Below are 254,904 nucleotides of genomic sequence, written 5' to 3' on the forward strand. Positions count from 1 at the left end.
GCCTACTACGTGCGGGGTGTGTGCGATACACCCGGAGCGTCCTTGTCGTTGGTTTCCCAACCACCAGGACAGGAGGGAGAAAAGGGGTCGAGCTGCGAGCGCGCTTTCCTCGCCCCCTCTACGGCCTGTGGGGCCCTTGGGGAGCGCGCCGGTCCTTCCCTCTGCTTTGTGCCCTTGCGGCCCCGAAGGCTGTCTGTCCTGCAAACGCAGGCGCCCCGCTCACACCTGCTGCCCGCACACAACCGAGCTGAGCGAAGGCAGGCGCGCGAGGAGGAGCCAGAGGCCCGCGGCGCCCGGGCTGACCAGGTTCCCCGCTCTGACCCCTCCTGCCGGACCTCGCTCCCTGCGTCCAGGCGCCCACGGGGGTGGAACCCGCGAGGCCACCAGGCGGCGGGGCCCAGGCCTCCCGCGTGCCCCGGCGCCCCCTCCTGGGAGGCGGGTCCTGGGGGAGGACGCGGCCCCGGCCCGGCCCGGCGCCGCAGCGCCGGCGCCCCCGAGCCCTGCGCCCGCCGGGCCGCCCCGCAGCAGGCTCGGGGCCGGCCGGGAGGGGGTGCTCGCCTCCCCGCGCCCGGGCGCGCGCGTTGCCGGGCAGCGGCTCGGAGGCTCCGAAGGGGGCGGAGCGGCGAGGCCGGCGTGCGGCTGGCGGCCCCTGTCCGCGGTTCCGGCCCCCGGCCCGCCCCCGCCTCGCCGGCCTCGCTCCGCCAGGGTGCGCGGCGCCCCGTCCCAGCCGCCGCCGCCGCCGCCGCCGCGGCCACCTCTCCCGGGCCCGAGAGCGCCGAGCCGCGAGGCCGGGCCGGGCGCCGCCGGGACTGCCGGGGGCGCGGCGCCGACGCGAGGCGCGGCCATGGACGGGAGGACCCGCGCCGGGGTCGCGCTGGTCCCGGGGCCGAGCCGCCGCGGGCCTGGCGCCCGCCGCGCCTGCCGCCGCCGCCCGGGGCTGCTGCTCGCCGGCCTCTGGCTGCTGCTGCTGGCCCGGCCGGCCTCGTGCGCCCCAGGTAAGCACCGCGGAGACCCTCGGGCCGCCGCCGTGACCCTTTATTGCTGTTATTTTCAAGATCCTGCTCTCCCCGCCCATCCTCTTTTATTCTCCACCGCTCCCTCGCCCTCCGTTTTGGAGATGCTTTTCCATTCTTCTTGGGGCCCAGCAAATAAAGGCACGGAGCATATGAAACGAGCAAGCTAGCGGTTTGTGGCCAGTCTTGCTGAAGGTCTGTCTGCAAGGCTATCCTGTTCTCCACGGATCCTGAGGCGGGTCTGGTGGCTTCGTGTCCGAATGTGCCTTTATTTCCCCTGCAAAATTCAAGCCCTGGAATTGTTCCTTGCATGGCTCTATCAGTGTGGTGTATCAGATGTTTGGGAATACTTTATTGTCGGGGCGAAAGGGGTACATTCGGTGTGGGTATGTGCATTACTCTGAGTAGCTCTGTGTCCCCCAGATGCAGGCAGGCTGACGGGTGTCCCCCAGTGCACTAGGACACAAAGAACATTCAAAGACTATCTCTTGGAAAGCGGCCTGGCTGTGGATCTTTCCAGGGAACTAGCTATTGCTATTACTTCTGCAAAGGCATTAGTACAATAGAGTGTGAAAATATTGTGATTCTTAAGTGTCAGGGCATGAAAGGACTCAGGGTTGTTTTTGTAATAGATGCAGTTTCCTGACGGTTCGTCAGCATGGAATTAAGAGGCATGATTTATGAAGGAGCCTGTGGGCGGGTTTTGTTGTTGAGGAAATGATTTAATTCATATTGCTTCCCCGAAATGTTTATTTGTCCACCCCGAGCTTACACATGGGATGGTCTGGAAACCATCTCCGAGCTGACACGCTCGCTGTAAGCCAGTGGTTGTGCTTCTGCACACACACACACACACACTTGACCACTTTTGGGGGCAGAAAAGGAAAGGTAGAATAAGCGGCTCCAGGTGGGGAGCCGCTGCACAAACAGAGAGCCGTGGAAGCCACTCCAGATCCTCCCTTCTCTTGGGAGCAGGGCCAAAGGACTGCCAAGTGGCTTTGGAAGGAAATGGAACACAACCGAAGGTGTTTCTTGGATCTCGCTGTCAGAATTATAACCAGTGACATGTAGGGGATGGTAGGTACCGCAGAAGCCCAGGAAGAGACTTCAGGGATCACAGAATGGGACTGCTCCTTTTGCTGAAGAGGAAACTGACAGAGAGAAGTGACTTGCTCAAGGTCACAGGCTAGTTGGTGCAGTCATCACTTTTCCGTTCTCCCTGCTGCCCGAACCCCGCAGACTTATACACACCTGAGGCCTCTACACGGATTTCCTGTAGCTGGGTGGAACCCTGTCTCAGAAAGCCATCAGAGCTGAGGGGCGACAGAATGGGTTTCTTTCAGGCAGTATACAGTAAGTGCAGACGATTTTGCCTGACCTAGCACCTCGGGTCGCAAATCCTGCTCTCTGCGCATTCCAGCCCTGTGAGTCCAGAGAGGAGATGAGACCCTGGGCTTCCTGTAGGACGAGGTAATCACGAAGTGTGCTCTTGGCTTTAGTCAACAAAGAGAACCCACCTGATACTAATGATTCATCAGCTGCGGGACAGAGAAAAGTAATCATTTACTGAGTGCTGCCTGTGTACCAGGTGCTGCATTTAAACACGTGATCCAATCACGTCGTGAGTTAGGCATCATGGTTCCCATTTTACAGATAAGGAAACTAAGGCTGTAGGAGTACAGGTTAGTTTGCTTCCAAACTTCGGTGCGCCTAACCGCTGTACAGCTTCCCCCTGCGAATGTGGCCATTCGGATATACTGCAGATGTGGAGAATGTAAGTAAATTTTTTTTTTTTTGATAAATCTAAAATCAACAGCGAAGCTGTTTGTTCTGCTTCTGTTCTTGTTTCCCTGCAATCCTCAGATACAGGCAAACCCCTATTTTATTGCGCCTCACTTTATTGCACTCCACAGGTGTTGGCGTTTGTAAAAATTACAGGCAAGACCCTCCACCAGCAAAAAGGTCATGGCTCTTTATCATGACACTCGCTTGATGAAGGTGGCCTGGGACAGAACCTGCAGTGTCTCTGAGGTCTGCCTGTAATTGCCAAGAGAGGAAATTAATTATATTTCCACTCTAGAGCTGACATCACGCAAGCAGAGACTTCATCCTTTCACTAATTTGTCTATTGGGCTCCTCTGGGTTGTGCAGCTGCTTCTGGGCTGGGCTGGGGGAAGTGGTGGACATGCACACACCTGTCCTCAAGGATCCAATTAGGAACGCAGAGCAGTATTTAAGCTCAGAGCCCCGCACGGACCGGCCACGGGCAGGAAAGGCAGTGAGTGGAAGCGGTCCAGGGAAGACCTCTCTCATTGATGCCCCCAACCGACTTCTTGGAGGCCGTGAGCAGTGATATTGGTGGAGGGTGGCCTCCTAATGCATGGTGAGTGGTGGTCGATCCTGGGACGTGGTTTCCTCTCTGGGCCACTGGGACCCTCTGGCTCCTCATCCTGAGCGTTGTGTTTTCGCCGTCAGAGTGGGGCTGGGGGAGGCTTTGGTTCCATTTCTGGAGAGGAAGTGGCGTTAGTCTAAAGAGTAACTGGTGCGTCTTAATCACGTTTTGGATGTCCTCGGTCAGGTACCAGTCCCTCTGTGGCTGTCCGAAAAACATCTCCTTCTGGAGGTCCCTTCTCCCTTGCCAACTTTCATTAAACGGAGTCCACCTCCTGGTTGCAGCCCCTCATTAAGGTCTTGATTTAAATTTCTATGTTTTACTGATTTCTTGTCCATTTCATTCAGCATTTCGAACGTGCCCCTTTTTGTTTAAACATAAGTTTGGTATTGTCTGTTCACTCTTGTAGAAAACAATCTGTGATACTTTGGACTTGCTTTCGAAATTGTGCTTTTAGGAGATCCTACATCTACAAGATAAAGGAAGAATCGCGCCTATTCATCTCATTGAGGGATAAGTCTTTCTCAAAATAATAGTTATTATGAAGTTGATAACTTTTCAGAGAATTTGGAAATTTCTGGAAGGTATAGAAAACAGGTACTCATGATCCCACAACCCACAGATAATGCCATAAAGTTTTCTTTATTAACTAACATTAAAGAAATGGAAATTATATGCATAATTGTATTTACTACTTTTTTCATTCAATATTTAAGCATTTCACTGTTTATTAAGTATTGTTCGAAAACACAATTTCCATCCTAATAATTATTTCCAGCTTTTTTGGGCTTTTATAAATAATGCTGTGATGAATAGCTATGTAGGTAAGGCGTTGTCTATTTTTCTGTTTTTTTTTTTTTTTTTTTTTTTTTTTTTTTAACATATACATTTCCAGAAGGGAAATTAGAATGTAATCACAGTCTAAGGCCCATGAGGCTGGATCTTTGCAAGTTTTCTTCCATGTACTGGGTGCCTACTAGGTTTTCAGTAAATGGATGTAGAATGAATTGACATTTTCTATAAAGCCGTCATGCTGAAATAAACCCTAGCAGTTTATTCATTTGCCCGATTTACTTCATAACTAGCATTGTGTATTTTTAAAACCCTTGTTAAATAAATTCGTAATACATTGCTGTAGATTTTCTTTTGAGTTGGATATTTTTTGTTTTGTCTTTGTATTCCATGAATTTTCTGTTTGGTCTGTGGTATGCATAGTTAAGTCTTTATGTATTATGGATAGCAACCATTTTTTTTCTCCTATGTGTTACATTTTCTTCTTCCAATGGATTTCCTTTTAAATTTTATATATTTTTGAAATTCAGAAGTTTTTTGATTATCTCGATTAGCAAAATCTGCCAGTTTTTTCCTCTTTGTAATTTTTTTCATTGCATTTATACTAATGGCGGGTTAAATTTTTATCTTGTTAGTAGCCATTTCGAGGTGAACATTTGTTATACTTTTTGAGTGGTTTAGTATCCTATAAACAAGGACTGAGATAAATGTTTCGAAAGTGTGATCCCTCGACTTCCTGCGTCAACAGTTTGGGGGTGTGGACGTCCTTGTTAACAATTAGGATTTCTGGAGCTCGTCCTTGACCCACGTTCGAATTTTTTGGTGGGGGTGCCTGGAAGTGTTCAGTTTTAACAAGTTCAGAGTTTTCGTCACTTTAAAGTCTGGAACCACCGATCCAGATACTGTAAATCCAAGTACTGAAAATTTAGTAGCATTTCAGAGGTAACCTCTTAATATCTTGCAATTGTCTTTCCACTGTTAGAACAGTTGGTTTAAAATTGTAACACTGAAAAACAGTTTTCTTTTTTTTGTTGTTGTTGTCGTTGCTGTTATATCTTGTTTGCTTGGTTTTCTTTGGGTCGGGAGTCAAAGGACATAGAGAACTTCGTTTTAAATTCTTACTCCTGGCCCCATGGGAACAGCCGCTACAGCCTTTGTCAGGAAATGCTTCACTTAATCCTGAAAACAGCCAAGTCAGGGTGTTGGTAAACGTCACCAGGGACCTGGGAGCCACAGGTTTTCTATCAGTGCCCTGGGTGCCAGAGGCAGCTAATTACTGTAATTGTAATCACACCAGGTTGATTTTCCCAGATAGGAGATGCCGTTCTAAATTGATCTAATTTGTTGCCGAGTTGTGACCACCCACCTTTCATCTGCAGCTCCCAGCCACATGATTTCTCTCTCCCATGCCTCGGCTGCATGATGTGTTGGAAAGCACATGGAACTGTGAGCTAGCAAACCCAGGGGAGCTCTCGGCAGCTGCTGACTGGCTTTGTGACTGTGGACGAGTTACTTCGTCCTGAGTTTCTTCGTCAGTATGAGACGGGGCATCACTGAGGTTTCTTCCTTTCACTCTTACGTTTCGAGTCCACGCGTTGGCTGCCTTGGAATGCACTTGTTGTAGACAGTGACTGTCCTCTCTGTTGAATGTTGAGTGTCGCCATCTCACTGGCCTGTAGATGGTCCATCTAGCCCAGTGACCTGCTGAAGGCAGTTCACTCTTCCCATTGCATTCAGTTATTCTTTTTAATAAACTACATTTCCCCCCATGCATCCCCACCTCCAAAATACCTACTTTGCTCTCTTATTCTCTTTGTCTCTTCCTTTTATTTCCATCTTCCTTGGTAATGCTTTAGGTGTGCTTGTGCTATGGCTCATAGATACAGACATTGCTTCTCTTCATTGGTGAGCATCTAACCTTGCTACTGAAAGTGTGGTCCACACACACACCTGCAGCAGCATCACCATCTGGGAGCTTGTTAGAAACGCAGTCTGAGGCCCCGACCCTGACCTTCTTTCTGAATCAGAATCGGCATTTTCACAGGGTCCTCAGCTGATTTCGCGCGCACACTCGAAGTTTCAGGAGCATTGGGCTAGGAGGTAATACCTCCATTCCAACCAGTGGTGTTGGATTGCTGGGGCCAAGTCAGCCCAGAAGACTGTGGAACAGACCAACGTGGGGCGGGGTTGGCAGGGACACAGTGCCGGAGGGGAGGCAGTGGGGGTAAAGCCTCTCAGGTGTTTGGAGGGGGGCGGGATCCAGGCACGAGTGGAGGGATTCACTTCCAGACGGAGGGAGAACTGGGAGGCTTGCCCTGGAGACAGGCGCATCAAGGGGCAGGTGACTATTCATGGGGAGGAGTACACGGACCATCTTTTGAGGGGAGGTGGGGCTGGGAGCTTGAGAAAATACATCTGGTTTCCAGAGGAAACTGAGAAGAGGCGAGTGAACGCATCACCCGGCAGCGGCAAGGCCCCGCTGGAATTGGAAGGCAGGTGGTCTTTCTTGTCTTGCCCCTCTGGCAGCCCGGGTGACTTAGAGCCTTAGTGAAAACGAGCAGGTGACATCGGTGCTGCTTGTCAATGGGCATGTCTTGGCAGGAGGTCAGGGGCTTTGCAGGCTCGTGGCTCCTGGTGTTGGGCAGGTAGTTCACAGTCCCCGTGGAGTCGTGTGGAAACTCTGCTTCTCTTTGTTCCCTTGTCTCCCATTTGGGCCTGTGGGAGGAACCGTCCATCACCAGTGTTTTGGGTGCAGGGATTAACTGTGGAGCCAGACAGCCTGCAGGGCCGCTTTAAAACACTGGGTAAATACCGCTGGGGAACTTTCAAAGGGGGAAGCCTCAAACATCCCAAACAAACTGTCCTCTGAAGCCAGCTTCTAGGGGAACTTGGTCAAAGCCCAGGAGACAGGTGTGAACTGGGGGAAGTCGCTAGGCCTTTGCTGCTGCAGGTGTGGTCCGTGGACCAGCAGCCTCAGCGTCTCCTGGCAGCTGGTTAGGCCCGCTCTTGGTCCCACCCCAGATGTACTGAACCTTCCTTTTAAGAGCATCTCCCGGAGATTTGTAGGCACACTAGTGTTTGAGAGGCTCTGGCCTGAGGCGGTGTCTCACTGAGGTTGGATGCATTTCAGAGATTTTCGGTTGTTATCTAGTCAGCAGGGAGAAGAATCCAGCCCAGATTTCGAGTTGACGGGGAGAGCTGAGGGGAGGAGCAGCAGTGGCTTCAGAGCCGAGCTGGCGTCTGGCCGGACATGCAGCTCAGGTAACCGCTCCTGCTGTGTGTTCCCTCTCCGGGCTCGAGCGTGTCTGGAGACCTTTCTCCGGTCCTTGGTTACCCCACACTGGTCTCAGCAGGCGTTAGGGCCGGCGACTGCCAGGGATTACAGAAGCGCCTGGAGACGGTTGAAGCAAACAGGTGTCAAAACTAAGGTGGAGGTGGAAGCAACCCAAGTGTCCGGCAACAAGTGCCTGGATGAACAAAGTGTGGTCTGTACCTTCAATGAAATTATTATCCCTTCTCAGAAAAGAGGGAAATTCCGACACAGGCTACAACATGGACGAACCTTGGCATTATGCTAAGTGAAATAAGCCAGACACAAAAGACACACATTGTGTGATCCCACTTGGATGAGGTACCTGGAGTCGTCAGAATCATGCAGACAGAAAGTAGAATGACAGTTGCCCAACACCGAGGGGAGGAGAGAATGGGGTGTTTGTGTGTGTGATGGATAAAGAGTTTCAGTTTTGCAAGATGAGAAGAGTTGGTTGCACAACAATGTGAATAAATTTAACACTCCTTAGCTGTAACCTTAGAAATGGTCAACATGGTAAATTTTGTGTTATTCTTTACTATAGTTAAAAAACCAAAGCGAGGCTGGATGGGAACTAGCTGGCCGGGTAGCAGGAGTGAACCTTCGTCAGATCTGGGAGTCACAGGGGTCTGGGGGCAGGGCGGGAACAGGCGGGCTGAGGCAGGTGACAGGCTGGGGTGAAAGGGTGGGGGGCACAAGCCAGATCTGGGTGGTGGCAGCGGTGGGTTGCGGGTAGCCAGTCAGTGGCTGGTGGCTAGGACACAGTCACTCCGCACCAGGAAGGATTTCTAGGCCTCTGCCTCAGGACTGCTTCACCTCTCCAGGCTCACCTCTCCCCATCCTTGCGTTGTGGAGTGTTTGCCTCCTGGGCAGCCGTTTGATGGGGAAGGGGGCTCTAGGAAGGAGCTGGAATTTTCAACCTGGGCCTGACTAGAGGCTGAGTAGAGCCTCAGGAATTTTTTAAAAAATCAGATTCTTCTTCCTAGCCCTTGCAATTGGGCTTTTAAATATCTTTATGCATTTTCAGGATTATAATAGCTTTATTAGTTTTTTTTCTGATTATAAAAATGATATGTGTTCACTGCAGTAATTTGTACTTACTGTTCCCTTCGCTTAGAACATTCTTATCTCAGATACGATCTACACGATTTACTACTCCTCTTCAGGTCTCTGCTCAAATCTCTCATGCTCAGGGAGGCCTTTTAAAAAACAACCACCTCCTCCGTAATCCCTCGCTCCCGACCCCGTTTTATTTTCCTGCGTGACTCCCATCACCATCTTACATGTGTCTGTCTGTTCTCTGTCTTTCTCTACTAGACAGGAAACTCCACCAGGGCGGAATTGATCTGTTTTGTTCCGTGTTGTTTGTTCATTCGTTCAGCCACTCTTCCGTGAATGCCCGTTCTTCGCAGGCACTGCGCGGGGCCCTCGGTACAGGTCGGCGAGGGACGTTCATGACGCGGCGTGTCTCTAGCTGATAAGTGCCACGAAGAAACAGAACAAAGGGCCGGGAGTAAGAAGGAGAAGTTTTCACTTGGGACAGTTAGGGAGGCCTCATTGACAAGGTGGCTTCATCAGTTTGCTGGGGCCGCCATAACTACGTTCCGCAAACTGAATGGCTTAAGTAACGGAAGTTTATTGTCACATAGTTCTGGAGGCTAGAAGTCCCTGATCGAGGTTGGGGGGCCGTGCCCCCTCTGAAGGATCTATTCCAGACCCTCTCCTAGCTGCTGGCATTCCTTGGCTTGTGGCAACAGAGTAGCAGTCTTCATGTGTGCATATCTGTGTTCAAATTGACCCTTTTTATAAGGAGAGTCAGCAGCAGGGATCCACCCCACGCCAGTGTGACCTCATCTTAACTAATGACATCTGTAGTGACCCTGTTGACAAAGAAGGTCACATCCTGAGGTCTTGGGAGCTAGGATTTCAACTTAGGAGTCTTGGGGAGATACGGTTCAACCCATAACAATGACATTTGGTCTAAGCCTGGATGGTATTTGGGGCGGGGGACACAGTGTTCCCAGCAGAGGAAGTCACCAGCCACCAGCGTAAAGGCGGGAGTCTGCTTGGTGTTGGGGGTTGGGAAGGAGGCCAGTGCACTGAAAGCAGAGAGGGGATGGGGGGTGGGGGGACAGCAGGACCCCGGGTGTGAGAAGTGGGTGCTGGCGGGGGAGCATGTAGGCCAGCAGAGGATTTTGGTATTGCTTCACGCAGGGTGGGAAGCAGTTGGAGGGTTTAGAGCAGATGTGACACGGCTTAAAATGTAACAGTAAATGAATTCAGATGGTACAGGAGATATGTTAGAAAGTGAAAATCACCCCAAGTCCCACCAGTCACATTTTGGCCTCCCTCCTTTCAGACCTTCCCCACACATACAAGCACGCACGTGCACACACAAAGTAATGGTATCTTACTCTACCCATTTGCAGACTCGCTTTTTTCCCCGTCTACACTTTGTCGTAGAGTCTTTACGTTGCCAGGAGACGCAGGTCTACGTCACAGTTTCACTGGATGCCACGGCTTTTCTATACTTTACCACTTCCCTGTGGATAGATCACAATGTTGCTTTCAACTATTGCAACAAAAAAATACAAAAAAAAAAAAAAAAAAAAAGCCAACCAACCAAACAAAAAAAATGCTGCTGTGAGCATCTCTGTACATCTTTACACACTTTTCTAATTATTTCCGTAGGATAAATGCCCAGAAATAGAATCTCTGGACTAGGCAGGATTTATATTCCGTTGTGATCTATATTGCCAAATTGCTCCCTAGAAAGTTTGAAGCGATCGACATTCTCTCTAGCAATGAATCAGAGTGCCAGTTTTGCTTCCACCCTCCCTAATACGGGCTGTTACCAGTCTTTTATCTTTGCCAAACTCATAGGTAAAAAAAAAATACCTCCTTTCAAGTCGCATTTCCTTGATCGTTAATTGGCACGGAGGCTCCCTTTGCATTGCTTTCTCTGGTTCTCTCCAGAACTCTCAGCCTGACCGGGGAATAATTATCCAACAGCTACAGAGTGCTCGCCATGTGCCAACGAGCTGGTACAGTGTGTCTTGTTGAACCCGTACAACCTCTACCAGGTGGGCACTGTTGTTAGCCCCACTTTACAGACGAGGAAAATAAAGATCAGAGAGGTTCACTAACTCGCTTAAGGTCATACAACTGGTAGGCGTCCTTGTAATCCTGGGAGGTGGGGGTTTTCCGTGCTCTGGGTTAGAGAATGATTCTCTGGTCTCTGTCGTTGAAATGCCCACCCACAGGCTTTGCTTGTTTGCTAGAGGGAGCTCTGTGGATAGAGCGGCCCCCACCAGCCCCCTCTGCCTATGTCAAAAGCCCTGGCTGTGAAAGTACGCCCAGGGCCGGGCACGTAGAAGGTGCTCACCAAATATTGGTCAAGATGTGAAGAAATTAGACTTTTGAAAACTAAAGTATTGTGTGGAGGTGCTATTTTGTTTCAACTGAGTAAAAATTAAAAATTTGACAAAGAATTTTAGAAAGTTAAAATTAATACGATTGTATTAACCAATGTTACCCTAATAAACTAAAACAATTTCATATGAACCTATATTCCATATTCTCTAGCACAGAAGATAATATATATATTAAGATAACATTGAGTAAAACTTAGTATTAAGAAAAATGTTATCTCTTATCAAGGCCTGGGTCATATCCTTGTGGTTTTGATAATGTTTTGACGACATTATTTTCGCGTGTTTGTTTTTTTTTCTTCCTGACAGTAAAGTGTGTGTTTGTAATACATCCTCATTGGTCTATACCGTTAGTTTAAAATGAATTTCATTTTTTTTTTTTTTTGCTTGAATGACACATTTCTTTTCTTGAAGTCCCGGAGGCTGGAAGTCTGGGGTAAGGTGTGGGCAGGGTTGGTTCCTCCCGAGGTCTCTTCGTTTATGGATGGCCGTCCTCTCCCTGTGTCTTCCCACGGTGTTCCCTGTGTGCCCAGATTTCCCCTCCGTGTCAGGGCACCAGTCATGTTGATAAAATCAGTTTCTTATTAACTTTGAAATTTCGATGGGCGTTGATGCCTTAAGACACCCGACCAGTGCACCACACTGTCCTACGTCCATCGTTTTAGATTCACCCTCGAGCGATTTTCGCTCTTCAGGAAACACAGTATTAATGGCTTGAGTACTTGCCTGGATCTGGTGTTAAAGTTTAACCTTATAATTTCTGGAATCTTAGGCCTGATACTGGTTGTTTTTTTTTTTTTTTTTTTAAAGTCACAATTTATATCGACTTTATTCACGCATAACCTTGAAGTTTTTCTCCCTCTTCCGATTCAGGGTTCAGCTCCCCATGAGAGGAAAACAATGTGTACTGCAGAGTATGTATTTTATCAGTCACAATAGAGTAGCCGTGCTGCAGAAACAGCCCCCAAATCTCCGTGGATTTCAACTTGTGGCTTCTGACTCCACCATGCTGATCTTTCCCTTTATCTCTTAACCGTGCCTTCTGAATTCTGTCTGGAACTTTCTCCTCTTACATCTTTGTTTTGGGTTTCCCAGTGCCAGAATACATTTGTGCAGGTAGACCAGTTGTATGGTGGTCTCATTCATTCATTCATTCATGCATTCATGCATGGCTCAGTTAACATTTTGTGAGTACTCCACTGCCATGTGTTGAGCACCATGCTAAATTTTGGCATCCCGAGATAAATACAGCCGTCAGTTGCAGCCCTCAAGGACCTAAGAGAGAGTCTTATGCACAAGTCACTGTCCAACGGTGTGCTAAGTGTCATAATAGAGGACTGCACTGGTGATACAAAGAAGGCAGGAACTGGTGGTAGCTACAGGATCAGAGAACTGTGTGGGAGACTTTGTTATAAGAAGGGATGTAAGATAGAGCATTCGCTTCGTGCCGAAGGGGAGCTTTGTTTCAGCTATCTACTGCAGTATAACAAATCAGCCCCGAACTGAACAGCTTAAAACAATGATGGTATTTTTTCATGATGCTGGGAGTTGGGAATTCGGACAGGGCTCAGATGGGGAGATTCTTATGCTCAATGTGGCCTTGACTGGGGTCACTCACGAGGCTGCACGTGGTTGGCGCCGGGACTGGGCTGGAAGGTCCAGGAGGGTTTCACTCCTGTGTCCGGCACCCTGGGTATCGTTTCCACTCATCTACCCTCTCTCCTCCCCTGTGGCTGTCTTGAGCTTCCTCAGAACGGAGTGGTCTTGGCGTAGGAGGCCTTCTCAGGCTCCCTAGAGGTTTGAAGCAGAGCTGCAGTTCTCTTAAGGTCCTAGGCCTGGAAGTCCCCGAAAAGAAGCACCCAGAGTGTTGGCTTTGCTGCATTCTGCTGGTCAGAGCCGCTCACAAGTCCAGCCCAGATTCAAGGAGTAGGAGGGAATAGGAGCCACCCACTGATGGAACAGCATGTGCTTATGAATCGATGGTGGTCACCTTTGGAGAGTGTCTACCACAGCCACACAGCGATCGAAGATAATAAGAGAAAGGTCACCATTCCTGGAGCAAGTCCTCAGAGGAGTCAGGAATAAATAACAGTAGGTGTTGTAATAGCTAAGCGACATTGAGTGCGCCAGGCATTCTTCTAGGCCAGGGGTCTGCAACCTTTGTGGCACCAGGGACCGATGTTCCTATGAGAACCTAATGCCTGCTGATCTGAGGTGGAGCCGAGGTGGTGATGCTAGTGCTGGGGAGCGGCCGCAGACCCAGATGAAACTTTGCTCACTTGCCCCCCACCTCCTGTGCGGCTGGCTTCCTAACAGGCCATGGACCCTGGTCCAGGGGTTTGGGACCCCTGTTTTAGGCACTCAGCATATATTATATCAATTTATTTAACCTGACAACAACTGTATCAGATACAGTTATTAACTCCACGTCACAGACGAGAAAACTGATACACAAGGAGATGAAGTAACTCACGTTAGGTCACACAGCTAGTAACTGGGAGAGGGGGCACTCAAACTCCAGGACATTCTTGGACAGGAAGAATGGTGCCTCTTCCACTGGGACACTGGGCAGGAGGGAGTGGTGGGTGTGGGTGGGTACGGATGAGGGGTGAGAGGATGACTATGTTGAGGAAGTTAATGTCGATCACCTCTTTTTAGAGGTCGTGTGGTCATCACTTAAATGCAATGGGCAGGATAGGTTGGGCTCCATGGAAAACGTGGTTTATCATCATAGTGTCTGGATTGGAGCAGTAGAGTGCAAAGCTGTAAAGGGGTTGCCGAGCGGCCGAGGACCCGTGCTGGCGAGGACTGCTTGTGTTCGGCACCTCCCTCCCTCGGTCCTGTGGGTTTTCTGCAGCAGGGCCTGTTGGGTAGTGAAGGCCTCTCACAGGACTGACCCCAGAGCAGCAAGTCCAGCACATAATCCAAGCCTAGTCTATTTCCTGTCCAGCTTCTGTGATTACTTCAGTCTTAAGAGATTTTGCCAGTAGCTTCCCCAAAACAGCATTACCATCATAGATTTGAAAAAGAAGACACCAAACCCTCCCCACATGTGTTTTGACCTTTAATTGGGAGCCTATTCAAGGGACCCTTCATGTACCAAACGTCAAGTCTTGACACTGCCTCTAGGACCACTGAGTATGGGATTCTATCCACACCGTGTCCCCAGAGGCGACTCCGCTCTTTTTGGTGAGATAAAGGATGTGGGCATTGACTGTCGCCCAGCTCAAAGTGAAGCGCGGATGGCTTCTGCTCTTCAGGCCATGACGATGGCCTTCAAGGGGCCCGTCCGTCCATAGAACCTCACAGGGAGAGGCGGTGAGGGTGTGGAGGCAAACACTGCGCTTTGTGTCTCATGCATCTCTTAATCACCCCGTCGCGTGGGGTCCCCAGTGATCCTGGAGTTTCCTAGCATGCTTATCAGTTACGTTCTTGGAGACTGTGAGTCATAGGAGCGTATCTTCATAGTAGTTGATCTCTGGAAAATCCAAGGCACTGCTGCGTGGCTTTCTAGTCCTACACAGAGTGCGTTAGAAAGCATTTCTTGAGAAAAGCACATTCAATATAGATGACTCCAGACACATTCCCAGAGGTGCCTGCCACTGCTCCTTGGGCTCCAGTCTGGGGTGTCTGGAAGGTTCAGCCCTTCGTTGCTTTTGGAAACATTTTAGTGTGTATTTTTGACATACCATTTGCACTATTTCCTAAGCTACAGAGCTCCAGGGGCTGCATACTGTTTGTCCTGGACCCCAGTGGTCCAAACAGCCTTCGACCGATTGAAGTCGGGACACCACTCTAATTCCTGCTTTGATTCCCCTATCTCGGATTAACGTTTGCGGTGTCAGCTAAAGCCTCTACCAGACCGGATCTTATCCATGTCAAGGGACCAGCCGTCTTCGCCCTGTTGTTCTGAGATCTGACTTGATGCAACATGGCCATGACATTCAGGGTTGAAAGCTGTTAGTCCTGGAAGCTAGTGTTTAAAGGAGGGTCATATCCGATTTAGAGGTACAGTTCTCTAAACGTTTCTTCTGTGATCATCACAAGTGAGGTTGGCCTCGTACCATTTGACCCATTAGTTCAGCTCTTAAGAATTTACCAAGTTACAACTTTTTGACAGCAAAACTGTATAAGGAGATTGGTCAATGGATCCTCAAATAAAGAAAAAAAGATCTAATTTAACTTCAAATCTTATTTTGCAAGCAAACTTTCAAGATGTGTATTTCATGATAAAGTAATTGATAACCAACCTGAGGGTTAAAAAATGATCTAACGGTGATGACACTTTCTCCATTTATAAAATCTGGGTTCTAAATGAAGGCTTCTTCATGAGAAATGAAGACCCTTTGCCCTGTGTAGTTGGGCTCCTGCATTGTAACCCCCTCTTCCCCTTTTCCCACAGTGGGGACCCTGTTAGAGTCATCCTTTTATTCCACAGTCCCCCAACACAGTGTCTTGTGCTAGTAGACGAATGAGTGAATGAGTAAATGCTAGTAGATGAATGAGTTGTTTCTGGTTATAATTGTGGTAGTCTTTTAGTTTTGATGGTACGTTAATTGCCAAGAGGGAAAGAATTAATATGCACCAGGTTTTCATAATACTATTCAGATAGTTTAAAAAATTGTGCACGAGCACTTTTGGGCATCGTGCAAAAACGAATCTGCATTTCTCTGATAGCATATAGAACTTGAGTGCCACCTGGGTATGAGCAGTTTCTGAGCCATGCGGCATCGTGTGGACGTAACGGATTATTGCTGAGCGATCCAGAAGCGTCTGCTGTCCACGGTAGTTGGGGGTTGCTCGGCAGGAGCCAGTCCTCTCTGGACCCGGGAGAAGAAGAGGAGCTGATGCGGAACAGTGGAGTAGCAATAAACTGAACCGGGGAGAGAGAGATACAGTTTTAAAGACAATTGCAGGCAAAGCCGTCATCGCGGGAGGTATATGACAGGTGGTAAAATAGTTCCCGACTCATAACTTTACAGCTGGGAAGTTACATAAATATTCATACGTGTGTCAGTTTCTCCTTCCGTGTCCCTGCCAAGGTCCTCCGGGGCCAGCACCTTCAGGGCCCAGGCTGTAGGAGCTGCAGAGTGTTCCTTCAGGGCATAGACAGAAGGTGAATTTCAGCCTTTTTTTTTTTTTTTTTCCTCCATTCTGTCAAGATTCAAATTCTGGAGACAGCCTGGGACTTGGGATAGGTGCCCACTCCATGGCCAGGAGAGTGGGTATCTCAGGTGACAGATATGCCTAGGTCATGCACCATGGTGGGGGGTGTGTTCTCCAAAGCAAGACTAGGGGAGTGGGCATCGGAGGCCGAAACCTCCGATGCCCACTCCCCCGGCCTGCGTGCATGAGTCACACGCCCACTTAGGCACAGCACACTTTTTTGCCTGTATACGCACAAGCGCATATAACCATAGATAAGCAGACACATATCTAGAGGATATGCTCATGCAAACGAAGATAGGGAAAGACAGAAATGTATATTAGTAGACATTTTCACAGACACGTACAAAAGTACATCAAGAAGCATTGTGTGTACAAGTATTCAGGTAATAGCACACACACAGGTGCACATATAGATATATACATGGAAGCACATGCAAAAAATACAGACAAGCTCGTGAGTACCTGCTCATGGGAAAGTGCCTGGGTGCTTGGAGAGAAAATGAGCGAGGAAAGGAAGGCCGCATGGTAGAGGGTGAATTAAGGAGAGAAAATAGAGGGGCGATAGAAATAGGGAGGGACAGTAGCGCTGTGGGGCGGGGACTGGGTCCGGAGTTGCATGCCTCGACAAAGTAGCTGCCTGAGGTTTATAATTCGACCCCGGGTGTCTGTCTGCCCGTGTTCTTTGTCCGGGTTCACTTGGCACTGTTCCTTGTCCGGGTTCACTGGGTTCATTTGATCAGGAGGGCACTGTGATGCCACAGACGGCGGTGTCCCTGGTTCAGTCTTCATTTTCCTTGATCTGCCTGTATTAGTTAGTGGAACAGCTCCCGCTTCCCCTCCCCCGCTTTCTGCCTCGTTTCCTGCCTCTCTCCCACCACATGGCCCTGGCCACATAGTCGTTCCCCCTGAGGGCAACCGCGTTGAGTTCTTTTGTGCCGCTGTGCCTTTGCATGTGCTGCTCCTGTGCTACTCTTCCTGCTCGGAATGCTCTTTCTCATTCATTTGCTTCCATTCCTCTCTCAAAAATTTCAGCCTAGGCATCATCTCCTCCAGGAAGCCTTCCAGAAATCTCGGTATGGTTTAGGTGCCATTTGTCTACATGCATGCCTATTATAGCACTGACCCCTCTGTGCCGTAATTGTTTCTAACTAGGTTGGAAGCTTCTCCAGGGTAGGGATGGTGGATATTTCACTTGTATCCTCAGCACCTAGCACCGTGCCTGGCCCTCAGGGAACATTCGGGTCCTTAAGGGGATCATTGAAGGAAGGAATGATTCTATGGATGAATGAATGAACCAGCGTAAATAATGACTCCATGAGTACCCTGGACTCGTAAGCCACTACATGAAGCTGGGCTCCCTTTTCTCTTTCACTGCCCCTTACCTGAATCGTAACTCGGAACTCCTTTTCACACCCTCTTCTTTTTTGAATATCTTAATCAGTCGCCTCCATATGGTCGAACCTCAAAACAGCATTTTTTTAACTTAAACCCCTGCAGATGATTAGCTGCCATTTAAAACTCAATACTATCCGTGTGAGTCCCCTGCATGATCACGCTTCTCTGTTGGAGTAAGAAAGGTTTATTTGTCTCCTATGATAAACAGTACTCATTTATAGATACTTTAGAAAACACGGAAATATATTTAGAAGAAAATAAACATCTTTATTTCTGTCTAACACTATTTTTGTTAACAGTTCGATGTGTATCTTTCTAGACTTTAAAAAATACACACATGTATATATAACAGACTTGACTCTTTCATAAAATGGGGTCATACTGCCTATATAATTTTGCATTTTGGAATTTTCAGTTTCTTGCAAACATTTTCTGTGCTATAATATTCTTTAACATATTTTTTTGATGGACGCATGGTATTCCTTTGCAGATTGTAGAGAAGAATTTTTCATGCCATTTAATTGTTTGGCATCTCTCTTGGTAATCATTCTTGCTGTATACAGTGTTATGATGAATCTCTTTGTGTGTCGTATGCAGATCTTTGAGCTTCTGGTTATTTCCTTTGGAATGGGTTTATAGAAGGAGAACAGCTGGGTCAAAAAGACTTTAAAAGAAAAAAAAAAAAACCCGTGTGTATAAACCAGAATGTGTTCCAGAATAACTATTCCAAAATATGCCTTCCATGGAAGGCTTTTGGAAATATATTGGTAGTTTGTATAGTTCAGCAGTTTTCCAGAAAGACAGTGCCTGGCTGGGCCTGTCATTTTGCCAGCCGGCTGTCTGCTTATGAGCTGTTGCATCTCATTGTGAACAGGTGTTTAGCCACTACTCAGGGGTCAGTCACTACTCAGCACCTTCGAGGATCCAGAGGTCTGGAGTCGGGGCTTGGGGCCTTGGGAATCTTGGCCACACTGAGGATGTGAACAGACCAGCACATATCTCCTGGGGGAACTGATGATATGATCTGGGGGTGCAAAGACGAGAGCTGGAGAACACGGGGCTCGTCCGGGGCCTCCCCTCTGCTGTCTGTCATCCAGCCCAAGCTGCCTTCCCTTGACGCGCCTCTTCCTTGACCCTCCTTTGTGCCACAAATGTATCTGACTGTCCCCAGTGTGTTCATGATTGGTCGATTGGTTATGTGGTTAATATACATAACACAGGATTTGCCCTTTAACCATTTCAGGCGCACAGTTCAGTGGCATTAAGTATATTCACGTAGTCGTGCAGCCATCACCACCACCTCATCGTCTCATCGCCTCACACTGAAACTCTCACGGCGACTTATTTTTAATTGTGTTTTTACTACCGACCGTGAGTACATTGGGGTCAGAGACGGTGTTTCGAGATCCCAGAAGCCCAGTGCTGTCTCTGGCACATAGTAGGAGCGCGTCAGTGTTTGAATGACGAGATGGCAGAGCCTCCTGAGGGCGCTTCAGGGGAGGGCCACTTGCGGAGACAATCTGAGTCCTGGCTGTACTGTTCGGGGTTCTCTCTGTCAGCATCAGCTTCTCAGCGTGGCGTGAACGCTCCATGACTCGGCCGTGATTGAATTAAATTGCATGAGTGCTCTTTACATAGTGTCTGCTCCATTCATTGGCTCTTATTAGGAGCTGATTTTCATTGTTGCTAATCTAAGTTTTTATGCCCATATCCTGTCTCCCTATTTAGATTATTAGCACCTTGCCAGAGTACAGCCTTGCAATAGAAATACTACTGCTGATTACTAACATAATATTTTTCACTGGAGCTAAGATGCCATCGACAGTGAGATGGACAACTTAATTTCTGAGCCTCTGAAGAAAATCGTAAAGAACACAACAACGTCACTTAAACCGCGATGGACCATTGGTTGTAAATACATCCTGATTTCAGATACAGTAGAATGTGAAAGTCTTTAAATGGATGAATCACGATAGTTGTCAAATAAGCGCTTGTTTAGTGAATTTTGTTTCATCGTTTGTGTCTTCATGTTATGTGGAAAGTAGACGAGAAAGTTTATAAACATTACAGGAAATGACCTTAAAATTTCATGTCATGGAAATTCTCAATTCTGCTGATTCTCTTCCTGGGACTGTGAATCACATAACTTTTCTCTTTGAATTTAGCACTTTTTTTTCTAAGGCAGCTTTCCTCATTTTATTTCACTCATGTTTCTTTCATAGTTTTGTTATTCACTACAGATTTTTCAGCTTTTTTTTTTTTTTTTGACGGGCTTGCGTTTCATGTAGGAAGATGACCCTGTTTTAAAGGCCTGACATCATAGAACCTTCTAGTATCCTTCCTTAGGATCCAGACATCCCAAGGTTATCACAAACAGCAGTGAAAAAAAGCAAGAGTTAGTGTCTCTAATGCCAAGTGCAAATTTCAATGGGTGAAAAATACATTTTTACACTAGGGTAAATATTTTGCAAAAGTGGCCCGATAGGTGATTATTATAGCAGCTGGTTAGAGTTTCAGGCCCTAGGAATTCACATCAACAATTGGGAGTTCCTCCTGCTTAACTGCAAGTGACCTTCGTGAATATCACTTGATATGTAGAGCCTTAATTTACATGTAGGAACTGCATTTTTCTGATTTAACTAGCTGAGAAGAGTGGGAACGAGAAAGCATGTTTGTTTTTATTTGCCCTCAAACCTATTTCTACTTTAGCTTCCTGGTTATTAAAATTCTCACTTGCCTTAGCCTGATTTCTTTTATGTGCCTAATCTCGTTTAGACCCCAAACCCTGAACTGTTACCTTTCTAGGCCATGTTATTAATAATTATGCTAATAATTGGCATTTTTTGAAAGCTCGCCATGGTAGTTCAGTGGCTCTTGACCTTGTGGGCATTAGAATCACCTGGGAAGTTTTGCAGTTCCGGCCCATGCCCAGATGGATGAAGCTAAAGTCTCTGGGAGCAGACTCCAGGCGCCAGTAGTCTGTACAACGCTCGAGGTTATGCAGCCGAGGTTAGCCCTTCTCACGCATTATCTCATTTAATGAGCCTGTGAGGCACCGTTTCTTTCCTTGGCTTTACAGTCGGAAACACCGACCGAGGACAGGATTGATGAACCCAGCATAACAGAGACTCCAACGCCATTTGATCCCAGACAGTGTTCTTTCAATATATGTTACATACGCCTTGGAGCCAGACGCTGTGATTAGAACGCAGCAAGCAGTTGCATTCTGCAGTGTTTGTATAGGTAATGCTTTCACATCGACTCAGGAAGCCCTTTCTAAGCCCCGGCCATTGTGCAGAAGTTCGTATTGTGTTTTCTCCTCCTGTCTTTTGCTCATCCTGATGTATAGACTTTCCACTGGTGCAGAAGTATTTGCCGAATCAGCATTTCATTAACTCGGACTGTCCCCGAATGATCCTAGTAGAATGACTTGTTAAGTTTTGGGTGCTTTATTAGAATTTGTAGTTATTTTAAGCCAGTCGTTCTGTGGAGAAAGCAGGCATTATCATCTAACAAGTGGGTTTATAGCATAAGCCAGTGCCGTTGTCGATGTGGGAGCAGTTTGCAGAACTGCAGAGATGGCCATAAACAGTCCCCAGGGCCAGCCTTGTGAGCGCAGACCTATCAGAGAGAAATCACAGACAAGGGAGGCCAGCTCTGCTTCCAGGAAAGGCCCCGGGAAGGAAAGGGGCAAGGGGCAGCCACAGGTGAAGGAGACAACGTCCTGGGGAGAGAAGGCCTGTGTCTGAAGGGGAGAGACAGAGATGCGGGAGGAGGGGGCGTGTTCTGCGGAGCCTGCATTCCGTCATGGCGCATTTGGGATTCAGGTTACACGGAGAGGAAGATGTGCAGGTGGGGGAGGGGAGAGGCGCACCTGACAATGGGGATGAAGGGATAATAGGGAGAGAGCTGTGGTGACAGAGATGGGCTGAGGGCGAAGGTGATGAGGGACCTCACGTGAGATGGTGCCAATCTCCGCGGAGTGGGAGAGGTGGTCTGATGTGAGGGTGAGGTTTCGGCCCCAGGGGAGAGCAGGAGGCCAGCGGCCGCAGTGAGGAAGGCCGTCACCGAGCCGGCGGGCTGGGTCCCCTCTGCCTTTGGTGCAGTAGGGGGGCGATGGGGGTAGCACTGCTAGATAAATTGGAAGAGATTATTCTTGTGCTACATCGTCTTCCAAATGTTGCGGCCCCTTTAAAAAGTATCTACATATAATTCAGATTCCAGAGGTGGTTTCCATTCAGCTTTTCAAGAATTCATCCCATCACACAAATTAAAGCTCACAAGACATATTCTCTTTTCTTGAAGACCGGTAAGGCTGGAAGGAAGATCACAGGCAACCTTTCCCTCTCTTGAACAGCATGGTCAAGTGGCTCGACTGAGTGACCAGCTTAGTTTGAGTGTATCTGTTAGTGTTTTGCAAGTTTGATAGCAGTTTGGTTTTTGAAGTTTTATGTATATCTTGCTATACCTTTTCTTTGTAATTTATTATATATATAATAAATTTATTATATATATACTAAATTTATTACACACACACACACACACACACACACACACAAAGAGTACTCTTTAAGTACATAACTGGATGAATTTGCACAATGCAGCTGATTTCAGGCACCACTGAGATCAAGAAACAGGACATTCCTGTCCTTCAGAAGCCCCCTTGTGTCCCCTTCCCGTCTCAAGCCCCTCTCCCAAGGTGATCATCCTGATTTCAAGCTGAGATATTACATTAGCGTGTGTAAGCATGTCACACACAAATTTGAACCCAGTGTAATCCACCGCAGTGTTAGCTTAAGTTGCCAGGTAACTTGCTTATGTGTGGATCTTGAAATAAGATGGGTTCAGCCATCTTGAAAATGTGGCATTAATTAGGACTGTGGCTTGGCACAGTCTTTTGACTTCAGATCTGTTCATTGCGCCTGTGAACTTGCACACCCTGCCCCCATTCCTGCTGGGGACTGGCTCAGATGCGTTTGCTCGCTGGATGTGACACCCCCCATAGGTCTCTAGGAGCCTGGTGTGTTAGAGGCAGTTCTGGGATCTGTCCCAGGTCCTTGGGGCCCCTGGGCCTCTGCATTCATCCCAGGGAACACACGAGATGGTTAGGTAACTTGAGGAACTCTTGAGGCAAACACTTCCTGGTGCTCAGCTTTCAAGCTTGAGCCTAAAGAAGTGGTTTCATCGGCCTGCAGATTTATTTATTTATTTTTAAACAATGAAAGAGTCACCAGCGTTAAAAAACCGGGAGATGTCACATCAAAATGCGGATTTCGGCCTTCTCTTGAAGTGACTGAATACCTACTCTTCCGCACTGGGGGGATTAATCTCTGCAGACCCCTTTTCTTGATCACGTGCCTTTTATTTCACGAAGTTCACTTCTGGGCCTCTTCTCTCTCTGGCTTCTGTAGGCATTTGTGTTTAAGAGCATCCTGAGGTTGCTAAAGTGAGGGTTTCAAGAAGCATTGCAACTTTTTGTGAGTTTGAATCAGTACCAAACAGCTTAATTATTTTCCAGCAAAAATATCGTCTGAATCATGGCTCACAAGCTTCCAGCCAGAATCAACAGGCATGGTGCTATATTTTGTTTTTTAAAAAATGTTTATTACTCTGACTTTTATTGGATAGGTCATACTTTCACCTGGTTCAAAACTTATTAATGGAGTATGTGACCCAGTCAGTCTGGAGACCCCTACCTGGGCTGTCTGCCCGGTGGGCTCAGGCGCATAGGGCTGGAGGCCGGCAAACTCGTGTGCAAATCCCAGTTCCACATCTTACCAGCAAATGGCCTTTGCAGGTTTCATAACCTTCCTGGCCTCAGTTTCCTCATTTGAAAAATGGGTGGTTGGGGAAGTTAAGTGACATAATGCATGGATGGTGTTTAGGATGGACCTTAGCTTATAGTAGGCCGTCAATAAATATTAATCATCATTGATGATACTAAATTGGCTTTTGTTATTTTCCACAGTAGCTTATTTTCTGTTTCTTAGGGAAGTTGGTCAACACAGGGGCCATAAATTACACAAGAAATTCAACTAGACAAACAGTGATTCTATACGGATGGACTCAGAGATGGACGTGGAAAGGAGGATGTTTACTTTTATTCCCTCCCACTTAGTGCGAACATGTCGATAAATATCAAGTGTTTTTTCTGTAGCAGCTGGCAGTGGGGCTGCCAGGCATGACTGGGGCTTGTTACCTGTCCTCAGGAACTGCCCATCCCTAAAGACGCAGTACATATCAGTGGTTCTCAGGTGGGCAGTACCACTTGCAGGAGGGTTTGATGTTGTCATTGTCAGAACAAGGGACATTACAGGCTGTGGGTGGGGTCATGGATTCCAGAGAACAGGGGACCTTTAGAGGCCTTCCTATAAGACTATTGTAAGGCCATGATTTTTTTATTTTTAAGTTCAAGTTCTGTTTTAGAATATCTTTGGTCTGTGAGAGACTCTTCTTCCTGTCCCTATCGCCAAGTGAAAGAAGGAGTAATTGTATTATGACAGTAGAGTGGTTTAAAATTCTCACTGAGGATGCCCTGTGTTCCTTATTTAAATAGTGTCAGTAATCAAGAGTCTTCTTCTCTTAGAGGCTATTGATTCCTCTAGAGAAATCAACGAAGGCTTACATACAAGCAGAAAAAAAAAAAAAATTTAAGAACAAATTATAACCAGTGTCTGAAAGCAGAGAATAAAAATCCTCACTCAGTAGATGTAGCAATGAATGTTATATATTATTTGGTTTCATATTACTTGAAACTGGCTGAGGAAAGGGAGATGATGACAGGCAGATAAGAACACAGGGATGGGGGAGGGGCTGGGAAAGGCTGGAGAGCGATGGGAAAGGGATGTGGGGGGAGGGGGAGAGGGTTCGTGAGCTCAGAGATGACGGATCCAGCTTAAACATGTTCTTTGTCAAGCTTGCTGTTGACCTAGAGTGTGGATATATTTTTAAATCGCCACTCATATTAAACCCTTTATAATCTTATTTAAAAATTGGTCTGTCTTCAAGGATGATTTTAATATTTGTAGACGAAAACATGTTAGCAATCTAGCAATTCGAAGTGGGGATGGTTAGAAATCACAACCTTTGGGCAACATGGCACGTGCGACTTCATGCTTTAAATATGAACTGTGCTTTACATGCATAAAGCTGATAGATGAAATACGAATGTAGAAAGCCAAAAAGTCTCATCAGTCTCGAGAGCAGGATAGCCACCTCCGAGGACCAGAAGTGGCACAGAACTGTAAATAGTTAGCAGCTTGGCTTGGAAAACGCAACTGAGAGCTAAACACAGCAGATGCTAACAGCTCAGAGGTGGTACCCAGACAGCAGCTGTCAGCCTGTAGTAAGGAGGTGATTAACACCTTCCTTTTGAGAAGCTCAAGGAACTGGCTGGAAGGGCTGGGCTGGGAGTCTTAGTGCTGAGGCTCTGGGGCTGAGTCGGTGTGCGGCATACCTGGGTCCCATCCCCTTGGTGAGTCTGGGGAGAGGCCGAGAGATATATATTTTTTGAAGATCCTCAGGCGATTCTCAGAGCGGGACCACTCTTGAGAAACACCATACTGGTAGAAAGGAAAGACAGCTTCAGAATAATAAGAGCTTACCACAGTTAAATTGGGAGAAGGGCGTTTAATTTGTACCTAGGAGCTTTTTGTATTTGAGCCCTCAAATTGATTATCTTTTAAAAAAATTGTAGTTAAATACACGTAACTATCAGTTACTGTTTGAACGATTTTAGAGTGTGCAGTTCAGTGGTCTTGAGTGCGCCGACGATGTGGTGTGACCATCTCGCTGCCTGGCTCCATCGTCCCCTCCCCCGCCCCGGCAGCCATGACTCTGCTGTCCGTCTCTAAGGGTGTGCTGGTTCTGGCTATTTCAGATAAGTGGAATCATACAGTACGTGCTTTTGTGTGCGCGCCCGGCCGCCTTCACTTAGCGTTATGTTTTCAGGGTTCATCTGTGTCGAAGCATGCATCAGCACCTCGTTTTTTTTTTTTTGTGGCTGAGTAGCATCGCATCGCGTGGATGTGTACCGCGTTTTGCTTACGCGGTCATCACTCGGTGGACATTTGCGCTGTTTCCACCTGTTGACTGTTGTCGCAAGTGCTGCTATGAACATTCTTGCACAAGCTTTTGTTTGAACACCTGTTTTCAGTTCTTTCGGGCATATATACCTAGGTGTCGAATTACCGGCTCATCCGATAATTCTATGTTTAACTTACTGAGGAGCCACAGAACTTTTCCCCAGCAGCGTGTGTGGGTTCTAGGTACTCCGTGTCCTCCCCAACACTTGCTTTTTTTCAATTTTTTTTCAATTTTTTTTTTATTTTTTATCACAGTCATTCTAGTGGGTATGAATTGGTATCTCATCATGGGTTTGATTTGCATTTCCGTAATGATTGATGACACTGAGCATCTTTTCACGTGGTGCTTGGCAATTATATTGTTTTAAGTTAAAATGTATTCAGATGGGTGTTGTTTGCCTAGTTCCAGGTGGCGGTTTTGTACGTTGTGACCGAGACTGCAGGTGCTGGAGGCAGACAGACCAGGGTCCTAGTCCTGACTCTTGCCAGGCCCTGGGCACTGCAGTTCTGGTGCCTGCCTTTCCGGTGGGTGCAGAGAACCAGCACCTTCCCTGTAGGGCTTTGTGATAACAGCGATGACCATGCCTTCCCCATAGGGCTTAGTGAGCACTGAGTGAGACATGTACAGCATCCAGAGCAAGCACTTTGGTGCCATTGTCGCCGTCATTGTCACCAAGGAGGAGATCTGTCTTCATATCCCTGCTGCTTTCCTGTGGGTCTGGCAAGCTAAGCTGCCTTAGCTTCCTAAGTGATTGAGGACAGAGAGCAACTTGTTGCCCATCTGGTCTGCAAGGCCCCAGGGAGCCCTTGCTAGGTTGTTGTGGGTAGCAGGTCCTTTGTATTCCTTGCTTGAGTTTTCCTGTTTCAGGTCCAACCTTCAACTTACCTTTGCAGGTAAGGGAGTGAATGAGTTAGCAGCTCAGTGCCTAGGAAAGGCCATCATTGAAAAAGTTCCCAACCCTCCCACGGATCCCCTCTTTAGGCCTCAGCATCCTTAACCAGGTCCAGGGTCCTCTCAAGGCAGCACCTATGTGTGGTCCTGAGGCAGAGCTGACCTCAGGAGCCAGCCTCGTGCCCCTATGGATTTAGTGTCCAAGATGTTATTTGTACTGTATCATTTTTTAAAATAATGTTTAACATACCCCAAGTTGATAGGTCTGAGTTGAGATGCAATGAGCAAAGATTTCAAATTGGAAAGCTGTTTTTAATATGTAGAATTCTCAACTTGCTGTCTAATTATGAAGATTTTTATACATAGCTGTTTAAGAATGATAATCTAGAAAGGTCCCTTGAAAACTTGTGGGTGCACTTCCAGGTCCGCCTCCCCCGAGAGGCAGTGCAGTGGTGTGGAGAGCAAGGGGTTTTGGCGGTGGACAGACCGGGGTTCAAATCCTGACCTCACCACTGACTGTGGGCCTTGAGCAAGTTTTGTACCTTGTCTTTCGGAGCCTCAGTTTCTTCATCGGTCAGGTGAGGAGGTTAATCAGGTGTCTGGCACACGGGCCATAAGCCTCTCAGTTGACCATTGCATCGTTTTTTGTTGTGCTTTTTCACTGCGGTAATACTATGCATAACAAAATTTATCATTTTAATAATTTTTAAGTGTACAGCTCAGTGGCATTCATTGTAACCTGTTTAACCTTTCCTGATTTCCTTGGGGAACTCAGGCTCCCTCAACATCATCCCTGGAGGTCAGACCCTAGGGTGGGGCCCCCATCTTTCCCCACCACCTGTTCCAGGCTGGTGTTGAGTGAGCTGTAGGTTCCCTAACCCGGGGAGAAACGAGGGGCCCTGGGAGGCCTGGCTGTTAACAGAGGCTTTTTCAGGGTCACTAAAGAACTCTGCAAAGAGTAATAACTAGTCTTTATTTTTGGAGGTGGGGAGGATTCTTGCTTCTTTCCACACGAGGATTATAGTGTTTACTAACTTCTCTGAGTGTAGAACAGGGAACGAAAAGATTCTGTTTTGCCATTTTCTAGAAAGTGTCATTAAGGGGTTTGGGAAGAAGTGGAAATTGAAATTGTTTAATCATCACATTTTAAGGTTATTTTAGTACTTCATTAATCTCTCCTTTGGAAGGGGGCTAAAATAAATGTACTGCTTTGGAAATATTCTGACACTTCTATTTCCTCCCTTCCTTCATAAGTTCCAAGATTTTCCTCTTGTTGGAACTTTGAACATCAGGGAGAAAAAGAGAGTGAGAGACAGAAGTAGATACAGGGCTTTGCTCCAGTCGATAGAGTCAGTAATTTATCTGTAATCTTTCTAAAGAACAGTGCAGAAGACAGCATCTTCGTATCGAATTCTTTATCAGGTGACTTAAGAAATGTTCTCACACACACATATGTTATTGTTTCTGATACCAAATAATTATTATTCTTTCTATAATTACATCTCTGAGTGTTAGGAATATCTTTAACACAGGCTTAAAAAACCCGACCTCCCTAATGAAGTAATGGATGTAAGCAAGGATCATCTCGACTGCTTTAATCATTAGGTGAGGAGTTGATGAGGCGTAGAATGGATAGGGCAGGCTGTCACCACCTAAAGCCCCTGTTAAATTTTCGTGTCACTCAAGTGGGACAGCCAGGGATTAGGCATCTCACGATGCGATGCAACAGGAAGTACCGAGGACCACCGAGAGAGTATTCTTGCCCAAAATGTCGACCCTGAAGTTAATGAAGCCTCTCGATCTAGTGACCAGTTTATAGAAGATTTGGGTGTTAGAAGAACCGGTAACATGACATGACAGTATAGTCAACCAAATAAAGACTATGGTCCGTCTGTGGGGACAGGTGGCCTTTAACAAATAAATCGAGCTTAAAAAAGAGAGAAAAAAGTGAGTGGGGGAAACAGAGTAAAAGAGACGTAGGAGATACATCAACCAACAATGTGTGCTCCCGATTTAAAAGCGGCAGTTGTACAAAAATATTTTGAAGCCATCAGGGAAAACTAAATATGGAGTGAATAATTAGATGATAGTAGGAGTTTTTAATTTCGTTGGCTGTGTTAATGATCGCAGTTATGATTTTTAAAAGTCCTTATCAGAGGTACTGAAATACTTATTAGTGAAAAGAATGGTGTCTGGGATTTGCTTTGCTTTAAGAAAAAAAATTTTGGAGGATTGGAGTGAGCATGGCAGAACGTTGGTGTCGAAGCTAGATAACGGGTTCTAATCATTTGGCTTTTGTGTATGTTTGAAAATATAGTAGAAGGTTGAAAATGCCAAGATTGGTTTATGGGTGTCATTTAACCACTTTAAATAGCGAAAACAAACATAACTCTTCATACTGTTAGAACCTCAGTTTTGGAAATTTGCCTTTTGGTTATTGATACATTTGGTCTGGTGAGTTTCTTGGCAAATTAGTGTTTACATTAACTTCATGTTACTTCTCTCGGAGTTCCAAGGAGGCCTCAAATAAACCAAGAGAAGTCATAATTATAGATACTTAGAGAGTTAACGCTGTGGGTAATTGCTAATCAGTAAGCTTTTCATACCAATAAGCAGGCAGAAGAGGGGGTTTGGGAAGGATTGTCAGTGAATGGAAATAAATTAAGTAAAGATGAGAATAATTTGTGTGCTTGACTGAATTGAGTTATCGAAGAAGAATATGTAAACAGCACCTTATTTGGTGCGATTGCTACGGGGGGCCCCCTCCGACTGCTGCAGGATGCTGGGTTCTCCTGCGACCCCTTAAATGAAGGCAGCTCTCCAGGGTATGGAAGTCGAACTTTTTCCTCTCTCTCTTCCTTGATGGGCTCATCTGACTTCAATTATCATTTTTTTTGTTTTCCTGCAGATAATCACCAAATCTGTATCCGCGGCCCAAATTGCTCTCCTGAGCACTAGAATCACATTTCCACCACCTGGAGTTGGCCCCCTGCCTTCCACGCCAGCCTTCCTGAGGCAGGCTCCCCTCTCTGGCTCCGCACCACGCACACCAGCTAATTTCACATCTGCCAAACTCTTTGCCGCGGCAGGCGTCTTCCAGTAAATACTCCGCACCGTGCTTTGCACATGCGATCCCTTCCGCCTGGACCGGTGTCCCAAGCCTTTTCTCCTGGCTCCTCATCCTTCAGCTCTCAGCTCAGGTTGTTACCATCTCAGAGTCACCTTTCCTGACCGTCTCTGTCCATCGTTCTCGGTGGCGGCACCTTGCTCATTTTCTTAACGATCTCCTCAGTTTGTAATTATTGTCTGTCTCCTCCACTGTAAGGTCTATGAGCAGGGGACCTTTCCGTCTTGATGGGCACCTCATACCCTGCACTTGGCTTACATGATGAGTAGATATTTGTTGGATTTATGAACGAACGATTGAATGAATGAACTTTGAGCTTGAGACAGGCTGATGATGAAAGATAGTCTTTTCCTTCAAGCAGCACATACATAGGCTACTAGGGAGGCACACGAGCCAAGCCAGGAATTACAATTTAGGTTTTATGAGAAAAACACACACAGGGTTTTTGGGAGGATGGAAAAGGGGAGCCCAAGGGTGAGAAAGAAGGAAGGTATTCCCAGAAGAGGAAATAGCCTTCTCAAAAGCAAGCGAACACGGAATGGCTGGAGCACAGGCGGGTTTGGGGGTGGGGGTTTGGGAGTCGGGGGGGGGGGGGTGAGTAACACCAGACGGACAGGCAGTGACCGTGAAGTGAGGGCTCTTGTGTCGCAGCTGAGGACGCTGGATTTCTGAAGGCTGTTCCGAACCATTGGAGGATCTTAAGACTGGAGTGATAAACCTCTTCTTTTTGCTAACTTTGAGATGGGCATAAATGGATCGATCAGATCTGCAGGTTAGGAAACTCCAGATGGGTCGGCGGGGCTAGCGGCAGCTGCAGGGTCCAGGGTGGGTCACGGCCTGCACTGATTTTTGTGACTCGGGGGCACCCTTGTGATCAGCGCAGGACATTTGGGCAGGGATGGTTGCAGCATTTCCCTACAGCCCCAGGGGTCGGGGTGCGTGGGAAGTGGGGTCACGCAGCTCTAGTGACAGCTGCGCACAAGTGGAGAGTTGTCGTGTCGGAGGCACGCGGCCCCGGCTGGGCCATCACTCTTTGTATTCGGGGTGTAGGACAACCGCTCGGGAGTCACTTACTGAAGCGATCTCTTCTTTGTCATTTGAAGGCATGTGGATGGATGCTCTGGGTTCTCTTGGTTCCTGAATGAAACTCAGAGCGAGCAAGGAAGCAGGGGTGGTGTCCAGGGGCTCAGAGAATCTCTGCCTCCTGTGAACCAGCGCCCTGCAAAGCCCATCTCCCCAAGGAGGCCATGCCAGGCGGAGTTCTGAGCGAGCAGAGAGAAGGGCCCACCCTTCAGTGGTGATGGGGATGAGGGGGTTTGAGAGTTAACTGAAAGAACCTGTCTGAGCATGAGTCATTATCTGGCATACGGGGAGCCTCAGGGTTTTTTTTTTTTTTTATAAGGGCCAGTCAGGTATTTAAGTGGGGTTGTCCAGGGCGGGCCGTTGAATCTGGACTTCTGCTCTCCTGCCCCACCCATCCCCTCGGCTGCTAAGTTTTTCCGTTTCCCCTTTGAGCGATCTCCCTTGTAACTACATTTCCATTCCTGCCTGATCATTCTCTCCTAACTCCTTGCCCCGTCCACTGCGTCCCTAGGAGTAAGGTAGGTCACCGTTTTGTGATTCTCTCCGCTCTGCCAGGTTGACTCCTCTGCAGCGTAACTGATAAAAAACAAAACAAAACAAAAAACCACTTGCTCAAAATATCCAATGGCTCCCCGTCCATTGTCTACCAGCATCCTCACACTCCTCAGCCTACTTTTCTAGTGTTCTCTCTCGAATCAATTGGAGCCACTACCGTTTTTCTGCACAAACACATCCCACGTGGTCCAGACTTGGAGCCTTTGTCCATGCTGCTCCTGCAGCTTGAATGTCACCCCCCCAACCCCCCCCCCCCACCTTTTAAACCCTGTGCTCCCTTGATTTAAAGGAAAAGCTTACGTTAGAACTGAAGTAAGGATCTAAGCTCTTGATGTTGTTGGAGTTAGATCTGCCCGGCGAGGCAGTGATGGCTCCTGGTCGCTTTGCTCTGGGCTTTTGTGTAGAAACCGCTGGCTTCTGGGTTTCAGAGGGAAAGTGCCACCTCATGCTTAGTCACGGGATGTCATGTGCCCTTCCAACTCTGAGAGTAATCGGAGACGGGAGATTATCTCGAAGCCGATGGTGTCCTTTCCCTTGTTTCGAATTAAATTATTTTAGAAACAGATGGCTGACTGAGAATTTTTCCTCCTTTGTTCTTAGTGAATTGAGTATTTAGTGTGTTTTGGTTAAAGTGCTGACAGGCTTGCTTTCCAGGTTGGTACAAGAGGATTGCATTTGGTTTAGGAAAGAATAAAACAAAGTGAAATAGAACGTCTTCCGATAAATACTGTGTACCACGTCTTGAATTAAACTGACATTTTAATGTCCTTATCTCCTCAAATGAGAAAATCATTTAAAGAAACAGGGAGCCCCTCGATTCCCATATGAGGCCTATACTGATGTTCTAACTATAATGTGCGAATTTTTAGAAAGTTTCATGGTACCATTATTTCAGCATTGTTTGATTGCAAGTTGTTTTCCGGAATTACTTATTAGTTCTCTTCATGTTTCAGTGAAGTTGCTAATTGTTATCTGTGTCCCCTTCTCTAGAGGAGGAAATGGAAGGTGTGACTAATTATAAGGGATTTCTCCAGGGGAACTGAGCAGGTTTGAGATAGAATAGGACCCAATCCGTTCTTGGTGGAATGTTCTGGAGCTTTTGGCCCTGTTGTTGCTCCCTCTCTGGGATTTATTCTACCAGTGCTGAGGAGCTGTGCTTTTTTATTAGCTAAAACTGCCCCCCCCTTCCGATGTAGCAGCCATTCGTAATTAGGGGTATGGCCCTTTCCTTTTTGGGGAATCTTTCCTTGTATGCAGATCAGAGGGCTGCAGAGCTGACCAGCCAATGTGACATGTGACCTAGGCGTGGCCAGGGGGACACACGCCCAGTTGAACTTTGAATTTTGAGGGAGTGCCGTCTTGAGGTGGAGGGTCCATTGGCAGCTGTGCCGTTGGCAGGTCCAGCTCCCAGCGGTGACACCCCAGAGGGCTTCTCCGCTGCCCAGTCTCACTCGGCTCTTGCCCGTGTTGGAACCTGAGCTGCCCTGTCCGGTCTGTGGACCCTCTGGTGTGCTTCCCCCGAATCCCCCCCATGCCGATGTGGCCGGAGTTCCCATCGCTAGCAGCAGAGCACCCTGACTAAGAACCTCACAGCACAAGCGTAGGGCCGTGTTCCATGCCCGTATGTAGAAAGTCAGCACTTGAACACCGTTTTTGTGATAGTGATTTTCAGGGACCCTGTATCCGATTAGCAGAAGGGGGAACTGAACGGCGACCTAGGAATGTGAAGTGAGTTACTCAAGGCTGGCAGTGAGTTAATTGTGGCAGACCGACCAGGTGAGAGGCCTGCAGGCTCTCGTTGCTGCTGATCTCTCCTCTGTCACAGTGCCTCCTGTCTGAGTCAGGAATGAAAGCTGTGGTCTTAGTCACGCGGCCTGCTGTGACAAAGCACCCCAACAGCGTGGCTCAAACGACGGAAATCTGTCTCACAGCTCTGGAGGCTGGAAGGCCAGGATCAAGGTGGCGGCAGGGCCGGTTGGTGGCGGGGCCGCTGTCCTCTGCTTCCGGACGACGCCTTCTCGCTGCGTCCTCCCCTGGCCCCTCCGCGTGTGAGCGCATGGTGGCCGAGCAAGCTCAGGTGTCTGTCTCTTCTCATAAGGGTTCCGGTTCTGTTGGATCAGGGCTTACTCTCATGACCTCTGACCTTAACACCTTCTGTAAAGACCCTGTCCCCAGATCCAGTGACGCTGGGGCAGGGGTGAGACCTTCAGCATATGAAGTTGGGATGGGGGGCGGGGGACGACGGGCTCCCGGGGGAGAGCCTGGCCGTCTGGTTTCAGGTCGTTGGCAGCCTCCTTCCCCCGTCTCTTCTGGTGTATGTCACCCACCCCCCGCTGCCCCGGGACACTGCGTCCCATCCCCACGCGACCAGAATTCCCTTCCCACCAGCAGATCTGTACCGCCGACCAGTCCGCCCTCACCCTGTCAGTCTCTCCTTCCCGCCGAAGATCACAGGCCAGTTGCCCTCTGGATTTCATTCCCTTTTCCCCCTCAGCCACCTGGGCTCGTCGCTTGTCCCTGGCCTCTTCCACTCTTCCCGTCTGGATTGTTCCGTCGGCGTCGCCGTCATCCAGCACTTTTCAAAGAAAGGTCCTTGGACTGGCATTAGGATTATCCGTGGTATTGGTTCAAAACCTAGATTCCCAGGCGAGAAGAGGAGCAGCCAACGCAAACACGCCGATTCCTGAGCTGCATGCCCAGCTGACTGGATGAGAGCCTGGGCTATTTTAGTTTTTATTTTGAAAGAATTTTAGACATATAGCAAAGTGGCAAAATTAATCGTCTCCATATACCCTTTGCTCAGCTGCTTCTAATATTAACATCTTATATAATCAGAGTAGAGTCGTTAAAACTCAGAAATAACGTTAGTACACTTCTGTTAACTAGACTATAGACTACAGGATTTCGTCAATTTTCCCACTTTTTTCTCTTCCGGGGTCCACATCGAATCCCACATGGCATTCGATTGCCATGTCTCCTTCGTCTTCCCAGTCTGCGGCAGTTTCTCAGTCTTTTCTTGACTTTGATGACCTTGAGATCTTTAAAGATGAGGGTTTTTAGAGAGTGTTTCAAGGTTTGTCTGATGCTTTCTCTTGATTAGATTGACATTTTGCGTTTTTAGAAGCCTGCGTCTTTAACAAGCTCCTCAGCGATTCTTATCTGTTGTCTGAGGACCAAACAACCTTCCCTGGACTCCTCCGGGTGCCCTCCGATCCCTCCCTGCCTTAAACAGCTAAACTTCTCAAAAAAGTTGTCTGCACATAATTCCCATTTTTTCACCTGTCATCCACTTTTCGACTCATGGCAACCTGGCTTTTGCCACCACAAGGCCAAAGAGACCTGCCGTCACATCTAGGAGATACTTCTCAGTCTTCCTTTCCTTGACCTCTCAGGGTCACTCCACACAGGTGACCCCTCCCTGAGTCCTAAACACCTTTCCTGTTTTCTTGTCTTCTCACATCCCTGGTTTTCCCCTGCTTCTCAGACCTCCTCCTCTTACTTTCGCAGGTTTTTCTCCAGGCTCAGATATCGGCTTGCAAACTTGATAGCTCCATGTGGATTTGTCTTAAAAAAAAAAAAAAAAAGAAAGAAAAAAAAATCTCAGGCTAGTGCTTCTCGAACTTTAACAGACACACGAATTTCCTGGAGATCTTGATAAAAGCGGTTTCTGACACAGTAGAGTCTTGATGGGCCCAAGACGCTGTGTTCTGAAAACTCCAAGGTGATACTAATGGTCTACAGGCAGCATAAAACAAAACAAAACAAAACAAAAAAACACTTTAAGCCACTGTCACCTCGAGCCTCGACCTGTGACCACATACCGATCTCTCCGCATGTCCACTTGCCCACGTTTCAGCTGCAGCAGGGGGATTTTTAGAGCCGTCATTCTGATCATGTCGTGCTCAGGCGTCTCGGGGTCCTTGATGGCTTGCCACTGCGTTTACGATTTTGTTCCTTATGCTCAGCCTCGTGGCCTCCAAGCCGTGCGTGTTCTGATCGCCTCCCTCCATCTCCATCTCGTAGCCCTCTGTATCTTTCCTTCCCAGACGTGCGGGTCTTCTCTGTGTTTTTCAGTGGGCTGCATTTCCAGTGTGGCTCCCAGCAAAGCCACCCCACTGGGGCCTCCCACAGATCCCACACCTTCTCCCCAGACAGTCCTGCACAGGGAGCTGCAGACTCGTTTTTCACCCTAGACAAGATAAGGAACCGAGACCAGAGCGTGAACCAGCCCCTCGTGGAGCTGCCGCCTGGTTTGGCTGGTGCATTTTTTTAGCGCAATGTTCTTTGAAGGAGCAGGGCATTGAGTTACATGCTGGCTCAAGCACCTCGTCTCATTGCACACCAGTGATGAGAAGTGCATTTTGAGTGACATTGGTCTAGGACACGCTTGTCCACATCCACACCTTGTGCACGTGTGTGCACACATGCACTCACCACATCTGCACATACGTACGTGCACACAGGTTATTTTCCTCCAGGCACATCTGCCTTTAAATGAGAACAGCAAAACCTTAAAAATTTTTAGAAGACAAAAGGCAAAATATCATTATGCCTTTTAGTGCAGGGTTTCTTAAACCTTCCATCTTAAGACACACATGAATCTCAAACAGTAACAGAAAGATTGACAAATCTGACCCTATTAAAATTGAAAACTTCTGTTCATCAAAAGACCACATAAGGAGAACCAAACAGTAAGCCACAAACTGAGAGAAGTTATAACTGACATAGGATTAGTACCCAAAAGATACCAGGAATGCCTTTTTTTTGGGGGGGGGGGCTATCTTAGGTATTTGTTACTCTTAGAAAATCTCATTTTTGACCGGATTCAGAGGTCGAAGCTCCCAGGACGGCCTTCATCTCTTGGCGATCTGCTTCTGGTGTTTTTCTTTGGCCTCCTTCTTTCTCTTGGCCAAAAGTTTGGCATCTGCTGTGGCTTCTTCTTTCTCGGCGCCCCGTGTCTGCAGAGCGACACGCCGATGCCCGTTTTGCTGGACACATGGGATAACAAGCCACCGAACCTCGGGGGCTATGGTCGTGGGGTTTCTTTGTTTCTTCGTTTAGGAGCTTTCTTGCAACAGGTTCACGGGCTTCATCTTCTTTCGAGAGACTGAAAAGTGTGCAGGTTCTGCTAGCCCTTTTGGGCCAGTGAGACTGGGATTCTCTCCCCCACCTTTTTTTTTTTTTTTTTTTTAAAAAAACAATGACCAAGTTGAAAACACTCAGATCAGCACCCACAATGCAACCCTGAACAGATCTGTGCTTTCTTTGCCTATGACGAATCCTCCTTGGTCGCTCGTGAGAATGCCCCTTCCTCAGTAGCAGGCAGACACGGCCATGGGTCAGGACACCCTGCGTCATGGGGAGACCTTGTTTGTCACTTCCACCCCCAATTTGAACCACACGGCCCTTCCATTCTTCACCGAGCACGTCGGCAGCAACTTCTGTGGCCGTACGTGTCTCATAAAAGGTACGACGTTCACCTTCATCACCCACGTCGACGAGCTCTGGCAGCCAGTGGCTGGGAGCGGGGTGAGGTGTGGGGCTGCATCCTGAGGCAGCCGACCACCTCCGAGGTGCCGTGGGGAAGAGACGAAGAATGCTTTTAAATCAGAAAGTGACAGACAATCCAGTAGCAGAAACCGTTAGTAGAACTGAAAAGACACTAAAGAGGAAACGTGAGTGGCCAGCAGACAGGAAAAGGGGCTCAGTCGTTATCAGCAGGGGCATTCAAATGAAAGCCACAGGGTTTCATACCAGGCAGCTTAGTAAAAATGTGAAAGTTCTAGAGTATTAAGTCCTGGTGAGGATTTACAGCAGTCAAGAGTGGGAGTGTAGATGGGTTCGTCTGCTTTGAAAAGTTATTTGGTATTATTTAGTCAAGTTGCAGGCAAACATGTCCTCTGACTTGGCAGTTCTAGTCTCATGCATATGTGCATATATTAACACACTCACATGCACATATGCACACACATACACACATATACTCAACAAACACAAACACGTACATAAACACACACATGCCTCTGGGATGCCAGAGATAAGGGTAACAGTCTTTTTCCTTAAACTGCATAATGGGAACTCAGGTGTTCTTTTATTATTATCTTTATACCTGATAACTATAGTTTTATGAATAGTACCTCTTATCTACTTGGTGTTTGGTAATAAAACCAGCACCAGTTGGAAGGAAGAGTAACCTGGTAGAAGGTATTAGTATACAGTTGGGGTTGGAGACAGAAAGGGAAAACACAGAGTTTTAAAGCAGGGAGAAAAATGAAACGGGGAAGGATGGTTTTAATAACGGCACTAAAACCCTCTCGTAGGACAACTTCAGAACCAGAAGAATAAAAGTTGCTTAAAGATCTGTCACGTTGGGCAGTGGTTTAATTATCTGACCACTGTCCTTTTGCTTTTTAACTCTGAGAAATTCTAAGGGCTCTTGTTTTGGAGTAGACTCACTATCCACAGAGAGTTGAGGTGACTCGTCACATTTCGAAAACTCCACCATTTAGCAAAGAAGCAAAAATAATGGTTCCGTTTGGATTAAAGCTCTTCAGAGATTTTTGATTCTGCCGTCCCTTGGGGTTCCCAGGCCAGCCCTCAGAGGATCCCCCCACCCCCAGTGTCCAGGCCTGCAGCTGTGAGCTGTCCCCAGGAGGACGGTGGGGCCTCGCCGCTCAAAATGCACGCCTCTCTGTCGGCTTCAGCATGGAAGTCAGCACATGCTTTCAGCTCCAGTGTAATGTGTTTCTCAATGTAATCCCTTCACTTAGCCATTTTAATGAAAAGGCCTGATTTGACTACACGTGGTGTGGCGTGAAGAGCGTCCAACCCCGGAGAACTTGTGAACCTGCCTCTCTAGGCCAGCTTTGCCCCAGGTGCTATTTTAAGCAAGTCAGCTTAAGCTCTTAGGGCCTCATTGGCAATGCGGGGGGATTGGCCACAGTTTTAAAGGATCCATTCAGCCTGAGAAGTCTGATTCCTTGATTGGCTATTATATTTATATAATATACTTATATTTATATCAAATACATTTATATTTAAAGTCAGATTTTCCAAATAGAAAAATATGACTTAAAAAAACAAAGTTAAATAAAACACCACATTATCTTGCATGTGTTAGACCAACAAGTTCTAAGAGGCAGTTAGGCATCTATCTCCCTTTTGAATTTTTAAAAACATTCCTTAAAAGCTTTTTAATATGCTTTTTAAAGACTGTTTTTTTAAGAGCAGTTTTAGGTTCACAGCAAAATCGAGGGGGAGGCACAGAGACTTCCTGTGTGCCCCCTGCCCCCACACAGCCTTTGCCTCCTTCCTTGTCAACATCTGTTACAATCCATGAACCTGCACTGACCCAGCATTGTCACCCAAAGTCTGCAGTTCTCGTTAGGGTTCTCCGTGTAGTGCGTTCTCTGGATCCGCCTTGTGAATTTTTAATCCCCGTGAGTCAGCACGGCTCGAGGGTACTTCCAGCTGTCACTCACAGCATGGCAAGGACCTAGCCGAGGACGGGTTCGAGGTGGGCGCCCAACAAGCATGTGTCTTGTGGTCTACCTGGGGGGAAGTGCCTCAACACTTGCCATGCGGGCCTGGCCCCACCTGGGAGCGAGGGAGCAGGCCTGCTGGACAGCGCCCGCGTCCGAACGGGGTTCCCCGCGTCGTCCCTGTGCCACTAAAGTCTGGGGAGCCCTGGTCTCGTCCCTTTCACTGTGTCCTCACAGAGAGAACCTTTGATGAACCGACGCTTTAGAGCTTGGAAATTGATCTCCAGGGCTTGAAATTAAGCGTCCCCGAAGCCTTTTCTGCTGAGAGGAACTCACCTGGGTTTTCTAACCTCTTCCTGAATTAACTCCAGAAGTAATTCCCCAGAGCATTTCAGCACCTGTCTCTTGAGAGCTGGTTTCTCTCTCCCTGGGCTTGGCCAAAAGAAAGGAAAAAGGGCATCACAGCTTGACACCTCTCACATTTCTTAACAGGAAGTTTTTCACTCCTCTGTTTACTAATCAGGAGAATTTTTCATCCTTTTGACCAGTTTGACTTCCCTGTTCCCAGTTCTTTGAAGGCAGAGTTCGTTGACTTCTAATTTGCATCAGATTCTCAGATTCATAAATTAGCCACAAAATGTCGCTTTTCCTTGTTATTTTATCTCTTGCAGCCTTTCTGTGCACTCACAAATATGTTTCTGATTCATTTTAAAGGGGATCTTGCTCCCTGTTCAGAGCTCATATTTCAAAATAAATTAAATCATAGCCGAGTTTTAAAACAGCCACATAAAATGATTTATTGTTAGGAAAACTTTCAAATCTATCTGCTACATAATCTGGACAGAATGTTGATTTCATTACTTCTTAAATGTCTAAGTTTTTAACCTTTACTGTAGAAAAGAACAGCTGTTACTTTACCTTGGTCGTGATGAGTTCCGGGTTTTGTCCATGCCTGGAATGTGGCAGGTAAATACCTGGAATGTGACAGGTATATAGAAAGCACAAAGACAGATCCTAGAGCCAGGTTGTATAGAAGACAGACAACAAACGCTGAATAATGTGGCTGCGAAACAGCTTGCAGTCTCTAAGCAATGGTTTTGTTTTATTGTTCGTTCGTTTTTAAAAGTCATATTATATCACAAGGAATATGATTCTTTAAGCAGCTCTTATCCGATGTAAGTTTGTGACTTTCAGATGTTAATGGAACCAGCTAGAACTATTTTTATCTATGGAAATACGTGACCAAAAATCATTACAAATTTTAAAATCTATTCACAGAATTTTGTCTTAAGTCTTGACTTTTCATGTCTGCTAGTGAGTTGCAAATACCTCTGGATGGCCTCTGTGATTGTACTAAGCTATTTTAATTCTACATCGTTTCTTTTGTAACCTCACAAGTTGCATAGTATTGTTGTAGCTCATTTTATACCATCAGAACTTGTTTGGATTTAGCCGTACCTTTATCATTTATTTATTCTCTGTTCCTTCTTCTCAGCTCTTCCTTCTGGGATAATTACCTTTCCTCTTAAAGTATGCAACAGGTCCTCAGATAACATCGTTTCGTTCAATGTCATTTCATTATAACACTGATAAGATGCCGTGGGAACTTAACTCTTGCTTATATCAATTAGCCTACAGTAAAATTGGTTTCATTATACATCACTTCGCTTAAAGTCACAGAACCTGCTGATGGTGTTGAGAATTATTGTATATTCCTGTTTAAAGAGCCTTCTCTACAGAGAGTCTTCTGTTGGTATAACTACGTTTCGCTTATCAGAAAATATTTTTAGATTGCTGGTCATTCAAATCTAAGATGTCAGGTATTTTCTCTCAGCACTGCGAAGATTTTATTTCATTGTCACTTGGCTCCTAGTTCTGTGAAGTAGTTACCTGAGGGTGTAATTGCTATTCTTATTCTCCGGCCACATTGATAATTTCTCTTGGTCTTTGGTGTTCTGTGGTATGTAAGTAGGTGTGTAGGTTCGGGTTTTTAAAATGTTCAACCTGCTTGGGATTTTTTGGTCTTCCTGAATGGAAGGATTCGTATCTCTCATTAATTCTGGGCAGTCCTTGGTGCTCTTTGCATGTTGTCTCTACCCAGTTCCCTCTATCACTTTGCTCGAATGTCTGTTGGGCTGTCTTATTCTGTCTTCCATATCTCTTAACGTCTCTTATTTGTATTTCTCATTCTTTTATTTCTCTGTGCTCCATTCTTGGTAATGTTCAGTTTTATCCTCCAGTTTACTAAATCTCTGTTTAGTGTTTATTGTATATTGTATATTGAGTTTCGAAATGTTAAATGTTATGTTTTTCATTCCTAGATGTTCTTTTCATTCTCTTTCAAATCTTCCTGGTACTTTCACAGTCTCTTGCTCCTTACTTATGTTTTCAGTCTCCTCTTTCTTCTTTTAAATGAAGTAAATGTCCCTTTAAAGCGTATCCCATAATTCTAATTTCTGAAGTCTTTACAGAGCTGATACTATATACATAGGTTGTTATTAATATTTTTTTTGGCGGGGGTGGTTCTCTTGACTTTTTTTTCACCGTACCTTACTTCCTTATATGTTTTGTAATTTTTAATTTTGCACTCATCTTTGTTGGAACTCTAGCTGTAGGGATACGTTGATGCCTGGTTTGAGAGCATGTGCATCTGGCGATTTGTGTTAGCCTCCACCAGGCATTGGAGATTTGGTCTCCTTTACATTACAATGCTAGTTCACAGCACCATACAAGTAGCATAGATTCCAGTCTTGGGGAAATTTTTTGTAAAATATATGAGCAAAATCAAAATTGAGACAGACACTTTTTCTTGCCATTTTCTGAGGGGTAGATGTTTTTCTTTCTAATTCAGTCCTTCCCTGAGATGTGATACTTCTTGGGTCTCCACTTTTTGCAGATGGTCTTCAGTTGAGTTCTTTACCTGTCAAGACCCAACACTTGTTCCTCACTCCCCAGTGGTCTAAGCATTAGACTACCTGGTCCAGTGTCCCTCTAGGTTATCCGGTGACTTCAGTACTCGATGACCTCCCTAGTCCTGCTTTGCTCCTGTACTTAGCACAAGTACCCTGTTGTCTTGTAGGCTCATCCAATTCCGTAAAAGGATGTTTTTGAACATTTATTAAGCATGATTAAGTTGGAAGGCTTTGAGATCTCTAGTTTGCCATGTTGCCAGGAATGGAATAGAAATAATTTACTTATTAAAAATAGAGTGAATTCAAGATTATCCCTATATATTTTCACACACTCGTGTTCCGATAGCTTGGACAAGAAGCTGAGGGTGTTGCTACGAGTTATGATAGTTGCTCCATCCCCAGCCTGTACTGTAGTGGATGGTACCCTGTTCCCCGGACCTTCATGAGGGGCCTGGTTCATCGCACGTTCTGCCGCTACGCAGTGTATCTGAATTACAGGTGGAGACATCTAAACTACTTAAACGATAATGACCACTGTCAAAAGGATAAGGAATACGAACGTTTGAGAGGTCGATAGGATGCTTTTGGCACATATCAGAACTTGGTCCTCAGACACCACTCATTCTTTGACTTAACATATGTTTATTGAGCTCATTATGTAAGGGAAACAGATCATTAGTCCCTGTCCTCGTGCAGCTCTCAGTGTAATGAGCAGACGGTTGATTCCAGTGGAGCACAATAAGGAATGTGATGGTAGAGACTGGGGGAGATGCACTAACCCAACTTCAGAGTCTGAGCTGCACCTGCAGGACCAGTGGATGTCCTCCAGGTGGAGAGCCGGGGAAGGGCATTGCAGGCCGAGGGACAAGAATGTGCAGTCATTGAGCCAGAGTTCGGAGAACTGCAGGTAGCTCATCTGGCCAGAGCGTAGTCGGGAAGGCGTGAGGTGGAGCAGGGAATGATGAGAGCTGAGCCCGGAGGCAGCCTGAAGCCTCCATGTGGAAGGTCCCATGACTAGGGAACTATTGAACTCTCTTACCTGGGGAGCGAGGGATGCAGTCGGAGTTGTTGTGTTCATTTCTCTCGAAAGCCGGCTCTTATGGAAGAGGAAGAACATGGGCTTGGGAGTCAAGGCGGGTTTATATTCAGATTCCAGCCGCTTCTCTGTCCAGGTGCTTATATAATTGATGTAGTTACCTTCCCTGAATGTCTCTTTCTCATGCGATGAGAGAGAACAGGTCGGACAACCTCCTAAGCCCTTCTCCATTTCCAGTATTCTGTGGTGTCGTTAGAAAGTCGGGGGGGGGGGGGAGGAGGGGAGGAGCACAAGCTAAAGTAAAGGTGTATGAATAGTTGCAGATATTACCTTGACAGGGATTCTGGCAATTTCTGGCTTCCAGCTACCTGTTTGGCTTCTAACTATGAATTGTGGGTATTCACTGAAAGCAGATGTTTGTTGGAAGAGCCAGTTTTATGTCTGAAACAAGATGCGAGGGACGTGGTTTTCATTGCCTTGCCGCTAACCCAGCTCTGATTTTGCTTTGTAGACGAGCACAGCCTCCCCTCATCCTCCGTGGAGCTCGTGCCGAGGGCGAGCACGGGACACGGCACTGCACACGTGGCCTTAACAGGAACCGCTCCAGGGTCCCCGCAAAGCGGTCCGCCCCATGTCACGTCACCTCCACCCGCCACGACTTTTGATACAGCCTTTTTTAGCCTAGGAAAACTGACCCAAAGCGAAGCGGATCACAGCATCTTTGTGGCGAATTACGTGTCCGTGACAAGCAACGAGGTGGTCCTAGATGACGACGAAATGGATAACTTTTTGCCGGAAACTCAGTGGGCCGCCTCCTGTGTGGTTTCTCCAGTACAGTGTATCACAGCCAGCCCACTAGGGCTGCCCAAAGAAACATTAGACTCTGTGCTGACCCCACCATTACCCAGTGTTTCTGCACAAGGCGAGGAGGTGACGTCGGCCTGGCAAGGCACAGTGCAACAAGCAGCACCGTGCACCAAGGCCCCCGGTCATTTCAGTGCTTTCCGGTCAGCGCTTCTCACCTCCGAAGGCATAATTCCAACTCCCAGTGGGACTTTGGTGCTTTATCCCACGGACCCTCACGGGCACTCATCGAGCGGGACTTTGCTGGAGATCGCGGCTTCAGGAACGGAAGGCGTAGAAACCCTCCTCCTCGGCTCAGCGTCTTCAGTGCCTCAGCCCCTCCCCCTGTCGGGGGAGGTCCCAGCGCCTCCGGAGGGTGTTCTGGCCTCAGGTGCAGACGGGTACCCTGATGTGACCACCGCGTTGAGTCAGAGCCCGAAAGAAACCTTCTCTCCAGGAACAGCCCCTGCGGCAACCGCATCACAGACGGCCCTTGTCTTTAGAAGCAGCAGCAGCACAAATTCCGTTTTGTTTCCAACTTCTCTTGCCTTCGTGTCCTTTTCTGCTCCGTCGGCTGGTGTTTCATACGACCCCTTCCTTCCCGGCAGCTCCTCCGAAGCGTCAGGACCGCCTGGCAGTTCAGTGGTCCCAAGTCACGTGGCCGACCCTCGGGTCGGGAGCCCAGCGCCCGCCTTCCGGCCCCACCTGTGGTGCGCGTCCTGCGCCGTGGCCTCTCCTCGGCACGAACCCTCGGCGAGCCTCACGGAGAAGGACGTGGGGTCCGGGGAGGGCGCCGAGGCCCTGTCCATGACCGTCATGGAAGCGAGCAGCGTCTCCCCACCGAGCAGCGCGGGAGCGGACTTCTCAGACCTGGAGGAGGAGCTTCAAGAATTCAATACGCTCTTCCCCGCCAGACCGATCGTCCCGCTTTCTTCTCGGCCGGTGGAAGCCTCGTCAGCGAGCAGTGGCATTTCAGCGGAGGCGGACATGGCCACACAGGTGCATCCTTCCCACGGCCGCAGCTCCCTACCAGTGGCTCTCGATACGGCTCCTTTCGGCTCCTCTGTCGTCGAGACTCGAGTAACACCATCCCGGGTGACAGCTATGTTTCCCTCAGTCATCGCCGGTGTTCTCCCGGACTCGTCCTTCCCTGTCACAGCAGAGGGACAGACACCATCGTTTGCTCGCGGAGACCCGGCTCTTTTTACGTCAGCTAAATCTAGTTTGCATCCCTCACGAGAGTCTTCACCGTTCCCTGACCGAGAACCTGCCGGTTTTTCCCGACATGAAACCGAAAGCGTTTTGGACTTTGCATCTGGCTTTTTCTCAACTCCACCGCTGGAATTCAGCAGCTGGGCGCCTTCATCTTCAGAAGTCCTCATGTCTCCGTCTCCAGGGTCCAGGGACCTGTCAGCCGTCATTTCTCAGGCTTTTTCTACCTTGGCTGAGACACTTACATTGTCCGAGTCCTTTACTTTGCAGTCACCTCAGCTTTCTGTTCCTAATTCCACAGACCTCGAATTTTCTCAGCTCTGGCCAAGTTCAGACCTTCTTTTAAGTACATTCACTTTCCTGCCTAGTTACTCCGAAATGCCACTCCTTTCCAGCATCCCCTCCGATTCTCTCAAGTTTCCCGAAGCGTCCACAGTTTCACCAACGGGTGATTCCGAAGCTCGTTTTACCTCAGCTGTCACTGAAGCTACCTCCCGTTCTGGGTTTTCACTCACGTCCCACGAATCTGCAGTCACCACCCTGATGCCCTCCCGTTCTGAGCCCCCCCTGGACATTTCGACTGCCGGGACTCCCGTGACGTCACCTTCGGCTGCTTTTCGCGCAACCCCCGCTCTAACGGGGCCGCCTCTCTTTTCGGCTCCGGCGCCTTCCGACGACGACGTCAGCGGTGTGGACGGTCACACGTCTGTCGTAGCCCCTTTCTCCAGAGTCACTCCCACCGCCACAGTGCCGGTCACCACCGCGTCCCCGTCGTCAGCTGCCTCATTTGTCCCCGAAGCGGGCCCCTCGCCCGTAGCCACAGAGCCGATGTTTCTGGGCCCATCTTTCACGCTCACGGACTCACCCTTGAACACCCCCCCTGCGCCGAGCCCACCTGTGACCGCCGCCGCCCCCGACGGAACCGCGGACGCCACCCCGAATGGCAGACCTTCGAGTCAGAAGCCCCATGAGAGCAGCACGGTTCTCCTCCCACCTTCCCTTCCTCCCGCGGCCACCTTCACGCCTGAAGCGATGGTCGATACGCCCGCGCCAGACACCACCACGCTGCCGTACATCTGTGATATCACAGTTCCTGATGCCTATTTGATCACGACCGGTAAGGCCCTGCTTCAGGTCCCCTCTGCTGCTTGGGGTGGTCTTTTTTTTTTTTAATCGGAGTAACATTGGTTAATATAATTACATAATTTTCAGGTGTACATTATAATTTGGCATCCGTATAGTCTATTGTGTGTTTACTACCCAAAGTCCTGGGGCGATCTTTCTCAGCTGCATTACAAAATATGTGATGGATAGCATCGTGGGCAAAGGATGTGGGCTTTGGACTCAGAGATGTCCTGGGTTGGTAATCCTCTCTCCGTTGGCCATCGACTGTTAGTTCGCCAGACAGTCATTCAGCCTCTCGAAGACTTTGTCTCCTCTACTATGGAACGAGGGTGGAAGTGGGACCTACTTCATTGGATTATCATAAAGATCTAAGCGCATGAATGCATGTAAAATACTGAACCCAGTGCTTGGCACATAGGGAACACCCACAGAATGGCACGTAGTAGTTAGTCCAGAGCGATAAGAATAAAGGAAAAATTCTTTTAAAAATAGAAGCTTTCGCTAGGATATTGGAACGCATAATCCAGTGGATGCTTGGAAGACGTGGTCACAGTAAACACCTTCATGTTTCGTTCACGCAGTTACCTGGGAAAAAGTGTAAGAGCAAACATTGCAAGTTTTTCACTAATTTACTATTCATATCCTTGAAAGCCTGGGGCACTTTGCTCTTCTGTACTCCCACAAATGTCACTCGGATCCTGAGCAAAGAAGCACAGAGTGACTACGTGTCCTCTGAGTTCGGTCATGACCTTAGACCTTTGCCCTGGCCTGCAGCCTGAGTTACTGGCCAACAAGCAGCAGCTTCTCTGGGCGCTGCCTGGCTGCTTTCCTCACTTGGAACTGGAGTACATTTGCCGTCATGTCTGTACAAGTCCGGAGACTGTGGCCCACTGGACCAGGCTCTCCGACTTGTTCTTCGTGAGAAATGACAGGGTGCGCGTGAAGTCTCGTGACCTGTCCATACGTACCGCATACGATGGATGAGCAGCCTGGCTCCGTGTGTTGGATTTGATGGGGATGGAGGATGGAAATGGAGAAAGGGTAGGAAGATGGCAGGCGAGGGGGAGAAGGAGTGGAATGGCGTGGACAAGGGAGGAGAGGACAGAGGAAGGGGAAGGAGAACGTACTTAATCTTTGCCCTCTGTGCCGAGTGACGTGGCCCTCACTGTGCAGCTGAATGAAGCCTTTGCTCTCCTAACTCCCCCCTCCCTCAAAGGACACACCGTTCGTTAATTCATGTGACAAGTAATTATTGAGCACCTCGTGTGTGTGAGGTGCTTTTAGAAGCTCTAAGGAATGTAGAGATGAACGACATGGTTCCGCCTCTCAAGCTTAGGGTCTAGTGGGGCGGATGCTGAGCCCTGTTTTCTTGGTAGCCGTGATGAGAATGGTTGAAGCAGAGTTCCTTGAGAGTGCCAGTGTGGGGTGATAAGGGATGGGTTTGGAAGGATATGATTTGGAGGTCACGTTAAAGGATGAGTGAAAGGCTGTCAACTGAAGGTGGAGGAAAGTGTCCTCCGGGTGGAGGGTGCTATCAGGTGGGGAGGTTTGGCAGCCTCAGGACATTCAGCTTGACTGGCAATTAGACCAGGTAATGGGAGGAGGAAATGAGGTTGGGACAAAGTGGTGAAACTTCATCTGCATGATTACAGTAGTCCAGAGGGGAGAGAGAAGAGTTCTCATAGGGGTGATACTTACTTTTTGCAAAATAGTTACACACTAGCTACAAAGTGGTGAGTTACAAGAAGCTTATCAGGAGAACTATTGAAAACGTCTTTATCTCTGGGATCCGATAACATTTATGATACTTTATAGTTACAGTGTGCCTTCTAGAATTTTTCTAGAGATTAGAAACTATTTTAGAAGTGTCTCTAAGAATATCAGATATTTGTAGCATGGATTAACTTTCATATATGACATACATTTAATGAATTTGGTGTCCTTTGTTAGGAATCCATGTATTTTTCATAGCGTTCCGGGGTAGAATTCACCCATTATAAATGTGTGTACACGTCAGTGGTTTTTGTAGATGTGCAGAATTGTGCCTAAATATGCATACTGTTAATCAGTATTTTTAAGGGGAGATGAGTACCATCTTTGCTCTCAGGGATAATTTTGACCCAGAGGAAGCATCACCTCATTTAGAATCTTCATTGAGACTTGACCTTGGGTATCGTTTTTGTTTTTAATAATTCTGTATCAGAGAGAGAGGATTTGGGTGATTCTTTGTCCTCTGAAAGAATTCTTTTTATGGCTTTTTACACTAAAAGTAAGAGCACTCTCTGGTCACCCATGGCTGGCCCTTGGGAAGGCACCAACCACACGTAGTCAGTACAGGGTGAGGCCACAGTCCCTGATTCTTGGTCCTACCTGCCGGGGCACAGAGTCAAGGGTTTTAGCACATTGAGCTGATGCTGAGCATGGTGATTTGGTAGTTCAAGATCCACTGCTGTTGCTCTGTGCTTTCCCATTTTGGAAAATGGTTTTTGTAGCTGCTAAGTCACTTTGGCACAGCACAGGCTCTGCCGAGGGGTCCGGAAGTGTGATGACCGTGTTATTCACGATGCCGCTAACTGCATTTGGTGCTGGCTTTCGTTTGCAGTGCTGGCCAGAAGAGCCGTACAGGAGTACATCATCACGTCCATCAAGGAGGTGCTGAGGATGCATTTCAATCGGGCAGTGGAGCTCAGGGTAGGTCCCTGCGGCAGGCAGTGTGACACAGGTGCCCGGGGGGAAGGCACAAGATGATAGTTGTGGAACCGTCACTTGCCCTTTTCCCCTCCCTTCCCCTGGTGATCACCTCCTCATCCTCTGAGTCTCCACGCAGATGTCACATCATCGGGGAAGCCCTTCCTGACCCGAGACAAGGCCAGGTTTTTGTTGGCAGAGTTGGAACAAAGCGGGCTCTAAGGCCAGAGTTTGGGTGAACACCCTAACAGTTTTGCTTCTCCTAATTTACATGAAAAGACTTGCGGCAGAGTTTCAATTAGATTTCAGAGTGAGAGCGTATGCATGTTTCTGTACATTCAGGGAGATCAAGATTTTCAAATGCTTTATGGCGGACGCTATGCCGGTGCCTTCCCTACCCCCCACCCACCCCTACGAACTCAGAAGCCACACTGTAACCCACACCATCCTGGCCAGAGCCATAGGCCACATGTGCGCTAGGCTCTGAATTGAGATGGGCTGTCAAGCACAAAATACATACTGAATTTTAGAGACTTAGTGAAAAAAAGGAATGTAAAATATCTCACTGATAATTTTTTGTATTGAATACTTATTGAAATGATGTGTTGGATATTTTGGATTAAGTAAAATATCTTTAAAATTAATTTCACCTGTTTCTTTTTAGGCTTTGTAATGTGGCTACTAGAAATTTTATAATTGCATATGTGGCTCACACATTTCTTTTGGACAGCATTACTCAATAGAATAATTGTTTGTTTATACGCAGGTGAAAACAAGCAAACACTTTGAATTTCCATAACTCCTTATTCAGTTTGTATTGTTGGCTGTTTTTTCTCACTGTCCTTGCTCTTACAATTTTGTGCAGATATGTATAAAAGTAATTGCTAAAATAAAATTTGAGTATCTGTGAAGCCCTACTCCTTCATTTAAAATTAGCTGTTCTTTACCTTATTTATTATGTATCTCAATACAGCTTCTTCTACATTTGAATTATAGTTTTCTGATGTGATGATTTGATAATTATTGTCTTATGTTTTTTTATTTCCATAGGTTTATGAATTATTCGCTGACTTCACTTTTCTGGTAACATCTGGTCCTTTTGTTTACACGGCAATATCAGTCATAAATGTACTTATAAACAGTAAACTTGTTCGTGACCAGACTCCTTTAATCTTGGCCGTGAAACCTTCCTTCCTTGTGCCAGAGTCCAGGTTCCAAGTTCAAACAGGTGAGAAAACCTAGCGTAGCTGTATTGCCTTGTAAATAGAATTTCACTTTTTTTGTTTTTAAAAACTTTGGGGAGGATTCTTTTTAAAATTTATTATTTAAATCTTCAAAAAAAACTTTATGGACAATTTCCAACATATACAGAAGTACACAGAATAGTTTAATGAACCCCCATGTACCCATGATACGGTTTCAACAGTGTTTAACTTCTAGCCAGCCTTGTTATAAACGCCACACCCCAGCTATATCATTCCTTTAATGTTATTTTGATATGGCATCTTATCATGTCATTCAAAAATATTTTAGCCTGTGTCTCTAAGAGATTATTAAACATACATATACACATATACATGTATGCATATACACATGCATATACACATATATATCTATCAATAATATCACATTCCCTAGAAGTCACAGTAATACCTTAATATTATACGTAACTTTTTCATTATGGATACCTTCAAACATTTACAAAGTAGAGAGAATAACATATTAAGCTAATGTATGCCCATCACTAAGGCTAAAAAATTATCAACATTTTCCCAACTTTGTTCTATCTACCCCTTGCACATTTTTTTGAGGAAGCTAGAGTGCTTCAAAGTAATGCCAGATATCATGTGTTTTCACCCATAAATACTTACTAATTCATCTCTAATGAATTCATATATATTTGAAATAGTCAGTTGCAGCTTCTTGCGCTCAAATTGTTATCTTAGATATTTTTCCCATTTACAAATGACGACATCACCTCCCCATTGCATATTTTCACTGGGTTCGGAGGTGGTTTTCTACATTTCCGCGATATATGCATATATATGATACACCATAGAACTTAATCCTGGGCTGTGGATGAGTTAGTTGATTTAGGTCCCCTTTTTCCCTTTCTTCCTTCCTTGATACTAAAGAAACACCCAATTCATGGGACTGACTGTTGTCTTTCAGTCCTTCAGTTTGTGCCTCAGAGCGTGGATACTGGCTTCTGCAACTTCACCCAGCGCATCGAGAAAGGCCTGATGACAGCTCTCTCTGAAGTGAGGAAGCACCACCAGGGCACGTATAACCTCACAGTGCAGGTGAGAAGCGCCCTGTGCAGAACGAGAGGCTTTAGCCTTCCGAGGGACCCAGTTTTGTCATGTTCCGCTGAAGATGCACTTGACTCTTCCTAATTCCTTCCAGTGGAGGAGAGTCAGTTCACGTGGGTTGGGGCGGACCTCTTTTCGTGGTATTGTTGCGTAGCTCAGATGTGGTGAGCAGAAGAGAGGTGAGCATATGCAGAAAATTCCTTCTATTTTATTTATTTGTTTGTTTGTTTTTAAAGCCTATAGCACCTGTTATTCCTAAGTGGTCTCCCATCCAAGAACTAACCAGGCCGGACCCTGCTTAACTTCCGAGATCAGACGAGATCAGGCGTGTTCAGGGTGGCATGGCCATAGACCAGAAAATTCCTTCTAAAAAGGAACGTTATCGACTTATAGTTTATCCAATGGGGACAATGCCAAAATATACTATCACTCATATTATGGAATACCAGTGCTTAACTCAAAAAAAACGGAATGTAGCTACTAATTAGAGAACTTGCTTTGTGTGCATCGTATGGGCATTGCTGCTGATTTTTTTTTTTCTTTCCTTTGGTATTTTTTTTCCCCTCCATATTCTTTGTCATCTCTTTCTGGAATTCATGTGAAATAGATTTTGGTGCTCCTGGATTCATCTTTCATATTTCTGTTGTTTTCTTATATTTTTCATCTCCTTTTAATTTCCCGTTTTTTTTTTTTTTTCGGATTTTCTAACCTTTGCCCTCCAAGTCATTCATTTAGTCTTCAGCCGTGTTTATTACATTATTCGATCCCTCTGTTGAATTTTTGCGACGCCGTCGTTTTCGTCATTGCCCTTCGCTCCTTTTTGTATCGCAGCCTTTCCCGCAACGATGCGAGATTGTCTCGTGGGAGGGCGTACGATCACCTCGAAAGTCTTTGAGGACAGCAGCAGAGTTTTTTTTTAAAAGTCGCCTTCGGTTTCCTCAGTCATCTCCCTTTTCCCTGCAGCCCTTTTTCTCTGTCGCTCTTGGTTCTTTGCTTTTGCGCTGTGGCTTTTCTGTAAATGTTTGGAAACCGGTGCCTGGCTGGAGTGGAGAAGCAGGCGGTCACCCCCGGCGGCTCGTTCAGCTTTCCCCTTCAGCTGTCCAGTCTGTGTCTGTGTCAACTCCGTGTCCTAAAGGGAGATTCAGCGGAGCACTGGGCGCCGGGCAGAACATCTCTCTGTGGTGGGTTTCTCTCCTGGGGCAATGTGTGGTTGAGACAGGCAGGATGAGGAGGTTATGTACCCTGGGATGGAGCACATCAGTGCAGTTTCTTCTTGGCAGAGCGACCTTTTCTTTCGTTTCCTTCCTTGTCTCTGTGTGCAGTCTCCACCCACGTCCAAACCTGCGGTGGGTCTCTCAGGTAGGGAGCTGTTTTCCTTCGGGGGGCAGCACTTCGGGCTGTTCTGGGTGGAGACGTGACTGCTGCAAGCACCTCTGTGTCGGCCTGGGTGTGGCAGACACAAAGGGAAAAAGAGGGAGGCAGTTGACTCAGCTCTTTGGCACATAGGCTTAATTAATTGCAGCCGCCTACTTTTGGTCTTATTTCCTGTGGGTCTCTGTGTTGGAGCCTCCCAGGCTGCTTGGGAGAAGCTTCTTGGCTCCCCTAGAGTCTGCACCACTGGGTCTTGGTTCCCTCCATTCTGCTTTGTACCAATACGGTTCTGTTCGTTCTCCATTTTCCAGAAATTTGACAGAATCTCTCTCTCTCTCTCTCTCTCTTTTTTTTTTTTTTCATTCTCAGTACTGTCATGGATTGATTCCTCCTCTTTTTTCAGCTCCTTGTTATTTCACTTGGATTTGAGGTGGGAGGGACGGAGGCGGTTCATGTAGACACATGCACTCAGTTCATCACTTAACGTGAAAAAAACATTTTCAGTCACCTGAGAATTTAAAGTATCGCAACAGGGAACCAGGTCGTGACACCAGTTACTCTTCCTTTAAACACGTTACTTGCTTTAAAAACAACACAAAACTGAGGAGAGAAATCGTGAGAGAGAAATCGGTCAGGTTTTCGTTGGAATGTTTTCGGTTTTAGAAGCCGATGCCGACCCCTTCTTTTCAGATCCTGAACGTCACGGTGGGTCCTTCGAGGACCGCCCCCCGGCGGGGCCCCGTGAACATCGTCTTCGCCGTGAAAGGCGCCCAGGGCTTCTGGAACGGAACGCAAGTGAGCGAGCTGCTCAGGAACTTGAGCGTGGTGGAGTTCAGCTTCTTCCTGGGGTACCCGGTGCTCCAGATGGCCGAACGTGAGTCCTGTTCCCCCCGCAAAGTGCTGGGGACGGACGTGGCCGCGGGCCTTTCCGTGGGAGGGGACCTCTCTTCCTCAAGTGAAATATTGGGCTGAAATCCAGAATGCAAATCCGATAAAATGAGAACTTTTCGGATTCAAGCCAGGGTGGGTCTCCAGCCCTGCCGCAGCCTCACCCACTGGACCTCAATTTAATCTTTTTTCTGAGGAAGAGGGTGCTGCGGAAGATTTTACCAGTTCTGGAAAAGGTAAAAGTTGAACCCCCGATTGGGGAGGGGAGGAGGCCATGAGATTGTTCTAGATCTTTGTGGTGGTGGTAGTTACACAACTCTATGCAGTCATCAAAACTCATAGACCTGTCCACCAGAAAGAGTGACTTTGACATGCGCACTTAAAAAAGAATAATAAATGGAAACAAAACCTTTCTTTCTGGCTGACGCAAGTAGATTCACAGTGCAAATGGAGTAGGATTGGGTGTGGCAGAAACATTTACTTAAAAAAAAAAAAAAAAGTAGATTCCAGAGTTGAAGTCAGGCAAAAAAACAAACAAACAAAAAAAACAAAAAAATCTTTTCCCCAAGGTGGAACAGCCAAATGGTCTGACGATGCTTAATATATTTTAGTGTGTTGTTGATGAAATGAAAAAGTGTACCTTATAAAATGCAGCAGTAGGCAGGGGTAAAATTGCTCTTTACATCTAGCAACTTGCAGTCACGGACAGTGCAGGTGTGGATAAAATAAGCGCGCTGTACAACAGGTGTGCACTGGGACTGTCTGTCCCAGGTGAGCCAGGACGTAGGGGCAGCGACCCTGAGTCACTGCCGGTGAATCCTAGGGCTCCGAAGTGCACGATGTGAAAGCTTATTGCTCTGGGCACAAAGACATTTCACGGGGAGTGTGTGGGCGACCTCTCTCCGAAGCGGTGTCCCACAGCGTCACGTGAGCAAGCCCTGTATTACTTTTTTTGTCCTCTTTCCCCTTGAGACGGACGTGCGCAGAGACCGCGTCCTGTCTGGGCCCTCATACCGCGCTGGCGATTGCGTCTTCCGTATGTAGTGCTGCTACCTAGTACGGAAAAGGCAGTGCGTTGTGACTCACCTTTCTGACCGACCGTTGCAAACGTGTTTCTCACAGCTTTGTCTCCTCCCCTCACCCTTTCCTTCGTAGCCTTCCAGTACCCACAGCTCAACTTGTCTCAGTTGTTGAAATCGTCTTGGGTAAGAACAGGTATGTTTAACTTTGGTCGGATTTTGTACCCTGTAAGATTAAGAAGTCTGTGCGGGTGTTATGAATAATGATATACCACCTTTTCCGTCTCCAAGTCCTAAATTCAGGGCGAAATGTACCTTGACTTCTTGGCAAAGAATGAATGAGAAAGGGATTCAAATTTAGCTCTGGGAATGCGTCCCACTGAGTTATGACACACAAAGGTTTGGTTGGCTTTTTCTAAAATTCATGCATCCAGTGCAGAGCAGCCTAACGGGGCTGACAGTCTTCCGACCCACAACCGGACGGGGTTGCGAAGCACGGATCTTTCGTTTTTTCTCTAAAAGTCTTATGTGTTTGGTTTTATAAAGATAAATAAGGTCTCGCTGGCCTGGGTCAGATATTTACAGCTATGGCATTGCGGAATAAGACCTTCTAACCCGGTGGCACACCATCGTGTAGGCGGTAGTAGCATGCCCACCGGGTAAGTGGTCGGGGTAGGGAGCGTGTAAGGTGGCGACAGTCGCCATTTATGGGTTCTCATTCCCTGCCGGTCCTCTTTGCCTCGCACACAACATCCCATGAAAAGCCCCCACAGTGGCCTCATTTCTCACATAAGTTTCATGGCCGTTAAGTGACTTGCCCGTGGTCCTACCTCAAAGGAGATTTGAACCCATTCCGGCTGACATGCCAGTCGTCTGTTTAGATAACCTTATTTACAGCAGGTGTCTGAAGAGGGGCACCTTATCTCGAGTCAGTTTCTGAGTCAAGATAAGATAGGAACTTAAACCATTCCCAGAAGTTTTGAAGTAAGTGCAGACAGACGGTCCAGGCGTGTGCAGGCCTCCCTAGCTCCAGAGCTCCTACTATACCGCGTTTGTGGGGTCCCCCTCCCCCCACCCGTCCTTGAGACACGTGGAGCTCGGAACTGTGGATAAGATGAGCAGCACTTCCTGTATCTTCCCTCACTTTTCCAAACCCGTTTAATGTCTCCTCTCTAGGGATCCGTGTTTGATAGTAACCCTGTGTTAATTTCTCTCATGCACGCAGCCCTTTTCCCCTCCTTCCCCTGCTAACTCGTTTGGGGGCCTGTGCTTCGTTTTAAATGCAGTCCTCCTGGGAGTCGTCGAGAAGCAGCTGCAGAATGAAGTGTTTCAGGCGGAGATGGAGCGCAAACTGGCCCAGCTGCTCGGCGAGGTCTCCGCCAGGAGGCGGGTGTGGAGAAGGGCCACTGTGGCCGCCGGCGGCCACAGCGTCGTGCAGGTAGGCTGAGAGAGGAGCCCGAGCCGCCGTGAGAAAGCCCTGAGTTAGACTGATGGCCGCATAAGGTTGCAACGGAAAGTGGCAGCATTTTAGTCAAGCTGCGTCTAGACAGACATTCACTGAGTCCTCCGTACGTGGCCAGGTGGCACAGCAAGACCTTGTGAGGAGCACGGTGGAGGAATCGTGTCACTGGCTCGCCATACCATTGGATGGCCTCGTTTTCCCCAAAGTAGTTTTTTAATACTGCAAATGTAGTCAACGATGGAACGGTAAGTACACTGATAACATCCTAGAGATAAATCACCCATGGAAGAGACTTAAGGAAATCAGGGAGAGGAGAATTTTCTGCCCTCTCTTCCAGCACTTCATCCTCGCCACCTGCCGCCACCCCAGATCTTCACCTTGTCACCTGGCAGAACCGTTACACAAATGACAGATTCCTTCGAATTAAAAAGGGGCCCATTTTAAAATGCACACGCTCCCAGAGAGTTGGAGTCGGGCCTGCGACGTATTCCCATATTCCCACCTCAGTGTGCATGATGTCATTGTGGATTTTTTTTTTTTTTTTTTTTTTTGCCTTGACCAACTGCTGACTCGTCGAGCTAGGAAAATGGGATATTTAGAACTCTGGCATTTCAGAGACCAGAAGCCAGGGTGGAACCAGGAAGAGCAGGGGCAGGGAGGTTGGTGATTTAGGGGCGTTAGAGAGAAAGATGCAAAACTGACATTGGGGCGGGGAAACGAGGCCGTCTGCCCAGAGCTGGCCTCACCGACCCGTATCCCTTTCACCAGCTCTCCCCCTGCAAGCATCCCTCTGTTTGCCTTCCCGGGAAGGCGGTCATTAGGTCCCTAAAGCAGTTCCTTTGCCGAATGCAATAGAATACAAAGAAGCTTTTACAACTATTAAAAAAAAATTGAGGCTAATGTTAATTAATACAAATATAAAATAAGTGTATGTTTACAGTTATGTAAACATAAAGAATACAAACGAAAATGAATTATGAAAAGGTTCGCCTCAGTAACCCTGGCTTCCAAGAGCTCAGGGTCTAGGAGGCGGTTAATCGATGCACCGAAAACAGTTGTAAAGCACCATAAAATGACATAGCGAGGTGCCGGATCAGGAAGGCTCCATGAAGTGGGAGTAGTGGATTCACGGACGTTAACCAGGCCACCCCAGGCCAGTGGGCGCCCTCCGACGGGTCACCTGGGAGCTGTGGCTTGCATTCGCTCCCCTTTCTGAGAGAAGGTGGAAACAGGGATTGGTGCACACGATACTGGGCTCCTCAGCAAACATAACTCGTAAAAGTATTGAAACGACCTAAATGTTCAGCAGTTGGGGAATGGGGAATTTTCATGATTCTTTATATGTTGGAATATTATACAGCTATTTTTTTTTTGAATTAGCGATGTACAAGGGTGTTCAAGAGAAGAAGGCTACAAAAGAACGTGTATAGCATTGTCCAAATATTCACATAAAACTCATGAAAATAATTAATAGATGGAAGTCTGCCACATTTACAATGATTTTCTTTGGTCGAATTCAAGGTGGTTTTCATTTTATTCTTGATATGCTTTTCTCCCCATGCTTTTCATTGATCGTGTAATTTCTATAGTGAACACATGATTTTAATCAGAAAACAATTTATAAAATGAAATTGAGAACATTGCCCCAAATGACTCCATCATACCATGATCGTGTGGGTTCCGGCTACGAATCTGATAAGTCATTTAGAAAGGATGCTGGAGTTAGATTTTATGACTCTCCTTTTCAGTTTGGATAAGCTGGTAGCATCTTTCACGAAGGCTATCACTGGATATTTGAGTATATGGTTTCTGCAAGAAGAAACCATCTCTAAAATGTATCGGAACTTTTCAGTGGAGTAAACAGGCACATAGTTAGAGGGACCAGTAGATATAATCTCCTTGCTTTCCAGTAGCCCTTTGATATTATTCATCCTAGAGACTCATAAAAAATTAGTACAGCATTGTTTGGGGGTAGGAGTGAGTGGTTAGGGAGCAGAAGTGGTCAGGGAGCTGGTCTAGAAACAGTAGACAAAGCCAGGATGGGCGAACCCTTCTTAGTGGGTGGATGTCTTAAGGAACAGACCCTCCAGGGATGAGGGTTTGGATCTGTGTTGTTAAGGATCCGGAAGAAGGCGTTCACAGTGAAACCATGACATCGTCGGCTTGCCAGAAATTCCCAGTGGTGAGGCAGTGAGCACCTGAGTGTGGGGTGCACAGCCATTAGTGTTACGGTTCCCTAGACGTGGCTATCAAAGTGGCAGCTGTTTTATCAACGGCAAATGTCGAGACCAAACGTCAAATCGCATGTATGAAATAGAGGAAAATTCAGAGTCACTCTTGGTCATTTTCTCAGAGCATAAATCCAGCATTTTACCAGAGTCCAAAGGGGCAGTGACATTGTTGCCTATTAAGAGAAATGGCAACAAAATACAAAGCTCTATTTGTGCAAAACTGTGCTCAGGGTGGTCCCCAACATCCAAGAATTATCTGGATCAAAATGGCAACAGTGCTAAGGTTGAGAAGCCCTAGCCTAGACAAACAGGGAGAAAATGCAAATGGATTCAAGGAGGGATTGGATAGAACAGTTAAGAGTTTCAGAGAACCAGGGCTGTACCTAATCCTTGGGGCTGATGTTATAAGGATGGCAGCTCCCTCTCGTAACATGTCGGAGCTTCTCAGTAGCAGTTCTAGCTTCCTAGACTTGGCAACCCAATGGTCTGTGGATCCTACCTGGGCCTTTGTCTCAGGAGACTTCGAGCAAGATGAAACTCATTTGCTATTTCACACAGAGGAACTTTTGTTTTAACTGTCCTTCTTCCCACCAAGAGAGTGTCATGGGGATTCTGGAACTGGGAAGAGTGTAAGGAGCTTATTATGAGGATTGAAATGAATCCCGAGCAACACAGTCAGGATCGAGTGCCCCGAGAAGGGGCATCTGGACACACGAGCTTCTAAAACGCTAACGGCTCCTGTTCTCTTGCAGGTGGTGAATGTGTCGAGGCTGGAGGGGGAGGACGATCCCGTGCAGCTCATCTACTTCGTGGAGAATCAAGATGGAGACAGACTCAGCGCCGTCGAGTCGTCCGATCTGATCAACAAGATAGATATCCAGCGAGCAGCCATCATCCTGGGTTACCGAATTCGAGGTGCCGTCGCCCAGCGTAAGTGCGTGAGGCCGGGCCCCTCAGTGCTGGTCCGTGCTGGGCTGGGGTCAGGAGCCAGTCTTTTTCTGACAATGAACTCCGAATTTAAGGCATTCTTATGTGTGCTTAGTAGATTTATGTCTTAAATCCTTACCTTTTTTTTTTTTTCTAGAGTGCTTATTTATTTTTATTGATTGATATTCTTTGATTGAATTCTTTAATGTCACCACATATTTGATCCCTTTTGCCCCAACTACCTCCCCCTCGCCCATAAATCCTTATTATTAAGTGGCACTTACATAAGATGTCAGTTGCTGAAATTCATTTGCTAAGACCGTCTTCATTTTAATGACTGGAGCCGTATCCCTCGCTACCTTTTCTCCTTCCTACCCTTTTGTCTTCACAGTGTCATAATGAGTTATAGTAGCTTACGTTAACTTCAATATTTTTTTTCCCCTACTCCTGGACTGTGTCTCTTTTTTAAAAAAGTTTTAGGTAAAATAACATGTTCTCTCTGTATTTATTCCAAAACCGTGTATGTCGTATTTTGAACGTTGGTAGGGACAGTGAGTCACTCAGGAAGCTGGGAGGTGCCCTCTGCATTTATTGGCTTCCTTCTGGGTCTTTTAACACAAAGAAGTCCTTGATCCTTACCCTTTTTCAATCGGTGTTTCTCCCCCACCCTGTCCTCACACCACTCCACAATTTAGAAAGAAGTATTTTGATGTTTCTTTATTATTTTTGGACGATACTACGCTCCTGCCCCTGGCAGTGGCTGCTCTCAGAGCCTTTTTTTTTTTTCCCCCAACTCAAATTTTGGGGATTTAAAATTAAGAAACGTAGAGGCATGGAAGAGTGTCCTTCTGTAAAGACACCTTTCTGAATCAGACTGCTGTTGTAATGAGGATATTTTCCTTTTATGATCCCGAGAGCGATCTTCGTCAGAGCTCAGCGATACATGCTTCCAACAGGAAAGGGATACGTGTTTAGAAGGAGTTCAGCATCAGAGGATATTGGAAAAGCTCTGTGGGGGGAGTACGTAGGAGATAACGGCCGTTTTTTTTTTTTTAAAAAGTGACTGCTTCGAAATTATCTTTGGTAGTAGGTGATATTTTATGAAATCTCTACTCGTCCCTGGAAACCAACCAGGATGAGGGCTAATGGGCACCCTTTCTCCATTTCGTAGGGGACGAGCGGGTTTAAGCAAATAATCATTGCTGGTTTGTGCTTGTGGCCTGAGCCTGAGATATGATTGCATATTAGTGTGTTCTCTTTCAACGCAGCGAGGGAAAAATAACAAAGCGCTTACTTTTTTTTAAATGCATGATGTTGCTGATTGTAGAGAGGTTCCCCACCTCAGCTACGCAGTTCACCTTTTAAAAAAGATTAGTTGCAGTAAGGTACGGGGCACCTTTCAAGCCTCCTTCCCTCTTCCCTCTGCTCTTTGCTGCCCTTTTGTCAGTTTTGTGCTAAAAAACCACACGGACAACGGTCCTGGGGCTGGAAGCCGCAGCCAGCACTGAGGCCGCCAGCGCGCTCAGCCGCGGGCCCCTGAGTCAGGGCCCCGTGCTCGGCAGTCTGTGCTTCTCACAGGATTTTGCTGGGCTGGGATCGGGGGACCCTGTCATCCCGGCCTCGCCGTTTGCTTTGGTCACTCCCGCTGTGTGCAGCATCTTCAGCTGTGCTCACACAGCGTCTAGGAACTGTTCTCACGAGCCGCGAACATAAACTGTATTCAGGCCAAAGCAAAAAACATGTCAGTGCTCAATGAACGCTGGCGCCTTTTTCGTGTCCCGCACACTCTCTGCTTCGTGATTCATGCCGTGAGCTTCAGAGGGCCTGCTCCCCTCCCACGTCCCCGTCTCCGGGGCCTCAGCCCAAACTTAAAGCAGCACCAAGAATCTTCTCCTCTCATTTCCTCTCTGAGCAGAAACATTTTGATCTCGGAGCATGTGTTAACCATTACTGGGTATGAAAACGGCGGAAAGCTTCGTCTCGGCCCATGAAAATTCAGATGTATTTGAAAAGACAAGACTTAGAGCCGCGATTAACGTCACCGAGCAAAGTAGTATTATCAACTCGGTACATCTATGCAATAAAATGCGTTTTACAAGAATAGTTAGGTATCTCTGTCTGCAGGACAGAGAGAGCCAGACAAAAGAACCGAGAGAAGGCGGGAAGTCGTGCTGTCCCAGAGAGGTGGTCAGGACGCGGCCCCGACGGATCAGGAGGGTGGGCAGAGAGGGGGGGCATTTTGGTTTTCGCAGCCTCTGGCCTGGAACCTGAGCTTTAGAGGAGCTAAGTCCTCCGGGAGGACGAGGGCCCAGTCCTGGGAGGGAGGGTTAGGGACAGGAGCTGGGGAAGGAAATCAAGGACAGAGTGATCGAAATACAACTGTCCAAGGCTGTGGGACTGCAGTAGGGGTGGAGGGGGGGGGGGGCGGGAGGGTAGGGAGTGGCAGGTTCAAAAAAGAGTCCGTACAATTTAATATGATTTTGAAATTGACAACTGGTACCTGAAGTGCAGCACTTTAGATTAAAAGCCATATTTCAAGAGTTGAGGGAGAGATGCAGGTAAGGATATTAAGGCAGTGCTCGTGGAGTCTGTTAGGACTTCTTCTTTCTGGTGTGGAAGCATTCCCGCGGTGAGAGCGTAAGGAGCTAGTAGTCACACGCTGGCAGTCGGGAGGCCCGACGCGAACTAGCTTTGCCGTCGAATTAGACGCGTTCCTTGAGGCACGTCATATTTGCCACCGTGATCCCTGATGCGCCCTAGCTGAGTCACGCTTCCCGTCCTCAGGAGATCGTAGCCTCTGACCAGTTGTCTAGAGCAGAACGGACAGGGACAGCCCCGGTTTCTCCGAGCACAAGGCACGTGCACTGCCCAGGACGGCGGCCCAGTAACGGGGTGCGGGGGCATGATTCCGAGGCCCTCCTTCCTTGTCCGCAGCGGTGGACAGGGTGAAGAGGCCGTCGCCGGAGTCGCAGAGCAGCAACCTCTGGGTCGTCGTCGGCGTGGTCATCCCCGTGCTGGTGGTGACGGTGATCGTCGTCATCCTGTACTGGAAACTCTGCCGCACGGACAAGCTGGACTTTCAGCCCGACACAGTGGCCAACATTCAGCAGCGTCAGAAGGTAAGGGGCACCCCCGACCCCCAGCGTTCACGGAGGCATCTTGCGGGCAGGGGTGGGGGGCGCTCAGCCTCTTGATACAGAAAGCTGGGGAAGGGAGCTGTCCAGGGCGTCTGCTCTGGCTCTCACGGCGGCGTCCCTGTGCCTGTCCGCTTGCTGAAAGCCCAGTTCTCCTGTTGTCCTAACGGTGCCGGGAGGATGAGGCTGTGGAAAGGCTCAGCTGAGTTCCTCTGCCGTTTCGTTTTGGAGATGATCCGTTGGAAGAGCACATCTATTCTGGGTGTGGATTCTGATCTATTTTAACCCTGGACGTCTTCAGAGAACGGGAGCCAAGGGAGGTTTTCTCAGATCTGTATGCCTTTTTCTTTCATGCAAAACTTCCCTGGACAGCTCCTAAGTTTTCACCCCCCATGTCACAAGCCCACTTACCTACTTTTTCATTAAAAATAGTAATACGTGCCGTAAGCATTTTAACTTTTATGACTAGGTATTTAGTTGTCATTCTCTCAACATGCCTCAAGTCTTTGTTTTTTGGATTGTTGGTTTCCAGAGAGGAATTCTCCGTGGGCTTTCTTATAATAAACAGTACCCAGAACACATCAGCCGCAGTTTCCAGGTCGCAATTCTCTAAAGAAACCCAAAGTTCTCTAGATTTTAATACCCTCCACCCCACCTTACTCTTCAGTCTTTTAGAGTTGACCCCACCCACACCTAATTTGATGCCAGTTTATTTTTTAGCATCTCCTTTTCCAGGTCTTTCTAAAGCATTCATTTTCGTTTTTACCATAATAGCAATTCTCACACGTTTCAACGGTTTCTGCAGTATTTAATTGTCATATGTTTTTGGAGCAAGGACGTTGACTGTTGGTCCAGATCTAGTTCTGGTTCATCTGCTAGAGGCGAACTCAGTGGCTGCTGGCATTTAACAGAGCCATTAGCGGCGGTGGGGGGTGGGGGTGGGGGGTGGTGGGCAGCGGGCAGCTCTACTGTCAGTCCAGTGTTTATAACGGGCACCCTCTATGGGTGTCTCAAATTTAGAGAGCTCACTCAACTCTAAAAGTGGGCTTAGAAAAAGTAAGCAAGAGGCAAAAGAACAAGAGATCAAGAATTGCCCGATTTACCCTCGAATTTTATTCTGATTGGGTATAAAAATGTTACAAACTTAGTCCTGATGAAGATAAAAAATAAGTGTTATTTTTAAAATTTATCTTTTGTAAGAGTAAATGAAGAATTATTTTTTTTCTTGTGAGTTAACTAAGAAACGCAAAATTGATTAAACTGCAAGCTTATGGTTTTGAAGTCTATTGCGGAGTCTTTTAGACATTAAGTTCATATTTATTACCTATCTTCATTTATTATTTATGCAGTCTGCCAGGGTTGTTTTGTTAGACTAATGGATGGCATGGAGAAAACCTGGGAAAACGTACTTGATATACTAAAGGATTCATAGGATGAGTTTATTGTAATGAGCTCAATAATATATTTGGACATGTTTTTGTTCTGATTCAACAGTATAATTTCAGAGAGATTTAACCAGTATAGATGTATTTAGGTCTTTTATATTCCCTAGCTCCTAATATAAGCACTCCTTGTGGAAGTCCATTTATTGTCTGTTACTTCAAGAAGCTGTTAGATCTTACGTTTAAGTCTTTAACCATTTTGAGTTTATTCTTACAGATGGCGAAAGAGGGGACAGGATTAAGAAGTACAAATTGGCAGTTACAAAACAGTCACGGGGATGTGAAGTACGGCACAGGGAATATAGTCAATAATATTGCAATAATGGCGTATAGTGCCAGGTGGGGGCGAGACTAATCGAGGGGATAGAAATGTCCAGCCATCGCGCTGCGCACCTGAAACTAACATAAAATAATATTGAACGTCAACTCTAATTGAAAACTAAAATCAAACAAAAAAAGCTATCAGAGGTCAGCATCTCTTGAATTCAGGGTAGGGTATTCTCCACATTTTCTCCTTCTCCCACTTCCGAAATATTTCCCCGACCCAGGTGTGGCCGTACATCCCATGGACCGAGTGTCAAATGGCACTTCTGGCCTTCGGTGCCGCTCATGCGTTTTTTTACAGCATGTCGACCGGAAGGGTCTTCTGCACGAAGCTTTCCTGAGAGACCAGTGGCTTCTGTTGAGGAGGGTAAAGCCCGTCCCATTTCAGAAGCACAGATTTATTTTGCTGGCACAGGAACCCACGGGGTCAATCTCGTCGTGGGTTTATAATAGGAAAACGCTGATTACCACTTAGTCGAGAAACGAGCCTCCCTACGGCATGAGCGCTCCTTCTGAGATGCTCCTGCAGCAGCGAAGGGCCTCGGGCCTGTTCCCTGGGGGCAGCTGGAAAAGGCAGCTTCTTCCTGGGGGCGCGGGGAGGGGGGGCCAGTGTTCTTTTTCCTCTTGGTGTGTCTTTCTGTTTTTTCTCTCTCTCCATTCTGCTCACCCCGCCCCCCCCCCCAACACTGCCTTGCTGCTGCTACTCTGAAATCTCGTAGCAAATCCCGGAGCTACAAACATCTGGAAACCATAAATCCTCTGACCAAAAAAATCCACACCCCCTTCCCATTGTAAGGAGAAGGAAACTTCTTCAGATTGTCTGGGAGTAGATTAGTTTTGAAATATGATAGAGGGAGAGGCTATTCTGTCATTTTGAGGCAGAGTCCTTTTTTTTTTTTTTCCCCTAATAATGAAGAAAAAAAATCCTAACCCGTGTTTTTCTTTTATCTATATTCTCTTTAATCTGTAGCCCAAAGTCATCACTTGTCACTACTCAAAAAAATAAAAGCAAAAACAGAAAACTCAGCTCGGATCTGCCTCGCCCTGTCGAGGTTCTATTTAAAGATATGGATGGCACTGGCCAGGCCCACGGAAACTTGTTCCTCTGTCGGGGACAAGTCCACACCCCGCCGTTGGCACAGGACTGTGCACAGTCCCTAGCCAGCTGGCGCTGCCCCAGACACTGTCCGTTCATTCAGTGAGTGCTGAGCCAGGCAGGACCAGGCCGGGTGACAGGCACAGATCACAGGCAGTCCAGCCTTCAAAGGCCTTAGTATGGGAGAAGGACAGGCCGTTTCAAGGGTAAGACTGTCGAGGGTGTCGCGAGAGCACGGGCCGAGAGCGGCCACCCCGCGGTGGTGCGTGGCAGGCTGCCTCTGCCTTCCGTGAGGAGGCGATGTGGGGCCGAAGCGCAGAGGTCGCGGAGATGAAGCCAGATGAAACGGGTGCTGGCAGAGGGGACAGAGTGTAGCTCAGGAAGGACGGAGCAGAGGTGGTGCGGAAGGGCACGGCCACGGCCCGGGAGACAGGAGGGCGAGAGCCAGGCCGGGCGGAGTTTGCAGGATGGGGACGTGTTCCTGTGATGCCGCAGGTGGTGGGGAGCATCGAAGGCGTCTCAGCGGCGAGAGCACCTGGAACCCATTTGGAACGGTCACGGGGAGGGACAGTGTGGACAGCGGATTAAGAGAAGCTTCGCGGGTGTTTCCTTCACCCCAGCCAGGCTTTCTTAGCTCGTCCCCTGCAGCTGCTCTCTGATATTCCACAGCAATCCCTCAGGAGCTCCGTGTGGGTGCTTGGAGCTCCCGCGCTGTTGGCGGGCTGCGACTCGCTGTGGCCTGGGGCGGGGCAGGAGGGTCTTGGAGGACCGCTCTCCCGAACTCGGGACCCCAGGGTGGCCCCGTGCTGGGCTGCAGCAGAGACAGATGGCAATCACGTCTTCGCCTTGTCTTCACCTTCTAAATGGAAACGTGATGGTTGTGAGTTTCCCAGATCACATCCATCAAATAGTAAATGCTTAAACAATGGAATTCTCTTCGAGATTGCAAATTTTCGTCCAGAAACTTGGGGTTTGCTCTGCGTTTTCTTTTGTCATCGGTACTCCTTCCCAGGGGTTCAGGCTCACCGAGTGCTGGGGACTTCGGTCTGTCTTGTTCCATTCGGGTCATATTATATTTATGGCTCACGCATTTTACAGTTCATCAGGTATCTCTCCTGTTACTTGGATGACCTGCCCCACCAGGCCTCCCTGCCTTGTCCCCGACGTATTCTGGTAGGGCATGGACACTGGGGTCTGTCCTCTTTGTGATAAAGAAGGAACAAAAGAGCCTGCCTTCCTCAGAAATAACGGGGTCCTAATAGAAATATCGACGGCACTAATGAATCGCTGCTCTTTTATAAAATACTGATTGAGCGTTTTCACGTGGGAGCTTAAGACAACACGGCCAGATGTAACTCTAGATTTTTTTTAAGAAATGGAAAAACTAGAAAAAGTGTACCAGAAAGTAGGGATGAAATGAAGGAAGTCAATTCCCTCTAACTTTTTTCTTTCTGTGTGTAGATGGCTTATGTTTTATATATAAGCACGGACTAGTTACCAAATTTTGGTTGTCGTAGAAGGCGACTCACCCAGCCGTTGAGAAGTGCAAGGATCTAATGGATAGATTTACAGATGGTGGTGGGGATCAGTATCAAGCCAATGGACTGCAATGCTACAATGGACATAGAGTTCATTGATGACATATTCCCTTTTTCTTGGTTCCCCACTGCTCCCCCAAATCTAGTAGGTTTGTTGCTTCCAACTGACCTTTTTGAAATTCATTTCGTCATCAACTCTTAATCTTGGTGTCACATCCTGTTGCGGAATTAGAGAATTTTGTGTCTGAATTTATATCTACGGCTTTATCTGATGCCTGAGAACTCATGGCTGACTGTTTCTCTTAACTGCTTGTTGTTTATCAGCTAAGAGCAATAACGATCCTGTCGCCCTTCCTCGTGGGGTGCTTTGTCACTCGTGAAGCATTTTAGCATGCACGCGTCGGTACTGAGAGTTTCTCAGGGAAGGCGTTTGGTTCCTAGATTTGGGGCTGTTACACAGACACACCAAAGAAGCAGTGCGGGGTGTATTGTCGCCTTATTCATGTCGGGGACGTCTGCTTAGAGGAAGTCTCCAATCTGTGGCTCCCCTTTCAGTTTCGATAAAGCAAACCATTTACCTTGCAAAAAGAGATCAGTTGCCAGTCACGAGAGGCATTTGCTTCCTTACTGGGAAATCAAAAACGATTTTACCAAGACTGATAAAATGATCTTGATGGTGGAGATGAAGTGAATGTCGATTGAATCTGTTCTTTCATTTAGAGGCACCTGGTTTATGGAGCTAAAATGGGGTGCAGCTGGAGTAAAAGCCACGTGGGTGAGAGGTGCCCCACCTCCTGTAAAGCAGGAGAACTCTCATGGCAGGAGGTGAGGAAGGGGTCCCAGCGGGCTGCCCAGATCACTGGCACAGTCTCAGGAAAGTCCCTTGTAGGTGAGAGCAGTTACAGAGGTTTGTCTCTCAAGAATTTGATTTCCTTAAAAGGGCTGCATGCCCTGAGGAAAGCATGTACCCCCCAGGAATTGGGGGAGCCCAGTCGAAGGTCACACTGTGCTAATCCGGTCCCATGGATGAAGAAATCCTCAGGTTTGGGTTCATTGTTTTTGAACCGAGGGGTGCGTGCCACTCGCAGACTGCCCGTGTGGTGGATATATCGCATTAATTTAGAAACTATAGGCACGCCAGTCTTTGCCTTTTGTTTCCAAGCAACATCTTTGTAAACTGTGCTCACGGTAAGTTCTGTCTCCCTCTGCTGGCGGAAGCCGTTATTGCAGACCACCTTCCTACCCATTGATCCTAGATTTTTAGCAGTAAAAAGACGTTAGTGATCTCAAATCTAAGCCATTGGTGTTGACACTCATCTGCGCATAAAGTTAGCACCAATATGACAAAACCTTTTGCTTCTAGACATAGTCTGTTATCTAAAGTAACTCCTTAGGTGGGTTTGCCCTGTGGTCTTTTGACTGATAGGACTATAGGCGTGGCTAGGCAGGTTTGACTTAGCACATGGTCTTCTGCGAAGGAGGCCATCGACACAACTACTTTCATGTAGTTTATTTTCCCATCCTGCAAGCTCAAATTAAGGAAGCCGATAATATCCACTCCCGGCGCTGCCGATGTCATCACAAGTGACTTCCCTCCCTTTATTGCCCACATTTCCACATTCTTCGAGCACCTCTCCCGTCTGGGCACGGGCCTGGCAGCCGAGGCCTGGACGCCGTGGCCGCAGCCTCCCCGGGCCTTGTTTGTGGGTCGACTGTTGGTGCCGTGTGTCCTCACGTAGGCCTGCTGGATCCGTGAGAGGGGGGCGTTTTCAAAGGCCCCTCCTCCTTCCTCTTTGCGCCCCCATTGCTTCTGTCGGCCACTCCTTTCTAGAAATCCTTTATTTCCTTGGCTTCTATTACACTGAACTTTCCAAATTCTCTTTTGAAGTCGCCTTCTATTTTTTTTCTCCCTGGCTTCCTTTTTATCCTCCGAGCCCCGAACTATGAGATGTCCTCCAACGTGTTATTCATAGACCGTTTTCATCTTTAAAAAATCTCAGCTCCCCGACATGTCGCCTGCTAGACAGGTGCTCTCAAAGTCACATCTTCAGCCCCAAGCTGTTGTCCTCTGACTACACGGAGCAGCTTTCCTTTGGAGCCTTTTTTTTTTTTTTTTTTTTTTTGGTCATCTCTGCCTAAGCATGTTTAAAGCAAAACCTGCCTTTTAATCTCCTCAAGTCCCTCACGACTCATCTCTTTTCTTCAATGTCACTTCCACTGTTCAGTTTAACTAGACTGTAACTTCCAGTCATCCCCAGCTTCTTTCTCTCCAGCTTCTTTCTCTCCTTTTTCTCGGTTCGCCTCCCAGCCCCTCCTGCCCGGTCTCTACAGCTGTTCATTCCTTCCCATTTTCATTGCTAAGATCTTGGGCTCAGGCTTTCATTTCACACGTGTGCTATTGTTGGGCCCTCTTACCAGTCCTTTTGTGACTTGTCTACTTGGATTTTAGAAATCTGCCTCTTTGGAAGTATTCAGTGGTTTTCTGCTCTAGAATGTCTTTTGACTTTTGTACTGCGGTCTAGCTATTTATTCCTCATACTCCGTTTTACTCTTTCCCAGGTATCTGTCTTTTCTGCCACCTCTAGGTATAAATGGCACCTTGCACACAGTTGACATTTTAGAGATGCTTGTTGAATTAGATTGGTAGAACCGCAGGCACAGTCTTGAGTCGTAAGTTGTCTCTCACAAGTTGCCACTCCTCACAATCTCTTTTACAGTCCTCAGATTTCAGATTGATGGTGTTGTCTGTGTGTGTGTGTGTGTGTGTGTTTAGTTGCAGATCCCCAGTGTGAAGGGCTTCGATTTTGCCAAGCAGCATCTGGGTCAGCACAATAAAGACGATGTATTGATTATTCATGAGCCAGCACCACTGCCGGGACCTGTGAAGGACCACACCACACCCTCTGAAAATGGAGACGTGCCGAGCCCTAAGGCCAAGGTCCCCTCCAAGAACGTCCGTCACAGAGGAAGGTTCGTATTGGGCTTCCTGTATTGTACTGTGTCACAGAGCAGGTTTTTGTTTTCAGTTTGTCAATTGCCAGTATCAGGAGGGTTGATGGTGATTATCTCCTGAGTCTGTGGCCTGGGGGACTGGCCACGGCTTGCCCAAAGTCAGCGAACCTGAGGGCTCATGATCCACGATAACGGACCACATAAGGAGGCTGTCTGCCTTCTCCCCCAGAAGCATTTAAGATTATGAATCACTGTCCATCATGGGTCGGTGGTCCCCTGTGACTTGATTAGAGGTTGACCAATTTGAATGTATATGTTCTGGGGTGAGCCTGCTCCTCCCTGTGGCAATGACATCAGAAATAACGTGTCCACAAAGTGCATGGTACACGATACACAGCCATTGTCACTGGCTTTGTCCTGGCCCCTTATGCTAAGCTCTGACTTCATTGCTCTGTCCGGAGGTGACCTTCATCACACCCTTCTTTCTTGGCTTGATTTTTCTCTGGCTGCCTGCATTGTCACCCTTGTTAGCATGTTTGCAAGGACTCTCACTGCCTCTTTCCTGCCCAGCTCCCCATTCCCGATTTGTTTCCATCCCTTCTGTCCAATCATCCCTCCTGCCTCCTAAAGCACGTGGAGAATGGCTTGTTAACACATTAGCCGGAGGTTCCCCCAACACCTTCTGACCCTGCGAGAAGGGCCACAGCTCTGAGAGAGAAGACCAAGTTTAAACCAGGCTTTATTAAGTCGGCTTTAGATCATGGCACAGTCAGACTTTGGCTATTCGAAGCCTAAAATTTAACAGCCTTCCTTTGAGGTTTGAAACACCAAATCCTGATTTTCTGCTAAAAGGGAAGAGGTGTGTGATCATGCCAGTATTCGAAAATGGTGTTATAATTTCTGACTTCTCAGGAAACCTACCCTGGGGGTTCTGACCTACTTTTAAGAATTTAATGGATCTTGGAACATGATTTTCACAAAAGAAACTGAATTATGTAGAGAGATGTTATTTGCTTAATTATCTTGCAGGCCAAGGGTAAGATAAATCTTGAAAGATTATTTTATATGCTAGTACAATTTTGCAAAGTCTTTTTTTTTTTTTTTCCCCTCACCTTGTAGTCTCATCCTAAACATGTTGTCACAGCTTCTCCGTGGCCTGCACGGTTAACGTGAGATTTTAGCATCCCTCATGGGCACCAGAATCGTGTCGGCATTTCACATCGCCGGGGAGCATGAAGAGAATGGGGTGCTGACCGCTGACGGGTTGTTACTAGCTCGGTGCTGCCCGGCTTCCATGATACCCTTGCTTTTCACGCAGAGAATCAACTCTCAGTGGTGATCATGGTGTTTGCATCATAAGTGTAGGCTTCTTCCAGAGGTCTGGAGTTCTCTGGGGTGACCACAGGACGCCCTTGGTTCCCTAGGGATTCTGCAGACCCAGGCGACCCGGAACCAGGCCCGAACTCTAGATCCTCTGAGCCCATCCATGCCAAACCCGGACTGTCAGTCCAGGGCCCTGAGAGATTGTCCTCCAACCTGACACCTTGTTTCCTGGCATTTGTTGACGTGGAGCCTGCCGAGGCGTTTCGTACCCCACGTCCCACCGTCTCGGAGAGGCAGCCCTGTGCCCGTGTGCCAGGCTGCGAAATAATGTGTCGGACCCTTCCACCGCCAGTCCTGCCTGGAGGCCCGACGTCCCCGTCCAGGTTAATGTGACCTTTCCTCCTCTTTCTCCTCGTGTTTACATTTGTTTCGTGTCTGCAGAGTTTCACCCTCCGATGCCGACTCCACAGTCAGCGAAGAGTCCAGTGAGAGGGAAGCAGGAGACAAGACGCCGGGGACCGTGAACGAGGACAAGTCCCACAGAGCGCCACACAGCGGTGTGTGACTCTTCTCGCTCTCCCCGTGAAAGGCAGTGGCTGCGAGGTTCCAGCCGGCTAGGCTTTTATGTGCTTCAGATGCTGAACGTAAAAAAAAAAAAAAAAAAAAAAAAAAAAAATCCATGCCGTGGAGTCGTCACCGCCTGACATGGTACTGGTGTCCTCCTGGAGGCGGGGGCCGTGCTAGAGGTTGGGGATTCATGGAGGTCAAATGGCCACGTTCCATTCTAGGTTAGAGACCTGACGATTTTCCTCCAGGATTCAGTGACTGTCATAGCCTCCAATTCAAGTATTTCACAGCCGTCACTGTCAGGAAGTTGTGTATTTATCACAGGTCCAAGTGCATTCTGATTGGTCCTAGATCTTTTCTTGCAGCTGATAGTTCAGTATGATCAGGTGGTTTAGCACTTTTTTTTTTTTTTTGTAGCCAGATGCTTCTTAGGCCAGGTCTGGATGGGTCTTTCCTATTCTAAAGGCTATTAGTGTGAGACTCATGCCCTGTAATAAAACGAAGCCTACAGCTCTTGCTAGACTTAGGAGTATTTTTTTTTTTTTTTTTTTGGCATGGTAATAAGGTAGCTTGATTTTAGTTTAACAGAATCTTCTGTTAACTAAATGTGTCAGTGTATTTACTGGAGCTTTATGTTTCACGATCCTGTTTCAGTAATGCAAAAAAAAAAAAAAAAAAAATGAGGATGCCTCAGGATATTTTTAAAAGTAATGCTCATGCTTAAATTTTTCATCACAAGTTTCTCTGTATGAAAGTGCAGTACAGAGCGAATGGTATTCTGTAAATGAACAGATTCTAGGCAAGAGCCAGGGGGCCTGTTCTATCACTGTCATGCTTGTGACCTTGCAAGTAACTCTGTTGGCCTTTGGGACTCCTATGGGACTCAGCTAGCTGAGTTCTGAAATTCCTTCCAGCTCCTTCCAATTGCATTATTTTTGATCTTAAAGAAATAACACCTTAGAATAAGGGAAGAGTTTTTTGCTTTGGATCCAATTTCACAGAATCTTAAGAATTACTTAGTACTGTGGCAACAGGTGCACTGTTTCGATTGAAATCTAATTTTGATCCCGGGAAGGTAATATTTGGGGAAGGGGGGGGGGAGCAGGGAAGAATCAGCTCTGGCGTTTCTTGATTTCTGTTTATTGCTTGTCTGAGAAAAGTCTTGCTTTTCTCTCCTCCACTTAACCCCTTACTCAAAGGATTATAACCAGCATATTGTACATGGCTAACAAAAAAATCAAATATCACTCTCAGCCTATATTCGAAATTCCAGCAGCAAGCATGTTGACTTTAGGACTGATGGGGGAAGGAGAAAAGTGGGCTAGGTTTCTTGTGAGCCTCAGAAGCTCAGATGTCGCTGTGATGATTCTAGGAGACACCGGAATCTATACATTATTGTCATGTTTTAGAAGGGTGGTTTCCTCACTACAAATATCAATTCACTTTGAAAACCTTTGTTTACTTCTTTCAGGCTGTAATGCTGCCATACAGGCACTTAATTGCTTGCATAGAACTTAGTCAAATACCCTGTAAGAAGAAAAGGTCTGAGCTTATAATCATATTTTTAAAAGTATTTTGTAATTCACAGAAAAATCTTTTTGGTACAAGAAGTGAATGGAGGCAGGAGCTCGCGTGAACCCCCCTCCTTGCTACCCCGGGACCGGTGCTCCCCTCACCGTAGCTGACGGCATGGCTGCCGCATCTTTTTAGACTCTTGGCAAAGCTCTCCATGGCTCTCACAAGGCATCTGGCATTTTCAGGGCCCATCTCGCAATGGAAGCAGAGAAAGAACCATAATCTTGGTTTTGATCACCTTGAGGTTGAGCTTCATTCCCTTCGAGCCCTTTTGGAAGGTGCCTAGACCATGATGCATTCCCTTTCGGTCACCCACAATCCTTTACAGGATGATTTACTCAAATGCCACAGTGTTCCCAGTCACCGCAGGTTTAGAATAAGTTACATCGTTACCACTAGTTCCTCTCAGCAAAGTAACAAAGAGCGAGGTGAGGTAGGGAGTAACGCACCTTCCCTGAGTAAAGGCTCTTACCTGGCTGCCACGGTCACATCCAGGCATAATGTCTCCTCTCTCATCTTTATCAGAAATATACCAATTAGGTAAAGACTGAAATACCGAGTGTCTCCTTTATGTTCTCCGCAGCTTGCGTGTGCACCAAGGGTATAATTTTTAAGTAGCTCATTAATCTGAATTCTACAGATTCCAAATTCTAGAATGTCACGGAGGAACTAAGGTGACATCTCTTACGCGTGCTAACCATTTTGCAAAGCGAATTAAATTTTTAATGCGATTACGGGGCCATTCTTTTGACCACATATAACAGGAACATTTCACAAATAATTGTGGAACATCCATTTATGAAATGATTGAGATCGTAAGTTATAGTTCTTTCCACAAAGGCAGGTTCCCAGAGGCCTCTTCGAGGTAAAATTTTATAAAATTAGTTGAAATGACGAGTCATTCAGTCATCTGTTCAGCATGTCTGCTAAGTGCCTGCGATGGGTTAGGTGTGGGAATGGGATAAAGAAGAGACACACGTGACTCTTGCCTCACTAGGTATTAATGCGGGTCACAGGCATTAATAATAATGCAGTTTGACTGTATTTACTTATAGACGATGCACTATTTCTTTAAAAATTTTCTATTGCTCGGGCACTTCAGTAATTCAGATTGCGTTTTTCTTTGTCATTTTCCTTTGTTGACATTATCCTATACTGTAATTTCTGTTATCACATTTTTTTGTTTTGTTTGAGGAGAAAGGGGTTTTAATCCAAAATCCTTCCTTTCCTTAAGGCAGGATTCACAAGATGTTAATCTCTGTGTATCTGTCGTACTTTCCACTGGCCATTATTATAAAGGTAGTTTTTTTAAAAAAATGTGCGATGCATAGCAAACAAATACATAAATGTATATTATATATAGATAAGCTGGGATGTGCTTATATAGACATATATGTCAAATATATTTATGATGTATGTGTGAGAAATAACACACCTGTGTTTTCCGTCTTTGAGACGGCTGGGTTCTGGGCATTATATCAGTTCGAGGGTTTTCTGTGTCTCCCTGTCTTCTCCGGCTGCAGTTGGATTATAAAGCAAGGCTCCATGTCCACAGTCGGCGGGTGGGATGGGCTGTGGACAGGAGCCAATCACAGGCCTGCATTTCCGTGGTACCCAGGCAGGCAGACAGCGTGGGGTGGGACGGGGTTGGGGAGGTGGCTTTCTTCCTTTGCCTCCTTTGCATTCCAGCCACTTGGAGCTCTCTGACACGCTGGTCTTTTTACCATCCTGGAGGAAAGTGATCTCACCTTAAGGTATCAGTAGCTTAATGGGCTATCGTTTGTGACATTTGCTGTCACTTTTTAAGTTCAGGTTAGCAGGACTGGCCTATCTCGTGAAGCTAATGATCTCCTTTTGGGCCTTGTGCCTGCAATTCGAGTAGCTGCCTTCGGATGAACGGTGGTGCTTGGCTGTGTTTGCATTGCACAAACAGTCTCCCTCGTCTTCCTCCAGGCCCAGGGCAGGGGAGAAAGCCTGAGAGGAGCCAGAATTCATGAAACTGTGCCTCCTTGCTAAGAAAGGCCATGTTCATTCCGAGTTATAGCTTTCCTAATCTCTTGGGACAACGAATGATTATAATTCGAATGGAGGGAAGTAGAAGGACTCACACAATGCAGTGTGTGTGTCTTACTTCAAAGGTCGTCTACTTCTTACTGCTTTGCTCAGTTCTATCTTTTTTTACACTGGGGAGATACCTCCATGTTCGTCAGTCATGCTCGAGGTTGCAAACCTCAGGCTTCTGTTGGAAATCAGCTTCTGCATGCTCTCGCTCCTTCTCTTGGCCCAGAGGTGCCTGTGGCCAATCCGAGGGAGGGCGTCAGTGATCTCAGTGCGTCTAACGAGCTCCGTAGAGAGCTGTTCCATCTATTTAGCCCGTCTTCATCTTGCCGTCTCTGTTTCTGCCTTTTTAAAATTAAAATTCATTAAGCTTATTTCTGCTATAAAAGTAATACTCATTAGAGAAAATCCTCATTACAGAAAATATGAGAAATCGGAAAAAATCACCTTTATACCAAGATGTAGTTAGTCTATGAACATTTTGAAGTTTCTTTCCTATCTTTTTTCTTATTAAATTTTTTTTTGTCTTTCTTGCGGTTCTGATGACTTAAAAAAAAAAAAAGCCATCGTGGTAAAATATGCATGGCATAAATTTACCCTTTTCAAAACACTTTTAAGTGTACTCTCCATCTTTTGTTAAAGCGGGAATGCATTCCCTCCAGGTGGCAGCATTTTCTTCATGCGCCTCTACAGCGTAATCTTTCGGTGGTGGGGACGGAAGGCTGGAGTTGGCCCGCACGTGCCTGCATGCCTGCAGTCCCCGTCTTTACACCTGCCCTGGCAGCTAAATGACCTCTCCAAGATGAGAGTGGATGTTCAAAGCCGCTGTGATCATTTTCCTAAAAGTTCAGTGAATTGCTATGGACGGAGCAATTCCGGCTTCCTCCTTCCCTTGACCTTTTCTTACTGAAGACCTGGAAACCCCTTTAGACAAAATGGCGATTTGGGGCACAAAGTGTCAGAGCAATTGTCGTATCTTTTCTAACAATATTGGTAATCTTTAATAAGGCCGAAGGAGATGATGTTGAACCCAGACATTTAAGCTCAAACAGTGACATTTCAAGTCCTCTACCACAGAGTGGGGATGTGTTTTTTTGGTCAGGGGCCCATCTGAGGGTTTTTGAAGGATTAATCTGTAATCATGATTCTTTGCTGTTTCTTTAGGATGACTTTATACATATTTAGGGTTATTTTATATATACGTGTGTGTGTGTGTGTGTGTGTGTGTGTGTGTGTACGTACGTATGTACGTACATACACATTTACTTTCCCTTCTGTTGCAGGGCCACCAGCACCCAGTTCAGGGAATGAGCAGCACTCGTCAGCCTCCATCTTTGAGCATGTGGACAGGATCTCCCGTTCCTCGGAGGCCAGCCGGCGGGTCCCCAGTAAGATCCAGTTGATCGCCATGCAGCCGATCCCGGCACCTCCAGTTCACCACCCCGTACTGGCTGACCGAGTGGCAGAAACCAACAAAATTAACAAAGAGGTATTCGTTTTTATTAAGAAGTACATCAGTGAAAAGACATCAGATGCTGATTTGGTCCACGCTTAAAAATGAGTGGAAGTTAGTGTGAAAAGGTTGCTAGAGGTACGAGCTGCTGACAGGCATTCTTCATTTTAAATGTTGTACTCAGGTGTATTTTAGATCACGTACTGTTCAGAGACACTATGAGATATATTGGCAGATATGCAAATGAGACCTGAGACGGCTGTCTTTGAAAGTCCTCCTGTGGCCCATGGCGGGTGTTTAGGAACTTGAATTTCAGTCTCCAAGAGTACGTGGCTTTCAGTCCCCTGTGGCATAGCCTGAGTGGCCGTGTTACCCAGGCCTGCGGTCCTGCTCTTTCCTCACAAGCAGATTCCCAGCCTGGTTTCCCTTCATCCTCTCTGTCTCCGTTTGGCTAAGTACTTAGGGAACAGTGGGCTGCACCTCGATGAAAGTGAGCTCTCCCCAGTCTGCACTGCCCAGTGCAGCCGACCTGCCACCCCATGACCCGGTTGCCTCGTTGCCTGGCGAACAGCCGTCAGCGACCCTGTTTCTGGCCCCTGCGTGCTGGTGGTGGGGCCTGCACCTCACGCCCTCTCCCCACCCCTTCTCCCCACCCCTTCCTCTCTTCAGCTGCTCCTGGCTCTTTAAGCTCTAGCTCGGGCCCCAAGGAGCCGGTGATGACATGCTTCCATCCCTGTGGGTTCCGTCTTTGCGGGGGAGGGGATGGCGTCATGTCAGGGACCATGGTGAGCCTCAGCCCGCTCACCCCCAAAATACCCACTTACAGTTAATTGCTGATAACTGTAATTACTGATAATTACAGTTATCAGTAATTATCAGTAGGTAGGTATTCTGCTGGACGGTGCAGGCATCATCTTTGAATCTGTCTTAAAGTCTCTTAAGTAGTGATTATTGGGTATGGAAAACATTCACGCTCTCAGGGCGTATTCCGTTTAGTCGTCGGTGTCCCTAAGTGTCTTCAGAGTTGCCACCCATCACCCAGGTTTTAGTTATCCCCGCCTGACTTGGGGAGGCGATACCACAGCCTCGCGCTCACACTCGCGGGGCGAGTGCGGGGTTACAGCCGGTGGGTGGCGGTGCCTCCTCTGCGCCCCGTGTGGCTGTGCCTGTCTGTGCCACAGCCTTTGGGGCCTCCTGGGAGAGGACAGCCGTCCAGGGGGCAAGGCGCGTCGCCGGAAGCCCTTCCCCAAATGCAGGCGGCGCCTGCTGGGGTCGCGGAGCCCCGGGGGCCCATCCCTTCGCGCGTCCCCCTGCCGCCCGCAGATCCAGACAGCGCTGCGCCACAAGTCGGAGATCGAGCACCACCGCAACAAGATCCGACTGCGCGCCAAGCGCCGCGGCCACTACGACTTCCCGGTGCTGGACGAGCTGTCGTCGGGCGACACGCGCGAGCGCCACCGCGTGTACCGCCGCGCGCAGATGCAGATCGACAAGATCCTGGACCCCACGGCCAGCGTGCCCTCCGTGTTCATAGAGCCCCGGAAGAGGTGGGGGCCCCAGGGCAGAGGCCGGGTGGCCCTGCCGTCACAGCTGGGGGTGGGGGGGTGCAGGGTGGGGGCGGGGCCTCTGAAAACGAGCCAAAGAGGTTTCTACACAGACAGGCGGTGTGGATGTGGACTGCCCGGGCGGCCTGAACCTTGTCGAGTGATCCCCGTGTGTGGACGCGCCGCCCTCACCCTCCGGCCTTCACCTCTGTCCCCTCCGAACGTTTCCCTGCATTTAATGTCCCCGCAACGTCCGCACTCAGAAATGCTGGGCACCCTTTCCTTCTCAGGCCCTGCTCCCTGGCTTCCCGGGCCCTCCACCACCTCAGCCCGCTCACCCCCAGGGTCGTCACCTCCTGTGCTTGGTCACCAGGTGGCTCTCTCCTGGTGTCCCAGACCCCTTGTCCCCAAACGCAGAGGCATTTTCTTCAACACTGCTCTGATTCGTATCTTTCTCCACTCAAAACCTGCGATGGTTCCACGAGGGACGCGGGCTCCCGTGACAGGTGGGGCCTGTCTCTCCAGTCCCACCGCTCCCCACCACACAGCATCACGAGGGACCTGCCGCTCCCGTAGCCGGTGGCCTCGTGCCCCCGAGCCTTCATCCGTCCTTCCGTTTCTGTCCTTGCTTGTGGGGCCGCCTCACACCCTCCCCCCACATCCCTCCCCACCTGCAGCTCCTACTTGCTCTTCAGGACCCAAGCTCAGGCCGCAGGGAGCCGGCTGTGACTCAGTCGCTCACATCGACCTCGCCCTTTTCCGAATGTCCGCTTGAGTCAATCACATCATCAGTGCATGTCGCCTCGCATTCCCCATTGTGCCTCGTGTGTTCCTGTTAGCCCACCCAGGGGGGCAGCTTCCTTGGAGCAGAGACTGTGGCCTCCACGTTGTTTTTATTCTGCGGGGTGTTTGCTGCAGCGGCCTCAGAAAATCCTTAGTGTTTAGTGGACAAGCCGGTGGAAGGAAGGTTTTTTTTCCTACAGCGATGACCCGTTTGTCCCTGGCAGCTCGCGGATAAAACGTTCTCCAAAGCCACGCCGGAAACACCAGGTCAACGGCTGCCCCGGGGATGCGGAGAAGGACAGACTCATCACCACCGACAGCGACGGCACCTACAGAAGGCCCCCGGGTGTCCACAACTCTGCCTATATTGGCTGTCCGGTGCGTGGGGCTGACCCCTCCCCTCTGGAAGCAGGCTGGGGTGGCTCTCAGGGGAAGGAGAATGAACAGCGGTGGCTGGTACTCCAAGGCTAGTGGGGTTGTGAGGTGGGGGGAGGTGGGGTGGACAAGGGAGCCGGCCTCTCCTTCGAGGGGATGCGTAAGCCATATAAACCAGGGGGCTGCGGGTGGGCGCTCTGGAGACAAACTCTGTGTCTTCCCTTTCTACATGCACGCTCTGTCCTCTCAGCCTTCAAAATGGGCACTTCTCGAGGTTAAATGGAACACAGAAACATCCAGAAGTCCCCCTCCCCACCACCCTGCATTCAGCCAGCCAGACAGTTGTTTGGATGTCTTGGTAATAGGAGGGATATTTAGGGTTTTGTCCCTCCCTTCTGTTTCCAGAGTGCTAAGCAGATACTGTATTCGCTAATAACATGTTGTACTTTAATGGGAGAAAGAGCTTACTGGAAGTTAAATACGGAATGAAACACTTCTTTCAGAGTTGCTTGAAGTGTAAGAGGCAGACACTGATTGATAGCATTAAGACACACACGCAGATCTCATTGAGTAGAGAAGAAAGAGCCAGCACCAGACACACCGACTCCAGCAGCCCGAGGGGGACACACGGTGGATGCCTACGGCCTTAAACTGGGGTGCAGCCCCGCCTTGCTGCCTAGCACCCCCTCCTCCTGGAGGCAAACGTACACAGCCATCCATGTCCAGAGAGAAATCAGCAAAAAGCACGTCCTTGGAGAAGGGGTTTGGGAAGCACACGGTCGCTTTAGATGGAGCTTACGCAACCATCCATTTCTTATTAAAGTTTTCTGTTTTGTCTCCTAAATCACACTAATGACTGATAGATACGAAAATGTGCCAAACACTTTACTGACATTGGGGCTAAATATGACTGAATCCTGATCCCCTGAAAGAACCAGGCTTTTTCCCTGGGAACACACAGTATTTCCAGTGTCCTCAAGACTGACCGCACCCCTCAAAGCTGCTCGTGAGGACCCAGGGACCCCAGAGAGCTGGCAGGTCAACAGCTTAGATCGCTTCACTTGTCTGTACCTGGAGTCCAGTGGTTTCTGATTGCTGTGAATGAATCCCCCAGGGGAGGGGAGCTGTCGCCGGCAGTTCATACAGTAGGTGGCGCTCTTGTGCTGCTCTGGTGTTTTTGGACAGGCCCCTTGTCTGGGTGTCTGTGGTGTTTGCTTGGACCTTGGGAGGGCCGTTCCCTTGACTCCCCAGGAGAGTCACACGGAGACTTCCAGACCCTGTTGTGTGACACTAACGAATAGTTGGGCTCCACTTCCTTAACCAGCAGGGCTAGTCCCGCACAGGAGTCTTCAGGGGAGCCTTTTCCATCCCTGTCCCTCGTTTTTTTTTTTTTCTTTAGTAGCCCCAGAGCGTTATCCAGTGCCATTGAGTTTCGTGTAGGGAATGACCTGTCTTCCATCTCGCCTCCATCCGTGACCCTAAGTCAGGCCTCCCTCCTGGTGGCCCGGAGCATTCTTTTTCTTCTTGCTTGTTTCCCCCTTAGCATAAAGCTCAGAGGTTCCTCCCTCCGCGTGTGGAAAGAAACACACCTCAGGCAGCTGCCACTTCTCCAATCACTCTATTTTTCAAATATTCTCAAAAGTAAAAATCATTCTCAGATGGACTTTTTGTTTTCCCTAAAAATTCTGAAGCACATACTCTCAAAGATAATGCCTTTCTTGGAACTCACCTTTTCTGAGGTAGTATTTCATCTTCAAGATTATTATACTAGACATAACATGTTTTTGAATGATCTCGATTTTTACATTTTTCCGCTCAAAGTATCTCCTTGAGAGCTCTTTTCTCCCATTATAATGGTAACCCCCATTGTGGCCTGAGCAAACTGAGGTCCTCAGGCCAATTCCAGCCAGCTGCTTGTTTTTGTAAAGTTTAACTGGATCATGGCCATGCCCGTTTGTTTGTATGTTATCAGTGGCCGATCTTGCTGCAGTGGGCAGAGTTGAGTAGTTGCAGCAAAGACAATATGACTCACAAAGCCTAAAGTATTTACTGTCTGACCCTTTACAGAAGAAGTTTGTCAACCCCTGATATAATTTATCATCCAAACCAGACACTTGTGAGAGTGAAAGGAAACCCTGTTTATTATCCTGGGACAATGGGCATCAACCGACATTGTCCTGGGCCAGCCAGGGTGTGTGATCACTCTCTTAAACACCCATAAAGGACTGCAAAACAGGCACCAGAATACATCATCTCTGCTGACTAAAAGCAGAAAGGTTTATATGTATTTCCGAAGAATGATGGATGAGCGTGCATCTGCAAAGGAAGTAAACAATATAACAGAATTGTCAGACTGTGATTCAGGAGAATGCAATTCAACTTTCAACTCAGAGATTCTGGGTAAACATTCACTTTCATAGATGGCAGGCAAGTTTTTATTTTATTTTTTTTTAAGTACCACCTGTATGTGAAACAGTGTGCTAGATGTTGGCATATAGCAACATGAAGACGACCTTGGCCTGTAAGTACTGATGGTCTAACTTGTGAAACAGGGTGACAAGAGAGAACAGGAGGCTCTAACGTCTTGGCTTTGTAGTTCTTTGCCTTCTCGTCAGGACTCATGGGGACAGTGGGAATCCAAGGGAACCTTCCTTTGCTCCTTTGTAACATCTCTCTCTTGCTATGAAAGTTAAAGCTTCGCTAGAATCATGACCACAAAGGGTGAGTTGGCAATGGCTGCGGCTCTGGACTCTGCTCACATGCATTTACCTCCCCCTTCCCCACCACCCCGCAGAACCTTGCTCAGGCTGTGGCTTTGTATGTGGCCACATCACTCGCTTCCTTGCAATACAGCTGTCTGGTCAGCTCCTGGAACCACCACCAGAAAGGTCTCGTCTGTGCTTGGAGAGACCCTTTGCCCAGTAGGATGTATTTCCGGACAAGCTTTTCCATTTCTCTACCATGAACTGTTGGGTTGGTGGAATGCGACTGTCCAGCAGCTTCCTTATCAGAGCTCCTCAGGACAACCAGGAATGGGGGAAGGGCACGCACGTGGACCTTTTATCCACCCCATAGAAAAGGAACAGAATCTTTCCAGTGCTCTGTCATAAACCAGAGACCCCCTTTAGGGCCCAGAAGTCTGAGAATTCACAGATGACAGTTGTCACTCAGTAGAGCCTTCATCGATATGGTGGAATTGGAGAAACGTGTAAGGACCAGGGTTTGGTGTACACGGAGGTGAGACCACCCACTCCCTGGGGGGGAGGGGAGCACCTGCCCCACCTCAGGCAGGCAGTCGCAGCTCAGTGGCAGTTTCTGTGGAGGAGTAAGGGCTGGTGACGCCAAGAGGATCCAGAACTCGGAGTATTAATGTGAAATCTTCAGGTTTTTAAAAAATAGTGGCTAAGTACTTAAATACCATGTGAGGCAGGCAAAACAGGTCTGCGGGCTTTTTTGTGGGTTTCCTAGTTTGTAAAATGGTTTTCTCTTTGTTCGAAGTGAAGCAGCAGACACCTGACCATCCACTAGACTATGATCTTTTGGAAGCGTTTTCCAAACAGTTGGCTGAGAATAAGGATGTATCTTGAATAGGTTTTCTTTGTACGAGACTCATTGACCCAGACAGATGTGCGACTGTCTTCCTTGGCCCCTTCAGTAGGGCAATCCAGCTGGCTGAGCTAAACCATGGACCAGCAGGGTGAGCAAAGCATTCTAGATAAAAGGCATCTGGCCTTCTTTGTGGAGGGAATGGGGTCACTGGATGCTGGTGCAGGACCTCTTCGGGCATCTGGAGCCACTGAGACTCGGAAGGGCTCTTCTTCCGTGGGTCCCTCACTTTGTCTCTTGCAGTGTATATGATGACCATGTTTTGCTCATAAGGCAGTATCAGGAAATAAGATTATTTTTTAAATCTTGGTTGTTACATATACTCTGCCTCTTAGTGGGTTCAGAATACAATTTAACCCTTCCTTGATGACCTGTGTTATCCAGCGATATGTCCATTTTAAGGACAAATAGTTTCTGAATAAATAATTACTATTTACTGTTGTAAACAGTAGTCATAAATTTTAAAATTATTTACACACACAGTTGTAATGTGGTAGTGACTTTGAACTCTTGAGGTGTATATAGGGCTATTTTTCCTATTGTTAATAGTCAGAAGAATGCTTTAGTTTTTGGTTTCTGTATCTATGGAGAGTCGACTAGGTATTTTAATATATAGGCTCTGGGATATCATTTATGGTTGCTTAGGGGCTTTCAATAAAAAAAAGTATACTTCCAGGTTTGGAAATGCATTTCAGATAGTTGATTGTTGGGTTTTGCCAGCTCGATGATTGTTGAATGTTTACATTTTTTTCCTGGTTCAAAATTTTTGCCCCCATGAGATGTCACACACATCCCTCAGTCATTACTTTAGAAATTTTAGAAATTCTCATGGTAGGCCTTTTTCTTAATGCCAGTGAAAATTGTTAACGTTCCAGTCTGGCCCCAGAGAGAGTTCCGTTTTCGATTGCCACCGATACTCGCATCTGATTCTTCCTTGCTCTGCTCTTTCCCTGACTGTAGTCCGACCCTGACCTGCCGGCAGATGTGCAGACTCCGTCTTCCGCTGAGCTGGGGCGGTACCCAGGCCTGCCCTTCCCGGCCCCCCAGTACGTCCCGCCCCAGCCGTCCATTGAGGAAGCACGCCAGACCATGCACTCCCTCCTGGACGACGCTTTTGCCCTCGTGGCCCCCAGCAGCCAGCCTGTCAGCGCTGCAGGCCCCGGGGTCCCAGCTGGCCTGCCTGTGACCAGCACCCCCTCCCGAGATGAGAAACGAGCCACCCAGTGGGGGTCCTTCTACAGCCCAGCTCAGACTGCGAGCAGCCCATGCAACGTAAGTACGGGCCGCCCGGTCTTCTCTGGTCTGGAGCTTCGTAGATTCTGCATCTCGAATCCTCTCACTGCACCGTGCTAGTTGGAGCCGCCGTTGTCTCTCACCAAGGTTGTTGCAAGGACTTCCTAACTGTCCCCCTGCCTCTGGTCCTGAGGGTGGTGGCTGACAAGTAAAACGCTGTTGGTTGGTGTTGCGCAGGCCGAGTTGCTGAGAGGCCTACAGAGGATGGATCCCGTGGGTGGCAGGGGAACTGGGAATGAAGACGAAGGCCAGCCAGTGCTCATTTTCTGACCGGAACTTGTTCCCTGTTGGCCTGTACATGGTTCCTCTCTCTGCCCCCAATGCTCCTGCAATTGTTCTGTGAAAAAAAATCTGTGGCCTTCTTATTAATAGCCCCGCTTCTTTGGCGGGGATGTACGTGCTGGATCTGCGAGGAAGCCTTAATAGTTCTTGAGACTATTTTCCCCTCTGATTAACCAGTGTTCGTTTTATCTTCACATTTAGCTCTTTTATCCACTTCAGGAAACTTTATTTTATTTTGAAATAATTTTCTTATTCTAACCTATTTATCGGAGTCCCAGATAGCAATTATCTCTATGTCGGCTCATCTTTGGTTTCTGGGTCTACCACTTTAATTGCTTTAGCTACTTTGTCTTTTTTTTCCCCTCGGTCTCTGCCTTCATTATGATTATTATGGGCCTTTTCTCTGTGACATTCATTTGATTTTAAGCCATATCTTGTTTTCCTTCTGCTGGTTGATTTCTTAGTCATGATGGCATTGTTTCGGCCCTCAAATTATTTTCACAGTCCGTAGTCTCCCATTTCAGTTCATTCTCTTGTTTTATCATCTCATCGTTGGACTTAAGATTGCCATTTTTTTTAAGTTCTTTTATAGTTCCAAATCTTTGTTACTTGTATTTTCTTCCAGACAGAGTTCTCGGTCTTTTACGTATGTTCATGTGTGAAACTTGTTTTTGTCTGCTTGCTGGCTTGCTGCTGGCTGTGCCATGTTTGTAGAGTCGTTGTGCGACTTTCTTTTTGTCTTGTTTGTGGTTAATACAAGCAGGTCTTTCCTGCCTTCACTTCGATTTGCCAGAATGTGGGTGAATTCACCTTTGCATGCTCCTTACCTTATTTGGGACGTGTTTCGCTCTTGAAAATGGCTTTCAGTCCATGTTTCTATAGCCTGAGCTCATGGAAGAAGGGGAAAGAAGGGCCCGATGAGACCAGGTCTAGTCCTTCTCGGTGCTTGTGCTCTGCTATCTCTTCAGCGGTCTTGTTGCATCTTTCCTGCTCCTACCCAGCACCCACCCACCCAGGAGTATGTGCACTCCCATGAGCCTCTGCTCCTCCATACTCAGACTCCTGGCTGGAAAGATGGGGCAGGCCTTCCTGGGGTGGCGCATCCTGCTTCTCCTGACGTCCTATTATACTGCGCAGGGGCTGGCTCCTACTCTGCGGGCTTTTCCTTACTTCCTCCCCTCCTTCCCTTTCCGGTACTACCTGTCAGTCCATTAGACAACCTGCCTCTAAGTGGGAGGTCACTCTGCATGTTCTGGGGACAGGGTTAGGAGCCATATCCTGCTGCCGGAATCTTTTGTTTTCTCCCCGCTTGGTCACCACTTTTCTCTGTTTATGGCATGATTCTGCTCCTTTCTTTACTTGTGTGGTTTTTTGCTGATGAGTTTTGGCAGTGATTTTTGACAGATTTGTGTTATGATTTGCTCATTGTTCATAGGGGTTGGAGAGGAATGATTCTGTGGTAATGCTTTAATCTACCATCTCAACTGTAGCAAGATTTTTGTAAGTGCTGTTATTGAGTAGTTTTCTCATCATGGACTTTCGATGTTACCTTTGTGAATTTTGATGAGAATGATAGCAGTTTAATCTGTGACTATCTAGTATCGTTTTAGCATGCTTATAAACTGGTCATAAAGATACTGTTTGTTGCCAGGAGGAACCTGATCACCCTTTATTTGCTGCTTTTGACTTCACTAAAAACCACAGGAATGTGGATTTCAAGGTGCTTTCAGTTACCCCGTGGACCTTTATTAACCGTCTGATGACATTCTTGCTCCCTTTTGCCAGCACGAGGGTGTTAGTTATGCATTGGTGAGTCAGACCACTTGATAGGTGGCATTTCTGCTTTCCTGAGTAAAGTTAACCAGCCTGGACTAGTCCTCTCAGCAGCGGGTACGAATACCTGAGCTATACTTTTACAAGCAGGCCCATCCCAGACGCCACCAACCGACTACCCTGCTCGAGCTATTTACCTATTTTTTTTATACTGAAGAGAGGGAAGGGATGCATTAAAATGAGACTTTTGTTGACATAGCTGATCAAGACGCTAAAATTTGACTTCGTCCCCCAAACTTTTATACAGATGTGGTCGATTTAGAGTAAATAAATACCTACTATTCTGTCTGTGACTTTAAAAAAAAAAAAACCAAAAAACAAAAAAACAACCTTTTCTTTGGGGCCTGCTTAGCCCTATGACAATAAAACAGGTGAAGAGGGGCAGATGTTTTTCAGTTTTTCTTTTAGTTCATCTCTTTTTGGATCTCCTGAAATCCTGATAGGTAAACCGCTAAGCTTTGATCTTTTTTGCTTTATTTTACACGTGAATATGTTTTAAAATTTAAAGTGTGCTGAAAGCACAGGGCTGCGTGAATAATCTTTCCTGAGTCTCAGATTTCCCTTTAATTATTTGGAAAAAGAATCGAAGCTCTTCTTCCTTGTATTCATCCTTTCTTCTGTACCCCACTTTGGCATCTTTTACCTGAGTTGGGGAGCTCAGCTCTGATTTCTCTTCCTCTGCCAAGGGTATGGAAACAGATCTGGTCAGAAGGTTAAGTAATTTGAGCACCGTTTCATATCTAATAACCCCTTCAGAACTCAATGAGGCGTAGAGATCATTCTGACCTTGACATTCTGTTCTTCTGGGTATTAGGAAATAGACCTGAGGAAGTGGAGTAGCTTGGCCAGTCTGACTCCAGAGCATCTACATTTTCAAGACAATAGAAATGGAATTACAGGGGCATAGCCTGGGTTTGAAAACCATGGGCAAGGCAGTAGGAGTGGCGAAAAGCATCATCTTTGGAATCAGACAAATTAGGAAGAAATTACCGAACTTCTTTGCCAGTTGGTTTCGTCTACAAAACAGAGATTGTGAGCACTTTATTTTAGTGTTACTACAGGCCTGAGTTAGTGCTCATACAGTGCTTACCAAAAATAGTAATTCCACAAAGGCAGATTAAAAAAAAAAAAAAAGATCTAATATTAGAGCAAATCTGGAAGCAAGGCTGACTTGATACCTTGACTCGGGGCTTCTGATTCTGCCTGTGAACAGCTAGTTGGTTCAAACTGGAGTTGGATAGACTCTCTCCGGAGTTAGTGTTCTGCCGAAATATCTGATTCCAAAATAGTGATTCACAGTTGTTGAAAAGAAATGTGGAAATAGGAGTCACGTGTTAGTTAAGGTTGGGTACGTCAGTGTCATGAAAAATGCAATGCAAATACACATTTCTTTAAGTCTGAGGCCACGTGGTTTTAGTCAGAGAGGACTTGGTTAGCTCAGATTAGCTCAGGTAAGAAGAGCTGATGGATGGATATGGGGGCACCTATGGAACGATACGGTGGGGCCTCCTGGGAACTGGAAATCTTCCGGAAGCTGAAGGTGCTCCCTTTATCTTTGTCTCTCTCATTTCTGGTCCTTTATATCTTTATCCTTTTTATAACGTGGGACAACATTTGCATCATTTCATATCTTGAGGGAATCCAAATTGCTGCTGGGCATCCATTAGACCTGGTGACTCTGGTGGCCGATGTTGGTAGAGTCCCTTGGCCTGCCTTTTTAGCAGAAGATATAAGTTTATAGCGAAGGCCCCGGTAGGGAAGAGAAATCCTATTATTCACGTTTTTACAAAAGAAATAAATATCTTTAAATTAGCTGTGTTTAAAGTCTGGTAGCCTTGTTCTCTGAACTGAAGCTTCTGGCATTACTTGATGGCAGAATGCCCCAGTAGCATGCCGACTTTTTATGAGAAAATAATTCTCTTGAAAGTTGATCCCATAAACCTAAATTTATAAGTTTGCTGTTGTCACTTTCTCATAAGTATCAAATATTAATCTATCTTCTTTTGAATTTCTTCCAGAGATATGACGACTATGGAATGACTCCCCCATCAGGCGCATTGCCAAGGTAAAGTTTGCAGGAGAAAATGTATTAGGACTTCCTCATATAGGCTGTTTTTTTTTTTTTTTCCCCCAATTTTGTGAACTCATTTCTGTTAGCTGGTATGAGCAGATGCAAAACTCTGAATTGTGTGTTCTCTTGATTTAACCAGAAAAAGAGGAAAAAAGTTGGAATTTAAGTTCTGCTTCCAGTACTGACAGACTAGATAATTTCCTGAGGACAACTGGAAAAGTGAGATAAGATTTTGAAATACAAATATAAAACTCAGTGCTAACAGGGCAATGAAGAAGTATGGTGCCTAGATCTAGGAGGTCCAGAGAGGTGAGCCCTGCCCTTTGGACCCCTCTCTCCCAGAGGCACCTGCTCTTTCCAGAAGAGGTGGCTGGGAAGCTGAGCAAAACTTTTGATAGACTCGTGGGGCTGGGAGGACAAGGATAGGAGGTTTTGGGTTCAGACCCTTAGGGGTTACACCCCTAGGAGTAAGGGTGAATGGTAAGTAGATGGGTTCCTACAGGAACTACAACTCAGCTTTGAATTCTTTCAACCCCTGATGCCATTGAGGTGATCAGACACTGTTAGTCCCTCCAGCTGCCTGGCAGAAGCAAATGTAATTCTCCTTTAGAGGAAAATCATATCATACTAGGTCCCATTATCATTATAGGTTTTCAGGTACATGCCAAACACACTACCAGTTATATGAGAGGAAAAGAAAATATGATTTAAAAGATAAAGAGAAACACAATAGGAATGGAATTGGAGGGGTTTCAGAGAATAGAGTTATTGAACACAGGTTCTGAAATAATTATGCTTAATACAGAGTTAAGCTCCAGTGTCTGGGGAGATGTAAAAGTCCGAATTTGTGTTAGACTGTAATAAGTCAAAAAGTCTGGTGTAAATTTTAGGACGACGACTTAAAGAATGCTAAAAATTAAATGTCAAGGTAATAGGGAGAAATAAAATAATTTAAAAATAATCCAGAAGAAGGCAAGAAATATGGGAGAGAAAGGAACATAAAATTTGCAGTGCATATAGAAAGCAAATATAAGTGGTAGAATACTAAATTAGATATATAAATAATTACATTAAGTATAAATGGCTAAATATTCTAATTAAAAGACCAAAGGGTTGTCAAATTGGATATAAAAAACTACTTTAGCTTACAAGAGACAAAAAAAGTGTGTAGATATGAAAAGGATGTAGAAAATTTGAACATTATTCATCAGCTTGACCTACTTGAAATATATATATAGAACAGTGGACTCAATAACTGCAGAATACACATACTTCAAAAATACACACAAGATTTAAGAAATTTTACCATATACTCAGTCATAACAAATCTTAACAAATTTCAGAGACGAAATCACTCAGGGTATGTTTGCTAATCATAGTGAAATTAAGTTAGAAATCAACAACTCAAAAATCCACATATGTTTGCATGTTAATCAATACCCTTCCTAGTAACTGTGGTACACTGAAGAAATCATAGCGGAAATCAAAACATTCTGAAATGAATAATCATTGAAAACGCAGCTTAGCAAAAGTTGCGGGGTACATCTAAAGTCATATTAGGAGGACTTTGGTCCCCTAAATTAGTGATCTAAGCATCCATCTCGAGATGTTAAAATCCAATTAATCTTAAAGGAAGTAGAAGGAAGGAAATAATAAAAATAAGGATAGAAATTAATGAAAGAAAATCAAAACCATAACAGGGAGGGACAACAAAGCTCGGAGTTCTTTGAAAAAGCTGATGAAATTGATTGACCCCTGGAGAACCTGATCAGATAATCTGTAACATTATCTATATAAGGACAAATTAATCTAGATCTTACAGAAGTTAAAAAGATTTTTAAAAGAAAGATGTAAAAAAAACATTCGGACATTAAAAAGATTTTTTGAACAAATTTTTTGTTAATTTGAAACGGAAAAATTCCTAGAAAGAGAAATCCCAAACGATCATAGAACTCTTAAAGAAACTGAAATCGTAGTTAAAATTTTTCCCACAAAGAAAATTCTAGGCCCAGGTGGCTTCAACAGGGAACACTACCGAACACCGAAGGAAGAAAAGGAGCTGATGTAACACAAACTCTTCTAAAGAAGAGAAAAAGAGAGAACGCTCCCAACTCATGTTATGAAACCAGCATGACTTTGACACCAAGGACAAGGCAAGAAGGGCAAGGACATTGCAAGAAAGGGAGCATTAAGGGCCAGTTTCACTCATAAACATAGATGCAAAAAATATATATATATTAAGTATATCCAGCAAGATATACAAAAGGAAGCCACGTCACACCAAAGTGGATTTATTCCAGGAATGCAAGGGTGATATAATATTAAGATCAATCGATGTAATTTACTACTTCGAGAATAAAGGAGGAAAACCTTCGTTTAAATAGATGCAGCCTTTGATAAAATCAACATCCATTCATGGTAAAAACCTTGGCAGAGAATAGGCGCACACTTTTCTAATTCGATAAAAGTTATCTCGGCAAGCGTTACCGAAAGGTGAAATGGTAGAAGTTTCCCCGCCTCCTGCTTCCGATCACAGGAGCAAGACAAAAATGCCTGCTTGTTTTCCATTAACGGCGCTTGGGCATCCTAGTCAGTGCCATAAGGCACGAAAAGGAAAGCTTAAGGAATTCAAAGAAAGAAAGAATACTGTTGTTATGCGCAGATGATATAATTTTGTAGTAAAAAATCCTAAAATGTCAACATGTACATTGTTAGAATTAAGGGAATTTAGCAAGATGGCAAAATAGCAAAGATAGCTAAGTTACCAGGTAGGGGGATACAAGATCAGTTTACAAAAACCTGTTTTATTTAAACCTTCCAAAGAAAGATGTTCATGATTTGGACAGCTCAACATTTTAAAAATGTCAGTTCTCCCCAAGTGATCAACAGAGTCGTTGTAATCCCTTTAAAAATCCCAGTAATTTGTTGGATTTTCTTAATATGTGGAAATGGACAAGCTGATTTAAAAACATATGTGGAAATGCAAAGGACCAAGAATAGCCAAGATATGCTAAGAAAGAAGAATAAGGTATTAGGACTATTCTAGTTGTTATAAATTACTGTCAAATAATTAAGACAGTGTGGTATTGCTGTAAAATTGGACAACTAGACCAATCAGACAGAACAGAGTCATAAACAGACCCTCACATGAATGGACGATCGATTTATTACAAAGAAGGAATTGTAGAAAAGCAGAATTAATCTCAGAAGTTACACTAAACTATCCTTCAGTGACCAGGAGTCACACAGAACTAGGAATGTTAATCTGTTTTGTCATAATTTCTGTTACTTTTCTTTATTCTCCCTCATTTTCAGAGGGGTTTGTTCTGTTCCCAGCCCTACTCCCCTACTCAGGCACTGCTTCATGACCCCAGAGCAGTGAAGCAAAGCCAGCAAGTGGAGCTCAGGTGATCCAGGGAAGAAACTGACAGGAGGGCCGTATGATCCGGTTAGCCCAGTCCAGTTCCAGTTTACACCTGTTGTCCAGCATAACTATTAATAACTTTCACTCTCAGAAGTGCCCTGGTTTGGAGGATACATTTTATGGTCACCCAAGTGAAAGGATTCGAGAGTATTTGGATCACACTCAACTACTTGAGCACACAATGTAGAATAATAATAATAAAAAAAAAGCTGTAAATGTAGGTGGGAGGGGGCTCCCTGACGCGATGAAGTAGAAAGAATTAAGTGAAGGGCCAGAGCTGGTTCGTGGGTGGATGACTCAGACATTGGGGTGCAGTTAGGTGAGCGCTGGTACGTGGATTTGCCTTACTTTAAGCTCTTAGATCCGAAGGTCAGAGACGTCAGACTCCCCTTCCTGAGGTCAGTCTAAAACAGCAGCATTATTGAAAGAGAATAATATAGATAGCGTGGGTTTCGATTTCTGAGATGCACTTCAGAAAGAACACTGTAGAATAAGGGCCAGTGAGTCTATACTGTCATCAAACTGGTTTGATCTGTTAATTACTGGTAGACTGTCATTTGCGAAGAATCGTAATTAGACTGTCGTCTTTTTTTTAACTCAAATTTCTTTAGAAGAGTGGGTCTCAAGTGGTATTCTGAGATTTTTTGTGATGTCGACATTTGCACTGAGGTGCAAAAGTAATGAAGGTTGGAAGGCAGTGGCAGCAAATCGTTCGAGTAGTCACGTTCTTCACCTCTGAGCACCGAATTTGTTTTAAAAATGCTAGTTTTATGTTAGTGTGTCTTCGATGACATCACAACTATTAATTTCATTAAAACCTAAACTCTTGAGTCTTTAATAGTCGGTGTGACAAAAGAAGAAATACATGTAAAGCACTTTGTCGAGTACAGGTTAAGAACTGAACTAACTGCTCCCATGTTTTTGACTTGAATGAATACCTGGCAGACATCATTATTGAGCCTTGGGAGATCGGCAGACGCGGTCTTGAAAATGAATGAAGAGGGCCTGTCACTTCAAGAAACACAACTGACAGTATCTGTCGCCAGTGATAAAATCAACCTTTCAAGTGAATTTAGGATTTTAGAAACTTGTCTGCCACCATGAACTTGACAGCTTAAGGATGTTTCTGCTGAACTTGATGGTGATAATAATGAATGTCATTTTTATTTAATCCTGTAAAATGAAATGTGTTAATGTCTATAAAGTCTATAAAGTACAGTGAACTAATATTTTCCAAATGACCAGTGTCATAAAATCACAGTGAGTCCATTCAAAGTATAAGATGTGCCAGTGAGTCTTAATGTAGCAGAGTATGAAAAATTCATCGGTATCGTTCCAGATTCCATGTTACCACTAGCACGTAAGGAAACTGCATTGAGTTTTGGTGTGGTATGGAAGAATATCTGAAATATTTTAATATTATCTGAAAAGGCTATTAAAATCTTCCTCCCTTTTCCAACTACCCATTTATGGCAACTGATTGAATACAGAATAGATGAGAATTCAGATGTCTTCTACTGAGGGAATTTGAAAAAGATATAAAACTTTTCCTTAATGTTTTTTGACAATATAGTTAATTTAATGAAAAATATTGACACGTGATACATTTAATGTTATTTTAAATGAATGGTAAAAATAAGTAATTTAAAAATTTCTGGTTTAATTTTAAATGCGATACGTATCTACAGGTAGCATACACATAAAATAAAAGCTATTGGGAATTTGCAACAATTTTTGAGTATAAAGGGATCCTGAGACCAAAGGTTAGAGAACTGCCACTTTAGAGCATTTCAGCCTTAATGGACCTGGGGATTGTCACTGGATCCTTAAAAACTGCTAATGTCTGGGTTCCACCTCCAGAGGGTCTGTTTTAATTGGTCCGGGGTGTAGCGTGGATACTGGGGCTTTCGAAAGCCCTGGTGCTGCTAATGTGTAGCCACCGCTGAGAACCACCACTTTAGTCAGATGCTGGTAATGAAAAGGCCCTCGGACTTGACCATGCCTTCTGCTGATGTGCACACTGAAGAATTTCTTCTTCTATTATCTGACAGATTTGTCAGGCATCAGCTATCTTCCAGGAGAGATGGATACTAAGCCAGTAGACCTATAGGTCTTATTTTTCCGTGGGGCTGAGGGTGCCCCTAGTCAGAAAGCAGAGCCAGAGTACGGTCCTGACAGTCGGTGTGCTTTGCCTTCAGACCCAGTTTTGGCCCTGGTTTGCTGCCGTCTTCAGAGCTGGTCCCTTCTGAGTCCCAGCAGCCACAGACATCGGCCGAAGCCCCGTTTGCTGCCCGAGGGATCTACTCTGAGGACATGCCATCGGTGGCCCGGCCTCGGCCCGTCGGGGGTACCACAGGTACATGTGGCTATTTAGCTTGCATTTCGGAACTAGAGGACGCTTGCATTTTGGCTGAATTCTGGCAGAGTGCATTCTAGACTTCCCAGCGTATCAGCATCCCAGCGTTCAGCAGCCTCTTCCACCGATGGGAGCTGCTGCCCTTTGCTCCAGGCGAGATGCAGGGCAGGGAGGTGGGACAGGAGGGTCCACTGAGTCCTGAATCAGCATCTCAGAAGCAGGCCCTTCACATGGAACTCACAGCACATCTCTTCCAGGGAAAATGGTTCTAAATTCTTGGAATTCAGTTAAACAAATATTTTTTTTCTCTAAGTACTTGTTATGGCATTCAAACGGGTATTTGTTTTAAAGTGAGCACTTTCCCTGCTTTTAAGAAGCGACCCTAAAAGTTGCTGGACAGTTACTCGGAGGAGATTTTTTTTTTATTTATTTGGTCTCTTCTGGGAGGGTACAACCACTCATTTCTCCTCAAACCTCACCTCCCTCAATGTTTTCCCTTCTACCTTTGTTAATATCATCTTCTTTTTAAATTTTCGTTTCATTTTTTTTTTCATTCTGTGCCTAAGCCCTGCCATCCCCTCCCTGCTGTCACCCACCGGGGCGGTCGGCAGTGGAGGGCCTGGGGAAGCTGGTGGCCACGTGGAACTGTTCTAGCTCCTTTCAGCCTCTCTTTCCAGCCCTCATTAAAAGAATCATCTTAGTGTTATTTCCGAGTAACCAGTGCAGATCTTGATAATTCAACAGTGAAAGGTCACTTCTTCTAAACTGGTCTTCTAATTCAGTGTCAGACTTTTAAGTATTGGTATATGGCTTCTCTTTACTTTTAGCATTTAGGTTTCCTTTAATTACCTGTTGGAATTCAACTACAAATTCTACGCAGAATATCTCCACATAGGAAATAAGAGTTCTTGTTTTATGTTTTTAAAAGAACATAATTCTTCATATAATACTGTGTCAGCTGCAATTGAAAAATAAAAAATTATTTAAAAAAAAAAGTTTAAAAAAACATAGTTTAAAGTGTCCAATTTCTGGGAAATTTGAAGCCAGAAGGAAAATAAATTTTGTTAAGTGTTTTTCTTAAAAAAAAAATTCAAAAAATTATAATTAGTTGATTTAAAAAACATTGAGCATAATTTGGTTTACTTATAAAAGTATAATATTTAGTATATTTAATATAAAGATACAGGGTGTTTTTGTCAGACCACAATTAAAATTTAGAGATTCAGTCTTTCTACATTCACTTTTTTAAGAAAAGGAGCTAGCTTTAAACACCTATATTTTGACAATCTAACACACTTAGTTTTTGTCAGTTTTTGAGATGCACGTTAAAGAATCAAGAGAATGAGGAGCCCTCAGAATTTTGATAAGGAAAAAAATAATGTTTTCTGAACTGAGTGTCCTCAATAATTACATCTAGATTACGAATAAATTTATTTTCAAAAAATAAGGTAGGAAAAAAAATACATTTAAATCTCCTGGGAGTTTTGTGTTAATCATTGGATCCAGAACAAATCCTCATCAAGTTCAATAGATGCTTGACATTTTTGAGGGATTCATCCTGAAATCTGTGTAAATGCTCAAATTTTCAAATGCTATATTTTACACTTGATTTCCCTAATTAGTCTAACAGATGTGTAAGTTGACTAGGTAAGAGACCCCTTGCAGACCCACCTGAGAGAGACTGCTGGTAATTGACGAGCGATGCCCAACATGGCTGAGCTGATTCTTACAAGGCTACCTCTCTGGCTTACCCGGGATCCAATTTTGTATCCCTAAATTACAACTGACCATTTTGTGCCGTAAAATGACCTCTCACGAATAGTTGATACTATGAATACTATATCTGTGAATGGCATTCAGAGTTTTTAAAGCATCTATGTTGTTTAAACTCCGAAGTTCTTTCTGTTTCTAGTACAGCTCTCCACTCTGAAGGATCCTCAGAGTTCATTATCACTCCATCTTGCTTCATTTTATTACAGGGGCTCAAAGTTGCTCTTTAGTTTTCCCCATTCATTTCTTCACCCTCCTTTTGAAGACGGAAGCTCTAATAAGAGGAGCCATTACATGTTAAATAATGTGTTTTGCTATGTCTAACTTTCTGGAGAGTATACACATTCATAGTGTCATCAAGAAACTTAGACCAATTCCAATTTTTTAAGAATTGGTGGATCATTATCCACTGTGGTCTCCAAGGCAGTTCTTGCATTTTGCATCATCTGTCAGTCAACAAAAATAATACAGCCTTAACATCCTACAGGATCCCCATACTTTACAGGTGCTAGCTTTGTAGTGAGTCTTGTTTCTCCTATTAACTGTCACATCACAGATATAAAATGAAATTCGGAAATATTTATTTTTAATCTAGAAGAATAGAGAATTTATATGTATGAGAAACGTTTGAAGAGGAAGTTATTTTCTAAGAATTTCTAATAGATTAAATTGTGTGAAAATTTGTAATGGGAAAAATGTTAAGATACACTAGAAGAGTTCCCTTTCTGACTTTATAAAATTATCAAATATGCATATGTCTAAAAATTCGCAAAAACAAAAGGAAAATAGTATCTAGGGAAGATTTTATAGCAGATATGACCAAGAGATATTTTTATTATAGAGGATGGCTCACGTAAATTGATGAATGGGCAAGCCTCAAAAGATTAATGAGCAAAAGATAGGAAGAAAGAATTCACAAAAGAAATGTGTGTATACCAAGTGAAAGTAAACAAACAAAATGCCTGGTTTTGCAAATGATTGAAGGTGTGCAAATTAAAACCATGATGGGGCACAATATCAGTCATGAAGCTAATTTCATCATAATGTGGTATGAAATTAGCATCCCGTTTCTTTATCTGTACAGAGGGGATAATATCCATATTTACTTCCTATGGTTATTTTGATCATTAAAGAAGATAATAGGTGTAATGTGCTTAAAATAGTGCCTGGCATGTCATAAACTATTAAATATTAGTCGCCTTATTATTACCACTGTTATTTTCGGTGTTGGTGTAAGTCAGTGAACTTAGTTAGGGAAAGCAGCTTGGCAGTAACTTAATGAGCTTTTGATTTGGTAATTCCGTTTTTGGGAATCTAGGCTCCTCTTCTCCAAAGAAGTCCAAAATATTGGGAGAAAAACTACATGGAAAAGATATTTATCAGAGCATTATTCGTGATGGCAAACAATTGTAAGCTCCCTCAATACCCAGTAACAAGGGCACCAGTGAGTAAATCGTGGGGCTGTTCAAAACGAAGAGCTCAGAAAGAGTCAGAAAAAGGGAAATGAAGATCGCCTCCTGTGCGTTCAGTACTTGGCCTATTTAATCTTTTTTAATCTTTGAAATAACACCATAAGGTTTATTTATTTATTTATTTATCCCATTTGAGAAGTGAGGCATCGAGGCTCAGTGGGAGTGGTCACTGGATGCTCAAGTGGCCGGACTTGTCAGAGGCTGGGGTGGAATGCAAAGCCACGCTTCATGGGTGTGATGCCCCACATTGAATCATGGGGAAAGCTCTGGTATCGTTAAGTGAACTCCACGAGATACAGAATAGTGTCTGCATTATGATTTCAACTACCATTGGGGTTTTAACACAAAGCTGTTCTTTTCGCCCCGTGCAGTTGTCTGAATTTTTATAAATGGTGGAGAACCCTATGCGGCATTTATGTCCTTTGCAAGATTTGCTCACACAGTGGGGCATACGGAACTGATCGTCCTCATAATTTGAATACTGTTAGGAGTCTTTGGTAACTGACAAATGTGCCTGCAGAGTCTGTTACTCTAACAGGACCCCGTTTTTTCTGAACTTTAGCTTTTAGTGATCATTATGTATCCACATAAAACCGTAGAGGAGGTTCCCTCCCCTGCCCTCAATGTATTTGCTTAAGGGAGGCTGTTAATTAGACAGCTAGATGAGATGATGATGAAGGGGTCGCCCCCCCTTACCTTGGAGATCTCTGAACCTTTGTAGGACAGATGAATTTGCTAGGAGCACTTGGAAATAAGTACTTTTATTCTGCAGTGCTTAAAGATCATTTTTTTCTCCCTGAATTTGCAGAATAGGGATATTTCCTATTGCCAAAAGTTGACAAGGGAGAAACATATGTTGTTTACGTTCCCAGTTACCCGAGGCTAGAGCATGTGTATGTGTGGGAGAGCGAATGAGCTCCAGGAAGATTCTGGCTTTGCCATCGGTACACCTTGCTGCTGGGGTTCGGTGGGTGGCTTTAACTGTGACGTGGCTAAGTTACGGAAACAATGAGTATAATGACATTATACTTTAACATTTTGAATTCAAATAAATATGCTCTGCCTTTTAAGTGAAAAAGCATATTGTTTTCAGCTCCTCGTGAGTCTGGAAGCCTCGAGCAAGAAGGAGCTAGGTTTGGGCTCCTTTATGGCTCTGAAACCTTTCACTCCTTTCAACTGAATAAGTAAGATGGTTCTTATTTGTAGCCTCTACAGAAATGAATGGAAGGGCCCTCTGTTAAACCCTTTATTCCGTCCTTTGATGTCTAGCCAGGAAAATAAGGACATTGGTAGCAGCCACTGTATTGAAAGGAAGTAAAACCCGTGAACTAAGACACTCGAGGTCTGTTTTTCTTAGGAAGTGGGAGGTAGAATTGGTGCCGTGTTTGAACAATGCTGATGTCCCTGTCTCTAAGGGAGTGTGGGGGTCAGAGCCAAACAGCCTTAATGAGCAGCCTCGCTCACCTACCAATGTTGACCAGGCCTCTCCATTGCGTTCCTTCAGGCTCCCAGATCCAGCACCTGACTCAGGTGGGAATTACGAGCAGAATCGGAGCTCAGCCAGTGGAAATTGCACCAAGCAGAAGCGGCCAGTATGGGGGACCAGGCTGGCCTTCATATGGGGAGGACGAGGCAGGCCGAAGAGAGGCCGTGAGTATTTTGCGTTTGGGTCTCCACTGAGAGTTTATGCATAATCACTTAATTCAGCTACTTCTGCTTTGGGAATTCCTTGTAAAAAAACCTACATAAATGAAAGTTTTAACCTTCCTCACTTTTCTCCCCTTGAGTGTATTTGTGTTTGTATGTTTTTTTGTTTGTTTGTTTATGTTTTTATGGTGACATTGGTTAACAAAATCCAGTAAGTTTAAGCTGTACACTTTAATAGTAAGGCCTATATGTGTTTACACTGTGTGTTTACCTCCCATAGTTAGGTTTCTTTCTATCACCACGTATTTGACCTCCTTTACCCCATATACCTCTCCCCTGCCCCCCTACCCTCTGGTAACCACTAGTCTATTGTCCATGTCCATGAGTCTCTGTCTGTTTGTCCTGTTCATTTGTTGCTTTTAGGTTAATATCCCACATATAAGTGATATCATGTGATTTTCAACTTTTTCTGTCTGGGTTATTTCACTTAGCCTTCCAACCCAGAGTGGGGGAGTATTGGCATTGAACTTTTGGAAAGTATGTACTCGTTCTCAAGGCAGATTTCCAGGCTAGAAGTCATGATTTTTTTAAAATAACCTTTTAAAAAATAATAAAAGCAATATTTATTACAGAAAATCTGGGCAGAGACCTAAGTAACAGTTATGTTTTGTTCTTCCAGTTATTTTTCTTATAAAATGCATGGAACATAAAATTTACCATCCTAACCATTTTTAAGTATACAGTTCAGTGGTTTTACATACATTCACGCTAGTATGCAACCATGACCACCACCTATGACCATAGCTTCTTTCCATCTTGTGAAACGGAAACTCTGCACTCATTAAACACTAACTCCCCATTCGTTCACCTCTCCAGCTCAGGGAAACCACCACTCTGCTTTCTGCCTCTCCGATTTTGACTTTTAAGCAGTGAATTTGAACCTGTCGGTGACTAAACTCTGGCCTTGATCTTGAGCGTGATCGCTGTATAAATACTCATGACCATGCAGACCTACCAACTCACCCTGTGTGCTTTGTGGTGGGTTTATCAGCATCATTGCTGTCTTGACCACCACGGGTAGACGCTCTTGCCATACGGATGCAATTTGGGGTTTTTCAAGGCATAGGGTTTGTTTCGGAGGTTTCTGTTTTATAAAAGCAGAATATGAGCACAGGTAATTTCTACAATTGCTCTCCTTTGTTTTCCTCAAGTATTTTATATTCATGGCAATAAATATATGAATTTGAAAATACGAACCAAAATGATACTTTTTTGTTTTATCCTCGTCACTATGCCACCACTTTCATTGCATTTACGTGTCTTTCCAGCAGACACGCTACATTCCTTTAATGGCCGGATGCGTTTACTCAGTGAAAGGAACTTAACTGTAGGATATAATTTTTCCTCTAAAGGATATGGTTGTACTCTCAGGTGTCTGCTCTATGTTCGCTGACGTTTTTCTTTTTTCTACTTCATCGTGCCCAGCTTAGTTCCACGTCAAATCCAATGTTCACCTGAGAGTGCCTCTCCATCACTATTTGGAAAAGTGAAGTGTGGAAATATTCCAGGGCTTGCATGCAGGCTAATAGCTTACTCTTAATGTAAGCGAAACCAGAAATTTTGTGTGTATGTGCAAAGGAAGATTTTTTTCACTGAAAAAATATTTTTAAAATCACCAAAATCTATAACTCTTGTCAAACAAATGCCCAATTTATGTTTTGCAAATATAAGCAAAACTTGTATGTCTTAGTAGTGATACCTTTTTAAAGAAAAGTCTCTACAGAGCACTCTATAGACAGACTCACAGACGGATAGATGAAATGAAAGATGAGTTTGTGATCTCGTTCTTGTTCCATGGTCCCAGGACGTGAACCCATGCACACCCTCCCTGGGCCCCAGCACCAGGCGAAGTCCGTCATTCCCCTTGTCAGTGCCTCTGCTGGTACCTGCTTATCTCTCCCAACTGTCAGATATCCTCATCCGACCTTTCACCTCCATGGGGTCCTCCAGACCCCCCTCCCTCTCCAGCTCTCCTGGTCCCTTCCTGTTCTCCCAGCAGGACACTCCCTTCCAGACACACAGGTGCAGACCAGTGAGATTAAGCAAGTATTTATTAGGTACCTCCTAAGTTCAAGGGTTTCTTCATTGGACAGCTCTCCCTTGAACAATTTTGCCACAGCTACCACCCTCCAGTCCAGTCCCAGGGGACCCTAACGGAGGGCTGAGTTGTCGGGTGGGAGATGGGCAGACGAAGTCTTGGGAGCATGCCCGCTGCCAGTTCAAGTTTGATTTTCCGTCCTGTTCTTGCGTGGGAAGTACAGCAACCTCTGCCATGTTTTTCAGCCACACGTGCTCGGACATCAAGAGTATTCTTCTTCACCGCTGTTCCAGGTGCCAAGGACTTCAGGCAGGGAGCCCTCAGCTCCCCCCGGGAACCTCCCACACAGGGGGCTGCAGGGCGCCAGCCTGGCTTACGCCACCAGCTCCACAGAAGACCTCCAGCCCGGCCACTCCTCGGCCTCGCTCATCAAAGCCATCCGCGAGGAGCTCCTGCGGCTGTCCCAGAAACAGACCACCATGCAGAACTTCCACAGCTGATCGGCCTCGCCTTGCAGATTTGCCAAGTATCCGCTTCCCGTGGAAGCAAGACCAAGAGGAAACCAACAGAGTGGGTGTCCGTCAGAGGACAAGCGTCTCCTGGGCTCGGCGCCTGCTGAAGGGAGCAAGTTGCAACTTTAGAAGATGCCACAAGTCACGTGACAGCTCACGATGCTTTCAATAAGTTGGCAATTTTGTGACCACGTGGGTCCAGTCGAAATGTATGTACTTTTGGCTAAAAGCCAGCAGCACCTCACGAAAGACAAACCACAAACCTAAGCTCACAAAATTCTTAAGTCTCCTTTTTCAAGGTGAAAGCCGAAAATGTCTAGACGGGGTAGGGATGAAGGGAATCCTGCATCTCCGCGGGAAGTTCTGATTCAGGCTGGTTTGTATGGTGGACCCGCTGCTTTGTTTTCTGAGAAGAGAGATTCGAAGACATTTTATTAACAGCATATTTCCCTCTTTTTCTCCATAGGAACTTATTTTGATAGTCATGTTAACACCCAGGATGCTAAGACTGTTCGGGAATTTAAAAAGCTACTAGTGGGAAACCAAACCGATAGGTTGTAGAGCCCGATGATTCCAAACGAAGCCATCGCCTGCACTGTTCCTTCGACTTCTGGTGCTACAGCTCCAACGGCCCTTCACCTTTTTGTCTGTGAAATGCAACTTTGGCTTTTTCAGTGGAAGAATATGTTGAAGGTTTCGTTTTGTTCTAGAAAGAAAGAAAGAGAGAAAGAAAAAATCCCTCCCAAATGGCGGAGGGAGAAGCGTAATGTTTATGGGGTTTTTCAAAATACATATCAAAGCTTAGATTTACATTCTCGATTGTATTCGCTGTTCATTAGTGGGGTGCCCCTCTCAACACGTGTCATCATTAAGGCCAGTCCCACAGAATGAGGCTTTCAGGAGGTCCCCACCCATCCTTGTCCTTTGCCGATGAATTTCTCACGAATTGTGTTTGAATGACAGATCTTACTTAAGTAAAACTTACATTGCATCATTCCTGGGGACCCCCAGATTGTGATTCATGACTGCGTCCCCGGTAATCGTGCTCTCTGTGTGTTCCCAAGACCTGCAGATGGAAGCGAGTTCTTGTCAGCCTGTCTGTGCACGAGACAGAAGTGTGAAGATGACCTTTGAGGACATGGGAGAGGAGACAGTTTTCCCTGACTTCCGATTTCAGTGTGCTCAGCCCTGCCGAGTGACTGTTAAAACCATCTGTGTGCTTCGGGCCTGACTGAGGTATCACCTCCCTTGAGGTTTGATCCCAACGACAGCATCTCCCCTCTTCCCCAATTAGCGTGAGGAATACAACAACAAGGGCCATTCCGCTTTCTAGTACCTTAGTGACACTCAGAAAGCAGAGATAGATAACATTTCTGCTCCGAGTCTTTTATTATTAGATCAATTAATACTTTAAACAGGAGATAAACAGAATTTGGGGCTCTGACTAATCAAAATTGGTGTCACGTATGAAGAATCCTGAAGCAACTAAGATAGGTTTCCGCATGGAATCATTGTCCCAGAATCACATTTTAGCAAGCTCTTCTTTCATTAAGCCTCTGGACAGCCCTAGAGTTCAGGGAAAGTTGGTTCTGAGACGTTCAAGTGCAGCCATCTTTCGTCCGGACATCTCTGAGGGAGGAGGCTTGTGAGAGGCTCCATCTCTCGAGGATGTTAAGTTAAGGAAAGAGTGCTATTCAGGCTGTCATCACAGGGTCCAAAGAGCATGGGAGAGAAGACCCCTTTGGGGCTTGATTTCTTACCTCTTGGTCTTGGTTAAATACCCAGAGTGGAAGACTCTCTTTGTACGTCACTCAAAAATACCAGGTTTCCTGAATAATCTTATTAAGAATTTCAGATATCCAAGCAGAATTGTATTACGGACACCTTACAGTGACTTCAAGTCGTGGACTTGACAGCAAGTGGACTAACTGCCAGCCCTCCCTTCTCCCATTCTGCTCCGTGTGGTGAGTGTGTGCACAAAGAGTGTGCAAACACAGGCATCTCCTTTGTACAGGACAGACACGGGCCTCTCTTTTAAAGGAACTGCAATTGTGATCTGGATGCCTTTCAAATTAGCATAGAAGGATTCCACCTGTATTGTCCTTGGAGTTGATACACTTTTAAACCAGTGTCAAGGCCAAAGAGAACATATACGTGGGGGTGAGCAGGCCTGAGGGATCCCAAGCACTCTCGTCTGTCGAAAAGCACACTCAGTTTGCCCTTGTTTTCTCTAAACACCTGCCTCTTCTATGAATCACTGAGCTCAGAAGAGACTAGCTGTCATGAGGAGCTTCACACCCAGGGTGGTCTTCACACACTCAGCTGATGGGATCTGCTGTAAAGGAAGGTCTTCATGTCCGTCATCTGTGCCGCGGAGTTGCTTTTATCTGCAATACTCTAAAACGAAGTCACATTTTATGTCTTGTCTTTTCCCTTTATTTTCAAAATTCTAGTAACAGTAACACGAGCTGTACATTTGAGTCAGACTTTTAGAGAAGATTGTTTGGATGAACTCACTGCGTCAGGTGCCTTCTCTGAGCCTCATTCTCCCCATCAGCCAAACGAGGACAGATCACCCCCTCCGCCCCCGGATTTCTCATCGCGAGAATCACGCGTGAGCGTGGGTGCAAACATCCCTTGAGGAGGGAGCATATAGCACTGTGAAACCGTTAAGCATGATCCGTATGACTATACTGGGTGGACGTTCTGATACACCGCGATCCGCGGGTGAATGAGTTCGTGTGGCGGTAACCGGAGCACAACTAAAGGCTCCGGGTGACTCTTCTTCCTCTCTCCTGTTTTGCTTTAAATCCATTTCCTTCTCCGTTAACTTCCAAACAGCATTTACTAAAAATCTTTCTGCTTTCAATCTTTCTGCCGTTTCTGGCCCCAAGTATGTCACATGTGAACCCTGCCTTCTGAGATCTTCGAATCCGAGATAACACAGACAGGTATAAAAGATGGAAGACACACGTAAATGACGTGGTTTAAACATCTAAAGTTTGTCGAAGACACACAAGTGCATTAGGTACTCAGAAGAAGAAGTGGAAGTTGTGCATTTTGGAAATGAGACCTTGGGTAGAAGTCGCCTTCGGGGGCTGCTCCGATGAAGGCAGAGGAGCTGGCCAGGCACGTGGCGAGATGGTGTGGGTCTGGGGAGGGGTGTGGAAAGTGGGCGAAGCTGTCCTTGAAAATGAACTTGATCCTGATCTGCTACTTTGTGGGGACAGAATTCCTAACTGCACTGTTTGGGGAGTTTTATAAGAGGAGGATGAGTATATGTTTGCAGTAATACAGCGAGAAAACAACCAAGCCTGTGAAGAAGGTCTGTGGAGGAAGAGATCCATTCCGAGGGGAAGGGGAGAGCAGCAAGAGCTGCCGAAGTACCACATGTAAAGTATGAAAATAATGGTAAGGATTCCCCCACCTGCTCCACTGCTTAGCACAGATCTCGGCGGTCAGCCACATGGCCACATTAAACCCTCCGTGGAGCATAGTGGTTCTAAATAAATATATTTGACTTCCTTACAGCCACCCACACGTTTTTCTCTGATTTTTATTTACTACCAGACTACGTTTTGATTTTGGTAGCACGTGGTTTTCGAGCAGCACATTGCGGGTTTTTACCAACCAGACTTTTCAGGGCATAAGACCTGCGATGCAAAGCACAGGCGAAGGTCCGCCTGAAGGCTTCGGGCCAAAACAATTCATTCCGTGCTTTATGAGCCTCCCACTTAACTGTGTACAGGGTCAGCGCTTACTGCGTCTGCACGGCTTCTGAGTGCTCCAGTGGCCGAACCGACCACTCGGACACTGATTTGCATTCGCAGTAACTCCCAAGTTAATCATAAATAAACATCTCCATCCCCTTCACACCGGATCGTTAGACCCGAATGAATTTGTTGGGAGGAAAGCTGGTGACTGTTCGGGGCACGGGGAAGGAGGCCTCCAGTCTTAACTCCCCCACTAACTTTAGCTCATGTTGAGTTTTAGCCATTTCATTTCTACCTCCAGGCCAGTCTCCAAAGCCAGCCTCCAGGGCCCGCTTATCCACATTTCTCCAGACAGGAGCGCGCGCAAGTCCACTTTCTGTACCCGCGAACAGATCGTTGACCACAGAACATTTTTATGGGATGGTAACTTGAACTTCACTTTTACATTTAGTCTCCAACACATTAACAGATCTCCTAATAGCAGATGAGGGGGTTTCTGTGAGCAGCTGCTGTAAGGTGCTCAAAATGTCACAGGCCTACACTTATTACCTAGTGAACAAAGAGTGTGTACATTTCAGGTTTCTTTTGATATTTCCGGGGTGATTGTCGGTGTTTAAACTAGGACTCCTTTGTCTAGTATTGAAAAGACTTGAAAACCGAAACCTCATGGTACGATCCTCATTCCATGCTTGTATGTGTAATGGTACGCTTGAGAATTTGTCTTGAGGACATGCAGCAGCATTGACATTTAGGAAAAGAATGTTTGAATGCCTTTGGAACAAGAAACAAAGGTGGCGACCAGCAAGCAAGCGAGAGAAGGCGTGAACGTCCGTTGTAATCGGAGGATCTGGAGGCCAAATCTGTTTCCCACAGGGTAGATGGTTATGCGGGCGGCTCGCTTTTCCTTCTTCCTCCACGTTTTTCTACTCTGGGGCCACTTCACTTTTAAAGGAAGGATGAATTGGTAGAAAGGACAGAGATAAAGATGTAAGCGATATGGGTCTTGTAGTCAATTCCACGGTGCCATTCTGCACAGCGTGGAGCATCACGAACAGTCTCATGCCCATCAGACTTCATGCATTCGTAACCTGACTCCCTCAGTGTGCCAGTTAGGAAGAGTACAGGGCCAAGTGCAAGCCAGACACCCTGTACTGTTCCTGCTGCAGCAGTGGGCCACGGAGGAGGTGCTGGAGGAACGGAAGCTCCTCCAGTTAACTCAGTCGCTCTGAGCACCAGAGGGCTCGACGCTGCTCTCCTCTAGAGCATCCTCCGGGGAGCACAGAGACGGGGCTAGTGTTACCCTCCCCGGAAAGATCGCTTAGCAGAGCCACTCTGGACGCCCACTTGTCTCCTGCTTCGTCAAGGTCCATGTTCTGACTCTTCCCGCACTCTCATTCCAGGACTATGAGTGTTAATGTACGAAAATAACGCAGAGTAAATTGAGCCGCTCGTGGCATCAATACTGCAACTTGAACTTGACAATCATGGTTTGCTGGTCTCAAACGGGCACTTAAATTTCGGGCTGGGTATATGATTTAGTAATCGAATCCTCCCTTCTATTTGTCGATTATGTTTCTACCCTTCGATTAGCAGCTGCACTGTTTTCTAATGTGCTGTAGAGTTTTTGAAATAATTTATGCAAGTGTTTGGTTTCCATGTTTACAATTTATACAGCTTTCCTAGAATTTTAAATGGAAATGTCAATAAATGCTATGAATTGGTGTCAAGTGATCTTTTCTGTTTATTTCCTTTGTGATGTGATAGTTTTCTCATTTGTAAAATGTGAAGGTTCGATGAGATGATTTTGTTCATCCTCTGTTTTTTTGTGTCCGTGGTGAGAATGCCTAGTACCTTCATTTTCCAAGGAATGGAGTTGAAAGCAGTCTCTGCAGCGTGTGCAGTCTGCAGAATTGTTTTCACTCACATTGGCTGGTGCCATTCCCTCCTCACAGTTTTGCTTTACTCCTGCCCACCAATCAAATTGATGCTTCTGCTAAGCAGATTCATTTTGGAATTAAAAGATTAGAATGCTACAACCTAGAAAGATAAATGAGAAGATCAAAGTCTGTATAATCTAAAAGGTAAGAGAGTAAACCTGGACTTGTTTACAAAACCCAAGAAAGTAAGAACCCCTCGAAACTGAGAAAAGCAAAAGGAACCATGAAGGGCAGTGGAACGTAAATGAAATTTGGAAACCTGGGTAGACTCTTGGAACAACCAATAAAGGTAATTGGTGGGAAAATGGTGAAATCTAAATGAAGTCTACAGTACTGTGCAAAGGTTAATTTATTGATTCTGCTAGCTTTACTATGGGCGACTTGATTTTAATATTTGGAGAAGATGCGTAAAAGGTATGTAGAGACACCACTATTTTTGTGACTTTTCTCTAAATCTAAAATTATTTAAAAATTTAAAAACAAATTAATCTGGTATAGATAAAGCCATGGGCTCCTCAACAGAGGCTAGTACGAGCCTGCCCTGGGCATCCACAACCTGGAACCTTCCATGCTTCTCCAGGCAGCCAGCTCCCACTGAAGCGGAAACCACAGTCAACAACTGTAAGTCTTGGAAGAAAATAAGCCTTCATGAAGGGCCGAGGGTCAACCAAAAGGAGAATTTGAACCTAAATTAGACAAAATAGACCACTGTGAAACAATTTAAAATATATTTCAAGTGTTTAAAGATGTAAAAAAAAAAAAAAAAGTAAAAGTTTAAGCACATTTGACACAACCAAAAATTCTTGAAAGAGAAAGGAATTTAAAATCACAAATATACATATAGTGGTCAGATACGGCAATATTTATCCATTACTGAACTAATTATTGTAACAGTTTTAACATATCTCTTATGTTTTAATAAATACAGATTTACATTAAAAACAAAAACAGTGTAGACAAACTGGTACAACTCATTCGCCTAAGAAATCTTTATGTGCTGACTGTAAATAGGTTCAAAATGATAGAAGAACAAGGAGTCACTAGAAGCAGCTAAGGCTTAGAAGAAGGGTCAGGTTGGTTCCACACCCTGACACTGAATGCTGAGTTGACATGAATATGAATTTAAAATATTTTTGGCATGATTGGACAACTCTTCCACACTGCACCCGCCAAACACAGCTTAAGGTAAGAAGAAAACAAGAAACAATAGGGAATACAAAGAGAAATTAGATAAGTTAATGAAATGTTTTTATTGGACCGTGCATGATTTATAACTTTCTTCCTCTGAAGCTCTCCCATACTCTCCCTGCTACACCCTTCTGGTAAATAAAGAGGGGTGGTGTGTGTTTGATTTCTCCGGTGTTGGGGATTTGAAAAATGACAGCCACAGTCTAGGTAACCCACATTTTCATCGTAAAACTCTTTGTTGTTATTGTGCCAAAGGGTAACATTACAGAAACGTAAAACACATGGATGGTTTATATGAATACCTTGAAAATATGCTTTATTGTGAGTACTTAGATTTCAATTATGATGTGATGATATACCTCATACCAGTGGTTTCGTTCAACATTTTAAAATTCTAAGATTGTTCTAAAGGAAACAGTACAGAGAGATTTTTTTTTTTTTAAAGAATAGCTTAAAAGCTAAAATGGGATTGCCATGTTTTAGTACAAATGGATATTAACTTTGGCCCCCCACCCCCATCACAGTAGCTCTGCACTGTGGCTGCCTTTGACGATCAGCAGGGGGGTTCTGTTTTTAGCAGAACCCAGAAGTAGCTCTTCCCCTCAGATCCTCCTAAACGCTCTGAGAGAGGAGAGTTGGATTTCAAGTCCAAGAACCAGTATGTGTTTAGATTACAGTTTCACATTTCCCTGATGCTGTTCTTTTTGGATTCCTTGTGGGACAGATGTAATACACAAATTAGGAGTGAAGTTAAAAAAAAAACTAGCCAAATTTAAATCAGAACATCATATTATTATATGTAGTCCATTAACTAACCATTTTTGCTCTACCTTTCCTAGTCAAAATGCAGATTAGCAAAAACAGAATGAAATAAAAACCACTAGAACTCCACCATCAGTGATACTACAATCAAGCTTTTAGTAAGTTTTTGTTTTCGTCGTTGTTGTTTTTAAAGATAAATAGCCAATTTAATTTTTTTTTGGTGATTGGGACTGATCAGGATGATTTGCTTCTAATCTTACAATAAGCTATTGATTTGGATTTAAATCATACAGGGGCAGGGGGAGGGCTAGGAGGAGGGCCAAAGATTTGGAATTGGTACGGGATGTAAACTGGAAAGAAGGATTGACAGCCTTTTTTAACCACCGGAGGAAGATGGCTTTGAGAGCACACTCCTTTGTGCCTAATTCTGCCCTCCAGTGAGGCACTGCCATTAACCTCACGTTTATGGAAGTTTGCAGGGACTTCCCAGTGTTTGTAGCTGAGATAGAAGACTTCATGTCTAGACAGTCGTGGTCTAGAAAACAATTTTTTGTTTCTAGCCTTTGGCTTTAATGCTAGGTGTTAAGTGTCTGCCTCCATGTCTTTTCCTTGACTGTGGGGCTCTCCTTAACTGGCTAACTAGGCATACACATCAGTCCTTCAAAATGCATTTCCTGCCCCGGCAGGAACCCCTTTTCCTTCCCCGACATTGACCACATAGAGGATGAGCCAGGAGTAGCATCTCAGCTGTTTTCACAGGGCCAGCTATTTGGTTTGGCCTTTGACAAAGTCCTCCATGCCTCAACCCCTTTCCAGATAATTAAGGTTATTGGCCCCTTAATTATGGTTTATATGCTCTTAACGTCAATGGGTTCAAAATTACTTGCTGAAGTTTTAGGTGCCACAAAGTTTGAAAGCATGGCATTGTGATGGGTGGCAATCAGAATTCAAAATGATATTAACAGGCCGAAATGCAGGCCAAAAAAAAAAAATTCAAAATTTCATTATCACGAAATTTAAAGTCCTATTTCTAGGTTTTAAAAACCTATTAATGTGCATAGAAGATAGATTATGTATTTAGTCTAACAGGACTTCATAGAAAGAGTTGAGGGTGTCAGCTGGCATGTTAGGGACCATTAGAAGCATTGGGGTGTTTGAAAGATCAGCAAAGCCTTAGGCTCTATTGGTAGAAATACGTTGCCCCAGCAAGGGAATATAAGAATTTCTGTTTCTTCTGCTGGTTACTTCAAGAATACAGATGTCATATTTTGAAAGAAATGTTTAGGAATTGGGCGGAAAGCCTGGGAGAAGGGGAACCAGAAGGGCAGGTCCAGAAACTGTGTCGCTTGAGGAAGTAATCAAGAAACGAGGTGTTTACCCTAAGGCGTGAAGTCTTGTAGAAGAAGTAATCAAGAAACGAGGTGTTTACCCTGAGGCTTGAAGTCTTGTAGGGGACACAGCCCTCTGTAAATACCAGAAGTGTTATTGCGAGAAGGGAATCGACTTGCTTTATGGTATTCTGGAAGACAGAACTAACACCTCACAGAATGCAGGTCTTGGCCTGGTAGGTCAGTGCAGGGAAGCCATTTCTCTAGAAGTTTCATTGCCTCCCGGCCATGGCACTAATTTTGTTCCTCACCTGGCCCCCAACAGAAGGGCCGTGTGTCAGCCCTGAGGCCTCCCAGCCCACCTCGTCCTTTCTCAAGACTCTCGTGAGCCTATGAGGTGGAAGGTTAGGACCTAGACATCTGCAGGGAGCGGCTGCTATGGATGTGACTGAGCAAAACCAGCTCAGACTCTCCCCAGAGGCAGTATGATGGGGAATATACCACCCCCTGCTCCACTGTGTTTTATTAGGCTGTAAAATGAAGGGAGGAAAAGATACTGTTTAGTATGTCTTGGAAAAGTAGCTACGAATACACTTGAATGGTTTTAAATATAAATGATTTATAAAAAAGTCTGCTTCTACTGTTAGAACATGGTATATTTCTTGTACGTGAGAGCAAACAGTCTCAATTTCAATGCTGAGACTCATGAAACGGCAGAGAAACTCAATGAAAACTGACTAGATGGTATGGCGATATTACTGATACATGAATGCATTCATTAAACAAATATTCAGTACAAGCTATGCGATATATACCATGGTAAGCGCTCGGAGTTTAGACTACATTGGGGAATAAGACAGAACCCCAGCCTCCGCTCCAACTGGGAGGCCACAGATAAACAACGGGGAAGTCCTGGGGACCTTGACAAGACGAGGACCTTGATGAGGAACTGGAAATGGGAAGAATGGCAAATCAGGACTACAATCTTCAGACGTTTTGCTGAGAAGGGGGCAGAGAAGGCGGTAACTGGCAGATGGGGATAGAGGGTAAATGACAGGATTGCCCAATGAAAAACGGGGAACCCAGTTTGAATTTCAGATAAACCAGGAACACTTCTTAGTTTAAAATATCCTGAATAGTGCATGGGACACACATCCTAAAACATTATTTATTGTTTACCAGACTTGCAAATTTACCCAGACGTCTGCATTTTTATTTGCTATCTGGGAACCATAAAGCGGCAGGTCCCAGATGTGTGGTGTGCTGCTGCGGGTGACCCATGGAGTCGGGGAGGTTATTACCGAGGGTGCAGAAGACAGTGAGAGGGGCTGGGATTCAGAGCGTAAGGGGCAAGTTGGCCTTCGGCGGGGCAGGGCGGTGCGGGCAGGGATGCTATCCTTTTGTCCAAAGGAGGGAAGACGGAACACAACACAGGCTCAGCACAGTCTGTAGGTACGCAAAAACTGACAAACTTTTTGGTTCCAGAAAAAAATACAAATCAGTATGTTACCGTTTCTTTAGATTTATAACCTCAGGGATGTTTTAAATAGGCAGCAAAGTGTTAATTCACAATAAATTGTCCAGTTTTATGCTTGCTTAAAAATGAAGTCTGCTTCATCTTCCATGGATAGTAAAATACATTCAGGTTAATGGTGTCTGTTTTATTTAGGGTAACATAATGACTGACATGGTAGCGTTTATTCTTTTAAATTTGTTAAGGTGAGTTTTATGGGCCAGAATGGGGTCTACCTTGGTGACTGTTCCGTGTGACTGTGAGGAGAATGTGTAATCTGCTGTCGTTGGACGAAGTAGTCTGCAAATGTCAATTCGATCCAGTTGATTGACGGTGCTGTTTAGTTCAACCGTCCTTACTGATTTTCTGCCTGCCGGGTCTGTCAGTTACTGATGGAGGGGTGTTGAAGTCTCCAAATGTAAGGATGGATTCATCTGTTTTTCCTTGCAATTCTGTCAGTATTTGCCTCACATTTTTTGTCGTTGTGTTGTTAAGAGTTTACATATTGAGGATTGGTACGACTTCTTGGAAATCTGGCCCCTTTATCATTTCGTAATGCTTCTCTTCATTGCTGATAGATTTCCTTGCTCTGAAGTCCGCTCTGTCTGAAAATAACATAGCTACTCCAGCTTTCTTTTGATCAGTGTTAGCATGGTATATCTTTTCCCATCCCTTTGTCTTAAATCTGTCTCTGTCTTTATATTTAAGGTGGGTTTCTGGTAGACAATGTATAGTTGGGTCTTGTTTCTTAATCCATTCTGATAGTCTCTGTCTTTTAGGCCATTCACATTTAAAGTGATTATTGATATGGTTGGGTTAATGTCTACCATCTTTGTTCCTGTTTTTGTTTATTGGCCTTGTTTTTCATTTCTTTTTTTGTCTTCCACTCTTTTTCTACCTTCTCTGCTTTGGTATTTTATATCATTCCATCTTCTCTCCCCTGTCAATAGATCCATTTTACTTCAATTTTTACTTCATTAAGCAGTTGCCATGGAGCTTACAATATACATTTATGACTAATGCAAGTCCACTTATAAATTACACTAGACTGCATCACAGGTGGTTCAAGGACCTTATAACAGCTTTTTACGTGGTGGACTGAAACCGGGATATATGGTGGTGTTTCATTCACAGCGAAACACACAAGCACACGTGAGACTCAGACATACATAATCCACCATTGTACTGCCCAGGGTTACTGTGCAACTCAAACAGCCATCCACGCTTTGGTGAAATCCCTGCCCGAATTTTCCCTCTATGTATTTTATTTTGCCTAGTTGAGGAACATACTAAATATATAATTTTCTCTCCTTTCTTCATTAGCATTGTCATAACCATTTTCTCATGTCATTAGAGCCTCATTTTTATCCATCATTTTATGTCTATACATACATATTTTTCCAAGTTCTCGTGTGATTTATTATTTATTTGTCTTATAGCTTCCATGCATCTGAGTTTATTTCTTTACTAAAAACTTTTTTTTCTTTTAGCAACCGGATTGCACTTCTCTTACAAATGTTGTGGTTGGCACTCCTGGTTCCTTGAACATTTCAACAAAGAAACTGCTGATTTCCTCACCACTCTCGTTTAATGTGAACTTTGTAATTAGTCCTGGAGGCGGAGGCGGAGGGCAGGGTGTCAGCTTGGCAGGATGAGGGAGCGTTTCTGGGTTGCAGGTTTCTTATTACATCCTCACATGGAGAAAAGGGCTGTGTATTTTTTTTTCTGCATAATCTAACCGTCCTCCAATGTTAAACATTCGACTGTTTTTAATGTTCTGCCATTATAAATAACGGTGTCCGATATCTTTGTGTATAAATTGCCTAATTTTCAGATTATTTCCTTAGAATAAATTTCTAGAGTTGAAATTATTGAAACAAATGGTCTGAATAGATTGAAAGAGTCTTATTCCATATTAGCAATGATTTCTTTTTGGAAATCTGGCCCAATTTATATCCCCAGTATCCATTTTTCAGAATACATCTTATGGTACCCTCATCAGCATTGAGTGATAGAACTATATTTATACATCTGTTTAAATATTTTATAATTTGACCCAAAAAAGTTTCCACATAGTTTTCATAGTTATTATTTTACATCTACATTATGTCCCATAGTAATATTGTCTAACCATTACTTGTCCTTTGATATTTAGGGTTCTTTTCACAATATGTTACATTATCCAGAATAGCAAAGTATTGTAAACAACTGTTATTTTTCCAGACTATTTCCCAGCCTTCTTTGAGTTATCTTTCTGTGAGGTGAATTATCAGCAATAGGTCATAAGATGGGGATATTTTCAGTATATATGGATTTTAAGGGGTTCTCGTAGTGTGATGAGCATGATTTATTGGAAGTCACCAAGCAAAGACAGGTCATCCTTGAGGTGTGGATAAGTGTGTGTGAAGGAGGGAGGGAGGGAGAGGAGGGAGAGGAGGGACCCTGCTGGCACCTAAGGTCCCTTCCAACTCTTTGATTCTCTATTGTCCCAGTATCCCCTGCAGTCTTGCTGGTAAAGATTTAAAGCAGAATTTCAAGCATGGAAAGGATTTTTTTTTTCTTTTCTTTTTTTTTTTTAGTCAAGCTGAGCTACTTAGACTGATGTAGCTTGGGCCAATACATGCTATCTCCTTGGGCTTCATTTGAAACCCACCAATGCATTTAAAAATAATTTATGTACATCACGTTAAACGTTAAGCTAAACATCTCTGGGTAAAAAAAATATATATATAAAAAATTAAATGTCGTCACCATTAGGCCATTGCGGAAATCCAAGTTGCCTTATATGCCAGTTCCTCCTGTCCCACAAGGTCGTACCCACTGGCTCTTGGCCACCCCCAGCCCCAAGCGCTCTTCAAAGGGAATCGCCCTGGGAAGGTGGAGGTGAGAGGTGTGTTTGCTCCTAATGTGTGGCTGCCTTCCACCTTTTATCCTGAGATGGGCTGGGGAGAGCGGCCTTTTCTGAATGCAAATTGGAGATGCTGGGGCACTATAGGAGGTTCTATTTGTCTTCTAGAAGAATTGAGCTCTTGCACGGATATTTCAAGTCTGTGAAAATTACTTTAAAATTTTTAAATAATTTTTTAAATGATCAAAACCCCCTGCCTCTGTGGCAAATACATTCCAGTGTTTTATAGAATGACAATAGTCTGAAATACCCTCAGCGTGAGCCTTGTAGCTCACATCCGAGGTTTTCCCACCATTTTAGCACGTCACATGGCTTGTCATTCAGCCTCATAACCCACTCAGTGGTACATCCTCGCTGCTAGGACCAACTTTCAGAACTTCCCGGAAACATCTGGTTCATTTCTAGGAAGGACACTGTGGTCTCACTCATATTCCAACAATGTCAGTTGCTGAGTGGCTCTCTTGCACAAAAACAGTTTCTCCATATTTCTCCAAACCTGGCATGATCCTGGCATCTCCAAAAGTGAAAAATCAGCCCTGGAGCCAGGACTCTAGTGACAGGACAGTATATTTTATTTTTTAATTCAGGAAAAAAGCACACTTGTCTAGAATTTTATTTATAGCCAACCTTCAAAAAATCGCATTAAAAGAAAAATGCTAACAGATACAAATCAATGGCAATGCTGTCTTCAGATTCAAAATAAAATTGAGTTCAGTAAATTGAACTCAATATCTGATAGTGGGATGCTGTGTACATTATTCTCGGGTGAGGCATGGACATGACTGATGTCTATCCTGGACCAGGGAGATAGAAAGAAACAATGGAAAAGTCAATTTCAATTTCTGGGACAACCGAGTGAACTCTCCATATGCCGATTTCACAAGCAGGTTATTCCATAATACTTAATTTAATTAAGAATGTGTTTCTTTTGTGACCCAGCATTACTGGTTCTGGTGATCTTTCCCAAGGAAATATGTTCACAGGCCCACAAAGGGTGCACAAGAGAATTTCCGTGGCAGTGTGATACGGACGTGAGGCTTGGCACCCATCTGGGAATGCGACTCCCAGGTGATGGAGAAGTGAACCGTGGGGACTCAGGGTGGAATTCTATGCCGCAGCTGGGAGCTCTGGACATACAGACAAATCAGGGTAAATAGATCTTAAACACTCTGCTGTCGAATGAACAAAGTAAGAGGCAGGAGGAGGTTTAGTTCATGTAAGTCCAAAACACCCGAACTTATAATAATTCTTCACTTACAAAACCCATTTGGTTGTCTGAGGGGATGGGAGCAGGGGAATGGGGGCAAAAATGAATTAAGAGTAAAATGAGAGGGACCTTGCAGAGGCCAGTGATGACAGCGTGACAAGGACTGAGAGCTGTGATGAACTACATCCTCTGTGTAGATGTCCAGATAAGTGGGAGAAACTACAGGCTCTGGTTTTCGACAAACATATAAGGATATGTATCCACCATGATTGTATCGTACAGAATAGGTTTACCGCCCTCAAAATCCTCTGTGTTCCACCTCTTCATCCCTTCCTCCCCACAACCATTTGATCTTTTTGCTGTCTCCACAGTTTTGCCTTTTTCCGAATGCCATGTGGTTGGACTCACACAGTGTGTCGCCGTTTTAGATGGGCCTCCTTCGCTTAGTCACGTGGTTCTTCCATGTCTTTTCGTGGCTTGATGGCTCGTAAATCCGTTTTCAAAAGAATGTTTGATTCGAGCATCTCCAAAGTATAATTTAATGATTCCCTGTACTTCATATATTGTTCCTGTTTATATTGCTTTCGGACAACATTGCAAAATTTGAGAAGCCGTTTGTTCAACCAGTGAAAATAGATATTCGCTTATCTTTATAGAACCGTTTTCACTCCTGTTCCTTCTTGATAGAAACGAACATGTCATAAGTACGATCATTGCGTGTTCGGGTCTGTCTTTTTCGTGGGGAAGAGGAATGGCCTCTTGGCACGTGGAGGTCACGTGACTCCGCCTTTGTGGTCCATTGGATTGTGTCACCATCTGCTCTGTGCTGCCTTCCTCAGTGGCACTTTCTCAGTCTTCCGTGATTGGTTGTTTGTCATCAGGTTCTGTTTTTTAACTTTAGCCCTCCTTTCCAGCACAGTTTAAACAGCGCACCTGCAAACATGCTACGCTGCAAGTGTGTTTTGTACCAGGCAAGCCCGTGACGGAAGCCAAGTGCTCCATCTTATGTGTCCTTTCTTTTTCTTAGGTTTTAGCAGCACTTGGGATGCTTCTATGCAAATTCCAAAGGTGCACATTCCTCAAGGAAAACTGAGTGAGTTATGAACTACCTGAGCTACCCTAAGAGGGCTTTCCCGACCCCAGCGGGCACGAGTAGCCTTGGCCCCCTGATCCCTACCCTCTACCCACTCTCCTGTGCACCCCAGACCCCAGGATGCCCTGCATTGGCATCTCAAACATGCCATGTCCTCTTCCGGGCCATCCAGAGCCAGGCAGGGGTGGAATCTGCCTCACAGGAAGCAGGCTGGGGAGGAAAATGTGTACACGTGACCTTCCGCCTCTCTTCCCCCCACCAGTGTGTGCCCAGCCTCATGGGAAGTGTGGGCTTATACAGGGGTGTTATTAGAAGAGGGCTTCCTGCTGCCCCAGGACTTGCATGGGAGGCCCCAGTGGCTGCATTCCCTTCCCCCTCACACAGGTAAGTCTGGGCGGGATCTGCGCCTTTGAACAATGCACAGGACGTGTGTGGCCCTGGGTCTGGCATCCATCACCTCCAGTCACATCTCCCAAGGGACGGTCTCCATCACCTGACCTGTTCTTGGGTGAGGAGTGTGCAATGTGAGAGGGGGGAGCCGCGATGGGCCGTGGGATGATGGGGGAAAGCTGCCTGGCACGTCCTGTCTCGGAGGGGGAACCGCCCTGCGCTCCCGTGGCTGGGAGCTCCACGGCGAGCCGCATTCTGCCTCTCTGTCTAGTTGCTTCCACATCTGTAGTCTGTACATTGCAAGCTCTTGAGCACAAGGCTACGCTTGGTTTCAAGCTGAAATTGCCTTTTTTTTTTTTTTTTTTTTTCAAAAACTCACGCTCTGCAGTAGTTTGCGAGGGTTGCTGTAACAAAATACCACAATCCGGGTGGCTAAGACCAACAGAAATGTATTGTCTCACAATTCTTGATGCCGGGAGTCCGAGATCAAGGTCTTGGCAGGTTTGGAGAGGGAGAACCTGCTTCAGGCCTCTCCCTAAGCTTCTGGTGGTTTGCTGGTTATCTTTTGTGTTCCTTGTCTCGTAAAAGCATCACCCCGATCTGCCTTCGCGTTCACGCGGCATTCCTCTGTGTGGGTGCCTGTTCTATATCTCCCCTTTATATAAGGACAGATTGGATGAGGGTCCCACCCTACTCCAGTGTGACCTCATCTTAACTACTTACGTCTGCAATGACCCTGTTCGCAGTTTCCATTCTGAGGTACCAGGGCTGGGGCTTCAGCCTGTGAATTTTGCGGAGACACAGTGCAGCCCATAACATTCCCTCTCCGCAGTTTCTCTCATTTTGACCTGGTGACAGGAATCTCTGAGGTAAAAAGATCTTTCTCAAGGTATAAAGAACAGGACACATATTTCAGTGAAGTTCAACAAAGAATCGCTGTGGAAATGAAGATCACGCAAATGGGAACAAGGAAGAGCTATTTCCTCAGAGCTTGCTGTTGTTATTGATCAGCCACCACCATTTACATATGGCAGACCCAGAGGCAGGCAGGGGAGTGACGAAGCTTTTTAGTGAAAAGGAGGCAGATCGCAGGCCGTGCGCTGTGCTTTTCATGGAGGCTGTCGGTGTAGGACAGCTGTAGGCAGCGTGTCCTGTGCAATTGGTTAGGGGTGCATATTTGGCTTTCTCTGGTTGGTCATAAGTTGGTGAACTGAACTGTCGGTTATTAACCAAGTCCTGGCTCTTTGGGCTGATGGTTACGGAGGTGATTGGTCGGCTCTCTGGTCTGGTTGCTGCAGAGAGCAGTGTGACTCACTAGACTGGTTGCCGTGGGGAGCGGGTTGGCTTCCTGACTGACTGCTACAGATTGTGGGTCAAAGTTCTATTTTTAGACATAGCCTGGTTTTTGTCCATTTGTATATTTAGCCTCTCATCACAGAATTAATTTGTTGGGTTGACCTACCAGCTACTCAATTCCACAAATGACTTAAAAATACATATAATCATAAACTTGTAAAAACAACGATTAAAATCTTTTCCAACCTCAAATCCCAAGTTTTCCCAAGAGCCGCTGCCTCCGTCTTTGATCTCTGTCGTTTCACCGCAGTTATTTGCACAGGGCACATTCCTGGGTCTCTCCTAATTCCTCAAACATTTACTGAGTTTCTGCTGCACAGCCAGGCACTGAGTAGGTGGAAGAAATGAGAGGCTAAAGCCACAGTCCCTGCCTTTAGAGAGGCGAGGGAGAAAGACAGGCAGATACTGTGGCCCAAAGTGCTCATTTATCAAAGATAAACAGAGCTGGACACAAAAGTGATAAGGACAGATTTAATCAGTAATAACCGTTGCAATGGGAATAGGATCCAGTGTGAACTGAACTCATCTTTGATTTGTATGGAGGGCACTGGGCATTTTATAGGGAGAACGAGCGAGTAGGGTGGGGTTGTTTGTGGAGGCTCAGTAGAGTCAGGGGAGTGAGAAAAGACAGACAATTGGTCAGCGTAAATGCTGAGTAGGCCAGCTGTGTCTGCTAGCTGACGGTCATCAAAGTCACAGAGGCTGGGACACAGAGGCCCTGTCCTTCCTGATGAGGGTACTTTAAAGGACCAGTTCTCAGGTCCTGAGTTATAGCAGATATAGATGTAATTATAGATCTGTACATCCCAAAGGCATAGAGGAAGGATTCACAACTAAAAGCACTTTTTAGTAGATGCTGTAAGAAAGGGTAGTTGGGGGCTTGCTGTCAGGCATTTGTTAGAACAAACAGTAAAATACTTTGGCAGTCTTAGACTATCTCAGGCACTTTAAGGGGCCTGGGGTCACCCTAGGGATATGGTCTTGAGCTGTTGGAAACTATGTTAGTGCTTAAGTGGTTTTTTTTCTTTAAAATTTTTTTATTTCTCAATTTTAGTTGACATACACTATCATCTTTGTTTCAGGTGTACAGCATAGTAGTTAGACATTTATATATCTTATAAAGTGATCAAGTGATAATTCCAGTACTTATCTGACAGCATATATAGTTATTATTGTATTTTTGACTATATTTCTTTATAGACCAAGGTTGAGACCTAGTAGAGAAATGGGCTCAGGGGAGCTTGGCTAGAGTTTGGTGAAAGAAGGAGTCTTTGTCACAGTGCTGTCCTTGAAGTGAGCACAGGCCATTGAGGTGAGGTGCGTGTGCATCCATACAGGGAAGAGGGGACAGCGTGACTTGGAAGACCAACCCCTTAGACTAGATGAGTCCAATCAGGAGAGAGAAAGCAGGGGTGGCAGTGGGGAGGAGTGAGGGTGGGTCCAGGTTTATGGGGCCTAAACTGTGTACATTTCGAGGGCCTTCCTTTCGAAAAAAAATTAGGCAGAAGGCCTGGAGGTGGGGGCGGGTGGGACATACACGTAAGGGGATCCAAAATTCAAGCTTCTCTTGGTTCACAGCAAATCTGCCCCTCGGAAAGGTATGCTCCAGGCCATGAGATGAGCAAGAATGAAGGTGTGGAGAATAGAGAGGCCTGGCATGTTTAGGGAGCTGAGACAATTCAAAACTGGGGTTGCTTGAGGAATCTACGAGAGGTAAAGCCAGAGAAGTGTTGGAGTCCACTTACAGAAGGGCTTATGGGTCCTCCTAAGAGAGAGGATTTTACTCTCAGCTGTGGGGAGTCACTGTAGGATTTTAGGCAAGGTAGTGAGTCGGTCACTTATGTATGTAATAGAAAGATCACTCTGGAAGTGTGGAGGGTGGGCCAGAGCCAGAAAGGGCTGGCAGTAGACACCAGGCGAGACAAGGCACCGCTGCCAACAGCATGAGGATAAACATGACTTCAGATGGATGGCAGGGTTCAGAGAGAGCTGCTCTTCATCAAAAACATTTCTAGATTGTTCTTTCTCTACGTTTAAAAATATGCTTACATGTGTTTTTGTAGCAAAGAGGCCCGAGCTAGCCTGTCTTGTTTTCGATTAATCTTGCATGTTACAATATTTCAGTTTGAATAGAACATTCTATATTCGGTTTATTTGTTCTTGAGTATCATACATATAAAAAGGAATAGATTAAAATGATGATTTTGAAAGTTAGATCATTGTGCCATACCTTAATGTTTACTGTTCTATTACTACATAGGACACTTTGAAACAGAAATGCCCCAAACAGGATGGGCTTTGTGTCACACAGGCCGTAACTGTGCTGAGGACAGCACTGATTACTACAGGCAAAATTTTTGAATGAAAAGTACATCTACGGTTAGGCAAGTCCTGCCGCACTGTACCAGGAAGCTCTTGGACCCCTGGGACTTGATACTCGATTTTGCCCTCACGTTTTCCTTTTTAATTTATTGATAAATCTTTGCTAGGATCGATTCCACGCTGGGAATGTATCTGAGATACAGCATCTGGGCAGTGTAGTTATCAGATTACATGACCGTCTTTTGTGTCTCAAAGGGAAGAGTGATGGTTTGGATTTGGTCTGCCTTCCTCCTGGGCAGGTGAACGAAAAGCAATTGACAGAATACCTGAGTTTTAATGTGACCGTGGCGGCAACTACATGTAATCCACTCTGCTGTAGTCTAAGACTCTTCCTTCTAATGAAGCCATCCTCCTCGCCTCCCCACCCCATTGGCTGTGTTGGCAGTGACAGGTGACATCCTTGTGCTAAGTGATTCAGAGAGAACAGGAATCAGACCAACTGGCTTCCTCAGAAGTTTGGTTATTTCAGCCATCTATAGAGAAATGGAGGCTGTGAATGCAAAGTGACAGTCATAGTTCCCCTGGGGTAAGGACTCATTCATCCAGTCATTCCCCGGGCAAACTTAGGAAGAGCTTGCCGTGCTGCAGAAGTATTAACAGATTGTGAGGAGGTTCGTTCTTGATGGCCGCATCTCAGGCCAGAGCAGCTAAGAGCACCAGCTCTCAGCCCCCCAAGACGATTGGGAAGGCTCCAGGCAGAGCAAGACTTTGATCTGGACTCAGTGCAATGGCCTTCATTCTGCAGGTGGAGTTGGGAGGCAGAGTTGGAAGGTGGCAGAGAAGCGGAGTGGGCCAATCCGAACTCTTCCTTCACCTCCTGAGCTGGGAGTCAGACCAGGGAAGGTGGCTGGACTCATGAGAAGAGCCGAATGACAGGCCGTAAGGTCTCCGTCGTTAGGAGACACCGAAGGCCGTCAGCAGGGGAGTGACAACAGTGGCGGCTGTCCTGTCCGTGGGGAGAGGCGAGCAGGGGAGGAAGATCCTGGAGGCAGAGTGAGTGAAAGGAAACGTTCCTGAAATAACGCGGGGACGATGTGGTGAAGGCCAGGAGCAGGGTGCTGGCGGGGCGAACGGCACCCGATGGCCGCGGAAGGTGGTATCGAGGAAACAGCAAGAACTGGAGGAGCGCCGGACACGGGCGTGGGCGCAGCGGGGGCATCAGAGGTCATCCAGCAGTTCGGTTCGAAATGACAGCGGTGCCCTCGACTGACGGGCGGGACCGCAGAGACCTGATTGGGGTAAGAGGGTTGTGAATTTAACTTCAGATGTGTTGACGAAAGGACTACGTCTCCTGTTTCTTGTGCGCCAGAAGGAAGTGACGGTTACAATAGGAGCAAGTCCCATGCAGACGATCTCGAGAGAGGATGTAGTCAGGGCTCGGAGCGCCCGATGCCTTTGGAACTTAGGTGCGAAGGCAGCCCCGGCCTTGTCTTATTTGGATCCCCTTTTTTCTTCTTCCTTCCCTTTTAAAAGAAATGGACGTTTGAAGGTAAAAATGACTAAAGTAACAGAAACCACATCGGGGCTACTCCGTTCCTGCTGTTATCTATAATTGGGGGGCGATCGACATTCTCGGGGCTGCGGTTCTCTGTCTCAGGCTTGCAAGTCCTTGGGCTCGTCTGGGGTTAACTTCAGCAGTTTATCCACACAGAGCAGGATGAGGGTGAGAAACCAAAGACTCCAGCCGATCGCAGCCATGATCCAGCCGTACTCGTCCACTCCAATGCGGCAACACCGGGCTGCTTGTGGGCAGAAGTCCACATCTGGTAGGGAAGAGACAGCAAGAATGCAGGGGTGTGTCACACCGGGCCTGCCCAGCTCCTTTGCAGCATTCGTGACAGAACGGTAACGCGGCAGCCAACCTTTACGAAAGCTGGCCACGCGTTACACTGAATGCTCTGCGCATGTGACCTTGTTTGTTCCTCACTAAGTGACAGGTGGTTACTCCCATTTTACACGAAGGAGCTGAAGCTGTAACTTGGGCCACCAGGGTCACGAGATGGCAGAACTAGAACTCAAACCCGAGTCTGCAGGACTCCAAAGCCATGTTCTTAACCCCTGCATATTACTGCCGACTCTCCTTTGTAAGTGCCCGGAAGTGGAGGCCTTTGGTCATCCAGTGAGGATGGAATAAAGGAAGCCAGACTTAGAAAACAGCAAAACTTCCTATTAATTAGTCATGCGTAACAGTGGTCACTCTATAAAGTACCGACCTCCTTGTGGCTGGAAGTATTCCAGTAGAGGACGAACAGAAATATGCAAAGGGTACAAAAAAATGAAGGTCCTGCCTCGGGCAGAGGTGGGACTCATTGATTTTTGTGGTCTTCCTACCACCATACTGCCACAAATCTTTGAACTCGGAACGTCTTTGGCTGCTGTCCTGGGGACGGGTCATTAAAGCTACCTATACCAAAGATTGTGAGCCTAGGTGGGGGCCAAGGCTGAGATAGCTTTTTAGACAGACTCTGCCCGCAGCTCTGGGGGCCCTGAACAGACCACAGCAGCGCGCAGGAAGGCGAGGCTGGGCTCACCCGGATGACGCTGGTTAACGGAAAGCCAGGAGGCTTGAGTTTCCCTCCCAGCCCCAGGGCCAGCTCTGGTCAGGGCAGTTGGCAGAAGCTTACTGAGGCACTGCTCCAGGGTTTCGGGGTCTGGATGGTGGGCGGTCAAGGTTGAGTTGCTGCCACTGCTTGCTTCTGGAAGAAAGACAGGAGACAGTCTCAGGCACTAGGAAAAGCCATTCCCAGGCATAGAGTTTGGCATCTTTTTTGTAAACCAGTAGTGAGCATTCAAGTATTACAGAAGCTCTTAGTCTAGGCTTCATAGGACAGAGCCAGCCCCTGTTAGTACAGTTTCTATGTCGACGTCCTAACCCCAATAGTGACGATATTCGGAGGTAAGACCTTTAAAGAGGTAATTTAAGGTGGAAGGGGGTCATGTGGGTGAGCCCTCATTCGGGATGACTGGCATCCTATGAGGGGGAGAGACCCCAGGATGTGCGCGCGCGCGCACACACACACACACACACACACACACGAACGACCATGCGAGGACGCAGAGAAAAGGCGACCACCCACGAGCCGAGGAGAGGGGCCTCCGGGGTGACCGGCCTTGCCAACGCCTGGGCCTCCAGACCTGTGAGAGGGGAGCTCTCTTGTTTAAGCCACTCGGTCTGCTTTTTTGTTACATCAGCTCTCGCAAACGCATACACACCACTTTTCCTATCATTGTCTTCTCTCATTCAGAGATGCTTTATCTCCGTTTCTCCTCGTCTTTAATGTTACAGCTTTCCAAACACTCTGTTTTGGCTGCTTTCTGTGCAGATACATACACATAAAATGGTTTTTCTAGTATATACTAACACACTCATTGAAAAATCGGGAATATCTTTTCATAACCATCTCCAATTCCTTTCCAAACCTTAAACAAATCAACATTGAAATCTGACCTTGAGTCTGGATTTCCGACAATGATTATATATCATTGTCAAAAAGCGGGAGATGGTTATCAAAAAAAATTAAACACCATACAGGCAAGTGTGGAGGCCTCAAGCACACGCAGCTCCGAGAATGGCCCCTTGATTGATAAGCATGGAGCACAGCGATTACAGGGCTTCGGCGAGAATTCTCGAAGTTCCGCCAGGGTTTGGGGGGTGAGGGGGGCTTGCAGAGGTGAACACGAGAGTCCCCGGGGAAGCGGAGCTGGTGCCCATGCTCCTTCCCACAAGACAGTGCGAAGACCCGTCGTCTCGGCCCACTCCGTCCCGTACGGTAGCCACAGGCGACCGTTTTGGTTAAAAAGTTCGGTTTCTTGGTCAGATTAGCCACATTTTGAGTGCTCGATCACGACGTGTGTCATGCTGGCAAGCCCAGCAGAGATGAGAAACACTTCTCTCATGAAAAAAAGTTCTGCGAGTGCCAACCTACGTAGGTCAAGGCCAAGACACCAATCTGGGAAAATCTTTCCAGAAATGGTATTGCTGTTCCATCCGCTTCTTGGGAATGCATGCACAAAAATAAAAAATGGATTGGAAACTCTCAAGGCTCCACTGACTCTAGGTCAGCATGTCCTTCAAAGGAGCTTGTTGTCACATAGCAGGACAAGTTAAGAAGAAACTTCTTGAATAGCCAATGGCATGAAATTGCTGCTCAGACTAATTTTATGCCACCCACTCCCGAGCTGGCCAATTTCCGACCTAAAGTATAGTCATAACCTCGATGCAATCTGGTTGTTACTGTAAATTATTTACAGCCGAATGGCTTAGAGCTCCGTCTTTGTTTTGGAGGAATCAATTCCTCAGAGTTTTAATGTTCCTTGTAACCCAGACAACTTCCCTGGCCCTGACTTTCACCTCCCCTTTCCGCTAGAGTGGAAGTGGTCCCCGTCTCGAGCAAGCGAGTGGGGGAAAAAAAAAGCCTAGTGAATTGGATACCAGTATTAGGGTAAACCATATGAAATTGCCATTTCTGTGGGTCAAACACTGTTCAGTATCAGCAATTTTATATGGTTCAAACCAAACTTATAAGTTCCTGAGATTTAAATAGCACCCGCCTCCCTCATAAGCAGAGCCAGCCAGAGATTGGTCCCCCTTAGGGTCACCTCCAAAGTAAAGGCTGTTGGGAAGACCCAACTATTCAGTGTAGTTAAATCTGTCATGTTTTTTTTGAGGCCCTCTCCTAAATAAGGCTCCGTGAGTGTAAACAGAAAGCAGCAGAACACTCTTATTTGGGGAAGAGTTGTACTGGACAATAAAACCATGAGTTAGTTTATTAAAAGGTATTTTACCTGCGGCCCAGTCATTTCATCTTTATAACAACCCTACATATAAGCCCTGCTATAAATGAGGTAAGTAGGGCGCGGAGAGGATAAGTAATTTGCTCAAGGTCACACAGCTATAGGTCATGCAAGCCAGAACTGAGCCTCGCTGGGTTTGAGAGCCCACCCTCTGAGCCCTCCTAGGAGGGACTGTGAAGATGAAAAAGACAGATACAGGCTGATGTGGGGGCAGAGAGGGTTGGTTTTGAGAGAAGGAGAGAGAGACTTGTTAGGGAGCAAGTTAGAGACTCTGAGGGGAGGAGGAGGATCAAAGCCAGAGGCAAAAGCCAGGAGCTCGGAGTGGAGAGCCCAGCCTGGGTGAGGTTGACGGGGTTGGCCTCAGCCCCTCCAGCCTCCACACGGTGATAGCCCGGCATCGCCTGTGCCCAGGGAACATGGGAGAACGGTAGGCAGCTTATCGCAGCTTTCATGCCTTAAGGTTTTGTGAAGTCTGCCAGGGACGCACAGGGTCAAGGGAGGGACAGAGGGCCTCAGGTGAGGGGCGGGGGCACTGAGAAGGGGCCACTGGCAAAGGGTACCCAGAAGGCGTCAATTTAGGCTGATTTCATCCCCTGATGGGAGAGAGACTGTGTACACTGCTCTTTCCTCCTCCTCTGTGGCAAAGGTCAGCAGAGGTGGTTGCCCCTGTCCTAGCTGAGGACAGGAGTAATCCTAGACTACCCCCAACCAACCCCACCACCCCCTGCCAAATCCTTCAGATGAAAAAGAGCTGTTTCCTCTTTCCTTTCGCAGGACCAACCCTAGCCAAGGAATCCTCCTTTTTTTCCCCTCCCTCCGTCCCTCCCTTCCCCTTCCCCGTGTGACTGAGAATAAAGCTCACAGTTCTACCTGCCAAGCAAGCCGAGTGCAAGGAGCCGAGGACCAGGCTGAGGACCAGGGCAGCGCGAGGCACCGAGGCGAGGCGCTTCATGCTGGGGAGAGAGGCGTCCACCTGCACCATCGCGCCTGACGCGTGCCGAGTGCCAGGTGCCAGGTGTCCCGAGTGTGTCCTGTCCTGCAGGAGCTTGAAAACAGTGCTGTCAGAGGTGAATTTCTACTCCGTGTTTTGGGGAAAACAGAGGGGGTGGAGCAAAGGAAAGTTCTCCTGTCACACTTGCTTTTAACCTCTCTAGAAGGGAAGCCAAACTATGTGGCCGGGGGGAGGAGGGAGGGGCAATTATGTGGTGTTCCTTGAGCTCAGGATTTTTTTGCCTATACTGAGAAAAGGGAAAAAAAAAAAAAAAAGGCTGGAGAGAGGCTGGATTGCCTGTTCCTTGTAGCCTGATAGTGAGTGCACACTTACTGTGTACACTATGCTGAAGTCTGGGAGAAAAGCACTTTAGTTTCAAACACACACTCAGGCTCAGGGCACCGTTCCCGCAGTGCCTAGGGAAGAAGTTCATTGATCTTCAGCAGTGAGAAGCTGCATCTGTGCATGGGATGCTCCCCGAAGGTGGCGTTTGGGTTGGGTCTTGAGGGATGGATAGAATTTGGACAGGCAAAGAGGAGAAGATGGTACCGTTGGCAGAAGGGACAGGTGAGTGAGGGCCCAGAGGTAGAGGTGCTCGGAAGTCCACTGTGCCCCCAGCACAGATGAGGGTAGGTGACCCGAGGAGAACGAGGTGGGGAGGGGGCCAGTGAGGCTGGGCTTCCGATGCACCACGCGGGGGAGTTTGAAACAGTCAGGAGGCAACTTGGAGACTTTGTGAAGATTTCGAAGGGGGTAGTAACTTGCTCAGAGCACTGCCCTCAGCCTAAAACGTTTATTGAATATCTATTGTGAATATGGAAGGCCTCATCCTGGACATTTGAGACTCAGAGATGACCAAGACATGTTCCCTGCTTTCCCTACTCACAGTCCTGCAGGGAGACCAAGCAGTGAAGAAAGCATTGAGATGTAATATGGTAAGACCCAGATATGGGCATCTTCCAGAGTTCGGGGCTGTAAAGCAGGAAGGGGCCAAATCTGCCTGCAAGGCACAAGGGAGGGATTCACAGAGGAACAGATTTGCTAGAGGAGGCACTTTTCTCTAATTCGCCCAAAGGTACAAATTAGTGGTGGCCCTGTATTCATGGGCATAGGGGTTGGGGACAGAAGTTAGGGGGGCTGATGTGCAGGCAGAGTGCGAAACTCTAGTTTCGGTCCTGCCGCTTGGTTGAACCTTCAACAATTACTGAGCAGCCGTTGTGTGCTGGGCCCCTCGGGTTGACGGGTTCTGAGGCGGCTGAGGCAGCACGGTCCTGTCTTTGAGGATCTCAAGGTCCGGTGAGGGGGATGGACAGGTAATGACAACACTATGACATAAGTGTGGTGAGGCGGTCTCTGCAAAGAATGGGAAATTCGCCTGGAAGCTAAGCAGGGTCGGGCCTGATTAGTACTTGGATGGGAGACCACCTAGGAAGACCAGGTTCTGTAGGTGTAAAAAATAAATAATAAGGGATTGTAAACTGACAAGGGCCTTGCAATCTGTGAGGTCAACCAAGGGTTGCCTCGCCTAAAAAAGAGTGGGAAGTTCACAGACGGGGGGATAGGGACTAGGGAGCATCAGAGAACATTTCACAGTGGAGGTGGCATTTAGACCTGGAGCTGAAAGATGTGGGAGGAGGAAGCAGTATGTGCGAGGCCCCGAAGGCAGGAGCGTGTAACTCTTGTTTGGGAAGTAATTACTGTCTGCAGAGCATGGCGTGGGCTCGTTAGGCTAAGAACAGATTGTAATGGTCTTGCATGGTGGACAGAGGAAACCGACTCCGTCTCATGACTGGGGCCCTTTATGTGGATCTCGTGGACACTTGTATTTTTAAGGTGTGGAGGCCTCATCTTCGGAGGACAGGCCTGGACTCAGAGAGATCATCTAAGAAGCGGTCGTAAAAAAAAAAAAAAAATCCCAGCCAGAGACTGGAAGGGTCCTGAAATAAAAGATTGGGCTGAGAATAGCGAAGAGGGGAACAGAATCTAGAGGCGCTTAAGGGGCCAAATCAACAGAAGGGAATCCAGGAAGAGGCCTGCAGGATAACGGCCGGGGTGAGCGGGTGAAATTCCAGCCCTGCCCCTGATTGTCTGAGCGGCCTCAGCAAATTCCTTTATACATCCAAGCCCCGGGATCTTTATCTGAAAAGTCATAGCACCGTAGCACATATCTCAGAGGGGGTTATCCATGTATGGTGCTTCGCATAGTGCCGGCTGATGGAAAGTCCCCAGTAAACGTGAACTAACATTTTAATAGAAGGGTCGTCATAAGTAGAAAATATGGGAGAAAGACATTTTAGGGGAAAATAGCACAATGTATTGATTGATCTATCGACATCCTGTCTTGGCCCCAAAAGGGGTTTAAGGAAGCATACATGCAATTAGTTAAACTAGATAGAATAAAATAAATGAGATGAGAAGAAGAGAAAGGGTAGGAAATACAAGACGGATCCAGGAGCGCGTGTTCTAAGCTTCCTGGTAGCGAGCGTGAAGAAGGTAACATGATCACGTCCGTGATCTGCGGGCTCACAAGATGAAAAGAACAGGAGAAGCAGAACTGCTCTCGATAGCAAAACCAGACAGGAATTTCCCTGTTGGGTCCCCACAGAGATGACATTACTTAATAGGACAAACACAGTTCTTGACATCTTCCTCGCCGTAAACCGCGCAGTCAGCTTCACGGACTAGGGCCGACTTCTCCAGTAGGTGCTAGGAATAACAGGGGTCTCTGAGATTTTCAAGGGTCTCAAAAACGTTTGAGACTTAAAAAAAAAAAAAAGTTCCCAGATCCAAAATGTGAACAACAAAAACTGTGCAATCAAAAAAAATTTTTTTCTTGAAAGCAGAGTTATACAGTTTCTTTAAACAGAAGCCATTTGACATAGGCTCTTGGGCACGTTTTAACATGTTTGATGCAAGCACTGTGGCCCTCCAAAGTAATGAGAGCCTGGGACACTCACAGGTTTGAAAGGGTCCTGCCTGCGGTTGTCGTGATGGTGGTTTAAGGAGCATCCACCTATCTGAGCCGACAGCATCAGAGCAAATCATACTAGTGACAGGAATTCTAGATGCAGTGGATGTTGAGGGCAAGGATAAAAATCAGTCCCCTCTGTCCTTATTTTTACCGTGTTGTTACTTGATTTGGGACTGTTATAGATGTGGTGTTTGCAAGCCATTAAAAGATAAACATTCTCTTAACACATCAAAGGGTTTTGTTATCCTAAAATAGGATGGACTTGACTGGTCTTGATAACTCAACGAATTCCCAAAGGAAGGGCTTCCTGGTGACTAGTTTACAAGTGTCACCATTATTAGCTGTTTTTTTTTTTTTTTTAATTTAAAAAACAGAGTTATAATTAATAACTCCACGCAGCTGGTTGGTTACCTTACCCAGGAACTCTCAAACACATTTTATATCAGGTTTGCTCTGGAAGCTGTACCAGGAAGTGGCCTTACTCAAAGCTAGGCTTTCTGTGGGAACTTTCTCAAGATTTTTTTTTTTTTTTAATGGTTGAGTTTGGTGTTTGGTTACACGTACTTTTTTTAAAAGTCCAGACTAAAATGTCTGTGGTCAGGCTCCATGGTAGTGGTTGCGGCTGACCACAAGCATGGGTTTCCAGACCCTTCACTGCCTCTATTTGTATCTGTTTTGCATGCTAAGATTTCACTTGAAAAAGAGGAAGAGCAGAGGGCAGAGCGTTTCTTGTGCTAAAGGGATGAAAACCAGCATGCTGTGGCTTGGAACGGCCTCTGCCTACGGGAGGGGTATTTTATGTTGAGGAAACTTCCCTTGTAATTCTGGTGGGCCCCTCGATTGCCTCTCCATCCCTGGGGAGAGACCACTGGCCTTGAACTTGAGGCTCACCTTTCCAGTTAGTCCACTCTCAGGAGAATCATAGCCCCAACCTCAACTGTGGCTGCCATCCCCTAACTTCCAAGCAGACGTGGGGTCCGTGGCTCTTCTGCACGTGGCTTCATCAGGGCCTGTTTTTCCAGAATGTCAGTCTTGAGCTGCTCACGGGACGACACGTTTAGACCTTCACCTGAATGGCAGTTAGTTTGTGGAGGAGCTTACCCTCACACACTGCTGCTTGGTTATGTCTCTGACTGGGAGAGAGTGAGTACTGTTGTAAGAAAAAATGGAGAACTACACAGGATCCCCCTTGAGATGGTGCCATAGAGTTGATGAAAGTAACAAAGTGAACGCGGCCTGGAGCCCACCATTTGGAGCCTTCTCTGAGCAGTTCCCAGGATAGGGGACTCTGGGACCACTGATCCCCACAGAGGTGGGACTGACAGAAAGAATGGGACTTCCTCTTGGCAAAGGCCATCTCCTGCCTGGGCCCTGGATCTCATTCCCCTCTGTCTTCTCCAAAGTGTATTTCTTAATTTCCAAACATATGGAGGATTTCTAGTTACCTTTTTTGTTACTGATTTCTAGCCGAATTGCACTACGATCTGAGAACACATTATGATGATTTCCATGTTTTGATATTCATCAAGAACCATCATCTGGCCAAATTTTTGTAAATGTTCAGTGGTCATATAGTTATGGGGTTCTTCAGTATTCTACTTTAAGTACATCAGATAAAGAGTGCTAATTGTGTGGTTTAGAAGTTCTGTACTTTTCATGTTTTTTAAAAAATTTGGTCTACTTATTCTATTGAATACTGAGACAGATGATTGTGGATATTTTCTCTTTTCTTTGTAGTTTTGCCTATTTTTGCATTCAGGATTTGAGGCTGTCATTAGGCCTCATTCAAATACAGAATTATGACATCTTCCTGGTGAATCGAACCTTTTTTAAAAAATCATTTTATGACATCCCTTTGTGATATCGATTTAGAATAAGAACTACATATTTGATCTTTGTAACTGTTTCTGGCACAGAGCTCCTAAAACCCTTAGAATTTCCTAAGTGATGAGAGCGGACAAGTGTTTTCTTTTGTTATGTTAATGAGGGGACTATTAGACTGCCCCGAAAGAGGGGAGCTGGTTGCTAGGGGCACCAGCCCCTGTGATTAGAGGGTTGGCATTTGTGGTCCTACCCCCTGACCTTGGGGAGGGGAGAGGGACTGGAGGTTGAATCAGTCACCAATGGCTGATGATTTTATCAATTGTGCCTATGGAACGAAGCCTCCATAAAAACTCAGAATGGAGGGTCAGAGAGCGTCCAGTTGGTGAACTCGGGGGGTGCTGGGAAAGTGTCACTCTGAGGGGGTGTGGACCTCCGCGCCCCTTCCCCGTAGCTTGTCCTGTGAATCTCTTTCTATCTGGTGGTTGCCGAGTTCTATCCTTTCATAATAAATTGGGAATCTAGGGAATAAACCGGTTTCTTGAGTTTGTGAGTTCTAGCAAATTAATTGAACCCAAGGAGGGGGACGTGGGAACATCTGATTTATAGCCAGTTGGTCAGAAGCACAGGTAACAACCTGGATTTGTGCTTGGGATCCTGGTTGTTGGAACCTCCAGTTTGTAGCCGTTTGGTGAGATGCACAGGGAACAGCCCGGGCCTGCATCTGGCATTTGAAGTGGAGGGCAGTCTTGTGTGACCGAGGCTTGTATCCGTGGCATCTGATTCTGTCTCTGGGTTGATCGTGGCACAATTCTTGGACACCTTGCTGGCACCTGAGAATTGCTTGTGGGTGGGAGGAAGCCTTTCTCCAATGCACGCACGCACGCACGCAGAATCAGGTCCAGGAGGCCTTTTCACCTTCCCTATCTCTGTTAATGTGTTCTGCCGTTAGGTTGACTTCACGTGATATCACCATAGCTATACGACCTTTCTTTTGTTTGGTTTTGCATCCTCTATCTTTTTCCGTCATTTCTTTCAACTTTTCTAAAGCTTGACTACGTTTTAGATGTGTACCTTATAAAAATATAGTGTAGGATTTAAAAAAAAAAAAATCCAGTCTGACCATCTTTGTCTTTAATGCGACCACTGACTGTTCACACGCATGTGTTTACTGACAGGTCGAGGGGTGGGACCTGCATCTTACCGAGTACTCTCTGGTTTTCCCATCTTGTCCTTTTTTTCCCTCACTTCTTTTGGATTAAGTTTTTTATTCCAGTTTTTAAAGGTGACGGCATGAATTCTCGTCTTATCTAAGTCTAATATTAATTGATACTCTTACCGTCCTCACAGATGATGGGAAGACTTTGGAACTTAAACTCTGATTTTCTACTCCTGATTGTTATATCATTAGAGTCATTTATCTCCTTAACTGTATACATACTTTTTCACTCAATAAGTCATTATTATTATTTTATGCTGTGAATATTTAAAATTTCCATATATGTACCAATTTATTGTTCTTGACTTTTTTTGTCAAGTCCGTTTTTTCATCTGCAATCATTTCCTTCTTTTGTTATTCACTCAGCGAGTGATTACTGCTCTGTTTTTGCCTAGATGTGTTTTTATTCTTCATTCTCGAAAGATACTTTCATTGGGTTTAGAATTCTAGGCCGGCAGATTCTTTCAGTGCTAAGGATATCATTCTAGTTCTTTTGACTTCCATTGTTTCTGTTGCGAACTGTTTATCTAATTGGTGCAACCTTGTAGGTAATTTCTCTCTTTTTCCCTTTGGTTGTTTCTAAGAGTTTTGCTTTGTCTTTAGTTTTCAGCAGTTCTGTTCTGATGTGCTCAGGTAGGGATTTCTTTTTATTTGTCTTGCTTGGGGTTCGTTGGCACTTGAATATAGAGTTGATGTCTTTTGTCAGTTTTGAAAAATTCTCCGCTCTCAAATATTACTTCTGTTTGATTCTTTTCTCTCCTTCTAGTACTCCAGTTACACAAAGGGTAGACTTTTCCATTGCATTTTCTAATTCTCTACCTTCTTCTTTATTCTCCATCCTTGTGTTTTCATGGGCTTTATTCGGATATTTTCTTCTGTCCTATCTTTTATTAAATCTCTTATCGCCTATGCCTAATTCCACACCCCCCCACCCCCTAAAAAATGATTAAGGAAGACAATTTAGGTGACATGAACAAACTTGAACACTTCATAAAGGGAGCAGTTTCCCTTCGAAGAACTGCAAAAAGGAACACTGAGACTCTTTTATAAGACAAAGAACAAGGAAGAGACAAATAGAAAATATGTGACCAGTTAGGGCCACCTAGTCAGCCTTGTTTGGGATGAGAAGGCCCAGAGCTGGCTTGGCGTTTGGGGACTGTCTGAATGAATATCCTGCATTTCTGGTCCAGAGGAGCACTTCTAGGGACACAAAAGTTATCTAAATTCTGGTTTGCTGACATGGCAACCCCGGCAGGAGTGGCTTCATCTTGATCTTAGAAATTTCTTTAAACGATAGCTATCTATTGGGTTCTCAATTTCTGTTGTTTATTTTTAGTTCCAGAATTTCTATTATATTTTTTTTACAGCTTTTTGTTTTCCAATCTTCACCCCCCTATCTGTCTGTCTTCGTTGTCTTTTATTTCTGCTGGTGTTCATTTATGTCATTGTGTTTCCTTGTGTACCTGGTTATTTGTGTGTATGCATGTGTAAAATTACAATTAGACACAATCGTTTGTAGAATTAACTTGGGGCCTAGATGAGGTTATCTTCCTCTCGATGTGATTTTTTTATTGCTTATTTTGATCAGGTGCTTGGGAGCAAAAACAATCTGCCATCACGTCCAATCTCAGTAACTGAGATGATTTATAGCTAAGCTGTAGGCTTTGTAAAGGTCAGTTTATATCGGTCACCTTCTCTTCTGTGGTGTAGCTCTTTAGAATTTTTTTTTTTTCTCCAGGGAAATAATCAGAGATGAACACAAAAATGTGTATCTAAGATTCTCCATCTCAACATTTCAATATTTGTAAAAATGAAAACTTAGAAGCAGTTTATAATGAAATAAAAGATAGCTATTAAAATGGTTTTAGAATAACAATTATTTAGAAAAACACTTGCTATGTAATACAAACAGAATAAGCAGGATATAAAACTATATACTCTGTGTGATGACAGTTTGGTAGCATGGTTATGTATACAATGAAAAAAGTTTGGAAGGCATCCTAGCCAGATGTTAGCAGTGGTTGTCTCTGGAATATACAATTCGAGATGGTTTTAATTTTCTTCACACATTTTTATGTCTTTCAAATTCTCTACAACGAATGCGTGTTACTCTTATAATCAGGAACTAAAATCAAGTTAATACATTTAAAATATTTCACAGGAAAGCAATACACTCAGTCACAATGAAACAGATGACCGTATTTTACGGTATCTGATTGCCTGGGGGAAAAAAATTTCAGTGTCAGGGAAACTTCTCTTCCATTAAAAATTTAAAAATCCCAGTTACGTTGAAGTTGTCCATGGTGCAGAGAACTGCTTGTTGACAGTTCCTGCTCTTGGGGCGTCCAGGGAGTAAAACAGAATATACAGACATATGCAAGAATGTTCAGGACTTAAGACTTAGAAATAAGACACAGAAAAAACACAGAATATCAGTGTTGGCAAGTGACCCAGAGGCCATGTGGCCCAGTCCTTAACCCAGTAAGAGTGCCCTCGTGCTCAGAGAGTGGTATGTTAGAGAGTTGGGTGGAGCTGCCTCTGACCTCTCCTGCCTCTCAAGGTTGTTACTTAGACTTCTATTAAATTGCCTCAAGTGACAAGTGTCTTAACTAATTTTTAAGGCAGCCAGTTCCGCTGTGAGATAGCTCTGTTAGGAAAATTAGTTACTAGCATCAAACAGGTAAGGGCATTTTAAGGTGAAGTTAATAAATAATTGGAGGGGAGGATGTGTTCAGCTCCATGAGTCTGCGGTTGACAGTTTCTGGCTCCCTTCAATTTCCAGTCTTAATCATTTGGGCAGGACTATTTCTGTTGGCACAACAGGGCTTGTGGTCAGATTTATTTTTTGTTTAATAAACAGAGATGTGTGTTTTCAAAAGAGTAATTTTAAGCTAAGGTTTTTTGGGAAATGAACTGCATGTATCTGATAAACACTGAAACAATTTTTTTGTTCTAGTTTTGTCTATACGAAACTAAAAAGGACCGGATAGCCCAGTCAGAGACCACTTCCCAACATCCAGCTTCTCTCCCGCTGTGTCCTTCTGGCCTCGTCTGTAACTTTCCTTTACTCTGTCTACCCCTCGTCTTTCTTGTCCAGCTGCCCATAGCCCCTTGGGGGCAAACGCAACCACTCTGAGTCGAGAATCCTGGCTTCTAGTTTTCTTGCTGTCACTTCCTGTGTGACCTTGGGCACAGTCACATAACACTGATGACAGTGCTACCCAAGAGTGATGGTGGGGGCCTCTGAAGGGGATACAAGGGGGCAGATCCAGCGAGATGCCAACGAGATGCCGCCTCCAGTCCTTTGTAGAAAGACCTCTGTCTGGCGCCCTTAGGACTCCTGGAGGGGAAAAATATCCCCTGAAGGGGTCTCTCTATGGGTGGTGCCTACAGAAAGGGGTGTCAAGTCCTGTAAGAAACTGGCCAGAAAGCTGAGACAATGAAGCAAAAGGGCCTTGAGAGCCTGGAGCCTGGTGTGCCTTTCCATCTCTGCCACAAATTATATGAACTCAGGCAAATCCCTTCAGTTGCCTAGGATTGTTCCCTCATCTCTCAAGTAACAAATGGTCTCGAAGTTTTCTTCCAGTGGTACAGTTCTCTGACTCTGTGATCATTACGGTACTTTAAATGAAGAAGAGAAACAAGCTAGTGCAGTGTTTTGTTTTATTTTAAAGGAAGTAGAGATAGCAATCATGCTGAAAAGAAGCTCCCTCATAAGTATTGTTACAGAAGAGACAAATAACTGGGAGGTTCTCCCAAGTGAAAACTTTGAGACATTCTGTTCTCTTCATGATGAAATTTTTTTCCCCCTAAATCTCAGTTTTTTTCAGTCAGTCTGTGTCTTGGCAAGTGAAGACAGGAATGAAAGGAGTGTAAAGTAGCTCTGCTCTGGAGAGAAGAGAAACAGACGGGACCAGGATACGTGGAGGTGGAGAGGCGGGAAGCCGGGGGGCTCCAGAGGGAGGGCCTTCTCCTAAGGGATGAGGTGGCCGTGCGCTGGGGGGTCTGAGATGGAGGGTAGAAGAGAATGTAGTTGTCAGGGAGAGCCACTGGGAGGGCACTTTCTCTCAGGTCACAATCTAGAGGACAGAAAGCTGTAGAGCAACAGCGAAGGCCAGACTGACGTTGGATGGCACCAGTGGGCGCTGAGACTCGTCACTGGAGAGGGTCCGTGGCTAGGAGGAAGGGGGCCGTACATGGACGGGGATGATCCTGGTTCCAGCACATAGAATAGTGACCTCATTGTGCTGGATTGGATTTCACTGTTGACGAATTGCATCTGATTTTGTGTGTGTGTGTGTGAGAAATTGTATATCATTCCCTTTTTATGCTCTTTTTAGCAACCTCAAATTGTTTTCTTTCTCTAGCACTTTCTCCATTGGTACACTTAGTGAAGGATGGTGGATGGTGGGCTCAGTACCTGGCCAGTGGTGGAGAGTTGCTAGGTAAGTGGATGGTAAAGTTAATCATTTGGATGAAGGCAATCTGGCTGGAATTCAGTTCAGAAAAGTTAGGCACTATTTTTAGAGCATCAGGTTGTTACTTTTGCAGCTAGATTATTATTTTTAGATTAAGTTACTACTCGCAAGTATTTTAGCTTGCTCTCCATTTACCCCTGTTCACTTTTTAAATTTTGACGAGCTCTTGTAAATTGATCTTGTACAGCTGAACATGTTGTGCATAGTCCTGTCCTAATCCCAGGTACAGGGACCTGAGAACAAAAGAGGCCCTTTGTTTAAAGGAATGTCCACTTCGAAGGGGTGTCAGTGGAGTGCATACATGTTCAGTCCTCAAGAGCCATTTTATAGAAAATCCTCAGGGCACAAAAGTATCTCCCTGGAGAACTGTATGGAACTCTATAGTGGCTGCAGCTGGCATTGTGCCCCAGACTTGTCGAAAAAACGGGGACAGCAGTATTAAACACCTCATGTCAAAAACAGTGTTTTTTTTTTTTTTGATAATATAAAGGGTTGATTCTGCTCGAGCAGGTAGTTTGTCTCAAGACCTAATGCCAAATTTAAGTGTTCTTTTCCTTCCAAGTATCGAGTGGCGGATTTTGAGAGAATATAAAAAATATATACTTAGTGATTAATTGGCGAATTACTTGCTTAAAAAAAAAGTGACACGAATAAAGAAATGTGAATGAAAAAAAAAGAAGAAGAAATGTGAGTGTACTCTCTGGCTTTGGGTAAGTCAGTGCTGTAAAATGTTGCATATGAAACGCTGAGCTCCGTCAGGAGACTTCCAGAGAGATTTAAAAGGTATCTTTGTGTGGTTCAAGGTGATTGTCTCAGATGTACGTCATAGGAAAAGGAAAGTAGAGGTGGCCATTTTCTCGATGGGCTGTGCAGCTAGAGGTGGAATTCTCTTGGAGTATCAACAGTCTCTTCCTTCGGCGGGGAAAAACCCGTGGTGTTTTATCTTCTCGTTAGCTGCCGCGCGGCTCCCTCCTATCCTGTCTTCAGAGGCCCCTGGCTTCCCAGTTCTGCAGTCTTTACTTCGGATTCTGCCCCTTTCATTCCGCTCTGAAGTAAGTCCACCAAAGTCACCAGTGACCTCCAGATGCTTCTCAGTTCTCTCCTCGCTTGACCCCTCCACAATTCTCGAGACACTTTCTTTTCTTGCATCCTCATTCTTCCTATTCTCCTCCCTCCCTCCCTGTTTCTTGTCTACCTCCTCTGTCCTGCTTTGAAACCTGTGAGTTCTCCCATGCTCGGGGCCGACTTCACTGCTTTCCCTTGCGATGGGCTGAACCGTGTCCCCCGCCTCCCACCACCCAAATTCACATACCGGAGTCCTAACCCCAGTACCTGGGGAGGGATTTGCACAGGTAATTAAATTAGTTAATATGAGGTCACACTCATGCTGGGGTGGACTGGATCTCTCATCCAATGAGTTGTGTCCCTATTAAAAGGGGAGATTTGAACACAGACACACACACATGTGAACATGAGGGTAGAGCTAGACTGATACTTCTACAAGCCAAAAAAAACCCCTAAAAATTGCCACTAAACCCCCAGAAGCTAGAGGAGAGGCATGGGACAGATTCTCTCTCAGAGACCTTAGCAGGGAGCAGCCCTGAGACGTCTAGCCTCCAGAATTGCTAGATGATAAATTCTGCCATTTAAACTACCTAGTGGGGGGTCATTAAGGCAACCGTGACAAGCCAGTTCGCCCTCTGTGCTCTCCCCAGCGGGGCCGCTCCAACGTTCGCACCTAGAGGCTGCTTTATACTCTTAAAAATTGTTGGGAAACCCAAAGAGCTTTGGGTTATATGGAGTCCATCGACCAGGATTTACCACGCTAGAAATTAAAACTGAAAAATTTAAAAAGTGCCTATATAATAGCTCATTTAAATAACGCCAAGCCTGCTATACATTCATATAAATACATGTCTTTATGAAAATAACTTGATTTTCCAAAATGAGGAAGAGCGGTATTGTTTTAATTTGGAAAATCTCTTTAATGTTCGACTTAACAGCATTCCTGCTGATTGTCTTTTGCGTTTCTGTTTCTGCATTCTATCCGTTGCTATATGTTATTTTTGTTGAAGTATAAGAAAATCTGACCTTACATAGATATATGTACTTTAAAAAAAAGGGGAAATGTTGTACTAGCCTTTTCAGATAGTTGCAGATATTTTTCTTTGGTACCACACCAGAACTTAAGAAATAGTAATTTTTAAAAGCATAGTTGCAATGTTGAATCTGGTATCAAATCAGTGACCTTTTCAGTTAAGTCATTTGGTTAATCATGCATTTTTGAGGGTCATTTTCCCATTCGTGATGTTATAACATCATGCATTGGTCATTGGAAAAATATTGGTTCATTGAGTTATGCAGACCTTCCAAATGTTGTCGCATTTCATTATACATTTTTTAAAAAATCGCATTTATTAATATCCCTATAGAAATATCCTCATCATCAGAAAAGATTTTGGTGTTGGTTCACGGTGGCAGAAAAAAGTTTTTGAAAAATTTATTGCTTGAAAGCTAGAATTTTATCATTGGCAACAAGCACTGTCAGTTGTTTTTCTTCGAAGTGACAGAATCATTTGGATCATTTTCGAAAAAAAAATCCCTGCCAAGTAAGTGGCAAAGTCTGAATAACCATAGTGTTAGCCGTTCTTTCAAGTAAAAATGGTGTCTGTGAAAACAGCAGCTAATTCAGCTTGCAACTCAAACAGTCACTCCTCTTACTTCATTATGGCGCAAAGCGCGTTGTGTGTACTTTCCATTTTGTCACTCAGGGTATTAAAAATAAAACTTGTGCCTGGACCATTGCCCTCGTCTCATCACTGGTCTGCCTGCTGCTGTCCTTGTACCCTCCCCCCCCCCACCGCCCCGAGTCCCCGCCCCTCCCGCCTTCCCCAATCTCCTCTGCAATTAGAAATCCTGTTCTCAAAGTTGTATCATTCATCCCTACTCCCTAGACTTCACACCTGCCAAGGGCTCCTTATTGTTCTTAGGATGAAGACACCATCTTTAAAAATCCAGTCTACAAGGTCCTGATTTTCCCCAGCCCAGTCCCACAGCCCTCCCTCATTCTCTGCCCAAAAAAAAGCCTTCCCCGAGACCGGGCTTAGGCTTTCGCAGCTCAGAGAGCTGTCCTCCCTCCTTCGGCGGCTCTCCCATTCCAATTATTTCACATTTGGCCCTGTGGTCATTTAATAATTTGATCACTGAGACTGTGTGTCTCAGCCCTGGAGCCGCACTGCCTGGATTCCAGTCTTCACTTTCCACTTTCGCCCTGCGACCTGAAGAGGTCGCACCTCTCTGCCTCAGTTTCCTAATCTGTAACACACACGTCACCATTCCTAAAACTGTGACAACCTGTTCTCTATCTCTATCATTTTTGTCATTTACAGGATGTTGTATAAATGGAAGCATACAGTATGTGACTTTTTCAGATTGCATTTTTTTTTTCACTCAGCGTAATGACCTTGAGATCCATCCAAGTTGCTGTGTTTGTCAATAATTTATTGCTTCTAGTGCCAAGTAGTATTCTGAGGAATAGATGCACCATAAGTAGGAAATTTTGATTGTTTCCAGTTTTGGGCTATTACAGATAAAGCTGCTATAATCAATGTACAGATTTTTTTTTTTTTTTGGTAAACATCAATTTCCATTTCTCTGAGATAAATGGCCATTAATTAGTGTGATCGCTGGGTCATAAAGGAAATGAATATTTAGGTTTTCTTTTAAACTGCCAAACTGTTTTTCAGAGTGTACCTTTCTTTTTACGTTCCCACCAGCAATGCATGAGAGACTCAATTTCTCCACATTTTTGCCAGTATTTGGAATGGACACTGTTTATTATTTTAGTTGTTTGAATAGATATATACTGATATTCCATCGTGGTTTTAATTTGTATTTCCCTGCTGGCTAGTGATGGTCTTTTCAGGTCCTTGTTTGCCATCTGTACGTCCTCTTCGGTGAAATGTCTCTTTCTGTCTGTGGCCCATTTTTTAATTGGATTGTTTGAATTTTTTTCTTTTCTTTTTTTAACAGTAAAAGTTTGAGAACTCTATAAATTCTAGATATCAGTCCTCTCTCAGATTTGCGACTTGCAAATGTTTTCTTCCAGCCTTTAGTTTGCCTTTTCGTTCTTTTAACAGGGTCTTTTGCACAGCAAAATTTTTAATTTTCTTTCTTTCTTTCTTTCTTTCTTTTTCTTTTTTTTTTTATGGATCGCGTTTTAGGTGTCTGGTCTGAGAGCCCTTCCCTAAGACATCAATTCTAAAAATGTTCTGTGTTTCTTCTACAGGATTTATAGTTTTTCATTTTCATTGTCTCTCTGATCTGTTTTGAGTTAATTTTTTGTATAAGGTGCGAGGTTTAGGTTTTGGCTCAGTTTTTGGCCTCTGAATTTCCAGTTGCTCCAGCATCATTGTTGCAAAGACTGTGGTTCCTCCCCTGAATGGCTTTCTCATCTTGGTCAGAGCTCAGTTGACAGCACTTGTGTGGGGCTGCTTCTGGCTTCTGTATTTTCTTCCGTTCACCCATGTGTCTGTCTGTCCACAAGAGCCACATTCTCGATTACTGTAAGTCTTGAAACCGAGTAGAGTGGTTTCTTACATTTTGTTCTTCTTTTCACGAGACCTCTGCTGACTCTACTCCCTGACCCTGGCTGTGAGACAGTGAAGTGCCTGGTGACTGCTCCCCTTTGACTTCTGCACCCCAATGCGGGGGTGGGGAGGTTGTTACCAATGGGGAAGGGTGCAAGTTCTGATTAGGTCTTTTCAGACACCACCCAATACAGGTTGATGAATGTGCCTTATTACCTTGGGGCGGGGGAGGGTGCTGGGGGTTCAGGCCTTCTCTGACACCACACTGGGGCGTGTGGCTTTGGTATAGCTGGGTGAGAGTCAGAGTTCAGCTTCCACTAGGCCTTCGCTGGCATCATAGCTCATTTACAATTATGCACTTAACTACAAACAGTGCTACAATAGACATTATTATGGTTAAATTTGTGTTTATATCCTTCATTTTTTTTTTTTTTATGCCTACAGCACCTGGTCTTCCTAGGTGGTCTCCCATCCAAGTACTAACCAGGCCTGACCCTGCTTAGATCCGAGATCAGATGAGATCTGGCACGTTCAGGATGGTATGGCCGTAGAAATTTTTTTTATTTTAGGATAAACTTCCTCCAGTGAGATTATTGAGTCAAAGGACATGCAGATCCCCTTTTAGACACATCACATTCTTTCATCACCCTGCCAGAGTCATGTGAGCGCGCTGGCCTTTTGCAGGATTGACTTGGAGCTTTAGGAAAGAAGGAAGCAAGCTTCAAAATAACTCCTCCCTTCCATACTTCCACATTCGAAGTAAATATCTAAGATCCTGTTATAGTTTGCAGATAAGGACCCTGAAGCCTCGGGGTTAAATAGCTTCCCCTAGGTCACACGTGGTAAATGGCAGAGCTGAGATCCTGACCCAGGCAGGGACTCCGCTCTGCTCTCCACTGCAAAGATGTGCTTTTTTTCTCTACGTTTCTCAGTGATTCCTGGGCCCCTGGCACACCTGAGAACTGCTGCTCCGCTGCTGATGGAAGGCACAGCAAACCCGCTGGGGTGAAGAGCAGCCTGTGAGGTGGGCACGGGGAGGTGGGGAGGGGCAGGAAGAGGGAGGCAGCCACTGAGGCAGGGGCCCCTCCCACCTCCGGGCTCCCAGGATGGGGGCGGCGGCACCCACGCCACTCCGCCACTCCGGTATGCTCTCTTTTGCAGTTCCCAGGTCTGATCTTCCTGCTCTGCTTTGTGAATCCCGAGTTCAGTCTCCAGGAACTTTGCCCAGGTGAGTCTTGAGTGAATCTGCTCTGTGTGGCCAAGCTCTGATTCTTAAGAAACCCAAGCTGTATTTTTCCTACTGGGTCTAGTCTCTCACCACTTGCTCTCTCAGAGGCCCTGGACGCACTACCCCGCATGTTAAACATCCTGCATCTTCTTAGCTGATGGTTCCCAAGCTGCCAGCAGCCTGCTCTTCTTCCTTGCTGCCTCCCAGACTCACATTTTTCACCCTGTGTTTGCAAAAGCAATGGTTCTAATTTGATCATGCTCAAGAATCACCTGAGGGGCTTATTAAAAAAGATCCCAGACAATCTGGGAAATTTGAACACTAATGGGATATAGATATTAAGGAATTATTCTGAAATTTTGGGTGTGACCCTGCTAATATGGAGATACACACACACACACACACACACATACATATATGTACATGTGTATGTGTGTGTGTGTGTGTGTGTGTGTGTATAAATTGACTCTTGAATAGTGGGGGTTTGAACTATGCGGTCCACTTATACACAGTCTTTTTCAGTGAGTACATACGGTACTGTAATGTATTTTCCTTCTGATTTTCTTAATACCATTTTCTTTAGCTTATCTTATTGTAAGAATACAGCATATCATACATAAACATACGTAATATGTGTTACTCACCTGTTTATGTGATCGGCAGGACTTCTGGTCAAAAGCAGGCTGTTAGTAGTTAAGTTTTGGGGGGAGGAGAGTCAAAATTATATGCAGATTTTCAACAGGGGCTTGGAGGAGGAAAGAGAGAAGGAAAGAGGGGTCAGAACCCTAACTGTGCCCACCCACCCTCATGTCGTTCCAAGGTCACCTGCGTGCATGTGTATGAAAGAATCCTTATCTTTTAGAGAGAAATAGTTGTTGCAGTGGTTTGTTACATGTGGATTGTGAGTTTAGTTGCCCTTGTGTGAACTAGATTTGAATTATATTACATGTGTGTAAAATGGCTCCACTAATGTTAAACCTTAGAAATGTAAACAACTTCAGTTCGGCAAAACAAGTTGGTTACATTTCTAAGGTTTAACATTAGTGGAGCCATTTTACACACATGTAATATAATTCAAATCTAGTTCACACAAGGGCAACTAAACTCACAATCCACATGTAACAAACCACTGCACCATTACTAACATATTTTGAAAGAAATACCATGATGTATGGGATTTGCTTCAAAACAGTGTGGAGCCGACGAAAGTGAGTCGACGATACAAAAGTCAGCAGTCGGTGGCACCAGGTGGTTTGGACGTGTGGGTTCCTTAAACCGTTCCCTGTAATTTTGCAGATGCTTTAATTTTTCCATAGTAAAAAGTAAAAAAACAAAAAACAAAAACAGAAACAAAACAGAAAGCACCCCTCAGCCTGGGGTACGTTTTTTTACGGCACCCCAGGTGGGCGTGTGCAGCTGGGCGGCTCTCGCAGAGCAGGTTAGTATGCCCTCAGGTGGCCAGGTGGCCCCCAGTCCCCAGGCCAAGAGAAATGCATCTGATTGGCCTGTTTTCCGCTCTTTACCTTTCCACCAAATAAGTGGGGAAGAGCGGATCTTCAGTAAGATAAGCGTAAACTATGTCTGGCCCTGTGTCTTTTTCACCTGGGTCACTTGGAGCCGTTGGCTGTTTATAAAGATTTGTCTTGTCTGTTGTCCTTTGAAAGTCAAGTGTTTTTGAAAATGTTGATAGGATGGCAAGTGATTTTTTTTTGTCTTTTCCCAAACAAATTTTTCATGTTACTTCATTTTTATCATGAAAAGACTGTTTTAGTGTGTTTAGTAGGAAACACTGGACGCCTGTCTCAGCGTTCTTCTGAGGCCTCCAGAAATGTTTCCCCAAACCCTCTCCACTCACTGAGGGGACAGGGGGCAGCGGGGTCGGCTACTTTCCTTAGAGAGGACTGGCACTGCTTGCTGCCTGAGCCCCAAGGTCGCAGTCCGGGGCAGAGGTGGGCGGGGGAAGGAGGAAGGGAGGGGATTCAGCAGGCTGGCGGCAGGTTCATCCTCACCCTGGCCAGTGTTGATACAACAAGAGCTGCCTCCAGGCTTTGCGGGTTCCTGCGAGGAGAAGCTGAGACTCGGCACTGCAGGGCAACCGCCTGTGTGAGAGTGAGATCCCCAGCCAGCTCCGTCCCACCTGGGCTGCCTCGTGGGCCCAGCCACTGCAGCCGAAGCCTCCCCGCTCAGGTGTCAGGCAAAGAAAGTCGCTGCGGGAGCCACAGCGCCCGGCCAGCTCCAGCCCCCAGTCCAGGACCTGCTTGGAAGAAGCTGGGGTAGGAGGCTGTGCTTTTCGGTCAGCGTGACGCTAATGTCTTCTGTCTCTTTCTGTGAAACATTACCTTATTTATCAGCAAGTACAGTGTGAGAAGTTAATTCATTTTGGTGTCAAAAGGCAAAAATAGGGGCCTAGACTGCGCATTCTGGAGGCAGGGAAGACAGCTTCTAGTCAGTAAATGAGGAATCATTGTTTGAGCACCTGCTTTGTGCTTGGGCTAGACTGGAGATAGAGTAAAAAAACATACAAAGTTCTAATCTCGTGGATTTTTCTGGCTAGTGGGCAATGCAGACATCAAACAAGTAATTGCAGATCATTTGTATTCTGGGAGCATGTAGGAGGGGGCTCAGTTCACTGGGGGTGTTGGTGGTAGTCAAGAGAGGCTTATGGAGGACGAGGTTCCTTACACTGAGACCCGAGAAATGACAAGATTATGTTCGATGTAGCGGGTTGGCAGGAAGGAGTTGAGGTTCCAGAACTAGGGGGAAGGATGGACAAAGGTCCTGAGGCAGGTGGGCGCTCCAGGAGAAATTCTGTGTGTCCAGGAGTAGTGTGAGGAGAGGGGATGTTGGAGGGAAGGCAAAGGCCAGGGTTATGCAGCCTCTTGTTAGCGAGGTCAAGGGATTTAGACTTTTTCCTGGGAAAATGGACTGATGGATGGATTAGGGCAGGAGGGATAAACCCAGTGTGTGGCAAATAGTAAATACTCTGTGTGTGATAAAATGATATGAAGAAGTAATGATGCGATGTGAGATAGTTCTTCCAGAAGGTTGGACTTTGGGAAAATAATTTGGTTTGGCAGCAGTAGGGCTGTCTTGAGGGTCTTTGATGAAAATAAATTCTAGATGAATATCCTGTTTTCATATAGAGGACATAAAGGTTTATTTCGTTCCCACTGACTGCACAGGGTTCCGACGTATCAGTTCAACCATTCCCCTTTTGATGGATATCTAGGTTAGGACCATTTATTATCATTATTATATAAAATGTTGTCTGAAACATCTGTGTGGAAATCTTCAGTCATGAGTACGAGTAACAAAATTGGCTTTGACAAACTGCTCTCTGAAAAAAACTGTACCAATTTACACTCCAACCCCTAAGTGTATGAATTCCTCCTTTCTCGTACCCTCCGTAATGTGACTCTTTAGTGATTCTTTTTAATCTTTTGCCAACCTGATAGCTGGTGAAAGTGCTACCTTGTTCATATTTTTAAAATCAGGAGTGATTCCTGTTAGATTTTTTTTTTTTTTCTGTCGGGTTTTCATTTGGCTCAACAGAAAGCAATGTCCATCCTAAGGTTTTCACACAGGTACTACATCGTCTTTGTTCCTCGCAGACCACGGCCGGGTCACCATGGCGTCTGTGTTCCGGAGCGAGGAGATGTGTTTGTCACAACTGTTCCTGCAGGTGGAGGCTGCATACTGCTGTGTCGCCGAGCTGGGAGAGCTCGGGTTGGTTCAGTTCAAAGACGTAAGTGCTGCATTCTTTGGAGGCCAGAGGAAGGCGGAGTGGGCGTGGACAGCTCTCTCATACCTCTTCTTGGTAGTGGTCAGAGAGCAGGGAGAGGAGCCCTGAGCTGGAATCAATGGAATTCTTCTGTGGTTCTAGTCCTCCTGACTTGGACTGGTGATAACGTGGGACAAGTGATGTGCTAACATGTTCTCCCTTCTTTCGTGTGTGGCTTCTCTGCAGGAGGGTGTTGAAGGTCTAATGTAATCACTACATGTCGGGGGTCTTGTATTCTGGTTTCTGTGTAGCAGCGTCAAAGCGTTGGCGATACCCCGTGGGCCCATGGGATACCAAACTTTGTTCTGAGGACAGAGACCGATTCTTCCTGACTAGTCTGTTTGAGGATGAACTATCCTGAAGGCCACAGCCTCCCTGGAGTGACATTCTAGGACTGTTGTCTTGAGTGTGATGTTGGCCTATCTCTCCCCAGGGGCAATTTAGATGCTCATCAGTCTGTTTGGAATCGAATTTAGAAAATTGGAATCTTTACTCATCTCGACTTCCTCACCAAGGTCAAGGTCAAAACTAAGCTCCTGCGTGGAAGGGTCATGTCTTGTTCTTTGTGTCCCTAGTTCCTAGCACAGGACCTGACATGAGCATTTCCTCGATACCTTTTAGTGGGCTGGGCTGAGGGTGCTGAATTTTTGTTGATGGCCCTGGGACGTTGCATGGAGCTGTGCAGTTTTCCAGGTCCCGTCAATATTTGTGACTCTGTTGAGGAGGCGAAGGCTCATTTGGATCATAAATGCAGCTGAAAATAAGGAAACCTTAGCTGCGGGAGGGTTTTGTTTCTCTTAGAGGGGTGAGAAGGCCAGAGCCGAGCCATTGGGGGATTGAGTATAAGAATGTCAAGGGGTGTTTTGCAGGTAACTCACCTGTCTTGTGCATGGAAAGATCTCTCTCTAAGATAACCTTGCTGACGTTCTCCAGCCTTAAAAAGATATCATAGAATAACCAGAGGGGACACGATGCCAGCTCTTGCCACTAACGTGTGCCGTTGCCACTTCCAGTTAAATGTGAACGTGAGCAGCTTCCAAAGGAAATTCGTGAATGAAGTCAGACGGTGTGAGTCAATGGAGAGGATCCTGCGTAAGCCCCTTTTCTGTCTGCCGTCTAACGGACCGGGCGGGGAGGTCAACAGTGTGCGGGTCTTGGCGGACACATGCACCCCCGTTGGTGATGCTTTTCAGGGGGATCCTGGAGTCCGGGTGGGGGAGGTTAGAATGGGACCCGGGCGCCATGGCAGGTCCCGGGGGCAATTCGGGCAGCTGAGCTAATAACCAAAAAAAGCACCCGTCTGCTTGACCCCCTTTCTTAGGTGTGAGAATGTACAATCACCTTGGGCTCTCTGGTGGGGTTTCCTCCCTCAGGTTTTCTGGAAGATGAGATAAAAAACGAGGTTGAGGTTCCATTGCCGGACAAGTGCCCCCCGACCCCGCTCCCCCGGGAGATGATCGCCCTGGAGGTACGTTCTTCCCTACTCTGCTGAGGGGAGTCAGAAGCCTGTCCCCTGGGAGGCTCTGCTAGCCACCCATGGATTTATTACCCCCTGCTGAAGGCGTGGGGGTGGATGGGTGACAGCGACTTACTGCACAATGGCATTCTCCCCGGGAGAATGCCATTGTGCAGTTTTTAGAGACACAGCCCCAACCCAGGAGAGAGCACTTTCTCTCCCGCGAAGCCCCAGGCAAGCTCACCCCACTCTGAGGAGCGGTCCCCTCATTGGACATCAGGTTCTCGCAGGCGGCCAAGCCTTGTCTCCCTGGCACCGCGGAGCAGGCCTTGTCCTGACACAGCGGGACCCTCTCTTCCATTGCCGTCTGTCAGTCACACTCCTAGGACTTGCACAACCTGTAACTGGAAGCCTGAACCTTTCGACCCCCTCCACCCAGTTCACCCATCTGCTCCCTCCCTCTGCGCTCTGTCGGGCACCAGTCTGTCCTCTGCAGCCGTGCGTTCGGCTTTATTTTAGATCTCACACGTGAGTGAGATCCTGCGGTCTTTGTCTTGTTCTGCCTGACCTCCTTCGCTCAGCGCAATGCCCTCGAGTCCATCCGTGTTGTTGCAGATGTCGCGGTTTCCTTCTGTTTTATAGTCGTGTGTGTGTGTGTGTGTGTGTGAGAGAGAGAGAGAGAGAGCGCGCGCGTGGGCGCGTGCGTGTGTGTGTATGTGTGTGTGTGTGTGTGTGTGTGTGTTCCCCTCATCTGCGGATGGACACAATGTTTGCATGTCCTGGCTATTGTAAATAATTCTTCAGTGAACACGGGGATGCAGATTTTTTTTTTTTTTTTTTTTTGAGACAGTGGTTTCATTTCCTTTGGATGAATACCCAGAAGTGGAATTTCTGGATCCAAGGAGATGCTTCCTAGTTGTCCGTCCTGCGGGAAGCAGCTGAGGCCTCGAGTCCACTCTGGACTGAGGCTCCTCAGAACGGCCTCTGAGATCAGCTGTGGGAAGACAGCAGTTTTCTTTAGTCAGGGACATTATGGCCAGTGGGGCCCTCTCTCTCTCTCTCTTTGCCCTTTCTACCTCGTTTTATAAAACACCGAGTTCTTCTCATGCACCAGGCACTTTAGATAGAAATAAAACGTGGCCGTGCCCTCTAGAAGCTTCTAGAGCAGGTGGTGGAGAGAGGAGGGAGGGGCGAGGCGGTGGGAGAGGCTGTCAAAGACAGCAGAGCATGGAAGGCTCTGCAGATCTGATCTTGATTTTTTTAAAAATTGGAGAGTTTAAAACAATTTTTTTTTTCAATTACAGTTCATATGCAATATTATACACTGCCATCTTGACTGAACGGTACCCCCCCCCAAAAAAAAAAATTGGAGTTTTTAATGCTCAGAGGAGGAAGGGAGGTGGGCAGGTAGTGGGGAGAGCTTCACTGAGCTTAATCTCATCTCTGGCTGGGTTTGTCTTTATTTTCTTCTAACATAACTTAAAATTCTTGAAATTTTCTAGCCATTAATCTTCCTCATCCAGAGACTCTTTAACAGAGGTAGGAGCCTGGCCACTCCCCTAGCAACTATTTCAGATCTTGTCATGTTAAAATCTGGATATGTGGAGAGAGAGCTTTTGACGAAAAGGCTATGCACAGAATCTCCGTAGCATCATGTCCAATGTCCATTCCATCGCTAGTCTTCTCATATCAGCCCGTAACTAGCAGCTCCCCACCCACCATCGTCCCCTGCATCTTCTTCATCACCTAGCCCTGTTCTTGAGAACAGAGATGTCATTCTGGCTTACGCCTTCTCCCTCGTCTCATTCCTGAGGTTTGGCAGAAGGTTACTGGGTTTTCCAACTTTCTTCTCAGCGATTTCAGTCACTTCTGCCTCCTGCCACCAGCCTAATTTTTCACCAGGGTTTTGCGTTATCTTGCCACTTCCCTGCTCAGGAATGTATGCTGGTTTCCTTCTCACCTGCACCAGGTCCCACCTGGCCATCAAAGCCTCCTCTTCCCAGCTGCGTCCCGCCTGTCAAGTCCTCCACTCTCCGTGGGCTGGACCCTTGGCGGTTCTCGGCTTGCCTCAAGTTCATTTCTCAGCTCCGTGCTGTAGTTCATGCCAGACCTCACGTCCACAGCCTCCGGTGCCTTCCTCAGTGCACCCGCCACCTCCCACACACACCTGACCACACCTCCAGACTCAGTTTAATTCCCACCCATTCCACAAAGCGTTCTCTGACTACACGCCATGACACACCATTTCTTAGTTTCTCAAGACTCCTCTTGGGCTTCTCATCAGTATTACATTTTCATAGCTTATCCTATAATTCAGTGGTTCTGAAGCTTCTCGATCTCAGACACCTTTATACTCTTAAACATTATTTATGTTTACTGATGTGGGTTGTATTTACTGACAATTACAGCATCAGGAACTAAAACTAAAAAAATGTAAAATATTAATTGCTTTAAAAATAGTAATATCTCATTGCATGTTAGCTTTTAAAAATGAGAAATAACTAATTTTCAAGACAAACTGTAGTGAGAAGAAAGGCATGGTTTGCAAATTTCATAAATGCATGGCTTGATGGAAGACTGGTGTCTCACATCTATTCAACTTTGAATCTCTTGCAATATGTTCTCGATTCAGCCTTGCACAGATATGTAGTTGGAAAAGGGTGGAGTATTTTAACAGCCTTTTAAAATAATTGTGGCTGTTATTTGATATTACATTGAAGCTTGGCAAGCACAGAGACTTTCTTGCTTTTGTTAAACAGGTAACAAGTGTTTTCGTTTACAAGTTGAGTTGGTTATGTTTCAGATACTACCTTTAAAAATTGCTTCATCCAATGACTTTGGAATTAGCTGACAAGAGGTTTTGAAATTCTCCACCTGTGTATATTGTAGCGACGACCAGTTAGGTAAGGGGAAATCAGATGTGTGCCAACAGCCTATACTCAGTATTTTCCTGTGGGATAGTATTTATTGTAAAGATGAAATTAAAACAGCATGGGCTTGTGAGAGTAACATCTGTCTGACCATTGATCACAGGGATTCACTGATTGATTCAACTGATCTGGCAGTTTCTCCAACCTTCCTAGGAAGGGGAATCCTTCTGATAAGAAGGATTCAGGCCCTTATCTTGTAGAATTTCTAAAGAGGCTTTCATAACCATCCTGGAGGAAATATTCAGAAAAAAGGATTTACAAATCGCCATTTCAGTAAAAACTGCCTTAACTTTTTTGTTTTCAGGCTTTATTCTTCTCGCCTATATTTTTATATAAATACATATCCACAATATACATTACACTTTTCTACTTTTTGCATTTGCTATCATATTGCAAACCACTTCTTAGAGATTGCATTGTTCTCCAGAATACTTTTAATGCATTATTTTTATTGGAATCGTTTAGCGGGTAGAACAAATGGGTAAAAATGAGGATTTGGGTTTTTTCTCCCAACATTGTACCACTGTGTTTAAAATTCAAGGTAGTGATTATCTCTGCGAGGGAATGAGATTCAATCGAAGCCAAGTTATGAGTGTATGAGGGTCATTATATCGTTCTCTCCACTTATATTTGAAATTTTCCATCAATAAAAATGTTCAATATTCAGATTTACCTGATGTTAATATACTTTTTTGGGGGGAAAGGGAACTAACATTTTCATGGATATAATTTTTATTTTTTATTTTTAAATCTCTTTGGGAAGGATGTTTTTTAAAGATAGACTAAAAAGAAATCTAGTGTGATGATCTCTGTCTTTTAATAGATGACCTTAATCTATTTTTACTTATTGTGATTACCAATTTACTGGCTTTCTGGTATATCATTCCTTTTTTTTTTTTTTCCCTTCTCTCTCTTCTTTCTTGCCCTTCTGTAATACCCTTCAACCTTCTCCCCACTTCTCTTGGTTTAAAAGCTATAGATTATAACTATGCTCATATCTCAAGATATACACTTAGTAAATTTTTTCTGTGAAATCTCCTGCTGGCAGATCATTCCTTTGTTCTCGTTCTCTCATTCTCTCCCCCTCTCCCCCTCCCCCCTGATAGCCTTTAAGGTTTTTTCTTTGTACTGTAGTTTCACTATAATTTAAGTATGGATTTATTTAAAATTGTTTTTATTACATATCGAATGGATATGGTAGAATCTTTAGAAAAAACATATAAGGCGTAAAGGCTAATGATACAGCAAACTCCAAGTGCTACCCACCACCTTGTATGAGATGAGAGGTGACCGCAGTGGGGCTCTCGGAGCCCTATGTGCGCCCCGCCCTCCCCACCCCTGGAGCCCCACCCCTCCCCTTTGGCTCCACCCCTCCTTTCCCTTCCACCCTTGGAGATAATTACTACCCTGAATTTAGTACTTTTCCTTGTTTCTTCGCAGTTTTATCACATATTTAGTCTTCAAAATAGCTTAGGGCTTAGCTTTGCATACTTAAAATTTTTATATAAATGGAGCCATATGCTTTATTCTTTTGCAATTTGCTGTTTTCTTTCATCGTTTTATTTTTTAAGACACCGTATTGTTTCGTGTTTCTGAAATTATTTCATTTTCACTGCTGGGTAGTGTTCCTTTTATTTAATGTACCACACTTTGTTCATTCTATTGTTGACGGACATTGGGATAAATGAGAAGCGAGCTTTTATATTTTTAAATTATTTTCTAAATCTCAATTCGCTTTCATACATTGTGTCCAGTATAGAGTTGATCTCATCTGTTGGATTTTGAATTTTAATAGCTTTACTTCATATTGTCAAGATTTCTAAGTAGTTCTCTTTTTATAGCTATCTATTCTTTCATTTTAGAACATATATGTTTAATAATTTCTTTTTTTTCTTTTAGTGGAAATAATACCTTCATTTATTTCTTTGAACGTTCCTTAAAAACTTTAAACTCTTTTGCAGACTGTTCTATAGAAGTAATTTCACCCAAAGTGATTTTGTGTTCTGATTGTTGATTTTGCTGGTAATTTTTCCGATCGTTAGATTTCTCCGTGAACCTTATTCTTTGCACGTTTATTTTGGAAGGGAGATTGGTTTTTCCCTTGTTTCTTTCTTCTTGCCTTCTGTGCCTACCCATCTCTGTCTCCTTTTTTCACTTGCTCCTACCTGGCTCTCCAGGTCCCAACCCAGAACTGGTGATTGTTTAGGGGGAGGCGGCACTAGATTTTCTGTTTGTTTGTTTGTTTGTTTGTTTGTTTTTATTCATCATTACAATGTGTTTGCGGCAGAAGGAATTCTCAGCACATAAATTCACTCCAGCTTCCCTTGTTAGTGTTTTAAATGGGGGAGAGACATGCAATTTGCCAAAATGCCTTGGCTTCTTCTTGAGGCCGCCATTTTCATCGCCACAGTGGGGTTTATAATCCCCCGCATTGGATGATGGAACTCAGAGTGTGTGTGGATGCGGCTCTGGCTCATAGTTCTACAATCATGTTGCTTATGACTGAACAGGCCACTCGACTTCACCATTATGATGGACCGAACATTTCTTTGATATTTAGTTATCTACTGTGGTTAACGTGCAGTAAATGTCACAGCACTCGCTGCCTGGCTTTCTTTCTCCCTCTTGCCTAGACTGTTCTAGAAAAACTGGAAGGAGAGTTACAGGAAGCCAACCAGAACCAGCAAGCATTGAAGAAAAGCTTTCTAGAACTGACTGAACTCAAATATCTCCTGAAGAAAACCCAGGACTTCTTCGAGGTCATTATTTGGGGACTATTTAGTAAAGGACCCTTTCCCGCCAGAACCTCAAATTTCTATTTTGAAAACTGGCTGGTTTGGAATGTGAACAAATCACTCTGCTTCTGTCCCATGGCTAGGCTACTGGTGAGCGGGAGAATATTCTGGGTGAAATACTGTGGTGCTGGTTGAATTGAATGCAAACATTATGATGTTCACTAAAAAGTATGTGCTCCAAATGGCCCAGACAGGAGAAGAAGTCAGAACAAAGCAGAACAGTCAGTTTGAGCAAAATTTTGGGTCTTTGTAGGAGGAGATTGGGGAAGCCTTTTGATCCTGCAAGGAGCACTCTGCTTTCTGAATTTTGTTAACTATTTGTAGAAAATTAAAGCTTCATTAAAAACGATGAGGGAGGGGGACCCTTGCATGTGGGGTGCTTTTAAGGTAATTCAAATACATTTAAGTGAAAATAGCGGTGGTTTGACTTGCAGACGGAAACCAATTTACCCGATGACTTCTTTACTGAAGACACTTCTGGTCTCCTGGAATTAAGAGCTCTGCCCGCGTACATGGCTGGAAAGCTAGGGTTAGTATCACTGTGCTCTGAAAGTTACGTGCAGGTGGGGCCCTGGTCTGTAGCACTGTGCCTGGTGTTTGGAAGACTTCTCTGAATGAATGAATGAATGAATGAATGAACGAACGAACGAACAAAGGGACGAATGAATGAACAAATAGCCTCTGGAATGAGAACCGTTTCGCATGAATATAAGGCCTCCACACAGTACTAAACCCAAGTAAAACCTTATTGAGTTCTTGGAGTTGCAGGTAGTGTTACCTTCTTGTTAATGGTGACACTAAGGTCCCTGAGCCCGAGGAGTGCACTGTTGGCGCTGTCTGTCTCTACCAGGGAACGATGTGTGGATAATTGTTTAGATGGGTTTTCTCAACTGTTCCCTGGCTTTGGAGCAAGGCTAGGGGATACAGATTTTGTTTTCGTTTTAACTTTGAAGTACTGAATCGATAATAAAACGGATCTAGAGTTTGAAGTGTAGAGATAGTTATGTAATTAGGTCTTCCATGAGTAACGGTAATACGATGTGTTTATACCTGTTAAATTGTGTGGTGGTTCCCAATGGTGGGATTTCATTCGGTGTCCAAGTAAAATTGATGAATTGATCAAAGCGGTGAGTTTTGGAATTCTAGTATTATAACCCATAGATACTTGAGGGGCCTGCTACCTCAGACTCTAGGCATTGAATTTGAAGTGGAGAGAAAATATGGAAAATATTTGATCAAAAGGTAACACGGGATCAATGTATATTTAAGCTAATAGACCAACGAAGCTAACCACCATAAGGTTAATATGTAAGGTTTGGGCCGGAAATTATCTAAATACCCAGATGATGATAAGAGGGGAGATGGACAGAAATCCATGTGTGTGTTTTATTCCTGGTACACCCTTTATAAAAATGCACAGAGCCCACTGCTGAGCATCATGAACATTTGCTTCCTTCAGCTATAAATGCAATAGTGAATGGTCTATCAGATTTTTAATTACAAAGCATTGAATCCGTAGTGTTGGGATAAGGAAACCTCAACGTGTCAAAGAAAATAAGTGCTCACAGGGACTGGAAGCACGTTGGGGCTGGGGTGCAGTGTGGCCCTGTGACCCCTGCCAGCCCCAGCTGGGTCGCCCCCTCCTGCACACAGGGAAGTGGTCCTTCCTCTTCCGGTTGCGCTTCTTCATGCCTCGTGGGGTCTTCCCCCTGATCGCCCCGACCCCCCGACCCCAAACCCTGCTCCCCGTGCCTCAGTCACATCTCCTCTGACTGTTCACCCCAGGTTCACGGCCGGCGTGGTAAACAGGGAGAGGATGGCTTCCTTCGAGAGGCTGCTGTGGCGAGTCTGCCGAGGAAACATCTACTTGAAGTTCAGTGAGATGGACACGGTTCTGGAGGACCCGGTCACGGTGGGTGTCTCGGGCTGCCGAAAGCCGTCTCTTAAACATCCTCTCGCCCCGACCCCGGGGGTTTCGTTCTCACACACCGTCTTTAGTTCTATGAAGCTAATGTCTTTTTCTTTTTCTTTTTCCTTTTTCTTTTATACCTTCAAAAGGTCAATTTAAGGACTATTATTAACACCTCATTCCTTCAAGAAGCTTAGCTGTACTTGTTTCTAGAAATTTTACTTATGTTCACTAGACAGCGTATGTATCTTAATTACAAAAATCTAGGAACTTCGTGATGAAGCTTCAGTGCCCGCATGAGCATTAGTGAGCTGGGAATCTAGTTAAACTGCAAATTCTGATTCAGTGGGTCTGCGTTGGGGCCCGAGAATCTGCGTTTTTAGCAGGCTTGCTGATGCCAGCAGTCACCGAACCTCACACTAGGAACAAGGATTTCGAGGGCACGCATCCCTGAGTGCCACAAATTTATCGCGATTATTCACGTAGGGTTTCGCTTCCTCTCTGCCCTTCCGGTTGGCGTTTACAGCCACTCGCGCTTAAATTCCCAGAAGCTCGGCCTATTTCTGAAAGTCATCATCTTTTCCAGAATAGAGGTTAGCAAAAATTAATTTCAAGCTCTAGTTCATAGGAAACAACTTTCACAGTTAAAAGAAATAAAATTTAAAATCAAGTAGGAATTCAAGGAGATAAGATTGCTGCTGTGAAAGGTGAGGGCATTTTCATGATCCTCGATGAGTTCTGACAAATGGCTTTTCAGTGGGGTCGCACCTGATGCCAGTGCCCTGAGAGGTAGTGATGAGTTTGTTGGATTTATTGTAAATTTTCCAACGACGGGCTTCATAATTTCACCTTTACTACTTAACTACCCCCACCCCAAACTAAATAAGAGCAAAGCAGCACATTTCTTTGCTTAGTGTAAAAGTTCAACCTTTTTATATATGCTTATAGAATACATATTCTCCCTTTCTCGTGATTTGTCAGGCTTGGACTTTAAAGATGCATTTTAATCAGTGTTCTTATGGACGCATGGTAACCGCAAGTCAAACATTATCGGCTTTACCTTGTGTTAAATATCAAATACCCACTCACCCCTGAAATGTAGATGCCTGTGAGTTCGTGCCGGTGAGCTAGGTCAGCTGTTTCCATTGAAAGCCTCACAATATCCTGGTGCCTTTCTTCTGAATGTTTTCTGGTTTATTCATAACATCTCTTAAGTATCAGGCTTAGAGCTGAATGCAAAGCCCAGCTGTGATCCAACTAGCGTGGCCAATGGTAGAATCATCACTCTGAGGCTGCGTTCCCTTCCCTGGTGGCCCCGTACAGCCTGCCTCAGCGGCCTTGCCCTCGACCGTGATGAATCATGAACTCAGATCAACTGGGAGAAGTGGAAGTTTTCCGATGTTAACTTTATGTATTTTTTTTTAAAACTTGAGAACTTTACATTTCCATTCTATGCTAACTAGAAAGAAAAATTAATTTTTTTTAACTTGTTCTGGTTTTCCAGAAAGAAGAAATTAAAAAGAATATGTTCATCATATTTTATCAAGGAGAGCAGCTCAGACAGAAAATCAAGAAGATCTGTGAGGGGTAAGAGAGACTATGAATGGCTCTTTCGTCAGCGATTTGGGTCAGGATTAGATAACTAGATAAAGAGGTGAACAGTGCAGAATTCATGACCGGGGCGGGGCTTCTTTGAGGTCTGGGGATTTAGAATGACTTTCCCGCATTTGACGAGTTAGTGTTCAAAATGAAACTGACTTTAATAGCTGCAGGAATAGGAACAGAAGACTTGAATAAGCAAAATTTAAAGGTAAGTAAAAGTTAGACATTTTAACCATTTCAGTTTATTCCTGCTCACAGGCAAACCACATGCTAAGTTGTTTCTGATGTTACAGTATCTTCTTATATTCAGCCCCTTAGAAGCAGAAATTACTCAGTAAAGAAAGACATTAATTCATTAATAAATTCTGGGGGAGAAGAAGGGACCAGTTAAGCCTACAGTCTTATTTACGTAATAGCTCACAGGCTTTATGGTTTGAATTAAGCTCATTCATATAATAGAATCCCAGCTTTAATTCACATTGCATTGGTAACCCTCATGAGGCGGGTTCATTTTCTGATGGCCAAGGAGAGAGTTATTCTAGGAAAAGGCGGCCACCTCACCAAAGCCAGCAGACGGTGGCTTGCAGAACGCTTTTCAGCAATAACCATTTATGTCCCTTTGGAATGCATTAAACACAGGTTTCGAGCCACCATATACCCCTGTCCTGAGCCCGCGGTGGAGCGCAGAGAGATGCTGGATGGTGTCAAGATGAGGCTGGAAGATTTAGCCACCGTGAGTGAGGCATTCGGGAGCAGGATCTGAGGGGCGGGCGCCCCTCTGCCGTCGCCGCATAAGCCCCCACCCCCGGGAGCCCGTGCTGGAAAGCTGGCTGGGCTGTCCGCTCTGCTCTTCCAGCTCTTCCTGCAGAAGATTTCATAATTAGGAAGCTGTCCCATGGGCTAGAGGTGATGATTCTGCATGTGGGTAACGCTTTGCCCGGGGTTAGAATTGACCACAGCCCTAGGCCACCCCAGTCTGATAAAAGCCCTTCATCGCCAGCCGTGCTTTATAATACAACTAACTATCTAAGTTGAGCAACCAGTCTGACCGACTCTTGTTCTGCCGAATTGCCAAGTGATTTGAGCCAACCAATTCTGTAAAAACAGCGAGTCTGTTTTCCCCATGCGAACACATCCCGGATTCACGTCCTTTTGTAAAGTCTGTCGTCACCCCGGGTGGGACTCATTTCTTATCTGTGATTAGAACACTTTCTTCAGCAAGCTTTGAAAATAATCACTAAAAGCAGCGGGGCCGACATCAGACTGTATGTTCTAGATCCGCACTTGTCCGGGGGAATGTTCTGTGTTGGAGGGAGTTTTATGTCGCCTGTGAGTCCAGCGCGACAGCCTGGAGCCACGTCAGCGCTTGGAACGGGGCCGATGCGCCTGAGAAGCTGAGTTTTTACTTTATGGACTTTCATTTACATTGCGGTGGCTCCTCGTGGCTGGCGTATTGGTCAGCACAGTTCTAAATCTCCAGCGAGTGCCTTTAGAAATGAGGTGTGTCTATGTTTCAGAACTCTTAGACTGTAACAGACCTCTTCACCGGCCCAGAAAAATAGGTGTTTGATTTCTTTAGTCTTCTCTCTTTCCTCTTTGTCACTTGTCAAGGGGACTATATTTCCCTGAGGCAGTTCGCCTTGAGGCCCTTTCCCCACAAATACTTCTTGAGGAGAATGGAAAAGACATTTTGCTGTCCTTAGGCTTATGTATAGTGTGACCTGGGTAGCCCTGTACAAAGGTCTCTCCATTGTGTCACCAGAAGTAAGTGCATTCTATGTGAGAGGTGATCAGGTCCCGAGGGCAGAGCCTTTATGAGTGGAATCAATGCCCTAAGAAAAGAGGCCCCAGAGAGCTCACCTCCACCTCTGCTCTGCTCAAATTCTGGAGGCAGAATTTGAAGTGTGCAGCCAGAAGATGGCCCTCGCCCGGCTCATGCTGCCACCCCGATCGGTCTCAGACTTCCGGCCTCCGGAACAGTGAGAAGTAAACGTCTGTTGTTTATAAGCCACCTGGTCGGTGGCCGCTTCCTGGCCTCCGCTGGCAGTTATGGGTGCTCCTCGGTGAGTAGATGTGTCGTTCCAGTCTCTGCCACGGGGCCTTCTTCCCTGTGTGCCTCAGTGTCCCGATTTCTTCGAAGGACACCAGTCATGTTGGAGTAGGCCCTCCCTGCGAAGACCCTGACTCCAAATAAGACCCCTTAGCAGCCACCAGGGATTAGGACTGGACAGATCGCACACGTAGCAATAGTACTGGGAGGCATTTTAGAAGAAACGGAGGATACGATCTTTGCCTCAGGCTTCGAACCCTCGCAGGGGAATCACCCTGCGAGAGCCGCAGGCCAGAGGGCAGGGCCCGGGGCGGGGGAGGCCCTGCGGCCGATGGGCCCCCATTTTTGCCTCCTTGCCAGGCTTCTCCACGGTGTTCCTTGTTTTCCCATGCGCTGTCTTTTGCCCAGGTCATAACACAAACCGAGTCTCACCGTCAGCGGCTCCTGCAGGAAGCCGCGGCCAGCTGGTGCTCCTGGGTGGTCAAGGTGCAGAAGATGAAGGCCATTTACCACACCCTGAACATGTGCAACATCGATGTCACCCAGCAGTGCATCATCGCCGAGATCTGGTTCCCGGCGGCAGACGCCGGGCGCATCAAGAGGGCGTTGGCGCAGGGCATGGTGAGTGGCAGGCGGGGCCGGGAAGCGGGGAGGCGGGTCCCGCCCAGCCTCAGCAGCCCCCTAAGTCTTGCCGACGGGAGTGTCTCCTCCATCTTCGTTTCTTCAGTTCTTAACCCCGCGCGAGGGCACGCATCCGAATCTCCGTTTCTTCGCGGTGTCTGACGATCATTCTCCATTTCTTTCATCTCCAGCGAGTGTGTGTGTGTGTGTGTGTGTGTGTGTGTGTCTCGAACATGGACGTGCCAGTCACGGTGCCAGTTATGGCTGTCGCTACCACAGTTCGGTGTGACTAGGTACCATCCCGTGTCTCGTAGAGGCCACAGTCTATCTGGAAGGACAACCAGGCCCCTGTCCTAACAGCCGGGGAGAGCAGGCGCCGCGCTTGCCGTGTGCCCGCGGCTGCGCTGAGCGCCCTGTACCTGGCGCCCCCCTCCCGGCTCCCTCCGTTCAGCTCCTCAGAGAGTCACTGTACCGCGGTGGCCCCAGGGCCATGCCGCTTTGATAGACTTTCTGGAAAGGGAGACAGACAGTAAGCATGTCCCTCACGAATGCGACTTCAGGCCGTGGTACGTGGTGAGCAGGAAGTGAAGCGAGGGATGGTGACAGGTGGTGTGTGGTGTGTGGTGTGAGGCAGGGAGGAGTAGGGGCTTGTCCTGATCACCTCGTCACCGCTTTGGTGACGAAGGGACCCTCCGCCCTAAATAGTGCAAGATGGCCAAACATATGACACCTCACTCTGGGCAGATGACCTTGGCAGCAGTTTATTAGTCACAAAGGCTCATAGCCCAGGGGAGGCGGCCACCACATGCCACACGGGGCCACAGGGAGGTCGCCGTCAGGACCTGCACTTGGGAGAAGAATGAACCAGCAGGGCTTGTGGGAGGCCGGCTTTGTAGTGTCAAGGGGGTGGGGGGACCCCTGGTTTCCATGGGAGGGTGTGATGAGCTTGTTTGAATAACGTTCTGGGGTGGCAGGGAGTGGAAGCTTATTGGGCTGAAGACGAGGCAGTGAGCAGCTGGTCTGCCCGATGGGAGGACTGGCTGGCTGGGGAGCCTGGCCTGCTATGTCGGGGACATATCTGGTGAGACCAGAGGAACTCATGGCTGGGCCTTCGGGGCCCTGTGAGACTCACAGAGGTCAGGGCAGCACTTGAACTTTTAGGTCTTATAATACTGTTGCAGGGCTGTCGCTAGGGAGGGGGCCCCTCTGGACAGGTGGCGCCGGAGCAGGCTTCCCCGAATGTCCTGGGAAGATTGGGCTGGGTTGGGAGAAGGGAGAAGGGTCCGAAGGTAAAGGCCTCGAGGTGATAGGAGCCAACTCGATCCCCTTGGTACAGATGAGGAAACTGAGGCACAGAGGGTAGAAGTAACTCGACTGTGATCCCGTAGCCAGGGGGCAGGATCTGAATGTCCCCACATCACGGTCCAGTCTAACTGTCCAGATGGGACACTTAGAACAAGAGTTTCACCCAGCCCGGGAAGGTGGGGGGCTTCCTGGAGGAAGCGATGCACGAGGTGGGGTGGCGGGTGCTCGTGGGGGCCCACCCACAGGCCAGCGGCTGGAGGGAGGCTGCGGCGGGTGTAAGGAAAGGGAAGCAGGGCAGGGAGAGGCTGCCGGGCAGATCCCGAGGGACCAGGTAGCCGGTGTAAGGGGTCTGCTTTCACTCCTGTGCTGGGGGATGAGATCCAGTTTGCATTTCAGAAGCATTTTGCTCCAGGGGGGTCGGGGTGGGGGCTGTCCTAATGCCAGAATTTAACTGAACAGAATCACAAAGGGGTCACACTTCTCCAAGGCCACTTAGGGCTCTCTCCAGCTTCTTCATCCTCAAAATAGCAAAAGCGTTTCCCCAGACGGGAGTGGAGGCCCTGCGCAGGTGGGAGATGAGACAGGTACAGAGGGATACACGTTGTCATCACCAATAAGCAAAAAAAACAAACAAACAAAACCCAAAAACGCTATGCCAGGCATGCCGGCTGCTGCAGGTGTGTTTCTTAAAAAGGGAGAAGCCAGAGCCCTGGCCCCGCAGGAGGTCATGAGCACGTACATGAATGATGCACAACAACAGACTGAGGAATGATACACAGTACCAGACTAAAGAACTCTGCTACTTGCCATGTCACCTTGGGGAAGTCACCTAACTTCTCGGTCCCTCAGTTTCCTCATCTGCAAAGTGGGCTCGTGACACCCAGCTCCTGGCATCATCAGGGGGACTGGCGAGCATTCATGTAGCTGATGCCGAGCGCTGCCGGAGACTGGGGTGACCAGCAGGCGTGTGGGGGCCGAGCGCAGGGGGCGGTGAGTGCTTGGGCAAACGTGTGGACGTGGCCGATCCCCGTGGAGAAGCAGTGGGCGCGCAGGCGTGAGTGGAGGACTGCGTCAATATTGTAAAGGACTCTTGACTACAAGACTAAAGAGGTCTGGTTTCCTTCTTTAGATAAGAGAGAGGGTGACAAGGGTAAAGTAGTGCTTTCTGTTTGTTTTGCTTTATTAAAAGAAGGATCGTGCAGTCTGGAGTGTAAGATAAACAGAAGGTTAAGAGACTGGAGGAAGGTGGGGAGGCTGGGGGCTCGAGGGGTGGCCGGGACGTGGCCGGTCGCGTGGGAAGGGAGAAAGATTTGAAAGGCACAGTCAGCAAGATGTGGGGGTTGATTGAATCAGGAGAAGGGGCAAGTCTGCTGATTTCAAAGTGTCAGGAATTCGGAGAATGGAGGCGGCAGAAGGAGCAGGGAGGTCAGGGGAGGCCTCGGCGCTGGGGCGGGCTGACGAGGTCATTTCTAGGCTCCCGGATGATGTGGCTTTGCTGAGAGTATGTGAAAGTTTGAAAGCCTAGGCAAGCCATTAGAAAGGAATCAAAATTGGGGAGAGGGTCCATCCAGGCCCTTTGTAAGACGGGTGAAATTAGGTAAGTGCACGAACTCTTGCGGGGGTCAGTGGAGAGAAAGGAAGAGTAGAGGCCTGGAGCTGAGGTGGCACGTGCCTCTCAGGAGCAGGAGGATGGAAAGGGCTGGACAATCAGGAAGGTCCCCGTCTCTTGACCCCTTTCCTGTGAGAGAAGCATTAGGCAGCTGTCATTGAGAGATCATGAGTCTCAGGTCAAGGCATCGTCCCGCATTCACCCCATAAGGCACGGCAGGAGTTGCACTGTGATCCGTGGGCCGACACCCTGCCCGAAGCTCTGCTCTCTTCCTTATTTTTATCACATGTCCTTTTTCGCAGGAAGTAAGTGGCTCCTCCATGGCCCCCATCCTGACAGCAGTGCAGTCCACCACGGCTCCTCCCACATTCAACAGGACCAACAAATTCACAGCTGGCTTCCAGAATATCGTGGACGCATATGGCGTTGGCAATTACCGAGAGATGAACCCAGGTCAGGATCTGATGCGTTGCACACCTGAGCAGCCTGAAAGTAAAAATTGTGTGAGATTTATCCCTGCGGTGCCCTAGGAGGTGAATTGCTTAAAACTGTGACTTTCCTAAAATCCTACTAGGTTTCCCAATGCTCTGCATTGTCTTCTGTAAAGGGCAGTGAGTAAAAGATTTGTTCTTTGTCAAGTTTTCCTCTGTTCTCCCGTAAGTCGTAGCCTTCCTTGTCAGACAGCCAAATTCCGTTCTGTTTCCTTACGAATTCAATGAGCATCATCTCTGGGCATCGTCAGGGCCTGTGGTTCTGTGGGAGGGATGGGAGCACGTAGAACTTGGAGTCAGAAGACTGGATTCTTAGTGGCATAAATGGTGTGATGTTGGTAGCCTGGGTTATAAAATGAAGGGGTAGACCAGCCCGAGTCCCAGTCTAACTTGTGGCTCATAATACAGGAGCCCCATAGGTTGAGTCCTGTGAGTAAGTGCTGAACGGCGGAGAAACAGACAAAAGATAGTGGTGGAAAGAGCTTAAAAAACCCATCTAAAGCCCCCTAAACTTGGGTGATCTTGAGCAAGTCGCCGAACCGCTCCAAAACTCGGCTCATGTGTACAGTGAGGAGTAGTCATATTTACCGGTCGATGAGCCGGTGTAGGTGGGAGCTTAGCAGGTGTCAGGGGCGGGGGCGCCGAGAGAGGACAGACTCGGGAGGAAGGCAGCCAGCGCAGGGATCGAGGAGCCTGCCGGAGGCGTCGCGAACGCGCCTCCGGGAAAACTCAGGGCGGGCGGGTCTCACCTCTGCAGCTCCCTATAGCATCGTCACTTTCCCCTTCCTGTTCGCCGTGATGTTCGGAGACTGCGGTCACGGGACCGTGATGCTCCTGGCCGCCCTTTGGATGGTCCTCAACGAGAGGCGTTTGCTCTCCCAGAAGACGGACAACGAGGTGAGTGCCCGTCGAGCGGCCCCTCGTTTCCGCGAAGTCGGAAGTAGCGTGTTAAACGTGTTTGTGATGTTTGCGCCATGAAAATAACACGTTTTTATCAAACGTGAAAGACAAAAAAAAAAAAAAGGGCCAAAATTCAACATAAAAACTCTTGGCCAAAGGTAAGTCCTTTGGATGGTTTGGTGCATGCAGTTCCTTTCAGTACTTTTGTTTTTTTGTACATTGTTTAATAAAATACTGATCTTTCCTTTTTTTTTTTTCTCCTAACATCGACTTTTTTCTTCGATTGTAAAAGCAATATAGGTTCATTGTAAACACTGGGAAAATACAGCAATCTACGTAGAGAAAAATCACGCTTAATGTTTTCATGTTATCTTTCCAGTTTTTTTTCTCTGCGCTTATAACTAAATATATAATTTTCAAAACTTGGGATCCAATAATGCGTATATATTCCTTTTTTTTCACTTTAAGTATCACAACTACTTTTTCATGGCAGAGAAATTCCTCTTCCCACAAGCCCAGGATCAGTGTTCTTGCAAAACACCGAGAAATCCCGAATGCCTGTCTTCACTTTTCCACGTGAATTTCTACTCCTCCTTCGAAGTCCCCCGCAGAGTGGTACGAAGGTTGGGACAGCCCAAGACTCTGCATTGCTTCAGAGTTACTCAGCACTTGTAACTTTCTGTCCACTGCTCACACAGTTTGCAAAGTGGAAACATGCCTTTAGCTATGTTCTGAATTTTAAGAATATCTACAGTCTTGTCTCACAGGCTGACTTAACCATGACTGGTTCAGTGAAATCATAGTGAGTTAATGATAAGCAAGGTTAGTGGAATAATCAGCCTGTGGCCAGTATAGTTTTTCATGTCAAGCATTTTGGTAGATGCGGTTTCCTGTAATAAATATTCATGGTCTCCAAGTTACACTCCAGCTGTTCTGAGAACGATTGCTGCCCATCGTCCAGTATGAGAGGAGGATGCTCTGTCTTCTCGGTGGGTGTACTTTGTAACGAAGACCCAAAACAAGTAGAGATTTGATCTGCCGTAAAATTTAGCAGCTGTATGAGGCCAGCCCAGTGCTTGACTCCTGGAAGTGCCAGGGACGGCAGCCACCCACTCCCTAGTCCTTTCTCAGTTTTCTGCTTTAGCTACATTTTGTAACCAAGGCAGAATTAAAGAATGTGAGGCTTATGTGTTTTGTCTCCACAATAACAACTACCAAGTTTTGACAGTTCCAATTCACCTGTGTACGCTCAGGAAAGCCATGTCGTGTGTGCTCTTGCCACCTGGATCCCTCTGGAGTCTATCCCGTCACGTGGCCCCTGAGCGGGGCCCACATGCCCTGCCGTGGTGTCCGAGACTGACTTCCCCAGGGTCTGGGTCGGAGCTCGCTGACGGTCATTCTCCGTGTCTCCCCGAGGCCAGATCTGGAACACTTTCTTCAATGGGCGCTATCTCATCCTGCTCATGGGTATCTTCTCCATTTACACGGGCTTGATTTACAACGACTGCTTCTCCAAGGCGTTCAACATCTTCGGCTCTTCTTGGAGTGTCCAGCCCATGTTCAGAAATGGCACGTGGAAGTAAGTTTATAGACAGAGCTGGGTCGCTCACTGGCCATCCAGGTGGCCTCAGTGACAGTTGTCATGGCCGGGTGAGTCTACACTTAGCTCTGCTCGGCGGTGCACCCACAGATTCAACAGATAATTCTGTTTTGTCACCTGAGTGCGAGATCTCATGCCACTTCCTCGGTCACTGTGCTGGTAACGAGAATGCATGGAAATAGCTTCGAAAATGCAACTCAAGTAAGTCTGTGTCGCGGAGCACAGCGTGTGCCAGGCACTGCTGTGAAAACAAAAGCAGAGCAGGTATAAACCGGCATCCCAGTAGCGGTCATAAAAGCAGGCTTCCCGGAAAGAAGGTGCCATTTAAAACAGCCGTCCTCAGCCTTATCGGCACCAAGGACTGGTGCTCCTATGACAATCTAGTGCCCGATGATCTGAGGTGGAGCTGAGGCGGTGATGCTGGCGCTGGGGAGTGGCTGCAGATGCAGACGAAGCTTCACTTGCTCGCCCGCCGCTCGCCTCCTGCTCTGTGGCCTGGTTCCTAGCAGGCCACAGACTTGTACTGGTCCATAGCCCGGGGGTTGGGGACCCCTTGGCTTAGAGGATTTGTCCTCTAGGAGGGTAAGGGGAATGTTTGCTCATTTCTGTGGTTCAGACAATGACCTTATGTTGACAGGTTCATATTTTGGTGTCAGAGAGGGCTGCAGACTGGCCTTGTTTTTGTCTTGATCCATCACAGTCACAGGGTGGCCTTGTCTGTTGATGGTGTTCTGTGAAATTGTTTATGCTCAACAGCAGACTGGACCGGGGGTACCCAGCCAGTTCCCTCTGGTCAGGGGTGGCTTTCTGCTCTGTTGACACACAAACACGTCTCTGCTCATTCAACCCGACCGTTTGCCCTGGGGCGAGCTGTGAGGACAGGGTCTAGGTCTGAGATGGCTGGCTCTGCATTCCTGGCCTGGTCAGCCCGATGAGGCTTCTTAACAACCCCACCCCCCTACCTTCACCTCCCACCCCCACACCAAATCCCCAGCAGCACGTCAGCTGCAGGAGGGAAGGGGCGTGTGTCCGGACAGCCCGTGCACGTTGCCGGAGCTCTTCCTCCCATTTCAGTTACTCGCTCGCTGTTGGTTCCCTCTATAGATGCGCGTGCTGTTTTGTGCTTCCGGCTAAAAATGGGACGCGTGTTTAAAGGCATTCGCCGGACCACACCTTTCGATGGCTCCGTTTCACAGAGATCAGGGTCCACGTGTGGAAGCCAGTCCGCTCCTCCAGCATCCGCCCTGGAGGGATTCCCAGCCTTGTCCCTAGCCTGGGATTTATTTCCTTCATCCTTGCTCCTACCTTTTTTTTTTTTCTTCTGATGTAGCATAACTTTTTTTTTTTTTTTTTTAACTGAACCCCATCAGGCTGAGAGCACTTGGGGAACTCAGACTGTGACCTCCTTGGAGGCTAGCTGGTCATGTCTGTAGCCTCAGCACCTAGGATGGTTCTTAGCACATAGTAGGTATTCCATACCCATTCATGGAAGAACTGAATGAGCCAAATTGATGAGCTGGGAAAAAAAAAAATTGGTGAGCTGTACCAACATTTAGGCGTTCATTGCCTGGGCAGTTCGTGGCTGATGGCTCTGTAGTATTTTTTTCCTGGTTTGGGTTGATTCTTGTTTTTGTTTTTGTTTCTCTCTTTCCCCCTCTGTAGTATGAAAGTGATAGAAACCACTCCACTTTTACAGCTGGACCCGGCCATCCCAGGAGTGTACTCTGGAAATCCATACCCCTTTGGGATCGATCCGGTAATAATGTCTTCTTTATTAGTTAAAATGTCTTGCTCAGGCGACCTCTGGGCGGTGGGGAAGAAAGTGCCGAGACCTGTCAAATCTACACGCGTATGCTGAAATAGAATAAATAGACTGGGGGTTTCTGTGGCACACTGCTGCGGATTCAAGTAACTGTCCTACCGGGATCCTTTATACGCAGCCCCCGGGTCATTTTCAAACAATTCCCCAAACACCTGCCTCTTTCTCCATCAGGTATACCAGGGTGGTTAACAGTTGCTTCTTTAAAAGGCCCCTGGATGCCTGGAAAGTGTTCATATTAGATAAGCAATTTATCATCCCGATCAAGTTCCCTACGTTGGCATTTCCTTACAGTAGGTAGCACGTCTCTCTCTCCTAGAAAAGTTTGGGTTTGCTTTTGTTTTTGCTTTATTGCATAGAATTGATACAAGTTTTTTTTAAAAAGGATATGTGTTAACTTTTATTTATTAGCACGATCTCAGTCGGATTTGAACCAAGCCAAGCAAAGGTACTTAACTGCTCAGACTTTAGATATGAAGGGATTTCCAGAAGACACATTTTTGTGCACAGCCACTCAAGAGTGATGGCCCAGAGCATATCGCCACCAGGTGGCAGCCTTGTGCTCCAAATGAGCGTGAGCAGTCAGCTCTGGACTTGGCGGATGTGGTCGGTCCATAAATTTCTTCTAAGCTCTGTTTGTGGGGGAGAACCCGAGACCTCAGTTTTAGCTGTTGACAGTTGAGAGTGGACAGTACTAGGCCTAACATTGGTTCTCTGGCCCCTCCCATCGCGTGGGTCATCTCCTTTTCAGTTTTTCTGGGTCCTCCCACCATGTGCCCACCTCCCCTGCTTGTAAAACAGAAGCCATCACCCAGAGTCTGTTTATGCTTGCTGCTCAGGGGTACTCGAATTCCAAGTATTATCAAAAGAGGTTAAGTCCTTGCAGACTGTTTTTGAAAGTGCTAAAAACAAATGCAGGTTGTTTTTGTAGACTGTCAGGCTTTATCTTCGGTCCAGGTAAGTCCGGGATGACCCAGCAGGCGGAGAGGGAGTGTAGAGGGTGGTGATTTCGGAGTCTGGCTGGCCTTGCTTTGCATCGAATCTACCATCCTCTGCCTTCCTGACACGGCCCACATCTAATTCATCAGCAAATCCTGTCTACCCAGCTCTGCCTCTCATGTTCAGCGGGGGGAAAAGCATATTTCGTGTTTCACATCTGAGTGGTCCAGAGTTTCTACTCTGCATGCAATTTTGCCACCTGCCCACTAGTCAAAAAAGAAAGGAAAATGTGAGGGTGGCGAGAAGGTGGGATGTTGACTATAATTAATTTTTTCCCAAGTAACACTTAGATTTTTTAGAATTTCGGGTCTTTTGTTTTAAATTAGGACTTTAAAATGACTTTATTTCTGACGACGATTGTTATTTCCCAGAGATGACCTGTTTAGCAGAACGTTTCTCTGCCTATGTTAGGAATTACATACCTTTCTTTTCCAGTCTCACCTCCCTCAGCACTTATATATCTTAATAAAGGGTTTGATTTTTTACATAATGCCCACAGCTGCATTTATTGACTATGTACAGCAATTACTTGTGAATCAAATACAAAACATTTGGCTGTCAGAGCTGGGAGGTCTTTCTAAAGATGTTTATAAATATTTTGTAATAAACGAACATAACATTTTGAGCCCACCCTTTGCAATCACACAGCCCGTGTTTAAATCTTGGCTTTTCTATATCCTCGTTATGTGATTTTGAGCAAGTTCCCATCGATGTGTCTCTCTTTCCTCATCTATAAAATAGATATAATAGCAGCCTTAACCTATAGGGTTGCTAAGAAGATTAAATTTTTACATGTAACACCCCCAAAACAGGTGCATAAATGAGGTAAACGCTCCATTTGCTATTATATTATTTCTTCCCAGGTGTGTGAGTAACTTAATCTTGCTGAGATTAAGATAAATTCCCTTATCTGTAAAATGGGAATATTTACACAGTAGCCCACCCTTCTTCATGAGGCATATGTGCCAAGACCCCCAGTGAGCGCCCGAAACTACAGATAGTACCGAACCCTATATGTGCTATGTTTTTTCCTGTATGTACACGCCAATGATAAAGTCAAATTTGTAAGTTAGGCACAGTAAGAGAGTAGTAACAACAATAATAAACGGGGACAATTAGAATAATCTACCATAATAAGAGTCATGTGACTGGTCTCTCAAAATATTTTATTGTACCGCACTCAGCTTTTCGCTTAAAGGAAGCATTTTATGGCTTCTGCTTGGCGTATCTGAATTGCCAGCATCACTACGCTAGTGCTTTGGGGCCATTAGCGAGTCAAGTAAGCGTGACTCAGATGCAAGCACTGCGGTATCGTGACAGTCCATCTGATAACCAAGACGGCTACAAAGTGGCCAAGGCGGGGGTGTGTGCAGCGTGGGGATGCTGGACGAAGGGGCCATCCCCGACCCCTGTTGCTTGGTTACCTTTGCGATGCAGCACAGCAAACTCTCAAGATGTGTCCAGCGGAGCGGGCAGTTCGGGACGTGCCTGAAGTTCCAGCTGGGTCAGAAGTAGGGGCCGGGATTCGGGTCGTTGGCATGGGGGTGGGGATTGGAAAGCAGCGGGGAGTCTGAGATTTCCGTGAGCAGGAAGGATGTTAGTGGCTGGCGTCGTTAACCAGTGCGAGGCCCTGACCGCTGTCCGTCTCCTTTGGGACAGGCAGGCACATGCGCCCTTCACTTTGCCAGTTTGGCAGACAGGGACCTCGTAGAAGGCAGGGACTGTCTTACCCATAGCGCTAATAAATACTGGCTGCAGGAGCAGCTTCTCGAGACGGGCCTGGAAAACGCTTTGTCATGCGAAGCAGACAGCAGTGTTATTTGTTGAGTAAATGCGTGGGCCAGAGATCTATTCCTTTGCCGAGGGAACTGAGGCCAGTTTGAGATCTCCATGATATTTCTGAATTTCTTTTCACCTAGAACAAGGGAGAAACCGTGTGGTGTTTTTCTCCCCGGTTTCCTCTCAGCCATGTGAGGTTTTACTAATGGTTCTGACTCGTTTGTGACGAGAGTTGCGTTTAAAAGGCACTTGGTCCTTCTCCGAGCTTAAAATGCGTGAATTGAACTGGACTGAAATTTGACAAAGTGCTTCCCAGACGACTTCCTCAGGGGCGGTCGCGCGGCGGCCCCCAGCTCCAGCACGACCTTGAGATTCTGGTCTCATGTATTTCTTGTCACCTTTCTATCCAGATTTGGAACTTGGCTTCGAACAAACTAACGTTCTTGAACTCCTATAAAATGAAGATGTCGGTCATCCTGGGAATTGTCCAGATGGCTTTCGGCGTCATTCTGAGCCTTTTCAATCACATGTGAGTGCTATGATTAACCCTCTGCCTGTTGGCCTGACTCAGTGACAAGGTCGAGGGACGGTGACAGAGCCACCACTTCGCCCCGGGTCCCTCCGTGTGAGTTTATGTCCTACTGGAGTGCGTTTCTGTGTCCCTGGGCTTGGGCCAGGACAAGCCGGCTTGCCAGACAGGGCACCTCCGTTTCTCCTCAGCTGACCTTCTCATGGGGTAGTGCACCTTTCACCTCAGCTCTATTCAAGGGTTCACGAAGAGGCTGGCAAGCCCTCTGCTCCTTACCTTCTGTCCCCAAACCGAAAGGCCTTCATTGGGGCCATGTCAGGCTTAGCCCCCACCTTTGGGCAAATGCAGACGCAAGTTCATTTTGGCCAAGGTGCCCTCAGATTCTGAAGTCCCTCTGGTGTAGTTTCTTCCTCCTGGCAGCGCCCCTCACTTCTCTGGCTCTGAGTGTGGTTCTGCCTGTTCCTTTCCTTCTGTCAAGATCCATCTCTGGAAATCTCCTCCCACTTGTTTACGCTGAAGGTATGCATCTTTGAAAACAGCTTCAAATGTGGCTGTTCAGAAGCATGCGGTGTGGCCGTGGCAGCGTGCAGGCGTTGCTGAAACCCCGCCGGCCAGGTAGTTAGTTGAGGGGTGAGTTATTTAACGGGCATGTTATTTAATGTCTCTGAGAGTGTGTAGTCAGCATGAGGTAGGTTATTGTGTGGTAACAAACAGCCCCCAGGTCTCAGTGGCCTGAGACTATGATACGTGTCCATCACGGACCCATCGGGCGCTCCGCCCCTGTCATCCTCACACTGGGACCTGGGCCGATGGGCAGTCGCCAGCCGGAACACCGCCAGCTGCCGTAGCAGAGGAGAGTGGTCAGTTACACACTTGAGTCCTCAGCTTCCACCTCGGAGTCACACCTGTCACTTCTGTTCCCATTTCATTGGCCAGAGCCAGTCACATGGTAACCCCCCGATCTGGAAGGCCCAAGAAGTATGGGTATGTTTGAAAAATGAGAAACATTTAGTGAGCAAACTAATGAGCAGCGCACTGATACCGGCACCTGCCTGCAGGTGCCAGCGAGTTCCATGAGGATTCCAGAAAGCGATTGCTAGGCTAGACCGTACCTGGCACCATCACATGTCAGGCTGACCTCAGCTCTCTCTCATCACCCCATTTTATCGTGGGAGCGCCCTCTTCCCTCAGACAGCTCTCGCAGTGAACAAAGGGCGTGGGGGCCCTTTCTGACATTTTAACTTGGGGGCCCCCTGCTTCGCCTCATGAGGCTCCCCGTATCTTAGGCCAGGAGTCGGCAAGCTTTCTCTGGAGTAGATGTTCTGGCTCTGCAGGCCAACCAGTCTCCGTCGCGGCTTGACAGTCCAGACTGTCAATGGATGAGCGTGACTGTGCCGATAAAACTTTATGAGTGCCGGAATTCGAATTTCCTGTGATCTTCATGTGTCAAACATGATTCTTTCGATTTTTTTTTTTTCACCAGCAATTTTAAAATATGAAAACCGTTTTTAACTTGTACCAAGACAGGCGATGGGCTCTGTGTGGCTCGAGAGCCGCAGTTTGCTGGCCCCTGTCCCGGGCATCTTAGGAAAAATCTGCCAAGTCGCCCGTAGATGTCTTTGTGCCCTTGAGTGTGTGATAGGAGCTAGGCCCGATTGTCTGCTGCCTGTGAGCGTGACCTTTCCGTTGGACTCCACTGTCTAGGCCCTGGTTCACCCCCACTCTTTTGTACACAAGCACTTTCTCCTCCACCCGTGCATGATGGCTGCTTCCCAGGGGAGCGGATGCAGTGAACCTTTTGTGCTTTGGGGAGAACAATTAGTTTCTGATATTTCCCAGTGTTCCGTCTTACGCGCGTGTGTGTGTATTTTCCACCCCCAGATACTTCCGGCAGACGCTCAACATCATTCTGCAGTTTATTCCCGAGATGATTTTTATGCTGTGCCTGTTTGGATACTTGGTTTTCATGATCATTTTCAAATGGTGCCACTACGATGTGCACATGTCCCGGAAAGCCCCGAGCATCCTCATCCACTTCATCAACATGTTCATGTTCAACTACAACGACGCTTCGAACGCACCGCTGTATGAACACCAGGTGTGTCCGGGTTCTTCTTCTTTTCTTTTATGCACCTGTCTGTGTCAGATCTCTCTCACAACTCTTCAGTGCTGCAGAGAGTGTTTATTTGCAAGCCCGAGCCGTCTCAGCCCCAGCCAAGGGTATCAGGGTCTTTAAATTTCACGAGGCTTTCTTTATTAAGTGAGAGTACAGGGCTGGGGGCAGGGAGGTGGGGCAGCTGCAGCTCTTCCTGTCTGGGTCATACGTGAGAGGGTAGTGCTGTGCGCGTTGAAAATGGACCCGCACGTGATGAAGGAAGAGAAACTAATCCTTCAAATTGATTGGCAGCTCGAAGCTGTAAGTGCTCCACATAAAATTCAATAGTCTTTTATTCTCAAAGTAAACTCTAAGGTTCACAAGAAAGAATGTGGAATAAGAATGAAGAAGCGAGGTCCCTCCGTTCACACGGGCGGTTGGTGTTGGGAAGACCGGACCGAGCGCAGGCTCTCCTGGGGGCGTCCATGCTCATGGGAGGTGCTCCTTGGTCTTCTGCCTTTGGGCCCGTCTTTCGTGGGCAGTACCTCCCAACAGCTGGACTTTATTGCCATTCTGATTTCTTCCATTTTTTTTTTTTCAGCTTCATGATCAACTTAATAGTTTATTTTTTAAAAAGGATAAATGTCCCTGGGAAGTGGATATAATGTAACTCAGTAAATCTTTCATAACCCAAGTAGTTCTTTTCCTCTGGCCTCTCCCATCGATTGACCTGATAATATTGCTTGAAGGTGGGTTTTCACTAAAGGAAGGCCCACTTGTATAGGTTCTGGGTCCTCTGGGTCAAGCTCTAGTCGGTTTCCCAGTGCCAGGTGAGCCTGTGGTGCACCTGTTAGCTGACAGTGGCTGCTCATCCTGGGTGTCCTGGTAACAGCCATCCTCCTCCTATGGCTGAGAATGTCCCCAAGAGTTGGATTCCTAGTTGTGTTCACCTCCCCTACAGAAGCATCAAACTAAGAAAGAAAAATGCTTTGTGACATGGCATTTTTTAAAAAAAAATAAGGAATGATTTTAGATAGCTAGAGGAGGCACATACCTCGGAAAGCTCTCTCGCGGTGCCCTACCTCACTGTGATCACACCGTCCCGTTATACATTGCTAACCTTGACCCACCCCTAGCTTTTAGGATTACGTGAATCATCCATTGGATCATCCATTCACTCAATGCTGGAGTCTGATCGAAAGTGTGCTGGATCCCAGACCAGTCTCCTCTTTTAGGCAAAGGGCTCAGAGTCACCAAATATTTCATGTGCTAATATATATATATATATATATTTTTATGAACACCGAAGTCCACACTTAGTCTGGAACGTGCACGGGGCGTGGATGGCACAGTGAATGGCGTTTCCAGCTTTTTTTTCCCATTAAAAAACATTATTGAGCGTTGGCTGCCTTCCCGTAGCCCTAGTATGATGAGCATGAACTATCCCGACGGTTTCCAGTTTTCATAACCTCATTCTGAGGTCAAACAGCTGGAAGAGACAATGCAGGCGGGGAGATCCAGGGCCTTCACAGCACTGCCTGGCTGTCTTGCGCCACGTTTGGTTAAACAGATAAGATGTTCTGCCTATGATCTGGGTAATTCTTATGACCATTGGGATAATAAATTGTCCCCCCCAAGGGCTTGGCCAAAACAGCTGAAGAAAAGCAAAGGTGAGAGAATCCTTTTGCTGCTGTTGTTGTTACTCTGAGCACCTAGTTTCCACTTCTCCTCAGTAGCGCTGACCAAGCCTTCCCGATTCTTTCGACAGTAGCAACGCTGAGTCACTCCTCAACACCGGTGACCGGGGGGACGTGTTAAAGAAGCAGGGGGTGAGGATGTGAAAGGAAATAGGGAACAGGATCATAAGATGGGGTGGCTCCTGGGATTCAGCAGAGGCGTGAAGACCACAGATACCTCCTTCCAAAGTGAATCGCGGGAGAGAGACGTGAAAGTTCAGCGTGACTTCCCAGGTCCCGTTAGGCAGCTCACCCGCAGTGAGAGTGTGCTCCAGCTAGACATTGTGAGGGTTTCGTTTTTCGTGTGTTCCGTATAGCATACGTTTATCGGAAAATCCCAACTAGTTAATTTTATTTTAAAATGTTATTTAAAAGTAGTATGTGCTCATTGTAGACATGAGGCAAATCAAAACTAAGTTTTAGACGCATAATATTAAAATTTTTATTGGGATAACTGGTTAATAACAGGAAAAATTTTTTTTTGAAAGAGCTGTGATAATCATCTTGTACTAGAAATATAAAATTACCAATTGAGATAGTGTTTGTGACTTAAAGGGACCCAAGGACTTTGGTTACTGTTGAGTGACCGGTGAAGCCATGGGACATACCGTATGCTTCATCCAGGGAGGTGGGGCTAACTGTTCTGTGGACAGTTAAGGGACCAATAAAGTTGCCCTTATGAGGTATCTCACGAGCACTTCTTGTTCAAGTGACTGGTTGCATATGGCATTAGTGAATAATAAGGGGCTACTTAGAGAGTAAGGAGCAAAGAGACTTGAGTTTCCGGTGCTTGCCCAGCGTTGCACTGGGTGCCACTGGATTGGCAAATGGACCGACGTTTTTCTGCCTGCGTGTGGAACATTCCAAGATGTGAGGGCGAATGAATTCACTAAAACGCTTAACATCTCTCAAAATAAAATGCCGCTGAAATGACCCATATTGGGCACGTTTATCGTACACAGTGTGCCGTGTGGTCACTTTGGCATGACGGGATCTTACCGTTTCGCTCTTGCAGCAAGAAGTCCAAAGTTTCTTCGTCATTATGGCTTTGATTTCTGTGCCATGGATGCTTCTGATTAAGCCGTTTATTCTTAGAGCCCGTCATCGGACATCCCAGGTGAGAGCTGTTCGTGTCAATGTGCCCGTGGTGGGCAGGGATGCGGGTCCCTTGGAAAGAGAAGTCTGGGCTTTAGCGAGAACACTGCACTGACCGGGGCCTGAAGAACGGCAGTGAGGCACGTCACCGGCCCTCCCCAGGGACGCTTCCTTCTGCAGAGTTTGACTTTTCCTTGGATCCTTTCCTTATTTCCAGAATAATGCTCTATTAAGAGCAAGCTTGTTTGAATCTTATGTCTTGCAGACTTTCCTCAGGCATGTGCGTGCATGCCTGTGTGTGTGTGTGTTTGCCATATAATATCTCCTCGTATGAATATACTAATTTAGGTGATAGCTATTTGGCTTGTTCCCAGTTTTAGTAATTACAGATAGCGCTGCTATTAACATACTCATCATGTCTTTTGACACATGTGGTTTTAGAAAGTTTTAAGTAGCTAATTTAAAATCGATTGTTTCGGACAGAACCCAGCTCAGACATTGTGAGATGCTTAGTTAAGGGGACTACAGAATATGTCTTGACTGGGGAAGAAGAGTCACTAAATTCACAAAGTCCAGTATCGTGCTTCTACAAAATTACTCCTGTCCATTTTAACCATTTCCAGGATATGACCAGAAAAGGCTAGAGTTAGGGATGGAAGTGGAGAAACTATCTTCGATTTCTTCCCTGATGTTTTTCTTCCTTAAGTCAATGGGGAGAGAAAATAGGATTTCAGGAAGACAAAGTAACATCACCTCAAGTCACATCTCTCACCATGGGACAAGCTTACCCAGAACCCCCACTTGGTACCCGGCACCCTGGAATTCCTGTCCAGATGGACTCAGGTCCACTTTGGGGCCCTACAAAGGGCCAGCCACACCACTGGCATGGGCACCGCTGGACCCTGGTGTGGCTGAGGGCCAGGTGTTTGTGGGTGTGGGTGGACCATGGCCGCTGTGGGTGAGAGTGTCTGTGGGTGTGCACGGGGCGCCCTCGTGAGGCAGGACGAAACCAGAGGTGAAAAGGAGAGGTGGTCACCAAGGTACAGGGCCAGCTCTGCTGAGACTCTGAACTTGACCCTGGGCCTTTCAAGTTCTTTATCAAGCTAGGAGGCTAGAACATACTTTATTTAGGAGTTAGTTGGCTTGATTTATAACGTTTGAAGATTTAAATGTATGGCATGTTTCATTTTGACCTTTGCCCAGGGTCCTGCAGATATTAGGGGTAGACTCACTGAAGAAAGAAAGGTAAAGCTACTTTCATGCCTAATTTGCAATCTCCACACCCATGAAATGATTCTAGGAAACACTTTGGACATGGGACATTAAGTTTCACAGTGACTTGAAAGAAATGTTCTGTTGAAACTCAGGCATGAAACCAGGCCAAATGGAACGGCTACTTAGATTTTTTCCTTTGATTTTTTTTTTCTTAGCTGCTTTTATTTCAAAAAGTGTATTTGTGTTGGAAAAACCATTAAGTCTTACTTAGTCTGTTCAGGATGCTATAACAAAATACCACAGACCGGGTGGCTTATCAACAACAGAAATTGATTGCTCACAGTCCTGGAGGCTGGATGTCTAAGCTCAGGGCTCCAGCATGCCCCTTCCTGCCTGGTTCATAGTTGGCACCTTCTCGCTGTCTCCTCACATGGTGGAAGGGGCAAGGGAGCTCTCTGGGGTCTCTTATAAGGGCTCTAATCCCATTTATGGGAGCTCCACCCTCATGACCTAACCACCACCAAAGGCCCCACTTTCATCTTCAGAGGTTAGGATTTCGACATCTGAATTTTGAAGAGGAAGTAAACATTTGTATCTCCTCATTTTGCTCATAGAAATCCGGGTGTTTAGGTCACCAGGCTACATGTGTCAGGCACAAGAATGATTTTAATGGCAGTGCGTATTTTTCTTAACCAGGGAAAGGCGTGCTTGTACGTGCATCGGTTTTCTGTAGAGACTGATTCATGTAGCACCTTCTGGAACACCGTGGAGAACAGCACATGCCCTGGGATCAGACCGCCCGCGTCTGAATCCTGCTTTGTGGCTAACTAGCCTCCCCAGCCGTGTGATCTTGGGCACATTTTTTTTAACCTTTCTGTGCTGTAATTCACCTCTCTCTAGCATGGGGTGTTAATTGTGCTTACATAAAAAAGATGGTTATAAAGACTGAACGAGATCAGAGAGAGCATTTCGGACGGTGTGTGGCACATAGCTAATACTTAACAAGAGGTTTTATTTTGTATAGAATTGTTGTGATTCTGATTCTAGGGGGGAATTTAACACTTCGTGTCCTTGCCTGCTGACAGCTGCAGACATCCAGGATCCAAGGACACTCCCCTGAGGACATCGACGGTCACAACTCCAGTCCTTCCACGAGTGCTGATCACGGGGCGTCTGCCAGTGCCCACGGGGCCCGGGACGACCATGAAGAAGAGGTATTTGGTCCTCGACTCCCTATGAAGACTTCTCAGTTTGTACAGATTCTAGAATTGTACCTGGGCAGGGGCGGTAGTCAAATATTTATGAACCAGTACGTTGTGGACACCAGCCCATCCGAGTGAACTTAGGCAGGAGAGCTGGGGGGGCGGTGGGAGGGGGGTGTCTGGGAGGACCCTGCTGGTGGCAGCCTTGTCATCGCTGAGGCGTGGGGAGCCGGGAGCACCTGTTTGGATCAGAGCAGCAGCTGCATACCAGCGACTCGAGGAGAACCGGGACATTTTAGCACATGTGCTGCTGTATTCGTGAGTGCGGGGTGAATGTCAGACCGCAGATCTAGTGACATGGGAGGCCCTCAGTGTCCGGGCCCCTGGGTGTCAGCTGCATTTACCATGAGCTTTCCTGCCAGTGCCCCTCAAACTGTGAGAGCAGAGCCCAAATCTAGCCCGAGGTACTGAAGCGGAAACTGGGTCATTTTATTCCCAGCCCTCCTCCCCGACATGGCATGCACAGCCACCGTCACCTCCTCCTGCCTCAACCCGGCTCTGTCCCGACGTTGTTGAATACTCCTTTAAAAAAAAAAAAATTTATGTATTTATTTTTATGGCGACATTGGTTAATGAACTCCAGTAAGTTTTAGCTGTACACTTGAACAGTAAGGCATATATATATTTACACTGTGTGTTCACCTCCCATAGTTAGATTTCTTTCTGTCACTGCGTATTAAAGGGGGTCAACTGTGTTGACTAATCTTTGTAACATCATCTGCCCCTCCTGGGAACTCAGGATTTGTTTTGTTCCCTGGTCCTTCCCTGCCCCTTTCTGTTCAAGAGCAGCCACTCCCCACTTAGGAACGCACCACATTTTCCCAGACAGGGCAGCTGGCTGTGTTTATACCACCAGGCTTGAAGTCACCACAACCTCGAAGGGTTTTCACTGGGGCTCCCTCTATTCTGATTCTAGGTCGGGGACCCAGTTCCCGTGAGGCCTGAGGGATGCTCTCAGGGACTCCATTAGTGATGTGGATTACTAAAAAAAAGAGTTCATTTCAACTAATGGATGGGCAGTTAGAACTAATGAAAAATCGGGATGATAGAAATTTTCTCCTGCAAGATGCTAGGTACAGAGAGTAACCCATATGAGTGGCGACTGACATTACTTAACCTGTGGGACCTGCTGGAGTGTTTTGGAATCCAACCCACCTGTCTTCGGACTCATCAGATCTCAGCCCGTCTGTTACAACCTCCCTCATCTGTTCTTCTCATGCTCTCAACATACGTCCGGTCGATATTCGCCCGCCACCTCCACCATGATTGGCTGCCCTTGTCTGGGCATCATCAGGCTCCATTCGTAGGCTCCTCCCCTGCGTGCCGGGGTGCATGCATCTCCCGTCCCAAGGCAGATTCCGGTGCGACTCCGCATCCTTCTCAAAGTCCTTTCCCACCTCCTTCCTCACCGGGAGTCAGCCAGACTCAAGGTTAAGGGCACGGTTCTCCAGACTGCCAAGTCTGCCTGAGACTTCTGACACTAGCCGCAGGTTTGGGGGCCCCCAGGACCACCCTCATTCAGGTCAGCCAGTTACAAACTCAGGGTCCCCTCAGACTCCTTTGGGGCCAATAATGTATAGGCCGACTCATGGAACTTAGGACAATGCTCTACTTACAATTACAGTTTTATCGTAGTGAAAGTATATGAACCAGAACCAGCCAGAGGAGGAGGCACACAGGCAGGAGCCACTGGGGAGGCCCCAAACGTGACGCTTCCCTGTCCTCAGAGATGTATTCCTCTGCCAGCATCGAGGTGTGCTGGTTCGCGCACAGCGTCGGCAGCCCAGGAAGCTCACCCGAGCTCCGGGTCCGATGTTTTATGGGGGTTTCACTGTGCAGGCGTGGCTGGCGGCTGGCGGAGTGTGGCCCTGGTCGTCCGTCTCCAGCTCCTCCCGCCCCCGGAGACAGTGCTGGTAATGCCGGCTCCAAGTCCCAACTCTATCCACACAGTTAGTCCTGGTGTGGCCAGGCCCCACAGGAGCCAGCAGATGCAGTGCCAGGGGCTCCCCAAAAGTAACGAAGACATTTCGGTCGCTCGGGAAATGCCAGGTGTTTATGGGCTGCCGCCGGGGGAGGCAGGACAAAGCCGGACGTCTCTGTGCACAGGGTTCCTTGGTCGCTGCCCACTCGCTGCATCCTGCCCTCCCGCCCCTTCCCTTCGGTTCCTACCCATCTTCACTGCTGAACTGAGAGGCATTTTTCTCCGTAGACCTGGCCCGTTGACCACACCCTTCCCTGCATTCCTGGGTGCTCTCCCTCCGTCCTTGACTGCAGCCCTGCGGCTCCGCCTGGTTCTTTGACTTTTTCTTTCCATCAGCAGTTTCTTTCTCTCTCATCTCTGAAATGAAGACGCCTCCCGAGGCCGAGAGCTCTTCTTCCTATGGCCTTTCACTCGTTGGTCTCCATCCTCTTAGCCCCCACGGCCACTCCTCCCCCAGGTGAGGTCCAGCTGTCCATTTCCAGCCTGGCCTTTTCCTCCGAGCCCGTCCTGCCTCTCCCGCCGTGTGCTGAAACACAGCGCGTCTGACACTCCGCTCCCCACCTGCTCCTGCAGTTGGCCTATTTCCGTCATTGCCACTCACTGGGCTACGAGGACTCGAGAACCTCAGCGCCCTGTGTGGCCGTGGCCCCTGGGCGAGGGGCCCGTCTCTGTGTGCCCACCATGCTGCTGCCTTCCCGATGGCTGCACTTGACATACAGTCGTGCGGTTGGTAACTGTGCGCACGTTCTCCCTACTAGACTGTGAGCTGCTTGAGGGCGGAGGTGGAGCAGGTTGGACTGCGCCCTCCACAGCCTCAGGCGCGTGAGGGGAACGGCGAGCGGTCCCACTCCTACCTGGACGATGGCAATGGCGCTAACCGACGACTTGGCTTTTTTGCCTGTAGGCTATCCCGTCACTGATCCATTTTGCTACCAGCTTAATCGTCCCCCAAATATCTCCTCCTTCCCCCCTGCCACTTTCTATTCAGATACGCTTTACGTTTCTCCAACAACTCCAGGTTATTTTCTCAGCTCTTGTCCGTACGTGGCTTTTACTAAACCTCAGCACCTGCACACCCTCTTCCTCTCCTCACCCGCAGGAGACCCCCAGCTCCAGCCAAATCGTCCCCTCCCCGCACACGCTTGCCTTCGCGATGTCCCCTCCTGCCCGCTTTCTCCTTACGGGGGGTCATTTTCTTTACCAGGAATGATCTTGCTTCTCACTGACGTCGGATCCTGCGCCGTCCTCAGGGCAGAGCAGAAAGCTCACCTCCTGCGATGACTCCCCTTCCCGGCCAATCTCTCTTCTTCTCTCATCCTTTTTCAGCTATTAGCGGGAAATGTTACTGCACACATACCATATCGTACGTTATCCTTTCGATGGCACGTTAATGTTTATTTTCCCCTGGTTCAGCTGGAAGCATCTTCGCAGTGGAGCCCTTGCCTTATTTATCTGTGTCTTGTCTTGTAGTACTTTTTGTTTAGACAGTACTTGGTAAAGGAGAATAAAAAATTCTCTCTTCCAGTTCGATTTCGGAGACGTCTTCGTGCATCAGGCCATCCACACGATCGAGTACTGCCTGGGCTGCATTTCCAACACAGCCTCTTACCTCCGGCTCTGGGCCCTCAGCCTGGCTCATGCAGGTGAGCGAGCCTCCCATCGAGGTCACAGTCAGATGCAGTGTGCTCGTAGGTAAAAGTGCCTTCTCTGCTCTGGGTCATTTCTGGCATATTTGCCAGAAGAATGGCTCTTTTTTTCTTAGGAAAAAGGGACTTTTTTTTTTTTTTTTTTTTACCAGAAGGTCTGGCTTAATGTGACTAGAATGGTTTCCTGTTACTGTAACAAATGGCTACACACTTAGCAGTCCACATAAACTTACTCAGTGACAGGCTGGAGGTTGTAAACTCAGGGCGTCAGCAGGGCTGGGTTCCTTCTGGACGTTCTAAGGGAGAATCCATGTCCTCGCCTTTTCTAGTTCTAGAGGCCACCTGCATTTCTTGGCTTGTGGGCCCATCACTCCAACATCTGCTTCGGCCATCACATCTCCTTTTTCTCCAAGGACTCTCACTCACCCGCCTTCTTCTTACAAGGACCCTCGTGGGTGCTTTGAGCCAGTGGGATAATCCAGGACAACCTCTTGGCCTCAGCATTCTTAACTTAGTCCTATCTGCAAAGCCTCCTTTGCCATATAACGTAAACCTTCCCAGGTTCTTAGGATTAGGGTGTGGGCGTCTTTGGGGGAATCACCTTGAGAGAAGGCCCACTTCATTGTGAGGTTGGCTGCCTGTCGAGCTGATCCTGGTCCATGGGATGACACCCTCTGTGAATTCACAGGCATTCAGGGTGGGGCCAGGCTCAGTAATCCAATTTTAGCAACAACCCCAGGGGTGGCTTAAATCTGGAATCCTGACTGACCCGCTTCCTTGTAAGACCTGTCGCGTCTCTGCCTGCTTTTCCGGTCTTGTCTCTTGGTATCCCCTCCGGTGCCCCACTGGCGCCGTACCCAGCCATTTCACGTGCAGCAGCCACAAGGACCTGGGCCCGGGCCCCTGAAGGTGCCACGCTCTCTGGATCCCTCTGTGTGTTTGCCCTGCAGCTTCTTTGTCTGAAATAGCTCTCCCTTCTTTAACTCCCTCCCCACCTGGTATCGAATTCCTCCTTTGGAACCCAGCGCAGCCAGATGGCACCTCCCCTGGGAATCTTTCTCCCTCATCCCCAGTCCGGAGGGTGCCGTGGTGCTGGGTTCAGCGGCCGGCCCTGTATCCCAGCGCAGACTGTGATTCTGTCTCGGTGAGCCCGTGTCCCGGCCAGACTGTGAGCTGCTGGAAGGACCTTTCATCCGTGTGTTCCCGGCGCCGAGCACAGAGGCCAGAGCAAAGTGTGTGCTGAATGCTCACTGTGCACAGTGAGTGCACGCGTCGTCAGGTCCTCGGCTCGCAGCAGAAACGCGAGTGCTCAGCACCAGCCTTCACTGCCCGGGCCGTGTTCGTGGCCTTGCACAAAGCCCCGTGTGCACGCACACACTTCCCGGTGCACACAGCCGCTCAGCCGCAGGCATGCAGCCCGCAGGTGCCTGCACACAGGCACCCACGCCCGATCCCTCGTGCCGCTATGTGTTCTCGGGCGAAGTGGGTATCCAGGCACCCAAGTGGGTCTCTGGGCTTCGTGGCCTCAGTAGTGTTGACTTCGGCCTTCGGCTCCAACCTCAGCTGTGGTTTGGAGGACTCAGGTCACAATAGGGCTGAGTCTAGATAGGGACAGGAGAAGGAGTTTGGGCATTTTCAGCGCCTGCCCCTGAGCCTGACACTGGGTGTCGGGGTCTTCTCTGGACAGCCCGTGCCCACTGCAGGTGTAGTTCGATTCCAGAAAACCCATTTGGCTCACAGCTGCCTGGCATGGTCCACCCCCTGGGTGTTTCCGGATGTCTCTGTGAGATAGGGCTCCCATAGGCGCCTTCCACAACATCCCAATGCACTTGCTTAAAGAGGTAGTTTGTTAGAGTGAAAAAAATTAAAATGCTGGTTTAAGCTCTACTTCCTGTTTCACTGCTTCGAGCTGAGTCACTCAGGCAAGCCACTGAACCTGTGTGTGCCTTGGCTCTGGTTCGTGGGTCTAGCACTGGTCTATTGTGTTAGTCAGGCTAGGCCAGAATACGCTGCAGTAACAACCACCCCCTCGGTCTCAGCAGCCTAACACTAGGAATTTGCTGTTTTATCACATCCGTGTTTACCAGAGCCAAGCTGAGGGGGGCTCTATCTTGACACATCCTTTAAAGTCACCGAGATGAGGAAGAAAGAAAGGGAGAGTGAAACGGTGGAAATGAGATGCCTGCCTTCCCACCGGACTGTGGCGAAGCTTTCGTGAGGCAGTGTGAGTGACAGGGCCTCCGCCAAGGTCGCTGTGACAATCAGGCTGCATAACGGTTAGACCTCTGCCCGGCGGGAGCGGCGGCAGATGACCCCGGTTCTCCGGGAAGAGCCGCTGTGTGCTTTTGCTGCATCTCAGGGCTGTGGAGGGACAAGCCACGTGAGTTCCACAGCACAGTTCAAATTGCTCTCAGTTTTTATTTTGATAGTTTAGTAGATAGAGAGGCAAAGAATCCATTCCGATGCACAGCACGGGAGTTGGTCACGGTATGAGCAGACGGAGATGAACTGTTCCCACTGGCGAAAGCCCCATGTCTGTCAGGCAGGAAGCCAGAACCGGGGGACACAGAGCAAACATGCCTGCTCCTCCCTGTGCTCCCCTGTGCCTCTGCTCTCGTCCTGTCCCCGTGGCCACTTACAGGTGACCGGCTTTTATCTCTGTGGTCCAGGTTTCATGACCTTTTAGTTGAGGACCGTGAAGCCTTAACCCCAGAATATATAATGATAGTGTCTCCCTGGATGGGGCAGAGTGTGAGCGAGCCCTCAAGTGTCTCTTAGTATGAGGACACTGACCCCATCACAAGGATCCGACCCTCATGATCCCATCTAATCACCTCCCAAAGGCTCCATCTTCAAATACCAGAACTTTTGGGCTTAGGGCTTCAACCCGTGAATTTCAGGGGCAGGCGGAGACACGGAGATCCAGTCCGTATCAAATCGTATAACGTACATCTTTTTGTGTTTTGCTGCTTTGGTGTGACATCCTATTACTCAGATTTACTTACCTTGCTGCATTAGCCATAGTTTGCTCCCTTCCACTGGTGAATAATTTGCCACTATGTGTTCGTCCTCTTGCTGGAAACCCCTCCCCTGTGAACAAAGCTGCACAGACTACGTCACGCGGGTGCCTGCGGGGTGCGCTCCTGACGTCCGCAACTGGGAGCAGAGTTGCCGAATCCAGGGTCTGCAGACCCAGGGTCGTGGCCAACGGCGGCCTGCATGTGCCGGGTCAGCCCGTGCTAGAGAGTGTGGCCCTTGCATCTTGCAGAACTGTCGGAGGTGCTCTGGACCATGGTGATGAACGTCGGCCTTCGCCTGCGAGGCTGGGGAGGACTCGTCGGGGTCTTCATCATTTTCGCCGTCTTTGCCGTTCTGACAGTAGCCATCCTGCTGATCATGGAGGGGCTCTCGGCTTTCTTGCACGCCCTGCGCCTGCACTGGTAAGAGCAGCCGCGCTGCAGGAGCTCCGTGTGCGCGGAGGCAGGAGGGCGGGCTGTGGGGCTGGGCAGCGGGCTTCACGCCCTGAGTCGTGTGACATTGCCAGTGTCGCCCGTCGGTCACTATTCAGCGATGTCGTGTTGGTACACGTGTATAAGGGCTGCCCTATAGTAAATGTGAGTTCTCATTAACTCCTCTTTTACATTTCCATGTGTTATATCACAAGTGGCTTCAAAATAAGGGACACCTCCACGTATTGGTAAGATGACAGGTCTGACATAGGCTCCCAGAGGGCATGCTGAGCAAACCCGGGACCGTTGTGCTTGTTGCTGAGTGCAGGCCTCATACCGATAGGACAGGCTAAGAAAGCAGAAACAGAAGGACGGGCCCCTCAGGGAGTAGGGTGGTCACAGGAGGGCTCTGGCGTGCGCAGACCTGTCTGCAGCCTTCGCGGATGCCCTCCGCCCTTCTCTCTGCCCGCGGCTCGTAAAGAAAGGTTTTATACTTTGAATGTTGACTTGAGAGTCACGGAGTCCCCTGCCTCAGGTTATACCATCATTTCTGCCCATGTCATTAAGGACATGAACTCTGCTCCTTCATCAGTGATCATCCATGATGTCTGTTCTGTGAGGTGCCGATTATTCCGCGGTAGTGTTAGACCATCACTCTCAGATGAGGATGGAAACAAAAGACCATGTACGACCCGGTGAAATGATCTCCTTAGCTCGTCAGGCGGTGGTACATGGCAAGGGCTTCTTTGCTTGTGGGGCGCTGGGGGGCAGGGTTCTTATGCGGTGGTCTGCGAGGCCACTAGTGAAGGCCCAGAGGAAGGAGGGCCGCGGAAGGAAAGATGCCAGCAAGAGAAGGGTTCTGACAAGCCTCGGAGGGTTCCCGTGGCCGCTTCAGCCTGGGGCTCTCCCTGCACAACTTCTTAACCCTGTGCTTGATTTTAGAAACACTTCTTCCCTCCAGCCGCCGGCCCCCAGCTCTGTGTTTAATCCCCATTTTCTTGCCCCCCACAACAGGGTGGAGTTCCAAAACAAGTTCTACGTTGGGGCTGGTTACAAGTTTTCTCCGTTCTCCTTTAAAAGCATCCTGGACGGGACGGCGGAGGAGTAGCCGCGGGCCCGGCAGCGGCTGCCCCCGCCCACATCGGCCCGTGTCAGGTGGTGGTCAGTGGGAGGACCCTTTCCGGCCAGCCCGAGGCAGGAAGCCACGTATGAGCTACAAGCCTTGGGATTCGATGCGACTTCACCATGTCATAGAGAAACTACGCTGGCCAAGTCATTGCAACTCCACGTGGGGTCTTGATTGTCAGATACCAAAACGACTGAGAAACGGGGCGTGGGCGGCTAAACGCGTGTGTTCCGGCAATATTTTGAGTATTATATTTAAGCAAATAAAATTCTGGGCCAATTCACTTTTTCTTCAAGACGTCTTGATTCAAAATTTTTCTGTAAAAGTTTATTATTGAAAATTACAGGACAAACTTAGACAACAGAGTTACACAAACTAACCCAGGAGAAGGATCGTGTTTATTTTGTTCTTTCCTTTCCTGCTTCCTCAAACACCTTTTTTCTTTGTCTGGGGCTAAGCTTTACAAGATTAGAAACTTTCCCACGAATTTCGCTGCAGGTGAGGAAGAACAGATCACGTTCTGTGCTCAGGGGCTGGCCCCATGCGGCTCTCTGCGCTGTTAAACCCTGTGGAATGAAGAGCCACGGCCATCACATCGCGACTTTGCTCTCCGACCACATTGCGCCGGAGTAACCGGGGAAACTGACTCATAGGTTTGGGTAACTGCTAGGAAATGGCGTTGCCGGAGAGTCTGCCCTGACATTCTCCAGGTCATTCGGCCCCAAAGCCTCCTCTTAGGGCACCTGGATTGATAAACTCCTAGGATCCAGGTACAGCATCAGATTGTTGCAAATAGACAGACCAATGGATCAGAAGTGACAGCCCAGAAATAAAGCCACGTGTATAAAGGCAGCGAATTTTTGACAAGGAGCCAAAAATATACAGTGAAGAAAAAGGAAACCTCTTTAATAAATGGTATTGGGAAAATGGGAAAGCCACCTACAAAAGAATGAAACTGGACTGCTGTCTGACACCATACACAAAATGAACTCAAAATTGATTAAAGACTTAAAGTAAAATTCATAGAAGAAAATGTAGATACTAAACTTACGGACTTTGATCTCAGAGGGGTTTTTTGTGAACTTGACCCCAAAGGCCAGAGAAGTAAAAGCAAAAATAAATAAATGGGACTACATCAAACTAAAGCCTCTGCACAGCAAAAGAGACCAACAAAACGAAAAGACAACCAACTGAATGGAGAAGATATTTGTAAACAATACTTCCAATAAGGGGCTAATATCTAAAATATGTAAAGAGCTCATAACAATGAAACAACAAACAAACAAAAAAAAATGGTCAGAGGACCCAAACACACTTTTCCCAATAAGACATACAGATGGCCAACAGATGTATAGAAAGATGCTTCACTTCACTAGCTATCAGGGAAATGCAAGTCAAACCACAACGAGATACCACCTTGTACCTGTCAGAATGGCTGTCATCAGTAAGAGAAGAAATATCGAGCGTTGGAGAGGAGGTAGAGAAAAGGGACCCCTCATGCACTGCTGGTGGGACTGTAAATTGGTGCAGCCACTATGGAAAACAGTATGGAGGTTCCTCAAAAAATTAAGAATAGAGCTAGTATATGACCCAGCAGTCTCCCTCTTCTTGGAAGTTTACCTGAAAAATTTGAAAGCACTTACTCATAAAGATATGTGTAATCCTTTGTTCATTGCAGCCTTATTCACAATAGCCAAGACACTCACAACCTAAGTATTAAAGAACAAGCAGTACATATATATATGACGTGATACAACCCAGCCCTAGGAAAGGATGAAATACTGCCATTTACAACAACGCGAATGGATCTCGAGAGTGTCATGCTCTATTAAACGAGTCAGATGGCAAAGAACCGTATGATTTCGCGCATACGAGATATAAAACAACAACAAATGAACAGACAGCAGTATGGTGATCACCAGAGGGTAAAGGGGGTCAAATATACGGTGACAGAAGTCTGGACTTTGGAGGGTGAGCACACAATGTAGTATACAGATGACGTATTATAGAATTGTACGCCTAAAACTTAAATGTTATTAATCAATGCTACCCTAATAAATTTAATTCTAAAAAATTGATGTCAACTATTTAGTCTGAATGAACTTTAGGTTAATTTTTTCTGTTTATTCTGCTAGAATTGTCTAATTAACATTGTTATAGTGCTTTACAATTTACGAAGCATTTCCACTTAGTATCTGGATCTAAATAAGGTTCCAGAAGATCTGACAAAATTTAAGTTTACCTTCAGACAGGTGAATTTCAGCCCCACCTGCCCCTCTGTGTAGCAGGTTGACTGTCATGTTGCCCATGAAAGTGTCATTGCTCATATCCAGGCTTCCATGTCATGCTCTACGTCAGTGTCGTGGCTGGTCCAGCAGTTTAAGGCACACTTAGATGCTCCACTAATATTCATTTAATGATTAAAAAGCAGGCTGAGCCCAAGATTGATAGTTGGAATCAGAAGATATGTGTCTTTGAGTTCCAACTCTGATGCTTTGTTGTGTGTGCCCTCGGGCAGGGAATGGAGTTGATCCCCTCATTGCCAAAACAGGGATAGTGATCTCTACCTCTGGGTCGTGGACAAGGTCAGTGATGTTGGCCTCATGCCACTAAGGTACTGGACAGTGTCAAGGTCCTCAGCTCATTACTGCCTTTCCCAAAAACTGTCTAAAAATGTTCTGCTCAGGTGGACCACTAGCCTCTGCCCTTTGATTCTAAACAGCAGTGGCTACAAGAAACGGTTTAAAAGAGCAAAACTTCCCCCTGAGCCTTGCCCAGCCCCTGCTCCCTCGGAAATCCCCCAGCCTTCCTGAAAACAACCTGCTGCTTCCTCCACGGTCCAACAGCCTCCTTGTGTCTCTGTGAGGCATGTACTTTCTCCTTCATAAAGGTATCAGGTGAAGGGCTGGCTGAGAAGGGGGCGTGACCTGGACGTCACTCACTTGTCCAGGATGCAGTTATTCCTTAAGTAATTCTGTTCACAGAATGGAGCCAAAAGGGGAGGATCTTGGGGGCCAGGCTTCTTGGGAAGGTAAGTCCAAAAGCCCCAGAGAGCCCATCACTGGTTCCACTGCTGTGAGATTTGGCTGCGGGAAGGGGGAGTGTAAGAGCCGAAACTGGACAGATTCCCAAGAAATATTCAGAGGTGAGAATCTCGAACGGGCAACACTGAGTCTGGGTTAACCTCCTCTGGTCTGGGGTGGGAGCAGGCGGGGTGGGGGGATGCGGGGCGGGGGGTGGGGGTGGAGGAGGTGGGCCATCAGTGCTTGGCTGAAGGCAGGTGGAGTATGAAGCTTTCATTCTTCTTACCGGTGATATTGTCAAACACATTATGCACACAAGTTCAAATTTTAAAAACTCGACAGTGGCCCATTTATTTCTGGCTCAAATATTCCGTGTAGCAAAACGCAATCGAACAGTATGTCCTCCAGTCCTCTAGAATGTGTTTTAATGACGCTCGAACTCCATCTGAGCCTTTGAGTTCAGAGTAAGTCCCCAGTAAGTTTTCAAAATAATTTTAACTTTATTTTTCAATTACAGTTGACATTCGCTATTTTATGTTAGTTTCACATGTACAGCACAGTGGCTAGACATTTACATAATTTACAGAGCGATCGCTCTGATGATGAGTCTAGTCCCCGCCTGGCACCATACAGAGTTCTTACAATATCATCGACTGTAGTTCCTGTGCGGTAGTTCACAGCCCTGTCATTAAGTCCGTTCTTTATTAGATTTTTTGGAGGCGGGTCATGGGTTACTTTTCCATTGTAGTTTTTAAGGAACTAATGGTGAGGGCTGTGAAACATTCTTCTCTATGTGTTTCCCTCTTTTCCTGAATTGGTCTGATTGATTGTCCATTCATCCATCCATCTATCTGTCCTGCTTCTTCCTAGTTAGACGGGATTCAGAATGACTTAGGAAGCCAAAGGATAGAATCAACCCAGCTTTTCCATCTCCACTTCAAAGTTGAGATTATAAACTCTGTCTCAGTAACGTTCTCCATCTCCATCTCCATGAAATGTTTTGTCCTTTTCTTTACGAAGCTCTAGAAAATACCAAGTGGATACTTTCCATATCTGTTAACGTTGAGTTCGTGTTTGAGCGTCTTCTTAGTGACTTGGCACGTAAGCCCCTTACAACGCACAGATATAAGGGACCAAATCCTGATACTCTGTTGACACTTGGGCACCCGCCACCAACATGCCCCCAGACGACAAGAATCCTGTCGTCGATGATCCTGCATAACCTCGCAGGGCACAGATGAGGACTTGCTCAGCTGTAGGTGACCTGTACGTTTGCTTCTTCCCTTGGCAGCCTCTCCTGGCACTGGGATTGCATTCAACTATCTACTCTGGGTGCAGTGGTGTTTATAAATCACAGCCAGTTACAGATTTCTTTGTTCCTTTTCTCCCTCTGCTTCACTTGACTAGCCTTACACACACACACACACACACACACACACACACACACACACAATTTCACACAACTGCAAGTAAGTAACAGACCAGAAGAAACATCCAGGAGGTCAGCAGTCCAGGACTGCAAAGGAGCTGCACGTCTTCAGGTCCTATCCTCTTTCTAGCTTATGTTTGGCCAGACAGCCAAGCGTTTCCATTTTTCCATCTTCACATTTGCATCACAATCCGAGATGCCCGCTGAAGCGCCAGCTACCATGTCTCCATGGTCCAGGAAGAGGCAGGAGGACAAGGGGAAGGGGCAAAAAGGGCTTTCTCAGACGTGCCCCCTACCTCCAGCATCCTCCACCTGCATCTCAGTGGCCACCGCATCAACAAGGTTCAAGAGAAGGCTTTTGGTTGGGAAAGGAGCAAGCTATTTCTCCCACAGGCAGCTAGCATCGTTTTTATTTTCAAATGAGGAAATGGAGATAGAGGAAAGGAAGCAGTTCAATTTCAATGTCACCATGGCTACCGACTTCCTTCCTCTCCCTCCCCCTTTCCTCCTCTCATCCTTCTCTCCCCTTCCCCCCCTCCTTCCCTTCCTCCCTCCCTCAGTTCTTTGTTCCTTCTTTCCTTCCCATATTAATTTGGTGTGTATAAAATGATACCTAAGGGTTTTTTATTACTGTTTTTTGTCAGTTATTACAGAAGACGAACAAATTTCCAGTTTTGTTTACAATTTGTATATCATCTTGTGAATTGCCTACCCATATAACTTGCCCACTAATTTATTAAGATCTTAATTTTTTTCTCATAATTTGTGATTTATGTCTACTACAAACTGTGTATATAAATGTATGTATTATATATACATATTGGAAAAGACTTTTTGATACTAAATAGCCTTTTACTTAAGAGATTTTAAATTATATTCTGGCATAAGAATATATTGTAATTTCTTAGCCACTTCTGGTACACATTTAGGTTATACCCAATTCTTTCGTTCATATATATGTATATAACATACATACACATTTGGACATGGTTTTTCTTCTTTTAATTTTTGAACTCGCGGTTAAAATACACATAACATGAAATTTACCATTGTAACAATTTTTAAGTGGCATTTAGTTGCACAGTGTTGTGCGCCCACCACTGTCATGTTCTGGGCCAGGCCACCTTGCAGACCTCTGGCCAGTTATTCCGTTGTTTTTGAGTCAGGTGTCTAACTCTGACCCAATAGGTCATAGGCAGAGGGGGGTGCATCTGTCACAGGCCTGCTTAGGACAGTGGCCTAGTAAGCACAGAGAGCAAAGCGTCAGCTACATGCTGGTTTGTTTTTCCAAAAACATTTTATGGTTAAAAGGACCAGCCTTTCTAAAAACTCAAACAATGTGAAAGGGAGAGAAAAAAAAAAACCTAAATTCTCCCTCCCACTGGTAATTCTTTTCTCACTCTTTTTCTCTTGGCCAAGTCCTGCTTGACCCTCAGGCCTCAGTTTAGATTTGCATGCAGAAGGCTCCCCAGGTCTCAGGACTCATTAGAGCAGGGGGCCCCCTTATGTGGCTGGAGCAGCCCCTGCCCAACCCTGGGACCACAGCGTCCCTACCTAGATGTCTTTATTCCCCATTAGACTGTAAGTTCTGTCGGGGCAGGAACCCTTCCAATCACATTCTACTGTCTGATGTTGTAGACGCATATATCTTTCACAGATATTTGTTGAAAAGATAAAACACTGTTTTGAACAACATTTCTCCTGAAATCTCTGCATTGGTATGTTTTTAAATGAAAATTTATAAATTGGATTCATTAACTGCATGCATACACATTAGGTATATATCTGTATTATGTACTTACATATTGGGAAATACATTTCAACACTAGCCTTCATTTAAAAGCTTTGAAATAGTATTCTGTTACAGGAATGTGTTATAATTTGTGTAGCCACTTCTCTACTGGTGTGCCTTTAGGTTGTACCCAGTTCTTTTGTTGTTAAAATAAGTGTGGTGCCCTTTCTCATACCTGCATCGTTGCCCACTCTTTGACTTCCTCATGAGGATGAATCCTAGGAGTAAAACTGCTTAGTCAATTAACCGCCACCACTTAATTCTCACAGAATGGTCTTGTTTTCATTTTGGGGTGTGGTAAATCTCTTAAAAGTTCATCGTCCCGTCTAGAAACATGATAGAGCCAATTTTTAATGTGTACTGATGTCCTTTTTATAATCAAAAGAAGGCGATGCTGCTGCTATTTTAAAAGTTCCCGGATGAAAAACACCCCTCCAAAGGATGTTTGGGCAGTGTCAGAAAAGGCAGAGCCGAAGTTCCAGGGCAGTCTGTCTTCATGACTTTCAGGCTCCCAAATGGGCTGGGAGACCAATTATTTTTACTTTTTTCACTCTGAAAATAACAACCTTTTATACTTTCCATGGTGCCTCTTGGGAAAAGGGATTTCATGGACTGACTTTTGTGCGTTCTTGATCTATCTGTCATCTGGGCATATTTGTGTCTCTGTGACAGTGTTTTAAGAAAACAAATAATACCTACATTGCAGCGTAGTTGTTTCTATGTGTATCATCAGCGTCCCTAACTAGATGAAAGAGCTCCTTAGGGCAAGGAACATGACAGACGCCTCTTCAAAGTATCCACAGGGGCCCACGCAACACAAGGTGCGGAGCTGGCACTGGGCAAACGTTAATGACCCTGACGTGCTGCTGGCCAGCTGCTCTGTGGCTGTGTTTATGGCGTCGGGGAAGGATCTTTGTTTGAGTTCTGAGTCTGCTACTCACTAGTGATCTGATATTGGAAGAGTTATTTCAGAATCTCAGAACCTTGTGTTTTGAACTATTTATTTTGAAAAGTGTTACACGACTTCAAAAGCAGAGGATAGTAAATGGGTCCATGTGCCCACCATCCTCCTTCAGTAATTTTTAACACGCGGCCATTCTTTTTCATCTATATGCCCGTCTACTTCTTATATACCTGATTCCCACCCTACGAGTAAATTATTCTTAGGTGAATCCCAAACATTATATTTCATCTGTAAACATTTCAGTATCTATCTCTGAAATATAAGGTTTCTTTCTTCTACCATAGCCATGATATCAGTGTCACACCTAATGACGTCATCAGTAATTTCTTAAGATCATCAAGCTTCCAGACTTGCTTACATTTTTCTGACTTTTGATCGTCTTTCTTTCATCTCATTCTCTTAGTTATTGTTGCTGTTTTTACAGTTGGTTTGTTTGAAAGACGATCCAAACAAGATCAACTCATTTATTTGGTTGATTTGTCTATTTCCTTTTCGTCTGTAGGTTCTCCTACTCACTCACTCTCTCTCTTTTTTTTTTTTTTATACCATTTGCTTGTTGAAGAAAGTAGGCTGTTTTGCTATAGAATCCACATCCTGGATTTTTCTTATTGCTCACACATGGTATAATTTAACATATTTCTTCATCCCTTGTATAAGCTGGTAGGTAGGGTTAGAGGCTTAATCAGTTCAAGTTCAAAATTTTTTTTTATGAGAATGCATCACAGGCGACGTTATATACTTCCTACTGCATCTTATCAGGAGCCACAGAATATCCGATCATCATTCTCAGTAGCATTAGGATTTTTCAGATGTTATCAATCTTTTCTGTCTCTAAGTAAAGCTATTCACCTAATAGTTTGTCAGCCATTGATTATCACTTCCTAGATCCATTATTTCATTAGGAGCTGCAAAATCATGACAATTTAATTCCATTTTTTGTTCTGCATGTGTTAGCTGAAATTAAAGAATAATTTTCTATTACCAACTGTTTGGTTACCCTAAAATACAATTTGTACAAGAAGCAAAATGTTGACTAGTTTTCAGGATAATGAATTAGTTTCTTAGTATTCTCCAACGATGGTCAATGAGATATTCATTTTAGCAATCTTTTAAACAGTGGATTCTGATACCTCCGATGTATTTCAATTTTGTAAAATCATTAATCTTATTATATATGATATATAATGAATTCACATTAATATTTCCAGCCCAAAATTAGGATTATAAGATTTTTATGTAACTTCTTTGATTTTTATATCTTTTCTTACACTAAAAATCTTGGTTTCTAATATTAACATAATTATTTGCTTTATCCTAAAGCATGTACTAGTATCAAAGTAATGATACCAATATTATTACTAACAATATAATTATTGAGAACAGATTAGGGTTTCTGTTTATCTCACTAGGGACATATAGTTAAATTACTGTGTCTTATAGTCATTTGAAAAAAATTTTTACTAACTTGATACTTGGCTTTCTTTGTTTTATTTTTCTTTCGATTTTTCGTGTTAAGAATCCTTTTTAGGGTTAAGTACAAAAAAAGAAGAGATAAAAAGAAGTGTTTCATGGATTTCTGTCAGTAGTAAATGAAAATAATATATGAGAAAGCCCACTGGAACGTATGGTTACACTGTTAAGCATAGGATCTATGGAGATGTAGGGGCCAACAATTGTCATTATTTCTCTGTAGCAAAGCCCATCTTTACTCCCAGTCAAAGGATGCTATTGGTCAACTTGTCAAGAGCTCACCTGGCCTCCTACACAGGGTGATTTACTAGCCACTAGGGCCACATTGTCTCATAGAGCCATTTAAAGAGTCATGTTTCAGATTCTTCATATGTAAAATGGTGATAAATTATAATTCTTCACAGTTTATCTCTGAAGATTAAAGGAGAGTATGCATTCAAATATATTTTTTCCTTCCCTCCCTTGCTTCCATCAGGGACGCTGTGTGGTAAATTTGAAGAATTTGAAGATGACCAGCAAGCAGACGGAGCCAGTCACCTTCATTAGCCTTCGGAAGTTGAGCCTGGGGTCCCCAGAGCCACAGCTGAAAGGTGAGATGATCTAGAAGTGTCCAGCCCTCAAGCTGCTGCTTGATTTTGCCCCTACCCCATGTTTACTAGTTTTCGTAATAATGAATTGGTTTTCCAACATCCTCCAGGGCGAGCCATGATCCACACAGATTCCCTTCCCACAGACCCTGTTCTTTTCACTGTGTCTTGACTTGTTAGAGCAAAAGACGTTCACCGTGGAAGATGCTGTGGAGACCATCGGGTTCGGACGTTTCCACATCGCTCTGTTTCTGATCATGGGCAGCACCGGGGTGAGTGCTCCTTGGAGATCATTTGAGCCTCCAAAGCGAATTCATTGTTGTAAACGCAGAGTCTCCCACTGGTCTCCAGCTCAGGGCTGTCCATGTGGAGAGGGGTGGGAAAGGGAGTGGGAATCCAGTGAAATAATTTTCATCTACCTTTGGCAGGTGTTTGGTTATAAGCAAATGAATATCTATGTTCCATGTTCCGGAGATTCAGTACCCATTTAAAAAATGGTTTAAATTAAGCTACTGGGAAGAGAGAAGAAAAGTCTGATATTATTCTAAGTAAAATTAGACGTGGGTTCTCAAGCATTTTGTGCGTAAGAACTACCTGGTTCACCTGTAATTACAGATTTCCATATCCTTTAAGGGCACTGATGAAGCGTGACAGCTCAGTCCCAGGGGCTTTTACGAGCAGTGAGATGTTCTTGGAAACCACTGCTGTTTCCTGCTTTTGTACATGGGGTGAGAATATGTTCAGAACCCCATACTGAGATGCATAGTAATCCCTAATATCACAAGTGAATGTGTCATAAGCCTGGGAACCATTTCAAAATGTTCAAGTCATAAATGTTACATCAATAAGTGCCAAGGTTCTACTGTGCTTCTTTATCCAACTAGCAGTGCTGGCTGGGTATACAACAGGTGCTTCCTAAATGGAGGGGAAGGAAGAGGTTCGTGTACTGGATGGATGATGAGCAGGTGGATGTGGGAAGAAGTGATGACAAGCTCGCATTCACACACGGTGTTTTCTCTCCTTTTTAAGGTTGCCGAGGCCATGGAGATCATGTTAATAGCGGTTGTGTCTCCTGTCATCCGCTGTGAATGGCAGCTGGAGAACTGGCAGGTGGCATTAGTGACCACGGTGAGTGCTACAAATGAGCCAACTGAGGACCCAGGGCTTCTGCTCCCCTCCCCCACCCCACAGGGCCGAGAGCCGGAGGAAACCTCACCACTTGGTGTGCTGGCTGCCACAGCTCATGGGTTTGCAGGCCTGAACTAGCATTTGAGGCTTTTCTCTTTTTCTCTTCCCCTAGAGAGCCTTGAATTGCTTATTTGCCAGCTCCTAGCAAAAGATCCAAAGAAATAAGTGCAAATCAGAGAAAGTAACTCTTATGCCCCGGGTTAGTTATGGTTTGATTATTAACTATTAGTTCAGATCATTAAGAGGCTACTAAATCGAACCAGTGACCTAACCAATCACCAAATCACCCTCACGGAATTGTTTGTGTTACACATTCAACTTGTCTCAGAGACCATGCTGAATAACCTTATAAATTGCACGCCAAATTTTGCTGCAAAGCAGAATTAATGATATCACCTATCATTCTTTCCAAAGTTATTAATGAAGTCCAGCTGATCGCTAGCAGGCTCTGTGTGCGTGTGTGTGCGTGCGTGTGTTGCAGGGAGTATAGGCACATCCATGTCGCGTAACTAGAGAGCGAGGAAGAGAAAACAGTCAAGGTCACAGAGACAGGCGGGGGCCGGGAGCATCTTGGAGTCTGTGCATGGATCCCAGTCCGTGGGCCACAGCAGCCACTGTGCCCACCTTGGGCCAACGTGCACAAGCCTTCCAAGCAGAACAGTTCACACAAATATATGTGACGGTTTTTCAAATTACCATTTTGTATAACAAAAATTATATGTAGATGCATTATCGACATCATAGCCATTATGTATTTCCCATTAAATGAATTTTAACGTATACTTTCTATCATGCAGAGCTCTGTTAAATCTTTTTAAAAAAATCTTATAAGAGGCTTGTCATGCATAAAAATGTTGGAAGCCACCCTGTAGGCAATGGGGGACCTTTGAAGGGATTTAAAGAGGGGCATGACCAGTTTTCCAAGGAGATTAGGGGGCTGGGGTGGCGGGGGAGTGGCAGAGTTTGTGGAGGTGAGAAAGTGTGTTCTGAAAGCAGTTAGCCGGTGACGTCAGCTGGGAAGTCGAAGAAACGCCAGGTGAGGCATGGAGCGTTGCGGTACGTGGGTGTCGGAGCTGGTTTTCAGAGAGGTGGGACTTAATAGCGAGCACTGTGAGCCAGGTGTCAACATCCTTCCTGAAAGAAGGGAGTGTCTGGGAGGCAGGCGTGGTGACAGTAGAGGGTGACAGAGTCAGGTGGAGGAGGTGGCCTTGAAGTAGGCGGTGGGTAAGACCCCGTAAGAGCGTGAGAGTTGTGGTCTGAATCTGGTGGAGAACGCCGGACATTTCCCCTCGACCCCCAGCCTTCTGGGTTTGTGGACAGGAGCCCACGCCGCGGGAGGCTGTGGACGAGGGGTGTTCCTGCCTCTCACTCACTGCCTTGACCATGTTGCATGGCGTTATGAGGACCGCGAAGTCACTGGACAACTGGAATTTTTCAGCTTCATCATAGTCTCATGGGACCACTCTCAATGGTCCAAAATGTCGTTACGAGGCACATAGAATCAAAAATTACCTAACTCCTTCCCAAAAGGGAAAGGTGAACTAATATTTTCTGTATCATCTCTGTTAGGTACCAGGACAAGCTCCCCCTTGCTCAGGAAGGTGACCTGAGTTCTTGGGTGACATACATTGTGTGCCCAGCTGTGTTTCTTTTTGTGTCTTAGAGGCCAGGAAATTTTTAGCCCAGTTTTATGTTCAATCACAGCAGCAAATGTACAAATCTGCTGAAGGGGCGGAAAACATTGTCTTCTATCCTTCCAAGTTCTTCGGCTAGTTTAATAATCCAGTTAACGTAAATCACATTATCAGGAGGAAAACATTTAATTTTGTACATACAGGAGCCCCATAAAATTATGAGACCCAAGGACAAGTTGAGTATTTGAAGCTTACATAAATAGCATCTTGAACTAAGGAATGGGCGAGGGGCCTGGCCTTCACAGGGGAGAGGGCTAAGAAGAGCAGATGTTTGGTAATTAGAGCCTTGCCTTGCCATACAGATAGGAAATTGAGATAAAACTTATCTCTGGTAATAGTGCTCTCTGAGCCAGCCCCCCTATCTCAATTCTTTTAGGTAGTTAAGGGAGAGGTAAAAGGTGTTTTTTGTTTTGTTTTGTTTTTAAACCGCTTGGTCTTGATTGCCTTCAGCTCAAAATAATCCACATGCCAAAGTGGCATATTTTGGGGTCACGTATCATCCTCCCCTTCATCGCCCTTATCCACTTAGCTCCGTTTCCCTTTTTAAAATTCCTGTATTGTAACATTTGCACTTGTTCTTTTTCTGTTTTGTTTTTGTTTTGTTTTGTTTAAAAAAAAAAAAACTCTAATACTTTTAGGTAAGAGAGAGGGTCTAAATAAAAATAACCAAAGCTCTTACTGGGGCTTGTAATTAAGTGACTCAGCTGGTTTTTTGTTTTCTTCTACATAGAAACTACGGTTGCAATTTAGAAAAGCATTTCTGTCCATCCTTGTACTGCCAGGGTGAATGCTGCATGCAGTGTGATGCGTAATTATAAGTGGGCCACACCCAGTTGGTTTGCAGGCATGTACGTCTTCATTCCTGAGAATGTTGCATCTGTCACTTCCAGGAAATTGCATCACATGGTACAGTTTCTGTACTTATAGCCGACGTTTTATTGGCTGCATTCATGTAATTCCAACGACATCGAAAGAGGCTCCTTGGTGTCAGCAGTAACATGGCTTCCTTGTGAGGTGGGTTGCAGCTCAGAAGACTCTTCTCTAGGTACTTAGACTCACCCCGGTGTGACTGTTTCCTGCTCCAAGTTCCTCACCTTTAGTCTCTGTCATCCTCATTCTGGCCGTGAGTTCCATCCCTGAGCTCACTGACCACAGCCTCGCTAACAGGCGACATTTTCAGCGTCTCCCAGGCTTCCTGTCCCCCAGCTCTACAGCTCCACCTTCTGGACAGCCCGGCCCAAGCAGCTGTTAACTGAGTAAACCGAAGGGCTGTGGGCAAATTACATCCCACACATTGTGTGAATAAGTTAGTCCTGAAGAAACAAAGCTTTGTGTCCATGTACATCAGAAACAGAAGGGTCATTTAAAAAATTTTTTTTATATGAGTTTATTTGAGCCAAACTGACGACATATTGCTGGGCAGTAAGACCTCAAATACTTCCCAGAACAGTCATTTTTACACTAAAAAAAAGTACCTGCAAAAAAGAGCAGACCCTCCAAAGGGAGGGAGAAGAGAAAGTAAGAAATGGGGTGGAGAGAGTTTTGTGTGTCTATTCAATCTTCCAAACAAGATTACAGAATTCACAAGCTTTGGGGTTCACATAAGCTTTAAGTCACGGCTTATTTTCCAGACAAGCTGAACATTAAAGAAGTGAACCTTAGGCAAGTCATTTTTTTAAAAACATTGAATGGAAAGAAAACACAAAAGAATTTGCCATTTATGGGAGAGAATAGAGTACACTTTAAATTTAATCTTATTTCCTTCACTTCTATTAATCTGCTGCTTTTAATCCAGTTGCAATTTACTCTATTAACATAGCACAGCATCTCAAGAAAACAAAAAGTATTTCGCCCTTGGTAGTTTGTCTGTTGTTTCCTTTTACGTGAGCTGGTTAAAAAGAGAAAATATTAGTTCACCTTCCCCTTTTGGGAGGAGTTTGGTCATTTTGGGTTCCACCATAGCCATGTGCCTCCTAACGACATTGTGGACCAATGGGAGCGGTCCCATGAGACAGTAATGGAGCTGGAAAATTCCAGCCGCCCAGCGACTGCGCAGTCCTCATGACGTTGTGGAACGTGTTCCTCCCGTGTTCGTGGTGACGCTGGTGTGAACAAACCTGCTGGGCCACCAGTCGCATTAAAGCGCCGCGCATGCGGCTGTGTGCAGCGTGTGATACTCGATCATGGCGGCACACGACTGCTACTAGCTTGTGCAGGTACCATACGATTTATCATTATCTTAGAGAGCATTCTTTGTGTTTATTAAAAGGCACTTGGCCGGATGGTGGTCTGCATGGTGTGCCCGCAGCACCCTCGTCTCGTGTTTACCGCGTCTCCCGATTGTGCCACGTTTGGCCTCGCGCTTGATTTAATCTCGCGTTGTTTGGGGAAGTGCTGCCCAGGCTCGAAGCCTGGGAGCGGTTGGCCACGCTGTGCAGCCCGGGCGTGTGGCAGGCTCCGCCCTCTAGGTCTGTGTCACGCACTCGGTGACGTTCGCACGATGACAAGATCACCTGTCGATGCGGACCGCAGAACGCGTCCCCACTGTGGGAAATTAATTTCAGGGGAACCCAAATTTTGGGGTTTGCCAACTGATATATTTTTTTAAAAAAATCAAGTGGCTGACATAGTTGACATTAAAAACGTATATATATTTGACATGCAAGGTCATTAAAAGAAGAGAAAGAGGCAGAAAATCTTGTCACCGGCCATCGTCTTTCAAAAAAAAAAAAAAAACAAAAGGCACATTACAACCAAAAACCAGAAAGAAAATCATTCCCGAAGAAAAGAGCCCTTCGTATTTGATAAATTTAGATTTATACAAAAATGTATCGCGTTTTTCTTATTTTTACCATTTTGCTGAGGACTGACTAGATTTTGTTATGGTGCAAAGTCGATCCCGGGACTGGGATTTAGAAAACACTGGTTTCCCCCACTCAGCCGCCCCTCCCCCACCCCATTTCTGTCCTGGAAAGTACCGTGCACAGAGGAAAAGCATGGCTTTTTTGGTTCAAGAATAGAGATGATGGTTTATTTATTAAAAAATAGTTCCCTAAGGAGGAAATGCGTTTGAGGCTTCCTTATGACGAGTAAGGAAGAAAGAGACGAAAAGAGAAAGCAAAGCAGGCAGCGGAGAGAAACAGCTTTTTCACCGAAAGTGTCAGAAATGACAGCGAACACCTTTCCTTTGATTATCCTGGAAGCAATCACTCAGAGATCTTACTAGCGAGGAAAGCAAGTGAAGCTCGGAACTGCCGAAGGAAGAAAAATAAGTCGCCGGAAGGCATAGACATCAGATTACAGCTCAGGCCGAGTTAAATTGCTGGTGTCTTCTCCCGGTTCTTGAATTTTATCGGGGTAGGAAGGACAAGCCATTGTGAGAATAAGAAAAAGAGGTAGGTTTGTATTAGTTTTGAGGAGTGTTTCTAAATGAATGATTGGTTTTGGTGTCTGTTCAGTTTGCGTTTATCCATGATAATAACATAAAGGAGACTGCCTCTAGAAGTTTCGATCTCATGCGTGGTATTAGAGCATGGAAGGAGTTTTCTTATTATTAAGATGGAAATTCGCAGTTACATGTTTGAGCTGGTCCAATGCCATCACCTTCAACTGGAGGGAAAGCGGTCGGTTACCTGTTCGTTCAGCTTGTTTCCACCTGGGAGCAGTGTCTCCAGGTGTGGGGTCAGCCAACAGGGAGCATCAGCCTCTAAAGCCCTGAACATGCTAAACAGGAGTCAGGGGAGAACTTTGTGAAAACCTGTTCAACTTCCACCCTTCTCTAGTCTACATGTAGTTAAGGTGGACGAAAGCTTAATACGGTCAATTAGCAAATTATAACAACACTGCTCAGAGGATAATTTCTTTCTCACCCCCACATCCAGATGGTGTTTTTCGGCTACATGATATTCAGCATCCTCTTTGGCCTCCTGGCTGACAGATATGGCCGCTGGAAGGTAGGTGGGCCTCGAAGGATGATTTGGAATTTTCTTTCATGTGTTTTTTTGTCTCCGTATCACCACTGCCTCTTTTTAGTGGACATTTCTCTATCAATACCCAAGATACAAAGCGCGGAGATGGCCTTCTCTGGCATCACATGCCTGAATTCCAGGCTCGTCTTCTTGCTTTCTCATCTTCCCTGAAGTACCTGTCCTCAAACCTGGTCATGCACAGTCCGGGCACAGAGTTGATGGCTGTGCATAGTTAGAACATGTCAGAATATGGAAACGTGCACGTATAAACACAAGCAGCTTCACATTTGTTAATTGTGGTAAAACTTTGAAACTAAGCCATTTGCTCACGGTCACATACCTGCTGAGATTAAACATCAAGACGAATCTCTGTCTTTGGATTATAAACCCAGGTCTCTCTTCTTTTCTTGTCTAACTTCTCCTGGGGAAGGCCTCCCTAAGCATAAACACAAAGGGAGAAGCCCCAAAGGAAACATTAATAGAGTTGGCTGTATGTTTCGAAGTACACGAAATAAATATTATAGACTCTTATAAATTAATATGAAAACCAAGTATCTCAAAAAAAAAAATGTAAAGAGCACAACAAAGGCATTATACAAAAAAAGTACAAAAGGTTAAGGAACCTTGAAAAACATTCAGTCACTGGAGTTATCAAAAGCAAAATTATACAGCATCAATGAAAAGAACACTGGATCTCTATAAATTTAAGGAAGAGTTTTATTTGGGTCTTACTGAGGGCTATAGCCTGAGAGCAAAGCTTCAAGAAGCCTTCAAACAGAGCTCCAACTTCGGAAAAGCAAGAGGTGCTTGTATAGGCAGAAAAGTTAGCAAGAGCACGTTTGTTACGTCAGAAGTCTCAGGCAGGGTGTGTAAGTTTTAACGATAAGTTTTACATCAGATGGGAGGGACGCATAGGGAAGTGAGGTCCGGTGTTGGGAGGAGTGTTGAGGAAAGCTAAGCCTGGCTCTGGAAGCAGTTAAATTGCCTCAGAACTGTTTGAGATGCGTTTGTATGTGGATATCGAAAGAACAGGCACTGTATCTGTGATCGTTGACCTTTAGGTTTGAAATTCTGCGGGTATAGTGACTGGTCACCGTGGCGTGTGTCTTAGTGAGGAAGTTAGGGAGGTTCTTGTACCCTCTGGGTTTCTAATTTAGCCAGACTAACTTAAGCACCCTTTCCTTTCCTCAGGAGCAAGATAACATATTTTTTTTCTTATCAGATCCATTTCCAACATTAAATCTATAAGGAATTTTTCTTGAAGAAACCCGGCAGTGTATAGATGCCTTCACATACTATTGGTATAGTTTTTCTGACAATCGATTTGGCAATACAAGTCAAAAACCTTGAGAATATCCGTCCTCTTCATCTGATAATTTTTATTCCAGAAACCTAGCTTGTTTTAATCATCAGAGAACCACAAAGATTTATGCCCAGATATCGTTACAGATCATTTAATAGAAAATGTGAAACTACCTCAACGTTCAACAGTAGAGAAAAGGTTTATGCATTACGTTATGTGTACTATAGTATACCTTTCCAGTGGAATATAGGGAAAATAAGTTTTCCCTTTCAAACAGGGAAAATAGGATAAAATCATGTTAACAGTATTTTTTCTGGGTTAGAGAATCACGGGTGACTTCAATATTTTAATTTCTTTTTCTTTTTTCTTCCAAATTTTCTCCTATGAACTGGTATTATTCTTACAATTAGAGAAAAAAGCAAATACCTTAAATTTTCTCCTTTACCCATTCCAACACAGTACTTCCTAGGGGCAGGGAGGGCAAGGATTTGCATTCTCAACGCAGTTGGGGGATTTCGAAGAATGTTCTAAATTCAGAATTGTGAATGAAAAAGTGGCGGTGTAGTAAATCTCACAAGTCCAGTGACAGACAGTAACCTCGCAGGGTGACCTGGTCCTAAATTCCTAACTGGGCAGGTCATGATGGGTCGTCAGCCCCAGGCCTATAACTTTTACAATAAAAGGTTTATGTTCTCCTTAAGCCCTATGTGTTTTCTTGCATCTAGGTTAACATGCTTTTGAAATGCCCAGGGATTCTCTTTTCCAGACCCCTCAAAGGAACCTCCCTCGAGAGGGCACGTGATCTCGTTGTTTACATACCACCCCTTTTACTGTAAATGGTAAACATTAACCGTCCTGTGCCCACTAATGCAAAGGGAGTATGTCTCTCTCCATTTTACTTTTTATCCAATCATAGCGATGTCCCCGCCTTGCTCTCCCCCTCCTTCTTGTCATCTCACATTCTCTCCTTGATCCCCACAGCATAAGAGAACTGCAAAACTGTCATTCTCCTGAGCATTTTAGACCTTGCTCCCCGCATGCCATCAGTTTGGCTCAGACAAACTCTTAAACAAATTCTCTGTAGGTTTAGATGTTTCTTAACGTCCACAGAATGCCAGGCTTTCAGACTCCAGAGTGTCGTGGATTGTATTGTCTGAGGACCGTGAGAGACCAGTGAGCTTACTGTAGGTTAGTTAGCTCCTCAGAAGAGCAAGTTTCTGGATGGAAATGAGACATCACCTTCAGAATTTAGATTTTCTCCCCTACCTTCCACGGAGGCAGGTCCCATTAATAAGTCTCTTTTCGTTGCTTCAGATTTTGCTCATCTCGTTCCTGTGGGGAGCCTACTTCTCCTTGCTGACCTCTTTCTCTCCCTCGTACATCTGGTTTGTCTTCCTGCGGACGATGGTTGGCTGTGGCGTGTCTGGCCATGCACAAGGGTAAAGACTTCATCTGGTGGGGAGGGGACCCCTGAGGGAGATATTTGTACCCCCACACACACTTACACATACACTGGTTAATGGATTAATAGCATCAATAAGTTGCACATTTATAAACTTCACTTGTGCTAATTGTTTTTGAGTTTTTCTTAAAGTGATGGCTGCTTATTCCGCTAGGAGCTATTTGCTCACCGAAACGGCGTTTGCCGGTGAGGCTAGCAGACTGCTGGATTGAGCGTTTCTGTTCCTAAGGTTAACTGGTATTTTTAAGATGAATACCATTTTGTCAGACTAAATGCTAACAAAAAGTGCCCTGTGTGGTCTATAACAAAAATGTCAATCCAAACACAATCTGTTCACTTCTTAGGAATCTGTTGGAAGAGTTTAGTTTGACCATAAGCACTTCTGACATTCAGGAATGACCATTGTAAAGTGCCCTCGCCCTCTGACTTAAGGCCGTGTCAAAGGAAACTTGCAAAGCGGGGCGAGATGTATGGAAAGACACCTACTGCCACGTGTCTGTCTTCTGCCCTTGGATAAGTGTGCAATATCTTATCGCACGTGGGCTGTTGTGTGTGGGTGTGAAAGGTGTGTCGCTAAATTTTCAGCAACTTGGAAGTCTCCCTTAATGTTCTCTCCTGGGTGCCTTGGAACAAGGTCCCTTAGAAAACATTAGGAGACAACAAGCACCTAATTGTTACTTTAGTCACTTTAATGTGTTAGGGGAAAATTGTTCTTCCCTGGAGCATAAGCCAAGCATCACGCTGAGCTTCAGAGCCCTGAAGGAGTAGAAGGTTAGGTGTGATTTTAAAAACCCCTCTCAGGGGGGCAGCCCAATAAATATGTTAAAAACCCCAAACCCTTGCTCATAACTACAAGAGAGAAGAGCCATTAGAAAACTGATGGAATACGAGTCCATGTATTCTTCTGGCCACAAAATGAATGTTTTCTTAACTAGAAGTCTGAGTTTTGGCCATCGTCATTAGTTGGGAGAACCACCTTCTGTTGGTTGTATTTTAATTTTCCAAGTATGTTTTATAAAAGAGAATCGGGCTTGGGAAAACATTTCGCCAACATTTGTCTTGGCAAAAGAAATAAGATGAATGTCTCTTAAGTAGTAAGAGATAACTTTGGGACTAAATAACTTTGACTTCCAATAATGTTGGGAAAGAAAATGTTCCAATAACATTAGGAATAAAAATGTAAACAGAAGAGCAGTGGTAAGTTTACTTTTCGTTCTCTTAGATGTGGATGTTAACCTAAAAATAGCCACAGTGAGAGCCCGCAAACGTTTATTTTAGCCAAACGCTGATTCAGGCAGAAACCCAAACAGTGTTCCGATTTAGAGGTAGGTGGAAGCAACAGGTATTTATGAGAAAGGGAAAGGGAATAATTACATAAATAGAAGGAAGGAATTCCTGTGGGAGCAGGTGAGCTAACATAGTGGCTAATTCTAAAGAATGGCTTTAATTTTCAGGCATAACATTTACGTCCCTGTTATCTTTGCAAACAGTTGTTTGGAATACGGTGCTGGTTCAGGTACAACCCAAACGCTGTTTTGCATAATTTTAATATTTTAAGGTTTGAGGAACAGGACAGGCAAGGCGGTTCCTCCGGGATGGCAGCTCCAACTCCATTTTGAAGTGGCTCCATTTATTTTAATTTTGACAGCTGTTACAATTATATTTTGATGTATGATTGTCTAAGAAGAACTCTTGTTTTCCTCTTGTGCTCACAGCCACTGCTTCTGACCACACTTCACTTCTGACATCAGTGGTGTGGATTTTTTTTTTCCCACCCCAACCAATTCTCTGACACCAGCTGTCCGTCCGCTCTGACCTTGACCAGAGTTAGTGCAGATTTCACAGGTTAAAGGTCCGGTTCCACGGGACTGCCCGCCCCATCCCGCCGCTTGCAAATGGTACCCCACAACTTCTGCCCAACTTGACTGCATATCAGAATTTCCCACAGACCCCTCAAGAATTAGCTAGAGTGGCTGAGAGAACCCAGGAAAACAATTTACTTACAACTGCAAAAGGGTTATTTATTGCAAAGGATATTTGAAAGGATGTAAATGAACAGCCAGATGAAGGGAGAGCTTAGAGCAAGGTCCAGAGCTGTCCTGAGCGCTGGAGCATCTAGCCCTGCAGAGCTGGGATGCACCACCTCCGGGCACATGGTTTGTTGTTAATCACCAGCCTGCACGCTCTTTGCCATACGTCAGAGATGTTCTGTGGAGGCTTCATCACATAGGCATGATGGATATTAACTCACTTTCCAGTCCCTCTCCTCTCTCTGGAGGATGGGATGGGACTGAATGTTTTAAGTTTCCAATCATAGCTTGGTCTTTCTAGTGACCATCCCCCATCCTGTATCACACCGAGGGTCATCTGATCAGAACAAAAGATGGTCCTGTCACCCAGGAAATTTTAAGCGTTTTAAGTACTCTGCATAAGGAGACCAGGGTCAAAGACCAAATATCAGCAGGAACTGGGGCTCAGAACGATATATTTGCTCCTTACCATTTCACGGTGATGAATGTCTGTGTTTTTAAATTATCTCTGTGACAAGAGAAATTTGATTGTTAAAAAAAAGTCATTTAATTTTATGAAAAAAAAAAAGATTATGTCCCCCTCTCCCCCGCTTCTCGTTTAGGCTAATCATAAAGACTGAATTTTTGCCTACAAAATATCGAGGCTATATGCTCCCCCTGTCTCAGGTAAGGCAAATAGGTGTCTATCCAGTCCTCTGATCCTGTGGACTATGATGTACATGGTTTTCTTGTTGACTAGCACACTGCCTGTCACTTGGTACCAACTGAAAAGCTTGACACAAGATCCGGTCCTAAGGTTTTCTGAGCCAGGACTTCTGTCATCCCACAGTAGCACTTGGAACGCAGTGACCCCCTTCCCGGTAACCAGGGAGGCTCACGATGGCTGGTTTCAGTGGAAAGGCAGAAGCCCAGGAATGTGTGTGGGATGAACTCTCTCTCTAGAGGGACACCAACCACCCCCTGTAGGGTGTGCCACCTCCCTTCCAAAAATACCGGTGTCTGCAAGTCCGTAATTGGCCCACCCCTGTGGGAAGACGCCATGTTGCCTCCTCCCAGATGAGCCATTTTTCCAGCAGAGAAGGCTGGAATGGCCCCACGCCCTCCTGAGACCCTGCCGGGTGTTGACCAGAGGTTTTGCGTCCAGAAGCTGTGTCAATCTGCGTGCCCTTGTGCTACCATCTTTGGTGCCATTATTATCCAAAAACCCTGACTTTCAAAGGGCCCAGAAAAAAGACAACCCTTCCCGCTGAACCATTAAATATTTGGCAATAAAGCGATAGCAGAATATTTTAAAATTTATTTTTAATTTTTCTGAAATTTAGGCAACAACAACAACAACAACAAAACTTAGACTCTAACAAACACTGAATAATTCTGTACATTCCTCCCGGATTTCTTCTCCTGATCTTTGCTGGACGGGTGCACACACTCTTAATGCGTAGGGGCCACATTTCACATTTAGTGTTATGTAATTGGCAGGGTCTTGCTCGAGCTCATCTGTGGACATTTCCTCTCCCACCTGGCACTTGTTCCTTGGCACGCTCCCTGCTTAGATCTTCTTGCTGGTCTTCCTTTCCCGGTCTCCTTGGGTTATCTAATTTACTCCGATGGTTTTAGCTGTCTGTGCGCTCGCGGCCCCCAAAATCTTCATCCACCACCAAGAGCACCTCCTGGAACTTCAGACCCAGGTAGCCGACTACCTGGTAGCTACTCGAATATCCTGCAGGCTCAAATACAACATTCATAGAACGAATTTCTTCGTCTTCCTCTGAAGACTCTTATCCAGATGTTTCCACTTTCAGTTAACAGCAAACACTGTCCCGCCAGTCGTCTAAGCCACAAATTTCAGAGCCATCTCGGGCCCCTCCCTCACCCCTATTCAGTCAATCACCAAGCCCTACTGATTCATCCCTACTAATCGGCCCTCAACTGCATGTCCATCCGCAAACCCTGTCACCATTACCTCCAAAATGTGTGCCAAATCTATCAGTCAAAAAAAAATTTTTTTGTTGCCATTTCACTACTAAAATCCCTTCAATGCTCCATCGCCTGTTACCGGGTCCACTCCAATGGCCGATTACTGACCTTTTTCATTGCCTCTTCAGAAAGGTCATCCCTGATCACTCAAGTTTCCATCACAGTTGTCTTTTTTCCTTTTTGTAGCCCCCATCATTTTCTGAAATAATCTTTTTTTTATAATAATAGAATTTCTTGGTGATGAAATAGTCACCCCGAAGTAGTCCCCCAAAGGATCACTTACCGTATTATCTTCTCTCCATCTCTGTGAGGTGGAACGGAGTTATCGTTAATTCTCCATCTTCCGGACGGGAAACAATGTTCAGGCTAAATACTCAGGATTGTTCTAGTTCTCGACCAATGGGGCGTGGGCATCGTTGGGTGCCATGTTGTTTGTGGATGGAAAATGATCTCCAAGATCTAGTTTTCAGTATGAAAAGCAACGTGGAAAGCATTGTTTATACTATGTTACCATTTCTGAGAAGAACAAACTTCTGTATCCTTATTAGCTTGTGTATATTTAGCACAGCTTTAGAAGGATCTAAGTAATACTGGCTGAGAAGAGCCTAGATGGCAAGGAACCAGGAGGAGAGAATCGTTGTACACTGTTCTCCTTTGTAGCTTGAGTTACGAACCAGTGAATTACTGATTCAAGGAAAAAAAAAGTCAGTGTCTTGGACCCGATTTTAAAGACTTTGGGGACATTATCACCCCTGTAGAGGGGGTCTCTCACTTATAAGCAGATGGACGTGTGGAAATGTGAAGTGACTTTACCATTTCATCAGGCCCTAGAGGTCGTGTCGGGAGTAGAACTCGGACCCCGGCCCCTCAGGCAGAGACCCTGTTCATCTCACCCTCTTTCCGTGGTGAAGCGCTGGGCGGGTGGCTCCTGGGAGAGGAGGTGTGCGCACAGGTGAGGGGGGAGTTCATCTTCCGTTCTCTCCACAGGTCTTCTGGCTGGTCGGCTCCCTGCTCATCATCGGCCTGGCCTCTGTGGTCGTCCCCACCATCGGCTGGCGCTGGCTCATCCGCATTGCCTCCATCCCTGGCATCGTCCTCATCTTGGCCTTCAAGGTGAGGATGCTCATGGGCCTCTATCCTCCTGTCCTCCCGTCCTGCGGCCTTCTTTCTCATGTCCACCTCGTTCCTTTGAGTATCTGCCTTAAGCAGCTTGTGTGGAAGGGGCATGTGGGCGAGGCTAACGTGGGAGGCCTGTCCTAATGGTGTGACATGCAGAATTCGTGTGGGGGTGAAGAGGTAGGCTGGAGTGAGGGGCACCGGTGGGAGGCCGCGGGGTCGGGGGGACAGGCCTGTGTCCAGGTTACGAAGGGCCTCGGAGTCCAGGGGTGCTGGACGCATGGAAGGGGTGACGTGTGGGAAGCTGGCCCGGGGCTGTGTGGGGACTGGGCAGGAGGGAAGATGAAACAGGGCAGAAAACTAATTTACAAAGTGTCAGAACAGCCCCGCGGGAGGTGAAGAGGGCCAGGGCTGCCCGCCGGCCTCGGGAGCGGGGAGCTGGGCGCTGTGGGGGGACAGCCTGTTCTGGGGACGCGCCGACCGGCCTGGGGTGGGCATGAGGCGTGAGGGCCAGGGAGCTGCTTCTCAGGGCCTCAGCTCTGGCGGAGGCCTGTGCTGCCTGCGGAGTGCGTCGGCCAGAACAGTCGGCGTCAGTGGGTTGACAGCCTTGACTGTGAGCGCTGATCCGCCACCTCTCGGGCGCTGGAGGCCCTTGTGTGCTCACCCTTTAGACTGTGGCACTGTGGGGGAGATCCTGGGGTTCCCGTGAAGGACCGGGGTGACCGGGCAGTGGAGAGGCACGGGGGGGGGGGGGGCCTGGCGCAGTGGATGTTCACTACTGCGATATCAGAACTTCACTGTGTTAACAAGTGGCTCGAGCCAAACTGGCGTGAAGCGCGGAGTCAGCCCCACCGTCACGCGGGCTGGGACGGCGACAAGGACCCCGAGGCCTCGTTCGCTCCGAGCCTCCTCGGAACGCGGGAGAACGCCGAGCCTCCTCACGTGCCACATCCGTCCCGTCTGCGGGAGCCGGGACGGTGGCACGTGTGGCACGATGACGGCCGCGCCCCCGAGGTCCGCGCCGCTTGCGATTCCCATGTTCTTTGTCGTCCGCGCCCAGTTCATCCCCGAATCCGCTCGGTTCAACGTCTCCACCGGGAACACGCAGGCCGCGCTGGCCACGCTGCAGCACATCGCCAGGATGAACCGCTCGGCCCTGCCCGAGGGGCGGCTGGTGGAGCCCGTCCTGGTGAGTCCCGGTGGGCGCTCTTCCCCGCCCCGCCCCGCCCCACCCCGGGAGCCACCCGGGAGTCCCCTTCGTCACGGGAGGCCAGAGGGACAAGGGTCACTACGCTTAGAACCAAACTCCTCCACCAGCTCTTTCCCCTTTCCTGTCTTTTCTTCCTTTTGTGAATAATTATGGTAAAAAAAAAATGTGTAATATAAACTTTACCAACTTAACTCTTTTTTAGGGAATAATTCAGTGGCGTTAAACACATTCAGAGCTTTTTCATCATCCCGAACACACTACACCAGCGAGGCAAAACTCCCGAGTGCCTCCCACCCTCAGCCCTTGGCGACGTCCGCTTTCTGTCTTTAGGAATTTGTCCATTCTCGATGCTTCATATAAGGAGAATCATACGATACCGTTTGGGGCTCATTTCATGTCACATCCCCAACCAGGCCTTGGGTAACGCTGTCCCCCCTCCGTGGTCCCCTTCGACTCACCCCAGCCCCTCCCCCACCAGGCCCAACCGGCTCACCAGGTCCCCTCGCTGCCTTCGTGACAGCGCCTTTTACCTTAGTCTCTTCCTTTCCCATGGCCGTCTCGTTGCCACGTGCCCCGTGATTTTATCCAGCACAACCCCGTCAGACGAATATCTCTAGTTCTTGGTTAATCACATTATGTAAGCTTCGAGTGTGCAGTTGTGTAAACATCGTGTGTGTATCGCATTGTGTGCTCACCACACAAAGTCTAGTCTCCTTCTGTCAGCATATAATTGGCCCCGTTGCCCTCTTCATCCTCCCTCTACCCCCCTTTCCCCCCGGTAACCCCCATACAGTTGTCTGTGTCCATGAGTCTGTGTTTTGTTTGTTCATTTGTTGCTTTTTGTTTTATATCCCACATGAGTGAAATTATATGGCTCTTGTCCTTTGCCATCGGCCTTAGCACAGTACTCTCAAGATCTATGCATGTTGTCGTAAATGGCAGTATTTCATCCTTTTTATGGCTGAGTAGTATTCCATTGTATGTATGTACCACAGCTTCCTTATCCAATCAGAATAATATTCTTCCAACACCCCACGGCACCTTTTTGCTCAGGATCCTTCAGTGCCCCTCACACTGACTACAGGGTGAAGCCTAGAATTCTCACCCTGGCAATTAAGGTCTTCCATGATCTTTTTCTATCAGCCGTTAATCCCGAGGTCCATGGCTAAGTGCAGATCTTGACAGGAGGAGGAGGAAGAGGACAGAATAGAAGGATGCTGGCTATCTGAAGAGTGGGACGGCATCACCACAGAGGTGGGAAATGAGTATAAAGCAGAGATACCAGTGGGACAGAGAAAAGCCGCCAGTCGCGGGGTTCCCAGGGCTGCCACTGTGGCAGAGCCTGTCCCTTTCACCCCCGACTTCACTGAGATGTAATCGGCATGCAACATTGTGTAAATGTGAGGTGCGCAGTGCACAGTGATTTGATATACTTACGTATTACAAAATAATTACCGCTGTGATGTTAGCTAATACCTCCATCACCCGTGATTACTTTTCCTTTTTTATGGCGAGAGCATTTAAGACCCAATCTCTTAGCAACTTTCAAGTATATGACAGTCTGGTTAACTACAGTCAACATGCCATACAGGAGATCCCAGGACTTACCTTCTAACTGGAGGTCTGTACCCTTTGACCAACGTCCCCCCATTTCCTTCACCATACTCTCTTTTCCCACAAGTCTGGCTTTTTTAGACTCCACTTATAGGTGAGATCACATAGTATTTGTCTTTCTCTGTCTCACTCATTTCACTTAACACAATGCCTTCAAGGTCCATCTGTGTTGTCACAAATGGCAGGATTTCCTTCTTTCTCGTGGCAGATAATATTCCATTGTTATGTGTATATTTAAGACAATGGGATTTCTTTATCCATCATCTGCTGAAGGATGCTTAGGCGGCTTCCACGTTTTAGTTATTGTGAATAATGCTGCTTTGAAACTGGGAGCGCAGATAGCTCTTCAAGGTACCAATTGCAGTTCTTTTGGGTATGTATCAGAAGTGGGATCACTGGATCATAAGGTAGTTCTACTTTTAATGTTTGAGGAACCTCCATCCTGTTTTCCGTAGTGGCTGCACCAATTTAGGGGAGAGCTGGTTCTTCCTCTGTCAGGCATGGTCCAGAGCAGCAGCAGCTTCTCTAACCCTACCCACCACCACCACCACCACCACCATCACGGTCTTACTCTCTCCTGGCCACAGCAGGTCAGTTGGTGTCCAGGTGTGCAGCTCTAAGTGTCCATCACCCAAGCGAGAGATGGGCTACTCTGGCCATTCCTGATTTGTTTCCCAGGACATGGCTTACGACGAAAAGCACTATAATCTCACTGCCACCTGGCCAACCGCTGGACATTTTAGTGCAAGATAGCATGTGCTCCATATAATGCAGAAATCACGAGGATTAAATATCCCAGACCTCCATACTCACAATTGTATTTTGGTAAGTTCTCATTTTGCTTTTGTGGAGTGTCAATCCTAATTACTACGCACGCCTCAAAACCTAACTGTGAAACAAGGAACCCGAGCTTTCTTCCAGAGGATTCAGGATGATTTGTTGTTCTAATTTATTTTCCGTATTTTGGAAATAAGCTCGTGTGGTTGAAAGGACAGGAAGCTACTGCGAGGCCGTATCGGCCGTCTCCTACCTTCCCACCAATAGTAATGACTACATCTTATGTGAAGCATGTCAGAAGGACAAATTATTGCTGTGCAACTACGATTGAATGAAGCTATTATGCTTGGTAGAGACTGGCACATAGTCTTTACGTGGCTACGAAATTTCGATCATCAACAGTATTCATTGCAAAGGAAAACAAACTTAGCAGAGGCAGTTACTCAAAACCATGGAAAGCTGTATGATGAGGAGGGACCAATTCCAACCCTTTTGGGCATACATTTTTTTTTAATGGAACCCAACAGTGACTCTGGGACTGTTGGGTTCTTCTCGCCCCTCCCCTTCTCCCTTGCCTCTTCCTCCCCATCTTCCCTCCCCACCTCCCCATGCTCCATCTGCATCCCCCCTCCCCCACCTTCTCTCTGCCGTTGTGTGTTAGTCCACTTGGGCTGCCATAACCCACAGACTGGGGGGCTTCAGCAACGGAAACTTATTTTCTCGCAGTTCTGGAATCTAGAAGTCCAAGCTCAAGGTGCTGCAGAGTTGGTTTCTTCCGAGGCCCGTCTCCTCGGCTCGATGGCCTCGTTTTAACTTTAAAGACCTTTCCTCCAAATACAGTCACATTCTGAGGGTTAGGACTTCAACATCTGAATATGGGGGTGGGGGGAAGACACGGTTCCCATAACAATGACCCCTCGACATTCTCAACACTCTCCCCATGTTCTCCACCGCCCCACATCCTTCTCCTTTCTTCTCCCCTGAAGCTTTCCTAACTTTGCATAAAATCAATTACTGCCAATCAAATATAACCCATCCTTATTTATTTTTATCCAAACGTATATAATGGGCACTGACTATAGACAAGAACTTTTGCTAATTACCCCAAAGATAAAAAAAAGAAATTGGACATTCTACCCTCTTTTCAAACATATGCCATTTTTTTTTTTCTGACTTAAAAGCCTCACACTCTCTTTAAATATTAGCGTTGTCACTTCAATGTTAATATTAAAAGAATCTCCCATCAATTTTATGGTTACTTTTTATGTATCCTATTTTCCACCTCACCGGCACTGGTGAGAAAAGAAAGAGTGAAGAGATTAGAATCACAAATTCAGTGAGTTTTGGTATTTGCCAATGATAACGAACAGCATGCAAAGGCCGATGGGCTGAGGTGAATGCACGTGAGGCCACGAGCCACGGGTCTGGGCGAGGTGCACTCGGGGCCGCTGAGTGGTTCTCTCCCCACGTTCTCGTGCTGTTCTCATTTTCCATGCTCTCGAATATTAGAAATGCCTTTGTTTTTCCTTAACCCACTAAATCTATTGTCTCCCCTTTCTCACTATCCCAGGAAAAAAGAGGACGATTTGCAGACCTGTTGGGTGCTAAATATTTACGGACCACGTTACAGATCTGGGTCATATGGTAAGAATGTCGTTATTCCCAAATGAATTTTAAACAAGTAGTTGGAGAAAGCTTACCGATGTAAGCCCGCCCCGAATGCTGGTGGGGAGAGACACGAGAAAGACTCCACAAACGTCTTATCTTTCTGCTCACACTAACCAAGGAAATATATAAAATAACAATTTTACAAATGAGAAAAAAAGAATTCTAATTGTCTACAACCAGTTTTTTTATTTTTCTTTGGAGCGTATGAGCTCATGTTCTGTTTACAGCCTGTTTCACCATTACAAATGCACCTGAATGTCTAAAATTTAAAACAAACAACCAAATCAAAAAAACCTCACTGTACCAAGTATTGGGAAGGATGTAAAGTAACTAGAACTTTAATACATTGCTGATTGGAGTTTCCACTTTGGAAAACTCTTTGGCAGGATCTATTACAGTTGAAAATACACATATCCTACGACTCTAATCCCGCCCCCTGGTTTACACCCAACAGGAAGGCTTACCTGTGCTTACGAAAAGACATTTACACCAATGTCCATAGTGCTATTTTATTTGTAACAGCCCCAAACTACAGACAACCTACATGTCATCAACAGTGTAACGGCTAAATTGTATTATAGTCATAAAATGGAATATTATACAATAATAAACATGAGGAAACTAGTGCTTGACCCTCAACATAGCCGGATCATACAGATGTAATAATGAGCAAAGGAAGCCAGACACACAGAATCCATAGTATGTGATTCTGTTTATATAAAGATAGAAAACAGGCAAAACTAATCTGTAGTGTTTGAATTCAGAAAAAGGTCGTCCATCTGCCTTGTTCAGATATAATCACTATTGATAGGTTGGTGTGTCTCCTCTTGAGACTGTAATTTTAAATATACTCTTAATATTTAGAAATTAAACGGGTTAAAATTATTTTAATAACAAGAGGAGGTATCATAATTGTTTCTAACTATTTCATCATGAAAGTAGAGACACCACGATGAGCTGATTCACTCATCACCCAAGTCTGACAATCGCTGACATTCACCCTGTTTGCTTCAGCTGCGTTTTTCCTGTGCCGACGTGTTTTCGAGCAAGCCCCAGGCTTCATGACATTTCATCCCCAGGTGCTTTACGGAGAGTCTCAGCGACCTGAGGACATTTTCTTAGATGACTCCAATCCCACAATCACACTGACAAGATTAACAGTCACCACGTTGATGCCATCCATTATCCAGAACACATGCGACTTCCTCTGATTGTCCCCATGTGTCTTTCACAGCTGGTTTTTACAGCCATTTCTGCAAAACCAAGAGGCGCGCAAGGGGGGTTTCTGGGAGGCTGATGTTATTCTTTTTCTTGACTTTGATATATGAACTTTTCTGTATGCTATTTTTATATCACAACAAAGCTATCTATTAAAGAATAGGAAGGAAATATAAAGAAACCATAAGCACAGACCTCCCGTGGCTCCTCATGGCCCGCTAAAGACCCTTTGTGACAGGCAGACTTCTAAGGGTGACCCCAAGCTGGCCCCAACTCCAGGTGAAAACACTGATTTGGATGCTGATGTGAAGGCACTATTGAGGCATGATCAAGGTGATAGGCCTTAAAATAGGGAGATGATCCTGGCTTGAGCACGTGGGCCCCAGAAACTTCTCCAGCTGGAATCAGTAGAAAAGATGAGAAGAGGCAGAAGAGAACAGAAAGATTCAATTCAAGGCCAGAGGACTCGACCCTCTGCTTCTGACTCTGAAGGCAGGGAACGAGGGAAGCTTGTAGAAGCTGAGAACAGGTGGTCACCAGCCAGCAAGAAAACACGCGAGTTCTACAGCCCCAGAGCCGAATTTTGCCAGCCATCCGGGCGAGCTTGGAAAATGCTGCCTACAACTTCCTTTCTGCCTCTGAGGCTCAGCAGAGGAGTCAGCCAGACCCGCAGAACAGACCTCCGGAACTGTGAGATACTAAATGTGTGTTGTTTTAAGGCACTAGGTTTGTGCTAACGTGTTAGAGCAGCGACAGAAAACGAATCCAAACGTCTCACTCCTTCACTGAGCTTGTGGGGTCCTCCACCACCTAGCCTCACCCTGCTCTTGCAGATCCGTTGCCCACCGTGCAGCCTCTGGTCTCCCTGACAGCTGAGCTCGGCTTTCCTCTCCCTTCCCTGTCCCCCTCACTCTGCCCCCCACCTGGAACGCTCCCCCCACTTCTCCCTCCGTCAGGCCTGGTCCCGACCTCCTCATGTCCATCCTTTCTCACTTCCAGGCTGGGCATCTCTTTCGCCTACTATGGGGTCATCCTGGCCAGCACTGAGCTGCTGGAGCGGGACCTGGTCTGTGGCTCTCGGTCTGAGTCGTCCGCGGTGGCAGTGCCTGTGGAGGCCTCGGAGGAGAGCCAGAGCCCCTGTCACTGCCACCTGTTTGCTGCCTCCGACTACCGGACCATGATTATCAGCACCGTCGGTGAAATCGCTCGTGAGTGCCTCTCTGCATTTGGGGCCCCTCTCTGTTTCGGGTGGGGACATATTTGGGGCCCCTCTCTGTTTTGGGTGGGGACATGCAACTCAGAGCCTTAGAGGACAGAAATGTGACCTCGTCATAGACTTGGCTCCCACCTGGTAGAACCAAACCACTCCCCCAAATCGTGCTGACATGTCTCCGGTGCGGGTTGGTAGAGCTTTGAATTACTGAATTATATCAATTCCAAGATGCGTTTTCCCTGCCACGTTTTAACATCTCTGCAATAGGGATGTCTTACCATGGCTCGTTAGATTTAAATTTGCAGTGCTATTTCCGTTTTAGTAGATGTGAAATAATAGTACTTAAAATTCAATAGCACCTTGAAACTGATGAAAAACAGTAAAAAACATTTAAAACATAGGTCTAGCAAGTTGGCAATTTACAGTAGACCTACGTTGATGCAATAAGTGTCCTGGGCATAAACTGTCCTTTACCAGTGCCCGTTGAACTTCTCCCACGCGGGTCCAAAATGTTGAAAGGGGTCATGAAATTGAGGACAATGTGACTGGGTCTTGGCTGGAATAGCCACGAGGTCCTGATGAAGTTACCTCTCTCCGAAATGACAAGGAAGAATCCGTGCCAGTGTTGATAAATGCCACCTGCTTTCAAGGTTCCAGAAAGTGTCTGTGTCGTTTGCTTTCTAGTGAATCCTTTAAATATCCTGGGCATTAATTTCCTGGGAAGACGGCTGAGCCTGTCCATCACCATGGGATGCACTGCTTTATTCTTCCTTCTCCTCAACATTTGCACTTCAAGGTATTTTCTCTCTGGTTACCTCAAAAGAATCTAGCTTTGCGCAGTTGTTTTAAGATGGGGCCTCCTGACCCAGAGTGTTCAGTGGACGTCGGGGGCAAGTTCCTTTCCCCAGGAGAGTGAAGGATGGGCTGCCTGTTTGTCTGGAAGGATCTTGGCTGGCACCTAGCACTCCTAGTCCTACTTGTCTCTGACTGGGCCCCTCTTCAGTTATCACAGTATGACATGGGTACCGGTGTAGGGGTACTCACTTCGCCCACCAAAATATTTAGGATCTTTGTGCAAAGCTTCCTGGAAAAAGGGACTCTAGTTGTTAACCAAATTATCCTGACCCGTGTCAAGAGTGTAGTGATAGATAACACACCCATGGTGTGAAAATTCATTTCACCCTTAGTTTGCAACCCTAGGGTGGCCTCAGTGGTAATATATATCACTTTTTCTGCAAACTGCACCATTTTGGGGGTGATGCTAATCTGGGGGGCCAGGCTGGAATGGCACACTTGGGGGAGTGGAGAAGTCAGGAAGCAGGACTGAAGGTTTGAGTCGGGCATGTGCCTCGGGACCCCACAGTCAGCTGAGCAGCAGTGGCACCCCCCCCCCCCACCCCGGGACCTGGTTACCCATGGGTGTGTGCGAGCATTTATAATGCACTTGGTCTGGGCCTTCGGTAACATCCTCACTTCCTGTTCCACAGTTCCGGCCTCATCGGCTTCCTCTTCATGCTGAGGGCCTTGGTGGCAGCCAACTTCAACACAATCTACATTTACACGGCTGAGGTTAGTTTTGGGGGTGGAGTCGGTTACATCCAGGCTTGCAAGATGAGCTACTTAGAAGTGGTGTCTGTCTTTGGATAATGCATCCCTGGCTACCACTGATTTTTGATGATTTTCTAAAAACATCCCATTAAGGTGACACCAGAACGTTTATTTGATATGGCGGTTCCCCTGCCCCGCTGAGTCTAGTGAAAGCCAGTGAGTGCCTGAGAAAAAAGGACTGTCTCTCCTTCTCCCTAAATAGCATGCGTGTAAAAAAACAACTCACTCACTAGCACCATGCTCCCAGAAGAAATAGTCTGGTAGCTGCATGTCGCTGTTAAAATTTCTCTCTCATTTTGAAATTAGAATGTATTTTTCACCTTTATTCTTTTGAAAGATCACATCCCCCTCCATCTGTTATTTGCTGCATGTAGCTTAAATTCAAGTAACTCATTCTTTCTTTATGGAATTGATACATCATATTATATGCAAGGCGCTACCTGAGGGAGCCTGAGGATCTTCTCATACACCTTCACTTTGGTCCTAGAAATAAACAGCATCTGAATAGGAAACTTAGTATTTTAGCTGGTTTTGTTATTATTGACTAAAAAAAAAAGGTGCTATAGGGACTGAGAAGGCTGCGTTCATTTCCATTTCAGGACGTGTGGAAGGCTGCTCAGGATACAGCTATGACACATCAAAACCATTAAAGCCAGAGAAATATTCTCCCCGACACACACAGATAAAAAAGGAAATTATGACATATTCAACATATACTTCATTTAGTTCCATTAACATCTTCTAAAAGTATTTTGTGAATTTATGAACCTAAAAAGTCAGTGTGTAACATGGTGTTTTTCTAAAGTTACATTTGGAGTATTGAATTTAACATATTTTGGAACGTGGTCATTTAAAGGGTTGTTTCTAAGTATTTTTTTCTGATACTTATTGTTACCGAAAGTCAAAGATGTGTATCTGAAGATGATCATCTTCTATTATTCCATCTCCCAAATTGTCAAAATATCAACAAAAGATTTTGATATTATATAAAGAAAAGAACATCACCATGCATCTGAATCCAATGTTTTTGGGTATAATCAGCAGCCTCATTTTCCAGAAAAAGAAAGCAAGCTCCCCGTGAAGGCTGCCCACCCCCGACCTTCTTCTATAAATACAGTAGTGTCCTCTGAGACAGGATAGAATCTTGCTTTTGCATTTGACAGATGGTGGCTAACAAGACGTGGCCACATAAAGGGGCTACGTGCTTTGCTTTAGTGAAACGATGAAAACCGTTTTATTGCTATCGTATGGCAGTAAGACTTCTCCAGAGTTTTGAGAAACCATTCTTTCATATGAAGTGTTCTCCCTCTACTCTTATTTATTAAATAACGTTAGTAAATAAGCATAAATTTGTTAATGCTTGCGTATTAAACTTCCACCAGTTCATTAAGAATTAGCGAAATAGAGATTAAATTTTACTATGAATGGAGGAAAGTTGCAGCAAGAAAGCGGACAGGGCCGTAGGGTTCTGCAGTGAGAACACTCTGGACGGCACAGAGCTTCCCCAGCACGCTGGGTGATTCCTGTCACTGTGTCCCTGTCAGAGGTTCCAATGAATCATCATTACTTGGGGAGTATTTTCTTTCCTTTCAGTAGAATCTCCTTCATACATTTATAGCTCTAAAGTGGAGCTAACCTTTCTAAAATTATACTTGGAATATTCAATTAAACACTCATTTTGGAATCTACTCCAAGGACAATTTCTAAGTGGCTTTTTTTTTTTTTTTTTTTTTTTTTGGTGATTGTTGTTTAAAAATTCAAAGTTGTGTGCCTGGGAAAATGAATGTCATCCAGTCATCCTATCTGTCCTGCATGGAACATTTGGCATTTAAAGCACGTAGCAAAGCCCGCCCTGGGAGCGAGGGCAGTGGGGAAGGGCGAGGCCTGGACTGACTCCCGCTCTGCTCCTCCCTCCAGGTCTACCCCACGACGATGCGTGCCTTGGGGATGGGGATCAGCGGCTCCCTGTGTCGCATCGGGGCAATGGTGGCGCCATTTATATCCCAGGTACAACCCAGAGGTCTCTGCAGGGAGGGTGGGTCTAAGGGACATATGGGGAAGAGGAGCCCCGGGTCGCTTTGGGTTGAGGGTGTAAGCAAGGATTTGTGTATTTCGTGCGTTTTCTCGGGGTGCCGTCGTTGGCGAATTGGGCAGGGAAAGGGCTAAGTTTAATGCTTCCGTCCGGTCAGGAGCAGGTATTGCACTGTAAGCAGGGCTCGGATTTGGTTGGGCATCGTTGGGGGAGGATGCAAAAGAAATGGATGACACAGGAGCTGGAGCAGCTGGATGACAAGAGGCTGGATGACCCCGTCCAGCGGTGCAGTTGAGAAACACAGCACAGAGCGCACGGAGGTTGAGCAGAGACGTGGGGAGGTGGCCGCGGGCAGGTTAAGCCCAGCGCCTGGGCAAATCGGACACAGCCTGGGATAAAACCCAGGGGTGACCTGCACCTGTGGATGGAGCACCGTTTAAGGAGGAACAGAGGCGGATGTGGCGACCCGCACAGTCATGGCGCCTCAGAGGGCTCAATGGCCGGTCCCCCTCCCTGGGTCATACTCTTTGGGCGACAAGAGATGGGAATCCCCCCGAGCTGCCTGCAACAAAAAACACAGGAGTGAAGCTGGGTGCTGGGGGGGCCTGGCCCCAAGCACTAGGGGGCCAACACGGACCCAGGCCCTGCCCTCACGTCTGTCTGGGGCCTGGGTCACTCCTCCATCTCTCTGAGCATTCGAGCCTGACTCCTCTCTCCCTGAAGACCAGTGCGCTGTGCTTGCCTGTGTGTGTGTGTGTGTGGGGGGGGGGGGCCGCCCCACAAATCCCAAACACGTATCCTTACATCCAGCCCCCAGAAGACAGTGACACACTCTCCGCATCCCGAGAAAGAGACTCATCAGCCACGTCTGATCAGTTGCTCACACTTGGGCTTAATCCGTCGTGGCCAGGAATCAGGGTTATGTAAAGTGTGGCCAAAGGGGATTCGTGATATTGTGCTTTATGATGAGATGTGTGTGGTCTTCCTCCGTTTCTGGCACAGAGCGCCCACAACCCGTGCGATTTCCTAAACGACGAGTGACACACACTTCTCACTATGTTAATGAGGTGACTTCTGGACAGTACTGAAGGATGGGGATCGGTTGCCAGGAAAACCAACCATGTGATTAGGGGTTGGAATTTTTAGTCATACCCACCTGACCCCTGGGGAGGGGACAGGGGTTGGAGGTTGAATTAGTCACCAGTGGCCAGTGGTTTAATCAATCATGCCATTGTGACGAGGCCTCCATGAAAACCTGAAAGGACGGGGGTCGGAGAGCCTCCGGGTGGGGAGGCAGGAAGCCTCCATGTGTGGTCATGCTGGGGACAGAAGCTCCTTCGTTTGGGACTTTACCCTATGGACCTCTTCACCTGGCTTTTGAGTCATACCCTCCTCTAACATCCTCTGTGATAAAATGGCAGCCTGGTGAGTAAGCGGGTTTCCCCAGTTTCTGAGCTGCTCTACCTCATTAATCAAACCCAAAGAGGGGACCCTCTGATTGACAGCTAGTTGGTCAGAAGTACAGGTGACGACCAGGACTTGTGACTGGCCTCCGAGGTGAGGGCGGTCTTGGGGAACGGAGCTGTCGGCCCGTGCGGTCTGACGCTGTCCCCCACAGATTGTGTCAGAATCGAGTCGCTTGGCGGTGCACATCGCAATTGGGCAGCTTTCAGACACGGGGTTGTCATGGGCTGAGCAGGCCGTCATGTTTCAGATTGTGATAAGCGCTTTAGCGGTACTATGATAACGAGTGAAAGGGGTGACAAGTCTTTTAGGCAGGGCTTCTCTGGGAGGTGACACTGGAGTTGAGACCTAAAGTATGGGAAGTTGACACGCCGCAAAGGGGAGCAGCGTTTCGAGTAGGATGACAGCTGGCACAGGGCCCGGCAGAGACTGGTGTCCCAGGACAGGAAGTAGCCGTGGCAGCAACTTGGAGGGAAGTGTAGGGGAGAATGTGTCTTCCTGGGGCCTCTGGATTATTTTTCTTCGGAGTAGTGGGAAGTAGTTTAAGGTATGACACAAGTGAATGACATCACCCATTTTGCACTTTAAAAAGAGCACTCTGGGCGCCACGTAGTGACATGCCGGGGGGAGGAAGGCGGGCAGAGCAAGCTCACGACGAGGCTCTGATCTCACATTGCCGTGTAGTGCTCACAGGAAACGGGGAGACTTCTGAATTCTGGAAAGCCCTTTCTCTGATAGCATAAAGATATAGGAAAAGACTACATTAAAACTCTCCCATAGATTAAGGACAAAAACCCTCATTGAATTGTCACAGCTGAGCACTGATTTTGTTGTCCTGTCGAAGACCTGATCCTCTCTGAAGCATGGAAACCCAATGGATCAAAGATGGTACACAGAACCTCCCAAGTCAACGAGAACGGAAAATCTATCCAGTTCATATTTTCCTAAGTGATTTCTAATAAGCAATAAACTCAATGAGAAACTGTACGCTGCCAAAGACAAACTATACCAGGCACTAGTTAAAGTGGTGAGGACAGTTGTATCTAGTGCAATAGGGAAGACAGTCCAGTGTGAGCTGAATTCAACTTCGATTTATATAGAAGTGGCTGGGCGTTTTAAATGGGAGAATGATGGATTAGGATGAGCAGGGTCTTGGTGAAGTCAGGAAAGTGAAAAATTGCAAAAAGCGGGAAGGAGAGTTCGGTCCATATGAAAACCAGACAGGGACCCTATTTACAGGTGTTGAACAAACAGCAGATTCTTTTGGCAGCCTTGAGTTATCTCAGGTAGACACTTTACAGGGCTAGAGTTACCCTAGGGATTTGGCCTTGAACTATTAGAAACTATGTTAGTGTTTGTTCAAGTCTTTATAGACCAAGGTTGAGATCTAGGTGGAGAGAGGCTTAGAGGAACCTGGCTAGAGCTTGGTCAGGGAGAAAGTCTTGTCAGTGTCAGGTGGTTCATACATGTGTGTGTTTATTTTTGGTGATTCAAGAGCTTTCCGAAGGCAATTTTGACCACACACGATTTTTTTCTTCCACACTGAAAACGCGAAAAAATAAAACTAAAGTTTCACTACCTAACAGAGATAACAAATCTATATATATGTATGCGAGGCAACCCTTGGTTGACCTCACAGATTGCAAGAGCCTTGCCAGTTTACAATGTACAATGTCAATGATTTGATACATGTACGTATTTTGAAATGGTCACAATAAGTTAACACCCATCACTACTCATAGTTATAAATTTTTTCCTTGTGATGAGAAGTTTTAAGATTTATCGTCTTCGGAACTTTCAAATACACAATGCAGTACGATGAACTATAGTCACCTTTGCCGTATGTCATATCCTCCACACCTCTTGTAACCACCAATTTGTTCTCTGTGTCTGAGTTTGGAATTTTTTGTTTGCTTATTGTTTTTAGATTCCACATAAAAGTGAGATCAGACAGTATTTGTCTTTTCCTCCCTGGTTTGTTTCTTAGTATAATGGCCTCAAGGTCCAGCCATGCTGTTGCAAGTGCCAGGATTTTTTATGGCCGAACAATATTCCACTGTATACATATACCACGTTTTCTTATCCAATCATCCATCAAAAGACATTAGGTTGTTCCTGTCTTGGCTATTCTAAATAATGCTGCAATGAACACAAGAGTACAGATACCCTTTTAGGTTAATCTTTTTGATTCTTTTGGATAAATACTCAGAAGTGGGATTGCAGGTGACCCAGGACTGTCCCCTGCATGACAGCCACAAAAGCTGAGGCCCCATACACACACTCAAGACCCTTTCTAAAAGATATTGGTGACCTGGAATGAATCAGGGAGAGTTCAAAGAAGGCACCCCCCCCACCACCCCCCCGCGCGCGCGCACACACACACACACACACACACACACGCGCGCTCCTGTTTGGAGCGTATTTCAGTAGGCTCCTAGGTGTGTGTTAAACACCTCCCTGTCAGGGTGATGCTTTAAGCAAACAAGCCTCTTTGACAGAAAGATGACGTGTCCAGTGGCTGTCCCTGTCCTGGGCCCTCGGGTAGCAATTATCTGCTTAGGATAAATTCCTAGAAATTGGATTGGTAGGCGAGGGGGTCCGCTCATTTCCCACTTTGATATATTCTGCCACAATGCCCGTTGGGGAGGTTGCGCGGCTGTGCGGGGGGAGCCCTGCTGCTTCGCATACTTGCCAGTTGGCTCTGTCCCGTCCGTCTTTGTCAGTCTCATGTCCACAGTGCTAGCTCTGTTATTGTAATCAGTATTGCTGCTCTGACTAGGAGTCACACTGAATATTCTTTTCCTATTTTAATCGGGTATTTTACTTTGTTTAGCTTCTCCATTCAGGTCCTTGCCTGTTTTTCAATTCAGTTTTTTAAAATGCTGATCTGTGAGAATCTTTCATATATATATATATATATATATATATAAAGGATTTTTAACTACTTTTCTTACATGTTGCAAATATTACCCCCGATTTTCAATTTGTTCTTTCTCTACAGAAACTTTTAAGTTCATAGACGTTTAAATTTATCAACATTTTTCTTCATAACTTCTGGGTTCCCTGATTAGGATTTTGAAAATGAACATCTGTCTTTTCTTGCAGACCTTCTGCTGTCTTCTCTTTTGGGGGGACAGTGTGTGTAAATTTCTTATTGGAGTATAACATAGATATAAAAGTGTCCAAATCATGTGTTCAACTTAATTTTCACGAAGTGAATGCGGCCCAGATTCTGAGCCAGGAATCTCTGACGTGCCCCCTTCCAGGCCACCGAAGTTTCGAAGTATAAAGTCTCCCACAGGAAACAGCTTTGAGGTTTCCTGAATGGCAGGCCAGTTGTCCTTACACTATTTATTGAATAACCTAGTTTTCACTCATGGATTAGCAATGCATTTGCTTATATTCCCATAATTACTTGGTCTGTAGCTAGCCTATTTTATTCTATTGACCCGTCTGGTTTCGACGCTGTCATATTCTTTTCATTAGTCGAATGAGCTATAGTACAATTTCGAAACTGGCCTTTACGGCCCATCTCAGTGCTCTTCCTTCTCGGATGTGCTTTAAAATCATTTGGTTACACTGTCTCCTTTGTCTGTCCAAAGCCTATTAAGATTTTAATTTGTTAAATGTATCAGTTAATGTAGGAACAATTGACTTTTTTTTCGTATTCTCTTCCTAAGGCCAAGGTTTGTCTTTCTTTTCGTTCAATATTCCTTCCAGGTCCCTTGCTTGGATTGTATTGTTTTCTACAAATAGATCCCGGCACGTCTTGTTAAGTTTTTTCCTTAGGCATTTTAAGGCTTTTCTTTGTTATTGCAAATAAATTATTTTCTTTTATTATAATTTCTAGTCTAACATTCTAGTTATTTGTATTTAGAAAGACTATTGAGTTTTTTGTCTATTGATTTTCTAGCGCCTGGCTGCCCAAACTCATTCCACGTGGTTAATCATTTGCGTTTTTCGGTTTATAACTGTAATGTCCTGTGACTTCAATTTATTTCTCCATGTTAAAGCCTTCCAGTTAGCTTTTTATTGTGCTTAAGATTTCATAGCTTATAAAATGTAAATTCCACACTATTGACTATCTCTTTCTTCTTCTTTACAGCCACATTACTTAAAAGGGCTCCTTCTCCTCACTTTCCTCCTTTCTCATCCCCCCGCCCCCCACTCCCCACACACTCATTCATTCCTTCGCCGCCCCCAACCTGGCTGCAGCCATCCTCACTCCACCAGAATGATTCTTGACAAGGTCTCTGGTGACCGCCACATCTCTAAATCCACTACCACATTTGACCCCTCCCTTACTTTGTTTTTTCCTTTATATATATATATATATATATTTTATTTTTCATTTAGAGTTGGCATTCGGTATTGTTAGTTTCAGGTGTACAGCATAGTGATTAGACATTTATATAATTTACAAAGTGATCTCCTTGATAAGCCTAAAGCCCATATGACACCACACAGTTACCATATTATTGACTGTATTCCTTATGCTGTATTTTTACATCCCTGTGACTATTTTGTAACTACCAATTTGTACTTAACTCCCTTCACCTTCTTCACCCAATCCCCCGCTCCACCCTACCCCACCCCACCCCACCCCCGCCACTGGCAATCACCAGTGCTTTGTATGAGTCATGGGGTCACCATCCGAGACCTGGAGTCGTCGGTTTTCTTTCCTTTCATTATCGTAGTCAGTCCCTAAATCATGTGGATTTAACATCCTATTAGATGCCGAATCGTCACCTTATCTCCTTTCCCACCACCGCCGCCTTTCGCTGGACCACTAAAACAGTGTCGGACTGGTCTCCTTGGGTGCGCTCTTACTCTCGTTCAACTCATTTTTCTCACTGCATCCGGAGACCTTCTATTGTTCTTGTGCTTGTAACTCTTTATCATCTTGCCCTTTGCCTTCTTCACAGACCAACATCCTCAACATGATTTACAGGCCTCTGCCGACGAGGCCCCCTCATCTGGTGCTCTCACCTGTTCTTAGCCATAAACAATCTGATTCTTGCAGTTTGTTAAAAACACCAGTCATTTTCTCATCTCCTGGACTGGAAATCTTTTCCCTCTTCCCTGTCTCACCTCCAGTTAGCTATGATTCATCCTCTGCTTAAGAAATCTGTTGTCCTAAACTAAGTTTCGTCTCCTGTCCGTGAGCTCTTTAAGGCACCATGAAATTTCCCTTCATATTGCTTTATTAGATTGTAATTGCCTATTTGTCAGGCTATTTAAAATCTCTTTCTTCCAATAGACTTAGGCCCTATGGGGACAGGACATGTGTATATTTTGCTGATTTTTATCCCTAGCTGCTTCTCCAGTGCCTGGCATATAGTAGGTACTCAGAACATTTTGGAAATGATGTATCTGGCTATTTTTTTTTATGTATAGAAAACATTTATTTTGCATATTTTGTATCTAATTATTTTACTGAAATCTCATGAATCTCAGTTTGCGTCCTTAGAAAAGCAGACGCCAACATGGAATTACACATGCAAGAGATTTATGGGGAAATTCCTGGAAGGGTGAAGAAGGAGAGGGAGCGGAAGTGGGCAAGGAGATCCTTCAGACCATGTCGTGTGACAGCAGTGAGAACCTCACTTAGCTAGAGTATTTGTCTTTCTGTGAACTAAAGTTGTGTGTGTGTGTGTGTGTGTACGCGCGCACACATGCCAGTATTTTATTTATAAATCTTGAATCAATACTCATATATGAGATAGTTTGTTTATGCTTGTTTTATCTGTTAGGGTCTAAAATCATTGTCATCGTGGTTTCATTAAAAAAGAAATAAGAAAACTTTTCTTTCCCTGGACTCCGTTCCTTACAGATTTGAAAGAAATGACCTAGGAAAGTGACCCCTGGCACTTTTGAGGATATACTTCATTAGTCACTCTTTTCTAATTATTTCTGTTTTATATCTTTTCTTGAGTAAATGTCAGGAAACAGTTTTACTGAATATCTACTTATTCAAATTTATTCACAAAGAACTGTTGGGAGTATTCTCTATGGCTCACTTCCTCTGTATGTGATTATTTCCTCTCTCACATTCCTAACTCCATGTATTTATGACTTTCACTTTAATTCATAACTAGCTTTATTTTATCCTTCTAAAATAGCTCATAGCTCTTGGATCAACTTGTCAAGTTTACTTATTTTCAATTTATTCTTTTTAAATGAATTCTTTTACACCAGTTTTTTTTTTTTTTACTTTTTGAGACAGAAGTATAGGACAGCGTTCTTTTTATTAACAAGATTTACAATTATTTCTGAATATAAAAATACACTTGTAAAATTTCAAATAGAAATGTGGTACCAAGAAAAAATTCCCTGTAATTTGATCACCAAAGAGAACTACTGTATCTCTCAGTAGTTTCAAGTACATTCTTCTAAATGCTTTTCTATGCATATATTATTTTTTCTAAGTATGTCTGTATATCAGTAATATTTATATACATGTAGATGTATATATTTTTACGTTATACATATATATATGTATAGACACATATATGTAGATATATTTACTTCTGTGAATATTTGCATATCTAGCTACATCTATGAATCTATATGTCATGGTCAGCTGCAGAGACAGATGAACTCCCACCCTCCAATTTGAGTCGGATGTCAAGACTGATGAAGCATACCCACACCAAGAGGGCACGAAAGGTTTCCTAATTACATAGTTCGGGTCTCTGGGAGAGCTGGACAGGCCTCTCACAGATTAGAAGTGGCCTAAGAGAGCAAGGACAGGAGACTGGCTGCAGTTTTTATCATGGTTGGGGTGAGGCTTCCAGTAAGGCAGGCGCCAAAGGAAGGAGCACTCAGGCCTTCTCATCAGTTTGTCCAAAAGTTGGGGAACAGAGAGAAGAGGGAAAGACAGGTGAGGCTTAGAGGCTGTCAGCAGTCATCAGATGGGGTCAGATTCCTCTTTCTACGGGGTATCTTTATCTGTAAGTATATATGTAGATAGGCACATGTATAAACACATCCATCCACACACACATCTACAAATATGTATCTATGTACTGTAACTGCCTTTTCTCATTAATAATCTTATGTCTGTACTTGTAGATCTTCGTTCAAGTTGGTGCATAGATTCCCATCGCATAGATGTGTCATAATTAGTCATTACCTCGATTATGCATAGGTTCCCATGTTCTTTCTTCATACAGTGGGACACTGAACATCATGCACACTACACCTCTGTGCATGTGCAACTCTGTTATGGCCATTCAACATGGTCATTGAGCTCTTTAATGTTCTGTGTACTGTACAAGTCAAGGTCCCAGATTCTTTGAAGTTACATTCTAGTGGAGGATGGACATGGGGCGGTTTACTGTGTCAGATATGAGTAATGCTGTAGAAACATAAAATAGGGAAAGAGAGTGATGAAGGCGATCTTCTATACAGGGTGTGGGGAGGATCTCTACAATAGGGCAGGGACATGTGGGAGGGCCTGTAGACTTCTAAGGAAACAATTTCGAAGAGGATGTGGATAATTTTTAGATCAAAGGGTATACATATTTTAAATTGTGAATCTTGTCCAATTGTCTTTATTTTTTAAAAAATTGTGTACTCCCTGATGTAACATATTAACACATTCTTAAAGAAGCATCCTGTTTTTTTTCATCATCAAACTGGATAGTAACCATGTCTTTTAAATCTTTTTTGATATGCTGGACAGCCAATTTTCTTAATTTGCAGTCTGTCCATTTTGGTAAGACTGAGCATCTTTCATTTATTACTCATTTCTATGTGTTTTGGTAAATTATTTTTGTGATTTGCAATCTTTATATAGACCATTAGCCATTATTCTACAAATATTTTTTTCCTTGTGGTACACTTTTTGATTTTACTATCAAAATTTTTGGCATACATATTTTAAAACTTTGATGCAATTTACCAATTATTTTCATTTAAAGAGTTTTGTGTCACTCTTAATGGCCTTCATCACTTGTTCACCCATATTTCTAAAGCACTGAAAGTTCAAAGGTTTTTCATGTTTCATCTAACACTTAAGGGTTGAGGTAAGATCTAGCTTTAAAAAACAACAAAACAATGTCTAGCTGGTTGTTCCTGGGTCATTAATCATCCTTTTGTCTGGCCCCTCTCAATTGACTTGCCATGCTCATATTATAATAAATCAGATTTCCATAGATACTTGGATCTGTTTTGCGACCCATTGCTTTACTCACCTCTCTGTTTTGGCACCAATATCACACTGCTAATAACTATACTTTAAAATAAAAAAAACCTGCACTTTCCATCTAAGAAGTAAATTTGTTCACATTTTCATGTCCTTCGATAGTTATCTTTCTTCATGTCTTGTTCATTTCTTAAGTTCTTTCTATTTTTTTTTTGTTTCCCATTAGCTGTGTCCTACAAATTTAACATTGTTGTATTTTCATTACATTCAATATATTTTTGAGATTTCCTTCTCTCATGCATTGTTTTTGGAGGTTTTGCTGTTATCTTTCTATTATTTCCAGCTTGATACCATTTTAGTCAGAGAATCTAGTCTATGATTTTAACTCTTTAAAAATCTTTCAAGGTTCATTTTATGGCCCAGAACACAGTCTACCTTGGTAAATGTTCTGTGGGCACGAAAAAAGGACTGTGTCCTGTTGTTGAGTGGTGTGTTTTATCGGTGTCAGATTCTGTTGGTTGATAGTGTCATATAGTTTTTCTATATTCCTGTTGATTTTGTATCTAGTAGTTCTATCAATTGTTGAGAAAGGGGTACTGAAGTCTCCAACTGTGTGGATTTCTCCTTTCAGTTTTTACAAAATGTATTTTGAATTCTTTTGTTTGATGTATGGACCTTTATGATTGTTGTGTTGAACAGAACATTTTATTAATATGCAATATCCCTCTTTGTCTCCGGTCTGGGCTGATTTTTAGAAGGAGAGATGATCAGGTATCTTTTCTTTTTGATACAGTGCATCTGGAGTGAGGCCTGGAAATTTGCATTTTAATACACTTTCCGGATTATTTTTATAATCAGGTGTTATTCAGAATTCTTGTTTGTAAACGATATAAATCGACTTTGGCTATCTTAGGCAGAAAGGAGTTTACTGGAAGATTACTGGATTGTTGGAGTCCTAAGGAGCAGAGCCCCGCACCCCGCTAAGGAAGCCAAAAAGGCAAAGCAGTTATTCTCCCTGATCCTAGCTGGTGACAGTTTATGCACTAAACTCAACCCATCAGGGTCCCACACCACCTAGGACTTTGAATCTGGTGCAAAGCATGTGAGCTAGGGCTAGTTAGAATCCATTTTGGTGATAGCGAGAATTTTGGTGTCCAATAACAGAGTGGTGCCAATGGCAGAATTTAGACACATGCCTAACTATGGCATGATTTGGTTATCATTCTGGCTGCCTAGTCTCTTTGGGTTTACATCCTTTTCTGAACATTTTCTCTCATCAATCTATCTATCCATACGTATAAACGTATATGTTTATAGTTATATATTTATACAAACTCCTGCTGGGGGAAAACTTATTTTGGGAAATAAAATCAGAACATAGTACTTATTATTTGCTGGTCAACTACAAAATAGTTAATGATGCTAAGATCATGGGTTCCCTTGCATGACAAATGGAATTATCTACTGTTCTGGAAGGCAGCAGGCCCTACGCAAGGATGGACTCTCAAATTATGTATCTTAGGGAACCTAAGTGGTGGTGAAAGTTCTACGCTGTGTGTCAGGGACCTCTATGTGACTTTGGACGAGTAGTCACTTAGCTCTGACTCTAGGCTCAAGTGAGGAGGTTGGCCTAGACCAGATGGTTTCTAGGCCTCTACAAACTGCAATATTCTGTAATTCTAGAATATTGTTGTTCCTTAACCACTTCAGTTAACCATTTTTGTGAAGTCAGTTGACAACTACCAGGAGCCTGGCTTTTTGCTAACTTTGGACGCAGTCCTAGGGAAACTCACATGTGAGATGGAGTGTCTGAACTAGCCATTATTAGGGTGAGAAGATCCAGGAGAAAGGATGTATACAGTGTGGCAGAAATCCATTCTTACTGTGGAAAAACGGCCATCAAACAAAGTTTTGATTGTTGTACATGAAGATAATGTGAAGATAATGAATAGATGAGCCACGTTATCTTTTCAGAGACCCCTAGTACATCTCTTCCAAAAAAACTTTCTCCTGGTTCATCTTATCAACACCGAAGAGGGTATTGCATGAAGTAAGAGGGTTTGAAGTTAAGCTGCACTGGTATGACAGGGGGTGGGAAACCAGGCAGACCCCCCATCTTCCCCAGATCCTGGTTTACTCTGGAGACGCCCGAGGGGGTGGGTGCAGACAGATGCCTCAGCTGGCCAATGCATGGCAATACCAGCCCCGATTCATGGAGGAATCCCACAACGTGCCTATGACAGCCTGGCCCAAATACAAACTAGATCTAAGATGTCGAGAACGCGCGGCTTACAGAGTGGCTGCAAAGCATCTTCATTTATGGATTCGGTGTGGGGAATCCTCATTTTCCCTTTGACATAAGGATGAGTTTAGAAGGGAGAGGGATACAATAAATTGCCATTCTTTGTCACTTGCAGGTTCTCATGAGCACATCATTGCTGGGGGCCCTGTGTCTTTTCTCGTCTGTCTGTGTCGTATGTGCGATTTCTGCATTCACTCTCCCCATTGAGACCAAAGGACGGGCCCTACAGGTAAGTGATGCAGAGATCTCTTAAGCATTCTCAACGACCACCTTTTGAACAAAGGACATGAACTTGGGGAGAGTATGGAAATCCTTTTAAGCAGACACGGTATTTCAGTGTGTGCTAACATCTGTTTAGCGTGTCCCAACAGAAAAACTAGGGGTATCCATTTTCCCGCATGTAACTTTGCGCAGCACCAAAATTAAAGTAACAGCTTGATGAGGAGACTAGAGTTAATGACAGAGGCCTCAGCGGTCTACCCTTCCCACCGTCCCATCTGGATGTGAGCACTGCCACAGATCCAGGTGGCTTCAGCGCCGCACCAGTTGTCGTCCACCACTACTGACAGTCAGCAGACACTGGCTGCTGTTTTGCAAAGTGTAAGGTAGGCTCCTAGGGGCGAAGATGTAGAAGACGAGGCCTCTTCTAGCTGTACCCTTATCAGAGTGTAAGTGGCGGCACTGATGTTTTCCTGTCTTAAACATAAAGCTTGCCGCGGGTGTGCAAGGGTGCGTGCGAGCATGGGGCGGGGGAGAGCAGTTAGGGTTAGGTAGAGTTTGGTTGGTTTCGAGCTGCCACCTCGAAATGATGCTGCGGAGAGTCATGATGCTGCTTGGCTGAATGTGGCTAGCCCTCTGTCCCACGTCCTATTCATGGTAAACCACAGACACATATTGTATTTATGTTGGTACAGGCGCGTTTTACTCTGAGTAGCTATAAAGAAGGCACTACTGAGTAAAGGAAAAAAACAAAACAGTATTCACTTTTTTTCTCAGATCCAAAATGTGCTATTTTATTTTTTAAAAATGCTAGCTTATCTTTAAGATAATGTGCATTTTAATCACAGATTAGATAACCTGTCATGTAATTATGAATTTAGGGCTTTGTTTAGATTCCATACTTGGAAAGGTGACCCATTCATGGAATGCCTAAAGCCAGAGACTCACTGAATCAGATGATTTATATGATTCCTTTTAATATTGTAGAAAGGGATTAGTACAGCCTTCGTACAAATGAGGACACTAAGGCAAAGGTATGTTGAGGAACTTGTATAATGAAACAGGGTAGTATGCAGTGGAAGTGGAATTTAAATCAGATTGCAAAATTAAGTGGTGCTTAATTGTACGCCAATCTCCCAGGCTTACTTAGGAGCAGTACATATAAAAGGAAACAGACTATCTAATGTGGCCTGTAGGTGTCCAAGTCAAGTCATATCCAATTAAAAAGGACTGTTCCTTCTTCTGTTGACTGGGACTTGGTTTTAGCGTTGTGGTGAAAGAATTTGACATGCCTATTTATAGGTGTTTTAAATATAATTTCCTTACAATTTTAACATGTATGTTAGATAAATGCAATTGTCTGGGCACAAAGTCCTTGTCGGCGCTGCCACTCAGTGGCTACATAATATGTCTTTGGGCAAATCTTAAGGGTATGAATCTCAGTGTTGTGAGCACTTAATGTATGAAACTAGTGACTGAAACTATTGAAACTATAAAACTTTTAGAAATGTTTAAAACATGACAAAAATTTTAAGTTCTTTCCGACAACATAGACACAGCATCCCCATGATTTGGATGAACCAACCTGGTTAATAGTTTAATAGCAGTGATTCTCTTTTATATAAAATTACTCTACGAAACTCATTTTATTCAGACTGAGGTCAGATACTTCTAGGAGTTTTATGGTTTCAGGCCTGACATTTGTCTTTAACCCATTTAGAGTTTATTTTTGTGTATGGTTTAAGAGTGGTCCGGTTTTCCAAATACCACTGAAGAGACTGTCGTTACTCCAGTGTGTGTTTTTACCTCTTTTCATGTAAGTGAGGGTTTCTGGCTCTTATGTGTCTGTTTTTGTACCAGTACCGTACCGTCTCGATTAGTAAAGCTTTGCGGTACAGTTTGAGATTGAGCGCAATACCTCCAACTTTGTTCTTTCTCAAGATTGTTTTGGCTACGTGAAGTCTTTTGTGGTTCCATATAAATTTTAGGGGTATTTGTTCTAGTTCTGACATTAGTGTTTTGATGGGTATTGCACTGAGACATATGGTCATTTTAACAATAATAATCCTTCCTATCCATGAGCACAGCATATCCTTTCATTTATTTGTGCCCTCTTCAAGTTTATTCCTAGGTATTTTATTTATCTCTCCTGATTGTTTAATGTATAGGGATGTGACGGATTTCTGTATGTTAATTTTGTATCCAGCTATTTTACCAAATTCTTTTATTCTGTTTTTTGGTTGATTCTTTAGGGAAGAACCTGGTAAACTAAAAAATTCTTTAAAGAGGATATTTATGTGGTTGTTTTCTGAATGATGTCTACATTACACTAGAATAGCTGAATTATAAAGCTATCATTGCATTGTCAGGTACACAAAGGTAAATTCCTTACAAGTTTATTAATGAGCTGCCCAGTACGAGTTCCTAGTGCCAGACAGCTGAGTGTGAATCAGACTTTTAAAATTAAATGTATTGATCTATTTCTTTTTCCAGCAAATTAAATGAAAAACTGCAAGCTGATGTTTACCAGAGAAGAAAAATTGCGTTTTATCTTCATAAAGAGCTGTGGTACATTTTTTAAAACCTGGTTTTATTTCTGTATGCAAATTGGTAATTAAGGCACACGAGGATAAGGTGGGTTAACTGCAAACTGATCTCTTCCTAAGAGTCAACGTTAGAGAACTTTTATAAAGTGTACTTTAAGACTGGAAAGGTATGTAAGATGGCTTTTCTTCCTTGACATCAATTCTGTAAATGAATAATTATTCTCAGATAAAACATATACTTGATATTCTCCCACGAGGCCTATATTAAAGGTTAGACTGAAATTTTGTAGCTAAGACAAGAACTTGGGGTGGTAACATTAAGGCTTTCAAAACAGTTATCACATTCACAATATAAATTAGCATAGTTGTTTATAGTTTCCATAGTTTGTTAATGAAAATTGCTTATTCATAAAATATGCAATATGATTAAATTAGTATGAGTCTTAATTACCAAGAAGTTGGGGATAATTTTTTCCTTGGCATTATTTCTAATTTCATTACTTTACAGGGGAATCTTTGATTCCCATGGTATGATAAAAAATATTAAGAGTACAACGAACCCTTGTAATTATTTGCATGTCACAGTCCACCAGGTGAGGGACCCTGTGGAAACACCCAAGACTTATCATGGATCCCAAGGCGGGGCTCACCTGCTCTTACCCCCATTCTGCAGTGGAAAAAAGAACTACAACCACAACATCAGCAAACTGTGTGTATGAGAGGGTTTATACCTATTTCAATAAGGGTGCAAATCACTCCTGGCACAGATGGCTTTCCTCTAAAGGGCCAGACAGTATATAGTCTAGGCTTTGTGAACTACATATAATGTCACTTCCCCACCCCCTGCCTGAACAAGCCTTTAAAAATGTAAAAAAAAAAAAAAAAATCAGCCCTCAACCTGCATGAAAGCCATCCATAGGATGAATGTGGCCAACTGGGTATAGTTTCGTTGAAATAAATACTAGGCCCAAGATGAAAACCATTCTTGCCTGGGGTGCCACATCAGCAAACCGAAACTTCAATGCACCTGCACGTGCTCTGCTTGAGCAGAAGTGCACTATAACCAGCTCTAGGCCTGCTTCCTTATTTATCCTCCTCTCCCACATTACAGTTCTCTGGACCCCTGGAAAAGCAGACTGTCTGCTTTACCATTAAATGAAGGCAATTTAGTTGATAAAAACAAACTTTTAAAATCATTTTTAGCAGACCTTGGCAACAAGGACGGGATCCAGAGCTGACTGCTAACGGCCTGCGGGATGAGACACACAGGTGAGGAACCCTTTGACTTCACTGTTCCTCTCATCGAAACCGAGGGCCGTGGGTAAGTCACTCTCGGATTTGAGCTTTGCTCCCGAGTACACTTCTCCAATCCACATGCTATTTAAAAAATATTGTTCCCAGACAGGTTCCAGGGGTCCTTAGAAGCTATACTGGGAGTCCATAACAAGTGGTAGCTGTTAGGGAATTCATAGAGCCTCGAGGTAAGTCCACAGCATAAACTAAATCAGACTATTAAAAGCCATGAAGGCATCTAGCACTAAACACATCTTTTCACAAAAGGAATGATTGATCTGTTGCTAATAGGAATCTCAGCAGCCAAAGCTGGAAAACCGGTGGGCACAGGGCAAGCACTTAACTTAGACTTAGAGCCCTCACCACCTAAGTCTTCTGTACTAAGTTAGATTGACACTAAGTCACCTGCCAACCTCAAGAAAAATTCTATGCAACAAGGTACACTGTAAAACACATAATCCCCAAACCAGTGGCAAATCCCTCTTTAGAACTGATCTGGCTCCAAGAAACCCAAAGCTTAGCTAAAGAAATAAGATCCTCAAGCTTCAAAGATGACAGTGTTCCACTTTCTGGTATACCTGTTTATGTCTCAGAACTGTGATTCTGAAAGCTGTAGATATCTATAAAAATAGCAAAATCTTAGTATAACACTCTAAAATTACAATGTTCCAAGATAGTTCAAGAAGTGCACTTAAAGTAAGGGTTCCCAAATCAGCAACCAGAATGGACTATTAATTGGTATGCAGAAGACCCTAAAGGCTTCAAAATCCTAAAACAGCATTAGATTCATGGCAAAAGGCTAATGAAAAATTAAAGACATAAGACCATAGGACTGATATGACCCCTACTGCCCTCTAGCGTCCTTTACTGAGGACTCAGTCTACTAATACTCTACCTGAATTGTCTTCCCGCTCAGAAGAGACCATGAAAGTCCACCTAGTGGCCTTACAACTCTAAGACAACACGAGCCTCCACCATTACATCCTCCTAGGGGGTTCATCATCAAAATACTGGCCCAAAAATCGGCACCTCATTGGGAATCAACTGGGACACTAGAAACAAGTCCACAATAACTTCAACCTTCATATTTCAAATGAGGGTCCTTCCCAGGGTTAAAGTGACTCTGAGGTACTCTCCAGTAATGTTATCAGTGATTCCCTAAATATGCAAGGAGAAACTAGATGTCAGAGCTACACCCTCTGAACTCTACTCACTCTGCAGCCTTTCTTTTAGATGGTCTCCTGGGAAAATTAGCAGAAGCCGGTGAAGAGTGAGAATTTGTAGCAAAGTCAGCTCTGCTGATCTGTAGTGCCTGGTCAAAGAGGAAACATGAGACAAAAACCAAATGGATATGAAAGTTGTAGAATGTCTGTGGTCAAGCTGGCTAAGATTAGAATGGATTTAAATTTTTAAAAATGAGTTTAATATCAAAAAATTGTCTAAAAAACCTTTAAGTAATCTGCCTGGAAAACAAAGATTTTGTGTCTTACCAAAATAATCTACTGTGCTTCCTGTTGTCTTTATAAGGTTTTTGATTACTTAAGAAAACCCAATCTCCTCAATATTCAAAGAGCTAAGGTGTGTTTTTTAAATCGACTATGTATCCTGTTATTTGCTTCAAAGTCACATTGGTTAAATGGATATTTCTGATAAAATTCCCTCAAAATCTAATTCTAAAGTAAGTAAGCTCGAGGTCAGAAAGACTTGAGATGTTCTAGGGGTTTTCTCTCCTTACACAGTTGACCCCTGCCCCTGTGCAGTCAAAAATCCATGTATACTTTTGTTCCCCCAAAACTTAATAGCCTACTGTTGACCAGAAACCTTACCAAAAACAAACATATTAACATATATATTGTATGTTATGTGTATTATGTTGTATTCTTAAAATAAAGCTAGAGAAAACACATTTGATACTTATTGAAAAATATCTGTGTAAGTGGATCCATGCAGTTCAAACTCATGCCGTTCAAGGGTCAACTGTAAAAAGAGGTTTATTAAACCCATTAGGCTTGATACGTTAAATTATATAGGAAGCACAAATAAGAAGTGACGTTTAAGCTTCCTACATTGTATCTGTATAGGTATAGGTTAAAATGTTACAGAAATTGTATAAAATTCCAAAAAATCTGGTATATCCTAATATGATGTAATAATTCCAATTATCTTAAAATGTCATAGAAAGAACATTTCCTTGTTACTTCCATTATAATGTACTCTCATGAGACCTTTAACTGTGAACATTTTTAAGTCTTTTGTCATTTATAGAGTTACTATTGTACTCTGATCCTTTTGAAATGAGATTCAGGGAAAGGACCCTACCATGTACTTCTGACCACTAGCAGAACTGCCCACTTTCAAGGTATCAAACCGTGGGTGAATAGTTCATAACTGAAGAAGGCTCTACCTGACATCTGGTCCTTGATAAACAATACAGATAGAGCTAATAATCTAATTGACTAGGAAGAGAAGTAACCATCATGGAGGTAGACGGCTTCCTCCTAAGACATCAGAGCAAGGAATGATTTCTCCATTCCCTCTTTGACCATACTTTTCCTAATTTTTACACCATGAAGATCTTTGATTCTTTTGTCTATTGTCTACCTTTTGCCTTCCCCTCCCCCAGCCTGGCAAGATGATGCCATTTCCACATGCCTCAGGCCACTGCAAAGAAAGGTAATCCAACACACACACTTCGCCCTGATTTCCAATGCTTTAACTTCTCTGGAACACAGCTGCTGGTTAAACACTTCTGAGAAAGTGAAGATACAGTTGCATGAAATGAACAAGTATGTCCCTCTTTGGGATCACTTCTTAACTTGGTTTTAGTTGGTTTGGGATATGGGAACCCTGGCTCAGGAGCATACTCCAAATCATGGACATTATCTTTTGCTAATGATTATTGTCTACCTAATACACTGCATTCTTTCAAAAGTTTCAAGTCACGTAGGCAGCTACTGACCAGCCGATTGACCGTTTCTCAAACTGGAATGACAAAAGAACTGAAGAGCATAATCAGCTCCAAGAACATGGGCCTGAAACTATCTCTTCTGAATAGTTCACTGAGGGTCACACTAAGACTTTTCTTTTTTAAATCGAACCTCTTGGTCAAGAGTATGGCCCAAAGGAGACGGAATGCTACTGAAATTTCTAGGCCTGAGATTAAGTCTCTCCTGCCTGGGGTGCCACATCAGCAAACCGAAACTTAAATAACTCACATCCCTGTAAATTCTATTTGACCAGAAACACATTCTAACCCTCCAGTCCCCAATTGCCAAGCCAGCTCTATACTTATTTCCTTGTTCTTTATTCTTTACCCTATATAAAAGCTTCCTGCCTTTTGCCCCATGTTGTAGCTCTCTGGATTCCTTGGGAAAGTAGACTGCCTGCTTCAGTGCTAAATAAAGTTTGTTTTTTATCACCTGCTTTATTTAATCATTTTTAACAGATCAGACACATCTTAGTCTTGGCTATACCTGTAGGGTTCGTGAGATAACCCACCACAAATCATAACTGAAAATCCCAAAGCTGACTTCCAGTCAAGATGCAGGAATAGGTAAATGTTATACTCACCTCCTCCCATGACATCTAAACTACAACTAAATTATAGGACTAGCTGATCAAAAGTCCTATAAGGATATAAAGCAGCAGCCATGATGAGGCTAAAGGAGGAATGGAGAAGTGAAATGGATGGGTCACGTACACATGGTGTAGCAAGTAAAAATCGGGAGGGTTATCTCTGTCCTGTGTAAACAGGGAGGAATGTTTCCGAGCCTCACACCCAGCCTGAGGCACCCGTGCCCGAGAGAGGAATCCTCAGCATTTGGCTGTGTAAACCGGCAAGGACTGTGTCCGGTTTCTCTTGCTGCGCACGGACTCACTCCAGGCTCCACTGTGGGCGCAGCAGCTCAGAAAGTGCCAGGGGCATAAGAAGAGGAACTGAAGGGGCTGGAGGGGTGGGGGTAGGGGCAGGGCGGCTCTCCCCAGAAAGGGGCAGTCTACCAGATACAGAATTCAAAATACTGGTTCTGAGGAAGCTCGATGAACTTAAGAATAGATGAACTCAGTGACAACTGCCAAAGAGATATAAACCATAAAAAAGAACCAGTCAGAAATAAATACAATAAAACAAATGTATACATCACAGGGAAACAAATGATTAGATAAAGCAGAAGACTGAATTAGCAATCTGCACCACAAGACAGTGGAAAACAACAGGAACATGAGAATAGTTTATGGGACTCTGGGGCAACATCAAGTGTACCAACATCTGCCTCACAGGGGAACCAGAAGGGAAGAGAGCCTACTTAAAACAGCCGAGAACTTCCCAAACCTATGGAAAGAACTAGATCTCTGAACCCAAGAAGCGAACAGAACATTTATCTCAACCCACAAAGGCCTTCTCCAAGCCACATTATATTAAACCTAAAGTTAATGACAAAGAATTGTCAAGGCAGTCAGGAAGAAGACAGTAACCTATAAAACAGTGGTCTCCAAACTTTTTGGCACCAGGGACTGGTGCTCCTATGAGAATCTAATGCCTGATGAGCCGAGGTGGTGATGCTAGTGCTGGGAAGCAGCTGCAAATACGATGAAGCTTCTTCCTTCCTGCTGTGCAGCCCAGTTCCTAACAGGCCATGGGACAGTAATTAATGGTTGCTAACCCCTGCTATAAAGGAAAACCCATTACGTTATCATTGGATTGTAAACAAAAACACTTAAGCTAGAAGGGAGTGGAATCAAATATTCAAATTATTGAAAGAGAAATCACCAGCCAAGAATAATATATCCAGCAAAGCTCTCCTTTAGATGTGAAGGGAAAATAACGAACTTTCCAGACGTAGAGAAGCTGAGGAAATTTCCACCACAATGCCTACATTACAGTAAATACTGAAGAGGGATATCTGAAACAAAAGAGAAAAAGCTACAAACCTATGAGTAAGATGACTAACAACAGAAGCAAGAAGCTGTAACTTATTCAGAATAGGGTATTGCACGCTTAAATATTACACAAGGTTAAAAGCTGTTAGAAACATTTTTTAAAAATAAGACAATAGCTGCAACAACTTGGGAATGAACTCAGAATAAATAGGGATAATTTAAGACAACAAAAACAGAAAAGGGGAGGGGCTAAATATCTGAATTTGCAAAGGGGAAAAGAGTTAAGACACATGCAGGAGGAAAAGGACTACTATTATATAAAACTTTCTTTTACATAAACTCAGTGGTAACTACACACCAAAAATCCAGAACCGAGACACATAACAAAAAAAGAGGAAGGAGGGGTAAATCACAGACATCATTAAATTAAAATAATAGAAACACCAAGGCAAGGAAATGATGGAGATACCGAGCTACCAGAAAACAAAACAGAAAAAGATATATCTTGCAAATGGAGGTGTAAAGAAACTGGAGAAACAATACTTAGACAAAACACTTTAAAACAAGGGCTGTCACAAGAGACAAAGAAGTACATTTCATAATAATAAAGGGGTCAATCCAACAACAGGATATAACTCTTGTAAATATCTATACACCTAACGTAAGAGCAACTAAATATATAAAAGTGTATAAAACATATTGATGGACATGAAGGGAAAGACTGACAGTAACACAGTAATAGTAGGAGATTTTAACACTCAATTGATGTCAATGGATAGATCACCCAGACAGAAAATCAAAAGGAAACAGTGGCCTTCAATGACACATTAGACCAGATGGATTTTATTTTTAAGACATTTCATCCCAATGCAGCATAATAAACATTCTTCTCAAGAGCACACTGAACATTTTCCAGAAGAGGCCACGTGTTAGGCCACAATAAAACAATTCTCAATAAATTTAAGACTGAAATCATATCAAGTATATTGTTTAATCATAATGGTATGAAAGTAAAAATCGATTACAAGAAAACTGAAAAACGAACACTTGGAGGCTAAGTAACATGATACTCAACAGTGAATGGGTTAATATAATATCAAGGAGGAAATCAAAAGATATCTGGAGAAAAATGAAAGTGAACCGAAATCTATGGGATACAGCTAAAGCAGTTCTAAGAGGGAAATTTATAGAAACACAGGTCTATCAAGAAACAAGAAAAATCTCACATAAACAATCTAACTATACACCTAAAGGAAATAGAAAAAGAATAAATGAAGCCCAAAGGAAGGAAATAATAAAGATTAGAGTGGAAATAAAATAGTTTAAAAAAACAAAACAAACTAATAGAAAAGGTCAATGAAAGAGCTGGTTCTTTGAAAATATAAAAACTGACAAACCTTTAGCCATATTCATCAAGAAAAAGAGGGCCCAAATAAATAAAATCAGAAATAATGAGAAGTGGCAACCACACCATAGAAATACAGATGATCATACAAAAATACAAGGAACAATTATATGCCAACAAATTGTACAACCTGAAAGAAAGAGATAAATTTCTAGAAACATGCAATCTTCCAAGAATGAATTAGGAAAAAACAGAAAATATGGCCAGACTGATAACTACTAATGAATTAGATTCAGTAATCAAAAAACTCCCAATAAACAAAAACCTTGGACCAATCAGATGGCATCACAGGTGAAGTTTACCAAACATTCAAAGAAGAATACGTATATTTCTCAAAAAATTGAAGAGGAAGGATGGCTCCCAAACTTCTTTACAGGACCAGCATTACTCCAACACCAAACCAAAGACACTCCAAAAAAAAAAAAAAAAATCATAGACCAACAAATAGGATTTATTCCTGGGATGCAAGGCTGTTCAATATCCACAAATCAATTAAAGTGATGCAGTCCAAAAACAAAATGAAGAAAAATCATATGATAATATTGACAGATGCAGAAAAAGCATTTGAGAAAGTACAGCATCCATTTTTGATAAAAACTCTCAAAGTGGGAATAGTGGGAACAAATCTCCACATAATAAAGGCTATATATACAACAAACCTACAGCTAACATAATGGTGAAAAGCTAAAAGCATTTTCCTTAAGATCAGGAATAAGAAAAATGTCCACCTTCACTACTTTTATTCAATGTAGTGTTGGAAGTCCTCACCACAGCAGTGTCACAAGAAAAAAAAAGGCATCCAAATTAGAGGTAAAACTGTCATTATTTGCAGATGTTACGATACTATATATAGATAACCCTGAAGATTCAAAACAAAAACTATTAGAAGTGATAAATGAATTAAGTAGCAGCATACAAAATTAATATTTGGAAATCAGTTGTATTTTTATATACCAATAATGAACTATCAAAAAAAGAATTTAAGAAAACAATACTAATTACAATTGCATCAATAAATAAGTTTAACCAAGGAGGTAAAAGACCTGGACGCAGAAAATTATAAGACACCGAAGAAAGAAACTGAAGATACAAAAAAATGGTAGGATATACCATGCTCATGAATAGGTAGAATTATTAAAATGTTCATACTAACCAAAGCAATCTATAAATTTAATGGAATCTCCATCAAAATACCAATGGCATTTTTCACAGAACTAGAATAATCCTAAAATTTATGCAGAACCACAAAAGAACCAGTATAGCCAAAACAATCTTGAGAAAGATGAACAAAGTTGGAGGTATTATGCTACCCGATATCAAAATACAGTACAAGGCTCTAGTAGTCAGAATAGCATGGTACTGAAAGATGCTGTGAATGACAAAGGAGCAGGCAGGCTGTGGCCTGTGGCCTGAACAACCTGCCCACCATGACCCTGGGGCCTGAGGACGGGCCCATCCAGACAATGCTCACAGCCCCAGATATGCTCTCTGTGCATAAATTTACAGGGAAACAGAAAATGATATTGGGACAATGGGAATAAGTAATTCCCATTGCACAGGAAGTTTTTGGGAGATGTTTACTATAGTCTGCCTGAAGTTGGGACAAAATTGAACAAACAGTTTGAGTTTGGTGCTTTGGAAAGTATGAAGGCTACTAATTAACTCTATTCTCCTCTATCAGAAGTAACTGAAATTAATGAAGCTCTTGCAGAAAATCCAGGACTTGTCAACAAATCTTGTTAGAATATGGTTGACTGATCAAAATGACACTGAGTAACCCTTTAGAACTAGATGAACTAATAAGTGAAGCATATAAGAAAAACTATCTACTGAGAAGTGAAAATGAAACGCGCCTAAATAAGGAAGTATAAAACTATTTTGTCTAGCGTAGTTTTCTTAAATTAGTGGCGGTTAGAAGACTTAAAACAGCAACTTTTAGCAATACCAATGGGAAAAAAACTACTTGCAACAATACTACTGGAATAAAATACCCCTTTCTAATGATCATAGATAAACACAAAGAGCCTCTTTTCCACAACACGCTATGGTTTTAGGCTAGGATACATTTACAATATTCAGAATTCCTAAAATTGTGGTAAACACTAGTTATAAAATTTAAGGATAATTTTGTTATCTTAAACCTTACACAATATGGAGAGAAAAAAATGGCATAGAAGACAATGGCTCTGTTCATCCCTTCGGCGATGAAATCAAAGTTGTAACAGAAACAAGGAAGAGCGGCAAGAAAAATCGAGATCTAAAGGAACAAGCCGTACAGCTACGGAGAAATCCAAGACATCACCCTGCTATGGAACGGGGCGAGGCCGCGGGGCTGCGGGTCCCCGAGCGGCTGAGGGCAAGCTGCGGCAGCGGCAAGCGCCTCTTAAAGGGGCCGCAGGCGCCTCTTAAAGGGGCCGCATCCGCGAGCGGATTTTTACGGCGATGGACGTGCTTGCTCTGAGCACCAATGCCCACTCAGCTGCGTGCAGGGGACACCAGGGACTCACAAGGAGACAAAGTCAGAGTGAGGGCCGAGGGGAGACTCGCTAGGTACAGAAGTGCCCGCAGTATCCATTGTTCTTTGTTGAGCCCTCCCTCCTACCAGTGCACCAGAAACAGTGCCGCCATAGTCATGATTTCATCGAAGTGGGTAACAGGTCACTCCGCTCAGAGGATGCCCTGAAATCCTGCCTTCCCCAACCCGGGCCCCACCCAAGACATGTCCAAATGTGTACTCATCGAGTCAGGTGCGCCTTGCTGAGCAGCACCTATACCCCCGCTGGAGGCAGCTGGCCTCCGTTTCTGGTGTAATCCACAGCCTCTGTGGATTGCTTGCTGAATCTTAACAAGTAGCTAAATGTGGCCTGCAGCTGAACTCCTCTCAGGACTGCGCCACTGGACACCTACTTCACAAATTCACACTAATAAGACCAGGAGACTTAGCAGCTTTGCTTAGTACATAGAAAAAGACATGGAAAGGCAGCTAAAATGGGAAGACGAAGCAGAAACCATATGAGAGAAGAGAGGAGATCCAGATATAATGGAGTCAAGTAATCTAACAGATGCAGAGTTCAAATCACTGGTTATAAAGATGCTCAATGAACTTTTGAGAAGTGTAGCTAAATTCAGTGAGAACTTCACAAAGAGATAAAAAACAAAAAAATGGAAATGGAAATTATAAAAGGGAACCAGTCTGAAATGAAGAATACATTATCTGAGATGAGAAATATATTAAATGGAATAAACAAAGTGAATAAAGAGGAGGATCAAATGCCCTATATATAGGACAGGAAAGCCAAGGGCTCTCAATCAGAATGGCAAGAAAAAAGATTCCAAGACTACAAAAATAATTTAAGGAGAATATGAGACACTATTAAGGCTCCAATTATTCATATGATCGGCATAACTGAAGAAAATCGAGATGTTGAACAGCTGTTTGAAAAAATAATGATGGAAAACTTCTCTAACGTGATGAAGGAAGTGGACGTAAAATCCCAGAAAGCTCAGAGAATTCCAAAAATCAGGAATCCAAAGAGGCCCACACCAAGACACATCATAATTAAAATGTCAAAGGTTAAATACAAAGAAAGAATATTAAAAGCAGCAAGAGAAAAATAATTATATATAAGGGAAAATCCATAAGACTGGCAGTTGATTTCTCAAAAGAAGTACAAATTAATAGCTGATGGATGGTCACCGGGATGGGGAGCATGGCATAGGGAATGCAGTCAGCATTAATACATTGGCTAGATGGAGGGTCGGGGAGGGAGGGTGCAATTGGGGGGATCGTTTTATGAACTATATGGATGTCTAACCAATATACTGTATACTTGAAACTAATTAAAAAAAAAAAAAACCTTACACAATGTAGTAACTTGCTTACATCCATCTTGGAACTGGGTCAAAATACTTAATGATCTTTCTACTGGAAATAACTGGCAGTGGAGAAAAGTTTTTGTTACTTGTACAGTGTCAGACAACGAACAATACCATCCTAATTTTGGAATATACTGTGTTTGCTGCTGCTATTTTAATACAGTAAAGCAACAGCCTTACAGAAAAACAAACAGCTTCAAAATAAAACATTCAACTTTTTCATGAAAAAAACCCCAGCATGGTATAAAAACATATGCATAGATCAATGGAACAAAAGAGAGCGCCCAAAAACAACCGTATGCCTATATGGTCAATTAATCTATGACAAAGGAGACAATAATACAAAATGGGATAAAGACAACCTCTTCAATAAATGATATTGGGAAAACTGGATACATGCAAAAAATGAAACTATTTAGGCATATGTTTACACCATATACAAGAGTAAACTCGAAATGGATTAAAGACTTAAATTTAAGACCCGAAACCATAAAACTCCTAAAAGAAAACACAGGAAGTAATAAACATTTTAACACTGCTCTCAGTAATACTTGTTTGTACATATCCCCTCAGGCAACGGGAAACAAAAGAAAAAAAAATAAATGGGATTATATCAAACTGAAAAGTTTTTGTACAGCAAGGAAAACCAACCACAAAACAAAAAGATGACTGACTACTGAATAGAAGATACTCCCAATGATACATGGATAGGAGGTTAATATCCAAAATGTATAAGGAACTCATACACCTTAACACCAAAAAAAGTCTGATTAAAAAATAGGCAGAGGCCCTGAATAGACATTTCTCCAAGAGGACACAGAGATGGCCAATAGACATATGAAAAGATGCTCAAGGTCACTAATCATCAGAGAAATGCGAATTGAAGCCACAATGAGATATCACTTCACACCTCTCAGAATGGCTGATTTATCATCAATAAATCAATAAATAGCTAGTGTTCACTAGGATGTGGAGGAAAAGAAAACCCTTGTGCCTTTTTGATGAGATTGTAATTTGGTACAGCCACTATGGAAAATAGTATGGAGGTTCCTCAAAAAATTAAAAAGAGAACTAACTTTTGACCCAGCAAATCCACTTCTAGTATTTCTCTGAATAAATCCAATCAGTAATTCAAAAATATATGCATTCCTATGTTCACTGCAGTATTATTTACAATAGCCAATATATGGAAGCAGCCTAAAAGCCTACCAATAGATTAAGAAGTGGTACATATATACAATGGAGTATCACCTGGCCATAAAAAAAATGAAATCTTACCATTTGTGACAACATGGATGGATCTAGAGTACTAAGCTAAGTGAAATAAGTCAAAGACAAATACCATGATTTCACTTTTATGTGGAATCTAAAAAATATTAAATGAATAGATTCATAAAAACAGATGGTTACCAGATGGAAAGGAGGTGGGGGTGGCGGGTGGCTGTGAAAAGGTGAAGGGATTAGGAAATATAAATTGCCAGTTATAAAAAGTCATGGGGAACATAGTCAATAATATTGTAACAACTGTGTATGGTGCCAAGGGTACTAGACTTACCGGGGTGATCACTTCATAAAGTATATAAATGTCTAATGACTATGTTGTACATCCCAAACTAATACAATCGTATATGTCAACTGTAACTGAAAACTAAAAACATTTAAAGAAAAAAAAAATCCCAAAGCTGACATGAGCAGCAATTTGTAATTAAAACCAAAGTATAGCAAGGATTGAAAACCACAGTCAACCAATGACAAACCTGACATTCAAGCACCTTCCCCAGTTTCAGGACCTGTCAGCAGCTGTGGGGGCATCCAGGCTTAAGGGACTTTACAATGTTGTCCAATACTGTCTAGCACCCAGGCTTCCTAGGAGACACTGAATTAGTCCACCACAAACTCTGTTAACTTAATTTTAGTTGAATACTAAATCGGAGAAATCCATGATAAATGCACGTGTACTGCTTACTTTATTAAGTATTTAGTCATTAATAGAAATAAAAGTCAACAAATTTCAAGTCACTTACCTGTAAGAACTTTTTTGGATTGATTTCACAGCCTATGAAAAGACTAAGACAATACTGGTTGAGGTTATTTAAAACAGTAATAATTTAACTAGAATCTCTGTACAAGCATGTTTTGTTTTATGTAATAAGACAGAGGTTGAATTTGTCTGAATCTAATATTTTTACACATAGAAGGGATTCGTTTTCTACAACCCATAGTCTATTATAAAGGCAAACAAACAAACAAACAAAAAAACTCTTCTGTAATATGAATTCCAAAACCTTTAATCCTTTATATGTTGAGCTTTCTTAACATATACCCTCATTAGTAAATCCCTAATACAATCACATTAGAACCAGCATCATTGTTGAATGTGGCACCTGGTGGCCCACTGAGCCTGTTGTTCCTATCTTATGGCCATTCCTCCTCTTTCAAGAACACTGGATTTCTTTGGGGGAAATGCTACTTCTCAAGTCAGTACATTCCCATTCCAAGTGTGAAAAGTGCTCAACTCTGGTTGATTCATGTATTTTATCCTCTTCCCCCAAACAATCAAAACTGGGCTTCAGTCATCTGCAAGGGAAGGATTCCTGACTGAATTTTCTGGCTCACCTGAGGTTAAAGGCATTAGGGAACATGGGCAAAGAATTCACAAGTATCCTTGGGTAGACTCAAGAAGCTTAGGGCCTACTTGGCAGGCCTGGCAAGCCCAATGACCGAAAGTAACCACGGGATAGTCTGATAGTCTGGGCAGGTAATGGCAGGTAGTCATGCCCCAGGCCTACAGCTTCCTTGCAATCCTGAGTTCTGTCTATTGTTCTTAGGCATCTAGGATAACATACCTTTGAAATGCCAGAGTAATTTTCTTTTCCAGACTCCCTGAAGGCACAACCACAGGCACCAGAGCAGGAGACCATGAAAATCTTCATTGTTATATTGTTGCCTCTGTACCATCTTTAAGTACCGTAAATATTAACAACCTTGTACCCACTAATATAAAGGAAGCATGTATCTCTCCATTTTCCTTTTTATCTAGTCCTAGGGATTTCCCCATTTTTCCTTCTCCTCACTCTTGCATCTTAGCACCAATGGATTTCATGTATCTCATGTTTTCTCCTTTGACTCTTAAGTGAATAAAATAAGCTGTAAAACTGCCGTTCTCTGAGCATTTTCTCAATCTGTTGAGATCTTTCAGGCACGTCCTCAAATCTTGCCTAAATTAATATAAAGCTTTCTACAGGTTTGGATGTTCTTGCACTGATGACTTGAAAATAGCCCTTTACTCACATTGAATTTGAAAATGTGGGAAAATAGAATTTTGCTGTATGTTTTACTTGTAACTTCTAAGGAAGGCTTTTTATTAGGACTCAAATTAACACTTAATTATTCTATTTAAAAACTTTTAGTAATCAAATATAAGGCAGTTCCCATCCCCCAAATAAGATCTATCGTATTCAAAATATTCAACAGTTGAGTTTTTTAAATAGCTGTAAATTTCTGAGAATCAAAACTTTCCAATCTTTAAGGTAAATTTAACAAACTTTCGAAGTGACTTATAAAAGTCCCCATTCATTTTATAGCATCCTCCTGCCCCAAAAGCTTTCAGACCAGTAGAATTTTTTTTATAGCATCTTTCGTTCTCCTACTTTCAGAAGTTTGGGGTTCTTTTTTGGGGGGTGGGGAGGAGAATCAACAATTGAAGATATTTATCACTCCCTTCCTGTCATACTATTTCTTGCTTATTTTTTAAGACTGGTGAAATACATGTGTTAGAACTACTTAAAAGTTTTCCTATTACTTCCGGACTAGTAGCTTGTCCCTATATGTATCCATTTTATATAGAAACACACAAAAGACAGTAATGAAGGGAAACTCAAGCTAGTTAAAATTCTACTGAATGACATAGTGATTTTTCAGTTAAAAATTCCTTGTTTGGTAAAATATTCACAGTAAAAATCCATTGAAGCTAATTTTTATTAAAACCAAAGCACCAGTTAGCCCCCTAAAATTAAACAAAGAAACGAAGACTACTGTCTCAGATGTCCTTTACAGTAAGCAAACTTTTCATGAAGAAAGAAATCTGTGATCTAATTGGCTAGCATTACTCCCACTCAGGTACATGAGCCACCGGCATGTGAATTATGACAACAAATTCACACCCAAAACGAAGGGGCAATATATGTTTGTAAAAAGATACCAACTATTAATTTACATGAAGTTATAAAATACTTTAAGAAATATGTACATGGTTATTTAAAAGGGCTCTATTTCAATAAGAAATTAGATGGTTGAACTCATGGTCATGCCCATATTTTAATGGCTAATCAGATCACTTGATTTCTCTCTCTCATAACAAATACAGATAAACAGAAAAATGAGTACATCTTCTATTTAAACCTAAAAACCTCTTGTTCACATGAAGTAACTTATTTTTGGGATTCACATTATTTGTGGATCAGGCCTCAGCAAAAGGAGGAACTCCTCCTTTCATTCTCTAACTAGTCTTTCCATGGAACCCAAATTTAAAAGTCTGAGCATTGCAACATCATAGGACTTTTGACATGCAAATTAATAAATGGAGTAATGAGCTGTATACTCACCTTTTTTGACTGTGGAGTGAAACTTTCTGAAAGCATTTTTAAGTTATGTTACAACTATACTACTAGTAAAATGTGGAGCCTGTTCTTTAGTTTGGAAAAGAAAACTTCCAATTTCCTAACTCTTCATTGAGAAAAGATAAGGCCTGCTAATTCAAAGGACAAAATGATTGCATTGCTAGATGCTGATGTACGAATATATTTTAAATATGGTATATCTCAGTCCATTTATATTTCTGTCATAGCCACATAAGTCACTGACTGTATTGGGTTTCCTTCTTGCCAGGAAGATCAGTTGCTTGGCACCTGGGAAAGCTCTAGACGAGCTGGACTGAGTAAATCCTAGCTCCCATATCATCTGCTCATTCATAAGCCCCAGCTAAAGGTGTGATCATGTGGTCACATTCAGTATTGGGTGTCTTATAGCTATGACACTGGGCTCTTGGTTCCAAATCCAGAGGGAAATCTCTTGGAGTTTTTGATCAGAGATAAACATTGGATTAAGTTTAGGTCAAGGCTGCTTGAATTGCACTGAACTTTTGAGAGGACGCTCTCTAAATGAGCATGGGATAGAGTCAGGCTTATCTTATGTATGTTACAACTTAGGAGCTACTTACTGGTATCCACCTGATCACATAGACACTTATTAATACAGTCATAAGACTTTAATCTTAAGGACCATTGCAGAAGGCTATTTGGAGAGAAAAATACTTTTAATATAATTTATATTATGTACGATTATAGGAAAGATGGTTCCCAACTGCCTTTAATTCAGCAAAAAAATGGTAAAAGTGAAAACGAATACTGTTTTAAAAGATTAATATGGCACTGAATATAACAGGGAAAGTTTTGGATACATTACTAGAAATTCTGGCTCAGAAATTATTTTTCTCTCTCCTCAGTGCTACTTCCCTTTATGATCCTCTTCAAAATTTATCTGTGTTGCCCTGTTTTAACTCAGGAGATAAGTATGGAAAAACCAACTGTCAGAACAATAATCTAAGATGCCAACAGTAAACTTATTAGTAAAAGTCCCACAGCTGCTGGAGCAAAAAACCCAAAAATAATTGGTATATGCACTGTTACCAAAATTTGTTCAGTCTTTGGAGGCTGTCAAATGCATATTCAAAACAACACAAACAACAATTACCCTGAACACATATTTGGAAAAGTGATTAAGACTTTTTAACCATTAATATACAACTGACATGTTATGAATAAAAAATAACTCTATATGTAGAAAGTGAGAAGCTACTGCTATTATTTTCTTATTTTCATCTTTAGCAATATCTGAAAACACAATAAATTAGCCACAGATTATTGTCAAATTGTCTACTTTAGAAAGTAGTGCCATATAGATAAATGCAAATTTTCTAGGTTTAATTCACAGCAGATGACACCATCCAAAGATAATCTTCTTTCAAGTCAGCTATATTTTTATTCTGTGAGCCCACAGAAAAAGATTCCCTTAGCTAATTAATGTTTTATAAAGGTTTAAATTGGAAAACTAAAAAATTTCAGGTGTAAGTATTTTGTCAAATGTTAAGTTTAGCAAATAGCACAGCAATTTTCTTCTATCTTAATCTCGTTTCCTGACACTGATCAATAAGTAAAAGAAATAAATGTCAGTTGAACTAGCTAGGTCTGGCCCATTAAAAATATGCTTGTTCTCAGAAGATATGTCTTCTGTATCGGAAGAATTAAAATGAAATTCAGAATTAAGTAAGATGAAAGATTCAATTTGAAGTTCTGTTTCTTAAAAATAGGAAACAGATGTTTCAGAAAAAATTATATTTTCATTATAATTCTCTCTAACTGCCTGCTCCCAAATTCCACGACACATTTTTATCCCAAATTATAAAGACAGATGAAAACCACAAAAACTAGTTCCTTTCAGGGGAA

The 254,904-nt window shown here is 45.3% G+C and overlaps 4 protein-coding genes and 2 pseudogenes across 24 annotated transcripts; 3 read left to right on the plus strand and 3 right to left on the minus strand.

Moving 5' to 3' along the window:
• Positions 1 to 829: 829 nt before the first annotated feature.
• KIAA1549 (KIAA1549 ortholog) lies at positions 830 to 106,719 on the plus strand. 4 transcript variants are annotated; one of them, XM_016161856.2, is made up of 20 exons: positions 830 to 995; positions 43,184 to 45,844; positions 48,455 to 48,543; positions 49,591 to 49,768; positions 50,713 to 50,843; positions 52,914 to 53,097; positions 54,267 to 54,326; positions 55,417 to 55,568; positions 58,576 to 58,753; positions 61,685 to 61,869; positions 69,058 to 69,254; positions 71,001 to 71,116; positions 76,043 to 76,248; positions 77,536 to 77,759; positions 78,764 to 78,917; positions 83,481 to 83,792; positions 87,947 to 87,993; positions 93,622 to 93,779; positions 98,526 to 98,671; positions 101,012 to 106,719. In XM_016161856.2, exons 1-20 carry the CDS (start codon positions 845 to 847, stop codon positions 101,264 to 101,266), a joined length of 5,784 nt encoding a protein of 1,927 aa, XP_016017342.2. In that variant the 5' UTR covers positions 830 to 844; the 3' UTR covers positions 101,267 to 106,719. The 4 variants fall into 4 exon arrangements, with proteins under 4 accessions (XP_016017342.2, XP_036086733.1, XP_036086734.1 ...); XM_036230840.1 differs by having other exon boundaries at positions 101,060 to 106,719; XM_036230841.1 differs by lacking the exon at positions 830 to 995 and adding an exon at positions 2,844 to 3,396.
• Positions 51,087 to 51,205, minus strand: LOC118611273 (annotated as a pseudogene).
• Positions 106,720 to 117,612: 10,893 nt separating the features above from the next.
• Positions 117,613 to 126,859, minus strand: TMEM213 (transmembrane protein 213). Of its 4 annotated transcripts, none has more exons than XM_016161887.2 (3): positions 126,720 to 126,859; positions 123,680 to 123,748; positions 117,613 to 122,818 (listed from the first exon to the last, which is right to left on the minus strand). In XM_016161887.2, exons 1-3 carry the CDS (start codon positions 126,829 to 126,831, stop codon positions 122,649 to 122,651), a joined length of 351 nt encoding a protein of 116 aa, XP_016017373.1. In that variant the 5' UTR covers positions 126,832 to 126,859; the 3' UTR covers positions 117,613 to 122,648. The 4 variants fall into 4 exon arrangements, with proteins under 4 accessions (XP_016017373.1, XP_016017371.2, XP_016017372.1 ...); XM_016161885.2 differs by having other exon boundaries at positions 123,587 to 123,748; XM_016161886.2 differs by having other exon boundaries at positions 123,680 to 123,751.
• On the plus strand, positions 126,806 to 187,741 carry ATP6V0A4 (ATPase H+ transporting V0 subunit a4). Of its 12 annotated transcripts, XM_016161883.2 has the most exons (25): positions 126,806 to 126,916; positions 137,219 to 137,296; positions 142,851 to 142,942; positions 143,080 to 143,146; positions 145,192 to 145,419; positions 146,731 to 146,891; positions 147,941 to 148,019; positions 148,301 to 148,395; positions 153,947 to 154,072; positions 154,543 to 154,637; positions 155,894 to 156,020; positions 157,522 to 157,604; positions 158,259 to 158,352; positions 160,078 to 160,290; positions 163,507 to 163,657; positions 164,453 to 164,592; positions 166,017 to 166,174; positions 167,858 to 167,951; positions 171,203 to 171,321; positions 173,203 to 173,419; positions 176,168 to 176,269; positions 178,548 to 178,676; positions 182,231 to 182,348; positions 185,620 to 185,791; positions 186,815 to 187,741. In XM_016161883.2, the coding sequence occupies exons 6-25, from the start codon at positions 146,775 to 146,777 to the stop codon at positions 186,906 to 186,908; spliced, it is 2,523 nt and encodes an 840-aa protein (XP_016017369.2). In that variant the 5' UTR covers positions 126,806 to 126,916; positions 137,219 to 137,296; positions 142,851 to 142,942; positions 143,080 to 143,146; positions 145,192 to 145,419; positions 146,731 to 146,774; the 3' UTR covers positions 186,909 to 187,741. The 12 variants fall into 12 exon arrangements, with proteins under 12 accessions (XP_016017369.2, XP_016017366.2, XP_016017368.2 ...); XM_016161880.2 differs by lacking the exons at positions 185,620 to 185,791; positions 186,815 to 187,741 and adding an exon at positions 182,681 to 183,381 and having other exon boundaries at positions 145,192 to 145,439; XM_016161882.2 differs by lacking the exons at positions 185,620 to 185,791; positions 186,815 to 187,741 and adding an exon at positions 182,681 to 183,381 and having other exon boundaries at positions 145,192 to 145,439; positions 146,758 to 146,891.
• On the minus strand, positions 142,354 to 142,471 carry LOC118610910 (annotated as a pseudogene).
• A 2,480-nt stretch (positions 187,742 to 190,221) lies between the features above and the next one.
• SVOPL (SVOP like) lies at positions 190,222 to 237,304 on the plus strand. Of its 4 annotated transcripts, XM_016161908.2 has the most exons (15): positions 190,222 to 196,194; positions 196,372 to 196,463; positions 197,221 to 197,319; positions 202,955 to 203,026; positions 205,659 to 205,783; positions 208,439 to 208,502; positions 210,801 to 210,926; positions 211,990 to 212,118; positions 216,101 to 216,174; positions 218,416 to 218,624; positions 219,314 to 219,425; positions 220,117 to 220,198; positions 222,155 to 222,244; positions 234,300 to 234,413; positions 236,897 to 237,304. In XM_016161908.2, the coding sequence occupies exons 1-15, from the start codon at positions 196,035 to 196,037 to the stop codon at positions 236,906 to 236,908; spliced, it is 1,560 nt and encodes a 519-aa protein (XP_016017394.2). In that variant the 5' UTR covers positions 190,222 to 196,034; the 3' UTR covers positions 236,909 to 237,304. The 4 variants fall into 4 exon arrangements, with proteins under 4 accessions (XP_016017394.2, XP_016017393.2, XP_016017392.2 ...); XM_016161907.2 differs by lacking the exon at positions 236,897 to 237,304 and having other exon boundaries at positions 234,300 to 236,649; XM_016161906.2 differs by lacking the exons at positions 234,300 to 234,413; positions 236,897 to 237,304 and having other exon boundaries at positions 222,155 to 222,964.
• Positions 237,305 to 254,904: the final 17,600 nt, after the last annotated feature.

This window comes from Rousettus aegyptiacus, unplaced genomic scaffold (genome assembly GCF_014176215.1).
Source record: "Rousettus aegyptiacus isolate mRouAeg1 unplaced genomic scaffold, mRouAeg1.p scaffold_m13_p_13, whole genome shotgun sequence".
In the NCBI taxonomy this organism is placed as follows: Eukaryota; Metazoa; Chordata; class Mammalia; order Chiroptera; family Pteropodidae; genus Rousettus; species Rousettus aegyptiacus.

What these genes read in the sequence shown, in the direction of transcription:
- KIAA1549 (XM_016161856.2), top strand. Translation starts at nt 845, where the DNA reads ATGGACGGGAGGACCCGCGCCGGGGTCGCGCTGGTCCCGGGGCCGAGC. An exon ending in ATCGGGCAGTGGAGCTCAGG is followed by an intron (nt 48,544 to 49,590) that starts GTAGGTCCCTGC and finishes TTATTTCCATAG; the next exon opens with GTTTATGAATTATTCGCTGA. An exon ending in TCGAGGTGCCGTCGCCCAGC is followed by an intron (nt 58,754 to 61,684) that starts GTAAGTGCGTGA and finishes CCTTGTCCGCAG; the next exon opens with CGGTGGACAGGGTGAAGAGG.
- TMEM213 (XM_016161884.2), bottom strand. Translation starts at nt 126,831, where the DNA reads ATGGTGCAGGTGGACGCCTCTCTCCCCAGCATGAAGCGCCTCGCCTCG. An exon ending in GCACTCGGCTTGCTTGGCAG is followed by an intron (nt 123,752 to 126,719) that starts GTAGAACTGTGA and finishes TCTTTCTTCCAG; the next exon opens with AAGCAAGCAGTGGCAGCAAC. An exon ending in CGTTAACCAGCGTCATCCGG is followed by an intron (nt 122,819 to 123,586) that starts GTGAGCCCAGCC and finishes CTTCCCTACCAG; the next exon opens with ATGTGGACTTCTGCCCACAA.
- ATP6V0A4 (XM_016161880.2), top strand. Translation starts at nt 146,775, where the DNA reads ATGGCGTCTGTGTTCCGGAGCGAGGAGATGTGTTTGTCACAACTGTTC. An exon ending in TTACCGAGAGATGAACCCAG is followed by an intron (nt 163,658 to 164,452) that starts GTCAGGATCTGA and finishes TCACCTCTGCAG; the next exon opens with CTCCCTATAGCATCGTCACT. An exon ending in CACCGCTGTATGAACACCAG is followed by an intron (nt 173,420 to 176,167) that starts GTGTGTCCGGGT and finishes TCGCTCTTGCAG; the next exon opens with CAAGAAGTCCAAAGTTTCTT.
- SVOPL (XM_016161906.2), top strand. Translation starts at nt 196,035, where the DNA reads ATGCATTCAAATATATTTTTTCCTTCCCTCCCTTGCTTCCATCAGGGA. An exon ending in GTGTCTGGCCATGCACAAGG is followed by an intron (nt 205,784 to 208,438) that starts GTAAAGACTTCA and finishes CTTCTCGTTTAG; the next exon opens with GCTAATCATAAAGACTGAAT. An exon ending in GGCTGGTGGAGCCCGTCCTG is followed by an intron (nt 212,119 to 216,100) that starts GTGAGTCCCGGT and finishes TCACTATCCCAG; the next exon opens with GAAAAAAGAGGACGATTTGC.